We start from the raw sequence: 234,731 nt of genomic DNA on the forward strand, positions 1-234,731 counted from the left end.
AATGGGTGACACATTTCTGCACAAACACTGGTGAGCCACGACCCAGGAAGCTGCCATGGCATAACATTTATTGACATTTAAAAGAAGTTATCAGACATCTACACTTGTGAACCCCCAAAGTTTATGTTTCCCAAATACTGTATTCTTTGAAAATTAAACTACTCTGGCTTTATGGTTTACAGCAACCTCTACATTATAGAAAGCAAACTTAGATCTAGTAGTAGCTAGCTACCAGGGCCAGAATAACTGACCCTCGGGCATGTTTCAGCTCATCTTTTGCCATCCATCCTTTCTACTCTTGTATAGTATGCAGCACATCTGATCAGGTGCTTTTACATAATTGCATTCCAGCCTTTGATGCCACTAGATGTCATGGAGCAGTCCTGTGTGACAGGATATTTTGGTGAGTATGGGTAAGAAATGTTTAGCTTCTTACAAGCCTGTGTCACCACTGCATTACCTCACCAACCATTTCACATAGATGAAGCATAATTAACTTGCTCTATTTCCTGTTTCTGTACTTGTTCTCCAACATGCTGGCAGCTGGAAATGGTTTGTGAGGTGCCCAATGTTTCAGGTTCTAGACCTGTCTGTTAAATTCCCTTCCTCTTCTGGTATTTTCAAGGCTGGGGTTACCTGTCTGTAGATGTTTCTTTTTCATTGCTGCCACGTGAAAAGCACCAGTACAGGCAACTGTTGATTAATCAGTTACATTAAGCACTGGCAAAGATACTTCTGAAATCACACAGTAAAAATAAAGATCCCAAGCAAAGTCCTCTAGGACAACTGTTTTCCTCCTCCTGCCCTCTTTAGCTGAGGTCTTCCTGAGGTTTCCTCTGTGGGGAACCCTGCCCTGCTGTCATAGAACCATTCTGGTTGGAAAAGACCTTTAAGATCACCGAGTTTAACCATTATCTAACTCCACCCAGTCTGGTGCTAAACAATCTTCCTCAGCATCACAACTATGCGGTTTTTTAACAGCTCCAGGGATGGTGATTCAGCCACCTCTCTGGGGAGCCTATTTCAGTGCTTGAGAACCCTTTCAATCAACAAGTTTCTCTCGATGGCACTTCCCTTTGTCCTCGTGTTGTAGCGCAGCCGGCGGGGCAAAGACGCGAAGGCGGGCCGCAGAGACGAGCTGGGACTGGCGGGAGGCGGCCTACCAGCCACCCCAGGCGACACACCAGCTCATCGTCGCCTCTCTCCTCGGCCCTCCGCCGCCGGTGGCCGCGACTCCGCGCACCGCCTCCCTCCTGCCCGCCCCTCCTCGGCTCTCCACGCCGCCCTCGCGCCTCGCCCCGCGCCCGCCGGCGGCGCAGGCCCCGCCCCTTTCTGCCCGCCCTCGCGCCGCGGCCCGCGGACGGGGCAGCGTCTCGCGCTCAGCTGACTCGCGGACGCACGGCGGCGGCGGCGCCTCGCGCCGGGGCTGGACACAGCGCGCGCGCGCCGCCGGCGGGAGGGAGGGGGAGAGCTCGCGCTGCCGCCGCGCCCGGAGCGCGCTCCCGCCCGCCTCGCGCTCCCGCCCGCCTCGCTTCCGCCCGGCGCCGCCGCTGCCCCAGCCTCGCTGCTGCCCCAGCCTCGCTCGTCCCTTCGGCCCCGGCTCCGCTCTGCCGCAGCCCGCCACGGCCCTCGCTCCCGGCGGCCACCTCCGCGGGTAGTCGCCGCCGTCGTCGTCATCGGCCCCCCACCCCGCCCCCTTCCGAGGCGTTCTGGTTGGGGTGACCCGCCGGCCACAGCCGCCGGCGGCCGCCTCACTCCGCCTCACTCCGCAGCGCCCGGGCCCTGTCCAGTGACAGTCGCGACTGCGGGAGGTAGCGACAGAGGAGGAGGCCGGAGCCGGGATGTCCGGGCAACAGCAACAACAGCCACCGCCGCCGCAGCTCCCCTTGGCGGCCGCCGCTCCCCCGCCGGCTCCGGGGATTCCCTCTGCTGCCGCCAACCCCGGTCCCGCACCGGCCGCCGCGCTCCTGCTCCACCCGCCACCGCCGCCGACCACCGCTGCGCCGCCGCCACCCGCCGCCGGCAGCGGGCCCGGGGCAACGGGAGGCGGCGGTACGGGTTCGGCGCTGGGCCTGTCGGCTGGGGCCAGCAGTAGCGGCACCAGTGCCCCGGCACCGTTCCCGCACGGCGACCCGGCCTTGAACGAGCAGGAAAAAGAGCTAAAGCGGCGGCTGAAGAGGCTCTACCCGGCCGTAGACGAGCAGGAGACGCCGCTGCCCCGCTCCTGGAGCCCGAAGGACAAATTCAGTTACATCGGCCTCTCCCAGAACAACCTGCGGGTACACTACAAAGGTGAGGGCCAGCTCGGGCCGTCGCGACTCCCCTTGCCTAGGAGCGGCGTGGGGGCCCTCCCTGGGCCGGGGTCTGCCGTCCGGGAACGGCGGGCCCGACCCCTCCGTCTGGCAGTGGGTACGGGAGTAACAATAACAGGAAATAATACACATTCTTCTCCCCCTTTCTTCTCCTTTGCTTTCCGATCCCCTCAGCTGCCCGCAGCGTGGAGAGAAAGGTCTTGTTTTCCCTTATTTCAGCTTTATTTTCTGTCTTTTCCCCTCCCCCCCTGTTTCTGTCGCGATGTGGGGGTGAGCACGGGGCTGCCCCCTCCTCCTCATGTTTCTGGAGTGGGCTTTATGTAAACTCTGACTTCCTCCGCGGATCCAGGTATCGCTAGAAGGTTTGGGTCTGAGGCAGGAGAATAAAGGAGAATCAGCATGACGTGTCCTGTTTATGGTAATGAGCGAGAAAAGAAGTGGCCTTTTTTCTTTCGAGAAGAGCAAGGGTTAAATGGAGTTGAGAGTGGCAAGCGTTAAGCTATTAAACACGGAAATGACGAGAGGGGAAAGCACGGAGAAAAACACGGTTTATTTTTAAACTGTAAAAAATGGAATTAAAAGCGACTCGTAATAGCCTTGCCTAACTATTGCACAGACTGCAGAGCGATTGGAGGGAAGGAACGACAGCAGGACTTAGGTTAAGAACGCTGGCTTTGGAACTTTCTGCTTAGGCGTTCCGTAGTTAAAATTACTGATTTTCAAGTAAAAATTAAGAGTGTATGGTGGGATAAATCAGTAAGAGGCGGTAGAGGAAAAACTTGTGTTGATTGTTGCGAAATGTCATGAAACCTGGAAACATGAGTACACTCTGACCTGAAAAAACACAGGCACATCTGGTGTTCTAGGCCCAAGTCCTGAAGGAGAAGTGTTGTGGATTCAAACCCACTTCTGAGTTGGCTGTGACAAGCTGGACCGTTTGTCAGTCCCTAGTCGAATGTAATGGGGGGTGGGGGGAAACCAACCTTGCAATTGGCCTTTCTCAGAATTTACAGTGGAGAAATTCAAGTGAAATCTTGATAAACATGTTACTGTTTAATCGGAGGAGGAAAACGGCAACACAAACACATGGCAGGATTTGGCTGCCATGAAAGGATTAAATGTACTCTCAGAGACTTTTTTAAATAGAGAAGCTTTATTACTAAATACAAAACACTCTCTTAAATATGTTCAGTTTAATGCATTCTATAAAGATAATAAAGAAGGTTGGTTAATACATAGTAGGTTTCTGGGAGGCAGTGAGTGATTTAAGGGACACTCAACTCTGAATTTCCTGGCTTTTGTTCAGTGTTTTATGACCTTGTATTTTTAGAAGTATTTTCTGTTTTCTGGTGCTTAGTGGTGGTGGCTTGGTTTTGGGTTTTTGTTTGGGTTGGGTTGGGGTTTTTTGGGTGCTGGGGGTTTGGTGGTGTTTTTTTTTCTTTTAAGATCATCATACCTTTACAGTCAGGTCCTGCCTGTTTGTTTTACTTTGGCCAACTCTTACGAATGGAATTTGGAGCTGGAACCTCTCTGGTTTGTCAGTGTAATTGTAGAAATATATTTTCAAGCTTTCTTTGTATTACCCCCGATTTTTGTCATTTCTCTCCTTTGCCTTAGTGTTAACAAGAGATTTGTTACCTCGAACAAATTCTAAGAGGCCTAGCATGTTTCTGAAGTCTAGTTAGCATAGGAAATACTGTGGATACTCTGAGACTTCATAAAGCTCAGTTAGTGGGTTATAATAATAAAATACCTTCACTTTAGCTCCTGAGTAATACTGAGTGATGAAAGTTGAAGACCTTCTAGGTCACCCCAGAGGACTGTGAAAAAGAGAGGTTCTGATATAACACTTGCACACTTTTCTCTCTCTTAAATGCAAATGGGAGTGAAAGGCCTTTTAAGTAGCTCATCTTACTCGTAATTTACTGAAGGTAGCTCTTAGGGTGGCCCCATGTATAAGTTACCAGCCTCGCACCTGAAGTTGTGAACTGGCCTACACAGTGAATAGTACCAGAACACCTACCCCTGAGTACTAGGGGGAAAAAATCACACCTGCTGCCTTTCTTTTTGCTCTCCTGAATCCTTCAGCACCGAGAATGGTTTAAAAGGAGGTTTAATTAGGAGAATGGCAAGTAAGAGAGTGCTTGCAAAATATTTTTTCCACAAAGTGGTTACAAATAGAGCTCTCAAAAGTAAGCATTCAAAATACCTTGTTGTGGAATATTGAGACTACCAGTGCTTCTGAAGTTGTCTTAAGTAGTCATGGAAGAATGTTAGATGTTTTTGTTGAAAGGAAATTTGAATTACATATTGAGCATGGATAGAGATCTGTTGCGCTCTTGACCAAAATACTCAGGGAAGGGAGAGAAGACAGATCTGTCCAGAGGAACAGTAATCAAAAGCAATTGTTACTGTTTTCTATTACTGCAGTATGGATGTCTTGTACATTTAAGCTTTCTGTGTTGTCTTTGTAGATTCTAGCTGCAGAAATGTTTTTCTGGAGTAGTCTCCTCATGTCTGGACTGAGAGGGTGCAGAAAGTGGTAACGTTAGCACCTTGCTTCCATTTGGGATGTGTTTGGGATATTTGCCTCTGAAAAAAAAATGGTGGTGGTGGTAAATAATCAGAGCAAAGGCTTTCAGAGTAATTTTTTTCATGTAACTAGGTTCATAATTTTAATACACTGATGTACTGTGAGTAGTGAGGCTTTTGTTTCATTGGTTTGCTAGAGGAGTGGTAGTCCTCTTTATGTAATTTCAAAGATTGCTTTCATCTCCTTGCATACCAGTGGACAACTAGTAGGGAAACTTGAGCTGCAGAAGATGTCTCTTTCTACCCCCTGCAGCTGTGATGCTTCATGTACTCTGCTTCTGGACCTGATAGTCTTTGCAAGCATTCTAGAAAGTGCTTAAAATCAAAATTGCCACAAAACCAGATGCTGAGTGAGCAGTGGAGTTTTAAAGGAAGGAATAGTCTAGCAGCATGGTAACAGCTCTTTAATTTTTCGGGGGGATCAACGAAACCCAAGAGTCAGTGTTCTCTTGTGTTCTCTCTCAGAATCATAGTTTTACATAGGAGAGGAAAACACACACAGGAGGTGTTTGAGGAAGATGCATTGAGTGCTGGGTAGCTTACTAGAACAGACCAGTTTCTTTCCACAGTGGGCTATTCTGTTATACTATCACAAATTCCAACTCTTGATTAGGAAGTTTTGTCAGAATCTGGATGTGAAATGTGCATACACTGGCATCAGTGGTACTGTGATATAATTAAGACTATACCCAAGGGTATTTGTATTCTTCGGATGGTCAGATGTCCATTTCTGTTGCTGCCATTTAGCTGTGCAAGCTGATGGAAAGGTAAAGCTGTCCTGGTGACTGCTGTTTGTGGTATATCTATGTGAAAGGAAAAAAAATTGGCCTGTAACCTAATTGTCATATTGACAACTCTGAACTGTAGGTAGAGAAAGCATCAGGGTTCAGACATGTGTGCTACATGTGAAGCAGTTACCACACAAAATATGCAGATATTAGGATAAGAAATCTTAAAAAATATTCCTACATATTTCTAAAATACACAGACCTAACATATGGATCTTGTTGAAACCCAGGAATTTATTAAATGTTTTATGTAATATGAATGTTCCACTAGACAGACAAGTTCAGTTTCCAGCAGATAATAATCTATGCTATGTAATATAAGGAGATGAAAACACACATGTAACCATGAAAGAAAATGTATACAGAATTAGGTAAGCAGCCTAAATCATCAGTGCTAAAATCATGGAAAGTCCTAGAGTAACTTCATTTGGTCTTGTGATGATTGTCCAAAAAAAGCTGAGGAAAGTTATGCGACGTGGCGTTAAACTGCCATCGCCTGAGCTTCTTCTGATGTATCGTGGGCCAGGAAATCCTAGCCAGACATTTATCTACAATGCAGTTGAACTGTCTCTAGTGCCAAGTGGAAATAAATAAATAAAATTAATGCTTACTGTGCATCCCAGCTCCAGCAACAAACAGAAGGGGATTCTGTAGTAATAGTTCTGTGTTGTCGTGCAGAGATACAGGGATGATGTCAGTTTTTGTGGCAGGAAACAGTTGAAGCACATTCAGTACAGTACAGTGTACCTGTTAGAACACCTCTCTAGCCCTGAGGAGTCTTGCTTCTTAAAACTGTGGAAAAACATCCTTGGCAGACTTTTTTATTTTCTTTGTCTCAGTGAAACTTCTGTAATGAATTCAACATAAAATTAGGCCTTGATTATTTTAGTTTTGGCAATGTGAGCAAGTCATTGAACCACCTGTTGGAAATAACTGCAGTTGAGCTTATGTAAACTTCATTGTAAGATTTAAACTGTGTAAACATGCTTACTTTTGTCTCGGTAGACACTCCCATAGATTTCTTTTGGACTATTTGGTGCATATGGATTAGACACTTTAAAATGCTGTCTTTGAACCTAAAGCTGAAGTGGTTTCTCCATGTACGGCTTTACCCGAGTTGGCTTTTTTCAAACCCGTTTTGCTAAAGCACTGAGATTGCTACTTTTAGTAAGAACCATGGGTGTGAATGACTGCTTCTAAAGTAAAATTAAAAAAGCTGTACTCCTTAAGCATGGTCCGCTCAGGGTTGTAAAACGCTTTAGTGAAAGCCCACCTGCAAACAGTTGTGATGATTGAACTCACCTGTGAGCTGGTTTACAGAGGGCAGTTCATGCTTCGCACCATTTTCCCTTCTCTGCCCCAATCCATCTGTTTGCAGAATTCTGTTTCATGTTAAAAATGACTAGTTTTTACTGTTAAATAGTACATACTTTATTCTCCTAAAGAACTAGACTGTGGTTTGTACCCAAAAGGTTGGGTTGTGTGAGCATAGGGAAGAGTTTATATGACCTGCTTCAGGCATTTGGAACCTGCGATTCAGTAGTTGAGAGCTGTGTGTCAAGGTTTCTTTTTATTCACAAGCAAGGAAGTGGAGGTTCGGGTTACTGATGGACACGGCAGCAGTGTACAGCAGGCTAAGGGGCCGCTCAGCTCGGTGTCGTGGCAGTGACAGTGCCCGTGAGTGTCTATGGAAAAATCTAAAACCGGGGGGCCTGTGTGTTGTGTCTGTGCTTTTCCCTCTCGGTTTCCAGCCATTTTGAACTCGGGAACATCCTGAGCTGAAGGCAGTTGCTCAGATAATTTCTGTTCTAGAAGATTGCCCCGGCTCCACTAGCACTGGCATTTCTAATACCTTTGGGTAAGAAATTTTACAATTCAGCTACCTGCTCTGTAAAGAGCCTTCCTTGAAAGTTGCCACTAGTTTATCTTGTCTTCTCAGGTAATGCAGCGTAGCTTGGTAGTACTGAAAGTCTCAGCCAGCAAGTTGAGACAACGTAGAGGTATTTGGAGTATTTGACAGTAGTTAACTGCTTGATGCTCTTGAATTTGCTGTTAGAAGTCTTAGCTTTATGTAACTACAAATAAAGGCAGCACACTCAAGTAAAAATGGGATTCATAGGAGATTATATTGAAAGGACAGCGGTTCTAAATTTAGGATGTCTCCTATTTTGATGGGATGAGAGTTGTTTAGGGCACAGACGTTCCCAAGCATGTTGCTTCACTTGAAGTATTTGGCAGTACTGGTAAGGTATCCTGTTACTTCTGCCCCTGCATCGACCTCTTATTTGCAGTGTGACAGCTGCAGTGTGCCTGTGTTGTGAACTGGATCGGGGAACTGATCTGCTGCTTGAAAAAATCTGTTGAGTTTCTTAAAGCCTGATCAGCAAATCAATCTGGTTTGTTGTATGGCCTTGCAAATAGCTGCCTGGAATGCAAAGGGTGTGGGAGAATAGGAGCAGTGTCAGGAAGAGGTGCTGAGAATACCTTAAATTGGCATTGTTTCCAAACACTTAGATTTCGATTTCACAAAACAAAGTCTGCTGGGTAATATATGTACATTTTCAATAATATTTGGCTAGTTGTTACTACTTTAGTTTTCTGTGTGGAACACTTGCCCAAATAAGGAGACTGAGTCAGAGTGAAACTACACAGATTGTCAAGTGCATAGAGTAACCAAGGGAACTTCTTTGCAGTCTATTTTAAAGCAAGAACCTAAGGACGTTTAAAAAGAAATATCTTTCCCTCCCACTCCACCCCCAACTAATGTATCATTTAATCAGAGCTGTCTGAATTCAAGGGATTTCTCAGGATTTTAGTGTTCTGCCCATAAAGTTTTGGGTGCCTTTTAGCAGAAGAATTTCTGCATGTTCGGAGTAATAATGTAATTTATAGTAGCTAAACAGTGATCTACCAGCACTTGAAACCCAAGGAAACCCATGGAAGCTCTTGGCTTATGTACTTGGTTATTACCTTGTTTTACACAGCCTGAGAAAATAATTTAGAAGTAGTGAATAATAAAGCATACATACTGTCTTGTGCAGTTTTTTTCCTTCTTGTGAGACTTCAGCAAGCAACATGCAGATGGTAAAAAATAAGCTTAATATTGTAAAACCTGTGAGGTGGTCAAAGTGTCCTTATATATAATACTGAGTAATGACATGCTGAAATGAGCAGTGCATTTGCAGCCAGAAAGGGAAGGTAGCTGACTAGTTGCCTTAAAGTAGTAACACAGGGGTGAGCTAATTATGTCAGAAAAACTTTGCAGGTTAAACCTAATCTCTGCGTGAAGAATTCGTGCTGTGCTAGCAAAGTTTGGATGCAAACAGTGAAGAGTTTCTCTTGGCTGAGTGCATGCCATTTGGTATTAAGTTATAGTAAACACCTGCTAGCTCTGCAGGCAGGTGTTCACTATTTTATCAGCATTTACACTAGAGGGCTCTGTGGGTAGATCTTCAGTGCTGTAGGTCGGCTATGCTTGGTCTTTTTTGCTGGTTATGCTGTTATTTTCCCGTAGTTTCTTCCTTGCTCCATGACCCAGCTTGCTGCACATGAGATGTGATTCATCTGTGCCTGAGCAAATCTGTGTCTGAGCAATAATTCTAGTGTTAATGCCACTGGAAGGAGTGTGTTGTATGTTTTTTTGGCATACACAGATCAATTGCTGTGCAGGTGCAGTGGGCCTTCTTGCCTGGACTGGAGATGACAGCTGGAGTGTTGCAGCCCATGATTCATACAGCATACTCAAACCAGTCTTTTCATCATGCCTCAGATCCATGGGAAGAATGGGCATGAGATCTGCATGAATTATTCTTATGGCAGTAGCAGTTCTGTTCCTAGTTGCCATTTTATTGAAATAGCTCTTGCCAGGATCCTTGCTCTTTTTTCCCTAACCTATGTCCTGTGACCCTGTGTGTGACTTTCTCAGACACTAATGGAGGGATTTTGATATTCCTGGGAGAGACTCGAGCTTGCTTGAACAGCTTGCTGCTGAAACAAGTCAGCTGGCCAAAAGCCTGCATCCAAGTTGCCTTTGGAACAAGGGACTGTGAAGAGGGTGACACATTCAGAAGAGTTAGTTTTAGCGGAGTGGAGGTGGCTTTTTGGGCTTAGGCTGAAAATCTCTAGAGCAGACAAGAACTGGCATTAGGCATTCTTCTTGTGGCAGAGCTGATACGTGGCAAGCCTTCTAAGAAAAAGGAGTAGGAGATGCATTGGCTCAGTTGAAGGCTGTAAGGCTTAGTGCTGTCCTGAAATTACATTCAGAATTAAAATATATTCGGTTAAAATGAGTCCTGTGACTGATGTTTGTTCTGAAGGACATTAAAATACCTTAAGTAACTTGATTCAGAAGCACTAAGCATTAGCTTAAACTCTGTTATATCATGTTTCAGTCTATAAAAATGAGCAAGCCCTGTGCATTAGAGAAATCACAGTTCTTTCAAACTTACTGTTACTTAATACAGTGAAACTTTTTTCTAGTTTCCCTTCAAATAGTTGTAGGGCCTTTTGAGATGGTATATCGAGAACTACTCATAGCACACTTAGTTGCAATGCAGATGCTTACAACAAAAACTTAATACTGAAAGAAAATAGCAGAAAAATAAGGCTGATTTAGAATGTTGTATGTTGTTTCTCGTTACATAAGCCTTCTCTTTGGAGTGGTTGATATGTATACCTTTTGTTTTTCAGGTCATGGAAAAACGCCGAAAGATGCTGCTTCTGTTCGAGCTACACACCCTATACCTGCAGCCTGTGGCATATACTATTTTGAGGTTAAAATTGTCAGCAAAGGAAGAGATGGGTAAGCGTTGAGTGCATACTAATTAAATACTGCATGAAGTACTGTCTCACATCTTTCAGTCAGTAGGTATCTTTGGTATCAAAACTTACATTTTACTGCTTTTTATATAGCTTAGTTCCTTAATCATGGTGAGCTGCACTCTGATATATGGTTGTTTTAAAGGGTTGTGGTCTTTATTTCCACTGATCTGGATACAAAATAAATCTCATAAGAGATCTTGTTTTCACTTGACTGAGAAGTTAGGATTTGAATGACTGTAGTATGACCCTGCTCTTACTATTTTAAAGTGTTGGTTATTGACTATATATGGCTTTTCAAGCTTTCATACAATTTGTAGGAAGTTTAAAATGGAAGGTTATTCTTGAGGCTACTTGCTGGTGAACAGGAATAAAGGGGAATGTTCTGAACAGGTGTCTGAGACTTTGTTAACCTATGGAAAGAAGAGTATGAGTGCAGCTGCTGCTTCCCAGAATCCATCTGAATCTGGTAACGCATAGGTGATACCATGATTCTGAGTCTGCTGAGGCAGGTAGCACCTCATCTGGGAAAGCCTTGACATGCTCATGAATTTTTTGCCAGACCACTTTAATTCTTTTTTGTCTTTCACTGCTTTCAGTAGAGTGTTTTAATCCTAAAATGTAATTATGTTGCCTATGTAGGGACTGCATAAGCAAAACTTCTTTCCAGTGTGTTCTGGTATATAATGTGACTCTACTTCAAGATTCTAATCAGAATTGAAGGTCTTTGTCCAGGTACTACTTGGACCTTTCATGGATACTTATCTCCTGTTGTGAAAGCAAATTTTGAGATAAAAGAGCTATGTCATAGCTCTTTGGATGAAATTTAGTACCTCTGTCTTCTCTTTGTCTTGCTGCTGTTTCTTTCATTCTCCCAGTGTTCTGTATGCCTTCTGTAAGTCAGAAGCAGCATTCAGGTGTTTTCAGTTTGCTTACAGTGTTGTACAGAGCTATTTAGATTTCTTTGCTATGAAAAACTTCTCTCTGGTTTCCTCTGTCACAGTATGAAGGCCTACTTATTTTTACATTGTGATGATAGAAATTAACATTTCAAGTAATGTTTTATGGTAAATTCTAGAAATAACTTTGTGGTTGGCATTGTTTTTGTTTGGTGTGAGTGTGTTTTGTTTGAGTTTTGTTTGCTTCTTCTAAAATTTCTTAAACTTTCTTTTTTTTTTAGATTGCCCTCTAGCTGTCTGTTAAGTTCTTACTGTGATTTGCCAGTGATATAAATGTTTCTTCTTGAAATGTATTTCTGCCTGTTTAAGGTTGGGAGTTAGCTTTTCTGAAGTGATGGATTTCAAAAAGTGTCCATTTGAGGAGTCATTTTTCTAAGCTCCTGTAACACTTTACCTTAGACCTGTTTGTGTTGCTTTTTAGTGATTTCTAATTCAATATACAACTCAGGGCAATCCTACAAAAGTAGGAAGCACCTTTGAGGGAAATGATTCAAAGTTTTGTTGTTGAAATGGTTATTTACAAGGTGTATGTAGTCAAGACTTGTGAAGTTGCCTGCTGAGATAGCTTTAAAAAACAGAGGGGTACTTTTTTCAGTTAATGATATTGTGACCTTTTGTTAGTGTCACTTTATGAAGCATTAGCTGTGTAATGAGCTGAGATGTTCACTTTTTTATTGTATAAGACAGTGTGGATGTTGGGGAATACCACACATGGAGCCAAAGTTTAGCTTAGCTGATAGAGAGCAGGGGTTAAACATGTGGAGCTCTGATGAATGTAATGTGTGTGTGTAGACCCTGTTTTCAGTTCCAAGAGGTCTTTGACAGATGCTGTGTGAATTTCTTATGGTTCAGTGTTAATAATTTGTTCTGTAATAAGTAAACTAGGGAATTTAATGCACAGATGTGCAAGTAGGTCCCTAGAGATTAGTTTTTGCCTGATAGGGTTTATCAGTTCTTTCTCACTGTCTATTGTGTTTTCATCTAGCTTGCTCCAGGTACATTTTTACCATTTTTCCCTCTTTCCCATTGCCCAACACCAAGTAAAGAAGCTCAGGAAGACCATATTTATAGTGGATCAGCATGTAACTAATAGGGTCAGTTAGTTAAAATGCTTTACTGTTGCAAAAGCATCTCAAGACCTCAGCCTAGCTATGGAAGCACTACAGCTGTATTTTACAGTGCTGTTTAAAATAAAACCTAAACTACTGGAAGTGACTCAGATGTCTGTCTGCAAGCCAAAGTACAACATTCAACTTTCATAAATCTCAGTAGGCAATGTAATGGTGTTCTGGTGGCAATAGCCTGCTCCCTTTTTAATGTTTTTTTAAACAAAAACTTAGCACAAAGTACTTAGTTCATGTACTGTGTTAACATGGGCACATCTAGCAGTTCATGTGCTTTGCTTAGCCTGTCTTGCCTCAAGTCATCAAAAACTTTTACTTAAAACCTAATCAGGGGGATTTAATTTTTTAAAAAATATTTATTTTTTTAAAAATGGTGCTGCTATAGCACTTGATAACAGTACTCCCTGATTGGGATCTTGTGTATCTCAAAGTTGCTGGGCAATCTCTTTAGTATACCTGGCATGGCTTCCAGTATGACTTGTTACGCTGGCTGTGTGCCAGAACAGCATTTGTTTTGACACACTAATGACCTCTAGGTCATTAGATTATTTATATATTTCAGAGGTAGCAACCTTGAGTTGGAATTTGAAGGTGCACAATACATTAATTTTGCAGATAATTCATGATGATCAACTTCTAGACATTACAGGCACACTGAAGAAAGCATGAAAGGCTTACTAGTAAGTAAGAAAGAAGTAAAATTAAGTATTTTTAAATTCTTGCTAAAAATACTATCTGGCTGTTGGGCTGCTCTGTACATCTGTTTTTGTTGTTCTTTGCTTTTTAATTTCATGTCTCATTTTGTGGTCTGCGAACCTCTATTTACCTTGTCCTTTTATACTCTTGCATTGTTTTATTTGGCTTCATGTGGAACATTGTGGACAGTGATGTGAGTGGTTGGAGGTGATAACAGATAAGTAATGGGTGTAGGTATGGGGAACAAGTACCAAGGTGATGATTAGAAGGCATGGTAGGAAGAAGAGTAACTGCAGTAAATTATATCTGCATCTCTATTGAAATCTCCACTTAATTAAGAATAAATTAAATGCATGTATGTGTCCATTAATGCAAAATATTGCAGAAGCACTATCAATAATCCTGTTACAGTTGGGGAAGCTAAACAGCTTTAGCTTTAAATTTAACTGTTATATGTTCTTGACACAGCCTTGATTTGTAATTAACCTGTCATAGAACCAGAAGTAACTTAGAGAGTTTTTGTTCTGACATTTCTTTACTCAAGGCATAATACTGTCTTGTGCATACACCTCTTTAGTTCCATCTAAATTTCTCGAATAGGAACTTAACTAAAGCAAGCTACATTGCCAGATGGCAATGAACAAGGGTGTGCTTTGTCCCATGGATTCTTGTGATTTGGAGATGTAAGCCTCAGTCTCTAAAATCTGTTATAATATGGTACTGTCTCCTCACTTTCCAAAACTGACCACCTTGATGACCTTTCTCTAAGCTAGGTAAGTATGTCCAAATGAATTCCAGTCTTGATCTCTTCTTTTTTGTATGCTGCTTTTTACCAAACTAAGTTGTGGTAGTCCTCCAGCTTTGTCTAAAGCAGCAATGCATCTGCCTTACAACTCCACAGTTCATCTTTTATTTCAGATACAGTTGTTGTTTCCCTCTTTTACATAACTAAAGATACTTGCCCCGATGCTGTCATAGTTAAGTACACGTTGAATTCTTTGTTCTGGTACTGTGGGCATCCCCTAACAGTCTTTCTCAGTTGAGAGTCTGTGAGCTTTGTTGTAAGCTTGGGTTGTACTCCTTGGCATTTCATACTAGTTGTAAGCATGCTCTGGTTCCACTTTCTAAGGGGCTATCTCAAGGGTATCTGCTGGCTACTTGGCTTTCAGAGGCAAATAACTTTCCATGGTTTTGTTACAAATGGCTTGTGTGTGTATGCTGACCTCAGGAGTGAATTCGTTTTCAGCTAGGTTTGTTCCCCGTCGTGGTTGGCTGTATCACTTCAGGGGTATCTGTGTCAGGAAGAGAGAAGGGAACTTGGGGCAGAATTGAGCATCTGGGCGCTGGAGGTGGGAATGCTACAGCAGCTTATGCCCATGAATTTTTAGCTTAGGTTCAGCTATCTCTGGTGCCTGGAACTAATGGCCATTAAAATTTTTTGTTAATTAATTTGTAAACACAATAATTAGCAATGGGCAAATAATGGTAGTGCCCTTTACTTCTAGATAGCCTTCAGTGCTTTTGGAGCAACTGACGAACCTTTGTGCCTGAAATGCACACAGTCCTCTAGGCAGATGTGTTTTTTTTGTCTTAAGAGTGACAACAGAAGTGATAAGCAATCTAGAAGAAAAGATAAAAACTAAGTTTAGAAAGCCTTTATTTAGTCTTTCAGAAGAGAGCAAGGGTTAGTGAGCATGGTTGTTTAGTCTGTGGCATTGACTCAGGTCTTCATGGGCATGCTTTACATTTGCATGTGTGTAAGACCTAAATATTCTGCACTAAGATAAAATGTCACTGTGCAACTCAAAAGTAATCAGTATGTTTTTGATAAAGCAGTGTTAACAAGGCTGTAGACACCTGTTGGACTGTCTGACTCTTGACACTGGTCATAATGAGTGCAGTCTTTTGGCAGTATCTTGCAGTATGTGTTGTGTAGATGACAAAGTGGATGAAGAAATAAAAAAGAAGAAAAAAAAATCCCCCTCAAAAACCATGCCTGTGGTTCAGCCTGAGCAACTTTAGTGCATTTGAATGATGTTTGTAAAATGCAGATGCTTTAATGTCTGCCTGGAGCATGTCTGTGTAACTCTTTAAGCAGAAACCATACTTCTTTTTGTTGTAAATTGTTTCTGCTGTAGTAATTTGGTATTTCCTTTAACATCCAGTGTACCTATTTTCTTGTTCACAACAAAAGCGTAAGATGATAAATAAACCAGAACATTGCTCATTGATGATTTGTATTTGTTTTGTAGACTACTTCTCTAACTTCAAAACTTTACAAAGTCTTAAGACCAATTTTTATAATTTTGATCATGTCCTCAGCAGTTGTTACAACATGCAAGCTTCAGTCTCTATATGTCTTACTGTATTGCTAACAGAGTACTTGTGTGTAAAGCAGAATCCACTCAAGTTTGAAGTAGCTTTCTGCATTAATGTGTTTATTTGAATTGCATCAGCTGCAAGAAGATACTGGGTCATGAATGAGCAAGTGTATCTTTTCTTAACAGTAGCAGTAATTTGTTTTCACCTGAGTTTACAGGGACAAATATTCGCAGCAAGTACAGCAACTAAACACGTAAGAGGTTATTTGAGGTTTTTCTATAACTGATCAGAAATAAATGGAATGGGAACAAGAAAGTTTTATTTCTTTGTTGATATTTTCTAGAAATGAGGATTTTTAGTCTATAAAGGGAGTCAAGATAATACATTTTATTTCCTCATCCCTGCTTCTTGAAAACATTTAAATTGTTTTCTTAGGAGGTTCATTCTCATAAATATATAGATAATAATCTTACTGCAACCTGGACTTACCTTGTATTATTCTTCTATATATTCTTGCTATTGTTTTCTGACGCAGCCCCCCAAAAGACTTCACTAGTTAGAGGGAAAAGTATCACAAGAAAAAAAATGTGCAACCTTAGAAAGTACAAGATGTCAGTAAATGAGAATACTTATGGGAGCATTATAGGAATCACAAGCAAAATGTTACAGGAATAAGTTTCAAGCACCATGCAAGAAAACTGTGCTCTTTTTGTTGTTGGGTATTTTTTTTTCTTCTATGTAGAATGAGGTTGATACGAAACTTGAGTTTATCAGGTTCAAAATACAGTCTCCTTGGAAACATCCCATAAAATTAAACTTGTTTTCAGTTTGAAATTCAAGGTTCAAACTGTCTGTGGTGTATTTTGAAACATTTAAACGGAGGAGAATTTAACAGCCCATTTCTTACTGCGATTGTGCCGACAACAACAATCTTGGATTAGCATATTCCTACAAAAATTTAATACTGTTAAAGACTCTGCAGTGCTGTTAATACTGTTAAAGATTTTGCAGCAAAGATATCTGACTTCTTAGTGTCAGTCAAGGCAAGGAGAACATTATGCAGGCTTTTTGTCCTCACAAGTCAGTTGCAAAGGCCCTATCGAAGAACATTTATTCTTAAATTCTCACAGAAGTTCTGTTTGTTCCTATTTGTACCCTTTTCTAAGATACAACCTTGGTAGTAAAACAGCACCTGTTGTATAGCCTACAGGGTTTGTTTGCATGGTTTTTGGTGTTATTTCTGGGTTTTAGTAGTCAGTGTGTTCAAAACATTAGGATGTTTTCAGCAGCCTTATTTATGGGTGTTTAATATTTGTTAGGACTTCTGCTTGGACTGATATTCCTTACAGATATTACAGTAACTTAGATCTTAACACTGCATGGGCAAAGTTGCTTTCTTGTGTGTGGTATCAGGTTGATTATTTAATTTCAGCAGCAGCAAAAGATCATGACGTTTGAGACATGATGTAGCAGTTCCCCAGGTTATACTCCCTTTAATAGTGCATGGAAACACAGTGAAAGCCAGAAGGAACTTGAATCTTTGCAGATAGCAGGTCACTAGTGAAATCTCTCTAGGAGAGAGGCAATTGATTAAAAATATGAGAAATTATTTCACTTGTCTTTACAAATACTGTATTATATTTGCTTTTTTATTTATTTAAATTGTCTCACTAGAGAAGTGGTTATTTAGTCCTTAAATTTATCTTCAGCCACTAGTAAGCTGTCTGAGGTACCTGTGAGTTGGTATAGTTTTTGAGATTCCTTATTTCATTTTATGCAGTGAGTGGGATAGGGTGTAACTAACCATAATTATTATTACCTTATTATTAGCAACTTCCTTATTGAAAGATACTCTGTACAACTTCAACACAGTCACTAAAATGTCCAATGGAACAATTTCAAATAGAAGTCAGAATTGTGTATCTTTTAAGTCTCCAGTTCTGTGCTGTCTCTTGCTATTTTTTCCTTATATTTGATTCTGATAGTTGAGGTTTTTTTGGTGATTTTAAAAAACATATTTATTTTATTTCTCATACTTAGTCTATTCAAGCACCCAAGTGGAAACTTTAGGCTCCAGCAAAAATGTGCATTGAGCTCTTTGACTGAGAGATACTTGCGAAGAAAATGGTTATTGTGAGCTTGCTGCTTCTTACACATTACTCTGCAAGGAAGCCTGGACTTTCCAGTCTGTTAGAGGGAAAAACAGATGTCATAGCACTGGTGGTTTTGACACTGCCTTTGCTTTCTGAAATAATTTGAATCTTCATCAAATTTTAAGCTCTGTAACACAGTAGTATTCTTAAACAATTCTACATGACTTGCTATTTGAGATGTAAATTAAAGATGCGCTAAGACACTAAAAGGGTAATGCGTAGTTTTAATGAACTGGAACAAGAATAAATACAATTTGAAATGAAAAAATTACAAGTATATAAGATGCACTTGCTTTCTTGGATGTTTAATATCAATTTCTGTGCTTTAAATGAGCTTCTAGCTGTAGTCTCTTATTTACGTCTCTCCTGAGTTGATTTTGTATATTCCATCAGTGGGTTTACATGTTAGTAATAATGTTAGGAGCTCCTATAAGACTTAAGCACTTAAGTGAAGTTATAAATTGCAATCAATGGGATCGAAATGCTCAGAGAGGGATTTCTTAATAAAAAGAGCCCCAGACACTTCCTTCCTTTTGCTTCAGTAATTGATCCTTACAGCATAGCGGCCAGGGACATTTACAGAGGGAAAAGATGAGGGAGGTGCCATCAGCACCACACCATTATTCACCCTCTCTGTCTCTCACACCATGCTGTGTCATGTCCATTTTTGGAAGGTGCTACATGCCATAGTGTGTGTGCTCCTTCCTGGGTGTTGATGCCTCCGTTTCCCCAGGGCTGCTGTTACGGTGTGACATGGTCTGTGTAGACCTGTTCTTCCTGTCTGTGGTTGTGTCCTAGACCAACCCATTTATGCAGTAGGACAGCAGGAAATGCATCATGAACTGACTGAGAGCAGTGTGAACTCATGTTACACCTGGGTGCTAGCATATCTGCTTGTTGGCCTGCCCTGCATTGTTATTGTGGGCTGAGGGAGGAAACTGTAAATGCATAGCTCTGCCGCTGTGTTTTCTCTGGATTCTCAGGCATAAGAGAATGTTATGGAAGCAAACAGGAGGACAACTTAAGTAGTTTCTCTCACTGAAGCAAGTTTTTTTGCAGCCAGTGACTCTGAACCTAAATATGGGCTAAACTTCTTTCAAAAAACAAACACACACCCCCCACACCCAGCAAAAAACCCCACCCAAGAAATCCAACCTAAAGCCAACAAAACAGTCTTTTTAAGCCTATAAAGCTTACAGGTTCCAGGAAAACAGATAAGTTACGTGTAGTGGTTTGGCCTAAATGCAGCTCTTGTTGAAATGTAGAGATCTAGACCCTATCTATGCTTGTACTGTTTTACCGTATATATATATATAACATTAACTATCCATCAACTATAAGGAATACTACATTAGCTTAATTGATGAGCCTTTGATTTCACTCACTTCTAAATGCTGAATTGTAGATGTTCTTTTTTCCTTTTGGAAGATGTCTATAGTAAATGGGTTAATTATTTGATGTGATTTTTTTAAAGGTCATTTGGATGTGGTGCTTGGAGATATGGATTAGGGGTGAACCTTGTAGAGTAGGATTATCGGTTGGACTTGGTGATCCTGAGGGTCTTTTCCAACCTGAATGTTTCTCTGATTCTGTTTTATCATAGAATCAACCAGGTTGGAAGAGACCTCCAAGATCATCCAGTCCAACCTATCCCCCATCCCTATCCAGTCAACTAGACCATGGCACTGAGTGCCTCATCCAGTCTTTTATTGAAGACCTCGAGGGACGGTGCCTCCACCACCTCCCTGGGCAGCCCATTCCAATGCCAATCACTCTCTCTGTCAAGAACTTCTTCCTAACATCCAGCCTATACCTCCCCTGGCACAACTTGAGACTGTGTCCCCTTGTTTTAATCTCATTTGAGCTTCTGTTGATACCAAGCCCTCTTTATGAAATGATGTTAACATTTCCAGGTAGTTCTAAGTGAATCCTAGGGAAGAAGTACATACTGTTGAATACCTTCCTTCTTACTGAGATGCCCTCTAGTTGTTGCTGGTGGGTGAAAAATCCTCCTTCCCAGCTGCATTAAACACAATGGGTCTCTCCTTACAGTTGCTCCTGAGTTAGGGAAGGCTCAGAAGAGCTGATACCTGAGGAAGAAGAAAGAAAAGGATGGTACCAGAATGTTAATAACAGGATTATTTGTTGTTTAGCATTTTATGTTTTTGTGTAACCTTAATGCTGCCTCTAAAAGAATATAGGAATGAAACTTCGATTACAAAGAAGGGGTTTTCAGTTTGACTCATGTCCATCTCCTGAGCAAGAGGCTTTACAGTAACAAGTTTTCAGTCTTTACACGAGAATCCTTCACACATCAGACTCCAGACTATGCTAATAACAATCTTGACTTTATTTCAAGTAAAATCAAGGGGGTTCCATTTGTTGCTTTCATTTATATTTGTTTTGTGGACTCTGCTGCTGTAGTGGTGCTTCAGTAATGTAATTGGCAATGGAGCAAAGACAAATCTTTTTGTTTGTTGACCTTTGCTTCAGTTCTTCAGTATCTCTAAATGTAATATTTGTTATATATGGTTCTGAGGTTCCATTTCATGCTGGTATGTGGGAGGGAGTGGAAAATGATTTTGTGCATTAGAATGTATCAGAGGAGAGCTTTGTAAATACCAAACATAGAAGCAGGTAAGATCACTGTTGGAAGTGATCAATAGAAAATGCAGAAAGCCCAGTATACAACTAAGCATCTGACTTCTAGGATTTGCTGCTCAGTTTCATTCAGTGTGAAATGTATTTAAAACAGGAGATTAACCTGTATTTCCAGCTAGAACAGTTGCAGTTTGACATAGGAATACAAAGATCATGTTTGTTGACTTTACCCATGCCAACTTGAAAATGGTTTATTTTTTTCATAGTGTTTATTATTGCATGACCAGTTTATGCTAACTAACTTGATCTAGTGTCAAAATGATTTGAATGTTTTGCTAAACGAGGAAATGTTAGGTTTAAGTTATTTTTGGACACTTTTTTAGTTAACGAGGGATTGGTTTATTTTGGGCAAGAGGGGAATTGGTTGAAGCCTAGCTTTTTATTATGCTGTTTTTCTTTTTGGGTTCATGTAATTGTTTTGTTTGGAAAAGACCTTTTAAGATTAAGTGCAACCATTATTTAACTCTACCAAATGTGATGCTAAACTGTGTCCCCACAGCACCACATCTCTGCATCTTTGAAACCCTCCCAGGAATGGGGATTTAACCACCTTCCTGGGGAAGCCTGTTCCAATGTTTGAGAATCCTTTCAGTGAATAAGTTTATGCTAATACACAATCCAAACTTCCTCTACTGCAATTGGAGGCCGCTTTAGTCTCATCCCATTACTTGTTACTAGAGAGAAGAGACCAACACCAACCTCCTTTCAGGTAGTTGTAGAGAGTGAAGTGGTTTTCCCTCAGCCTCCTGTTCTCCAGATTAAACAACCGCAGTTCCTCACCTCCTTCTCATAAGATTTGCTCTCCAGACCCTGTCATCTTGGTCGTGAAATGACTTGCTACAAGAAACAGAAAAATTGCTTTTACTAGTGTCAAATAGTGCAAGTTGAGAATGGGATGGTCGTTCATTTCATCTTTCCAGCTTCATTTGCTGTTAAGTTATTAAGAGTTGTACTGGACACTGGCTTTATTAAAATTGCTTTTTGTTAAGCTGACTTTTGGACCTAGCCATAACTCATTAAGACTTAAAATTATTGGTTAATAAGAGTATTATCCTGCTGTAATTTACCAACAGCTTGCCAGCAGCAAGTAATGGTGCCATCTGAAGATGGCCTTTTGCTCAGTGATCCAGGCCTTTGGTGTTCCAGTGTGATCTTTTTCCCAAGTGCTGCCCAAGGATGTGTTTTGCTGCTGAAATAATGCAGTTTTACATGTATTTTGTAAAATGGCTCATTTTGGGTTGTCTGCAAAATATGGTTAAGTACATCAAAGATTATGAAATTCATATCTCTGTAGCTTTAACTGTATTTCTGGAGTAAGCCATGGCCTTTGGCTTTCTTTTTTCATGCTTTGATCATTACGGCTATTATCAGTATCAGTTATCCAGGATGCCTAAAAAAGAAAGTTGTCCTTACCTACTGAAGGCATAGAGGCTCTCTGTGTTAAACTATATATGCTAGGAATTTACATTTCAACTCCCTTGCTGTTATGCTACTATTAAATGATTTCTCTGCAACTTAATCGATATATGATTGATCAGCACTGTTCCATGTCCTTAACCACATGTATCCACCTCTTACAGAAATACATATACATTTCTTTTGTTCTTCCTTTTTCAGTTACATGGGAATTGGGCTGTCAGCACAGGGGGTGAACATGAACAGACTACCAGGTATGTTTTTTGGTATTCATTATCTTTTTCAAGTTACTTACATTGGATAATGGTGTTGCGTGGAATGCACTTGACCTTTGGGTGGAAGGTTCTGGTGGGCTGCAGAGTTGGCATCATATCTGTGTTGTGTCTGTTTATCTGAATTATTAAAGCTTGCAGGTAAAAGGCTTAGCTTTTCTTGTACCATTGCTCCTGTACTACTTCCCATTAACTCTCAGTGTTATTTATAGCATTATGCAAATACCTTTTAGCAAATGAATGTTAAAGTTTTCATTATGTTTCCAAATAAAAATAAGACTGTAGATTTCCTTGCTCTGTAAATGGACCTTCTAGCAATGAAAATGAGCTACTGTGATAAAAACTTTATCAGACATGGAGTGACCTCCCTTACTGCCAGTTTCTGTACCATTAACTTGCCAAATCTTAGTAGTAAGGACATGTGTCATTATTTCTAAGTTTTCACTGTTCCATTCATCTGCATGATCAGGAGCAATGTCTTGTTAACCACTGTCTGCAGGATCTCTCTGTAGTAGCTGAAGAAGTTTTGTTTGTGTATCTATTGGGTTTTAATAGGTACTTAAACCAAAACAAACCAAACAAAACCAAAATAACAAACCTGAGCCAAGCAATTTTTAACTGATTTTTTTAAAAAGTTGTCACTATTAGGTAAGTATAAAATAGCATTGAATTGACTTGGCTTTTGTTTTGCTTTGCTGTTTTCTCACCCAGGTATTGTGGTAGAGATCATTATGATGACAGCAAGTCCCAGTTGCACTGTGAGGCCAACTAAGGGTGGTAAATTATTAGTGGGTGGCATTAAATTTATTTTGAGTATAATTTAGGAGGCATTGCAAATAATTATCAAAGATACTACTAATCAGTGTAACTGCAGTAATTTGGGGTATTTCATTTACTGAGAGGTGCTTAATGTGGTGCCAGCTGAAGCTGCTGATCATACAGATTAAGGGTCTAAGTATGGAAAACACTTTCAAATTAACCTGTTAGGCAGGAGCTTGACAGAAGAAGAACAAATCCCCAACCTTTTACTCTTGAAAAAGAGTTTGTCAGTATAAATTCCTAAGAGTTAGAGCACACATATATATGTGAAATGTGGCAGTTTGTTAAAGGTGGTGCTTTATACTATTTCAAACAGACGTTTAATAGATCTGTTAGGAAGATTTTTCTGGTACCTGGAATTTTACCCCTTCTGTGTGGTTTTTGTTTAGTATTGAATTAGAGTGTGTGGGCAAGTATTTTAAAATTAGTTCAACTAAAATGGCTGTGCATTTCATTGAGAACTCTTAACAATTAGAAGCTTCTTAAGTGGCTTCTGCAAATTATTCATCTGCAGAATTAGCACTGTATTTGCATGCATAATGACTTTTCTGCTGCCTGTGACTTCCACCTGTATTGATAATTTTTCTTCTTTTTAATTGATTTTTAGGGGCAGCAAAGCTACTGACACTATAGTCTGAAGAGTTTGCTATTATGCAGAGACTGCTTGCTGTTGAATAGTCATTGAGAATAATCAGGAGTAGAAATGTGTTTCCCTCAGAGATGCATGTTTGGGTTTTAGCCTGGAAGAATTTGATTATGACATCTGATAGCAACAGTTTTGCAAGATGAAAGGGGGAAGAGGAGAATCTTCATTGCATTATTGGGGCATGTCAGATCTGCATATAGCTTTTGAGATTTTGACATTGTAGCCGATTATACTTTCAGCATTGAGAATTTTCTGTGCTGGCTTAAAGAGCAAACTGCGTTATTGGAATTTGTGTTACCTGTTTGTACTGCAAATGGAATTACCTGTTCAGCCATCTTGATAATAGAAGTTGTCATTTGGTTTAAATGAAACAGATTTGTTAGATAAAAGAAAATTAGAAAGCAGAAAGCTGAGCATAGTAACTAAGTATATTAACCCAGTTAGAATATACTACTTTTGTATAGTCTTTCCATTATTTCATAATAAAGGAAACAAATACATTGCAAATGCTTTTGTTCTCTAGGTTGGGATAAGCATTCGTATGGTTACCATGGAGATGATGGACATTCATTCTGTTCCTCTGGAACTGGACAACCCTATGGCCCAACATTTACTACGGGTGATGTCATCGGTTGTTGTGTCAACCTTATCAATAATACCTGCTTCTACACAAAGAACGGACACAGCTTGGGTATGGAGAAATGTTATCTTTCATGAGAACCTTTTGTCTGTGAGTCTGGGGTAAATCTGAAACTCTCTTCATGTCAGGAGCAAAGCATCTCAATAGTTCTTTAACTAGTCTCATAATGTGTGAATTCACTGAAGAAATGAGAAGAATATTTTCCTGTGTGCCGCTTGCAGTAACTTTCCTTGTGAATTTAGGAGGATTTGTCATGGCATCTCATTCCACAGGACCTACACTTATGAGCTCTGCTACTCAATCCACAAATAGTACCTATTACCTTATAAACATGAAGTAGTAAGAGTATTGTAGAATTGGAGAGTGGATGTAGCTAAAACTCATTGTTGCTGTGTCAGGACACCTAGCCTTCACTAAAAATTAAGCCAACAGCTTTGCCTGTTGAAGAACAGTCAGTGTCTTTTTGGGCTAATGCTGTAAATTATACAAGTTAAGCATAAAAATGTTCATTACCTTCTTGTGATAAATTACATTTTTATGCAACACTGGAAGACTGATGACAGGAGAGGGTAGAATTAAAAAATTGCTTCAATATATAAAATTCAGTTATTTTAACGCAGTTTAATGAGCAAAGATGCAGAGCGTAAAGGAAAGAAAAAATCCACTTCCTGCATTGTGGAGAACGTGAAGGTCTGGGGACGAGATCTTGGAAATGTGCCAAGAGGAGAAGAAAGTTTCAAGTGATGAAGCTCAGAAAGAGGAAAAAAGGTTTTTGTCATGGATAAAAATGTGATAAGGAGGAAAGAAGCTAGATAGAAGTAAATAAGAAATAGAACAGTGACATCGAGTCCTTATTTCTTAGTACTGTTTCTTCACATTGCCAAACATGAGGAAGATTTGTAAAGTAGTAAAGGGAAGAGCATGGTTTAAATTCTTCTTGTATCTCAGAAAAAGAACTACCTGTTTGTTTGTCCAGGCCCTGAGCAGGCAGATCCAAGTGGAGTTTTTCTGCCCCTGCTTAGAGCAGCGCTTAGGTGCCTATGGGGATCAATTTCAACTAATCACTACTGTGATTCTATTCTGCTTATGATTAATGCTTCCTCTACTTCCAGTGGGTCTGTGTACCTGATCTTACTATATGGACATTCGTGGTAGTGGGGCACTTGAACCATGTACTGTGTAGTTGTTTATTCTGACCCTGTTTCAGGGTGTTTGTTAAAATGCAAGATAACAGGCTCATGCTGCATTTAGCCTAACCTTTAACTGGGTTAAAGCTGAGAAGGGTAGTCTTACCTTATACCTGTTTTGGAACTAGTGTGCCTTCAGGTAGGTTGGATCATTTTGCTGATGAGTTGCAGACACTGTTTTTTTACTGTATGGTCACATGCATAGAATAACTAAGAAGGGAGAAGCAGAATCTTCTCCTTTGGTGGAAGTCTTAAAGCAGGCCAGCTGTGAAACAGTGCTGCAAGTGATTAAAATATGTTTAAAGAGAACAGAATGGTGTAGGTGAGGAGAGGCTAGTAAAAGGTCATCTGTCATAAACAGTCTGACAAATACTTTATGACTTTCAGAAGGAAACCTGACAGCTGTTCTGCTGTTGTGGGCTTTGCTAGCTTGAGTTTCTGGCAGAGGAAAATTGATTCTGTGTTTAGGGGAAAAAAGAAATCAGACATTTTGGCTGTCTTGCTGAGTTGTTGCTGCTGCTTGTCACTTGAACATTTATATTTCTTCTCTGGGTTGCAGGTACAATCTAGAATATTGGAAATCTCTGGCTCAGCCTGAGATTTGATGCTGCAAAAAGGGCTAAGCAGTTATTTATACAAATGTGAATTCCTCAGTTGAAAACGCCTAAACCCCAAACCATAATACCTACATGTCACTCATTTTGTCTAGCTTGCCTGCTGCCATGGTTATTTTGAAAAATAATGAGCTGGGTGAATAGCTTAGAAAAAGTTAGGCTGTGAACAGGTCATAAATTACAGCTTTGAGATCTGATGAGAGGAGGTCGTTTCACTCTGTATGTCGTTCTTTTGCATCAAGAACTCAGGACAAATGTTTATAAGCTTTTGTTTTAAGCTTAATTTTGAAAAGGTAGTGATGTGAAATAAGTTGGAAGGAATGAGAAGATTTGAATCATTATGCATTTGTGAAAAGAAGAAATATTTGTAACAGTAAAGGAAATTATGAAATACAGTTACCATTTGACTGCCAGGGATTTCCTGATACCTACATTTCATTAAATAACTTTAAATCCCTTTTGCCCCCTCCAGTTGTTTGAAGTTGCTGAAGCATACAGAGGTCAGGTTTTTTGCTAAATCTGAGAAAGCAAAGTCACAGCCTTGGTCTTGAGGGTAGACAGAGCCTTGTAATTATTTAACAAGTCATTAAGATGTTCTGCTTGGAAACCAAGATGCCATGACCTGGGTTAGATGAAACCTTTACCAGGCTGGTGTGGAATATTTGGGGCCTGTGCTGCTCATGTAAAGGTAATGTGCACAAGTAATACCAAACAAGAAAAGACAACTGTTAAATCTCAGTGTCACAACACCTTGAGACATCAAGTGAAATGTCTGTAGATGGTCTTGGTTTTCCTCCTAATTTTAATCTGCAGCCAGTATTCTCATACCTTCTATTCTGCATATCTCTATGGGTTTGCTTAAATCCTGTGACCTGTTTTGAAAACTCGAGGCCAAATTGAGTACTTTAGGATTTTTTTTTTGGACAAATATTGTCCCTTATTACTCAAGGACATCAGTTGTTCCTAAGCATCATGGATATCACCATACATGTTTCTGAGATGGCTTGGGTGAGTTCCCTGAACATATAATGACACCCTTAAGAAAATGAGGCTGGAATCCAGCCATAAGGATATTAATCTTCATTTTCTCTTCATTGCAGGCATCGCATTCACCGATTTACCGGTAAGATAAGTGTATTTTCAAACGTTTTTCCTTTGTATCACAAACAGACGTTTCAGATGTCACTTGCATTTACCTTATGCTTCCTGGAAATATAATGGTAATCATCTTAAGCAATTTAAGACCAGATATTTCTTCCCATGATTAGTGGTGATGTGTTCATCAAAGCTAGGTGGGTTTTTTTTGGATAGCTTTTACACAGGGCTTTCCTTTTCAGTTTGGTTTTTTTTTAACAAGTAGTTCTAATGGAAGTTTAGCAGCAGGTAATGTGTACAGGTCTTTATTAGCTACTGTCATACATGCAGGCCTTACATACCAAGTCAGAAATACATTAAACACAGACAGGGGGTGTGTGCTTACAACTGTGTCACAGCACTGCTGTCTGCTTCAGACATGGCCACACTAAACTCAGGCTTGATGCCTGAGTTTTAAAATCTTTATACCATTTGTTCTATAAGATCAAACATACAAAAGTAAGTTTTTTGTAAAGAAAGCTGCAGATACCTGAAGTCTTCAAACTTTTCAGTCAATTAAATTGTACTTTCCTTAAAAACCTTATAATTATGTTCCCATTGCTACAGGCATGATGCTGGAGGCACTTTGGTGGTTTTGTTTATTTTAAGTGAGCCACTTAATTTCTGATTTAATCAGGTTAGGGTGCAGTGTGTGATATCCTTCTGTCTGGCAAGCTACTCTATTTGCTGTGGCCTTAAGAAGCAAGGACAGATACTAAGGAAAAATGAAGTCAGTAACTCATGGCATCTATTAGCCCCACCACAATGCTGAATGTTTTGTGTAGAAAGCAACTGTCACTGTCCTGGACAGTGCCAGCAGGGCTCCTTGCTAGTACACAGAAAGACTGACACTTTAATCTGAAGTCTGAAGCTGCACCCCTCCTCATTAGAAATGTTTGTTTTCATCTGATTAAAATACTTGAGATTTGTGTTTTGTTGGTTAGCTGATGCTGTGAACAATTTATATTTAAGAAAAAAGAAAGGGGGGGGTTGTGGGGAGTGGTGGTGTGGATTGGAGGAGAGATCAGTTTGGCCATGGTTTTAACAGCCAGAGTGGTTTTCTTCAGTTTCACTGGACTTACTATTCATGCTGACCTGCATGGTGATGGCTTCCTACTGATAACTTGAGGGGTTTTTAGCATATAGTTTTGTAGGTTGCATAGCATTGTACCATACTTCCATTGTCTGCAGTATGAATGTGACATGGGGATATTTAAAAATAATAAAGCAGCAGCACAATGCCACCTACCCCCACCTGATTGCATTGCTCTTGCTGAGATGCTAGCTGCATTTGAGATAGTTACTTGAATCTCAACAGGCAAGTTGTACTGTTCTCATATTTTACATATTTCAGATTTGCACAGAGACCTAATCTCTTAAGTAGAAAATAAAACTGAAACAACAATAAATGCTTTAAAGTCTTTTTCTAGATACAAATCCAGGAATTCACAAGAACTTCAGTGTACTGTTACAGTTCCTTTTAGGTGCTGCACTTGGACTTTGAGGATACCGAGTTCTCTGTCCTGTCAGTTCTTGCCACTAAAATTCAGTGATGTTTTAAGTATCTCACTCCAAAAGGAAAATAGTCCACTTTGTAAGCTTAATTTTTGTTCTTTTTTCAAAAGAAACTTTAATTCTGGTCTTTAAAAATAAATTTTTAATGGTATTTAATACTTTGTACAATTGAAACCAAAAGTTGTAAACTTTATCACCGTTTGTAAAGTTCATTTTCTGACTAGAAAGAGAGTGATCAGTAAAGACTTCTTGTAAAATAAAGTTGTGACCACCTGGAATGAAATTAGTCACTCATTGTACTGCTTGATTGGTAGAAGTTGATTTAACTGCTGGAGAGATGATCCAGATGTGTTAGATTCTTCATATTGCTAGTAGCAGTAGGGATACTACAGAGAAAGAAAAAAAAAAGTGGAGAGGTTAGAATAAGTGGAACAAACTAATTAAAACCATTTCTTGCAGCCAAACTTGTACCCTACAGTAGGGCTTCAAACACCAGGAGAGGTTGTGGATGCTAATTTTGGACAACACCCGTTTGTGTTTGATATTGAAGACTATATGCGAGAATGGAGAACCAAAATTCAAGCACAGATTGACAGATTTCCTATAGGAGATCGGGAAGGAGAGTGGCAAACAATGATTCAGAAGTAAGACCTTGATTGTTGTTCATTTCAAAAGAAAAAGGTTAATAATTGCATGAGCTTTAAAACATTTTACCTATTGTGCAAAAAAGTGCAGGTAGTATCCAAACTAGAACAAGTGGTTTTGTTAACAGGTTTGATAAATGTGGATAAAGTTGAGTGTGAATGGCTGTTTGGGGAAGAGCTATCTACATCAGCATTAATTTGTCTTCAAACTGGATGAAGCTGTGTTTAGATTAGACATTGGGAGGAAACTTCACCGTGAGGATGGTGAGGCACTGGAACAGATTGCCCAGAGTTGCAGAAGCTCCATTCCTGAAAGTGTTCAGAGCCAGGTTGGATGTGGCCTTGAGCAACCTGGTCTAGTAGGTGTCCCTGTCTATTCTGCCCTGCATGGGGAGTGGAATTAGATGATCTCTGAGATCCCTTTCCAACCCAAACCATTTATGAATCTGTGAATTGGGAGTCTGTAATGAGTGTAAACCTTTTGTTCTGACTTGACCTGTCTAATGTGGATTAGGGAGATGAATTGCTATGGTTGTAATGAATAGTTTTAATATTTGGGCCTCTGGAAGCTTCCCTTTGCATCTCAGCCTTCACCACATCAGGTTAAGAGGTGGCTCATTGGTGCCTCACTTGGGAAAACAGTTGTTATGGATTTGCATTTTTTATTTCTTCAGAGAAAGCAAAATGTGTGCAGAAGTTTCACTTCAGTGTATATAATGAGCAAAAAAAGAAACTTTGTTAGCAGGTAGTACTTTACCTTTGGGCAATGACTCAATTTAATTAAAATTTGTCATAATAAAATGATACATTGACTTAATTCTTAAAAACCTGTTTTACTGTACAGTGTTTTGCAGAAGATGCTGGCTCTTAGCTGAATTGCTTTTGTGTGACTTCCACAGAAACTTCTGAATTTCAAGTAGAATTCTTTAATTTGGTCATTTCTTGGAAAGAGTTTTTATATTCAAGAAGTTCTTTTTTTACCTGTTTTTAATGAGTGTCTCTGGGTTTTGTTTCTGTTTGTTTTTAGAATGGTATCATCTTACTTAGTTCACCATGGATACTGTGCAACAGCAGAGGCATTCGCCAGATCCACAGACCAGACTGTGCTAGAAGAACTAGCTTCCATTAAAAATAGACAAAGTAAGGCTGGGAAGCACGTTGCATTCTTTTTGCCTCCTCTCTCTCATGTACTGCTTGTTAAGCATCATTGTAGAATTTCCTTTCAGCTCTACTCTGTAGTACAGTCCTTTGCTGCCATGTAAAAGCTAAACATATATGAACAGCTGATTAAGATCAACTTCTGCACTAACACGTTGAGACTTGATGCAGGAGAATGTGGTAAATTAGCTGTTGTCTCTCTGGAATGGCAGATTGACCTGTTTTAAACATAGGGGTGTAATGTCTGTAAATGAGTGTTTGTGAGAGCTAATGGTCATTCACAAACAGCAATATAAAACTTGTTCTTGACAGACATTTAGACTTTTTAACTGAAAAGGAGTAGAGTTCAGAGATGGCTTTTTAATGTGAATCAAATTTGAGTATTCTTGCTTACACTTGTGAGTGGGAAGCAGACGAGGAGATCTACGCAGCAGTTCACTTCTAACTTGCTGTGACAGTGCTGTTTGGCAGCCTAATTAAAAAGAGTGCCTTCCCTGTTCATTTAAATCCCTACACAAGCATTTGTGTAACTGCATGACACACCACGTGGAGAAATTGCTCTAGTTGAAAAATAACCCATTCCTTGGGCTGTTTTTCATTTGGATCAATTTCTCTGGTGATGGATGGAGTTGTGAGGCTGTTTGCGACTTGTGCTGGGTTACAATAACAGAAGCATCAACAAAATCAGGGACTGTTGTGGAAAGGTTTAGTCAGCTGCACCCTGACTTAGAATTGTGTGTCCTAGGTGAGAGAGAGTAAGTTTTGATTTTCATCAAAACTGAACCTGTGGGAGTGGGATGTGATTTGGATGCTCATGGGTGACGGTAGTTTGGCATGGGCTTTTATTTGTGAATGAGGAATAATTTGCAGAAGAGTGTCAGCAATCTTAATGTGCAGTCTGAGTACAAAGCAGTTGTGTGCTGGCAACAAATGAAAACACTTGAGTACTCATTTAGACCTATGTAGGTGGAGGGCAGTTCTTAAACATTCCTGTTAAACATTTTAAGGAAGCATGATGTTTCTTTACACTGTTCTTTTTCTGAGGGAGAAACCTTGTTGACTGGTGGTTGCAGTGTCTTAATTGTTAATGTACATGTATTACTTTGTGAGCTGTCCATTTAACTGATGTTGGTTTTGGTGAACAGAATTCAGAAACTGGTTTAGCAGGATGAATGGAGAACCCATTGATACAACATAACAGCTGTGTCCAAGTTTACTAGAAAAAAATCCTAATCTCTTATTTGTTTTTTGGTGAACAGGAATTCAGAAATTGGTTTTAGCAGGAAGAATGGGAGAAGCCATTGAAACAACACAACAGTTGTATCCAAGTTTACTAGAAAGAAATCCTAATCTCTTATTTGCATTAAAGTGAGTCTTCAAATTATACAGATGTGTGTTTATAGATGGCACAGTACCTTCTGAGACAAGAGAGTTACTCATTTAAAGCATTCACAGAAATTTGAACAAAGTTAAGCAGCGTTTCTTAGAAGATGTGTGTAGTTCACTTTCTTTGTGCTATATTATTTGCTACGTGTTTAACTAGGTTTTGTCATTAAGATCCTGTTTTGTAGCATAATTCACATCTCACTGTAGACTTGTTCTCTAGAACTAAGTTTTGTAATTTTTCTTTTATCCATTCTTATCAGTTTGGGTGTCAAGTGAAACTTAAAATGTAAACTGATACAGTACCATATTCAAAGTAGGTCAAGAGTCCTGTTGGCATGACTTGGTCTGTTCCTCTAAGTGCGTGATTTAAAGACCAGTTCAAGTGAGTGGTTTCACTCCATGTCACTTAAGGAGAAACCTCTGGCTAGTACTGTGGAAATTCTGTAATCCCAAAGAGTTCTCTTGGCTTCCCAGGCACACAATAGTCACCTTCATTCTGGCATTTTTACTTGCCAGCTTGGCTGATACTCCTGAATTTCCTATCATGTAGTGCTTGAATGCGGAAAAAAATCTGCTATCTCCTGTAAGAACAAAGCACTTCAGTTTTTATGTTAAGTAACTTGGAATGTGTTTGAAGTCTGTCACGCTCAAGTGCTGAACAGAATTCACATGGTAGCACTGCAGACATCACAGAATTCACAAAATGTGAACGTTTTGATGAAAGACTTCACTTGATAATGTCAACTGTGTACTATCTTTTTATCAAGCTGTCTTAAATTTTGCCTGTTCTGTTGAGGCTATCCAAGCCTAACATGTAAAGCAGGAGTTCTGAGCTTCCTTAAAGTCCATAGTAAAACCTCCTTATCTAAAGTAAAACTGACAAAGAGCAACAGCCTCTAAAGGGAAGGTTTGTATGCAAGCTTGCTTTTCAAACTGTTTTCCAGTGCAAATGTTTAATGTTTAGAGTTATTGTTTAATGCTTACTGTTCCAGACAGTCAGACTGTGTGCTTTGAGAGAAATGACAGACATGACAACCTAACAACACATCCTTCTCAAGGAATAACCTTGCCCCTGCCAGTAAAGCGAAACAGTTAAACCAAGAAAGTAATAGTTTAGTTCTCTAACTTTGAGGACTTACTGACAAAGTCTGTGCTCAAAGGATGATATTCCTGTTCTCCCTCACAAGTTTTATGATGGTGTATTTTTAGCTGCATACTCCAAAATTCGTTGCCGATTGGTTTACTGCCATCCAGCATTCCTCTTGAGTCAGACTTTTTTGTATATTTCACACTAAAATGAAATCACTGATATCATTGGTAAATTGCAATGTGTGACTTTTGTTTTATTAGCTTAACTTCTTTGCCTTTCGTTTAGGGTGCGCCAGTTTATAGAGATGGTGAATGGTACAGACAGTGAAGTGCGGTGTTTGGGAGGCCACAGTCCAAAATCTCAAGATAGTTACCCTGTTAGCCCTCGGTCATTCAGTAGTCCTAGCATGAGTCCCAGCCATGGAATGAATATTCACAATTTGGCAACAGGCAAAGGGAGCAGCACACACTTTTCTGGTAAGTTGATGTGGAGGATATACATCATCAGTCTGGATATAACGCACCGTGGGAGAAATGAAACCTCCAGAGAATGCTAACCCGTTTTGTTTAGGAGTTAATACCACACGCTTTGTTCACAAGTGCCGCAGTCTCTGGGGAAACAGAAAGTGTAGAGATGGGATCAGATCTCTTTTGCACATGCTCTTGGTTTTACTAAGTTAGTAAAGTAAGTTGCTGCTGATTTCTAAGAAGTACTTGCTTTCAGGAGATGGAACACATTTTTGGTTGTCATTTCAATGACAACTTATGGCTTGGGCAAGCTGGTTTAAGTCCAGTAAAAGGAGGATGTGTATCGACCCCTTTCCTGTGGCATTTATGGAATAGTAGGAACAGCTGCTTTTGTGTAGGAAATGCCAGAAGCACACAGATGGAGTAAGGTAAAAGACTCTTTGCTGGCAGACGAATTTCAGTCTGCACAGTTGAGACAATTCTGCAAGAACCTGCATGGTGAGCAAGCTTCAGTGGGAAATCTGAATGTTCAGAACTGCCCCAGGTCTATGGGGAGAACCCTGTGCCTCCTAAAGTACCCTATGGAAAAGTTGGGCACATTAAAATGCTATATGACTGTGTCGTCTTTGAACTCAACGTTCTTAAGGTAGCAGAGGCCATTAACTTTCACTTCCATTTCATTCTTAAATCCAAACTGGAGCTGTTGGTGGACTTGCCCTTTTTTGTCTCTTGTGGAATTGAGTAGGAATACCTGCTGCCCTTGGAAAGGCAACAGCTTTGCTTTCCTTCTGAGTCAAGGTTGCTGTTGTTAGTGGCGGTCCACTCAGATTTTCTGCTTGTTCTTCAGGTGGTTATTGGGGGTAGAAAGTACCTCTACCTTCCTAGTCATGAAAATAGAGGCATCACTCTGTAAGCAAGTTGATGAATGTGTTATTAGAATTAAGCCTTGGGATTTCCTGAATGGCAGCAACTGTTCTGTATACTGGAAAAGCCCTTCCTGTGACCTGTTTCTATATTGAAACATACTAAAGAGCTCCTGCTTTTCAGCTTGATAGAACTGGCAATTAAATTTGCTTCTAGCAGTAGTTTGGTGATTACATTTTAGAATGGCCAGAAGAGGTTATAGCCAGACATCATCATTTCACAGCATGGTGTAATTTTATTTAGCAAAGCACAATATTAACAATTAAAATAATTGTATGGGGAAGGAAGGAGCTTGTATTTAAGTGTAACAACATAGTAAAGTATTTTCAGCACTGAATTAATTTATCAAGAGATGAGTGCTTCTATTCAGAATTATTACAGTGGCCTAGAAAAAGATTTTCAGATCTTTCAGAAACAATGGTTGGTTCTAAAAAATGAGATCCTAAGTTGATGCAGTTTTCTGTTTCATTGCTGTAGAAGTACAACTGAAAAATACCTCTGTGTGAGCGCTTGCTAAGTGACACTTGGCTTCTGCACTGTGGAAGCTTTAGAGGTTTGAATACTTGAAACACAGAGACCTAGTGTTCTGGTTTATTTGACAGATGTAGTGCTTACTGACCAGGAAAAACTTCTATTAATCAGTACTTAAAAATAAGTTTGTAGATGATTAAAATTATTAAAACTTCTTTTCAGGGTTTGAAAGTAGTTGCAGTAATGGAGTAATATCAAATAAAGCGCATCAATCTTACTGTCACAATAAACACTTGACCACCAGCTTGAATGTGCCAGAGCTCAACAACGTAAATGTATCAAGATCACAGCAGGTTAACAGCTATTCCAGGTGAATAAACTTCAGATGCTTTTAACTTATATTACAGCTTGCCTTGTTCATGTGCTTGTATTGCAAAAAGCTTTCAGTAGGATTAGATGTGACTTTTTTTCAAGGACAATTGAAACATTTAGTGTAAGGGGCCAATGGCTTCTGGTCACTCTCGTGTGCTTTGGTTTTAACTTGTCAAGTTCAACAGACTGTTCTCTCCTGTTAGATGAAAGAAATGCTGTGGATAAATTCCTTGGCTCATAGCTATTTATGGTCAGTTTGGAAGCTGCATAGTGAAGATGAACTAGCCCTCTGTCACTGGCATTGCTTTAAGTGCATTGCATGTAGGTAATCAAAAGAATCTGAATAATTCCCCATTTACAGCAGTGTCTGCAAGGCAATTGCAGCGGCAGTGTGCACTGTATGGGCTCTCTTCCGTTCCGCACAAGAATTATTTGCCTGCTGCAATCACTGTCACTTGTGCAAAGACACTCACCTCAGAGAATGAGTTAACCAGAGTTAATATGGTTATTCATAGCCAGTAAATACCAAGCTCTGGATTGCACAGATGCACCAGAACCTAATTTGATGTGGAATACCACAGTATTCAGCTACATTGTCCAAGATGGATTTCCAAAAGCACCAACTAGGATGTGATGCTGTGGTGGTGATAATAAAAGCAATTTCAGTTGGATAGTGATGACTGGGGGGGGAGGAAGTAAGAACTTACTTTAATGATTCATGTTTGTGTTAACTCTTGTCTCTGCCAAAAAGCCTAGCAGTGTCCAATTAACTTTGAGATGTTTCACAGGAGGAAGACAATTCCTTGGCTGCAGTGTTGCCCAGTCAGAGAGGCCTTTTGCTTTCCTTTCTCAAAGGGAGCTGAATATTTTTGATTGCTTAGAAGCAAGATACTAAACTTTAATCTTTTTGGTCTTGAGAGAGGTTTTAGGTTGTTATTCTCCATGACAAAACAGGACAGGCTAGGATGTAACTGTCAGTGAAGCTCAGTCCCCAAAGCCATACTGGCATTTTCTGAAGGTGCTTCTGTGACCTGCTGCAAGCAAAGTGTGGTGAGGAGGTGTGTGATGCTCTGAACTGGCCTCTGAGTTTCTCCTTTGTTTCAGTTTGCTCAGTATTTGCTTTGGGCTTTTCTTTCTTTGCCCTGTAATTGCAGAGTGAGAGATTGAGGCTTTTTGGAAAGAATTATTTGCCTGAACATGATATTATCATAGCAAACTGTATATTATTAACTGTTATTTTCTATTTAATGGGAATAGTATATTTCCAAGTGCATTTTCTTCAGTTCTGTGTATGTACAGATAAAGTAAAAACTTTTAAAGTTTATGGAGTGTGTGTTCAGCAAGTGTTACAATACTTACTTCTGAATAATAGTACACTATTTTGGCATCTCTAAATGTTACTACATGCCATTGTTAGTTGAGAAAGCCTTAAAATTTCCCTGGGCCTCTGCTATCAGCAGTTTTTATGGGGAGAACTGTGACCTACCTTAATATTAGAAGCAGCTTTTCATTAGCCAGGACTAGGGGGTAGTTCTGTGCTTAAGTTGTGAAGTTAGCCCTCAGTACTTAAGACTTCTATTCCTCTCTTTTCAGCAATGATGTAGACATGGAAACAGATCACTACTCCAATGGGGTTGCTGAGACATCATCCAATGGCTTCCTAAATGGTAGTTCTAAACATGATCACGAAATGGAAGAATGTGACACAGAAATGGGTCTGCAGTGATATTTCTTACATTTTTATTAAGTGATGGCAACAAGGTTATGTTTTTACTTGCAATGCTTCCCAACTTGCTAATTAGGGGTATCAGCGCCAATCTTAATTGTGTGTGTGTGTGTGTTTGTTTTGCTGTTATTAGATGTACATCTTTTAACCATTGATTTAAGTGCTCCAGTGGCAGTGTGGGAACAGGGAGAATTGCTAACTCGTGGATATTGAAACTAGCATCCGTTTCTAAGGAAGCACCTTTGAGAGGGATGATCCCATTGTGTGGCATACTTGGGTTAGGGTTGGCTTCTCCCTCTTCCCTCAGTCCTTTTAGCACTCACGGCATGTTTGCATTCAGCAGTAAGTGTAAATTCCAAGTCACTGAAACTGGAGAATGCAAAGTGCCAATATGAAACGCTCAAAAGAGCAGCTCTGAATGGGAATTTACAGGTGAAAAAAAGAAGTTTCCACCCCCCCTCTCACCCCTCCGTAATTTTACATAGTTGTGGTCTAAAAACCACCTTTTTAACTTTTATTTGCCTCCTTTATACTTAATCACATGTATTTGTGTTTTTGTACCCTCGGATTGCTAGCACACCCTTTAAAAAAAACCCTGTTTACTCTTGACAGTTAGGGTGCTGACTGTCCCTGGCCAGTCAAGGGGCAGGCAGATCACTGCAGTGTGTGCAGCCTGGAGCTTAGACAACGATTGCTGCTGCTGGCTGGCTGACGAAGTGGAGGAATCCAGCCCAGCCATTTATGCAGTTGCAGAAACAATTATTTAACCAGACATCAATTAATAGGTAATTTAAATGAGATGTGAAAATCAGGACATCCCTGGTAAACTTTGAATGCAGCAATGCTTACAGATAGCTGTGGACATGTGTGCCACTTTGCTGGTGAACACTCGGTGACTGTTGAAAAGCAAACACAATTCTGTTCCACTCCTGGAGAAGGGAGATTCACATTGCCAGACTGTTTTCCCTGTGTTATGCTCTGGAGCTGGATAATAACAAGGCCTCGTTTCTGTGACAGAAAAACAAAACAAAACAGGTCTTTGCTCTTGCAGCCTTTCCCACAGAGGCTTGCTGTGACAGACACGAAGCAGCTGCACAGGGTGCAGAGTGCTTGTGTTGTTTTTTTCATGCCTTTGGAAAGTGATGTTCTAGTTTGGGCTGCAGCTAGCAACAAACCACTGCTTGAAGACTCGTAGGTGCTTCACCTCTGTAAAACAAATGTGTGGGTCCACAACTTCCATTGTTTCCTCCCCGCAGTTTGAGTTTGGGGTGCTTTTGCATTTTGAAATATGTATGTATCTCCTTAGCACTGTGTATGTACCATTAGGTTGGCAGGTTTTTTTTTTCCAAAGGTGATATGCTGAGATCTAAAAAAAAAGTAAAGCAGTCACTTATAAATCCTTGTTTATAATTGTGGTCCAAATCCATCACTAGGTATCAGTGTTAAAATCAGAAAGGATAATTTTGGTAATTGAAGTGTACAACAAAACTCTTGAAAAACTTGATTTCCTTCATGGAAAAAGGCAAGGAATAGATAAATGCTTTTATTGACAAGTTGCTTTAGTCATAAAATAGGCAGAACTTTCAGAGAAGTTGAGTTACTATTGATAAGTTTCATTAATATCTTTTAAAATCACTAGCACTGAGGAATATTGTAGCAAACAGTAAATAAATTGTAGTGTTCTGCTTGATTGAAAAAAACAAAACTGAAATGTCCAAGTTATCAATATAATGCTCCTATACAAGGAGTAGGAACAGTCTAAACAGTTGTCTTGCAGCAACATCCCTCGTGGCTGTTTGGGAAGGATTTTTTTTGCCCTTTGTCAGTTCCAGATTTGGAAGAAGTGCAGTGCCAAGAATTAATAAAAGTAGAAATGTGTGGGCTTTTAATTTTCAACTCCTATAAACTTTTAAGCTAAACTCCAGTTTATAGTCTAGTTAGTTTAAAATGATCCACTGCAAAGTAAACAGCCCCTGCAGACGTTCTTTGCTGTTAGGTAACCAAGGATCTTTGTGTTTGTAAAGGAGTTCAGCAGCACTTGATGTAGGAGTATGTTATGCCAAGGTCTCCGGCCCAGTATGCTTTCTCCGAGAAAGCAGATGTCATTTGGGTGAAATCAGTGCAGCTTCTCTAGATCTGTAGCTTGTTATTGGCAGCTCTGGTGGTGGTGGTGATGATGACGATATCATTTTTGCAGAAGTAGATTCAAGTCAGTTAAGACGCCAGCTATGTGGTGGCAGCCAAGCCGCTATCGAAAGAATGATCCATTTTGGAAGAGAATTGCAAGCAATGAGTGAGCAGCTAAGAAGAGAATGTGGCAAAAACACAGCAAATAAGAAAATGCTCAAGGTATGTGTCATCTCAAATTGTGGTGTGAAGGCAAGAATCTGCTGCCCAGAAAGTGTCCACAGAATGCAGCATGGCAGCACTGTTCTGATTCAATGTCTGCAGCTCTTTCCTGAGAGCAATAGTCTGGTCAGCTGTGGTATAACAGTCTCCTGTCTTGTCTGCATAGCACAGTCACAGGAAAAGTAATTTCATACTGCAACACAACTGAAACCAAATTTAGCACTTCCCTCAGTCTCCTTTCTGGCCATGTAGCTTGACTTCTTGAATCCAGGTGCCATTTTCAGCATTAATGACAAATAAACCACAAGGAAGGGAATTGATAGAGATACCTCACGTGTTCTCTTTAGTACTTGGGGGTGTTAAGTGGTTTACCTTGATTTAAGACTGCTTTGTAAAGGACTTTCACTGATGAAGACTTGGTGCAATTTTCAGTCTATTTTCTCTTTCCCTGCCTCACTGTTAACTGTTACTTCTCTGTTGGGGGGAAAAACACTGCATGCTTAAAAAGGAAGGAAGTCCTGCTACAACTACTGTCCTTCTGTAGTGATGAAGCTGTATCCTTCATCAAATAAGGATTGTAAAAGGAACGGTGTGTGTCCGGTCACCTTTTTGATTCTGAACCAAAACTGGTGAAGAAAACCATCCTTGACTTGACTAGTGGTATATAGTTGTGACATGTAATAAACCCCATCTTTCCACAGGACGCATTCAGTTTGCTTGCATACTCAGATCCCTGGAGCAGCCCTGTTGGAAACCAGCTTGACCCAATACAAAGAGAACCGGTGTGCTCTGTACTGAACAGTGCAATACTCGGTAGGTGAGATTTCCTGCTGCTTCTCTGGTGTGATAGGTGGGGTGGTGTGCCTATCCTAGACAGGCAGCATTGCTACTCAGCATGCACCACTGGCTGTGCTGAGTAACAAAGTGTAGGAATGGTACACTCCACTAGAGGGGTAGTTTTGGGGTGATGTTAGAATAACAGAGGTCATCCTCTGTTGCTGTCCATAGGAAAAATGGTTCTGTTCAGTAATGATGCTGTGCGTCTGAAAATGTCACTTTGTTGCTCCTGCCATGTCTAGCAAGCTTGGCAAGTAAACCCAGGAATTTGGAACTGACAAGTGAGCTTAAACCCTGTGTTTTCAGTGTGCTGCTATACAAATAGGTTATTTTAAATGCCAGTGGATTCTCTTTCAGAGACTCACAACCTGCCAAAGCAACCACCGCTTGCCCTAGCCATGGGACAGGCATCACAGTGTCTAGGATTGATGGCTCGATCAGGAATTGGATCCTGTGCATTCGCCACGGTGGAAGACTACCTACACTAGCTATGCAGTTGGAGATCTGAAAGGTGTTGTGGCATATTCAACATGGAGAGTAGACCAGCTCTGCTGACTGGAATTTGGAGTTTTCATTATGTACTAAGGACAAGTCTGTTGCTTTATGTTGCTTCCTAGTTTACAGCATGATGCAAATGATTTCTAACTTAGCGTTAGGAGAAAATTTCCATCTTTAAACCTCTTAGACAACTAAGAGTGCAGAGTATCACTGATAATGTCAGACATCCAAATTTACAAGTACCAATCCTTGAAACGATTGTCCAAAACAAGCCAACAATCCTGCTGCCTTGTGGGATGGACGAGAACATGGATGGATCAGCAGGTGGGCAAACGCCAAGCAGGATGACTTGCCAACCTCCACCCCCATTGTTACATAGTTCAGTCAGTGTAATTTGCAAAATGCATAAACACCTGATGGTTTGGATATATAGTGTTGATGGGAAGAAATGATATTTTTTAATGTGTACTGTAAAACTTGAATTACTCAGGAGCTGAGTGAATATGTTTGTTGCTACTTACAATCCCAAGCTGTTGATCTTAGTAGTTTTTTTTGTTTTAACATGGTCTTTTCAACTTTGTTTCCTTGTTTAACTACAAGACAGCTTCTGTTGTGTAGACTCACCAGTTTAACTGTTGTATTATAACAGTATTACATGTCAACACAGTGTGGTTATGACCTATTTATATAAAAACCAAATATTTAGTCAATTTACAGTCTTAATTTAATCTTTGTACACCTTGCATTTTTAAAAGTGCTTAAATAGTACTATATTGCAATAAAATGTAGTGATACCATAATTAACCAGCTATTAAAAACTTACTTCTACATACATGGTAGCATGGACTTGTATGCTACGGTGCCTTGGTCCAAGAGTTCTCTCCTTGAACAGCAGTTCTCAGGTAGACCACTGAATCAGACCACCACCTTGCTGGTTGAAATGGCAATGCCACTTTCCAGGAGGAGAGCACTGCAGGGCCTGAGCTGGCAGCAGCTCAATGCTTACTGCAGGTCTAGTAGGGCAGAATCAGGGGACTGATGGAAACTTAGTACTTCCTATAGGTAGTGGTGGGGGAAAGACTTATTTCTTTAAAGTACTCATTAAGTTGGACAGAAGGGTTCTGCTGTGTGGGCTTTCTGAATGATTTTGGTATTAGAATACACCCTTAGGGGTGAAAATAACTGAAAAAGCAGGAGTGACTGCTGTAAGAAAGGCAGTGTCTAGAACAGCCAATGCACCATTGTTCATCTTTATTCTCTGCAAAGTTATGTTGCCTCATGGAGGCAGCTCTACAAGCCTGGTCCTAACACCACCTCCAGCTGTTCTAAGCCAGTATTAAGGGGACACAGTCACTGCCCTGGTCCAGTTGTTCCTTGGAGGTGGGAAGGGAGCAGGGAAACCAGTTTGGACACAGCTGTGTGGAAATTAGTGCCATCTGTTGGCTGGAGCTGAAAGTAGGGTGGTGAAGTAGGGAAAACACACCTTTGCGTTGAGAGGCTCCTTAGCAGCACCTTCTGTCTCATGTGCCCTTGCTGAACTGTGCTGAAAGCCATCTTGTTGCTTTCTGCTTTATTTTTTCCCCTGAAAAAAAAAAAAAAGCAAAGCTATTAACATTTTCTATTGGAGAAGGAGCAATCTAGTGCCTGATTACTGTGTGTCAGAACAGAAGCACTGACTGCAAAGCCAATAAAACTTTCTGCTGGGGCACAGCACTTTCATTGCTTAAGCACTACTGAAAAGCCGATGCTGCCTACTAAGAGTAACTTGCCTGTTATTAATGACTCTCAGGCTCCACTAGTGTGACTGAAAGGCAATAGGTGTGTGTAAAGAGTCTGTTCCCCTACACTCCCACAATGCCACTTTTTATAAGGAGACCTTGGTGCATGCACTGCAATTCTGGCATCTTGGCTTTTTTACATATAGCTAAAATTACTTCCATGAGCTCAGAGACGGCAGAGCAATTAATAAAGTATTTATCTCAAACAAGTACACATGGCTCTAGGCCCAGCTGCAGTTTCTTAACTGGAAAAAATTGTCTCTTCCTGTACATTGTCTCAACCCCCCTCCCCCGAGAAGCACTCACTAAACCTGCACCAGTTGCTGCTACCTGAGTTAAACTAGTGCAGCCTTTTCCCTACAACACAGAAGCCAGTGGAAGGAACACAAAAAAGAACTCTAGGTCACGAGTGTCAGGTAAATGGTAACATAATGCACAATTACCTTAGCCTAGCTGCAGAAAAAGCAGAGCAGAAAGCAGTAGGAAGCTAAAAAAAACAAGGCATGTGCTACTCCCCTATCCCTCCCATTACAGCAGAGGAGAGACAACACCCAAAACCCCAGAACCTAAAAGCAGCAGCCCGAACAGGAAACCTCACAAATTACAATCTGAACTTCAAGCCCCATAATACTTTGCTGCAGCCAGCACCTTCATTTTGAAGCTGGCATGAAGCAGGATGCTGTGAATAGCAGACCAAAACTCAACCATGGCACAGTCCTACTACATGTTCTTTCTGTGAAGACAGCAGCAAGCTCCAGCCCTTGACCAGGGTTGACAGAAGAGCTTTGTTTTTCAAGTGTAAAGTACAGCTGCATAAAGCAGTACCTGCTTTTACTGTCAATACTCACCCCAGGTTTTATCCACAAATTGAACTGCAGCTTTCTTAACTGGGTTCCTCTTGTTTTCAAGGGAAAAAAACTCATTGGCTGAAATGAAGAGGAGTATTAATTCACCACCAAGTTTAACACAGGCAATCTACATGCAGACCCACCTCAGAAAAACCGCTTACCCTGGACCCGGTTGGTTCCTGGTCCATAGAGCTGAGTGTTTAGAAAATCTCTGGCAAGCTGCTGGTGGAGGCCTGTTGCACTCTGATCTTTTAAGCACACAGCTGTGTAGTTTCCTATTGACCTGGTTAAACAGAGAGGCAAATCCTTGCAGCATGGTTGCAGACCCCAGAACAAGACACAGCAGTCAGTGCTTTGCTACTGGAGCCCGGCAGTGGAGGGCGCTGGTTCTGCTGCTCAGCCTCACTTTGCAGCAATGTTAAAAAAACAGTAATTGGAACAAGACCCTCAGCTTGCAACCCCGTGCCTTTACACACCCCAAATAATTCCCTCCGAGTCCTAAACTAGTCCTACCAGAAATGAACCCAAGTCTGCTGTAGGATATGAGTGGCAAAGTTCTTGCATTTCAGTCACAGAATCAAACAGGTTGGAAGAGACCTCCAAGATCATTCAGTCCAACCTAGCACCCAGCCCTATCCAGTCAACTAGACCATGGCACTAAGTGCCTCATCCAGTCTCTTATTGAAGACCTCCAGAGACGGTGCCTCCACCACCTCCCTGGGCAGCCCATTCCAATGCCAATCACTCTCTCTGTGAAGAACTTCCTCCTAACATCCAGCCTATACCTCCCCCGGCACAACTTGAGACTGTGTCCCCTTGTTCTATTGCTGGTTGCCTGGGAGAAAAGGCCAACCCCCACCTGGCTACAATGTCCTTTAATTCTAATTCAGTGCTCAACCACCAGACTGGTAGCAGCACGTAACAGAATGTCTGCTGCCACACTTAGGACTACACAGTTACCTCAGATCAGCTGTATGCATGCAACACATTAGAACCTGACAGATTTTGTTTAATAGGTGTTTGTGTGTGCATGTATTTTTCTTTTTTTTTTTCAAATACACTGGCTAGGAGGCATCTTAAAGGTGCTTTGTTTGTAGCACATAAACATGCTTTCAGCGAGAGGAAGAGCACAGAGACTACCAAAGGCAAAAGCAACCACAGAGTGACAGGACTGCCACTGTCATGGCCCCCGCTTCCAGCATACCTTTTACCCTTTCCTTGCTTGCCTTTCTTCACCTGCTTTTGGGCTTTGCTTTTTCTCTGCTTTGCAGCTCTACCTCCACGGCGTTTAGCTGAAGTAAATTTAATTCAAAACCAGAAAACAATTAGCCAACATTATGAATCAAGAGCTGTATGTGAAAAAGGAATGAAACAGCAATCAGGTTGCGAGCAATGAAACATCTTTAGGTAATTCCAACTGGCATTTTTCACAAACTGACTACAAGGAGCCAGAAAGTGTGGCCCTCAGAGCGTGAGGGAGAGGAAGCAGCGCACCTCAAGGATGCCATCTGAAGTACCACCAGTTAGTTCTCCCCTTTCTTGGCATCCAGCACATAAACCAGGACTCAAAGGACATTCACAGCTACAAGTAATGCACAAATGGGAGCCCAGCTTCAGCTTTATTCTTACCATTCAATATAGAGCAAAGCTGAGCATCGAGATTGTCATCCTGAGCTCATTTCTTGTTTATGCCAACAGGCTCTTGTGGTTTCCTTTTTTTTTTGTAAGGACTAGTAGTAAAGGGGGTTAACAGCAGCCATTAGACCATCCAGCTGTGTAACTATGTGAGGAATGGATAGATAATGCTTAAAACCCCACACACTTGGGTTTTTTTAATAAAGTACTTCCAAAGTACTGCTGAAGAGGGCTGGAAAAGAGCAGAATCTGAAAAAAGTTACTAAACTTTCACAGATGCTGTTAAATCATAGCATAGTATGTAAACTAGCAAGGTGACTAACAACTTGATCCATAAACAGCCTTTGTAGCTGAAACACATTCTAAATAACCTCTTTCTCACAATCCGAGTTCTCCGTTGTGACACTTGCCCACTAATTCCTTAAACATCTCGGGTGACTTTAACAAACTATCGTACAGCAAACGACTTTTGCACAACGCTCCCCAATCTGATCAAATAGGACTTCAGACTCTTCCTCAGGCACTGCTCCTCGGCAGCAGATGGTCTGCCCGAGTTTCAGCCCGTCTGCGGGGCCGCAGAGCACTACCCCGCTGCAGCTCCAGCAAAGAACTGAGCCCTGCGCTATAAGGGGGAAGCACCGCGTCAGCAAAATAAGTTCGTACCTCGGTTAGCTGCCGCAGCCGGCTCGGCGGGTCTGTGGAGTAAGCGGGAGGCGACAGGTCACTCTTTCCAGCCACACTGCCTTGGTTCACTCAGAATCCGCCAACGCTCCTGCTTCCTCCCCGCCCTCCCACAGACAGGCACTGAGCTCGCCACCTGCCGGCAGCGCTCACCGAACATTCCAGCACCACCGGCCCGCCGCGATCGCCCCCTCACCGTGCGGGCGGTGCGGCAGCCAGCTCCTGCAGAACGGCCTCGGGGAGACGCTTCCGTTTCTGCGAGAGAGGGAGACGGAGGGAGGTTAAGCGGAGCGGGGGCGCTGCCCGCCCGCACGGGGATAAGATGGTGGCGGGGAAAAGGACCCTCACCTTCTGCTCCGTGAATAGCTCCTGGCGCCGCCGCCGCTTCTCCTTCAACAGCTCCTTGTGCCTGCGGGGGAAGCATGAGGTGCGGTCAGCGCGGCCTCGGGCCGACCGCCAACGGCGAGGGGGGCCCGTTCTGGGAGTCGTGGCTGTGTCCGTACCTCCGGGCCGCCTCCCCCACGAGCTTCCGTTCGACCTCAGCCGCCTCCTTCGCCACTCCAAAGGCCACTTCCTCCGGGGCCTCGTCCTCCGAGGAGTCCGGGGCGACAGACCCCACGCGCTCCGCTGCCTGCCGCCGCCGCGCCATCTTGCGGGCGCCACCGCCGCCACCCCTGCCCCGGAAGTGCTCCCGGTCCCCCGCCCTCCCGGGCACGCCCCGCCCCGGGGAGGCTCCGCCCCGGGCAGCGAGCGCGGCTCCCGCAGGCCCCACCGGGGAGGCCCCGCCCCGGGGAGGCCCCGCCCCGGGCAGCGAGCGCGGCTCCCGCAGGCCCCACCGGGGAGGCCCCGCCCCGGGGAGGCCCCGCCCCGGGCAGCGAGCGCGGCTCCCGCAGGCCCCGCCGGGGGGGCCCCGCCCCGGGGAGGCCCCGCCCCGGGCAGCGAGCGCGGCTCCCGCACGCCGCCTTCACCACCCGGGGGCGGGGGACAAACCACGCGGGACGCCGCAGGCGGTGCCGTGGGTGGCGGCGTCGGGGCTCTGCCGATCCCGCCGGGTTCCCGCCGCCACCCGTTTATTGCTACAGGGAACAGGAGAGGGGGCAGTTCCAGCGAGACCCGCCGCCTCCTCACCCACCCGCTCCCCAAGTCCCTTGACCCCTGCCACACTGACTCCTCGCCGGCCTGGCCGCTCTGAGGTGTTCAAGAGATGATCTCGGTTTCGTGGCGGGCCAACGCCGGCGGCAGAGTGGTCCCGCAGGGGCCCGGGAAGTGAAACCTGAAAGCAAAAGCCGGATGAAGCGGCAGGCAACGGCGCTGCCCGGCAGTGCCAGAGCACGTGGAGAGGAGCTCGGACAATTGCTCACTCCTGCCTCTGAGGGCTGAGGCCTTCGGGGACCCGGGGACAGGCTTCAGCCTTACTCTTAGAGAAATGCTGTTGTTATTATTTTTGGTCTTAATTCCACCCAGAAAGAACAGTCATCTTTTCTTACTCAAAGGAAATAACGTATCTGAAGCACTGGGGAAAAACCTAGGTCCTGCATGTTTAAGAATTGCCTAAGTGCTTCAGCAGTTGAGTGCAAAAGACAATGGAGGGGGCTAAAGGCCGCCTAGTTTAAAACCCAGCACCTTTACCTGAACCTGTCTGTCGCAGGAGTAGCTTCCATGTTAAATTCTGCAACTGGCACTCCTCTGGCTGATACTTGAGGGGCAAACATAGCAGCAGGATACACCACTGAAGAAGTCCCAACCTGCAGGGACAAGATGAGAAATTAGAAGTGTAGCAAGCTAGCAGTTAAACAGACAAAACCAATCCAACCCGCAACTTAAGGACCCTTCTTGGAACACTGGATGTGCAAAAACACTGAAGCATGGAAGATCCCTACGGAAATAAAACCAAATCAATACCTCTATTTAGTGTCACTGCATGTGTGGCTATTTAATAGAGCACAAGAATCAGAGATTGTTCCTCTGACACAACTCAAAGCAGCCTGTGTGTGGATTGCAGGTGTAGAACTAAAAATCCAGTATCCCACAGATGCAAAATGGTGATCTTTGCCTCCAAGAAAATGAAACATGACATTTGTTCTGTTACTTAAGATTGTTTTGTGAACGGTACACACCATTCTGAGCAAGTGTTTTGGTCAGCAATCTGGCATGTAGACAGCCTCACCAAAAAACACAGCACACACAATCACAGAACTGTTTTGGTTGAAAAAGATCTAAGATCATCAAGTCCAACCACTGACTTGGCCACTAAGCCATGTCCCATAGTGCTATGTTTACACAGTTTTTACCATTTCCAAGGACAACAACTCCATCACCTTCCTGGGCAACCCATTCCAATGCCTGACCACCCTTTCAGCAAAGATTTTCCTAATATCTAATCTAAACCTCCCCTGGCACAGCTTGAGGCCACTTCTTCTCACTCTATCACTCGATACTAGGGAGAAAAGAGTGACTTTCCCCATAACTTACTACATACTCCTTTCATGTAGTTGTAGTGAGGTCTCCCCTCAGCCTCCTCCAGACTAAACAATCTGTGTTCCCTCAGCTCCTCCTCATAAGACCTGTTCTCCAGGGTCTTCAACTTTGTTCCTCTTCTTTGGACATCAGCAACTGAATGCCCTTCCTGTAGTGAGAGGCCCAAAACTGAACACTGTATGTGAGTGGGGGACTCACCAGTGCTGAGTACGGGGGCACAATTACCCCTCTGGTCCTGGTGATCATGCTGTTCCTGATACAGGATTCTGTTGGCTGCCTTAGCCATCCGAGCACACTGATGCCTCTTGTTCAGCTGGCTGTCAACATGTCAACAGCTAACCACCCTCTTGCAGTATTTTGTCACTTTGTTTTTAAACTGAGCATCAAAACAATCCTACTTTTCACTGTTTGAGAAATTCAACAGCTAAACAGTATTTGCTAACCTCGAACACTTGAACTTCTAACATTTGTGAAGATTGTAGATGCCAGCTCAGCAAGATGCACACATGCTGAAGCTGTTACCTTCTGGGGAGCACATGCACATTTTCTAATGCCATGGTCAGTCTTCTAATGTTTTACACTTGACACTAGAGAGTCCCTCAGGGGCTTTAATTCCTGTGAGGCAGTACAGATGCATCTCCTTTACCCAGGAGGTACAACCTCTTTAAGCGTGGCTTCCCTGCCCATTAAGAGGTTAGGTAACAAAAGTGTCACTCACTACCAAGCAGAGGTCGCAAATATCAAGCTCCTTCTCAACCTCAGTGAGAATGTCAGGATCCAGAGCTTCACCAAACCACACAACGTGGGGACGGAGAAGTCCATTGCAGCCATCCTCCTCACACCTGTTTAGAAACCACAAAGCAACAGTGTTACACTGCTGATGAGGCCATTTTGAGCTACAAAACAGCAAAGTAGTTCTTGCTCTCATTTGGACATGTCTTATCTGCCATCTTTATCCCATCTCTTTTACTCCTTTAGTATGTGTGAGGCAGAAGGCAGCTGATGTCATGCTATGGGTGTGTTGCATGCAAACAGATGCTTTCTGGTTGCACAGAACAAGTTGCTGAACAAGTTGTTCAACTCAATTACTTCATCATATCTTCCCCTTACTCAGCTCCTGAATTGCATGAAACTTGCAAACATGCTGCAGACCTCAGCCTCCATCAGCCCTAACAAACTGGCCAACAGGTTTTTAAGGAGAAAGTGAACTGAAAGATAGAAGCATGGGATTAGCCTCTTTTCCTCGGGAACCAAATGAAAAATATGGTGGCTTCTGGCATCTGCACCTAGCTTCAGCCATCACAAAAAAGCACCATGGCACATTTAATGGCTGCAAGGGCTACTCCAGCACGGCATTTCAGATTGAGTAAGAGTAGAGACCACCTGAAAAGTTGTAAAACATTCACTCTGTAGCACTTGGTTTCTTATTGCAGTTCTCTTACTGCTCCACTTACTATAAATCCCATTAATTTAGGCATGTTTCAGCTTGAAGCTCAAGCACATAAACACACAACATGTTTAGCATCATGATCAGCTTCTAGTATACACTCTTGTCTGCTGTTCCTCCTAACTTCAGACTCAGTTTTCTGGGGCAAAGTCCCATGCATTTTGCTCCCGTAGAACACCTCCATGTCCTTCCAAGACTACATGAATACTAACACAAGCCTCTTCAATGCACAAAGCATGAATGCAAAACAGCAAAAGCCAAAACAGTCCATACGTACTGAGGAAGGTCTTCAACTGGAATTGAGGCATCCTCTGTTTCAGGATCTGGAGCCCTGCAGTTACAAAATTGAAATACATTTTGATTAGTACAAAGTGCACTTCATTATTATGAGAAACTTCATATTGTCTAAAGTGTGTTTTCCAATCAAGGCATCTTTGGAACTTCATCCAACTTCAACACCTACTACAGCACTACAACACAACATAGGGCAGGCAAGCTTTTGTCCAGAACTGTCCCAGAGCTAAGCAACTGTAATAAGCTGCTCAAAGACACAACAAATGTTTGTGCAGCTTTCTAAAGATCTGGTGAAATGCAAAGGAGATAAGAAACCAAAAATCTATGAGCATGTGGCTGTCCCATCCTCCCACTTCCTTTTTTTAATGGTGAGAGAAAGAGGACACCTATAATAAGGAGACTGAAGGATTCTTCTGCAACTTTTTAAATTGCAGAAAATTGTCAAAACTGATGCTTCCCACCTGATTGTATCACACATTTATATTTTGAGACTTGTAATCATAAGAATCTCAGAGATGTGTTGAATGACAAAGGCTACCAGGTGCTCAAGAGATGCAAAACAGGGCAACTCATCTATCAACTGATGACTGTCCAGTGTAAAGAATAAGCATCAGATATAATAAAAATACTCTGAAAGTAAAGAGGGTGGGAGTAAATGCCTGTTCTCAAGGAGTACAATAAGTCCAGTAGGAGAGTTTCATACCACCTGAAATTGTTCTAAGTAAAGCATACAGTGTGGTGCTAACTTGGAGGTTTGTGGTGCTAACCTGGAGGTTAACATCATCCACAAGATGGTATCATGTGCTCTCACTGAAGTCACCAAACAGAATCCTTGCATTTCAAAACAGCTGTGTAAAATTTAAGCTACTAAAAGAAAATGGGGTGTGGTCCAAAAATAGCTCTGTTTCTAAGCAGAAAATCCAGAGTGTTTAAAAGGCAGACATTACCCTTTCCCAGCCAAGGCAGGGCATATTGGACTCTTGTAATTTGCAGCTACGTTTCCACAGTGGGTGCATCGAGTTTTAAATAAACTACCTGAAATGCACAAAGAAAAGACATCAGGGGTCAAGCAACTGTTCAGTGATATGGCTGTACCAGAAAGTGGTGGCATTCATCAGCCTTTAATTGACTTGGAAAACTATACCTTGCAGGTAACCAACTACATGAAGGTAACAGCCAAGTGTTGAAGCCTGGCAACATTATGAGCAACATGGTATTTTACACAACACATACTTGTGCTTTTGCCCAATAACCCAAGGTGACCAGCAAAGACAGACTCAGCCATTTCAGCTGAAAGGCTGAGGTGAATGGCAGCAACAGTCCCTCTGAGCTAGGATTTACCACTTTACCTCACAGCATAAGTAGTAACACAGCCTTGTAACAGTGTTCCAGAGGAAAATCATTAAGAAATCACTAAGGGAGATGATTTCTGCTTCCTGCTTTTACTTTCTCTTAAATACGTAACCCCAATACATAAAATACGTAATCCACTCCAAATAACCCTCCCAAAATGAACAATCTCACCAAAATTTAATACAAAAAAATTAACATTGTTTACACTGGGCATTAGGAAAAAGTTTTTCACAGCAGGAGTGGTCAGAATGGGCTGCCCAGGGAGGTGGCTAGGTCAGTAACCCTGTATGTGCTTAAAGGTTGTTTGGATGCAGTGCTTGAGATATGGTTGAGTGAATCTTGTACAGTAGGATTACTGGTTGGACTTGGCGACCCTGAGGGTCTTTTCCAGCCTGAATGTTTCTGACATTGGTTTGGTTTATGCACTTGTAGCATTACTAACATGCTGTAGAGATGTGCAGTATTACCAAGAGTTTAAAAGTGTTTCTGTTCTGCAAAGAATGAGGAGAATCAAAATTAAACTGTACCCAAGGCTTTATCCCTGGATCCACAATTGCAAACGATTTGTACAGGTTTCCTGTGTCCAGATCATAACACAGTGGTGGGAAATACCATTTAAAGCATTTGAGATACTGCAGTTAAAAAGCACCATAGTGCTGGATCAGGAAGCTTTGTTCTGGAGACTTCTACTCTTCATCGGCATCTGTGGACTGGAGAAGGAAGGGGTGGGGGCACGTCAGTGAAACCCTTCTCCACCCTCACTGTCTCCACACTTGTGCATTTCCTCACATCCAAAACCCTTGCTGACCTCCATGTGTTGCACCTGCATGTTTAGACAACTTTCTTTTCTCCCAGTACTTTCCCTGCTCTCTTCTCTCCTCCAGGTTTGCCAGTCTGTAGCAGAGAGGTAAACTGATTCTTACCATGAATTTCTAAGAGGTGCTTAGTGCCTGCCTTTCTGTGTAGTTCGTCAATATTCTGAGTAATGACCACAACTCTCCTTCCTTGCTTGCTCAGTCGCTTTTCACACTCTGCAATGGCAATGTGTGCAGGATTTGGATGCTTACTCAGCATCACTTCCCGGCGGTAATGGTAAAATTCCCACACACGGGAAGGGTTTCGTGCGAAGGCTCCTGGAGTAGCCAGCTCCTGGAAAAGACACAAAAATTCATTCTACCATTGGAAGGGACAGAAAATCCCCTCCCCAGATGAAGCCTGATAGATTACTGCCATTTACACTGCTACCAGAAAAAAGCAAAAGCAGATTATTTATAATCAGAGGCAGTGACCAGGAATATAGTTCCATAGCTGTTATGAGGATAAGGCAAAGTGTCTTATCACATGAGGAAATAATTAATATCAATAGTGCAGTGTGTGTTTTCATACAATACACTCACTTTGACCATATTCTGTGCTGCCATATCAAACTGTTATGAGTTTAGGGCAGCACAAAGATGAAATAGTTCAATCCACATAAATTTGGCATTCAGAACTCTTTTGCACAGACGACATAAAACACAGCATGGTGTGGATATATTTTTTTTGCTAGCAGTTTCTTTTCTACTTTAAGTGCAACATAAGCCAACTTACAGCCACTGGCAAAACTGCCATGAGTTGAGTTGAATCTGCTGCTGAGATTTAATTCCAGGTTACTGTTGTGCCAGCTTCAAAATTAAAGTGCTGTCTGGAGCAAAGTATTATGGGTCTTGAAGTTTAGATTGTAACATGAGAGGCTGCTTGTTCTGGTTGCTACTTTCCATTCTGGGGGGTACTGGGTCTTTTCTGCTGGGCTGGCTGCACATCACGGAGTGTGGGAGTGGGTCATTGGCTTCTGATGCTGCTCCTGCATTTTCCTGCACATTTTCTGCAAACAGGCAAAGGCTATTGTGCATCCTATCATCTCATTAAACTCCCTTTATCTCAACTCAGAAATTTTTTTGTTTCACTTTCCCTCTCATCTGTGTTGGGGGGGTCCTTGTGAGAGCAGGCTGTGTTAACCCATGAGAGTCCACTTTTGGCACAATATGTGCAGATTGCAAAGTAGGCTGTCTTGACTAAGTCAATTTTGGCAGGAGACAGAAGTATTGAGATAATAATAGGATTCAATTAAGGCTTGAGGCTTCTTATGAGTTTTATATACCTTTTTTTTTCCTGCTATGGTGTATTCACTATGTTGATGTATTTTTCTAGGGGCAGCTGGGGCCAGTGAGCTGTGTCACAGAACCTCAAGTGTGCTCGCTCTGGTGCTCAGTGTCACCTTAGGGGAATGGCTTAGAGATGTGCTGTTATTGTTCTGTTTTCTGGTGGACCAGGTTTCATCCAGAGCAATACAAGTCTCTCCCAAGAATAGCACCTGCAGATCTGCCCCAAGGCAGGATAATTATGAGTGGCAGGGTGTGTGGCAGAGTATGGACAAGTGCTTAGGCCAGTGGTCACCTCTGGCGATTTGGAATTTTGCCCCTGAACAAGTGCAAAATCCTGAGAAGCTGGTGAAATGTTAGGAAAAAGTCTGTTCTCAGCCTGGAAGCTCCTGAGAGAAAAAAACTCACTGGGATGTGTTGGGGACTAGTCCATGCCTACTGAGCCTTTCTCATCACTGTTCAGAGTGCTCAGGGGCAAAAGAAGGTCTCTGGTCCTACAGACAGACCAACAGGCTCTTTATCTCAACCTGGAGTTTGCTTTTTGTGTTACTTTCCCTCACTTCTGTGTTGCAAGGCAACAGGCAGTTAACCCATTGCATTTTTTGGCACCCAACATGGGGCTCAAAAGCAGCTTTCTTAGCAAAGAGACAAATTTGGCAGGGGACTAAAGGGTTAAAGCAATGAGAAGCAACAAGAGGAATTCTGATGTGTTTCTGATGTGATTCTGTAATAAAAATTAATCAGTACTATTGGTTCTGCCCTTTATTATTTTGTTCTTAAGAGTTTAAAATAGGAAAGGGCCCCACATGGTAGGCAAACAGCAAGTGTCAAAAAATAAGCAAACAGCTAAACTGTACAAAGGTGGTACAAAGACCAAGAGCTGTCTGCAAGAACAGTGTTTTTCCCAAACAATCAACCAAACAAGAGAAAAGAAGCTGCAGTTGCACAAAGGAGATGCCCAGAGCATGGAGAACTGCAGACAAGACTGCCGAGAGAGCTCAAGCTCATCCACCCTCTAAGGTGCCTAGCTTCTTGTCACTCTTCCCACTCACTTACCTGAGGGGCAGCTTTGCAGGTGTGTGCTGCCAGTACATACCTGTGCTTGCCACTTTCTCCAGAAACCTCCAGCCCCTCTGAAGGTAGGAACTCCGCTCTCTGCACTCACACCAGCTCCTGTGATTATGGCTATGTGCTTCGCTTTGGCAAACACTTCTCGAAAATCTGCCATATCTATGCATGGGGAGGAAGAAGAAACAGCTGCTCAAACTTGGACTTACATATGGGAGACCACACAGACAGTGCTGGCAAACTTACACATCCAGAAATGGCTTCTATCGTGGGGGTTGTAACTGACAAGCAACCGAGTATGAGCAAGCAGTGTGCCCAGGTGGTCAAGAAAGCCAGTGGCATCCTGGTTTGTATTAGAAACGCTGTGGCCAGAAGGAACAGGGAGGTGATTGCCCCCTTGTACTCTGCTCTGGTGAGGCCACACCTTGAGTATTGTGTTCAGTTTGGGGCACCTCAATACAAGAGTGATGTAGAGGTGCTGGAGCAAGTGCAGAGGAGGGCGACAAAGCTGGTGAAGGGCCTGGAGAATAGATCTTATGAGGACCGACTTAGGGAGCCAGGGCCATTTAGTATGAAAAAGAGGAGGCTGAGGGGAGATCTCATCACTGTCTACAGCTACCTGAAAGGACATTGTGGAGAGGTTGGTGCTGGTCTCTTCACACAGATAGTGATAGGACAAGAGGGGATAGCTTCAAGCTGCAATTGGGTAGGTTTAGACTGGCTATTAGAAAATTTTTTTTCACAGAAAAGAATGGTCAGGCATTGGAATAGGCTGCCCAGGAAGGTAGTAGAGTCACCAACCCTGGGTGTGTTTAGAAGTTGTTTGGATGTGGTACTTGGGGATATGGTTTAGGGTGAAGCTTGTACAGCAGGGTTGTTGGTTGGATTTGGTGATCCTGAGGGTCTTTTCCACCCTGAATGTTTCTGTGATTCCACATACACCTCCCACAGGTTTAATTTCAGAATATTAATTTGTTTTGATATTCCTGTATTTTGGAATTTGAAGGGCAAATTCTTGGAGATCCCCAAACATGAGCAATGTCACGAGAGAAACATATAGTTAACCTTGGATATACTCAAAATATGAAATTAAACTGCACACTAGATGCTATCTTGATAACACTGTTGCCACCACAACCCAAGAAGAGTTTGCTTCCTAGTTGTAAGGTAAGATCCTGAGATGAAAGTAACTGTATTTAGTTACCAAGTATCACCTTTAAAATTAAGGTAATTTGGCAAAAGGCATTTGTCTCTGAGGGATCATGGGACCTTGCCTGTTTTCTAGGTTTGCAATTGTACTTTCTGGGGTTTTTGGAATGTGCATTTCCTCTGTTTCTGAAAAAGCATGGGCAATCTTCTTTGTGTTTTTTACAAAAATCCAAACAAGATTAAAAAGGAGCAGGCTATATAGACACAGGCTAAAAAAGTCTCTTCAAGTTTACCTCAGGTATTAATTTTAAAGCGGTATGTTTTAGAATCACAGAGTGACTGAGGTGGGAAAAGACCTCTGGAAGCAGTCTATTTCAAACACAAGTGTTCAAGCAGACTGCCTAGGACTCTGTCCAGTGAAGCAGCTTCGAAGTATCCCCAAGGATGGACACTCCACACCCCTTCCTTCCAATGTTTGATCAACCTCACAGTGTAAAAGTGCTCTCTTGTGTTCAGATGGAATCTGGTGTACTTTCTGTCTACTGCCTGATGTCCTGTCACTGGGCACTACTAAGGAGTCTGTCTTGTCTTCATTCCTTTCCATCAGGTATTCTCATGCACTGCTAAGGTGCCCCAAGCCTGATCTCCTCCAGGCTGGACAGTCCCGTCTCTCCCAGCCTCTCTTTGTATGTTAGATGCTTCAAGCCATTAATCATCTCTGTGGCTCTTTGCTGAACTCTCTCCAGTAAGTCCTCATTTCTCTTGTACTGGAGAGCCCAGATCTGGATTCAGCACCACAGGTGTTTAACCAGCACTGAGCAGAGGGAAAGAATCACTTCTCTCCACCTGCTCAAGATGATCTACTGATTGCAGCCCAGAACACCCAACGGCCTTTGTTGTTACAAAGGGCTGATCACTACCTCATGGTTAAATTGGTGCCCACCAGGATCTTCAGGGCCTCTTCAGCAAAATTGACCACCTCAGCCTGTCCTGGTACCTGGGGCTATTTGTCCTTATGGGCAGGACTTAGTACTGCCATTTGTCGAGTTTCATGAGGTACCTGTCAACCCAGTTTTCCAGCCTGTTGAGGGCCCTCTGGATGGCAACACGACCCTTCTAGTTTGTCCACCACTCTTCACAGTTTTGTGTAACCTAAAAACTTGCTGAGGGTACACTGTCCCATCACATAGATCATCAACAAACATATTAAACAATACTGGCTCCAGAACTGACTCCAACTGTGGCTACACTGTCCCATCACATAGATCATCAACAAACATATTAAACAATATTGGCTCCAGAACTGACTCCAACTGTGGGTACACTGTCCCATCACATAGATCATCAACAAACATTAAACAATATTGGCTCCAGAACTGACTCCAACTGTGGGTACACTGTCCCATCACATAGATCATCAACAAACATATTAAACAATATTGGCTCCAGAACTGACTCCAACTGTGGGTACACTGTCCCATCACATAGATCATCAACAAATATATTAAACAATATTGGCTCCAGAATTGACTCCAACTGTGGGTACACTGTCCCATCACATAGATCATCAACAAACATATTAAACAATATTGGCTCCAGTACTGACTCCAACTGTATGTCACTAGTGACTGGCCTGCAGCTAAAGTCTGAGCTGCTCATCACAGCCCTAATCTTCACAATCTACTATGTGGTTTTATTGTGTGTTTGTTTTTTTAAAGAAAGGCATCAAGCTTCTGTAAGAAGAGACAATCACATGGGAAGCCCCAAGCCTCACAGCATCAGAGCCATAGTACTGATGTTCAAGACAGCAGAAAAAGCAAGTGCACCCTGGCAACAGTTCAGGGATTTACTGCTAGGCATGCCCAGTTCTGAAAAATTAAAGCATATCTACAAACTAAAACAAACAACCCAAGCAAACGAAAAAGAGGATATTTGCTACTGCTGGATAGAACAGGGCTCCTGGGGTTACCCAGCACCCTGCTCCTGAATGGTTCCAAAGGCCTCCATAACTCCTGTACAAAGAAAGGAGGTGCTTTGTTGTTTCTGAAAAGGCAATACAATTAGCTAGCACACAGTTAGGTGCATCAATTACTAAAAACCTATCACCAGGCAACCACAGCTATGCAAGGACTTTTGCAACTACACAGTAAACAGACAGAGAAGGCAAATTTTTAGCCTCTAGGAAAAACCCCAAAATCCACTTCACGCAGAATCGGAAAATACTGAAGGGCCAGAGCTTTAAGATTGAGTCTGTTAACTCAGCTCTCTTCTCGTCCCAGCCTCTGGCTGCCTGCCCTCCCGAGAAGCGCGCCGGAGGGAGGGTTTGAGGTAGAAGCTCCTAGCTCGGGGCCCAGAAATGCTCTGCAGAAGCTGCTAGCGCCAGCCCGGAAGGAAAACACCTTCCTGAAGCCTGGGGAAGGAGTACTTGGCCTGACAGTTCAACTTGACAAATGCCGCTCTTCTTGGTCAGGTTTCGGAGTGAGAAATATAAAAACACAGCATGCAGATTTTGTCTGTAATACAAAGCCTTCTAGAAATTAAAATCCAGCTTAAAATCCTGTCGGGGTAACTGAGGGAAACAAACACAGATCTTACTTGAACTAGGACGAGCCATTTCCAAGGGAAACTTCTGTTTCTTCGAAGCAGCAGCAGCCTTAAACCCGCAATACGCTTGAGAAAGCAACCTTCGAGCGGTAAAGAGACTCATCAGTATCGCTCGGAAGCGCTTCACCTGAGAGGAAACAAACGGATCACAAGGAGCGGCTCCCGTTTCCTTCCCTCTTCCAAGTCACCCAGAGGCCGTTTCGCCAGGCAGGGTTCCTCCGGGGCAGAAAGCTGCTGCCGCAGCAGTCCCGGCGGTCAGCCAGCCTACGTGCAGCTGCCCGCCTGCAGAAGGGCGAAGGGGAACCAAGCGGGCGAAAGGAGCCGCGCTGTAGGGGGGGCGGCGGCCTCTGCCGCTTCTGCCGCCTCTGCCGCCTCTGCCGCCTCCCCCTCAGCGCGACTGCGTTCCCGCGCACCGCTGCCAGGCCCGGCCCGGGGGCCGCCGCCTCGCGCGCCGCGGGCGCTCACTTACCTCAGCGGCGCTGAGGTGCCGGCGTGCGGCGCCGCACGTCCCGCCCCGAGCTGTGCGGCGGGGCTGGCCCTCGCTGCGCCCCGCCCCGCCCTGCCCTCCTCCCTCACGTAACGGCAGAGCCGAGACGCGTTAGACTCAATCACACACGAGCCGGTCCGAGAAGCCCGGAATGGTGGGGGTTGGAAGTGCCTTCTGTGCACCATACAGTCCAACCCTCCCCGCTACAGCAGGGTCGCCCAGAGCAAGTTGCGCATAATCGTGCCCAAGTCGGTTTTGGAATCGGCACAGGGGAGACTCAATCTCTCTGGTCAGCTTGCTCCAGTGCTCCCTCATCCTCGGAGGGTGTTAGTTTTTCCTTAGGCTCATATGGAACACTCTGTTCTAGTTTGTCCTATTGCCCATTGTCCTGCCACTGGCTGCCACTGAAGGCAGAACATCCTCCTGCCCCCCACCTCTTAGGCCAAATACTGGTAAGATACTCTCTCAGTCCCAGGTCTCTCAGCCTGTCCTTGTCAGAGAGATGCTCCAGTCACCTCACTGTTGTCATAGCCCCTCAACTGGACATTCCATAGGAGCTCCTGCAGAGACTGGATGTTTTTCCACCACCATCAGTCTGAAGCCCACCCTCAGACACGTTCACTAAAGAAGCTTCTACAAACGACTCAGACAACAGAGCTTGGACAGCTTACCTATGAGGAAAGCTGTTTTGAACACGTTTTTCTGCAATAACTAAGATAGAAACTGCTTTTACCCAGCCTCTTCCTCTCCACCCTTCCTTTCTAATCCTTTTCAGTCAGTCTGAGAATTTACATTCCCCCCCCCCCCCCACCTTTGAATTCTGTAACATACCAACTCAAGAGAGATAAAGGTCCCTAAAACACGGGGAGGGGCAAAAGGCAGGTCTCAGCATATCACAATTGCTCTTTTAAGCCTAATCCCTGCTCACCAGACCACATGACTAAGGGGCAGCTCCTGCCTCAGACTTGGCCCCTGGTACAGGGCACAGGGAGCGAGTGGCTGGAGGGCAGCAGAAGAGAACCCCCAGAGGTTGCTCCTGGGGGCACGCAGCCTACACTTCCTTTTATTACACAGCTTGGTGGCACTTACTTCACCATTACAGCATGCAAGTCTCTGCACCTCCAGTTGCAAACGCGAAGGAAGATTTTTGTGAGGGAGTCTTTCGGGGCCACCAGCAGGACTGACCGAACGCTGCTTTTGCTTGCCGGATCGAGTGCTCTGGCTGCAGCTCCAGGAGGGCCTGTATGCTTGAAAAAACATCGTGAACAGAGGATAGCATGATCTCATTTAGCACTGTCACAATTCTGATGGTCAAAATGAGGTAATTTTTCTGGACGTGGAAAACCACTGAGATGACAGATTTGTTCCAGCAGTGGAGACAAATGAGGGCCTGGCTCTGCCCAACGTTATTCAGTACCATTGGTGGAGCTGGCTTGTTGGGGGTTTTTTTTGTAGATCAAGTTCTTGGTATGGATTGTACATCCTGGTTACTAGGCAGTGTATTTTAGATACTGTTTAAGGTAATGTAAAAATACCCCAAACCAACAAAAAAGGCAGTCTGCAGCTGGATTATCACCGCTGCTTTCTTCCACTGATTACAAAGTTCCAGACAGCAAACTGCAAGTCTAACATTACTAATAGGAAACCTACTTCTGTATCTATGTACCATGTGTCCATTGCCACATTATCTCATCATACTCATTGGATATGCTCCCTCTAATTTTAAATTAACCCAGGTTGGCAAAAGTACAGGCCTCTCCATAGTAACAAAAGTCACGACAGCAGTTAATGCAAAACATGCACCACACAAAAGGTAAGCTGGCTTGTTTAGGTTTCTCTGGCATGAACAGACTGTATACCCCAAGCAGTAAAACTAGTCTGGTGTTTAAGCAATCGCGTGCTGCATTCACAAAGGTCTGAAACCATGAACTACCCTGTTTGGCCAATACAAACCTGGTACCAGTGCTACACTTTTGCCATAAGGAAATGGCCACGGTGACTTTAAAAATTGCTTGTAGTGGCCTTGCACAAATGTTCATGTGAGTGTGGATTTTCTAAAAGCCATCATAGACAGATTATAGTGTCTAAAACTAAGACTGTAGTGTTGCATGGTTTTGGATCATCTGTGACTGGTATCACACTTCATGCAGAACTATTTTTTCTATTATGGCAGTTTCCTCCAGCAGTAGTATTATCAAGGCAACAAGAATAAGTCTACGTGGACACCAGAAGTCTGAAATCTTCTGCAAGGATATGTGTTCCACCAAAATCAGTTAACACATCCTGTCTGAGAGGAGCCCAAAGCTCTCTCAAGGGCAAGCACACCAAACTTTGCACGACCTGCTTTCACCACCCCTAACATGTTACTCTCTCAGCTGCCAACTATGTTCATAGAATCAAACAGATTGGAAGAGACCTCCAAGATCATCCAGTCCAACCTATCACCCAGCCCTGTCCAAGCAACTAGACCATGGCACTAAGTGCCTCATCCAGTCTTTTTTTGTACTCAGCCACTGCATTCACATATTTAGCAATGACTCTGTCTTGTCTGTCTTCCAAGAACTTGTCCCCTCTCCCCTTGACCCACATAACACCATTCTCTGGCAGGAGTTCCTCAGCTCTGCTCTCCCTCAGATAAAGGACAGGGAAAAGTACCAAGTGAGGAATGTGTATCCACAGGGCCTGCTATTCTCCTCTCACCACCGCATAAACCAGTGTTAAAACAGGTTAATACCACCCAGCCTTCCACTCCAATCGCACAGTCCTTCAGCATTTTCACAAGGTACTTTGCAGCTAAAATCCAAGTTACCATTTCACCATGAAATCTAATCATACCAAATAGAAGAAAACACTATTCTTTTAAATCCCAAGTAAACAGTCTGTATTCTAACACACAATAGGTCTGTACCAATTAAATACAGTATGGCAGTATATAAATTACAGTTCTTTACAGTAAATTGTAAAATATGAAAGTCTGCTTACTGTACACAACAATCAAAGAAAGAACAGCAGCTTTTCAGTAAGGTCCCAGGTATCTCACTCACTCACTTGCTAAGGAACAAAGAACAGATACAGCAGGCCATTCACTTCACTCTTTTTTTTTTAACCATGTTACTTTACAAATATCCAGAACACTTGTACAGGCATCTACAGTATCTACATGTGGAACAACCTTTGTAGGAATTCATGAGCACCAGACATAAATCCCTCCATCATTCCCATTATTAAAATAAATTTTACAGATTAAAATTACTTTAGCAGGTTCTATTTCATCTTGATAATAACCAGCAAGTAACAAGTGCAAAGTTTGCAGTCATGATCCATTCACTGCTTCTTTGTTTCTCCATTTCCCCCCTACTGCCAAAAAAACCCCAACCCCTCTCACCCCCCTAAAGTTGTCCTCTCACCCCTTGCAGTAATACTGTTTCTGCAGTCAAACTGCCTGGCTGGCCAATGCTAACATATAAAATGCCAGACATATAGCTTCAGGCATCGTTAATCACTTCCATTCACTGCCAAGTCAGCACAGTGGCAGGCCTCTAGGAAGACAAATATACGAAGCAGTTGGATATTTCAGTGTGCTTAAACACAGAACATAAGGCTGCACGGTGCCCAGTGACTAGAAGAAACGTGGCACCAAGTCATCAGTTAAAACATTTACAATAGAAAGATAGAAACAGCAAATTTGTCAGTCTAAAACAAGTTCTTTGGTAATTAAGAACAGCAAAGTGTAGCTTGCTTTTTTTTTTTTTCAAATATGGATTTTCATCCTGCTTTTTCCCACAATAAAATATGTTTTTGTTGTTTAAAATATATCTCCCAAGTTGTTGTGTAACAAATAGTCCAGTACCTCAGTTATCTACAGATCAGCCTTAACTGTATTTTAGTGTGCAGCCACGTCTGCCTACTGGCAGACGTACTATAGATACACATTCATATATATATATAATATATATATATATTATTTATAAAAAAATTAGAGAATTAAGTCGAGGACTCTAGAGAATACACATTCCATATGGACAGATTAAAATGTACAATAGCTTCCAAAATCCATAAAGTTTCCTACACAGTGATGCGTGTAGTAAGTGCAAAAATACTGCAGTTTAGTTAATCCAAGATTTCCTGTTTTCCTGTTTCCGAGAAAAAGGAGAAGCTGCTGCGTCTGCTGAATGGTGGAGGACTTCTGTTGAAGGAGCAGGTGATGAGCCTGGAAGCATAGAATTTTTCCGTTTCTCTGAAGTGGAAGAAGATGCCTGAGACCGTGAAGTGCTACTCCAGTTCCTCGCGGAAGCTGGCGCTTTGCTGAGGCGCCCGGGCCGAACAAAGACACCGTGGCGTGGTTTGCAGTGGAAGTACTCTCTGCCTTTCACAGTTCCATCGTGCTTCCCTTCAATGAAAATACACACACAGGATTAGTTGTTGGCATTTCATTAGCACACACAAATGTAGTCTTGAAGTGTGAATATGTTAAAAAGCCTAACATTACACAAACCAAATCATCCTCAAAACCACCTGCTTACAAAGCTTAAAATTTAGCTGCCAGAGAAAATAACAGATATTAACACCAGAAAACTACACACAACTATCTTTTTAAAGATCTGACACATTTCTGCAGGAGTCTCTTAATGATTGCAGTGTGCATTGACCTTCTGACTCACACTCCAACTTCAGTTTGAAAGACAGTTGGGGATTGCTTAGCCTGGAGAAAAGGGTCCAGGAGGGACCTTACTGTGGCCTATCAGTACTTACCAAGGGCATGCAAGAGTGATAGGGACAGACCTTTTAGCAGGGCCTGCTGTTACTGGACAAGGGGGTGATGGTTTTCAATTAAAAGATGGGAGATTTAGACTAGATACAAGGAAGGGTGGTGAACACTGGCACAGGCTGCCCAGAGAGGTACAAGCCCCATCCTTAGAAACACTTCAGGTAAGGTTGGATTGGGCTCTGAGAAACCTGATCCAGTTGCAGATGTCCCTGCTCACTGTATGGGGGTTGGACAAGATGACCTTCAAAGGGCCCTTCCAAACCATCCCAGGATTCTATTGTATGAAAAGCTGCACTCTGTAATTAAGCTTTCCCCAGTAGAAAAAAAAAATATTTCTGTCTGTATCTGAAGGCTACAGATGGCAAATCTATTTAACAAGGGGTGTCCACTGTGACTACTGACCATGCACAAGCATGTTGATATTTTTAAGCTCTATTTGTTTCTCTTATTTATAAAAATGAATGAATATCAACAGGAACTACCACAACATGCAAAAACATGAGTCTGCAAAAAGCAAGAGCAGGGCTTGAAGACAGCAAAAAACTAATCCTGAAGTGATGTATCCCTACAAACAGAAAGGATGGAACACCATGTATCAGATTCTAAGACTATATATGAAACTAGAAGTATTTCCCAAAAGCAGACAGCAGATTGTTTAGCTTTAAAAAAAATCACACTAACTGCATAGATAACTCAGACCATATTTAGTCTTCTTACCCATCTGAATGTTCAGTTCAACTCCAACCCAGATTCCAGCAGAAAAATCCACTGTTCCAACGTATCTCACTGTGCCCATCTTATTGCTTCCAACACAGACCTGTTCGCCCACTGCCACCCAGCTAGGCAAAACATGAGCTTGATCTGCAGAAGCACCTTCTTCACAATCAGAACTATCCAAGCGGTCCTTCCCAATAACATCATCCATGGAAGCATCAGGATAAGTCTCAGGGTCTGCAGTCTCTTCTACTGGAATAGAATACAAAGGGCTTTCCACAGTATCTGCAAGTCGATTGCCTGCCACTGCTGCAGAGCCCAGCTGGCCCATGCACAGGCTCTGCTCTTTGTCAGTGCTTTGGGGCACCCCCAAGGAACTTGTTCCATTAGAGGACACAAGGGAACACAACTGTGGAGCTGTGGAATGGTCAAAGTCCTTTCCATCTTCGACACCCATGAACTCTGTAAAGGAGTGGTCTTCCAGAATGTCTGTCACATGCTCAACTGTTGCTTCACGTGCTGAAAATTCAATTTTATGACTGGTATTTTTGCCACCCGAGGAACTTAAAGCTGAAAGTGATGCAGCTCTGGGTAACTGCTGAGAGTCTCTGTCAGTAGCATCAATAGACAGTGGTACTTGTCCCATTAAGGCACTGCTTTCTTTCAGTGGTAACACAGGTAACTTCTCTCTTGATAACTCCTTTTCTGCCTCTCGATATTCCTTGCTCAAAGATCTTGCATCAAGTGCAACAGATGATCCGGAAGGATCATTAGAGTCCAGCTCCTTTGTGTGGCTGGCTAGCTGGTCTGTGCTATCACTACAGGGAACAAGCATGTCAGACAGGGTAGCATTAGAGGCACTGTGGGAAAAGTAGCCACTAGTAATACTGCTAGTGGTAGGGCTACGGGATACCTCTTTCTCAAGAACACGTGAACTCAAGAAGTCTGACTTAGGAGAAAACCAGTCTCTGCTCTCCAGGCTAGCATTGTAAACACTGAAGTCAGCAAACTCCTCTGGTACATAAGGCTGGAAATTTTGAAAACTTTGTGGACTTAGCTTCTTATTGATGGCCTCCAACTCACTGTCTTCCTCCTCAGAGTCCTGCAAGAGAAGAGAGTTGCATGGGATTAGGAACCTAGAAGAGTAAAGTTTTCAAAATAAACAAACCTTCCTTGATTTTTGTCTTTCTGAAGGCAGAGAAAGAGATATGTTGAATATTCTTTAATTGAAGAACTGGAAAGAGCTGCTGAGAACATATCCTGACTACACTGAGCTGTTCTATTTTCAGAAAACAGCAGATAAATTCTAAACAGTTCAGAAAACTAAGTAAAGTTCAGCATAAGGAAAGCTCCCAACATGAAAAAGTTGTACATTACATACTTTCACTTTTGAAGGCATGTATTATCACTTTTCCCTCATAACTTAGACTAACTAAGCCTTCTGAGGATAGTTCATAAAGGTAACTGACTACTTAACAAGACAACCAACATAAAAAGAAGAGGCCTTGCAAAGTGTCCAGTGCAATACTGATTACTTAACTACCGATTATTGGAAAGTTCCCTGCCCAGTGGGATTTTCTATTAATCTGACACCAGCGAGTTTTAGTAATTTTGGTTACCTTTAGCTGTCACACCTGAACACCTGAACCATGTTTGAAAATGACAGAAAAGGATTAAATATTACACAGTCTTCAGGGAAGCATTTTTGTACAGACACGTGTATTTGGAGGGAAGTAACCTGGCAGACTTTAGAGGTAGCTCCCTGAATTCCCCTTTGATGAGAAGTTGTGATTGCACTGTGACCAGCCCACAAAAGTGTTTTTTACAGAGCCCAGCTGAGGCTGAGGACTTCTGCCTGTCGAGATGTCTCTGAGAAAACCCCAGCAGCATATCTGTGCTTCTCTCCCAATGTACAATACTGCAAGTAGAACCTCATATGGGTGCTTTTTAAGTACTTTGCTTTTCATCAATGTATTTCTTATACATATATATATAAACATATGTATATATACATGTGTATCTATGTGTACACACACTTCTGTATGAAAAGAATGGTTCTTTTACAGCAAATCCCAAATGAAAAGAACACCATCCAGAAAAATTACAACTGATGAAGTACTTAAGCTGAATCAAAATTACCAATATTGATTTTTTTTTGTTAGCAGTGCAATCAGTATCTGAAGAAGGTGCCTCTATTTGTCTAAGAATATCTGACAAATCCAACCAAATTCCAGGTTATAAATATTTGCTGAAGTAAAGCCTTGGAATCCTTTGTTTACTAGTTTTCACAGATCTGCTTCAGAGCTGTTTTTCATATAGAAGTTGGAAGAAGGCTTTGACATTATTTCTGTCAGTGGAGTGACAGTGTTATGAAGTGTCACATAAGACTGCTGAGATGATTTATATTATTGAAGACCTTGCTCTTGCAATATGAAATCTACAGGCAGTTCCTTTAAAAGGTAAAACCCATACAGTCTTTACTGAGACAATGACTATGCTTCCAAGCACTAAAGTGTTATGCAAAGCATCTTTTTGCATTTTGGGGTACATCTGTTTGCTCATCTCTGAGGGGCCTTTTCTCAATAACTCAGTTTACTTCTTCCTTCTTACCTTTATTACTTATACTCAGTTAAGTTTTCCTCTCAGCAGAACCTTGTAGTTTGTTGTTCTGAAAATACTAAAGCTTGAGTGTTCATAAAATATGGTGAGTTTAAGATATAACATGAACTCCAAACCAGTAAGTGTTTAATGAAGGATTTCTAGTGGATACTAGCTAAACATGAAACCAAAAGGCATGTTTCTCCTTCAAATCCTGCAAGAGTCCTCATTTGACTGAAAAAAGAAGAAATAAAAATAGCACACAGGGGCCCCTGTTCAAAGTCAGATAGGATAAGGGGTGCTATCAGTGAAAAATGGCTGTGCTGACACACAGATGTTGGTGAAAAGTCAAGCAAGTAACCACACTGCCAGTGGTATATCATTCCATGGTTATCTATCATGACAAATACAAAAGCTAAACCATGTGGAAGCAGGCTTACTACTAGAACTTGGATTGTGAAGAGTGCTGCAGATAGGTGACAAGACACCACCTTGTGACAGATAAAAGGTGGCCCTTGTGGGGACAAGATTTCCTTTTAAGACTCCTCTTGAGCTTCCCAACTGGAAAATGCCAGAACAAAGCAATTTCAGGGTTCTTCAAATTCCTGTGGATGTAAGATATGGGGGAAAAAAATGCAAATGACCTTGTGCTGCTCAGTCTACTTGCAGAAATAAAGATAAAATCCTTGAAAAAATGGTAAAGAAACTGTAGCCACTTCCTTGAGAAGTAACAAAAAAGACTATAAATGAAAAATGGATTTAAGAACTGGTAACAGTAAGAATGTGTCTGTAAGGACGGAGGAAATCAAAATCTATTAAGAAGAGAAGCAAAGTCAACAAGAACACAGAGCACCTTCCCTACAACTGCTTTGTAACAAACATACTGTGTCATCAGAAGTATCTGAGTTTTCAGATCCCTAAGTTACAGCTCTCAACTTCAAAGATATTAGTTCCCATTTTGCTATTTTAAAGCTCAGTAGTACTGAGTGGTTGCATCAGCAGTGCTTCAACTGTCATTGCACACTAGGAGGACTCACTCTTAAGGCAGACCCCTCTTAGACATGTTAAATACAGGCAGTGTTCAAACATGCTCAATATGAAAACAGTTCAGACTAGGAGGACTTACTCTTAAGGCAGACCCCTCTTAGACATGTTAATTACAGGCAGTGTTCAAACATGCTCAATATGAAAATAGTTCATCTGATCTTAACATGTCCACTGTACACCGGTGTTGTGGAGAGCATGCCCTGATGTCACACTCTTGAAATAAGGACAATATTAAATGAAGTACTAGCTGAAATTTTAGGTCAAAATCTCTATTCCAGGCCTAATGAATAAAACTATTTTTTAACTGCCTTTTTTTCTTGTCTTCCTTCAACAGACATGTTTGGAATATAGAAAAAAAGTTAAGAATAGATCCCAGAGAAACATGAAAAAAGAGCCAAACATTTTTATGCCTATTTACATGCAGAACATTCATCTAGTTACAATTATCAGCTTCCTGTATGTTTAGTCACTTTATTTCTATTGCTTTTTTTACATGCTGTAAGCTGCAGGTGAACATTACACCTGAAGCAGTACCAGTCGTCCAGTGATTAATTAGGAGTGTGAGGCTCTGTACCTTCAAGCAATCATTTACAGTATTGATTAATGTGAAAACTTCACTACAAGTCAGCTAGAGAGGAGACAGCTAAGTTTCATGCAGAGCTGCAACACTGCTCTAGTGTAATCTCTGAGCTTGTTCTGACAGCACCTTTCATTCAGATGTGTGAAACTTATACTACAGTTTAGTTGACACATAGGCTTGGGTCAGCTCTGAAGAATGTGAGGTAGTCTGTGAAGTCTACAACTCAAAGGCTTTCTCCCTAAAGGGGGAAAAAATGCAGAAGCCATCATTTGATAAACCTGACACCATAAGCTGGAAGGGCTATGCAAAGCAACCTTTTCAACCTCCTCCCCACTAGTGGCTGCGAGTTCTTGCCTGCTTCCCTGGTACTCACTCGAGTGTCTGAAAGGTGATCAAACAGGGGAGCAGTTCCAAAGGAAACACGCCATGGGAAGTTTAGGTTGGATACTAGGAAAAACATTTTCACTGTAACAATGAAGCACTGGAACAGGCTGCCCAGAGAAGTGGTAGAATCACCATCTCTGGAAATGTTCAAAAACAATGTAGATATAGCAACGTGAGGTTAATGTGGAAACTGGCAATGTTAGGTTAATGGTTGGACTCATCATGGAAGTCTTTTTCAACCTTAAAAGATCCCATCACTCTTAAGAAATGTCACTCTATGGTAGTATAACCATCAGCTTCCTTGATCTGACTTCCTGTGGAACCAAACAAAAGGTATGTTGATGCAAGGGATAAATTAGTGCAAGGGTAGGAGCGAGCAGCTGGGAACTGAAGGAAGGGCTCTTTCCAGGGCACTGTTGGCTAGAGTAGGTTTATGCTGTTCAGCCAGTTAGCTCCATTGTATTTAGAAAATTGTGGTCCAGGACATTGTCCTTTTCCAGCTCTGAATGCTTCTGCTTATCTTTGGAAAACAGGACAGGAAAATGGTTAATTCAGGGCATACATGGGGTGGGACTCCAAGGGACTAAAACTGCCCTGAAGTTGCTAGGAAAATCTGTGCAACAGGTTTTTTTCCAAGGGATGTTTTTCTACCAACTAGAAGAATTTGTCTTCCAAATACCTTCAGGCTTCATACCACCAGTGACTCAGTGTGAGTCAGCACATCAGCTACCCTATGGAAAATTAACATGACTGAGAATAGAACAGCTGCTATGCTTCAAGTATATACACCAGAATACTCAGGATACTTTGTTACAACAACCTACAAAAGAGCATTAAAAACCCAGAGGAGATTTTTTTAATAGCTTGGCTATATGCTAGAAATGGAAATAACTGTTGAATGGGAAGAAAATGTCAGTAGCACTTTGTGGTAAGAGAGGCCTGCAATACTTAGAGGAAATAATAGGAAGGGTCTGCATTTGAAATCTAAAGCTCTGATTAAAGCAAGTATTTACAGCCATGTTCAACAGCCCAAAACCTGAATCCACCACACAGCAGAAACAATGATACACCCTTTGTTGAAGTAGCAGTGAGAACAGGATTTGGCAGGTGAAGATTAAAATAAAAGCCCTCCACCTCAATTCACCACTTGAATCACAAGGAAGACAGGATGCAGGTTAATTAAGAGTGGCAATCTTATTTTAGTCTTATTACTTCCAAATGAGGCAATGAGATTTTTTTTAGTGTACCCACACCTAAATGTATAGTTACTTACACCAAAGGGTAGCATTCCATTTACTCTGGGGTATAGTCACAAAATCTGGGTAACATACAAGGTACATTAGAGCGACAATAACATGGATCACTAAACCACCTTTTACTTGATCACTTGTGCCTTGTAAAAAAAACAAAGCCTCCCATCTCGTGCCCACCCCACAAGACAAACCACATATAATAAACAAAACCAAAAAACCAAAAGCCAAAACAAGAATAAATGCAAAACCCCGAGTTAGTTCAAATGCAACAGACTTGCAAGCCAAGCAAGCAACTGTACATTATAAGCATTAGTTACAAACAATTACAAGTGATTACACCCACATTACACTTTTTTTCTACTGCAGGAGCAAAAGTGCCTGTAGCCCACCATTAAACGACCCTAAGCCCACCACCAGGCCTTGTAACAGAAACTGGTACAGAACTTACAATCTTTTCCTCATGTATGCTATTGCTTTCTACAGGCATGCTGCTGGCATGACTTCCTGAAGGCACCACACAGCCAGTGCCATGCACCTGAGATGAAGGCATGCTCTGCAAAGGTTAAGACACACAACACATCACACAAACCACAATTCTGACCACGGCACTACATGTATGCAAGTTAGAAAGGCATGAAGTCATGATGAAAGCAGAACACGTGTGCTGGCCATATATATATGTCAAAATTCAAGCTGATAGGTAGAGAAACTCTCATCTCATCAGAGTTTTAGGCTGAGGAATACAGGTCAGAATCATAACCACTCTAGAACACTGTTTCTCAGAATTGTTTGGAAAAGCACACCAACTTCTCATTGGAGAATTAAAAAAAATACTGTTACTTTTAAAATAAGACAGGAGCACCCCGTGAAGAACACTTACCAGAAAGTGAAAACCCCCTCAGTGTTTTGGGTTAAAAACATATGCCAAAACACCACCACATTTGAACAGCATGGTTAAATTTACCAGAGAATTACAAAATTCTAATGCAAGAGATGCATGCTGCAAACCATTAGCAAAGTGCACACACACACAAAAAAATCACTCATTTTCCTTTAAAAAACAAGAGAACAAACCAGGTGGTTTTCAAAGATTACCTCTTGACTAAGCAGAGGTCTGCTTTCAAGTGGGGTCTTCCTTTTATGTTCCTCCTTCACTGGCATTAAGGGCTTGAAAAACTTTGGTGGCTGAGGAGAAAATGCTTTAAAAGGGCTGGCCATTAAAGCATGGGAATTCTCTGCTACGACACCTAGGTAAAAAAAAGCAAAAACATTTCAGTCCTTCATCTCTCAGCTACAAGAGCATCATTTGAAGTAACTGAAGGTTAAGTGAATGAATCAGGCAAGTTGCTGGCTACAGAAAAATGTCAAAATTTTGGTATTCAACCACTTGTCCAAACATAAGAGAACAGAACTCAACAAGAGATTATGCCCCTGTACAATTGTGACCAGCAATTGTGCACACCCAGGATGATCAGTGAGGAAATTATAGACAAGGGAGCAACGATCTGTCCCACTTAACTGCAGCAGTAGCTCTACATGTAATATCCTGATCAAGAACAGCGTGTTAGTTAGACCTGAAAGCCACCTGTGACACACTGATATGGCAGAGCAAGTATGCACATCATGTAAAGAACTTGCAAACGGCACCCCTCCCACTTTAACAAAACATCTTCATTTTCAGAGTCATAAAATAACAATGTCTCTTTTCTCTTCCCACTGTTTTGATTCTCATTTAGCTTCTTGTTCTGTCTTTCTCTTGGTTTTCTGGCCAGCCACAATTTCCTGTCCTTTCTTGAGTGTCTTCATGCATTTCTCCCTTTATCCCTACTTCCAGATTATGTTCTGCTGCTAAAGCAAGAAGCTGGATAATGCAGTTAGGAGGAAAAAACACTGAGAATTTAATTTTCAGTTTGATGCAGTAATTAAGAAATGACAAACATTGTCATTATGTATATACTTTAAAATCTCACCACTGCTATCTTTGCTTTTTCGAGGTGACTCCCTGGGTAAGGTACCATAGCATGATACATCTTGGTAACTGGAAGAACAGTCAGATATATCTAGGTGACTTTCAGACCAACCCTAAGAAACAAAAATATAGAAATATGCATGTTGATTCAGGCAAACGTGAAAAAAATCCATAGGTAGAAACTCAAATGTAATTTACAAAACAAAAACAAACAAACAAAACTCAACCCAGCCCCAAGACCAAACATACACATAAAAACAGCCCAGAACTGAAGGAGTGCCAAGTCACTGACTTAAGACAATCTTCTATCACAAAGGATTGTTTAGAAGCTAATTAGCTTTTCAACGAAGCATATTAAATTTTCTTTGCTCTTCTTAAATAGCAGTTCCTACAATTCTAATATGACAAGCAGAGAAGAACAAGAAGGATTCTGCACCCCTCAGTTCCACAAGGACAGAGAACTGCTTGAAAGCGTCCAGCACAGAGCCATAAAGACGATTAAGAGAGTGGAGCACCTCCCTTATGTTGAAAGTCTGAGGAAGCTGGGTCTCTCTAGCTTGGAGAAGAGGACACTGAGAAGTGACCGTAGTAATGTTTAATAAGTATCTGAAGGGCAAGTGCCAGGACAATGGAGCCAGCTCTTCTCGGAGATGTCCAATGATAGGACAAGGGGCAATGGGTGTAAACTGGAGCAAAGAAAGGTCTATGTGAACATAAGAAAAAACTTTCTCACTGTGAGGGTGACAAAACACTGGAATGAGCTGCCCAGAGAGGCTGTGGAGTCTCCTTCTCTGGAAACATTCAAAACCTGACTGGATGAACTGTGTTCTTGTGTGATCTGCTCTAGATGATTCTGCCCTAGCAGGAGGGGTTGGACTAGATGATTTTTCAAGGTCACTTCCAACTCCTAACAGTCTGTGATTCTGTGTGACTATTCAAAATAATACATAATTAGTGCAGTGTTATTACAAAATATTACGTAATCACTGGGAAAAAATACTGTTTGGCTTTGTTTGTGGGTTTGTTTTTGGGTTTGATTTTGTTCCCCCCTGTCATTTCTCAAATTCTTTAGAGAGGAGAGAATTGAAGTCTGAGAATGTGTACCATTTGTTCTCACATCTACATACCTTATCATCTTCATCACAGGCAGAAAGATCTAACCGGCTACAGGATACCTGCAGAACAAGAGGCAGAGTGACAAAATGTCTACCTTTTACTTACAGACTATAATGCCTTGAGGAAACACTCTGATCACTTAGTCCTAACAGCTTTTATGTCTTTTCAGTTAAGATTATTTATATGTATGTGCCATATGAGGAAGCAATAGAAGAATACAGAAGATAAACCCAAAATGGAAAACTATCCCTTAATATTAGGAAAAAACATAAAGGGACTTTGCAGGCAAAGTAATATGAATCAGGGTGACCATTACCCTAAATTACATCCAAAATGAGAATCCTTAGAGAAAGAAAAGAGTTCTGACTTAGTCCTGTTCTGATAGGGCATAAATCCTGCCAGGCCGGTTTAGCCCTTGCTTTCCTCCTCCTGTTGTGGGTCCAGGAAGGTCAGTCATATAAGCAAAGCCTTGAGGGCTAGGGGCTTAGTACCACATGTCAGGTGCCTTGTGCTGCCCATCAACATGCCTGTGTGGCCAAATGAGGCACGAAGCTTTGAATTCATTGGCCAAAACAATGGTGTTAGTGCCTATTGGCCAGTTTGATTTTCAAAATGAAGTATTTAAAAGGGGGGTGATTTAGAAACAGTGTATTTCTGCTTTCCTGCCTTTCTGCCTCTGTGCCTTCCTGCCCTTCCCCACTCACAGCTTGTTAACTGGGAATCAAGGCAGCCCTGTGTATGCAGCTAGCACTAGCAGCTCAGCAGCATCGACTCAGTTATTCTTCCTCTTCCTGGAACATAGAATCATAGAATCAACCAGGTTGGAAGAGACCTCCAAGATCACCCAGCCCAACCTATCCCCCAGCCCTATCCAGTCAACAAGACCATGGCACTAAGTGCCTCATCCAGGCTTTCCTTGAAGATCTCCAGGGAAGGTACCTCCATTTTCTGTTTTACCCTGGGATCACTATTGCAAGTTCCAGAAGTGTCTTTGGTACAGGAGACTTACTGAGGGACTAAAAAGCATCATGAGTACATATGCTGGAGTTAATGCCAAGACTCCATAAGCATAATTAGAATTTTTCCTGGTTTTGCATTACTATTTTCCAAGTTCTGATTGTTTAAACTGTTAATTCTGTGTTTATAAATACCCTTTGTGCAACTACTTCCTGTCGACTGAAAATCCAAAGAATCTCAGTGAATCGTCCTGATTTTTAAATATCAATAATAATAAAAATAATATTCATATAGGAACTAATATTCATAATGCATAACCAACTATTATTTTCCACTACACTTCCCATTTCCCCCATCAACTCTGGTATCTCCCTACCTAGGGTGGACAGTTGTGCGAAGAAGTTTCGAGTGACTCATTTTCATTCTTGACAACTCTCCTACAGGTTGGTTAGTCCTAGATTTGAATGGTCATTACAGCAGCACACAAACAGCATGCCCTTGCCCCACTGGTGTTAGTTTAGCAGAGGATAAAGAGTCCTTACGTTGTGGACATTTGGAGTGCTGATGCTCCTGCGCATGTTTCTCGCTTTGGTGGAGAGTGCCTCTTTGACTGTGACTGCCTGCGTAAAGAAACAAAGAAACTAAAAACAATGACAGGGAATCCTCATGAGACAGGACAGAAACTTTTTAACGTAGCTAACAACAGCAAACGTAGCTTGTATTTACAATCCTTAATCTGCACACACAACCATCTAAATCTCTCCTTTGGTCTTTTCCTGTTCAAGGTTCTGTGTACTACAACATTGATAACTACAGTGACTAGAACCATCACTACTGAAATTGCCTATTACACAAAGGTACTCTTATATTTATCCATCCAATGTCCTCCGAGAGCTCCCAAACTAAAAAGCAAACGATGCTTATTATTTATTAAAAGATCAATCAGCTCTACTTGAATTCTCATAATCCAGTTCCAAAGGTACAAGAAGTGCCTTTTTCTTGCCTGTCTTAGTCGCTCAAGGCTCAAAATGTTCTCCACTTGCAGCACACCACGTGTGTATTTTTCAATGTAGGTTTCACCATCGGATGTCCCCTCATTTTCACTCCTTGCAGCCATCAGTGCCAAGGTCTCGCGGTCCTCGATTTCTTCTGTAGCCTAAGTGGCAAGTTACACCACTAAAGTTTATAAAAATTAAAGTCTTTTGTTTTTAATCTACTAATTCACTTTTTAGACTGTCTCAATCCAGAAATTGATTGAATCAATAATGCTTGACTCAATCAGTAGTTCTAATTATAATCAGCACAGGACTTTTCAATACAACTACAAATGACACAGAACTAAGAGGTTATGCTGGAAGAAGCTTTGCCCATTCACTGTAACCAAGGTACTTCTAGAATTAAACACACACAACCTGAAATTGCCTATGCTGGGGATTAACTAATGACAACCTCCTAAGCAAGTAAACATAGCTTCTCTCCCAAATCTTAGATATTCTGTGTGATTATTCCCTGGAGTTTACATTTTAATACTTCTGCAAAAACTGTGACAAATACATGGTGACAAGACTACTTTTATTTTCATTTGTACAGCTTGTTTGCCTTTAAAATAAACTCTGTAAATAGGTTTAGAATCTGTACAAGCTTTTTCTATAAAAAAGCAATTTCTATTCCTGTGAAGTAACTTTCTCAGCTATTCTGTTTTCACTGACTTGAATATCCCTCTAAGCATCATCTATATTGTCTTCACATGCACTAGTATGATTTCCAAAACAGCTCTACAAGTGCTCAGTTAAATGCTTCAAAAAGTAAACCCTCTATAGTTTCCAAGAGTTGAAGAACAAACAGGATCTTGCCACTGAGCTCCAGGATATGCACTTTAGCAAGCTGTCTCCTTTTAGCAGAACAGGACATTTACTTGATAGAATCATACAGAATGGAAGAGACCTCCATGATCATCCAGTCCAACCTATCACCCACCCCTATCCAATCAACTAGACCACAGCACTAAGTGTTCAAGAAGAGACTAGATGAAAGAAAAGACTGGATGAGGCACTTAGTGCCATGGTCTAGTTGACTGGATAGGGCTGGGGGATAGGTTGGACTGGATGATCTTGGAGGTCTCTTCCAACCTGGTTGATTCTATGATTCATATGATTCTATGATCTCCAGGGATAGCAACTCCACCACCTCCCTGGGCAGCCCATTCCAATGGCAAATCACTTTCTCTGGGAAGAACTCCTAATATCCAGCCTATACCTCCCCTGGTACAACTTGAGACTGTACCCCCTCACTCTGTTGCTGGTTGCCTGGGAGAAGAGACCAACCTCCACCTGGCTACAACCTCCCTTCAGGTAGTTGCAGACAGCAATGAGGTCACCCCTGAGCCTCCTCTTCTCCAGGCTAAGCAACACCAGCTCCTTCAGCCTCTCCTCATAGGGTTTGTGCTCCAGGCCCCTCTCCAGCTTCATCACCCTTCTCTGGACATGTTCCAGTATCTCAACATCTCTCTTGAATTGAGGGACCCAGAACTGGACACAGTACTCAAGGTGAGGCCTGTCCAGTGCTGAGAAAAGGGAAAGAATAACCTCCTTTGTCCTGCTGACCACACTGTTCCTGAAACAGTCAGTAGCACCCACTGCAGTGGGTCACTCTGTTCCCTTTTGTGAATTTACCAGAGAACCATGGCATAGTTTACCTTTGGTATATTGGAAACAATTTCATAGGTCACTCCACATGCATAATATATATTTTTCAAGGATATTCTCCTTTTCAGGCTCTGGGTAAAACTCTAGAAACAAAAATAGGTTTTCATTATTGTTTTGATAATGATTATTTATGACATCCTAAGAAGTAAGAGGCTGTAGTGTAAAAATTTGACCACAAAAGCACATTTTTCAGGACTTTTTAAATGTTAATCAGTCACAGACTTGTCAGTGTTGGAAGGGACTCCAAAGATCATCCAGCTCCAAGCCCCCCTGCCATGGACAGGGATATCTCAGACTAGACCAGGTTCCTCAGAACTCCAGCCAACATGGCATTAAAATCCTCCAGGGATGGGGTTTCACCACCATCCTGGGTGACCTATTCCAGTATTTCACCACCCTCATGGTGAAGAGCTTCTTCCTAACATCCAATCTGAATGCTCCATTCCTCCTAGTCCTATCATTACCTGACACCCTAAAAAGTCCCTCACCAGCTTTCCTGTAGGTCCCTTTCAGATCCTACAATAAGGTCTCCTTGGAGCATTCTCTTCTCCAGACTGAGTAACCCCAACTTTCTCAGTCTGTCTCCACAGGAGAGGTGCTCCAGCCCTCTGATCATCCTCATGGCCCTTGTCTGGACACATTCCAGCAAGTCCAGATCTTTTTTGTAATAGGTGCTCCAGACCTGGACATAGTACTCAAGGTGTAGTCTCACCAGAGTGGAGGGGGAGAATCATCTCCCTCGACCTGCTGGCTATGCTTCTCTGCATACAAGCCAGAATACAGTTGACTCTAGGCTGCATATTGAGCTTCTCATTCACTAGTACCCCCAAGTCCTTCTCTTCAGGGCTGCTCTCAAGTCAGCTGCTCTCGAGTCAGTCACTGCCCACCCTATATCGAAGCTTGGGATTGCTCCGACCTAGAGGTAGGAACCTGCACTTGGTCTTGCTGAACTTTGTGAGGTTGGTTTGGGCCCACCTCTCCAGCCTGTCAAGGTACCTCTGGATGGCATCCCTTCCATCCATTAATGATTCTTTCACTACTCTTTACAGCCCTGTATTCAAAGCTACACTGTTCAGTAAGTTTCTTCCTGCTAGGCATTGATGCTTTATCCTCCTGTAGTAACTTAACATAGTGAAAGCAGGACTGTAAGTCACTAACATAATTTCCCATTTTTTCAGCCACCTGCTAAGCAGGTAGAAAACACCTTTTGTAACAACAAAGCCTAACTCTGCTTTCTAGGCATCACTGAAATACTAAACCAGAGTTCTCACTGCTGTAATCACAAGCTCACCAAGTTTTGTTGTCAGGTTACTTAGCCCTTGCATCATTAACTCTAAACAACTTTCATCTAATAAGGGATTTTAGACAAAAGAAACTAGCAGAAGCCAATGCAACAAATGCAAAAAAAGAAGCATGAATTCTTCTGCCTGGCAATTGCTAGCACAACAGCTATTTCGTGCTCCCCTCACCCCCCCAGCTGCACTGCAAGAATCTGAATCAATTCTGAAATATGTTCTTGTTCTTAATCATCTGGAAAACAGAAAGGAGCATAACTTCAGAGAGCACCTCATTATCTAAATCTACAAAGCAGCGAAGCAAGAGGAACAGCAATCACTCTTGTTGCCAAAGAAAACACCTCAATCAAAACAATCACATTAAAGTGAGGGGGTAGAGAATGTACACATTTGAGTAATGGTGGGAATCAAGCCTAGTTTGCAACTGAGAGAGAGCAGCAAAGAGAAAATAAGAGATATGCTGAGCATCCTGAGGCCCAAAAGATGTTATTAGGAACAGAGTAGCTATAGTGACCTTGTATTAAAGTACTGCAAACTTCTCTGAATCAAAGAATATTTACAATTGTATAGGTAAGAAGGCATTTTTTGTGTATTTTTTTTAAACAGAAGCGTTTATTATACTGAGCCAAATCAGGTTGAAAAATGGACAATTCAAAGGAATGCACAGCTTCACTGCAACCTGTAAGGGCCTATTTTTCATTTGTCTTGATTTCAAAAGAATTGGAATGAGCAAACTTCCATGAAATGAAGCAAGCATCTAAGAAACCACATTCATAAAATCAAGGATATGAAACAAAACTAATAACATGATCTTACCTGTTTGTTGTAAATGTTGGCTGCAATCCTTTTGCGCAATACCAGCTCCATTGCAGCAGGGTGGCTGAGCTGCACAGTAGTCTTCACTATTAAGTAAATTCTCTCATTTTGAGGAGTTACCCTATTCAGGTGCACTGAATCATGGACAGAAGAGTCCCAAGCAGCAGTGGCTGAAACCTATGCAGACAAATTAAGTGCAGGAAGGAAAAAGAAATCAGAGATTTGGTTTCTCTATCAACTGACATAATTTGAAATTATTTAATGTAAGTAAAACAACTGAGAGAAAAATAAACTTAATTCAACAAAGTGGAGTCAAACCTCTTCATAGTAAGGAATTTATCAGAAGCAGCATAGAAGAAGTGATAAGATATTGGCAAAAACAACTGTGAACACAATCCCTGCACTGTGCAAATCCTGCCCCTAAAGGAAATCTTCACACAGCTGGAGACAGACAGGAAAGCAGAAGCAAGACTGGAGGAAGGAATACAAATCCTACTGCAACTGTAGTCAAGTTTATTAAATCTAATGTAGAATTTTCCATCTGTCTTGGATTAGGCTATAATGGCCCATACAGAATAAACATGTTCCCATCCTACAGAACATCTTTTCTCTTCCCCCCACCTCCTCCTCAGCTTTGGCATCCCATTTATTCTGGAAACGGTCTCTTAAGCAATGGCCTGAGCTGGCACAAAGCATGGAAGAAATGAGTTAAGATATTCTGAAAGGGATTCAGAACCCTTCATTTCCAACAGTTCCCAAACTTTATATGCATAAACCAGTGTACCACAAGGAAGAATGTTTTATTTAAAAATTAAGCTTGCCTAGTGTGCACAATGCACAAAATGTTTTTCTCTGAAGAATCAAAAGCCTGCAAGAGGAATGCTGAAAGGCACTTCTAAGCCAAAAAGGGAAAGATTAAATACATGCAAATAGAAAATAAAGCATAAGAAGAACATATTAATAAGCTGCAGTTGTGAAGAAGGAGGCTTGCTAGCAACTTACCTCATCATCACTGTGTCTTATGATCGGCAGATAAAAGAATGGACTCCCATGCTCCTTTGGTAGAATTGAGTTAACTCCTGATGCATGAGGACCTATAAGTTGTTCATTGGCACTCAGGTCATCAGCTAATGAAACAAGCATGCAAAGAATGAGAAAGTTTTATACCAAAGGATATCAATACAGAAAGGCAAAGTTAGAACACAATTTTGTAATAAAGTCTTAGCTGTATTTCACAGTACATTTAAGCCTAAGTCATCTTATTACTAGGCAGCATTTTGAAGGTAATTTCAGTATACAAAAGAAGGGAAGTAAAACCAGGCTGAGACTTATTCTCACATCACCATAACAGAATTCAGAACTATTTCTAGGTATACATAACATTTCTGGTTGGGTAAATTAAATTTCTCAGGTATCCACCTCTCACCCTAACAAGCTCATCTCTTAGTTCAATTATTTCTTCTGCCTGCTAATCTTTGCAGATAATGAAAAAACAAATGAAAACACTCCTTGTGAGCAGAGATGAAGGAATGAGCGTGTATCATTTTCTACGAGCAGATATTAACGTGTTGACTACATATACGCTTGCAGTAGCCCGCAGTGCTGGAGATGATGACACCTCTGGTTCCTCCTTGGATTCATGTCCAAGTTTATAAGTACAGACTTGCTCCCTAAACAGTCCCTAACTGTGGTGCTCACTTTAGTTTCTTGTCACTTACAGTGTGTACCTGTGTCATAAGAATATATCTCAATAGTCTATTCACATGTAAAGCAAAATACCTTTAAAGGAGAGCATAAAGATTCTCTTACAAAGAGTTAAGAGTCTACAGATATCTCAGTGGAAGGTCTGAAAGTGTTGGAAGGGTCTGTATTAGTGCTTTAACAACATGTGGATTTGTATCTCAGAACACCTGCAGGATCATCTTATCTGCTGTTCAATTTAAGCTTGCTCTCAACTATTTCTGATGGCTATTCTGTTGTACAGCCTATCCCTGTACTCATGCTCCTCAATTTCTATATTTATTTTAAAATAGCTTTGCTTAATTATCTCAATATACAGAAAAGTACCCAAAAAAGCATTTTAAAAGGCATACCAGATAGTGCCATTGCCAAGACTTCATTTTTAAGACATTACTTATTCATTCTTCTATTTATCGATTTATTCATCCAAATTCAAACTAACCCTAACCCCTCCCCCTAGTTTCTCACACCTGTTGTTACAACATACCATTTAAGTCAAGGAAAAGGACAGGTATATGTGTTTCCATCCCTGCAGGTGGAATCCTGAAACAAAGCAAACTGCTGTCAGCAAAGAAGGCAAATTCATATCTAAGTTAATCTGAGCAAACAGATATCCATGAAGTTTCATTACCTGTAACAAATGACTAAAGCTGTCAACATTTTGTTGGATGGTATGAACGCTTCTGTTGCAGACAGTATTTTGTTTAGCCACACATGCAGCTAAATGCAGTGCTTTGCCAAAACATAACTCACACTGCACACAGTATGTTGCAGTAGCTGTGAGGACATGTTTTAAACACCCTTTCCTGTTTCATGAGAAGTTAACTGATTGTAGTAATCTCATTCATAAAATCGACAACTTTTCAAACAACTGGGTATGCAACTACTAGCAAGGGATAGTGTTTATATCAGTGAATACACTTCCAGCTGTAGGACCACAGCTCTTTTCAGGTAGATAAGGGGAAAAAATAGTGACAAAAGAGTATCACTATAAAATTCACCCGATGAGGAAAAGATACTGAGTATTATCAGAGACATCAGTGTACACTTGATAAGGCCCACACTTTCCTAACATGCTGTATTCCTAATGTTTGCATGTCAGTTCCAATGATCTTAGTCAAAACAGAAATTTAAATAATATTAATATATTAGAAATGGAAATTAAACTGAAGAGAAGATATCCTTTGAAATCAGACTTTCTTCCCTCCTTGCTTCTTTTCAGTGAAATGATCACATGCTCCACCATTCATTTTTGAACAACTCCTTTTCTGAAGAGTCAAACTACAGGATAACTTTCCCAGAACTTTGTAAAACACTATGTTACATTATAAAAGGGCTTTCAGGGTTTGAAAATATATCTGAAAGCTACTTTAAAAAGTAGTTTAACCAAATACATCTCACATTCAAACCAACACTTGCCCTTCATGCTTTCTCCCCAATGAGTATAATTTACAGAGCTACAGGCAAAACAAAGCTCTAACACGCCCTCGGATTTTTAGCTTGTAGCATGCAATGTTCATGCAGAAAGAGCTAACCACTCCTGTTTTTTAATGAACATACCAGTTTGCAGGGGCACCAGGAATTCCACTACCTGGTGCTGGAACAAACACTGCATTCCTTTCTTCTGTCAGCCCTACCCACTGTTCAACCAGCCGGGCTTCTCGCTCTAGATCATCTTCAGATTTTTCTACAGCAAAAGACATCACCAATACATGAGACACACATTTTTCAGGGCATAGGGAATAAAGTACTTATGATTGGGACTTAAAGTTTCAAACCTTGTTTATTGCTGATCTTTTGAATCTGCTCATCTAAGTATTCCCTGCGTTTTATCAATGCATCAGACCACCTTTCTCGTACACAGTTTAAATCTTCTTCCTAAGAAAGAAATGGAAAAGAAAGTTACTAGGCTAAGTGGTCAAGAATAAAGGGCAGTGATTTTTGTGGCAATTTCATTACAATAGATGTTAAACAGCTTGCGTGATGCAGGAAACTTTTTTCCCCAAGTAACATGCACACCAATTAAGTACCTCATCACCCATGAATGGAAACTTATTTGCTTTCAAGCCTGAAATTTCAACTGGAGGTAAAGAAAGTGTGACTGCCTTAGTTGCTAGACAGAAATTTACACCACAGGCTAATTACTCAGAGAGGAGGCAATTAAACTTTAACAGCACATCGAATAGGTAAAACAGGCATCATCAGTTGATCAAAAGTTCTCCTGAAGCTTAGACAGGTCAGTATGCCCTCAAACCTGCACAAAAATTCCATTGCTAGTAGCTGCCATCAGTGCCATTAAAAGATTTCTCATGCAAGCAAAACCCATCATGCAATCATGCGTTGTGGTATCACAGAAAATCTGGTTGGTTCTTCTCTGTGATATGTCAGGAAGCGCATAAACAGCCTGCAAGAAGTTAGTAGTTTGATGCTTTTGAGATTCCTGTAAAACCCTAATACGTTATCTGAAGGGCAGTCAGCATTCTCACCTAACTGGTTTTACTTCTCTAAGGCTGCCTACTGGAAATAAGTCTTCCAGGGAGAAACCTGAAACATGTTTTACTTTTTTAGTTGTTTTCTCTTCTGCCTGTTATTACCTTTAAAATGAGCCTTCTGTTACACTTTCTAAACTGCACCTTATATTTACTTACCACACAATAACTACTCAAGGCTAAAGGTTTGTTTTCATGTAGATAAAAATACTGCCTCACTGAAGCTTCTGTATTCACATCCTCCCCTCTTTCTCCCACAAGCTTTTCAGAAAACTGCACAACTTAAAAGATTCTGATGTTTTCTTTAGAAAACAAATAGAAAAATCCTATGCTGTACAGTCTAGTTAGGAAAGATGCCTGCAGCTGCAGGTAGGTTTTTTTTTCTCCCATGACATTCTGTGGAAACTGTTTTCATTCTGAATCAAAGTGTTTATTAAGCTTTCATTCACGTAGGAATTCCTGTAGCCAGTTAGGAGAGCTGACTGCTGAGGACTAGAGAAGAGAGCACACTGCAGGAGTATAAAATCACAAGGTAAACTGAAATAGCAGTGGTTTATAGCCCAGGTAGCCTCTTAAATGCACAGCACAGATGTATTTCAAAGCCGCTTTTGCTTGTTCATTTGAAAAGTTGCTGGCTATTAGCATTAGCTGTGCCCCATGCCACAGGATTGACAGCATCAGCAGCAATACCTGGTAACTATCCATATCACCACCATCATCCTCCTCTTTCTGGTAGGAGAAAATAGATTTTGTAAAACACAAAAACCCCACACATTTCTCTCAACAGAAATACCCCAAAACATAAACATTCTTGCACATCAACATTTTGTAGAATGTTAAAATTACAACAGTCAATATTCTAATAACCAAAGTCTTACTAACAGGTAGAAACAGATTTTCTTTTTTTCCCTTCACTACAGACTACAGCAGCTCAGATGTGATTTCAGCATTAGTGATGTATGTATAAAAGCAAAATTGGAAACCCACAGAATACAGTACTAGGAGTCAACAAGCACATTACCAATATTCATGTTTCACAGATTAATCTTTAAGGTTATACTAAACAACTTGTGGTTCTTCATCCTTTGGATGAATGGCATCTTGCTTCCCCAGGTTATCCATTCCACTTATTTTTAGCTGTCACAGTTAAAATCATGCTTTATTTTCAATATGAACTTGCCCAGTATCAGCTTGAAGTAGTTTATACTTCTTCAGGACTTTTTCTGCCCTTTCACGTTCAGTGGTGGCTATGTTTGCTTCTGATGCAATAGCAACTTGGTCCTTTTTGAAAATGTAAATGTCATCTTACCAGAAGACATTTTCTCTGTTTTTCTTTTTTTACCCCTGCTTTTCCCCTCCTCAGCTTTCACCATCCTTGTAAGGGACAGAAACCAACAGCACTAGGAGCCTAGTATTAATCACCTCTACACACAAAGGTAAAAATAATTTCTGTAGTCCCAGTGTCTTGGGTATAATTCAAATACCACACTTAGCACTTTATCAGTTACAGACTGAGTAATAAGCAAAAAAAGGCAGCAGATCTAGGCCCAAATGCTCACACTGTATATTAACCTCAAACACATCTAAAATGGCAAAACAATGTATCAAATACTAACATGCTAATATCTCTTCTGGAATTATGCTTGGCTGGCTTTAGCACAGCAAAAACAGAACTGAGCAATACGTGAAAATGAACTGCCTTACCTGGTAGCTGTCCAAGCCTCTCTGCAGTTTGGTTGATCTGGCAGTCACACCACCTATGGAGACTGAAAGAACTGCTTCTACCATGAGAGGCAATGTTCCTGAATGTTGTACGGGTTTCACTGTCACCTGAACTCTGCGAGAATGACCCTGACCAGGTAATTGAGAGACAGAAAGGAGGAGAGAAAAAGACAAGACAGAAACTAAGAATAAAATTAAGCATTAATTTGAGCATGAATAAGAAGAAACAGCAAAGATATGTACCTGCCTAAGCTGGAAAATTCCCCCTGTGTTCACATCTTTTGCCTGATGGAGTTCAACTGCAGTATATTCTCCCAACTCATTCAGTTCTTGTATGGAAATCCACATTTCTATTCTTCGAGTTACTTCATTCCACCTACAAAGACATCCCCACAAAAACTAATGGTTGCCTCACCAAAGTATATTTTGTGCACTACAAACATTAGCAAGCCTTTGGAAAGCTGATGGAAGCATTCAGGTGTAATTTATTTGTACCTGTCTCTCAGTGTTCTGGTTTTTGCGTGAAGAGAATCAACTTCCCAAACAGAGCTGCCATTGCCAGTGCATCTGTGACCCCACACCTCAATAGCAAGAGCTCCTTCTGAAATGAACTCCAAAAACTCCTCTGTGACATTCACCACATAGTCCTGGCAATGAGATGAACAGATTACAGTTATTTCATTTAACTGAATGTATCTTCTCAAGTAGTTTGTAAGAACACACTCAACAAGTATGATCATGAAGTTAACTCTGGTCAAGAAAGTTGTGCAAATGATATAATCTCAGCAATTTCTGCTCCTGCATCCTGTATTTCACACTTTGAAATTTTCTATTAAAATGATGTCATAGATCAAATGATCTTTTCTGTGTTACTGAGCTTACTAAGCAAGTATGTAAGGTGTCACTATATATATATTTTCGCCCAGGTGTTAAAGAAAATACCTAAACGTAGAGGACCAATAAACTATTTTTCATTCAAATGCATTCTGAGGAAGTAATGAAACAAAATATTATGGCATTCTAAAGTAGAGTCAAAAGTTATTAGTTACATGAATCAATGCCTGCCTTCATTTTCCAATTCTAAATAGTTTGTTTCAAACATACCATCCTCCCAGTAACACTTCTTTATAATAGTTACCTTACAGTGAGAGAAGGTCACTGTAAAATGAGCATCTTTACTCTGAGGTGAAGGCACATCTGGATCTACCACTGGTGCTGCTACTGTTGACTCACATTGATCCCAAAATGTATATTGACAAAAGACGAAGTTGGAGAGATTAGGTGGCAGTCCAGTTGCTTCTTTTATCTTCACCTGAAGGAACAAAATAGATGTTGTCATAAATATGATGGCTTCTATAAATCATAAATTGTTCAAAAACTAAAGTATTTTATCCAGAAAGCACCAACAGCCAAGAAGAATTTTTAAAGGACACCTCTAACTACTTCCTAAGGAGGTCCCTACTGAAGAGATCTGTGTTTTGAATGTGCAAGGAAAACAGTTAGATGCATCTAAATAGCCTGCACATATACTTGTTTTCTTATGAGGAAGCTGATAAGCTTGAATAGAAAACGAAGCCCTTAATCACAGAACAAATGAAGCCCAAACACCACTCATAGATACTACATTAAACAAACGGCAGGAGATGGTTACATGGAAAAACAGTTTGTCTTCTCCTCTCTGACAAGGACAGTCCTTGTTACATCAGTAGTTATGATGTAGGTCTACATATACCAGAAATGAATGCAAATTCACGTAGCCACTGGCAACCACAGACTGATGTACACTGAACCAAAAGAAGAGAATTTTCTCTTTAGATAATTTTAAGCAATAGCCTGTGTGGCTCAATACTTTTTACATCAGACTGATCACATAGTTACGAAGGACTGAAACTTATCAGGTGTTCTCACCCTGCAGGAGAGCTTCTTTGCTCTGTGAATAATTTCTCCATTGTGATCAGTGACTTCCAGACTCCCGCTCTCACTGGAGTTTTCAGATGAGTCATCTCCTTCTACTACACGTTCTGGGACAGACCCAGTGACTCGCATGACTTCAACGTGCAGCCGTCCTGCAACCTAAGGCAAGATAAATACTAAGACACTAACACCCATGTGTAAGAGACTTAAAAAGACATTAAGATGGCAGATGTTTAACTCTAGGTGTGCAGAAACAGAACGGAATGGTTCTCAACAACATCAAAAACGAGGACGAAGGAATAATAAATCCCAAATGTATTTGTATGCAGCACTACTGACCCTTTTAATTCACAAACAACAGAAAAATTATATTGTGTCATGACTGCACATCAGAATATTATGTCCTGGCTCCAGCTGGGACAGAACGAATTTTCTTTTCTTAGCAGCTAAAATAATGCTGTGCTTTGGATTCAGTATAAGACAAACACTGATAACATATTTTTAGTTGCTGAGAAAGAATCAAGGACTTTTCAACTTCCCATGCTGTGGTAGTGTGCAGGTGCACAAGATGCTGGAAGGGAACACAGCCAGGACAACTCCCCTGAACTAGCCAAAGGGTTATTTCCTGCCACAGAACATCCAGCTCCAGGAGGAGCTGGCCAGGTTGAGCAGATCACTGGTTGGGCATTGGTCAGCAAGCGGCAAACACTTGCACTGTGCATCACTTGTCCTTTTCTCGGGAGTTATTTCTGGCTCTCTTTTTGTATTATTCCTATTCCTTACAATTATTATATTTTAAATAACAATAATTATTATATTTTATTTTAGTGATTAAACTGTTCTTATCTCAACCACTGAGTTTCATTCATTTTCAATTCTCTTCCCCATCCCACTGAGAGAAGGAAAAGAGTGAGTGAGGAGCTGAATGACATCTAGTTGCTGGCTACCATTATATTTACACCAATACCAGGAATTTTATTCTACTATTTTAGTATCTGGGCAGTTGTAAATAGCTAAACATTCCAGGTCAAGTTGGAGAGGCCTCTGAGCAATCTGCCCTAGTTGAAGATGTCTCTGCTCACTGAAAGTGGTTGGACTAGATGACCTTTAGAGGTTCCTTCCTATTGAAAACATGATTTGGTAACAATACCATGCCACCCTGCCAGTGTGAGCACAGGGATGTGCCTAGCCCACTGTAGGTGAGGGCATGTCAGGGCTTTACCTCCCCCTGCTGACTGATGATGGGCACAGCATACTGCAGCTTCACTTCATGGAAAAGGCACTCCAAAAACACATTGGCAACGCCGATTAAGTTGTGATTTTCTTGTGCTTCGTAAAAAGGATCACCTCTTTTGCCAATCAGCTTCCTTATCTGTTATAAAGATCATAAAATTCAGGTCAAAATCTTTAAGTGTAGGAACACAAGATCAAATAACCACTAGCATAAAACCATAGCACAAAAATTAAGTCACTACCAATCTTTTTTGTTCCTGCTACACAAGTAGAAAGAAACTAAAAGCATATCACAAATATGAAACTAAATCCTTCTGAATTTAAATCCTTGAGATGAGACATTATATAATCTTTCCTTTACTATGGGATATAGTAATATGATGACCTACATTTTTTTTAGTGATGTTAAGACAATGCAGATTTTTGCCATGAGCTAGCACAGTAACCACCGACTTCACTTTACTTCTCTGCTCTGTTTACACTTTTTAAATGACAGGGCAAGTCACTCTCTGGTTGAAAAGTTGAGCTGACTGTTGGGTACCACTACAAGGGCAAAAGGGAAGGTGCAGGATGACTACCACTTAAGTCTACAGGTGTTTCAAGTGTTCTTTTGTATGACTCCCATAGAGCTGAGATCACATCTGCAGCATTTTCTACTCAAGTGCTCTATATACAGCCACAAAGAATTCATGCAGATTCCCAGCAGGATATGCACTCCTCAGTGGACTTGTTAGCTCCTTCCCTTCTCCTCTTCCTTTGTCTTCAACACATGCATTTGACCTACATGTTTCTATGTAGTACATAGAATACATGCATTATGAATGACATAGGTCATGGCAAGGATGGTCCTAGCTCAGGCAGACATAATGTACTCAAAGGATGTGCTATCAGTTCTTACTAAAGTCAGCAGCAAAATCATCGTTGTCTTCAATGGGCACAGATGAAGTGCTTGACCTCCCCTGTGTTATGATTTTAGAGATTCCCATTGTCCCGTCCAAGGCATGTAACAAAGGCACAACAGCTGTTCAAACATATTTGAGAATGATTCTTGATACAAGTAATTTAGGTGCTACCTATCAGCCACAAGACAGCAAGATACACTTCCCAGACAATCCTACCTAGATACTTAGAGAAGACATCCTCTGGAAGACCAAATCTTACATCTTTCTCTCACCAGTAAATAAGCAAGCTTTTGACCAGCCTCATGCTTACTTGCCACAGCCAATTTATTGCTCAAATTCTCAGAAAATGCCACGTGGTTTTGAAAGATACTGATGGAGACTAAGTTTCTTTAATTGATTTTTTCACTGCTTTAAGGCTGGGGAATATACAAATGAAATTATAGAATATTTTAGATTATTTTTATTTATTTTAAGATAAAGTTCTACCTTGCTAACATGTTCTGCACGCTGAGCATACCTAAGCAGCACCCTTGCTACCTTTGATACTGACCACAATGCAATAATGTTATTTCTAGTGCAGCCTGGTGCTTTCATTCAGAGCCGGTGCTTGTCTGCATGGCACATTACACCAGGTAAACATGTGCTTAGTGGTACTGTGAGTCACCACCTCAGCACACTTCTATCTGAGAATGCAAGTGAGGATGGGAAATAGCTGTGTTTTATCTGCATTAGGCACCCTTTAATACGAAGTCATTGCACTGGATCCAAACAACATATTAAATGGTGTCAGAAAACACCCCTTCAATCTCTGATACCTTTCAGAAAACGTATACAATACCTCAGGACTTTTCTCCTTCCACTCTTGATAGAGGTCTCTCATGTCAATCAGTTTGTTCTCTAGTTTCTCAATAGTCCACACTTGAGTACCTTTTCCTTTTCTTCTCACCTGAATAGCAGGCTCGCTTACTATTGCACCCCTCTAAATCAGAGGAAAAAAATAATCACTGTAGGGAAGTGCATACAAGTATTTTAACTCTTCACTCATATTGCATTCTTAAAAAGGAATAAAACACAGAACACACAGCTTCTATCTATATGCCAGCCATACTCTCTGTTCTCAAACACAAGATGTACCCTATACTCATGCAGGAATGTTAACATTTTCATGCAAAACACTTATGACAAGCACATTATCCTGATTGCTACCATTATATCTACAGCAGCACTACAAGTAGAAAACCCTTAAGACAAAGCTGCTAGACATCTGCAATAGAAGAGTGATTTTTACAATTATAAATGAAATTCAGGTTTTACAGGAACAGAACACAAATGACTGTTCACAAATCACATACATATATGGTGATCAAACCCTTGAAAGACAAGCAAGAGCCATACTAAAGTAAAACAGGAGCATAGGATAAGTATTCAATACTTTTATTATATTCAAGCCAGACAGCACCCATATTTTGCCTAATAAGAGTAATTATTTTACAGCCTCAAGTCAGGTGAATGTTATATACATCTATATATTTTAATCATAAAACTGCATTTTCCAACATTCATTGTTGTCATTACCTTCTTGTTGGCACTGAGGTTTTCAGCAGGGATTTGAAGTGTTACTTGATAATCAGTTAGCTTGCTCATTTCTTCTGCTAAAAAGTTTGCTTCTCTCACCAGTGTATTTGCCTTTACAATCTGCTCTCGAAGTTTAGCCAGGCTCTGTCGAAACAATTCATCCCTGTGGTGCAGTAGGTAACATGAAAAATACACAGAAGCCTATTTCTATTATTGGAAAGCTGCAAAGACTTTTCTGAAACAAGTCTAAGAAATGCTGTATTGCACTATGTCAGCAGACACCAGTGTCAGACAATTTCACGAGGAAAAGCAGTGATTCCATACCAAACAAACACACTAGTGTTGGGGTACAGCTAGCATAGTAATGCCTAAAGATAAAAGGGCACAGTGCTGTGGAAGCTGTTATTTGATAAAAGCCCTAGGGACTTGCCTAGCTTTGCAGAAATGAAATAACTGCAGCTGTCTTTAATCTGGAGTCACGCTATACAAAAACTACCAGTCCCAACATGTGAGACTTCATCTTGCTAAAACTCACTTCTGCTCTGATCGTGATGTTGGAACCTGCACTTGCTGCAGGCCACAGCCTGGCGTTACACAGTTAGGGCTTTGCAGAGCTACAAACCCCCAGATCTCCCTCCACAAACTTTAGACATCTCCAGCATATACATTCAAAACCATAAATCCTATATCTCCACAGTATCTTTCCAACAGTATAAGAATGAGCACAGCTTATAGCTTGTGCATTCTGTACTGTTAAGAGTGTGGACAAATTCCAAGGTGGTTTCTTAGGCCTGTTGGAGCAAATCTGGTCTTACATAACACCAGGCAAACCTATGACACATACTGTACCTCCATGTGTGACATCACAATATGCTTTCACCTAGGACTGTACTTAATTTGCCTTTTTAAAAGTGTCACAATTATCCTCTGAGCAAAGTCCCCCTTCTCTGCCTTTCTTTGGAATCCCAGCAGCACTTACTGTGTCTCATCATCTTCATAAAAGTGATGATCAGATTTCAGGTATTTCAGTGACCAGCACTTCCCAGTATGATTCTTTTTTTAAGCTTTTCTATGCTAAAGTCCTCCTGAAACACAGTGTGTGTTGTGTATGTGCACTTCTCATTTCTAGAGAATACATTTTACATTACAGACAAGCGTAGGAAGAACAAGCAAACTCCCAGGCCATGCTGTGAATGCAGGCAGTTTTGATAATTGCCTTTATTCAGGTAAGTTTAGATCTTTAGTATGTCTCTACAGTATAAGCCACAGACAACTGTCAATACACCTTTCAGTTCCCAACAGAACTCTTCTTGAGTGGCTATCTTTTTCCCAAAGAACGGCCAGACTGTGCTCTGCTGACTCCCCAGTACCACAGAGTGGTAAATGATTAACAGTGTCAGCAAGCAGCCCTGGATTTTAGTGCCTTTAACATGCTTAAACATGCAGTTTCATGCTTTTGCCCTGTCCAGTCTAAGACTGCAATACTAAGGGGTTTTGTTGGAGCATAAATAGCTCCCTACTGTCAGTGGAGTTTTAGTATGCTTCTTCCTTATCTGCTGTCAGCATTACACAGAAAATTCCTTTCCCTTTGCCTCTGGTTTCTGTTATCCAGGCCATCAAGTGAGCTATTCCAGATCATGGGAGTGACACATTCCACAAACAGCTATAATTGTGGATTCACCCAGAAACGGAAAGCAAAGTCAAGACTTGGTCATTAAACAGTACTTAACATTGAGAGTGCATTACACCTGCAACCACTGCAAGACTTGCTCAAGAGACAGAAGGCAGCTTTGATCTGTTAAGTGCTGTAAGAGCCATGGGATACAGCTATGGCAAATTCCTCCCTTAATCTAGGAAACTGGCATCTGGTGAGCTTTCTGAGGAAGCTCCCATACCGACTTTTTCTTAGCTAGGTTCTTCAGAAAGGAATAGTTTAAGACTATAAAGCAATCTTTTGAGTAACACAATCAATTACTATGGGTAGTTCTCGTTACAGTTGTGTCATTCCATTCAGAGCCGTGCCAGCATCCTTCCAGAAACTTAAAGCAATTTTTAAAAGTTTCAGAAAGGATTTCTTAATCATTTCTACAAAATTCATGTGACAAGTTCCATTAGGATATTAATCAAAGCAAGTACCCACTGAACATGAATTTCTGAAACAATCTTTTAATCCAGACAAGGAAAATTTAGAATCTGAACACTACGGAGGTGTCACTGCAAGTCTCTAGGATTCCCAGTGCCAGACAATGAATATGTTGACCTTCTGGTCTAGTACACCACCACCTCTCCTCACACCAACAAACTCATTTTGTTGAAAGTCACAATGGGTTAACTTTGTGCCAACAGGTTTTAACACCAGGTCAGGTATCAGCTGTCTTTCCATAGTCAGCATAAAGCCAGAATAAACTCTGTGTGATGTGTTCAAGCTGATCTGACAGATACAACCATATGCCTACGACTCAGCTTCACTTGCAATGGCAACAGAGCGACAGCTAATGCTGCACTAATCAAATCTCATGCAATCCAGACACTTGGCTCTTTCACACGTTTTTCACATCCAGTCATTTCATTTTTTTCCCTGCATTTCTTACCCTCTGGCCAGCTGGCTGGTAGATACCCTCTCAGCACTGTGCTACACCATACTTTTACAGCAGAAATCTCTCAAAGATTTATTTCTTGTTTCCTATTTAAGGATTTATTTTTCTGATGACCAATAAAATCTACATTCTTATTTCATGAGTGTTAAACAGGAAGATGCTGCACATGTGCTGCACAGGGTCTAATCCTAAATAAAATGCTACCACTGTGGTGGATTAATTCTTGCATGGCATATCAACTCCATAAAAAAAATATTATTTAGTTTATGGCAGGCAGTTCAAGACTTTTGTCCTTAGTAGTTCTTATTAATGCCTTTGCTTTAACTTCAGTATTCTCACCTCTCTTCTGTCCAAAGATTAACTTTCTGCTGTGCAGTCTGAGCAGAGTAGGAAAGCCTGTCGCTGCCATGCTGATGCTGCCTTTCTGGAGACAACTGCTGCCGCAGCATCTCTAACTCACGCTCATACATCAGACGCTGCTCCTCAAGAGCACTCCGCTTCTCTTCCAAGTACTGCTTCTCCAAGATCTGGACCACATTTTGTACTGGGTCTGCAAAGAAATTTAAAAAATGGAGAAGAAAAATCATCCAGAAAGTGAGAAAATGCCACTTCAGCATTACAGAAGATTCATTACCTATTTGGTAACAACAATCAACATATCTCAGAGCCTCTGCAAACACAACATGGTCACTGCCCACCAATAAATACAAACGCCAAAATCTTCAATACTGCATTAAATAGGTACATCCAAACAGGAAAAAAATATAGCATGCAGTGAGGCTGGAACAATGGTTAAGACTCTTGTCTACTGCCTACATTTCACTGTGATGTTATAGTATGTTCCAGAACCCCATCAGGAAAAAGAATAAATGCAAAAGGTAGCAGATTAATAAGAAAACAACACAAAATACAAGAGAAAATGATGTTAGCCAGAGAAGGAAGCTACTTACAGAAGTAAACAGACATTACTTTCTCCATTTTGGCAGAGAATGAAGCACATTGGAGAGCTCAGATGAAAACTTAGACAAATTGTCTGACTAGTAACACGTTACATTGCGCCAACGTACTCTGCAACACTGAAGCAAAGTATGCTCTGGAGGAAACTTCTGCATTTAGCTTTACAAACCATATTTCATCTCAGGATCAGCCCAAAATAAATATTCATTTAGACACTCTAGCCTGAAATAACTGCTTATGTCAATCAGCTACAGTTAAATCTAAACAGCATGCAGATCAGAGAAATATTACTCCATCTGTTCCTGGGTTTAGGTCCAGTGCCAGAATGTGTCTCTGCAAGAGCAATTCAATGAAACAGGCTCCTTCTATTATATAGTGCATGGATGTATCTACTTCATACATTATATCTGAACAATTAAAATACAGCAAAGGAGTGGTCTGCAAGAGGACCAGTCTAGATGAATATATGAGTGGCAGCAAACCACCCAGCGAATTGCTGGGTTTGTACATCAGAAAGAGAAGGGAGAGGAGGTGGAGTGTTGGATTATTAGGGAAAGCAACATTTCAGCTCTAGGACATGACAGGATTTTCAAATGCTAAAACCTTCAGTTCTGAAATAATGGAAGAGGTATTTCAAACTATTAAGGAAATACTTCTATAAAAGAAAAAGAAAGAGCTGCTATGATTTTTAAGGATGCCTGTCTGTCACAAAGGATGGAGAAAATAAACCTAGATTTAATTACACTGTCCCACTTTGGAACTGAAGGTCCTTGGGCACTGTGGTAAAGGGTTGGACTTGATGATCTGTGAGGTCTCTTCCAACCTTGGTGATACTGTGATACTGTGATCTCTCAAAAATGCCCCAAAACAAAACAAACAAAACACCACCCCAAAACAAAACCTCACCTTTGTAAAATTTTGTGCAAGTCTTCCTGATACTACGAAGTCACAGGAAACAAAAACTACAGCATGCAATAGAGAATTCACACGGAAGGTTCTGCAGGGGTTTTATCATTAGTAGTGTATCCTGGGCATCAAAACACACACAAAGACTCTCTCCAGAACCACATGCCCTGTATCTTGGCAAATCCGTGTAGGATTACATCTAGTAATCTGTAACAATTTAATACTATATCTCCTGAGACCAATTACGCTAAAGATCAACTGACTTAATGTCTGCAGTTTTCACATACATGGTCATCGAGGCATCAGCTCAGAAATTAATTCTTCCCTATTATAAATGCCAGATAAGCAAACAGGATCTCCAGGGTTGTGTTGTTACACTGGGTTTGTATTTGTCCTTCACTAGTCTTTTTTGAAACATTAAGGTTAAAGCAAAATAAAAATCAGTCTGTATGAATAGTGACCAAACAGTAACACAGTAAGGCATAAAGTGTCTTAAAATAACTGGAAATACTACTTTTTAGTATGTACCATTCTCAGAAAGACAGTTGGCTATTTTTGGCTATAAAACAGAGTGCAGCAAAAACAACTGACTGAACCAAGTTCTAATAATCTGCATTACAAACCAAGTTATTCATGTTGATCCGCACCATCTTTCTCTAAACTCCTCCAGATCATACTAGAATTACCTTCACATGCACAGGTTTTACTGAATAATCCATAAACCATCTTTGATTATGTGTAAAAGTGGTTGAGAAACCTCGCATTAAGCAGAAGACAGAGAAGAGTCATGGAAGAAATGAGAAGCCCTCTATTGTGCTTGCAAACATAGGAAATTAATCTAAGCTGACTCACTGAGACTTCCCTAAACTGCTCAAAGACCAACTCCAAGTTCACCGAACAGATCACCTTAATAAAAGGGATCGTTTCAGCCATCTAGACTTACAGGATCATAATCACCACAGGGTTAAATTATACCATAGAAATTACTTGGAACAAGATGCAAGAACCTAATCTAAAACACCATTTGAATTAAATCCATGAGTGGTTGAAGGGAGGTTTATGCTTGTATTAAGATGCAAAAGCTAAATCCATACTTTAAGAAAAGTTTTAAAATTAACTTTTGAAAGAGCTTAAAGAGAAAACCTCAAGCTTTTTCCAGTTAAAAAAAAGGGCCAAAATGTGGTGTTAATTATAAACCATCTACTTAAAAGATGAAAAAAATAGTCACGTTTTTTACAATTCAAAATACCTGCAGTAATATTTAAGTTAGATATAAACATGATGTTCTACTGGTTCGGATTTCTCATGAAAAGTCAAATAAATTAGGGGAGATTCTACCCAGTGCCTGTCAAACACACAGCAAATTCCATACAGTGTTAGAAATCCCAAGTCCCAATCCTTTAAATATTATGTAACAAGAGTACAATGGCCCTGAAAAGACCATTTGTATGCAGTTAATCCTCTGCAAAACATTAGAATATTAACATCGAGCCGGAAGAGTGTATGAGTGGCATTTATTACACTGCTACAAATGTCACTTAATTCACATCTTGCATCTGTTAGTCCAGTAACAGCAATGGTTAACAACTGCTTAAAATTTCATCTAACTGCAGTTTTCTAAGCAAGTTAGGTGGCTTTGATGCAGGCTGCTTTGTTCAGTTCATCAGTTCATCCCAATACTGAGCTGTAACAGTTTTGTTTGCTCAAATGGGAAGCTGCACAACCTAATCACATTGCTTACTTAACCACCACACAGTGTACAAGAACAAAGTAAACTTCTTTGCTACATTCTGTGTTTGACCAGCATCACCAAATTAGCTGTACAAAGCTGATCTGACAGAATCCCACACAGTTAACATGCTGAAGGGAGGAAAGAATACGGATGTTTACAGCTGTTTTCAAAGTTACACATTTTCCTCAGAGCTTCTTTAGAGCTGAGTTGAATATGTGACACTGTTATGCTGGTTCCATGCCACAGAAACAAATGTGTTTGCACCCTGGAGAAGCTAAGCTACTTAAAGAGACTTACTGTTCTATAACAGATCAAGGTGGGAGAAAAAACAACCAAAAACCCAAAACAAAGGAAAAAAACAAAACCTCTTGCTTTCAGCTACATGTCAACATATCACTATAAAGATAATAACCTGGTTTTAAAATTACCTCTTTGCCCTCCCTCTGCCCCAGCTTTTTCCAGAGTATACAACAGAATTAACTATCTTCAGTTTATTTCTTCTTCCTTACCCATATATATTTTTCATTTTAAGGAAGAAATAAAAGAATAAATAAATGGTATTGTAATAAAGGTGCTTTGCTTCTCACCCAATAAACTGGAAGCCTAACAGAAAAGAATGTATTTTGGTATTGAGAACAACAGAAACCTGGAAACACCATCTAGGTTTCAATCAGAAGACCAACCTATGGTCTTTGAAGCCACCTGTTTTGTCAAGGTTCTATTATCAGTTACTACTACACCTTAATTAAGCAACACCTATGCGAGAAGTTGAATTATTGCATTATGATGCCTCTGAAACCATTCACCATATGACTGCTAAGATTTGCTGTGCATTAAGGAGGAAAGAGCTGTAATGAAACATCAAGGTCTGTACTGCTCTTGAGCAAAGACAGAAAACAACCAATAAAAACTGGCTTGGACCACAATCCAAAAAGCTTACTGAACTAAAACACTAAGACACTTTCAGTCAGCTAGATAACAACATATGAAAACCAAAAAAGAGACCCCCTGTTCAAAGAACACAGACTCATTTTAGACTGCTACAGCTTAGTCAAATCTCTGGTTAGTGACAAGCAGATCAAGCATCAATTAATGCTTTCAAACTTCTCCAGCAGTCTCATGCATGAGCCAAGAGAGTTCAGAACCTTTGTCCCAGTTTTGGCAGACATACAGGATGATCTGAGGCCTTAAAACAGGCAACAGAATCTTCACAAGGGATGACAACACTGAAGACCACCAGGATGGCAGATTCATCTGAAATTCGTCTCCTGGTATGAGTGAATCATAATGAGAATATTTCTATTATCAGACAATAACTTGACATCAGTTTAAATGACCTGACCCTGTAATTCACTCACACAAGCAATCTCATTAAAATCAAGCTGTAAAAAAAATAAGATAAAATAAACATTTAAAATCTTCAAACTACTGCTAGAGCATCAAGCATAAAAAATCATCATGCTGTGCTCAATAGCACAACAGAGAAAGTTAAAGAGATGGAAGAGACCAAGAAAAAAAATAAAAGTAAATACTCTATTTCAACAAGTAAACCACAGCCAACAGTAGAAATACTGCAAAGATATGAAAAAAGGAGAACAAAAACCACTGAAACAACATCTATTATGTCTTGTTGGTCAGTGACCAAACCCCAGGGTATTTCCCTTTCAAATGCTGTGTATCAAGAAACCTGTGCAAAGTGGTCAGTAGTTTACCAAGTCTTTCAGCATTTCTTCATACTATTTTACATCCTATGAACTATGACTTGCCTTGTGAAAATTGTGAAAATACTCTATTGTTTTTTATATATAAAATAATGGCATGGTATATAGACTGCATTTTCTTACACTGTCCATAAAGGAAGCATGAGAGGACTTTAGCAAAGATTAAATAAAATACGAAGAGTTATCAAGTGTTAAAAACTCCACTAGTTAACATTCAAATATTGATTTAGCATTTCAGTGTTTTTCTATTAAGGTTAAAATGGGGTCAGTAATATTTGATACAAAAGGAAGAATAACACAAACTGAGTCATGTCTACAGAATCCTATTGTCTGCAATAACTTAAAGCAAGAGGTTAGTAGGGACAATCATTTGATAGGCACAATTTGGCTGCACTATAAAAGGACAGCAAATGTGCAGATAAAATTGTGTCAAGGCACAAACCAGCTACTAATTTGTGTGTGTATACACCTGGGTGCATAAGCTTTTTCCAATGGTCCTAAGACCACTGGAGTAAGAGTATCGCTTGTTCTGCTCAGAAATTAAGACCTTAATTTTTCAGACAATCTAAAAGAACATTTTTATCTGGCTATTTTCTTACCATTACTATTTAGTGTCTTCATAATAACTTCCATTTGTGCAAACTCATAGTTGTAGTCTGGTTCTGAAGAAGCTTCACTAGCTGCATCCAGATCATGGTCTCCTAACGAAGTTTCTTTCTCAAGGTCTTTCAGCCAGTCTCGGCGTTTCCTCTTTGGTAAATTAATTCTGTGTAAAAATTGAAATGCAGTTTCTAAAAAGTTTATACAGAAGAGCAGAGGAAAAAAAATGCTGAACGGCAAGAGGTTGGAATACAAATATCAACTATTACCTAAAAAAGTGGTTGTTTCCCCATAATATTCTATCTCCATGCCATAATTGAGTGACAGAACATACCAAGGTACCATTTACACAGGATCTGAAAGGAGAAAATATGACTTTAGTAAAATCCAAAATATAAAAGGTTGAAAAAGTAACTATGAGATCTACTGTTTTTCCCCTCTACAGACAATGATTTGTTTATCACATGATGTACAAATACACTAGGTTCTCAGTAAAGAATCAACATGAGAGTTACTGGTCTGATTTTTACTGCTGGAATTAAACACAAAGCACCTTTCCCCTCTAGTTTTGGCTGGTATGACTTGTCAGTAAATATACAAAGCTTCTCTTAGTTGCATACCCAGGTCTCCATGTGGGTCACACTGCCTGTTTCTTATGAACAGTTTGTAAACTCGGATGCATACAAATCCGACTGACAATAAGGTCTCCATGACACAAGTTAGTCAACGCAGAGTCATAAAACATACTGGTAACATACTCCACATTCAAGAGTAAGAAAAGATCCTTAGATCCAAGTTTCATTCCTTCATCAGAGTGCCTGTTATTAACAAGGGTTTATTTTTGTGAACACCTGGCATACTGCTATGCTTGCATTTAGGTTTCTCTGTACTTAAGTTTAAGTCACAAAAATAAGACAATGGAGCTGTTGAATGCTGACACATTGGAGTCAGAAAGCAAAATACATTCTTCAAAAGAGGAAAAAAAACCTAAGCAAAATGTAAAAAAGTCTTTTCAGAAGCAGTATTCTGAATTCAGCTGTCTCAACACTAACACTTCAGAGTATTTGATTAAAAACAAACAACCCCACACCAAAAAAAAACTTTCCTGTCTTTTTTCAGTGAAATTCTGATAACTAAATTTCTGTATACACTAAACATTGCAAGAGAATCTTTTACCCACTGACATATGACTTAGTTCTTGCCAGTCAAAATGACTGATTTCCAGTACAGTAACTCTATCACCACAAGTCTGAATCTCATCTGTTTTAAATTTTGTACTGCAGACGAAAAATGCAAATGACAAGAAACTTTTTACTCTATACAAATGAGGTCAAAATTTTCAGGTGGTGTCTCGCAAACATATTCTCCCACTTTAGTACAAATTTCAACATTATTTAGATGTCCAGATTCCAAACGAGCAGCACGATTACTCCACTAGACAGACGTAGCGCTTATCGCGCCATTGGAGATGAAGTGACAAAATTCCACCCAAGGGGCCACAGTGTCCCCAAAAGAAAACACGAGAGTAGAACCAAAAGGAGAAATGTGATTTCACACCACATATTTGCTAGACACAACAACAGTTAAAGATTTCAAAGAGAATTTCAAAATCTTCAAATCTTTAAAACCCTTTTCACACAAAATACTGAGCTTTACACCAGGAACTACACAGGATGCATAATTTATCCATCCCCATTAAGACAGCTTCTTAACTCACTGTACAGATAGGACTGCTAATGGTGCCTCAGTGATCCTGTTATGCAAGGTACAGAGAAGCAATGATCCCTTATTCTTAAGGAACATCTTCTCAAAATGATTTATTTTGAGTTAAACCACTGATGGCCTGTTACGTGGCAAAGTGAATGGGTGGGTGTGGACACGTGCAGAAATCTCATTTCTATCACTGAATTTCACTTCTAAGTATCTCTTTAAGTCATCTATATTGAACTTACTCATTGATCAGAACTTAAAGATACCTCTATGTAAAATAAAAACGCATGCAAGTTTATGTCCTAGTCAAGAAAAGCAAACACTTCCCTAGAGAGCTGCTGATCTCCCTTACCTTGCATTTTCTTTTGGTGTGAGTGTAACTTCTCCATCTAAAGCAATATCAATTTCGCAGTGTTCTGGTTGAATTCCTATACCAAAGAGCTGTATATCCTGTGTGGTATCTGCACCAACTCTTGTGTGATCCTAGAAGATAAGCTGTTACTAAGAGACAAGCAACCTACCACTATTTACTAGGAAATATTTGCTAAAGCACTGAGACTGCACTGTCTATATGCTTTCCTTTGCTAAGCACTTCTATATGGCACTAGTAGATCTGAAGAGAAAGTCACAAATAACTCCTTTGTTCTGGGTTTTATCTTCATATGTTTTTAGATAAAACAAAATAAAGCAGTTGACAAATTCTGATTTTAAAATATTCCCAGATTATGCTTGCTCACAAGCAAGATATCCAGCCTCTAGAGCAGAAAACTATTAAAAAAGGCAGGGTAGTCTTTCATAGCTTTATTAGTAAGGAGCTCTTACAAGCTCATTAGGTGGGTATTTGACACTATTTCACTCTGACATGAGACTAGGCTAAATAGAATGGCATGAAAGTTAGTGACAGTAGGAAAAGACATTTTTGTATGTTTTTGCCTGTGCTCCCCTCTCCCCTATCCTCCTCCTCCTCCCCTGCTTTCTCTTAAGTTTTCCTGTCACCAAAACCTACGTTTATGTTTAGTCTTACTGACTTCTACTAAACTTTATCTCTTTATGACTAACTCATTCATTACTTAAAGCAACCCTCAGCTCACTAACAAGAAGTATCTAACACGAGGCTCTCACTTCAAGTTCAGGTTAACTCTGTTCACATCCTGTCTGGGAAAACTAAAATCTATCTCAGCCCTGGCACACACTGAGCACTTCTCTCAGCGCTGGCAATCAGGAGATAATTAAGAAAACAATGAACCTGAATTGCAAAGGGAAAACAACAGCCTAAACAGTAGGAGGTGGCCTATCCTATTTTGCTGCAACTGGGCTTAAAAATCTAAACACAGTCTGAGTAACACATTGAGCCAGAAAAATCAAAACAATAAGCAAGTGTTCTTTGATTCTGTTAAGCATCCTGTTTGTATTCCTACCTTTAAATAGTAAACCAGAAGCTCATTGAGTGCAGGGTCCGCATTCAGGTTCACCAGGTAACACTTGTCATCTCCAACCTTGATACCTGAAGACTCAAGTGAAATACCCATACTCTCTAGCTGTCTTTGCCTCTCCTGCAAGCACAAATATAGGTTAACCTTGCCTACTGCAATAGGTAGAGACAACTACATCCGGTAAATGAGCGCAGGGGAAACTAAAGGTGAAGATGTACATGCTGAGCAAGCATTCAGTATATTGCTACCAGAAACAGAACTTAAGTCAACTACTATGTTTTTAATAGCATTTTTACACCAATGACAAAATATTAGATCTAATCTTCAAACACCTGCTCCCCAAAGTGGAACTCACTCACTAAGCAACCCAATCGATTTTATTAGAGCTACTCATAAGTAACACAATGTGGCTTGGAATCTCTATGTTAGTCAAAAACTAGTCTCAAAGACTACTTCAAAGACAAACACAATCACAGATATTTTATAAAGTAGCAAGCCACAGTTTAGGTTTATTCTTTAATATTATTATCATTAATAAATAATTAACAAGATGCTAAAGCATATTTGTTTTGCTACAGTTTGAGAGTTGGGTTTTTTTGTCTGGCTGGCTGGGTTTGGGTTTTGCTCTCCCTTTTTAAATTTGATTTAAACAGTGCTTGGTCCAAAGTGTTCTTCTGGAACATTAAGACCAGAAAGAGAAACTATCAATACATGCTCTCCATGCTACAGAAGGTAGAAATATTGTAAAAGTCCAGTGGAATCCAGAAGTCTTATTTTGTTTATTATTGTACTTAAAAATAGTGCACACATGCAGCATTTTCCTTCTCTGGTTTAAAAAAAACCAAAAAAACTCACTAAAACCAAAAGCAAGAAATAGTGCCCAAAATTCTGATCCTTTTGTAACTCTTCATTTTCTAAGTCACTTCAATGTAAACACATCTAAGATTCCACTATGGTCTTAGAAACAAACAAGCCACCCAAACAGATTTTAGTATTTCATTTTAAAATCAATTATTAGCTTTTATTGGTGATATCATGACACAACTACCTTTATTCTAGTGAAATTTAGTCTTAAGTAAAACTACCAACCAAACAAAAAACCCCCAAACCAGAAACAAGGGGAACAGACGAAAAATAGAGGATATTTAAATAGCTGGTGGGAAAGACAGCACCTTCCAGTAAAGTTCATGAAATTCAATTGATTTGCACTATGTGAGCATCTGGCCTTTTGTCCTCTGAAATACCTGTGCAATTTCTTCTGTCTTCCTTAGCTTTTCTTCCCAGGTGACCGTTAGCTCTTTTATAAGTTTTTCAGATTCTTCCAGTTTTTCCTTCAGTTCTGGTGCCTTCATGGCCTAAAAGACAGAGATTAGCAAAAAAAATTCAGCTACTCTTCCCACCTCAACATCTGCTTGCATGTGGAAACTAAACACAGTAACAGAGCATGAAATGCAACAGATACAGATTTTTAACTCCATCTCCAGATTTTTCATGGTTGAAGATGAAGAAACAGGCCTTTTGCAAAGGACAGAGGCAATCCTATTATGGGTTCAGATTTGAAATAGCTGAAGATTGACATAGCTCCAGAGACTAATGTAACCCACAAAATCTCTGGGCCAGGCTACTCAGGCATTAATGTCTATGTAAAATTGTCTGCATATTTAAAAACTTGAAGTCTTAACTGTCTGAAACTTGAAAGTCTTCCTTCCAAAAGTAGTTTCAAATACAAATATTTACATTTAGCCTTTCTCTCTCTCTTGGTTTTGTAGGTATTCCTAGAGTTATATTAATGCTTTGAGACTGAACCTATTGATTTCTTTTAAAGACATGTGTGTTTTGCAGCTAACCAACTTCTCATTTCACAGTAGGAAACGAAAGCAAAGGGATGGAATATGTCCAGTGGCAAGCAGTAACTGTAACTGGAGCTATCAGTTGGCCTATAACTCTATAAAACTGTTTTTAACAGAAGCTATACAAGAAAAAACATTTTAAAAAAAAATAAGCCTTGGACACTTGCCTACTTATTATGTTCTGCTACAGTCCACCAACATAATTAAGAACATGCTACAGCATTATTTTCTCATTTTAAATATGGAAAAAGTTAACAGCTCCTTTGTTTTACAGCAGATGTTCCCATTTCACCTGTAAGGAACTGTTCATACCAGGCATACAATTCCTCAAATGAATATTAAGTTTAAACACCACAGAAATTTACCCTAATAAACACTGCTGTTCTTTTTCCACTAAGCATTCTTGTGTCTTGCTTGAAAAGAAAAACAACAACAAACCCAAACCAGTAACAACAACAAAAATCACAAACTGCAGTGTCTAGTTTCTCCATATACAGCATCCCAGGATAGTTTGGATTAGAAGGGACTTTTAAAGGTCATCTGAGTCAAACACCTTGCAGTCAGGAGGGACATTTTTAACAAGATGAAGTTGCTCAGACTCCTGGAATGTTCCCAGGGATGTGGCATCCATCACTTCTCTCTGGGCAGCCTGTTCCAGTGTTTCACTACGCTCCCTGTAAAGACTTACTCCTTGCACCTACTCTAAATTTTCCTTCTTTTAATCTAAAACCCTTATTCTGTTCTGCTAAAATGATTGTCTTCATCTTTCTTAAAGGCTCCCTTTAAATACTGAAAGATCACTATAAGGTCTTCTCAGAGGTCACAATAAGATACCACCAAGTAAATTTCTGATAGTAAGTCTACAGAATGAAGTTGCAATCTAGCTCTTGCCTGTGCTGTCTGAATTTCTTCAAGAACAGTCTATTCTGACAAAGGTCACCATCAGTACAATGTCATTAAAAAGCTATTAAAAATAAGCAAATAGTATGTTGGATTGATTTTAGAAAATAAAGCTAGGGTTTAGGGTGGTTTTTTTTTTAACTATAAGACTGCAAGACTTCCTTTCCTCATTTCTTAAGGCTCACAGAGAAAGCTAAGCTTCTAGTCAGTCTGACATTTCCTTGGGATGCTCTGTTTACATTGTGCTGTAACGTTACCTCTGCTTGAGAGAGCTGTTCTTTCAGCTTTTCAACTTCTTCACGTAATTCCCTGATGACCCTGGCATTTGGATCTTCATTCACTACAGCATGGTTAACTATCCTTTTGGCTCTGTCTGCGTATCTCAGTGTAGAGAGTGTTTCTTCATAGTTGTCTGCTGCTGGACTGATTGTGGCTATCATGGCAGTTTGGCTGTTTCCTCCCAAGTTGTCCTGTAGATGGTAGCCACAAAGTTTGAGGGTAAAAACCTGTTCTGAGACTCTGCAATACCTTTAAAACAACATTTAAAATGCAGAGCTTGCAGTTTAGACACAGAAAGGCACTCCGGGTGTAAAGTAGCCATTATGACCTATAAACATTTCCAGCCACATCCACCAGCTTTAATTCTACTATGACTGAAAAAGGCCAAGCAGGACTTCACGTAGAATTAACACACAGTACACTTAAGTGTCCATATTTTGGAACAGCTTATAAATACAAGATGAGAAGTGTACATACACAAAGACATGATACACTGATCCTACAAACTATTGAGCTGACTTCCTGCAAACGGGGTGAATGAAAACTATTAATTACCTTGAGAAGCCAAGTGAGTACAGAGTCTCTGTAAGGCACAAACTTGTTTTTCCCCTTCCCGGCTGCTTGGTCAGCAAGTGATGATATAACCAAGCCCAGCGTTGAAAGTGATCTATAAATCCAACACAACAGAACAGCTTTAACACATAGTCCAAATGTAGCTTTAGTAAAACACTGACAATGTGATTTGATAAGGAGTTTAATTTATGCCCAGCAGAATTTCAAATGCAACTGTTAAAATATCAGAATAACTGAAATTAACAAGGGCCACAGAAGATCAGCTAAGCCCTGCACGCAGCAATGTACTTATTCACTTTTCAGATCTGGAAGAATAAAAAGGGATGTCTATAGTGTTCTATCTCATCTGGTACTAAGATCAAGTTCCAGGAAGATTAAGTTGAAATGTCTAGATACTTAAAGAATTTTTCAAAGTGCAAAGCCAACTGCCTCAGCACATGGCGAATCACTGCCTTTGCATCTTGGACACTGTCTCATGACACTGTCACGAGTCACATTGACAGCACAGTAAGAATCTTGTGTCACTAGGATCAGTGTTATAAGAGCACTGGCTCAACAACAGACTAAAACTGCACAATTTCCCAGCCATAAGGAGGCACCCTCCACACAAAGCTAGCTACAGCCTAGGAGAACTAGTCTGTCTGGTGAACCGGTAACTAATCAGCCACCACAAAACAATGGCAGACTGCTCATTAAAGACATTGATTAAGAAGCCCCTTGAAAAATAGGTTGACTTACAATTGAGGTGAAGCCTCACTACCTTCTTGTGGGTGGAAGAGACCAAACAATCTCCCAGTTACAAAAATGTTGCACAAACATCACTCTAGAATCACGATAATAAAACAGCTAAGTTGTTCATTTTAGTACATGCACCACTTCTACTGACGGAGGCAACTGTATCAGCAATCTGTGCAAAGCATGTGTGCATTATGTTATCCAATTGTTATACAACCATGTGTAAATCGTAAGTGACATCAGGGCTCTCGGCGTGAGTGTGTTTAAGATAATGAGGTGGTTCAGGAGCCTGAGAACATTAAACAGACGCCTAAAGGGTTTTTAAAAAGACAGCACAGAAGCACAAGAGAATATCTGGTCTGTCATACTCATGCCTAATTATCCAGCTACTCTCTATGACTCCCAAGGAAAACTTCAGCAGCATCACAATTAGGTAGTCAAATAAATATTTAATTGCACTGTTCCACTCCATCCTTTTGAGGCTTCTTTTCAAAGAAGTAGCAGTACTATTTTTAATGGGTAGGCAGTGTTTGCACATATCTGTAACAGGGTCTTAGTGCTGCTTGAAAATACCAGTGGTTCAAAAACAACATTCAGAAAACAACAAAAGTGTTGCAGAAGAATATTTCAAGGGAGATTTCGGAGGACAAGTTAACAAGAAACATTATGAGTGTCACAGAAGGTATCTCATATTGCACATGGCACAAAATGGTATGAAGACAGAACATACCTGACAGTAAAGTTAAAGAAAATATAAGGAGGGGCTAGACAACCTGAGCTCCTAAGAGAGAACTCCATTTTGTGAACTTGTCTCTAGGATAACTTTCCCATTCACCTCTGAAAATTCGCAACAAAAAGGACAATGTTCGTTTGTGAGCTAAACAAAAGCCTAACAACCTCTGACAGTTTGGGGAGGAGGGGGGGATGGGGGAAGGAACTGGTTCATGCCTCCAGTCTCTGGTCTCCACAGAGATGACAGTGTGCTAAATATGCATACTATGGTGCTGTACACTGCTCCATAGCAACCTCCCACTGCACAACTGAAGAGCACCACCACACTCTGAGTCTATCTTCAAGGAGCACAAAGCTATAAAGCCATCTTGGCCTACTCTCCTCTAATTCCTCTTTAAATGAGGGGAAAACTGAAAACCAGAATTCAAAACCGTGGGAAATGGAAGAAAAGGACACTCAGAAAGTGGGATGGAAAGAACAGGAATTCAAAAAGGACTGTCATTGAAAACTATTTCTCAAGAGGGCTGCAATGTCAACTTACAGGCACTGTTTTAATGAACAGGAAATTAAGCTACTTTCTATTAACACAGGATTAAAAGATATGATAATACTTTTCCTCTTCATAAATACTGGTTTGATTTTAAGACTTAACTGTTAACATCTGCAATAAAAGCCAAACTAGAATCATTTACATATTTTGCTTGAGATTTCAGAACACAAAGTTGTTTAAAGCCTCTAAAGAAACCAGTAAAAGAAATGGCTGCCCAAGAGAATAATTACAGGACTCATCTGCTGCTTTCCTTCATGCTAAGTGACGCATCAGAGATCCGTCATTACTGTGATCCTATCTCACACTACTTATATAATTAGTCAACCAAAAGGTCTAAGCCTGTAGAACATGGCAGACTGAGGCAGCTCAGAAGCAGCAGAGTGAATTTACATGGTGCAAGAGCATGGGAAAGTGCCCACTGCACACTTTCTGTTCCCCTTGTCCTTACTCCTCAGACCTGACCAAGCTGTCCTTGCCAGTGGGTGGTGGGAAGCTCATGCACTCTACCACCAGCCTGAGTCAGCAGTGTTCAAAGGGAAATGATACTTCCTCACCACAGGGAGCAACTTGGTTCCTAAATTACACCTATTCAAGCTAGTTCTGTACAATTTACAACCAAATTCTTCACTGAGCAGAATCCACATTTCTATTAGTTAACTTCCAATATGAAAAACCTCCCTAAAATCAGCTTTGAGGTGGACCTGTCTCAGCCAATTCTTTCACCACCTACATTTTAAAGGCTTCTTTTTTGCACTCTCAAGTTAAAATGACAACAGCTGATTTTATTAAATCAGAATTAAAACTGAAGACTGCTTACAGAATGCATTTTTCTTCCCGACTAATTGACAGTCTGTTTATCCCGCTTCCTCCTCCTACTGTATCCTAGAAATTCTTTGACTACACCACAAAGAATTGTTAAGCACCTGCCTTTCTATGCTCAGTATGGGAACTAGCACAACCTTGAGAGAAACAAGCATATCCAGCTTTTCTATGACATATGGCAAGTCCTCCTAAAACATCAATAGAGCAGACTACTCAGCACCTTCACCAAGGCAGCTCTGCATCAGCTCTGAAAAAAATTACTTCTGCTTTTTCTTTCAACTTTCTAAAGATGTTAATAAAATGACACAGCTCTCTGTGGTTTCAGTTAAGTAGGAGAGCAATCCACTACCTCCCTGCTGTGATGTAGTGTCCTGAGATAGGGTCAAACAGGGTGAGATGCAACTCACCTATAACCCTATCCATGTTTCATCAGAAAAAAATGACACTGAGCCTGCAGAGGCTGTCACACATAACAGTTTGGTGTATATACAGCTGAGTGTACATTTCTCCTGCTTTGTACATAAATAAATGGGTACATTATTCTACATTTTTCTTCAAGGCAATAAAACATAGCACAACCAGTAAATTTATTTGCCAGGTAATTTCAGCAGTTCCATGTCATGTAACACATGCTACCAATACATTACTGCTCATCTTAGAAAACAAAACAATAAAATAATACAAACAAGAACTTGATATAGTCTAAACACACTGGTTTAAGTATACTGGCTTACCTCAGAAAGTATTGACTTTGCCTAATAACTAAGGTGCATCACACCCAAATAAAGGTCATACACAGTGTTCTTTGAAGAACTAGTCTTATAAAACATGTTTAAAATCTTTGAGGCTTCCAGAAAAATTCAGACACTATCACAGATCCAAAGCCATCAGAAGTCTAACAGGAGACACCAAGCACAGCACTACAAATTCTTTCTCCTACCAATTCCAAACCAGATTTCAAATAGCAAATGCTTAATAAATGGACTAAGTAATAAAGGTTTGTAGCATATAAGAATTTAATTGATGGAAAAATGTGGAGCTGTCCCCTCCTCCCTTCCTTTTTTAAGTATCTTTTACAGAAAAGTTTGATGCTTACATCTGAGGTCTTGTATTGTCAAAGAGGTTCAGCAGTGCAAAGCAAGGTATCTTCCCCTACTGCACCAGTAACATACAAGTGTTTAACACCGAGTAAATTATCCCAATAGAAAAGTTTTCCTGTATCTATAACCACACTTTCAGTTTGTTAGCAGCTGTTAGAATATTTGGCATTTGAATTTTTCCACAAGAATTAGGACAACATATCTAATTCTACCTTTGCTGATACAAAATGCAAACAGTTTCTAGTAAAATCAAACTAAATTTAATTGGTAACCTGTGTGCTAAAGATGCAATTGAAAAAGCATTACCTTTTAATGTCAACAGTTAACTCTTTCTTTACCAGGAAAAGGAGTATGTTTAAGGCAGAGGTAACTGTGTGAAACTCTTGCTTTTGGGCAATATCACAATAATTACAGTAAAAAGTGCATTGAAACTTGTCATTGCTTGAATACAAATGCCCAAGGCAATGCTAACCTAACACAGCTTCATTCTGATCTGGTTTTCTTAAACTGTGAATTATGATCTCACATATTTTAATACATGTTGGAACAAAGCCATTCAACTCTGCAACTTTGCATTCTTGTTTGAGCTGAGGAGACGAACACAAGAGCCTGGGGACAGGGTGTATAAATGAATCACAAAAGGTATATACTTAATTAAAAAGCTCTGCTGTCACTTTTTCCAGATAAAACTCATACAGACCTCAGCTGAGTCAAGTATGAATCAGGGTCCCAATGCCAATGTAAGGAAACACAGCACAGAGCAGCTGAAAGCTATACCGAATTGCTTCTGATGAGGTCCATCACTTGAACTGACTGTGAGAAGTTCACCAAGAAAAGGAGGCTAAGGGAATAACAAGATTAAGCTTTGTAGCATGCATATGCCAACGTCTTACTTGTTTATGTTGCTGCCTTCCTTCAGACGTTCTCCTGCAGCTCCTGTTTTGGATACTCTCTCACTCCCAGCCAAATCCACCAGGCTGACCTTGCTAACCTTCTCTCCAGAATTCTGTGCAGATGGGACATGGGAGAACAATAGCTAAGAATCAGAAAGGGCTGACACATGTGACACTGACAATATGAAATATTATGGTTAAAGTATAAAATTCAAGGTATGAGAGAAGAAGGGCTTGTCAGGGGTTTTATAGCCATTTACTGTAAAATACATGAGTGACTCTTACAGGGCTGAAGCACTAATGAACCAGCAATCAGCTGTGTAGCAACATCAGTACTCTTACTGTTTGAGCAGACCATTAAAATATATCAACTGCAGCAACAGCTAGGGCCTAAGTCTGGTTTCGTGGTGGCAACAATCTTTAAAAGTGATCCAAATGATTGATTTATCTGTCATGCTTCCTCACTTTTGCAGGGATCTCTCAATCTTATGGTCTTGCCAATATTATGTTGATCACTAGACCTCCATGGCATTTAAGGTAGAAGCACATCTGAACAGATTGTGTGTGAGGAAGAGGAAGGAAGAAAAATAGTTTACCACAACCTCTCAAATTAAGCAATAGAAATACATACACCAGAATGCAGGTCAAAAAGTGTCTGAGTCACTATGATATTGAATACTGCATGAGACCGGCTGCTTTCTTCATTCATGTTGGTTGCAGCAACTGTTCGCGATTTGTTTCCCTCCGACATCAGTGACTCAATATCCTAGGGCACAAAGAGTAAGAAGTGATGCTAGGGATGAAAGCAAGTATTGTGCTTGCTGAATAAAATCCCCATCTAGATGGAAGGGTGTGTATGTGTGGGAGAGAAGAAGAAAGGAAATTAGAGACAATGAGAAAATTCTTTGCTCATTTTGAAATGCATAGGAACAAAGGGCCTGAAATTCCACAGAACGACATTAAATCACATCTCTCTTCTAAGTGCTGTGCTTAAAAGCCAAGCAACTATAGTCAATGCACCTTCTCCTTATCTGCTGCTGAAATATGTTGGCAACATTCACATTACAAATTACATTGTTTAATGCCAATAATCAGGCCAGAGCAGATCTACTTAGACAAGTGAACACAATGCATCTCCTTACTGAACTGCACTAATACCGTCTTCATTTAATTGGCTCAGAGCACTACCTCACTTGGAGCCTGGACCTTCCCAAGTATGCAGGGATGAAGATGACTATGCTAAGTCTGGTCTGTGTGCTTGCTGAGTCTTCCAAGACAGTTTCATGAAAGTTATCAACCAAAAGCTAGGCATGAACAAGATTTTCTAGAAGCTGAAAGCACGTTATCTTTATCCAAAGCCCACAATTCACCACAAAAATTGCAAAAGCAGTTTCTAGAACTATAATATACACAATGCCTCAGAAAAACAAAAATCACCATAAAAAAAAAAAGTAAAATGGCTCACACAGATTATACAAAGAATTAACTTTATTTTTTTAAAAACTAGGATTTCCAAACCAGACTCTCTATAAAATGGTAGCTCTATGCAATTCATACAATTGCACCACTTCAAATATTTCCACTCATTGAATACTACCATAATGATTTATTTGAATGTGTTTTGGTAATTCAGGTGGGCTTGGATGCTGTCAGGATTTTAATTACAAATCACACAAGCCACATTGTAGCTTCTCGCACAATACATCTGTATAAAATTAGAGGCTGAATTCAACAACAAAGTCAAAGGAAGATTATTATTCTTATTAATATTCTTATTTTGGAAGTCTCATATTTCCTGTGTCAAGGAAAAATTGTATTCTTGGTGCATGCTATATACACTGCATATAGAAACTGCAAAATAAAGAGACACTACTATTCTATTTTTAACCAACATGTTTTTACTGTTTAGCCTGGAGAAGAGGAGGCTCAGGGGTGATCTTCTTACTGTCTACAACTACCTGAAGGGGCATTGTAGCCAGGTGGGGGGTGGCCTCTTCTCCCAGGCAACCAGCAATAGAACAAGGGGACACAGTCTCAAGTTGTGCCAGGGTAGGTATAGGCTGGATGTCAGGAAGAAGTTCTTCACAGAGAGAGTGATTTCCCATTGGAATGGGCTGCCCAGGGAGGTGGTGGAGGCACCGTCCCTGGGGGTCTTCAAGAAAAGACTGGATGAGGCACTTAGTGCCACGGTCTAGTTGATTGGATAGGGCTGGGTGCTAGGTTGGACTGGATGATCTTGGAGGTCTCTTCCAACCTGGTTGATTCTATGATTCTACATGAACCACATACTCTTGAAGCATCAGAGACCGTTGTGATTGACAGAGACCATAAACACATGAACCAGAATGTCTAGATGGACACTAGAATTATCTCTCATAAATTCCTGTTGCTTATGTACATAGATGTTATTTATAAATTTGCCATTGGTTTAGGTTTACCTCAAAGTTTGTAACAGCCAGCTGAGACAGGCCATCTACATACGGTCCCAACACTTTGTGCTCTCGAACCTTAAGGGACTGCCTGCTCCTATGGAATAAAAGCAGACTTTATGCACAATCCAGGAGTACAGACTTCACTGAAAACCAAAAGTTACAGTATGAAATTTTAAGAATCTTTTCTATAAAAGAAATCAATTTATGTATTTTAATTTTAACAGGAGAAAATAAAAGGTCTTCCAGAATGGTTTTAAAATCAAATTAACCGTAAGAACACATCAATGTAACTGGGGTTAAGCTATACACTTGAATTATTTTTAATGTATCCTCCCTCCTCAGTAACAGTGGCTGGAATAAAACCTGAAATGTGTCATCTGTTGGAAAGAAAGCTGACAACAAAAAAATATCACACCTCCTCCAGCAATTTGTTAAAACTTCAATTCTTGTATTTTTCATACTTTGACATATATCAAATAAGTTTCAAATATACATTTTTTACTAACTTGCATACTTCTTTACCTACTGCAATTATGCTGAAGAGTCAAAACATACTAAATATATATATACATACATACACAGACACACACAAGTGCTCAGCTGAAAAAGTCCACCACACTACCTCATCTAGACATCTCCAAGCCAGAGAGTCTAACCAATGTTTTTGTGTAGATGACATGGATGAGTGCCATGAGTATATTCTGCAGAACCACCCTTCCATATTCAGAAGTTCAACATCTAAAGCACAAAAACTGAGCTGTAAATAAGCTTCAAACTCCTTCCAATTGACAAAAATTCTTACCTGAACACAATCTGAATCATCTGGCAAATAAAAAGCCCACAATTTACTTGTACATAGTCTTGCATTCTGGTGGTAGACTACTTCATGCAGTATTTGTTTGCATCACTGTAATGGTATCCTAATGTTTAAACTGATGCATGCAAGTTACTACTTCACATACAGGCTTCAATTTTTTTTCTCATGTTGGCTATCTAATCCTTTCTAAGCAAGTGGTACAAACACACACCCTGAGAAAAACTTTCCAAAATTACTTCAGCTTTTATACTTTCAGACTAAGGAAAGCTGAAGGGGAGAGCAAAGCTACTCACCCTTTTGGGTCAAGCAGGTCTCTGACTTTCTCATTGTAGATTTCCATATAGGACACTTCAACTTTAAAAGTATGAGACTCATTTTCTTCCACAGAGATTCTCTGAAATAAAGCACAACAGAGCCGTGGGATCAGACCCAGCTGCTCTGCATTGCCCATCATTGAAAAGGATTTTCCTGAACCTGAAGGGAAAAAGAAGAAAATGCTTTAGAACATAGTTTCAGAGCTAACCATTTGTTCATGAAGCAATTTTTTATTCCTCCAGAAGCATGTATCAGAACAACATGACATGCTATGTCATACAGCTTGTTGTTTGGACTATAAAGTACATGTAAACAAAAGAGAAATTATCTCAAAGGCTTTCTTCAGCAAGGCCATTACTTGGGACCTCTTTGAACACATTCAAACACAAGACTGAACAAGCTTTCAGCATGAACTACTCCTTTCAGCCTTGGAAAGTAGCTCCAGCAGGTGGTAACTAGGAACATGCCTACAGAGCTGCTTTAAGAAATGGTTGCTGGCTATACTAACACTTGACTTTTAATATTTTGGTATTTCAAAATACATTTTAAAGACATTATCTAGCTTAATCTTTCCTTTGTTCTTCCCATGTGCACTCAAAGAGTCATTCCCCTCCAGCACAGGAGACTCACCTGTCTGTCCATAGGCAAAAATACAAGCATTGTATCCCTGAAAGGCCTTTTCAAGAATTCCTTCTCCAAGGCACTTGAACACCACTTCTTGACCTATAAAATAATTAAGTTTATTTGAAATGGAATAGGGAAAAAAATGAAGACACTATTTTTTATTCCTGAGTGCACTGGTGAACAAATATTGTCATATATAACTGAGTGACAAGTTCAAAACTATTGCCTGAAATGAGTGTAATTGATGGCTCTGCATCCAAATACATTGCTGATGTTCCTACAAAGGAACCAGCAATTTGAGAGGTGCTGTATAAGCTGAATACTTAGAAAATACTAGAGAATTCAGACACTTCCCCCAACCCAAAACTAAATCTATAATCCCCAGTGCTCCAATCCTGCCCCCACAATGCCTCTGCCATCCATAAGCCTAAACACAAGCCTCTGGAGGCCCCAGAAGAGGCCTGCTCCTTACGTGTTTGTGCTGATAAAGCAGCTCCAGCCAGACACAGGGCTGGAAGGGGAGGAAAGCAGAGCGAGCTGGCCTTGCTGTGAGTTTATGAAGAGATGGCAGAATTACGGGATTGAATAACCATTTTCTAGTCCCCAGAGCATTTTTAACCCTGTAGTTCCCAACCTGGGACACTTTCTATTTCAAGAATTTTACTTAAGCTTGAAAGTCCTACATTACTTACAGTTATAAAGCACTCTGGACTTAACTTTCAAGTTCTATAATTGTATTAATTGTACAATTGTACAATTCTTTTAATTGTACAACTAATCACTGCTCTTGCCAATGACATTAAACTTCAGTGTCCACATGCAGTTACTTTAAGCAGGGAGTATTTACTGCATCTATCCAGCTTCCAGAGCAGCACCCCTTCTGTAGTCCAGTGCCTGACAAAGAAACAGCTCAACAACTCAGGCTGTCAAGCAGTTTGTCTGGATTCTAAGTTTGATAACTCTGAAAAAGCCTCTGGCACGATCTCTGGACATAGACAGCATGTCTATTTGCAAGGCTCATCTGCATACAGGTAATAAAACTTCAGTTTGCAGGGATTAATTCAATGGCAATTTCTGAAATAGGCTAGAGAAATCTAGTTAAAAAAATTAAAGCCAGATAGATCTAGGATCCCACTGAATTCACTCGGAGATGGGTGAAACCAAGACAGAAACAAGTTTAGCTGGTTAGGGAGTGTTTGGTCTACCTCTACCCTACAAATAGATCAGCACTGTGGTGTATCCAACAGGTGCAGCTCACACCTGCACACTGCAGGAGGCACAAGGGCCCAAAATCTGGGTGGTACCATCACTTCCTTCCTTTAAAAGGGAAGCAGAGGGGAGCAGACGTAAAAGGAGTTGCTAAGTGCCTAAATGGCTCTACCAACCCAAACATCTATGAATACAGTGCTGTGCAGCTGATCAGTGCAAACAGTCACTGAAAGATGAACCAACCAAGAGGTACTTTTCCCGATGAAAACTCTTTGCTTACTTGCTTAGGTAATTAAGAAATGAAGCAGAATTCATGACCAAGTGCAACTCCTACAATTTGGGATTTGATACCAGCAGCCACAGCAGCCAATGTTACATGCTTGTGTTAAAGTATGTAATTTCATTCATTAGACCACTGGTCCCAAACTTTAAGCTACTTAGCCCTGTCAGTCATCAAGACCTCTTATGGGCTACAACATTTCATAACATGAATATCTAAACGCTTAGTTTCCCCACCCCTTTCCATGGACCAGTCTTGAAATGCTCTTATGAGGTATGAATATGCTAACTCCCAAATCCAGTTAAGGCAACTAACTACAGGAACTACAATCTTGTCTGGATTATCCAGTTTTGGGGAGGAAGAAGTCACAAAGCAGATCACTTAGAAAGGGATGTGAACGATCAGACCTGGAATAACCACACTGTCGGATAAAAGCACATTTTATACCTCTCATGTCCAAGGATACAGCGCACTGAAAGCACACACATTCACCACTGCCATTAGTCAGAAGTAATTTCTTGGAAGAAACTGAAATAATCCCCACAAAAGGCTCTTCCAGGGGATAACAAAAGGAACACTACAACTCAGATGTAAAGTCATCCTCTTGAATAGTACTGGGCACCTTAAAGCTTGCACGCCTTTTAAACTAAGGCCCTATCACTCATATCATACATGATAGCTTAGGTTGGAAAAGACAGAATCACAGAATACATCTGGTTGGAAGAGACCTCAAAGATCCTAGACTCAGCACTGAAGGGTCAACACTAAACCATGCCCCTAAGCAGCAGCTTCAGATCATCTAATGACATGATCTCTCTAAAAAGGAGAAGTTTGTTTCCGTGAGGAAGTCACTTGAGCATCACAGTAAAAAATCCAAAAAGATTTTACAAAGGCCTCATGTTCTCAAATTATTTACACTACCAAATGACTGAAAAACAGTTTACCTGCATATTTTGTGGTGTTTGACTCATCCATGGACCAAAAGCAGTGATCAAAGGCAAATACCTGCAGAAGCACACAAAAAGACAAATTAGGAACCCAGGCTACCAGATGTTTCACTTAAAGCTGTGCAAATCCATGAGTGCTTAACAGCAGTTAGACTCCACTGATCTTACGGATCCTAAATCAGAACTGCAAAAAGGCTTCAAGAGTTGGAATACTTTGGGGAAATCCTGAGAGCTTCATAAGTGCAACAGTTCTTTTCTATCTGTGTTATACACAATGCAAAATACCACTTATTGTATCTCTTCATACAGTCTTCAGAACACAGCCAACACCTAACAATTGGCTCCACTCTTCTCCAGGCACTATTACTGATACAGTTCTGCCAACAGTAATGAAATGACACCCAAAGGACTCAACATACAGAACACAACAAGATGACTGTTCAAAAGACATCAATACAGGATGCACAAAACTTTTTGCATGGACTGAAACTTCTAAGCCTTAAAGAGGCTTAGAAGTATCAGATTACCTGACTAAATCAAGAGCACAGTACTGGATCTCAACAGAGGTGACTCAAAAACTACAACTGGAAAATCAGACAAGCTATCAGAGCCTACTGTAATGCAAAGACTGAATATCACTTCAGTCAAGAGTTCCAGCTGGGTAGAAATTGAATGAGACTCAATATTGTGCTCAGGGGGCTTGTGGACCTTGAACAGCGTCCTGTTAAACCACTTAACATTCTGCTATAGACATTTAACACTGTTCTTTTGGCAGCTTTATACTGCCACAAGCACACTTGAAGCTGCAGTTTATTTTCCTCATTTTACAACGGTAAACTGACTGTGTGTGAGTTAATGCTAAAGTTCGGGGGAGGGGTGGTTTTGGTATTTTGTTTGTTGGTTGGTTTGGGATGTTTTGGGGGTTTGAGGTATTTTTTTGGGGGAGTACAAGGGAGGAGGGGAAGTGGCAGGGAAGAAAAAGTCTTCTTTATTAAAACTTTTTCTGGTCTTAAGTTTTTCTTTGCCTGATCTTTTATAGAGTCATTAAGCTTGGAAAACACCATTATGATCAACTCCAACTATAACCCAACTACCATGACCACTAAACTGTATTCTGAAGCACCACATCTACGTGCTTCTTGAATACCTCCAGGGATGGTGACTCCACCACCTCCCTGAGCAGCCTATTCCAATGCCTCACCACTATTTCAGCAAATACTTTTTCTCCCTCAGGTGTAATCTAAACCTCCCCTAGCACAACTTCAGCCCATTTCCCCTTGTCCTATCACCCATTACTTGGGAGAAGAGACCAATACCAACCTCACTACAACTTCCTTCCAACAGCCAGTCTCCTTAGCTCCCCAAAACGTCTCTCGCTGTATTTCAGAAGGATAAAGGCACAGTACCCTCACCTCCTTCCCTTTCCTCCAGCTTAACACAAAACACAGCAAATGGCCTGTGAGAACACTCAATACTGAGACAATGCTTAGTGCACAATAGCAAAATGAGTTCTGCAATTCCGTTCTGATGTGAAAACAAATAAACACCTAATAATAATAATAATAATAATAATGTAACAGGGAGGACAGAAACATTTACTGTAGCACAGACAGAACGCAGCTTCACAAGTCAGGATGTCCCCTGATGTGATTGAATTACAAACGTAGTTTTGCCACTGAACCGCAACCAAAGAAATCAGCAGATACTTCACTTTCTCTTCTGACCTCCACCTAAGCAGGAGTATTTTAAATTACTTCTCTGCATTTCTTCATTGTGCTTCAAATCCAAGCATAAAGAACTATCAGTCATCAACTTACACAGTCCCAGTACTCCTGTTTCTCTTCTCACATTCCACTTCTACAGAAATTTTCCTCATAGGACTTGGTAACAATGCCTAATCTCTCAACAACTAAACAGCAAGCAGTTCAGTTACTCAAAACCCACTCCAGTTATAGAGATCCAAATCTAACACATGCCCATTCTTCCAATTTGAAATTGTTATCTGCAGTGGATCACATAGTCCAGTTATAAAAGTTACCAAGCCACACATGTTCACGTGTAATGACTTAAATGTCAATACAGTAGTACTGTGGACTGATTTAATCTATTGTCCTGCACTTTTCCCCTTGGTTAACACTGAGAACACAAAAGGATTATTCAGTAACTTCTAATCTTAACACTGATCTTGTAAAGAGACTTGAAATGATAAAAATTGTGCCTGTAGTAAAGTGTTTCCTGTAGAAAAGCAGGTTTTATGTGGATTATTTTTTCTAAAAGCTAAAACTTGGTCAGGCTTATTTTTAGAAGTTAAAACTTATTACACAATAGGAAGATACCTCAAAATAGAACAAATGCAAATACAGTACTTTAGTATGTTTTCATACTAAATAGTCAGGGCACAGACTTAGTCTGTTTATAACATCTGTTCTGGAAAAGCATCAAATCCTTCTAACAGAACTAAAAAGATTACTTAAAAATAAAACCTTTTCAGGCAAAGAAATGAAAACTGCTGAGGCAGTGAAACAGAGCAGCTACAATAAAAATTCCTTCACCATGAAAACAGGCAGACACACATTTTAAAATTATTTTGATGAGTGATGATGAAAAAGCCACCATGAACATTCCCAGCAATGATGCTTCAGGAAGCATCCAACCAAAGCAATTTTTAGAACGACTCAGATCTTTGGCAAAAGATTCCAAATGCAAGACTTAACAGAGCAAGAAATAAGGCATAAAAGGGCAGGAAGCTTGGTCCAAATCAGTGAGGTTCTTCCACACAACCATCACAAAGGCATTTAATGGGAAATTCCTGTAGGAAGTTTCACTGAAGAGTGACTCGTATGGTCATTTTCCCCTATAGAGACAATTTAGTAGTTTATATTGTCCTGACACCCACTGCAGGAACATGAAGTCCCAAGAAAAGTGCTGACGCATAGCTGGGGGTCAAGATACACAGTCTATACTATGATGAAGAAGTAAAAAAATCTCTATTTGTCCTGGTTTGAGTTAAAACATAATTAATTCTCTTCAATGATTTGATTCCACAGCTCAGTCTCTTACTAGTAACAGCACTTTCTGCATTTGAAAGCACGTTTTCATAGACAGTGTCTGCTTCTAGCAGCGGTAACACTCCACACTGACAGTTAGTACCAAGGATCAGTGCGCAGACCAGACCACTTCTACATCTTGTGTACCATGCTGGAGGTGCAGAGTAAAAGGCTGCACTTGCAGGGAGGTGCTGACAGGACAAGTGATCCTAAACTGACCAACAGTGTATATTGCATATACATCATGTTCAGTATAAAGCCAAAGATTCATGAGGGACCAGCCCCTTCTTCAATGGTCAGTGTCTGAGAAGGACACTGCCAGTTTGATTATGATTCATGAGTATCTGAATCCAGTTCCATAATTTGGTTCCTGTCTGCTGCTGGATCCGGTCTGAGTCTCCCCCAGTGCAAGGGAAATCAACAGGATGGGGGTTTTCCCAGCTCATTACTCCAGTGTTTGGCATTGCATAGCACTTTCAGTCTGAGTGGCATGAACAGTTGCAAGAAAGCTTGGACTTCACATGTTAGACATCTAGAAATAGTGAAGTAACAGACAGAGCTAAAAGTCATAGAACACGATTCACCAGGACAGATCTTGCACAAGTAGAAGTCCATAGTAAAAATAAGTACATGAGCTTGAATATGTACTCATATAATCATCATAAGAATTTTAGACATATACAATTGGGATGCAGGAAGTGCTAGATCCTGATACTACTGTACCCAGAGAAATCATTAAGTGTGTGCATCTCCCTAGGGAAAAGACATAGGGCACTTCCAGGTTATTGAGAATGATGTTCTGAATGATAACTAGCAGAAATTAAACAAAAGATGTGTTCTGGTAATCATGAAAGTTTCAGTGACGAGAACACATGGGCCTTTGATTCAGATGTCTTCATCAAGCCCCTACAGCAGTTGACAACTTTGATTATTATTTTGCCAAGGAAGCTGCTAGAGGTTAAGGTTTTCACAGCAAAATAAACCTGGGTGATGTAGGTCCACACATCCACCATATCAATGAAAAAAAACCTGGAGTTTTGTCTGAAACTCACCTATACCTATGGCTTAAAACGAGATCACAGATTTTAAACTAGAAGAGCTGTTGGGCCTGACTGGGACACAGAATCAGAGGAAATAGACAAAAGGTATTCCCACTTTAAATAGCTGAAACAATATCCTACAGAACTTGTTTTTATTAAAGCATCTAATCAATGCCCTGAAGAATTAATGATTTTAAAGGTTTACACATGCAAGGATACTTATGGGAACTACTTATGAGTAAAGAGTAGCATATTCACTATTAACTGCTGCCTGGATTAAGCCAAATGACATAATTAGTTTAGAAAGCAATCTAATTTCACATTCATTATTGGTAGTTTTGAAGCTTAATCCTTGGTATAGACTAAACAAAGTCTGGGGCCTCCAGCATTGCATTACCCAGACTGAACATAATCCTTAACATACTGTCTACATGGCTATAAAACATTGTAAATGCACAGCTAACATTTAATAGCCACCTCCATCTGCCTGATGGATGCTCTGTCAACCATACTGTATTTTTTACAAGAAAAAAGTTATGCTGGACAGGTGCAGACATTGCTCACAATGAACCAGGCAGTCTGATAGGCTGGGTGACTCACAGGGCAACCTGGTTGCTACAAAGAAAAGCAAGGGAGAACTGAAGAAGACAAGCTCCTACATCCCTACTACAAGTGGTGATGGAGATAAGTGATGAAGGAGATACCTTAGGAAATGTTGAGGTCTCCTCCAGTATGCTTAATGGAAATGGAAACCATTAGAGAAGTGAAAAAGAAGTTGGTCACTGTACAACAAAAACAAGACCTAACATAAGCCTAAAGCACAGAAACCTGAAGGTGGCCTAAGGCACAGCTCACAAATTTCAGCTCAGAACAGCCATTTTGTCACAGAATTGCACTAAAAGGCCAAGATTAGTAATAAACACAGTGTCTGTTGACTATAAACAGCAGAACACCTCACATAGCTTCTATCACAGCTTGCGACCTACCAAGTTGAGCTGGGACCATAATTCATCCATGGCTGAGGATAAACTAGTTCACTGACACAAAAATAAAGGAACTTCTAATATTTATGAAATCTCACATTTAAAAAAATAATCTCAATCTGAAGATCAACTACATGCAGCACTCTGATGCTTGTGTACATCAAGACACTTCCATACCTCATATCACAACTTTACAAACTCACAAAGCTTATTTCCACTGACGGCAAGAACCTTCTTCACACTCAAACTGATTAAGTATTTCACACAACATCTTCAGTTTTGGCATCATAGTTTAAGGATGGGAATGACCATCTAAGCATAGCTAACAAGCATGTGGTATATATGAACAAGGGTGGAACTGTTAAGTTTTTGTCAAATAAATGCCATAATTAAGCATTTAATCATGCATTTAATTATGTAATTAAGCATGTCAGGAACAACTTCTTCCGCCTACGATCAAACATGAATGATGTACTGCAGAAAATGAAGGTTTCTGCAAAAACATTTTGTGAAATTATACCACAAAGAAGGAAGCTTTGCTCTTCAGTAAGTTTTAACAATGATCAAACACTTGTATTAGGTATAATAACTGGGACTGACAGAAAAACTTCATTAAATGCTTTTCACAAAACTGAGAACCTATCATTTTAAGAGATTCAGTCATTTAAAGTAAAGATGTATGGAGGTGTTTGGGTACAAATCAGCACACCACACCATTCTAAAACCGCACTATTAGTGTGATTCATTTTTACCCACTGTGACCTTGAATTATGTATTTCTGTTGTTTGGTTTGGACTTCTTTGTTGTTTTGTGGTTGTTGCTGGTTTGATGTTGGTTGGCTGCTTCTTGCTTGTTTTGTTGTTAGTTGTTGGGTTTTGTGCAATTTTTTTTCCAATTAAGATTATATCAGTTAATGTGAAAATAAAGTTTGTTCCATTCTTCCCTACACATCCCTTACTGAGATGTTTTCTTCTGATACTTAAATTAAACCAGAACAAGAGAGATTTAATTTTTTTTATATGTACAAACACACACATATAAAACTGCTGTCTGAATAAAGTAGTACATAGTCACATAAGAAAGATACATAGATCACTATCCATCCCGATTCCTATTCCCTACAGAACACTCTGCTACACCTGCAGAAGTCACATCAGACTTACATATACTCTTTCTTGAAGATCTACAAATCAAAGAACATAAAATATAACTTCACCCAGAGCTAACTACAGTTTTATGTGAAAAGTAGCAAGCAACAGACACAAGATAAAATCAAATTGCTGAAGCAAAATACCAGCACAGTTCTGCATGTGCTGACATAGCAGCAATAAGGTAAAAGGACTGTATCAATTACCAGCCCTGCACCAATACTTTATTTGCCATCACAGTAAGAGTCTTCCTCCATCTCAATAGGTGTCTAACACTCATCCTCCCTTCCTCCGCATAACTAACAACACAGAGAATCTTTTCAAGGTGAATTTGAATGCATTTTTACACAAATAATTAATTCCTGAACATCCTCAATTACAAGCAAAACCAGTTTGTCTTTTACTAGATGTATTTTGCCTCCTTTTGGAAACAGCATTTTCACTTTTAAGCAGAATTATGCACAGCAAAGGTTTTACACACATATTTACTCCTTCAAATATTTCTACGAACGTATTAAAATCATGGCCTGTCCTAGACACAGCTTTAACAAGTCCTGTGCCTTGTCTACAAGTCAGTTGGATTATTTTTTTTTTTCTGGAATTATGAACTCTAACTGTTGTAGGTTAAGGGAAATTAAGAGTTAATCGGTATAATCATAAAGATAAGTTCCCCAGAGGCTAGAGAGTCCCAAAGTGGATGGGCAGTTCGTCCCAAGATACTGCAATCTGTTATTCTACTCCATTTTCCTGTATTTCTCTATTTGAGGGAGTGTACAGTCAATTCTCTCTCTCTGTCTCAAGGCAGGCACACTGTTAACTTTATGGTTTGTAGGGGAAAGGCTTTTTGGCTGGCTGTAAATTTCCAGCTATGCCACTGGACCTGATGAAGCCTGCAGCAGTCTTGGGTATAAGTGGGGGGCAGTGTGGCCTGCTCTTAGGCCTGCTGAGGCTGAGTAGGGTAGAGGTTTTTGGAAGTCTCTGGAAGGTTTTTGGTTTGGTAAGCCCAGATGAAGAATGGAGCCTAATTTGTGTATGTATTCCTTTTATCTGAATACCTTTTGTATATATTTGTAAATAGAATTTCCATTTAAACTTCCAATCCAGTGTGGAGTGTTTTTATTTTACCCCTTTGGGAAGGGACAAAACACCTTTTCAGTCCTTTTGCCCTGGGCTGCACATGGCTCAAAACTAGGGCACTAAAAGTATGAGGAGTAGTTCTGCTTCTCATGTATTTTCCTTTATCAAAGCTGTATTGATCATGTACTATGGCAACATGCTGAGCACTTCTGCATTGCCCAAAATTTGCAAGCAGATGAAAAAGACAAAATAAATGCTTACCTTTGGTGGTTTTCTAGATGATTTGCAATAAAAACATCAGCAATGATGAGGAGAGACACAGCATTCGCATAAAGGGAAGGTAGCAAAGAAAAAGAAAAGAAACCAAGTCAGTTGCACATCATTACTGCAATCTGAACTTTTTTGTGATCCACAATGTATTTAAGAATAATCAGAAGACATTTATATGATACACCAGATTTTTAACCAGTAATTACTTAATTACTAATATAGCCTCACATTATCAAAAAAAAAAAGGAAAATAAAATTACAGCTTGCTTATAGGTATAAAAATCCAACAGCACTGAGTTCCAGAAGGAAGACGAGCTATTCGTTTTGCCATGGAAGTCAAAAGGCAGCCCATTTTTACAGCAAACAAGCAGTCTGCATACTGGCATACCAAGGTGCCTGGGTGACTTCAGCAGTGGTACATATCAAGGTAAGAATCAAACATATGTTACTTGTAAAGAAGTGGGAAGAAAAACAAACCTGTGTTTTCCCTATGCACAGAAAGCCTGCACAGAATATACAAGCAGTCAACACAAAAACACACACCAACGAATTCTGTCAGAAATAAAACAGAGATGGCAACCCTCTAAAGACAGCAGCTCAGAATACTTTAGCTTGTCTTTAAATGTTTTTATGCTTATGCTGGCAGCCATATGGCCACACAGTAAATTAAATATGTGTGAGGTTTTTCAGTGGGATTGATTTCAAGGGAGATTGCTACCCCAGCTCACTATACAGTCCTAAATTCACTAATCCGTTGCAACCCCAGTCCAAAGAAAGAAGTGAAATTATGTTGCAAAATTAGACTGACTTAGGACATTCATGAAAACTATAACATCAGGCAGATGCTTAAATTATGTATTGAAATAAGACTGAAGAAATACACCTAAACTTCTCCTCACTCTTCACTATGAGGAAAACAAAGCACACAAATTTGGATGAAGAGCAAAGACAGAACCAAGAAGGTCTACAGATAAAACATCAGAGAAGGTAGTAAGATTTGTAAGATAAAGATGGGGATGAAAGTTCTCTATCTACCCAGCAACAGACACAGTACACAAAATTCAAAGATATAAAGAGGCCACAGTCTCAGTGCAGAAACACATCAGACTAAGCCATACTTTCATCCACCAGACAACACACAAACTCCACCAAGTCAGAAGGGAAAATCCCAACACTCAGAGCAGTTTTCTTAGTAACCCACAATATAACTGCTCAGCAAAAAGCTGAAGAGATGCAAATCCCCAAATATATCTTACACAATCTTTTCTGCTTACTCTTAGATGGTACCTCAGATGACTTCTCTGCCTAAACCAGAAGTTACATGGTTGGTACACAGCAGTAGTATGATGTAAACATATTTGCCTCTGAGCCAAACTACTCATTCCAGTTTTACCCCTTCATTAATGGCAGCTACACAGCCACAATTTGTAGCTAACTTGTGTCCAGGTAGCTCAGAACTTGTGCAGAGAGCACATGCACACTAACTGAAAAATATTCATTGTGTAGCTAAATGTATTTTTCACCTCAATCAGTTTTCATATGTGTTAACCATGGGACAGCAATGTGCCCTGGTGGCCAAGGCCAATGGGATCCTGGGATATATTAAGAAGAGTGTATCCAGCAGATCAAGAGAGGTTCTCCTTCCCCTCTACTCTGCCCTGGTGAGACCTCATCTTAAATACTGCCTTCAGTTTAAGAGGGACAGGAATCTGATGGAGAGGGTCTAGCAGAGAGCTGCAAGGATGACTACGGGATTGGAGGGCATGCCTTATGGGGAGAGGCTGATGGACCTGGGACCTTTCAGTCTGGAGATGAGAAGACTGAGAAGGGATTTAATAAATGTATATAAACATCTGAGGGCTGGTCAGGAGAGGGGGAGACAGACTCTGCTCACTTGTTCCCTGGGATAGGTCAAGGAGCAATGGGTGTAAGTTGCAGCATAAGAGGTTCCACCTCCACACAAGGAGGAACTTCTTTACTGTAAGGGTCACAGAGCACTGGAACAGGCTTCCCAGGGAGGCTGTAGAGTCTCTTTCTCAGGAGACTTTCAAGGCCTGTCTGGATGCGCTCCTCTGCGATCTGTGCTAGATTGTGTGGTCCTGCCCTGGCTAGGGGGTTGGACTGGATTTCCTTGGGTCACTTCCAACCCCTAATATTCTGTGATGAAAGTCTAGCATTATCAGCTCTAAATTTCCAATTCCTACTTGGAAGAGAAGTTCTTATAATGTTGGGGTTTTCTTGAAAGCTTATAAACACACCTATATATTGAAAAATAGCTTTCCTGGGGAATTCCTGATGGACTGATGTATGGGTTCAGCAGAAGTCCTAAACAGTTTAATGAAAGTAAAAATCAACAGAGAGTTTCTCAATTGGTTCGTTTTTTTCCAAGATCATCCTTGTAAGACCCAACTGAAGAAGGTACAGAATGTCACTCAAGTTAAATGAACGGTTTGACACATTTCCTAAGATATTTTTGTAAGCAATGTAAACCACTGCCTTTTATGAAGTTTCTTGAAAGGGAAAAATTAAGAGGAAAAGCTTAACAGTGACTTTGTTAACCACAGGTGGGCATCAGACCTTCCCAGTTGGCAGCAGGATGTTCATCACTGATCCTGGATTTCAAAGCAAAAGTTGCTGCAGCTTTCTACCGTTATCTTCCATCCTGCTGCTCCAGACTCTTTGGCTGTTAAGACTAAACTAGCACCTGCCTGCATTACTAGCAGCAACATGATCAAGGGCCTCTGGATTACCAAGTCAGATATATCAGGTCACCAGGGAGATTTTTTTTTAAAGCATATTTGGAACTTGCAGCTTACCTACTCACTGCAACCATTATTCTTATAATGATTCAGATGGAGACACTCCGAAACATTTTCTTCAATCAAAACACTCAGACTAGTAACTAAAGAACTGTTTATAGTTTACCAGAAATCACACCTACAGCAGCTTAAAGATGTTCTATAAAACCTGAATTAGCCTCAATTGATTTTTCACATAAATTTTTGGCTTTGGTTTGTGGACTGTTTCTGTTAGTTTTTTTTTACATATGTGTTTCCTGGTTTCTTTCCTTTCCCAGAAACCAGCAGCTTTCAGCTTCATAAATAATTGGATTTGTCTCAATTTTTACCAAACACTGACCACACAAATGTGGTGATTCAGTGTCAGGGCTGGGGTCATCTGGGTGAGTAGGTAGGTAGGTATGGACAACAGATCACAGAGGTATAACAATTAGAGTTTGTATTTCCCAGAGTTTTTAATTCCATGTCTAATCATCCACAATACTAATGACAACAAGCAGGTATACCTCTTGAAATATAATCTTCTCTGGTTGGACAGCTCAGCTGCTGAACCTCATAATGCATCTGCATAACAGCAGATTTTGGGTTAACATGAGGAAGGGCATCATCTGCATATCCAGAAGGAAGACTGACTTTCCTCACATGCCTAGAAATCAAAACCAAAGCAAATACAACCAAAAGCGTGAAAAATATTCTCATAGGTCAGAGGAAAAGTATAAACTTCACTGATCACAAAAACCACTGTGCCTCTGAACTTCCTCCTACCTTTGTGCTTAAGCCACCATGACTTTAGTGAAATGTCACTAGAATGATTTTATAACTTTACTGAGCAGTACACCTGCAGAGGATACCTATTCAGGCTTCATCTCTCTCAACAGTACTAAGTCTCTCCTCTCCTGCTGGCAATCACAACTGCAATGTGTAGCTATCTCGCTTTTATTGAGAGAAAACTAATTTCTAGAAAGCTTTGTGCTAATGTACACTTTCTCCCACCCAACTCTGTTGTCTCTTGCTAAATGCTCATATTTATTTACAGCGTCACAAAATATCAGTTCTCATGCTCTATGGTAGCATGTGAATGGGAATTCTTCCTGACTGCATACATCTTTTTTTTCTACCATTTAACCACAACAGCAAAGAGTGTGTTTTTTTTTTCTTTTCACAACCCCCTCCCCAAAACTGACTGTACTATTTCACAGGAGTCTCTCTCCATCATGCAAAAAGTTGCTCTCAGTTGTCATTACATGTTCTGACTAGAAAACTAGTTTCAAGCAACAGGATGCAACAGAAAATATGTGTGCACTACCAGTACCTAGAAGCACATGTCATCTCAAAGTCTCAAACATTTTCAGAACCACATCCGTTTTGTGACCCTTAGTGAATGTTTCAGAATTCCCAACCAAATGTCACTCGACCAGATGGAAAACAATTTTACAAATCAAAAGGACTTGAAAGCATTTTTCACTTCTCATTCCATATAATAGGGTTTCATCAACCAACCCATGCCCAATCAAAAAAGTCACCTTCAGTAGAGACAAGGTATCTTTAAAAACAAGAACTGGGTGTAAAACCAGGTACTCCACATTGAAGCAGAGGAACAAAGCATCTGTGAAAAACAGGTCTACTACATCCACACACCCCACTTCATCTCTGCTAAGAGGCCAAGTAGGTCACAATTGTACTGTAATTATTTCACATTTTGGAAAGTACTGGGGGCATCATCTTCCTTTCTCACAATCAATTCATGAAAACAAAACAATCGTAACCAGGTATGTTAAGTAACCACACACAGTATCTGCAGCAGACAAGCACAAACCACAGGGCTCTGCTGCTTGTTCTTCTATGCTGACTACACCAGAAATCATTATCTACGACACTTGAGACTGAAATACCTTTTTGCTCTCACCAAACGTGCAACCACAGTAAATCACTAAATTAAGGGTACTCACTGTCTTCCCAAATGTATGATTAAGTGTTTACGTGTAGAAGCTACACAATCATTGGTGTGTTCCATAGGATCACTGGTCGAAAGTATTAGTACAAGAAACTACCAATATATTAGGAAAGAGAGAGAAATCTTCAGACTTCTATATGATGAACTGAAAAACAGAACTTCCCTTCTTTCCTCTGTAAGCAGAAAGATGAGCAAATTGAAAAGATCATTCTAATAGATTAAAATAGTATTTTTATATTCCACTGCTCCAGCATCTCTGGAATCTAAAGCCCAGCTGTTCAAAACAAACAGAAGATATTTTTTGAGTGTTTTAAAGTATTCTTAATTTTTTTTTGCAATCAGGATGAGGATATCACCAGCAGCATGTGTCTGTTTCACTTAGAGGCAGAGTGCATGGGAACAAACCAGTGGTAGGACCCTCATAAACTGCCTTTACTGGATCAAAGCAGGCGCATTCTTTGTCCATGTATATCAGCCTTCTAAAGCAGCCGTAGCAGAGAGAGCAAACAGTCCTAATTGCAAACAATGTAAATTATGTAGAGGCAAAGGGATGATGTTTCTCCTCTCTTTCACGGTAAGATCACATGCCTCTAGGATCCTCCATTGTCTCATAGCTTATCACTGCAGGCTGGTATTGCAGGCTTTATACCAAGCATCTATACATTATTAATAGACACTGCACTACTTAACAAAGGTACCTAAGAAAAACATCAGTCTGCCACAATAACGGTTTTCAATGGTCATGTACTGCAAACTACTGGCAGCACGTCATTTTCTCTAAGTACACAGAGAAAGAACATTTATTTGACTGTTCCCCTCAAAGCATCACAGCATCTGGCAGAAGCAATACCCTTAAAGGGAAATGCATCCCACCTTTCTGCTTGGCACCTCCTGTAGAGCTGACTAATGAAGTTGGTATCACAATTCAATACCCTGACTCCTGGAGGAGTTGCTTTGCATACTGTATGAGTGCACAAACACAGATAATTAGTTCTTTTACATTCTTACATAAGGTGGGCAGTACCTGCCCTGTATCTGTTTAATCCCAGCAAAAGTCTGTTCTATAGACAAAATAATGCTCTGAAGAACACAAAAAAAAATGTCAACAAGTAAAGCAATTTGAGCAAGTGTCTGCATAAGACAGTAGCTGATTGTAATCAGAAACACCACCAGCAATAGATGCATACTGTAAAATACATTGCTTTCCCACACTTTATGGAAACACTGCATTGAGGAGCTGTGCTACCCTGCCACATGCAAAGAGGGAAAAGTCAGACACTGAGGTTAGAATGACAAATACTGCAGTGCAAGTTAAACAAAGTGGACATTCAGTAGCAGAGTGATTTCCATAGCTCAAAAAACATCCTAGAAAATGCCTGATTATTCCACCATAACAAAGTTTCACTCCAAGAAGTGAAGGAAGTTAGTTGACTACAGCAGTGATGAGTTACCAAAACCAATACAAGCTCATTAAAATAAACAAAAGGCATTACGTTCTGACATTTACAAGATGACAAAGTGACAACTGCCCCAGAACACCGCTAGTCCCCAGCCTACCTTCACTCCCAAGTTGTGACTGTTTTTACTGCCTGAAGCATTATTATTCCAATGCCAGCTATTTGCTGATATGAAGTTCAAGTGGTTCTAATCTTTATTTAGAAGCCTTAGTTTTCATGTAAAAACAACTTCTGACAGTCCAAGAAAGGGCTGAAACCTGTTCCACATGCAATAGCACACCACTTTGCAAACAATGATTGGCTCAGAACAGTCAGCACTCATTACCGGGAAGATTACCCTATCATTTTGCTAGAAACATCACTAAAAACCCACATAAAATTCTTTCTACCCTTTCACACGGGGATGGTGGTGGTGGTGTGTGTTTAAAATAAAAGAGATTGCTTTTCAGTTTCTTTTCTTAGTTTTATTAAAAAGGCAAAAACTAGAATTGTAATTCTGCTCAGCAATCAAATAGCTCTAGCTCAACCCTGCTAGCTGAGCATCCATCCAGAACTACCATGTTAAATAACCTGCTTTCCCCAAGTCTTTCATCAGACTCATTCAAAACTTAACCAAGATTCTAGTTACTGGAACGAAAAACTGCTACACTTATTAGAGGTACAGCATAAGCACAATCACAAGCATATTAAGCTTGTTCTTACTAACATCCCATTAGCCTTGTCAGAGACAAGGCAATGCAAGTACATCTAATCGGTCCTACTAATGTAGTACTGCAACTACTGTCAACTAGTTTCAATAAAACTGGCTACAAAACAACCTAAAGAAGGAGATTTTTATTAATTATCTTTTTACAAATTAATCAAGATGAGGAAAAGGAGTGGAGGGAGAAAGAATCCACTCTGAACACAAGACCTGTTAGCTTTTAATTTAGTTTTAAATAAATTATTCTTATCCTGAATGCAACAAAAGTGTTGGCAGGGCAAATATCCTGTAGTTCTAGAAAGTACATGGAAACACATTCTAGAGTTCTTAACACAGTTACTGTGGCATTTATTAGGCATCCATTATCCTGTTACATTTACTACTACTGTGCTCAAGGAAAAAACCACCCCAAGCACTAACTGGCACTTCAACTCTGCGCATAAACTCTATAGAGACTCTCATACCAAACCAACCAGTCCCTTGCGTTAGCTACTCCAAGCTATTAACTACCTCTTAAGTCTCTAATGGCAATGAAAAATATTCCCTTTCAAAGTTACTGCTCCTTAGAAGTTCCTTCAGAAAGGTTGCCTGTAAGAACCATCTAAACAGTAGGCTACAGTGAAGACATGCCCATTGCTCAGGCAGTGCTCAGAGCTATTTGAAAAATACCTTGTTATCCTACCACTATATATATGTTATTTACTGCAAGGTAGATTACCCCTGACAGCACTCAAATTTGATAAACAACAAAGCTGAATTTATTAAATGCTAGTTTTCCTGTTCAAAAGTGCAGTATCACAATTTGCTACAAAAGACAGAGATGACAGCAGCTTCCTTGTTAAGAACAGAATCTCTACTCAGTGGAAACACTATGCACTGTGAAGAAACAAATCACAGGGGTTAACTGAGTGGAACCTTTGCTGCAGTGTCTGATCAGCAAACAGAAAAGAAGAAGGGGAGGAAAGGGGACAGAAAAGAAATGCTCATCTCTGCTTAGAGGTAAGTGTATTCTTCCTTGTTAAATCAGGACAATAAGGCAGGTGACAACTTTGTGAAGATGTGTTCTGGCTGGACAACAGACATGAATCTCCAAGTCTCCCTGTCACACTCCTTTACTACAACAGGGAAAATAATCATTCAAATTTTGTCGACTTTATGCTACTAATTAGGTTTCAAGAGAGACACTAATTGGGCTTGGCACTTCTGCCTTTCACAGCGCTCTGCAAAGGGACGTTAGCATTCTTTACACATAACTGTCATATGAAAAAGTTACCCAAGACTCAGCAAAAGTCACAGCTTGCTATCTGCATTTCATCCTAGCGTGTGTTTTTTGTGACATGAATATTAAAAGGAACTTATCAGGTGGATTTTTCACCTGAGGGTTTCAAACAGAGGTTTAGATGCCTTCCTGGTAGACACCAGGGACATAAAGGCTGAATACCTTGCCACAGAACACATCCTACACAACAGAGGTGGTGAGAACAACAAAATTTAACAGGCTCCTTCCCACGAGAGCTGTGAATTTGAGAAAATGTGTAAATATTGTATTAGTCACAAGAATTTCCTTTTTTTACAGCAAAGTTTATAGGCAATAGGCATTTGCTTTCTAGTAGACATTATGTCATGCATGTAATAAATATCCATTTGATGCTAGCAACAACCATCTCCTCACTATGTGCCATATGCTAAGACACAAATAAGATGAGTGACAAACACTCCATGCAATCACTACAGCTAGCAACATGGAAAAATAAACAAGATCTCTAAAATTTCCTGGACTGAAAAATGAAGTACACACTGCTTATGTTCAAGAAAATAGGAAATATTTAGGCCTGCAGCAGCAATAAGAGCCTAATACCTTTGCAGGACTAAAGTACCTAAGGATCATCTTACAACTGGAACAGAAGACAGTAACAGAGCACAGGTTAAATAACCCAAATGATATTTGAGTTCAGTATTCAGCATTTTTTCAAGACCTAGTGAAATGGTTGAATTCATGTTCTTAAGGAAGTCTGAGTTTATATGATGGAGAATAACAGAACCAGGAGAGGCTGAGAATTGGCACTGTTCAGCCTGGAAAAGGCTCAAGGGGGATCATAGAATCATAGAATCATAGAATCATAGAATCAACCAGGTTGGAAGAGACCTCAAAGATCATCCAGTCCAACCTATCACCCAGCCCTAGCCAGTCAACTAGACCATGGCACTGAGTGCCTCATCCAGTCTTTTCTTGAAGACCCCCAGGGACGGTGCCTCCACCACCTCCCTGGGCAGCCCATTCCAATGGGAAATCACTCTCTCTGTGAAAAACTTCTTCCTAACATCCAGCCTATACCTACCCTGGCACAACTTGAGACTGTGTCCCCTTGTTCTATTGCTGGTTACCTGGGAGAAGAGGCCAACCCCCACCTGGCTACAATGTCCCTTCAGGTAGTTGTAGACAGTAATAAGATCACCCCTGAGCCTCCTCTTCTCCAGGCTAAACAGGCCCAGCTCTCTCAACCTCTCCTCATAGGATTTGTGTTCCAGGCCCCTCACCAGCTTCGTTGCCCTTCTCTGGACATGTTCCAGTACCTCAACATCTTTCTTGAATTGAGGGGCCCAGAACTGGACACAGTACTCAAGGTGTGGCCTGACCAGTGCTGAGTACAGGGGAAGAATAACCTCCCTTGTCCTGCTGGCCACACTGTTCCTGATGCAGGCCAGGATGCCATTGGCTCTCTTGGCCACCTGGGCACACTGCTGGCTCAAATCAATTTGTACTGAATACCTGAAGAAAAGGTGCAAAGAAGACAGAGTCAGGCTCTTTCCAGTGGTGCCTAGCAACATGAAGAAATGAGCATCAACTGAAACAGGAGGCTCCTTATGAACATCAGAAAGCACTTTTTCACTGTGAGGGTGATCAAACACTGTCACAGAATGCCCAGGGAAGTTGTGGACTCTCCCTCCTTGGAGTCAGTCAGAAGCCTGGGCATGGTCCACGGCACGTGACTCTAGGTGGCCCACCTTGAGCAGGAAGGTTGGACCAGATTACAGAAGGGCAGGAGTAAGAAGGGACCCCTACAGATCATCTATTCCAAGTGATCTCCAGACATCTCTGCCTACAACCATTCTGTGCAAAATGCCCCGAGTATAAGAGACAATCTGCAAGGTTGGCGATTCAGTAATTTGTGAGCATTACTACCATCCTAGATTGCAGCAAGTCAAAGAAAAAAACCTCCTACAAATCCTTGTATGATGTGCTCCACACACTAATCCATATGCACCTGCTTCACAGAAAGAAATTTTCAATGTGAAATACAAGATTTGTTGTAACCCAGCAACCTTCAGTGCAGTTTCATGCCTGGTGAAATCTGTTTCCAAGAAGACAGCTGGTAAACTCATCGAGCGAGGCTATCAGGCAAGGACTGGCATCTAGGTTTGACCTATTGACCTTCAATGAATGACCTTGGATAGCACTACTTCAACATCACAGTAGCCATTTTTCATTTGCTCTAGCAGATAAAGGGGGTTTAATTTAATCTCCATTTTCTTTAGTTCTAAGCAGATGGCCAGAGTCATTACTAAGAAAATGATGGTTCTGTACAGCTCCAGCACAAATGAAAACTCATTTTCTTATCCAGAAGGGCTAGAGCACAAATTAAAATAAAAAAACTTGGCACATGCAAGAAATATTATGGTTAAAACAGATGAAGCTGGTTTACTGCTGTCTTTACTTTAAAATTTTAATCTATATAAAGTTAGACAGATACAGCTTTGAAGTGGTTCAGTGGATAATGAATCCACAGCTAAATGCAAACAATTGTAGCATATTATTCTTCCAGTGAACAACTTTTTCCTAACATCCAGTCTAAATCCCTGGAGCAACTAGAGACCACTTCCCCTCATCATGCGACCTGGGAGAAGAGACCAACCTCCACCTTGCTACAACCTCCTTTCAGGTGGCTGTAGAGAGCAAGGTGGTCTTTCTACAGCCTGCTTTTCTCCAGGGTAAACAGTCACAGTTAACTCAGCTGCTCCTCATACGACTCGTGTTTCAGACCCTTCATCAGCTTCACTGCCCTTCTTTGGACACAAGCACTAATTTTGAAGAGTAAAGGCATCACAAGATTAGAACAAGAAGAATGCAGTTTTAGTAAACATTACAAGATAGCATGAGAGAAACAGAAATCATCTCAGACACTGACGGCATTAAAGAAACTCCAGAAAGATATCACAGTATTATGGTACGCAAGTTATTCATGTGATCAAATAAATACCTAAGAAGTGAAATGCATTTCAATACTTCTTGAAAAGATGGGAACAAAAAAGAATAGTTATGTCGATTCTCACAACTAAAAAAGTGAGACTGCATCTGCCAATATACATTGATAGGCTGAAAAAAGCAGTAAAACATAGAGCAAGGATCTCTGGTTCATGTAGTCTACACCTTTCACAGGCAACAAGGCCAAGAAGTCCTCTGAGAAAGCATCTGAACAGTTCAGTCTGACACATTATTCTACCTCATGAAAGGTTTTTCCTTCTCGTGATGTCCAGGAAGCTTTCCCAATTTTTTACATTGAAGAAATTTAGTCTCTCCTTGTTCTTGCATCAGCACTGCATTTAACACTTCAGTGCAACTCGGCTTGCTGCAAATGCTCTCCTGTGTTACTCTTTCCTCCTGGCTCCAAGTACATTTTTATGCAGGTTCCACAGTCCTGCAGTTATTTTAATTTCAAACCAACTTGAATTTGTATCTCTAAACATAGCACACTTCTAAAACAGAGAGAAATGCCAAGAGGCTCTACCAAATGTCTTTTGAAATGGCACAGTTCCATGTTGTGTTCACACTGCATTGCTTATGAAGGAACATTTGCTTTTAAGCAGTTTGGAAAACATGTTTGTTCATATAAAAAAAAAAAAAACAAACACAAAAAAACCCCAAAAAACCAAACAAACCAACCCCAAAAAAACCCACCAAACTTTTTTGCCTAGAAAGTTGCGCTTTAACTGGAACAAAAGCATAACTCTCTCTAGTCTTTGCTACAGTCTGACAGCGCTCTGCAGACTCAGGTCTTCAGTGGATTGCAAAGGGATAAATTATGACTAATCTCAGTTTGCATAAGGGATCAGAATGAAGAGAGGAGGGAAGAACAATAGAAAAGGCTTCATTTTTTAAAGCTGAAGAACTACTTCAGCTATCAGATTCTTTCCAAAACCATCTCAGAAACAAAGAAAGAAAAAACTTTGAAAGCAAAGTTCTATAACTTACATTGGGTTGAAGATGAAATACTCTTATCTTTGTACTGGATGAGGGAGAAGGAAAAAAAGGTAGTGTTTCAACTGTGCACACTCTATTTCAGATGTGAGGCAGAATGAGTGAGCTTCAGACTAACAGACATTGGCAGTGGTTGCCCAAAAACCATTTTGCTGTCACTGTTCAAAAGACAAAGGTAGTTTCAGAAGTTTCTGCTTTTCTCCTGCTTCCTGTTCCAGCTCCACGCCCCAATCTCTCACATTCGGATGTGCCTCTGCCAGACAAACGTGTGTGAAGAGAAGTCGGAGTGCCCAGGGGATAGTCAGTTTGCTCTGCTATTCTTTACTTTAAAAATGCCTTCCCTGACTTGGTTTACAGAATCAGAAACCAGCTGTACCCATGCAGGGAATGTGCACAGTAAACAATGCGCAACTGAGAACACAAACCCAAGAGATTAAGCTGTACTGACTGCTAGGCCACTGGCATGATCATGGAAGGGGCAGATCCTGCCTCTGACACTCCTAAGACCCTTCAAACAAGCCACCTAACACAGCAGAACGCTCAGCAGCAATCTAGTGCAGCTGCAGAACACAGGCTTGCTCGCTAGTCAGGGGCAACCAGAAGCCTCAGAGAACTAACTGGTATGTTTGAGTTTAATGATCCTTGATGGGCTTTCCCTCAGATTATTTTACCTATATTTTCCCTCAGACTATTTTACCATTTTTTAAATCACGTGGGCTTATAAAAGCAACACCATCTTGTGACAAAGTCCACAGTTTAACTATGGGTGTATCTTTATACTGTTCTGAACCCACCTCCTGATAATTTAAGGTAAAGTCACACAGTTCCTGTAAGATAACAGGCAGCAAACCATTATTCCTGCTGTTCACAGATGTACAGGTCTCTAACCACACCTCTTTCCCCCTTCCCAGATGTTATCTTCTAGCTGTTATCTAGACTTCTCATTTTATTGGTTCCTCATGTAAAAGTGGTCTGTAAGGTCACCACCCTTACTACCATTCTCTACCTCTGCCTAGTTCAGCACACCTTTTTGAGACAGGAGGGCCAGAATAAAAACCCAGCAGTCAAGATCACCTTGCAGCTGTGTGGAGACACAAAGCTTCCTCTGTCATTCCCATCTCTTTCCCAACACACTTCCCCCAGCAAGTCATCCCTGGAAAGATGATGGAGCAGCATCCAACATGGATGTACCAAGGGGAGATCCTGCCTGACTAATCTGATAGCCTTCCATGAAACCATGACTAAAGGGGCAAAGGAAGAGCTGTGGGTGTCATATACCTTGACTTCAGCAAAGCTTTTGATACCATCTCCTATAACATCCTTGTACAAAAGTTCAGGAAATGTGGCACAGATGACTGGTCTGTGAAGTGGATTGAAAACTGGTTTGCAAACAGAGTTCAGAGGGTTGTCATCAGTGGTACAGAGTCAACTTGGAGGCCTGTAGCCAGTGGTGTTCCCCAGGGATCAGTACTGGTTCTAGTTTTGTTCAGTATCTTCATCAATGACCTAGATGATGGCACTGACACAAAACTGGGGCGGGGGCATGGTGGCTGACAGCCTGTCAGGTTGTGCTGCCACTCAACAGGATCTGGACAGGCTGGAGAGCTGGGTGAAGGCAAACCTCAGGATGTTAACTAAGGACAAGTGCAGAGTCCTGCACCTGGAATTACAGCAGGCACCAGTACAGGTTGGGGTTTGCCCTGTTAGATAGCAGCTCCATGGAGAAATACCTTGGAGTTTTGGTAAAGTCCCCCACGGGACAGCAATATGCCCTTGTGGCCAAGGGGGCCAATGGTATCCTGGGGTGCATCAAGATGTGTGTCAAGCAGGTCTAGGGAGGTTCTCCTCCCTCTCTACTCTGCCCTAGTGAGACCACATCTGGAGTACTGTGTCCAGTTTTGGGCTCTGACAGAGTTCAGCAGAGATCCATGAGGATTAGTAGGGGACTTCAGCATCTCCTCTATATAGAGAGAATGAGAGACCTAGGGTTGTATAGTCTGAAGAAGACTGAGAGGACATCTGACCAATGCCTACAAATATCTGAGGGGTGGGTGGTCAAGTGGAGGGGGCCAATCTCCTTTTGGTGGTGCACAGTAATAAGACAAAGAACAATGGATAGAAACTTGAACATAAGTTTCATGTCAACAGATGAGAAATTTCTTTACAATGAGGGTGAGAGAACCCTGCAACAGGCTGCCCAGAGCAGCTGCGGAGTCTCCTCTAGAAACTTTCAAAACCTGCCTGGATGCATTCCTATGCAGACTACCCTAGGAGATCCTGCCTTAGCATGGAGGTTGGACTCAATCTCTGGAGGTCTCTTCCAACCTCTTAACATTCTGCAATTCTGTGATCAACAGTCACTTGCTGTCCTTCATCAATTTGCTGAGCACTAAACTGATGTTACCCTTGAACAAGCATAATTTCAAGATGATTCTCTCAAGAGCAGGGAGTCTACAAAGCACCTCTGGGTACACAAGCTCTGAAGAGCTATGTGTTTCACAGCAAGTTTCATATACCTTTTTATCAGCCAGCCACAACCTGTCTGAAAGTCCTCCCACAACTTTCGGTGGCTGCCACACTAACAATAGCAACAACAGCATAGTGCTGCTAATGTTTTCTCATACCAGCCTTCACTCCTTCTTCAGTTCATTTACAGAAGAAGAAAAAAAAAGACCAAGCAGAGACCTCCTCAGGGCTCCACATCAGATGTACATGGGTGTGGGAGAAGATTTTAGTTGGCCAAGTGGCTTATTCTTACTGAGCATGCAATTTTTATTGGCCTCCTTTGTACACCAGTCAGTCATACCAGATCCTGGATTTGGGTTTTTTGTTGTTTCTTTTTTTTTTAATTGGGATCCCACACTCAAACCCCATTACAAAGTTGTTTAGTTCTTCATTTCAAGCCTGATCTAGTTTCAGGAGACTCTGCTGACTCTGAGGGGTGGACAAGATGACCATTCCAATCTGATGCTGTGAATCTGTGAAGTACAATGAACAAATTCCTCAAGCCTGGCAAGCGGAAGAGAAAGATTCATTCTTCTTTCAAGAAGAAAATAGCAATCAGTGATCAATTCCCCAGGTATCCAGTGATAGACAGAAATAAAAAAGCACTACCCACTTATACTTTTACTGCACATGATCTAGTTGCAACCATGTAAGCACCCGTGAGCAGAAGTCCTTAGGTATGCAGTTGAAAGTACAACAGGCCACAGATGTATCAACATCCCCTCACCTGAAATCATGATGCAAAGACATCACAGTAACAGCTCTGTAGACTTGTGACCTGCACATAGTTACCACCTTTTTGTCCTCAGGCATGCTATTTTAGAGGACCACCTTTCTCTTTGTTAACAGAAGAGACATGCAAAGAGCAACAGTAAATCAGTCTGTTACAAATCTGAGAGCAGCCCTGAAGAAAAGGACTTGCAGGTGCTGGTGGATGAGAAGCACAATACAGGCCACCAGTACACACCTGCAGCCCAGAAAGCCAACCAGATCCTGGGTTGCATCAAGAGAACTGTGGCCAGCAGGTCAAGGGCAGCAATTCTTCCTCTCTACACTGCTCTCCTGAGACTCCACCTGGAGTACTGTGTCCACTTTACAAGTCCCTGTTAAAAGAAAGATATGGACATGCTGGAATGTGTCTAGAGAAGGGTCACAAGGATCATCAGAGGGCTGGAGCTCCTCTCCTACGAGGACATGCTGAGAGAGTTGGGCTTGTTCAGTTTGGAGAAGAGAAGGCTCCAAGTGAGGGACTTTTCAGGACTTCAGGTAGTAAGAGGACCAGGGGGAATGGAGCAAAACTAGAGTAGGATAGATTTAGATTAGATGTTAGGAAGAAGTTCTTCACCATAAGGGTGGCAAGACACTGAGCAGGCTGCCCGGGAAGCTCAATTCCTGGTTATCTTGTAAGGCCAGGCTGGACAGGGCTCTGGGCAACCTGATCTAGTGTGAGGTGTCCCTGCACACGGCAGGGGAGTTGGAACTAGATGATCCTTGAGGTCCCTTCCAACTGTGACAATTCCATGTGCACTGACAAGTGGTGCCGCCACAGTGGTGCAAAGCTGCACAACTGAGAAGGGAGCACCACGACACTGCTCTGCATATCCGCAGTCAGGAGAAATCTCCTCAAAGGCTAACGCAAGAGCCTGGGCCTAAGTACAAATAAAGCCTTTTTTCAACTATTACATTTGCTGCTGTTCCCTGTAAAAAATTGTTCCATCTTGCAACAACACACCCCTCAGAGAGTATCATGGGCAGCAGCCTACTTATAACCAGTGGGAAAATACAGCTTTTGAGTAGCTGAAAACTCAGAAAGAATATTATTAGTAAATGCACACTTCTATTTTCAAAATTGGGTGAACTTTTGAAGCTGCTTTTGGCACTTTGTAAAAACAAGATAGGAGATTCTACAAAAACATTCAACTCCTCCATCTCCATTCTTTGTCACTGAGATTAACTTTGCAATAAAGACATTTTTTTAAAAAAACAGAAAGTGATCAAATTCCAAAAGCTGACTGGTAGGACTTCTCAAAAATTAAACTAATCTTAAGAAAGATCAGGTTTGCTTGCTTGTACAGCCCAGGTTTAAATGCAAGGAAGTAGCCTTTGGTATACACAACTTCTTCTTCCCCTCCTGCTGGGCTGTAAATTAAGGCGGTGCAATGGTACTCGAGAATAAAACTGGAGGTTACTAAACACAGAAGATGTAAAATCCAGTCACAGTATCACAGTATCACAGTATCATTAGGGTTGGAAGAGACCTCACAGATCATCAAGTCCAACCCTTTACCACAGAGCTCAAGGCTAGACCATGGCACCAAGTGCCACATCCAACCTTGCCTTGAAGTGCCCCAGGGACGGCAACTCCACCACCTCCCCGGGCAGCCCATTCCAGTGTCCAATGACTCTCTCAGGGAAGAACTTTCTCCTCACCTCAAGCCTAAATCTCCCCTGGCGCAGCCTGAATTACGAGACAGAGTGAAGCCTTACCTCACTTAACCAAAGATCAGTATCCTCAGAATTAAGCAATTCAAATTAATTTAGAAACAAGGACAGAAAAAAGTTACAGGACAGGGAGAAGAGAGACAGAAAAAAAATCCACTAAGCATCCAACAACAAAAAAAGGTAACTCTCTTCCTGCCAGCTCGATTATTTTCCACTCTTCCTTTTCTACTCCACTCAAATGAAGGTGTTCTGTTTTCTTAATCACTGTGCTAAAGAACACAAGCTAAAGAGCATCAAAACAAAATAAAATGCTGGCATCCTGCCAACCTTCATTTTGGCCTGTATTTTCAACAGAGCTTAATCTTGCTCCAAATCATTTTGGATTGGACTCCACTGTACTAGAATGACCTCACATAGAAGCTGCAACACTTCAGTTCCAGTTTTCTGTCTATTCTTTGACCATTTTTCCATGGATACTTTTCAGATCCTGTTTTAACTTCCATGTGTTTTACCATTTGTTGTAGCAACGTGATAATGAAATATACAAGTCGGTAGAATTACACAGCGCTTTCAAAAGTAGGAAAGAAGTATTTATTCCACTCACAGAGGAGACAGAGCCTCTATCTCCAAGCCAAGCTTTATGTTAGGGACTAGGTATACAGCTTAGAAATAGAATTGTATAATGGAAATAGTGAGAAGCTCTTTGCCATAGCATCGCTGGCAATATAAACACCCAAGATTACAAACAAGATCATGTGAGCATTCCAGGCCAGCCTATAAATAGCAATCTGGAAAAGAACCTGGCCTCTCACAACTACAGTGTCTCAGTACAATCTGTATCTGCTAAATTTATCAGCTTAAATATGCTCAGTAACAGCATGCAATGAAAATAGTCTGCCTGAATTTTGTGAATTGAATAGCTATTCACACATCTGTTCTCATGTACTAAACTGGTGATAATTCACAGCACTACTATGATGGATCTGTGACTGAACAAATTTACACTTAGCATGTGAGTGTTACCTGGATTTGATTTATCCAAGAAAGTACAGATCAGCAATGCTTTCCTTGCTAATGAAGTCCTACTTCAGAGCTTCTTCACAGAGCAGTTGTCTTGGTATTGTGATTGGAATTTGATTCAGAAATTAACTCAGGATTTCATCAACACAAGCAAAGAGACACATCTCATAGATAAAATGCTCATTTATAGCTGCCTACATAGATTATTAAAGCATGCATCCAGAGAAAATGATTGTTTCGTACAAGGAAATAGATACTGCTTTAATACAGTTAATTGCTTGGGATTTTTTCCAAAAGAATAACTGAACAACAGATTCACTTTAATGGTTACAGAGTGTACTTATACAATAGAGGGAGTGGACACATTCCTCAGGTAGCAGATCAGTAGTATGCAAGGTTTCAGAAACAACCAGAACTTCCTGAGAGATAATGGAAAAGATACTTCATGTGTTACTCAGGATAGGCTTACTCATTTTGCTTTGTCAAAAAAGGAAGGTGTTAAGACACTGCTAGGGAAGAAAATGACAATTTACTTGAAAGTACTAATGACTTTGAAGTTTATCTATGACTACAAATATAAATTTTACCAACTGACATGAATACAGTCAAAGAAAAAACACTCATGTCTTTGCAGCCTCACCTCAGTTGCATTCTACACTTCTGCCACTGCTGTCACACCATCTCACGGGTCTACTACTGTAACAAGCCAGTGACAAGAAAACCAAAAGGGATTTAAGCATATTTAAAACTCATTATTTTAATTTGTGATGGCACCTATCAAGGTGCTCCTGGAAGCAACATGACTGAAATCAACTCTCCTTGTACACATCATTCAGCTTTGCCATTGTCTTTAAAAAGTCTTAAGGAAAAGGTGACTGCTAAACCCTTCTAAACTTTTGCAGTCCTAGTGCAGATTTCACCTGCGCAGAGAATCTGTAGCAGCAATGAGTGCTCCCAGTAACAATGCAGATAGACATACATCCCTCAGCCAGCAATCCCTTTATTGTACTACCCAGGACAACGACAGGCTTCCACAGCTCAGAAACAGTTCTGGGGAGATTCCCAGCAAAGCACCAAAACCTGACTAGCAGCACACTGCATTACTGCAGAAACCAGTGAGTAACCCAGACCTGTAGCTGAAAACCAGTGGGATGGTCAGGGCTAAATAGACACCCAGACTACACTGCACATGCACCATTGTGCCATGCAGTGGTGGCACCTCTGTAGAGCTATTTGATCATAGAATCATAGAATCAACCAGGTTGGAAGAGACCTCCACGATCATCCAGTCCAACCTATCCCCCAGCCCTACCCAGTGTTCTCCCTCTCACCTCCAAGCAAGAACCACTGACTCCCACCATTGTACATTTTTTATTGCAAGCTTGTATGGACAGAAGATTTTGTTGTTTAGAAAGCTAGAAACTGGCTCAGATTCTGCAAGTGGCTTCTGTAGAGTTAAAGGCAAAAAAAAGGCACAGACAGATCTAGGAAACTATAACTCTGTATTCTACTTATTCCTGTTTTATTTATTTAACATACAGCATTAGAGATTTAAACTTACCAGACAAGAAATTAAGTATGAACTGAGAAACAAAATATAGGTAAGCTCTAAAGACAGGGAAATCTCTTTAGATCAGTAACAGTGCTGAGCCAGCATCAAATAATACTGCAGCATCCTGGGAAATTTTTATCTTCTGCTATTTCAGATACAGGTCTGCTTCAAAAACCAGAATATCATACAGATACTAGAAATAAATAGAAAATAATCCCAGATACAATCAGAAACTAAAGGATTCTCACGGCTTAAGACAACTAATTAAGTCTCTGTGAGGAACAAAGATAAGTGTAAACATTAATTGGTTCCTTTCACAGACCCATGCACAGCTTTTAATAGAGTCTAGAACAGTTATGCTTATAACTACATCAGCTGGTTACAGATTTTGTTTAAGAGAATAGCAATTTCTAACTAGAGATTTTATTCCTGATTTGCAGGACAGATCTGTGTCCTGTTATCAAAAAATGCTCTGAAATACAGAGAATGTGCGTGAGAGTTTCAGTTTCCAAGTTGCATGTTGAAACAGGAATGTGCTCTTTTGTTCTATTTTTTTTTCCCCTCATTTAATCATAATGAAGTCAGTTGTGACATTATAACGGTTTCCAGAGCAACAGTCCAGTCAGATGTGATGAACAGAAGATAAGGGTGTGCAGAGGAGAACTCTGTAACCCACCAGTGATCTTGATGGGAAATTAAGCATAAATCTGTTTAGGTCAAAGAAACAACTGGATTTGTCCTCTTCTATGTGCATGGACAGAGAGGTCATATAATGACATCAGATTTTAGATTAAAACTGAAGAAATGCAAGGTGAAGGAGTTTTCTCCCCAGGAATATCTGAAAAGGGTATATAAATCATCTGGTCTGTTCCACAGGCAAAATATGTAATGTATAAAAACAAAGCAGAAAAAGCTACTGTAACACAGCACTTATGGTTGGCATGACATGAACAACAATTTAATGGCTGGTTTGACTCATCCTTCAGTATTTGGCTGTCAGAGCTCCCAAGAACTTAGAGACATAATGTTTTATGAATCTTGACCAGAAAGGCAAGATCTAACTAATAATCCTAGAATAATTTACACATATATACAAAACCAGACATTGTCAGAAACATGAGAAACACAAGATTGGGTCTTGAGAAGCAGGAACTCAAGCATGAGAAATACAGCCTGAATTCATCCAGAGATGTACTTAGTCTGGTTATCGATAGACAGACCACCTCCAGGAGATTCACAAGGTGTCTGCAATCTTTCAAAACAGAGATAGAAATGCCATGGGTTAACAGACTCATGTGTCTGTATCCTGGGGCATGATACATGTGTGTGTATATATATACACACACACAACATAATAATTCACCCACAGCACAAACAACATGAAAACAGCAGAGACAGCATCATTTAACTATGTGAAACACAGGAGGAGTTTTTCTTTCTTATACTGTACTTATACCCCACAGATTTTATTTTTCCAGTCAGTCTTCCTCAGAAAACCAGTGACAGAAACACACTGTCATAATCTCCATCAAAGCATGCATCCTCTTCCAGAAAGCACACTCCCAAACAAGCATGTGAAGGAAGCATTATCAGCAAAAGCAATTGTTTCCTTATTGGCATCGTCTAACTATTGGCATGAAAGCTAACCAGGAATCCTGCTTCAAAAGCAAACCAGTCCTTGAATAGTCCTCCAAACCTTTTGTTCCCATGAGAGCTTTATACTTCAGGTCAAGCATAACACTGAACTATGGTAAAAGGGAAGCTCTATGGAATGGAGCAAAGCTGTGGAAAAAAAAAGTTCTGATTAAGACCTCTACAAACAAGCGATACAATTCAAGGTTATTTGCTATGCTAATTAAAAGCTGGGGAGGGCAGGGGGGAGGAAAGAGACTGTTAATTTCTCTGTTTAAAAAGGAGAGAGACAAACAACAGACAACTTCAGAATCTGGATATTTTTCCTGAATAGTACAACAAGCACAGACACAGATTTCTGCTTCTGATGGTGCTTCTAGCTTATTGTGCAGTCTCCCAAGATAGCCAGACACCACATAAACCCAGACTGCAAAACCAGATCAAATTTCATACCCCAAATCAGGATGAATTTAAAGTCACAAATTAATTTCATGTCATTTTTTAAAGTGATACATAAAATTCACATTTTGTGGGCAAATAACTACAGTAGAGAAATGACAGCAGTCTTGGTAAACTTGGTATCTTGGCCACTAATTTTCCAAAGAAGGAAGAAAGTCCATGCAATGCTAGTTCTAAGGAATAGCTGTGCATGTCTGAAGCAAACCTATTGTTACTGCAATGTGAGCAGCTAGTTCCTAGTTAAGCCTTCAGGGAGGCATATAAGAAAATAACAGCAAGAGTGACTTTTGGAAATACATTTTAAATTGGGGAACTCGTAGCAGGGAAAAGAATGCAAGCAAATAAATGTGAAGTAATTGCTTCCAACTAACTGAAAGGCTTTTTTTTTTTGTTGTTGTTGCTGATGGTTTCTTGGGTCTGGGTTTTTTTGGGGACAGTTGTGGCCTGTGTCCTCCCCCCCTTTATTTTTTATTTGTTTCTTTACAAACTTTTAGAAGTTTGTTTTCAGAAGAATTACTGGGCTCATTTGACTGTCTCAAGCTTTTCTTAGGTCTCATCATCACTCAATAAAAACTCGCTTCCAGAAATACATCTCTCACATGAAGAAAAATTACACACACAAAGGTGTGGTATGCAGACTATCCTTTAGGAATTGGCCACATCTCACTGTACTTTCAGTCAGATCCAAGTTATTCACCAGGAAGCCACCGTGAAATATATCCCAGGCTTCCCTCAATAGGAAGTTACTGTTCTCACACCTCACCTTGGTGCCAATACTTGGCACAGCGTGGGACATAAATCCAAAGTCAGATTTAATCCCTTCACATTAGCTCTCTTCCAGAAGGGGGGTACAACACAGCAACATTTGACAGAGCTTTGAGTATCCCTCTCACAAAAAAAGCAGACACACCTGCACACAGCCTACCTTCATCTTCTTTCACTGCCAACAGCAACACTGTATTAACAGTGGGGGAATTGCTAAGAATTCTCAAACATCTCAACTTGAGAAATGCTCTTCCAAGATGGCATCTGAGCCACTAACATTTTATGTGAACAACTAATTCAAAGCCATGCCAATTATATATGCTCACTCAGGGTGGCATGAGGTGCTAGCACTTCTGAATGATGCCCTACAGCAAGGGAAGGCTCAGTGACTCTGGTGGGGAACAATGAAAAAGCCCATCTTTGCTCTCCAAGTCTTGCTCAATTGTTTCCTTTACCTACATCCTGTAAAGAACTCCATGGTTTAAGTCATTACTTACTAGTTTCTTCTCCTCCATGCTGTAACTGAAAAATAGTTACATCTGGAGGGTTGTTTTCTTTAACGAGTTACTACTGTTCTATGCTATCTACTTTTGTACCTCTTCAACATTATTTTTATTACTTCTTCAAGATAGCAGAAAATAATCTCTGTGCAGCTGTCTCATCACCAAGCATGGAAAGTTATTTCAATTGATGGTTTAAAACAATGCTGAACAAAAATACTAAGGTTCTAAATAGGACAAAGGTACAAAACAGAGAATATAAAACCCCAAGAGCATAAAGCATGACTAAAAAGGGCTTTCTCATGTCTTGGAGGTTGGGAGAAGTGGAAAAAACTTCAAAAACACCAGTTCAAAAGCAGATGCATTTCTTCAGAGAACACATTTCAAATGCTTCTGTATTCAGGGAAAGACCAAATAGACAAATGACTTTCATGAATTTTCTTTTTTTGCAAGCCAGTTCCTGGAGAGCTTTTAAAAGCCATCTCTTCTTCATTACTGCAAATTACTTCCATAATCTCAGAAAATTGTGATAAGGGATTTACAGTAGTTTTCCCTTCCCACTAGAAACCAGTGCTTTCTGACCCAATTCCAACTAAATCACCTCATTTAAGCTTCAATTTGTATCAGAGGATTTTTTCTTCCATGGCTAAACAGCGACCATTCTATTTGCAATGTCCTGCAAAACATCTCCCATTTGAGATGTTGTCTTTATTTTCCCCCTCTGACACAAGATGAGGAAAAAGGAAACATTTTCCAACAATTCAGTTGCCATTTCTTGCTTCAAATCCAAGACACAGATTATTCTAATTTCCTGTAATGGCACATACACACCATCTGATCCATTATACCTTGTCTCCTTCCAAATACTTCAGTTCTTTGTTTTCTTGAAGCAACTTTTTTACTTCTTAAGAAAGATGCCCATAATAAAGAAGGTCACAGAAATGTAACATTGCTTGCTTCTTAATAAATACTAGGAAAGACCCATGGAAGAGAGGTTGGATTAGATGATCTCTAAAGTGTCTTCCACCCTAAGCCATTCTATGATTCTAAGACGTTACTCAGGATCTCTGTTTAACACTCCTCCATAACAGAGCAGTGGAAACTATTGCTGCGTTCTGTGCTGACTCCAGCTGGTATAAGACTAACATAAAATTCAGCTAGCTGCTTTGAGCTGCTTATTCATCTGGCAATAATAAAAGTCATACTCATTAACAACAGCCTTGCATAGAGAAGTTTCTACTTATCCCAGAGAAAGGACTAAGCACCTCTGTGAACCTTTTTACCATTGAAAAAAAAAACTTACCTACATGACACTTGTTTCTAGTAACAATCTCAAAAAGCATCACAATTATCTTTTTTCCCCAAGCATGTCTAGCAACTGAGCTGAAACTGCTTCAGAAAATTAAAAGCTGCTACATTGAGGCAAGATGTTTCCCATACATCAACTGAAATCAATTTCTACTATCAGAAGCATCCCTAATGCTTCATGAAGCAGTCAAAGAATGAGTGCCTCTGAAGCAAGTGCTCAGGAAATAGTTTTTCTATCTTTCAAACAATAAACACTAAGATTTTACATGTCCACTTATATTTTAAAAGGAGAAAATGCAAACTACTGGAGAAGACTCAAGCAACTCATCACCTGAAACACACACACCAGGGAATCTTATGTTCCTCTACTTGCAAACTGCAGAATTCTGAGAGTATGATCTGGGAGATACTAAAAACTGAATTCTTCCATAATCTTCCTCAGTGGGCACGTGCAGTAGAAATACTCTTGTGAACTTTTACCAGCTCTGGACTATCAGGTTCCCCCAAAACTACACAACTCTTCTTCCTCATCTACACATTTGGTAAGAAACTCTCTTCATACATCTTATAATTCATAATGTTCCTCTATCTTTTGTCCCTCTACAGCTTCTGTCCAGAGTAGCATTTGTCTCAGAGTTGTCAACCTTCTTCTGCCTGTGTAAGGCTTCAATTTTCCAAGTAATTTCTGACTCTTATCTTAAAGTATACTATTGAGCCCAAAAACACAGGGCAGAAAAATATCAAAGAAAAAGCTACTGTTACAAGAAATTGGTCCAAAGTGATAAACACAGACAACGAAAAAAGCTTAGTTAACCATCATATATTTCATGGCTACCAAAATGTTTTATCACATATTTCCTCTCAAAACCATGAAATCCCAAATTGTAACTCCTGAAACTGTTAGGTTTTTAAGGTTGAAAAACACCTCTAAGAACATCAAGTCAAAGTGTCACGCCAACACTACCACAACCACTAAAAGATGTCTTGAAGTAACAAGTCTACGTGTTTTCTGAACACCTGCAGAGATGGTAAACTCTATTACTTCCCTGTGCAGCTTGTTCCAATGCCTGACCACTCTTTGTGGAAACAATTTTTTTCATATTATAATCCTGGTGTGCTGACAGTCACTCCACCAACACTCTGAGACACAGTATTAAAGAAAGAAAAGGTTAAAAATGTACCCCTTTGTGTAGGCTTTGAAAACAGAAGACATTTTGTCTGTTGTGCAGGGAAGTAGTGGAGTCACCATCCCTGGAGGTGTTCAGAACACATGTAGATATGGCACTTCAGGACGTGGTTTAGTGAGAAGGCTCATGTTGTATTGATGGCTGGCCCTGATGATCACTAGAAGTCTTTTCCACCCTACATGATTTTGTGATTCTGGGAATTTCTGTGACACCAGAAACCCAGAGGATGGTAAACCACCATCCAGCCTTGTCTAAGGCAGTAGGAGGTCAAAGACTTCTACATTTCAGAAAGGAGGATGACCCGTCTCACTGACCACACAGTCCAGAAAGAGGAGAAGCACAAGCTGGTCAAAGGCAAAAGCAAAGACATAACTTGTTTCCTCAAGTTAGCAGCCACACTCATTCTTTCTTTCCTTTAGGAGTTTCATCCAGTCATTAAGTAACTGCACTAGGCTTGACCTTTTAGGTACCAGTCTTTGTTATAGTAATAAATCTTCTGTTCCAAATATATTATTGATGTGAAGTTATTATCTTATTCACAAAAATAAATACTTATTTTTAAAACATTATTTAATAACAATCACAGTTAATGCTACACATCACCTCATCCTCAAAAGAGCTACTTTACAGTGAAATTAGCTCTCAGTGCACAGTATTAAACTGATGAAGGGCAGTAACTTCTGATGTTACCCCAGCAGATGTTCAAAGCACTACACCTGGTCACACTGTTGAGGTCAAGTTCAGTTATTTAGTCAAAGTTGTCTACAGTTTCACTCACTTTTCTGTGAAAAAGCCTGAAACCTGCAGTCCTCAGTAAGTTCTGCAACATTTCATGTAGGAAGTTAGAAGAAGGTGCATGGGAGAGATTTAGCTTCTGTTTGACCTCTCATTAACTCAGAAGAATTCACCGGCACTGCACCTCACATAATTGACTGTGAACTGTCAGAAGGAATGAGTAAAGCTTTTGCTGATAAATGAGCATTGTCTTCCAACTTCCTTCACACGTTCCCATTTAGTAACCCACATCTTATACATCACAATAGGTTTGTCAGCATTTTGCTCACCTTCACAACTAGTTTGTAAGGTTAATACTATACAGGAGCAACTGGAGTGTATATGAGGAAAGTGAAAACTTTCCTGCAAATGGTAGAAGACAGTAATCAGGTTTGCCAGCAGTTTTCAACTTTTGAAAATATACCACGAATCAAAAGCAAGAGTCAGACTGTGCCTTTTATAAACTTTATGTTGATTCTGCTCTGTTTTTATTTTTTAAAAAGGTTTTATTTTTCCTACTATGAAATCAGAATGGCTTTGCCATTTATTAGTACACTGAGAATTAAAAGGCATTTTGTAGGTATGGAAACTGAAGGAAGGCCACACCACTCCCAGAGGACTAACCCAGCTTGCCCACTTTCATTTGCAGGTTTCTTAAACGACCACATTCCCAAACACAAAAAATAACCACAGCAATTCTAAGAAAGGATGGGAGAAGCTTTGATCTGAAGTCACTGTATCAGCCAGAACAGGTATTTATAAAACAGCAACACGAAATGTTAGCATCGTTTAAAGACCATGCTGACAAACTGAGCAACTTTGCTACCAAATTCTCGAGACAGTTCAAAGATTGCCAGTCCTCATGATCACCCTTCCAAACTGACGTCCTACACTAGAGAACTTTTATGATTTATTGATCACAGTCATCAGTACACAGGAATCTTTACAAAACACACAAGCAGAGACATACTGAACTCTGACGACTGAACTCAGCCTGCACAGTGCACCACTGTCAGAAAACAGCTACTTCCTTAAATTATTTTTTTCTGGAGAGAAATAAGTGTTCAAACAGCATGTGGTATCCTCAATGGAATTTTATTCCAATAGCCTTATGTCTATCTACACTTCAAGGATTATCAGATATTTAAAATAGTTCTTAAAAAAACTGTTCATTCTCATTTAAGTCCTTTCAGATTTTTCCCCTTCCTTGGCTTGTAGCCAACAGTAGTATCCCCTCAAAACGTGTTTGTTTGGGGCTTTTTAACATGCTGTCATCACAAACTGCAGAGCCAGGTTTCTACTGACAATTCATTTCATGAATAAGTCTATAGAGCAAAATGCTACTGTATTATTATACTGAAAGACAGAAGTTTTTGGAATTATCTTGCCACTGCCATTCCCTGTGAAAATTTTATCCATGGTGCAGGTTGGTTGTGCAGACAAAAAGGTGACACTGACTCCAGGAAGGCTTTTATTAGTTCAAGCACAAAAAACAAAAGTATGGCAAAGAGACAAGGCAAGGTCTAAAAATAGAGAAGGTGTATGGCCATTTTTACATGGTTGATAGAGAGCAAAGGAGTATTGCAAGTTATGGGAGAGGGAGTTTGAAAATGTGAGCATGTTTATCATGCTGCAGAAACTCCCTAAGATCTAGCTGGCTGGTTTAGCTCCCATTCAGCAGCACCATGCTAAGCACAGTTACACTGTGGGGGAAAAAAAAGGAAAAAACACTGTCTTACAAGATTTATCCAAATGCAGCAGAAAAAAAGCCAAAAAATCAAACCCTAAAATTAGAAAACTTGATCATCTTAAGATGAACTTAATCTGTCAACCGTGACGAGTTTCAGAACAGGAGAGAGATATTCAGCAATTAGCACACAGAAACATAAATAAAAAGCAGTTGTTAATAGGAGAACAAAAAACCACCACTGTCAGTGAGCACTGCAAGGTGAGGGTGAGTTGCTCAGAGTGAGGCACATGAAAACAAAGGAGCTGAGACACAACACACACATGCTCCCACACCGAGTGCAGACAATTAAATGTAATCAAAGTTTCCAATTTAGAGCAAGCAGTGGAGTGCTGTCAGGAATTGCCAGCAGCACTCAAGCTCTTTATTCTACAGCACTGTAATTTCTGGAGACAATACTTTAAATACCATCTTTAAAGAGCATAGAAAAATGCAGGTAGAAGGTCACAAGAATGAAAGGTAGGGAAAGAAGAAAGCTGAAATGGAGAAGAACAGAGAAAGGCATAAACTTTATCTATGGACATGCTTGCACAGAGAGAATGAGGTTTAGTATAAAGATTAGTTGTGTGTGTTTAAACAGCCTGCAGGCTGATAAGTCATCTTGTCTGCTAGGCCCAGACACTGCTGTCTGCCCCGTCCTAGCATCTCTTCCAAGGCAGTTACAAAGGGAGATCTAGGTTTCTGCACTGGGACATGAAGTGTGTGCATGTGATCCTACACAGCAGCTACACAATGAAATGTCCCTCTTTCATAGAGCAGTGAAAAAATTTATTCCTTTTTCATTAATTCTTTCATGACACTGCAGATAGCCATGCTTTAACATTCAGATTGATCAGTAAGGTCAACAGGTACATTTAAACCAAATTGGGACTTTTGCCCCACTTTTCAGCAAAGTATTTCAACTACATTGTTTCTAACATTTAATGAAGTAGTTAAATTTCTACTTTAAATGTTCATGCACAACCATATAGCCCATTTAACACCATCTCCGCTGTGATCTGCAGTCAGCCCTCCTACTTGCAATGAGTGTCAAGTGTTTCAGCCCATAAGAGAAATGCCCAGATGAAAGAGTGTATGCTCAGGAGCATGTTGCAGACACTCATGATCACCAAATCAACACTATGAAGCCAAATAATCACCTCTGTAAAGCCAGTCCCCATACTCTTGAGTTTTAGAGACTCCGATCAGCTTTGCCTCATAACCTTAAATGTGCTCATTCTGGACTGCATCTGAACTAGTAAAACAGCAGTGGAGGCCCACCCACACCTACCTTCTACCCTTTCCTGTCCCTGATATTGCTCTTGACACCAGCACTGCCACCCCCTCCCATTTCCAAGCCCACAAGGACAATCACAAATACCAGGTACAGCACTGTCCTGAGCTAACACAGCCCACGCTCACAAGCTCCTCTTCCCCAACACAGACATGAGAGAAAGCAACAAAAACAAACAAACAAAAAAAATCTAGGTTCAGCTAAAGAGCTTTACTAGAAATGAGAAAATGCAATGCCTGATTCCCTTAGCCTATCTGCAGATAAGCACAGCAAAATGTAGAAGCAGCAGCAGAAGCCAGTGACCTCCCTCCACCCCCTGACCCATAGCCACTCCAGTAGAAAAGACCAACACCCCAAAAGTCTGAATCAGCAATCAGAATGGAAAGCCTCTCATGTTACAGCCTGAACTTCAAGTCCCATGACACTTTGCTCCAGCCAGCACTTTCGCTTTGAAGCTGGCACATAGTAGCAAGGTATTGAGTATCATCAGAAGATTCAACTCAAGCCATGACAAGTACAAACAGCACAGGTTAACTGAGCCTTGCCGCACACTCAGTATTTGCACTACCATGCGATCATCAGGCTGTGGCAGACTAGCACTGAATCTTCTGATCAGCTCTCCACAGGAGAGGCTTCACAAAATTTAGCAGCTAAACTTACAAGACATCAAGCTGCAATGATTCTCTTTCAGAAGCTCTAACTTAGTTCATTATCTCTGCCATAATTAACCCACAGCCTAAAATGATCTACCTAGAGCTGTACCTGCACAGCAGAGTTACACAAAGCAAGGCAGAAGAAATAAAGAATCAAACAAGGTCTCATGAAAAGCTGACAAAAATGTTAGAAGTCATAGAGAGTCAGAACAAGTAAGGCAGTCTGAAAACCCACAAAACGTCCTATGAAAGGATACACACCTTTTGTACTCTAATAAGCACTGCAATAATCGGTGATTAGAGAAGGCAAATACTACAGAGATCAACAAGGTTTGATTAATAATATTAGGGTAAGAATGCAAAAGAGCAAAGTAGGTAAGCAACAATACTGCAAGCAAAACTCAAGTCTGGCAAACACAGAATTAAATTGAGAATTATTTGAAAAGCATATCACCAAGTTTTCAGTTTAGCATTCCCACTCAGACCATCATCAGTAATGTTTTCAACAGAAGTCACCAGCAGCACTCAATCCTCAACAGTTTCCAGTGTAACAAGGGGTCAGCTGTTTCCTTTTGACTTAAATATCCATTCTACTGAAAAAAAAAAAGGCTCGAAGTTACATTACATGATCACTAACTCCAAATGAGTTGAACTTATTTTCACCTACTACATCTACAAACTCAGACATAAAAATAATAACATTACTAGAAAGACAGGCCTGCTGCAAGAGAAGCTGCAGCTTAAAGCAAGCATCTCATTTCAGGCACTGTCAGATTAACAGCAGCAGGACAAAGAAATGACCTGTCTCATCTGCATAAGCAGCTCAGCTACAAAGACAGAATTAACAACAGTTGTAATATGATTTTTAAAATAATCATTAATTACTCAATTTAGATCTTTAAAATAAGAACAAAACACACATAGAAGCTGTTGCTCCTTCCATTTAAAGTTCTGTAGGTAACTTATAACTGGCCTTCTCTTTTGGATGCTAAGTAGAAATAGTTTTACAATGATCATTCAAGTGTAAGTTTTTTCCACTAGCATTCAGAAAAAACATGTAAGTGTCCTTGTCTAATCAAATTCACCTTGGGCACAGTTAACTTTGACACAAGCTCACTGCATCAGTCAGACCCTTCCACTCTTAAATGTGTCTTGAAAACAGAAAAACAACCCAAGCCAATTTCGTTCTACCTTTCCTACATAACTCCATGTCATCATGAATGTTTTTCATTCTGTCATTTATACACCCTGCTGACGATAAATTCATCCCTCAAAAATCAGTTCTGCAATGCCATTGTATAGTATCTCACTTCAAAGTCCATAAACAAAGACATAAAACACTCACTTGCCTCTGTCTTTTCTGAAACATAATGAAGATGCAGACGCATTGAGAAAAACATAAACATTCAAAAACATTTTAACTGCAAGATCCAAAAACATTTCAATTGCCAGATCCTCCACAAGTGATCCTACAACACCCTAGTTGGCAAAAGATGGCAGATAATGATCTAGCTGGCTTGGAAAGACTTCCATAAAATTCATTCTACACCTTGGTCATGTGAGTAGGAGTATTTTCAAAGTCTACTGATCTATCTTGCACACAAGGCATGAATTGCTTCCTCATTTATCTAAGCAATTCCATAATATTGGTTACTGTTGGAGGTCAAACCATGCTCCAGAAGAATCATAACTCAGAAAACACACAAAGATTGCAAAAGATGTCTGGAGCACCTCTCCTATGAGGACAGGCTGCAGGCATTGGGGTACTCAGTCTGGAGAAGAGAAGGCTCCAAGGAGACCTTATTGTGGCTTTCCAGTATCTGAAGCAGGCCTAGAGGAAAGCTGGTGAGGGACTTTATAGGGTGTCAGGTAGTAACAGGACACGGGGGAATAGATCCAAGCTAGAGGAAGGTAGATTTAGATGGGATGTTTGGAAAAAGTTCTCCACCATGAAGATGGAGACACACTGATGGTTGCCTAGGGAGGTGGTTGAAGGCCCATCACTGGAAGTTTTTAAGGCCAGGCTGGATGGGGCTCTAAGCAACCTGATCTAGTATGCAGTGTCCCTGCCCATGGCAGAAGGGCTGGAGCTGGATCATCTTTGAGGTCCCTTCCAACTGTGATAATTCTATGAAAAAAATAAGGGCATTCAGCCCATCCAATACTGCAGATCTGCATTTCTAAGCTTCAACTACCACAAAGTTGCAAGATGCCACCACAAAATTTCAAATGAAGGTACTCCCCATTCCTTGATGCATGTACAAAGCTTCTATCTGTGAGCATAGGTTGCAGTAAAAATAGATTACACTAAGAGCACAAAGCTTGCACATTTAGTATTTCTGAGTTTCCCACTGGAGGAGTCACATCTGCAAATCTGAAAGTTCAAAAACTACTAGAAAGGATGCAGTCTGCCTCAAAGAGCAATTAAACAAGAGTGGAGAGATTAAACTGATGTCTGTCAGGTTGAGTACTTACACACCAAGCCACTGAGCACCTGAATAGAACTGGCAAGAGACAACTTCTAACTCTCAGCACAGGGAAACCACACATCCCCTTCCTGCATTACACAGCACTTCTGACACAAAGAAGGAATCCAACTATGTAACTGGGATGCCAAGAGGGAGAGAACTTCTACTGAATTTATTACAAAAACTCCAGATGCTGTTCCATTGAAAGAGACCTTAGGAGAACAATTAAAACCATGTCTTCAAACTTGTTTCATAGTCCTTTTGATGGTTACACAAACGTTTCCAATTAGATTTTATAGCCAAATTTACACAGATTCTCAAGCACAACGTTTACTGTAACAAACAGTAAAAATTCAGTGTTATGATATGATTTACAACGATGCAATGAAAATTAGGAACATCACATAAACCTAGCTATAATGTTATAACCACCACAAAAAAAAAAGTACCCAGAACTTGAAAGCTCCTGACAAGGCAACTAGATGGCAAGCTGTCCAGTGCTCAACAGTCTGTTTACAAGAGTGGATTTTCCTTTTTGTTTTCAACTTGGATCTCAAAGAGAACACACATGAAGACTGTAGCACCACCCCAGAGAACGCCAGTTTCTCATACACATTATCAGGAGGATGCAAAAAAGCTGTTAGGTTTTCTTGCTTGGTTAATCTGTTTCCTCCAAAATGTACTTTGAGGAGTTTCATCAAGCTGTTGAGGATCCATTTCTGTATCTCACTTCTGCCTTTCATTATCCTTGTAGTGCTGGTTCCTAAGTATCCTTTCCCTGTATTTTACCACATCAGCAGCAAATCCATTAACAAGCCACCTTTTGTGTTTCCTTGTGTGCCAGTTCGTCTGCAGACACTGAGGCAGCACTTCTCAAGGACATTCCAATTAAGAATGCAGGTACCAGGGTTACATTTATGCCATAAGAATAATGAAAACTATTCCAAATTTTCATTCTTTAAAAAGTTATAGGCGCTATTGAAAATACCTAATTATTTCCAGGCACTTTATTGCACAACAGCATATTGACTGTAGTGACAGTAGAAAGCTCCAAAATGCCAAAACCCAAGTGGTGGGATGATAGCCTGTGGTCCACTTCTAACAAAACCCTCAGAACAACCTTTTTATTCCAAGGACTGAGGACTTGCATCATTCAGGGATATGGCATTGCTGAGCCAAAACACATCCAGAGCACTCCTGACTTACATCATATTGCATATATTAAAAACTCACATTGACAGCTGCTGACAAAGAAAGTTTCCAAAGCAGACCAGGATGCTGCTCATTCAAGTCTGTAAAGTAGCTTTGGCAGTAGAAAACCTATGCCAGCTCTGTCTCTCCACTGGAATGTTCTGTTGACTTATCTGTAGCAAAAGCTCATCTACTGCAAAACAAGCCTTGGCTTTTGAACCAAAGTAAAGCTGAATCCCAATTAAATAGTCAACAAAAATAATAACTGAAGTACTAAAATTACATTGCAGACAGTGCAAGTCCCTGTACAAACCCATTCCTACTTCACCCAATTATTTTTCAATCAACTCTGAAAGAACAAAATTTGTGAAAGCTACACTGCACAACTTTAATCAGAGAAACAAAAAGAGGAAACCACGTGGGGAAAAGCAACAAATCCTGCAGTTTCTTATCTCAGATCCACTGTTGCTTGTCATCATACAAGAAATATTAAACAAAACACATGCAAATATGTGGAGCTGTCTATCAATAAGAAAACTATCCCAGTAGCTCAAGAGACACATTCAGAATTTTGAAGCCTTATACAAGGAAAAAAATTAATTTCACCTGGAAACTTCTGTACACTGGGATTGAGGATTTACATTTAAGTTTAAATAGAGATTGTGGAATAAGGCAAGAAAATATAAGCTCAATAAATAGGGTTCACAAAGTTTTCTTTCATTTTTATTTACAAGTCTTAAATATTCACTGACAAAAAATTACTTAAGTTGATGTTTTCAGCAACTTGTTTCTAAAACAAAAAGGTTGATTACTTTCTAGAACATGTACAGCTCAGAACGCACTCTAACAGTTTTTTAATCACACTGAACAATATCTTCATGAACACATGCAGAGATAAGCATGTCAGAGCAGCTACTTTGATTCATGTTCACGAAATGCTTGAAATTCTTGGAACATACATCCACTGCAAAAGGAGATGCAGTGACACCACGAATCTCAAAGTAAGCCAGTACTAGCCTACTATCTAAGCTGTTGCTAAACATGAAGATTAAATAGCACAGGCTTGATGGGGGCTAGCATCAAGAAAATGGACCCAGTTCCTAGTGCACAATGAGCCTCTTTGCCCCAGTCTTCAGCATGATGGCATTAACCAACACAAGCACATAGCAATGTTTCAGACACTTTTCTACTGCCGTGCTGACTGATATACCTCAAAATAGCATACAAAATGGTACCGTGCCATTAGTAAGCCCCAACAAGTATTCATGTCCTCATCTCTCAAGACAGTAGTCATGATAAAGCTGTGTCCTGACTTACAACACTTAAATAGCAAGCAAGTTACTACAGAACAAGAAATCATTAGAGACGTCAATAGGGACTGTTACCATATAGAAATATGTGACATGAGACAGAACATTTAGACTGCCTCCGAGTGAAAAAGCTACACCTTACAAGCCACTGACTTACACCTACATCTTCCCTGGGTAATGTGATTTTGTAAGCACATATACACTTGAGGATTTATCTATTCAGGCTGTATCAAAATGTCAAATAAAGGTTGCAGATGGTAACTATGGAATGAATTATTTCAAGATATGGTTATGAATTTCATTAGATGTTTTGATGATTGAAGGTTGGTGGGGTTAATTACTTTTTTTACATTAAAAGGCAACTATTAAAGACCAGGACTGCAGAGGTTAATTAACACTAACCAACAACAAAAGCATCAGAAAGCCATTAATGCCCTCTTCTCCACTAAAAGGGACACAGACTAAAAGGACACCTTCCCATGGCACTGAGAAGAGCTTGTGAAACTCCTACTCTTTACCAACATGGGTATCTTGAGCTCACGTTCATAATTTTCAACTCCTGTCAGCAATGCTCTTTTTCTGATTTGCCTTCAAAAAGAAAATTTTCTATCTGCTTAACTTACCAAGCTCCTCCCTTGGCCTGCCACAGGAGGATTGAAAAGACACAATCAACTGAAGACCAAGATCTAAAATTGATGACCAGTTTCAGACCAACACACAAAGTCAGCTACTGGCTGAACAAGATTATATTCCTTCTACTTGTCTCTTGTAAAAAGACACACAGCAACATTATTTCCAGGCAACAGCATGACCGTTACACTTGGTGCTTTGGGTCACAAGTTAACTTGATAGGCGAGTCCTGTGGTGCACATCATTGCTCAGCAGGGCCTTTTCATTTTAGGCTACACTTACTGAAGATACAAAATTCACTGTCTCACTGTCTGCAGCCAACACTTTCACACGTCCTTTAAGAGCCTTCATGCTGCTGTCAGTAAGACATCTTCACAAAATACAAAGAACAGAGCAATCTGATAAGTTACTCATTTAAGCAATAGCATCTGCACAGCACTGCTGCAGCAGCTGGCACTTCGCCGCAGCAGGCAGTAACTGTTTCCATTAATAGATTCAAACCGTGCCCAGGGCAGGCCGGCAGGCCAAATAAGCAAAGACACTGCACTGCTTACCAACCATTAAGGACAGTCTGTTCACGCAAAAGGCACCCACAGTACAACCAGAGGCAACTACCACTGCTACTACTCTATGGGCACACAGCTGTAGAGGAACAAAAGGAGTTCAAATTTGATAATGTCTCAAGCACAACAGCAACAAGAACTTTTGCCCATTAAAGATTTAGCTCTAATCTTATTACTGGAAGTGCCACCATGCTGACTCCCTCAACAACAGATGTCTGCCTGCCTGTGCATGCTGCATTACAGGCCTGAGACCGAGAAGGAATCTGCGTTCTCTGCAGAACCTTATGCTGAGCACGGCAGCCCAGCTCTGCACGGTGCACAGACTGCACAGGAGGGCAGCTGGTGTGCAACGCTTCTCTCTGAGTGCAGGTTCTGCACAACAGGGACTTCAGCACTTCCTCGGGTATTGTCAATCTAGCCCACACCTGGGTCACTACAATATGTTTACAAGTATCAATTAACTTTAAGTTTTCTAAACTATGAAGTTACTGTGAATCCAATTATAAGTCTGAAAGCTCACCATATGCACACCTAATAAAACCTACTGGATGCACAAGAGAGCGAAGACAGTGTTTTCAAAACAAGAAAGCTCCCTACTATTTATACTACAGGGACAAAGACGGTGCAAAATAAACTTTTCCTTTAGTCCTGATGTCCCCAAAGAAAAGGATTAAAAAGAAATCATTTTTTAAAGCTGCAAGTCTTTTAAATTAATACTGAATTTCAATAAATAACACGTTCAAGGTGCATTTACTAGTAATGCAGAGCTCAAAAGCCACCTCTGACTGCAGTAATAAGCAAGCTCAGGTGTACTGGCCCCTTCTAAATGCAAAATTAAAACATGTCTGAGGGCCTGCTCATCTTTTTAACAAATTTATGCACGTTGCACAATGTAGGTATTTCAACATCACAGAATAGACAAACTAGACAGGTTCACAACTGAACTTCATTTTACTGTGGTTTTACTTGCACATAACACTCAGTGGTCAGGGTACAAAAGCTGAGAATGACTACAAAGCAATGACTGCCTAAACATGGTCATACCAAGCACAGTTTTTCTTCTCTTTAAACACTTTATCTATTTTTGTTCTGAAATACTGCCAGGCAAGTACAACGAGCTGCTATCCACAATCCTAACGGCCTCCAACGGTAGTTTCCTCTAGCAATGCCATTTAAAGACCAAAGTACAATGTCCTAACAGCTGTCTAGATCTTATAAACATGGTAAAATAATGGACTTTACATTTACTTGCAGTTCAGGCCACCTTAGGAAGAACCAAGAGCCATGCCACAGAGCATTCTGAATTACAGGTTAGTGTCTCATTTTGTTTCCAAATACGTGGAATATTAGCAGAGCAATTTCAAGGAACTGCATCCAGTGTCCCACCTGAGGCATGAATGAACTAAAGCAATGCAAAAATAGCTCCCAAAATGCAATTTTCCAAGCTACTAAATTCACAATTCAAATACAACTCTTTTGCAAAGGTTCAAAGTTAACAGTTCACATCCTGACATCTAACAGGAAAGTTAACAGAAGCGGTCAAAGTCAGATTACTTCCTCCACACAAAGATAAAAGCTGCTGATGATGATATTTTATGATTCACCTCAGGTGATTATTTGAAGTATATACATCAAAGACATGATCTTGTCGATCATTCCTTCAAACAAGGAAATAACCAGCAGCTCTCCTACTTCAGCTTCCACAAGCTTCAGTTTGACAAAGTGACCAGAAACACATATCCTCTCCTTACAACAGTGCTTTCCTACCTTCAAAGCAACATATCAAAAAAGATATAGATGCACAACCATCACATGAAGGACATGTCTTCTCCAAGGCTGGGGGAGCAACAGGTGTTTTCTGGAAACATGAGTTTTAAGACAAGTTACCTAAGGATGAAATCTGTGCATCAGCCATTCATCTTGTAAAGTACCATGACCTACAACCACACACGCATCTGTTTCTAGATATTTATTTTATTTGAGAGTTCAAATCTATCAAAAAAAAAAGCTTCCATATATCCTGGAATCCTTTAGAGCTGAAAGAAGAGATTTGCCTAATTAGAACTGGGCCTTGATGCTACATATCTGTTATTAAAATGAGGATAGAAAACAGCATGGAAAAGTTTTGATTATTCTTTTCTTTTTTTTTTTTTTTTAAAGAGTCAGGCCAGACAACTAAGATACTTCCATCAAAGTTCAGATCTACAGTCTGATGATTTGTTTCCTATTTTCTGCCCTGAGAATTTTTACTAAGACAAAGTCTGCAAAAGGCAGGCATACTCTAAAGGAATAAACTGCCCAAGAGATAACTTTCTGTTTCTGTCAGAACTACAACTAAAATGGTATTTCAGTTTTAGTGTCTCCACAGTCCCTTGTTTATTTCTTACAAGACAAATATTTTGCTTACTAAAGGAAAAATCAAGTTGGCAAAGAACTGTTGTCAGGGAACTAAAATAAAGCTTTTCAGATTCTATGTGTTGAAGTGCAGCTGAATGGAAAGGGTGGAGAAAAGCATATTTTAGCAATCAGCAGCAGAGGAGGAATCTAGCAAAACCTAATTTGTCCTACTAAAAAATAACATCCCTAATGTGAAGTAAAATATTTCACAAACAGAGAGAGAGGGGTAAAATTTCCACTGTAAAAAAACCACTCAAGTACTTTGAAAGACTGTAACTCCAAACTCAAATCACCTCATAGCCAGGTTTTAATACTGCACCTTATTGCCAACAACCAAATACAAACATCTCTAGCAAGACAGCTGGATGCATACATTTGGCACTGAAACGTAACACCCATTGGTAAAAGACTGAAGTTAGAACTTTTTTATTTCCAGGAAGGTGGTACTTCAACAAAGGACATCCATATTCCCAAGTGAAGACAAAAAAACAAAACAAAACAAAACAAAACAGAGTTCCCAGAAAGACAAGATGTTCTTCAGAGGAAGAAAGGGAAATGCACGGTGGTTTGGGGGAGGAAATAGATGAGAAACAGGAGAGGTAACTAAAACACCACACAAGCACACTAAAAAAGAAAACTACTGCTACTAGTAAGGGTAAAACAAGAGTTAAAGGTATGAAGTCCAACAACCACCTTCTAAGAAGTTTGCCAGCACTGGAGATTATACCTGATAGCAGCTAATGAAAACCATTCCTTTCTGAACTCTGCCTCCTATTATTTCAGTCGATAAAGATTTTCCTGTGCCTTTCAGACTTGGGAGTGTTCAGTTTTACTGTGTTCTGGTTTTCCCACTTGCTTCATTTAGAACACTACAAGTTGTGTGTCCGTGGGGAACAGCAGGCCTGCTGCTTAATAAAAGACAGAACACTTGTATTTAATAACAATTGCTATTTTGCTCCTGTGTTTGTTAAGGTACAGATGCTCTGTGGTTTAGCAGTCAGAACCCTGTTCTAATTTATGGTTATAACTTTCTGCTTTATCTTTAATACAATAGTGAAAGTTGGACAAATGACAGCACTGTCTGGGATATTAGGCCTTCTTTCACCATTTATAAAACCAGCATTATTTGCCCATCTAAAATCTTTCCAAACTATCTTTAATAAAACAGAGAGTGATTAACAGCATGCATCTGAACTTAGATTTAATTCAAGAACTCCTTACAGAATAGCCAGTAAAAAATATTTTTTTTAACTTTGGATGTTCTTCCAAGAGCAAATTTTATAATGTTATAATTATTAAAGAGCTAACCTAATTTTTACTTCAGAAAATTCTGTCAGGACTTTTTAAATTATAACTGAGAGAACAAAGCAAACAAAGAGCATGTTCTGAATTCTACCCCCCCATATCCTATAGTCTCTTGGCTTCAGCTGAATTAAGAAAAGCAGCCCTGGAAACTAAATTTGCTTCACAAGGCTACTTATTCCATAGTGTAGTACAAACTTGTAGCTACATTCAGCTAGAAAAGGGAAATTTCCATATAAAAAGATAAAATATAAAAAGAGAAAGGTAAAACTAACTTGAATATTGAGAAAGAGCAATTAATCACCCTAACAAGCGAAACCATTTTTGCAATGACATAGTTGCTGTGCAAGAAAAATCCAGTTAAGCTATATAAAAGCAAGCTGCACAAAGAAAACCAAAAATCCATTTGACATCTCTAACTCTGCCAAGGCATCAATCCAAGTACAAGCAGCAACTACTCAGCAATTCAGAGCTAGTTTATACAGGCGTTTCATGGTTTGTACTCATAGAACAGAATTAACTTTCCATGTTTTTTTTTTTTAAGTTAAAATAGAAATTGACATTTCGACACTGAAGAAAATATGAGGATCCTCAGAAGGCATCGAACAGATTACATGTAACATCCACTATTAAGATTGTACCCAAACACTGTATTTGCAGTAGTGTGGGTCATTTTTCACCAGTATTTCTGTCTTTGCCAGTAACACATCAGGCAATTGTTGCAAACACAAAAGTTACATATACGACAACCGGCAAAATGCCAGTCTCACACTGGCTGCAAGCAGAACAGCTATCACCATGAAGTTTTACACAAGCATTACAGTTCTCTGGTAACACTCTTCATTAAGAGTCAGAAGCCAGTTACAATCCAGTAAGACTTTGTATACACATATATATAATTAACAGTATCAAAGCCAGATAAATACAAGCCACAGAGACTTGCAAAAGGCAGTAACTACACAGGCTCACTGAATACCTGCAGGTCAAGGTGCACAGGAAAATTCATAGCTTACAGGTTTTTTTAGTAAACTATTCTGTCCCTTAGATTCTTTAGTCCACTGAAATAACTATTTTTGAATCTTAGTTTTGTTCTTGCTTTGTAAACTCTATTTGTATGTTATGTTTTATACTCGTCAAATCCACTTAAAGAGTTTATGTTGCTTTTATTATAGCAATGCTGTGATGGAGGCCACACATACACTTCAATAAACACAAGGAAAATCCTCCATACTTTTGCCTAAAAAATCCTTAGGATTTCCATTTTACAGACAGGATGCTAAGACTCACAGAGGCACATGACTTGTATAAGATCACACACATATCTGCGAAAAAGGCAGGAAACAAGCACAGATCTTTCACGACCCAGGCCAGCATGTTAGCCATAACAATGGTACTGAAGACAATGCAAGACGGATTAAAGTTAAAACTAGTGTGATTACAGCTATATTTCAGCATGTGGATTAATCAGAAAAGAGCCATCACATCTTAGATGAAAATATAAAAGATCTCAACTTTTCCTGCTAGAAAAACACAAAAGTGTGACCTTCAAGGGACTCATATTCTCATATTACCATTTCCTCATAATTGCTATGAACTTGTTAAAATAGTAGGAGCATGTTCAGATTAAAAGCTCTTATAACCATGAGAATGATTTCACACTCCTTGCCACTAAATACATTTAACAAATCAAGCTGAGCAGTCAACAGGTAACTGAAGAGATAGGTATACAATGTACCTATTCTCCTTACACCTCCTTGTCTTTCCCCACATTCCCTCAAAGGCAAGAAATCTTTTCCTGTTCAGATCTATTTTTACAGTCTAGTGCATTGGTATTTTGGATTATTTCCAAGGGTATTCTTTTACTGAGGCATCACAACTATACGCCAGATTTCAAAATTATTTTAGCATACTCTCACAGGCTACTTCACAGAACACCACCGAATTAATAAAGGATCTAGCAATTACAGCCTTTTCAAATGCTAATATGTTAAAACCTAGTAAACGAACTTCAAAAACAACAAACCATCACTAGCATAGAAATCATATTCTGCTGCTTCTTCTCCCCCCCCCCCCCCCATATCTTACCTCAAATTATCAGCAACTCACACTCAATAAAAAAATTACAAAACAGTATCCATGGTCAGCTAAGTCTTTCTAATCGAGAGCTTTTTTTTTGAGCAGGTAATCAAGAATCATCTTTTAAACATACGAGGCCAATAGGATCTCCTGTCTCCACATCCCAAACTGGCTATGTCCGACTCTGCTCGGGAAGCAAGAGAGCGAGGTCGAGACTTTCCCTCGCAGTGATGCCGGCCCAAAGCAGCCATCCCCGCCTGGAGCTCGCTCGCACCCGCTTCCCTAGGCCCGCTCCCCCCCGCACTTCGCAGCCCCTTGAGAGGCACCGAGCAAGAACTTCGGGACCCCGCCGCACCCCCAACAAAGAGCCTGCGAAGGTGAGGCAGAGGAACCGGGGCTGCGTTTTCACTTGGGGCACGGAGACTCGCATTTTTACCTTTCTCCCTGCTTGGTGTTGGAAGGCGGAGGGTGAAGTACAGTCTGGTTTCCTTCCATCTCCACGATGCACTTGGTATTCAGGTCCAGCTCTGCAAGGTGACACGGCGGGGGCTGTACCCATGGCAAGAGCACCCCCTTTCTCCCAGCACGCCGGGGCAGTTTGCCCGCCGCCGGCTCCCCGTCGGTGGGGGCATGCTCCAGGGAGGATGGGGCAGGCTGCAGAGGGGTGCGCGTGTCGAGGGGGTTTATCCTCCCGCCAGAGTGGGGGACAAGCCGGGGCCGCGGGGGTCACCGCACCCGCCCCAGGCGCATCCCGGTGCCGCCCCCTCCCACACACACCCCCCAGTCGCGGTGCCTCTGCGACTCCAGACACCCCGCCACCGCCTTCCCCACCGCCGCCCGCCACTTACCTCTCCTGTTCATCGGCCGGACCCTGACGGCAACTTTCACCTTGGTGTCCGACATCTTTCCCCCCCCGGCAGCGGCGGGCGGACCCGCTCAGCGGCAGCGGCGGCTCGCGGCCTCGCAGCGCCGCTCACAGCGACACGGCGGAGCGCCAACGTCCATGCCGCGCCGAGGCGAGGGCGGGGGGCCGGGCAGGCGAGGAAGGCGAAGGAGGGAGGGTGAAGAGGAGGGTTCGGCGTCGGGGAGGGCGGTGGTGGCGCAGCCCCAGCCGCCTCCCTGCTCAGCCGCGGTCCACGCCGGCTCTAGCGCTGGATGCCGACGGCCTCGTTTGCATAACCGCTGTTGCTGCCGTAGCGCCTGCCACCACCTCCCCTTCAATCCCGGCCGCCATCTTCCGCCTCCTCCCGCCGCGCCGCCGGGATTGCGGCGCCCAGGCAAGTGGCGAGGGGGCGGGGAAAAACCGCGGCGCTGGAAAGGACCGACAACAGCCGGACGCCTTCGGTCCGGAGGAGCGACGAGGGAGGGACAGGAGCTCCCCCTCTCTTCAGACAGTCGCGCTCCCCGGGAGAGCCGGCGCGGCGGGGCGCTGGCTGCAGTGGCGCGCAGAGCCCGAAGGCGGCGCCGGTGATCTCGCCCGCGCGTGCGCAAATGCGGAGGCAGAGGGGCGGGCGGTGCGGCCTGGCGCGGCTCGCCCTGGGCCCCCCTTAGGGAGCCCGGGGGTGCTGAGGGGACCTGCGCCTGGGCTCTTCTGAGACCACTGCCACGGCCTGAGCACATGTAGAAAGCACCAGCTTGGCACACAGAGCATCTGTCTTACATGTAATCGTCTTGGTTGGAAAAGCCCTCCAAGATGATCAGCCATTAACCCAGCGCAGTCACAGCCACTGAACCGTGTCCCACAGTGCCATGTCTGCATCTCTCCTGAACGTTTGCTTCATGCCTTTCAGCGGCTCTGATAGGAGGGGGAGCAGGCACATGGAGGGGGGGACGGTGACTCCATGACCTTCCTGGGCAACCTATTCCAATGCCTGACCACTCTTTCAGTAAAGCCATTTCTCCTAATGCCCAGTCTAACCCCCCCTGGAGCAAATGTCCTCATCGCTTCTGACTTAAGAGACCGACACCCACCTCACTAGTCTCACTGCAGGTAGCTCTAGAGAGCAGTACAGACTCCCCTCAGCCTCCTCCAAACTGAATAACCCCACTTCCTCAACCGCTCCCCATCACCAGCTTTGCTCCCCTTCTCTGCACCTGCTCCAGTACCTCAACGTCCTCCTTGTAGTGAGCGGCCCAAAACTGAACACAGCATTCAAGGTGTGATGAGCACAGCGGGGTGATCATACCCTCAGCCCTGCTGGCCACACTATTTCTGATAGAAGCCTGGATACTGGTGGTTACCTGGGCTACCTGAGCACACTCCTGGCTTGTGTTCAGCTGGCTGTCAGTACTCCCAGGTCCTTTTCTAACAGGCTGCTTTCCAGTCACTCTGCCCCAAGCCTAGAGCATAGCATGTGGGTGTTTTGACCCAGGTGCAGGGCCCGGCACTTGGCCTTGTTGAACCTCATACAACAGACCTTGGCCCATTGATCCAGCCTGTTCAGAGCCCTCTGCAGGACCTTCGTTTATGAGGAAAGACTCAGCCCTAGGTCTGATTAGCCTGGAGAAGAGAAGATTGAGAGATTTTATCAATGCCTTTTTGAAGATCAGAGGTCAAGAGGACTCTTCTCAGTGATGCCTAGCAACAACACGAGGGTCAATAGGCACAAACTGGGACCGAGAAGGTTCCATCTGAACATGAGGAAAAACATTTCCTTTGAAGGTGTCCGAGCTCTGGAACAGGCTTCCCAGAGAGATTGTGGACTCTTCTCCTCTGGAAATACTCAAAATCCACCTGGACATGATCCCATGTAATCTGCTCTAGATGAACCTGCTTTAGCATGAGGGTTGGACTAGATTTCCAGATGTCCCTTCCCAACCCCCATCATTCTGTTATGGAAAGGCCACAAAGAAGCACACGAACAACCCTAAATGAAATTTAGTGGGTTTAGGGGATTATTTTTTTTTGACAAAGGGATGCTCATTGAAAATAATGACCTGCCTGATGCAGTCCTGGCACTAGCATGGGAGACCTGAGTGAAATGCATGTGGCATGGTATGGAGGCCTGGAAGCAGTGCTGGACCACAAGGTGATGGGACAATAAACCCTTCCCTGACCTCAACCTGTGCTTCACCCCGTTGGGAAAGGGCTGTTTGCAAAGAGGCCAGGCTGCTCATGGTGTTTTTCATGCAGCAACAAGCCATCATTGTCAAGTGCCTGCCCAAATGCTGCAGGACAGAATTGTGTCCACCTGCCAGCATCAAGCTCAGCATCAGAAGAAAGTGTTGCAAACAGCAGTGCATTACTCCAGCAACCACAAGCTCCAAGAATGGGTAAGCTTCCAGTGGACAAGGCAAGAAAGATTTTTAGCTTAAACCACAGTAGGCTTCTGACCTCAGGAACTTCTTTTTGAAGTTCTCTTAAGACTTTGGTTTCTCCCCAGAAATGTTTTCATAGCTTCAGTAAAATATCTTCCAATGAATCGATCCCTACTGCCAATGTATCTAACTGGCAGGAATCTCAGTGCAAAATAGTGATGTCTGTAATGCTTTCTTTACAGAAAAGACAAGGCTTAAGCCCAAGTGGGATTATTCTGTATACTCTGGGGGTAAACCACTGTAGGTAGAACAGGCTAAACAACAAATGATGAATCCACAGCTACATAAGAAAGAGCAGACCTTTCAAACAGAAGTGGAAGCAATGGATGTGGCTAAATAAATCAATCCCCCCAGCTGCCAGGACTCCAGTCAGAAGAACCCTGCAAAGCAAAGGAGAGGAATGTCTCTAGAGGAGGCCTGGCTGCACCAAGTGGCCATGGCGTGCTGGAATTATGAAAGGAAATGAGAGACACATTCAGTGCCATGAATGGGAAGCTGCCTGTAGAAGGCATAAGGAATGAAATCTGTTATGAAATGCATCATAAGCATGTGGCTCAACAAGTAAAGAAAAGGAACAATGTTGAAATGAGACATACTACCTATGACTATTACAGACTGTAGGAACCCAGATCAAAGCAAGCACTGGCTAAAGATAAGGTGCGAACTCTGAAATGGCCATGCAGAAAAGGAGTTGTTCAGTGAAACTTGGACACAATTGGGAAAGAGAAGACAGCCAACAGATGGAAGGGAAAATATTCCCTTCCGTTTCAATTTTCCACCTATTATTGGAAAAAACTATGTCATTGTGAGATTAAATATAAAACATTATATTAGCTGAAGAGAAACTAAGAGCAGTCGTAATGAGACTGTGATTTTGGGTGTGGGAAGAATCTTGGAAAGAATTTATCACTGATGTCTGAAATAGGCTTGTGAATTATATTTCTACCATTTGCACCAGCCATGCAAAAATACTTGAAAAGGGAGATGTGATTTAGTTTGTTCTAACACAGACTGTAGCTGTTCTCTTCTTGTGAAATCCTGATTATTTTGTAGTGTTAGTTAATTGGGAAAAGAATTTTTGCTCTTTCACATCAACAGGCCCTGAAAAAGAACTGCCAAGAATGAAGCGCTTCTTCCACCGAGTTTTTCTGTCCTCTTGAAGAAAGGCCACTTGCAACACCTCTACCACAACCTAACGACAGTTGGCGTGTAGCAGAATTTATTTGTGGTCTCCCCTAAACCTTTGGTTCCAGCAGAATAGGAAGAGAGTTACATTATGGGACCCCCATGAGATCATTCAGTAGCCCAAAATGCAATCTGTGAAGGATGGTGGGAAGTGAGCACAGTTGAGGCTAATGTTTCTCTTGTGGCATTGTATACAGCTACCATATGGAAACCTTTACATCTGTCTTTGCAACCAGTAGCAACTGTGGATGAATGTCTTTCACCTGTCAGCATTTGTTAACTTGTTCAGTTTACATGCCCTGTGGGAACCAGTGAGGAATTCTGATGGGTTGTTCACCTATCAGAATTAGCTGCCAGCTACCCCAGACATGCTGACGGATGGATGGATGGATGGATGGATGGATGGATGGATGGATGGATGGATGGATGGATGATACCAAATAAGAAATAACAACTTACTGCTTCAGCAGTGAGAAAAGATGAGAACTGGACAAAGTGGAGACTGATGGTGGTTGAGTGGAACAGGAATGGGAACACAGGAATTAAATAATCTGAGACTATCCTTCTGTCATTTCCCTTTCTGTCCCAGTTTTTCGTCATTCCTGCTTCATCTTGGTTCTGTTCCACTGCAGTCAACAGGAATTTTATAGCTGTATTAGGGCCAGATTGCATCTTTGTCTCTCGCTTCCCATCTGTTTCATTTTTGATTCTTCCCTTTTGGTATTTCCATACATTTGTCCATCAATCCACAGTTCAGAAAAGAGCATTGTTATGAGTTGGATTGGATCCTCCCCCAGTAACCTCTTATGGAAATCTGCCTCCCAATGAGCAATTTTGCTACACTCAGAACTTGGAAGCAAAACTGGAATTGCATGTACAACAGAAACTAAATATAAAAACAAAAAAGGCCATAAAAATGTACAACGTACATTTACATATTTATATATTACATATATGGCTTAACAACAGCATAGGCTCTCCCTGTACCTTAATTCAGTTCTTTTATCCCCTCCTGGGGACAAAGGGCCCCAAAGGCTATACAACCACACATGCTCCCTCTTGAACCCTTGTAGTACCTTATGGAATCTAAAACAGAGAAGCCACGTGGTCAGAGGTAGGAAAGCAAAACCTGAAGTTCAGCTGGAGCAGCAAGAGAGCAAGTGAGTAGCTTGTTCTGCAGAATATAAACTATTTCTTCAGGCCAGTTGAGTGAGATGAACTTATCTTTGTTATAGTATGACCTCTGAGGGGTCCATCCCTCTCAAACTGTCCAAAACCTCTGGAAAATTCTGTTTACAACTAAATTTTAGTCTCAAACTGTAGCAAAGTGTAAAGAAAAGTCCTTACTTTAATAGAAAATATTACTTCTTACTCTAGAGCAAAGCTCTGTAACTGTTCCTCATCTTTCTAAGGCATAACACAGACGATGTGATGTGATGTGATGTGATGTGATGTGATGTGATGTGATGTGATGTGATGTGATGTGATGTGATGTGATGTGATGTGATGTGATGTGATGTGATGGTGTGCCCATGTCTTTGATTGCTCTACTTCACTACTTGGACATGGGGAAGCAACACTGTGCACCCAGAGGTGATGCTTGAAGCACCACCAGTAGGACATAGTGTTCCACTGATCTCCTTCCTTCAAAGAAGGGCAAGGAGAAATGTCATGGCCTGCCAAGAACATCCATTTTGTCAGCAGTGTTCCCAGCCTGTATCTTACTGTACCTGATTGGTGCACACTACACATCTAACTTCATCTCATGTCACAGGAGCCACCAAAGAGGGGGAGCTGGCTTCAGTGAGAGCATGGGAAGCAAAACAGTGCTTTTCTTTTGGTGTTGAAAGTGTCAAAAAAGAAGACAAAATGCTTAATTTCACAGCACTCTAAACATTCAAAAGAAGCTTCTAATAAAGGAGTTTACTACCAAATTGAGCCCAAGGCATGTATGATATATAGATTGACCAAAATTAAAATTTATATGGGTTTCCAAATTTTTTACTGAAAACATTATATTAGAATTAGCAGAGAACCCAAAACTTTATTTTAAACCTAAAAAAAGGTAACATTAACAAATACTGTAGAATGAAACTAACAGATACTTTTAAGGTTAATAACCTAATACACTTATGCTAGCATAGGAAGAAATCATAACTAACAAATTAATTCATAAATCTTCCACTGATGTCGATGAAAAAGAAGACTGGATAATAATTGGGGGAGGATGAATAGCATTTAGCATACAGGAAGGAGGCCTGGGCATTCTAGAAGGGAGAAATGTATTATATTGTAGGGGTAGGGTAAAATATTACTTTCTTTTTGTGACGGGACACAAACGAGTGTCCCGTTATGCACACAAACTTGTCTTTTTGATTGAGTAAAGTGCATTTAGAGAGCACCTAAAGGAGCAAGTGCCTGCCTATAACTGTACAACGGGGACCAAATTTCTGTCTTGCATCACTGGGTTTTGTGATTAACCCCACTGGACAGGTGCACCAAGTTCACAACACAGCACTTCACCCAATGACTTTTCAGGCTGCTTTTCCATCTCCTTTTTTGCTCCAAATTCAGGCTGAAGGTTGGTCAGACTGGATGTTTGCCATCTCTGTCTTATTAGAGATCTGTTTTGACTGTCTTTAAAGCTATGCTAGGGGCATGAAAATCATCCTTGATGTCCAGCATATTTATGGCAACACTCTGGGTCCAGAAAGGGCCTGTGGTGACAGATGCTATTCTGACACTCTGAAGGAAAAGCAGCTTTAATTGCCAGTGACAGGAACAATGCAGAATGTATACACCTAAACATTATCCTGCCTGAGAAGTTGCTCCAAGCTCCATGAGGTGGCTCGCAGCTGTATGTTTAGATTCCTGCACAGTGTGTTGCTTCCAACACACTGCAGGATGCTGCAATTGTAAACCTACCTCCACTATGAAGAGAGGTGGCTTACAAGCCCATTCAGTGGTCAACATACTAAATCTGTTCTTGCAAGCTAATGTACATATGTTTTGTGTGACTTCTTTGGCTCTACCTGGACAGGGTCCTCTGCTAGTACCCTACCTCTGCTTCCACACCCACGCTGGGCGTCTGAGACTACCTCGTACTGTGGGATCAGAGATGAACTACTACAGTAAGCGTCCCTGGTGTGTCTCCATCCGACTGAAATGTTCCTTGCTGTGAGGAAAAAAAAATAACAAATGCAATTTCACTGCTCAGGTCTGACATTTTCTCCCTTTAATACAATATTGCACTAGTCTTTTAGAAACTTTAGGTCAGTATAGATGAGACTCACCATCTGTGAGAGGAGCTGCTCAATTCTAAATACATTTAAGTCCGTGGCCATTTTGCAGAGGATAATCTCTTTGCTCCACTCAGAGAGCAGGGGACAGGGAGCTCTGTTCTCCATCTCCTATCACTTAGCAGTAAGAAATAGTTTCAAATTACTGTGCTCCCTACAGATGAAAATTCACATTAATAAAAATGAACGAACTTAGAAACAGACTAATGCAACTACAGCTAGGGAACTTACACAATGTGGAGATGTAGTGGGGTGCTCCAAACTCCCTCCCCACCCCCCCCAGCTCCATCAGTGGAGGTTTGAATAGGGGAAGATGAAGGCTCCAAAGTGCTTCCCCTTCCCCCCCTTTGTGGGCTTGAATGGGGAATGGCAAAAGGCACCTTTTTCCCACATGTGTAGTCACTCGTGGGAAAGCCAATGCTGGACTCTGGGACTGCTGTTGGCTGATTCTTTGTGCCCAGTATATATTGGCATTGGACGCATTATCTAGGAAGTACTTAGATAGAGTGACCAGAAAGCACACACAGTCTCGCACGTCCAGCAAGTCTGCAAGTCCATTTGGTCCATTTGAGAGATTTGTCTAAGGCACCCAGACCCAGCTTCTCCTTGGACTGGCACACCCTGGCCTCCTGCTCCCTAACGCCGAGCTGGGAGCTGGAAGGACCCTGACTCTGCCGTAAATTACCACTGCTGGCAGAACACGGCCGCTCTATGGCTTTTCCCTGCGCTGCTAAGGCAGTGCCGCTCCGTGAGATCTGCCTCGAGGAAGCTGTGCCTGCAGACACTTTGACTCTGGCAGGTTCCATTCACATTGGACTTAACACTGCATGGTTCCACAGTGGATTATAGCTTGCACAGCTGCCGCAAAGGAGATCCAGGGACTGTCCCCAAATTCCTGCTCCACCTTTGTGAGTAAATCTCTTGGCCTTTCTCTAGGCTCTCTGCTCTGCCTCTGATTTCTAAGTGGGGTAAAGCTATCTTGTGGCTTAGCCTCTTCCATTTTCTGACTTCCCTAAATTCCCAAAATTGCCCATAAGCATCCTTGTGAAAATTCCCGACAGAATTAGAACCTGTAAATAAAATTTAACTGGTTTTGTATATAGTTTTGGGGCAGAGCTTTTGGGGGAAATTAAAATACCTATATTTTTATAATTCCTGCCGCATCAAATTGTTTTCAATTAAATCAGAAGGAGGAGGGAAAAAGTAGCAATAATAATTCTGTGTATTGCTCAGATCCATTTCTCTGCACTCTTGATGTCTGATTCAAGATACTACTCAATTCCAAGTGAAGATTTCTGTCATCTCAGGAGGGCTTTGGTTTCTGGAAGGGAATATAACACTCCTGCACTCCCAGACTCAGATACAGGCAATAGTTCTGCCCTCTGACAGCTAGTTGTGTGCTATGCAGCTCACATTCCTTAGCTGTCAGGGGAAGGAGTAATACACTGAAGGGTTTACTCATGTTTTTGTGACTACTGATGCATAAGATCTGGATACTGGCCTTTATTCACCTTGGGAAACCTTCACCCCTGACTCAGATTCCTTCCTACATCTGTTCAGACAGGGCAGAACAGGCCTGTAGGTATTCAGCCTGGATTCACAACGAAGTGACAAAGGGACAAAGGCATCTGTAGTTTGGGCTATTATCACTTCAGTTCTTTCCTTCTGTGAAAGAGAAGGTACAGGTGACATTGTAAAAAAGCACTTCTGAGACTTCATCTGGAAAATTCAGTACAACATTTAGGGATGAGGAGTTTGAATTGGAACAAACCCACAAAAGGCTTACTTGGAGGACTGGCAAGCTGCAAATATTATAAAACAACAGCAGACTAGGAAAGTTCATTTTGTTTAGTCTAGCAAAATGAAGACTGTTTATGCTTCCTTTCAGGCCAGTTTGAAGCATGGTGCTACTCAAGTTCAAGGCAAACACTAGCACAAGAACCAATGGGTGTAAAGTGTCTTTCATGCAGGCCTTTTATTCTGGGTTTCACTAGGAGTGTTGCCAGCAGGTGAAGGGAGACACTAATGAGGCCACATCTGGAATTCTGTATCCAGTTCTGAGGTCCACAGCAGAAGAAAGACGTGGACTTACTGGAGTAAGACCAGTGCAGGGCCATGAAGATGATAGAGGGACTGGAGCATTTCTCCTATGAGGAAAGGCTGGGAGAGATGGGACTGATCAATCTGAAGAAGAGAAGGCTCAAGGAGGGGATCTTATCAATGTGTATTAAACACCTGAAGAGAGAATACTAGGAAGTCAGAGTCAGGCTTTTTTTTCAGTGGTGCTCAACAACAGTGGCAGCAGGCACAAACTCAAACACAGGAGACTGCCCCTGAACATCATGAAACACTTTTTCACTGTAAGGGTAACTGAGACTGGCATGGGTTGCCCTGAGAGGTGGTGGACCCTCCATCCTTGTAGATATTCAAATGCTGTCTGGACTTGGTTCTGCACAACTGGCTTTAGGTGCCCCTGCTTGAGCAGAGAGGGTGAACCAGATGACCTCTAAAGGTCCCTTCCAGGTCTCCACCTTCTGTGGTTCTGGCTTAGAACACTCAGTCTACAAATGAATTCACATATACTGCCAGAGGAATGAATGGCCTCTTACACAGAAGGAAAGAGAATTAAAAGCAGCTAATTTTACAAGTGAGCTTGATTGTATTAGATGCTGTGGTAGCAGGGAACCTGTTCTACAAGACACGTGCCACATTATAGTCTCAGAACATTGTTTTGATGAGAATATTTTATGGTGGTGGAAAAGGAAGGAAAATGAAACCTTTTGTACTGCTAAAAAAGATCACAGAATCCCAAAGGAACTGACACTACCTCCCTGTTGCTAATACAAAGATTAAGTTATAAAAGGAGATTGATGCTAAGTGAGATTTATAATTTTTTCTTTCCCCCACTTTTCCAGTAAGTTATTAGTGGAGAAGTGACAAACTGAGACTTCCTGAGAAGTGACAAACTGCCACAGCTGCTTTGTAACATCATTTGCAATTCAAATCAGTAGCCAGGCCCAGCAATCTGAAGGAGAAGGGACAACCCTCCCATTATTCCCCCCAGCCAGAAAGCTCCTACCCCTCTTCATCATTATGATAAGGAATGTCTGGTATGTAAGCGTCACTGCAGCACATCCCTGCAGTACTCTTGTGACTGTGAGTCCCAACATGAGACTAAGGGCACTTGCGAGCAGAGTGCCAGCTCACAGATAGTGTCCACAGCACCACTAGTTATTATGCTTTTGCTAAGTGCAGGTGTGTGCCTTACTACAGCTAGAATGAGCCTGCAGTCTCCAAATCTCTTGAGTTAGCACTTAGATACTACACACAGTAGTGCTGAGGCTGTCCTCAGAGGCTGATTTTCGCTGGGGAGGAATGAACAGGAAAGGTAAATATAAGCAGCCTGATGAGTGGCAGCAGCCTCTAGGAACAGAGGTACAGCATTCCTTTCAGCTCCTCTGCACTCAGTCTCCTTGTTCATTTACTTTCTGCTTTCAGAGAGAAGCTGAACTTTGCTGACAACTCTGTGTGAGATTTGGAACAAGGGCTCTGCCCCTGGGAGGAGGAGGAGGGTGGGGAGGAAGGACTGCATCCATCAAGCTTGCTTGCTAAGTAGGCTGAACTAGTAACCACGCTGGCCAAGCCAAAATTTCTCCTTACGCAATTGCAGTTAGCAATGCCGGCAAATATATGCTCTAGCCAAATGTGGATAATCTTTCTAACGTGTAGAGAGGAAAAGAGCTTGCTTGACATGGATTGGAAAAGAGAACAGCATGCACAGGAATATCAGCATATAAGGAAGGCAAGTGAGGCAAAGCCCTGAGAGAGGAGGTGGAATTGTGTTTGTTAAAACATATGGAAGTCAGCTCAGCACAGAACTTGGCTCTCTGCTATCTACTGAAGTCAACAGGAAGATTCACATTGAGTTCAACAAGTTTCATCAGTTCCTGTATGTGGTGCAAACAAGTGTTGAAGGTGCTAATTAAAATGCATAACAAGACTCGGGATCTTCTATTTAGAAAACAAAACACCCGATCATTCCCCCACGCACTTCTCCCCAGCCTGGAGAAAGCAGTCCAAATATAATAATCTCATGATCAACAACCACAACAACAAAATATCAGCAACAGATCATCCCATTTTCTTAGATCGAAGGCTAGTGTAGCCACTGGCTGTTCTTTGTTGTTATATCACTTCAAATGTCATTCTCTCCATGTCAAAGTCTTGCCTTTTTACAGGTGACAAAATGAGAGTAACAGATGGCATACTTAAGCCTCTTGTAGTTTGTCTACATCAGCGTTTGAAAGGGCAATCCAGACCACTTAGAGGAGTCATCCATGAAATCCAAAGCAGGCAGATATCTGGATCACTGGGACCAGTCTGCTGTTAATGCAGAGAACCTCAAAAAAAAAAAGAGAGAGCCAGCAACCCACAAGTTAGTAACTCCTGATTAAGTGCTTCCCACAGTGGGAGCTGCACTGGGGAGCTGAGGTAGAAGGGTTCCTAAAACTGTTAGTCCACACAATAAATGTACTGAATGTACAGTCTTCTCTTCTCTTAATACAGCTCTCATGCCTGTCTCCCAAATGCATTCCCTGAATGACTGAAGTCCTTTCCTACCATTTATACTGTGAACTTTTTCTAAGCTGCCAACTTTGTTTTTCATCTCAGTGTAGTGGTTTAGAGCTAGCACTCTAGCTGAATCCTAAATTATAAACAAGAAGTAGAAACTTTCTAGATGTTTTTTAATAGAAATTAAAGAAAATAGATGATTAGTTTAAAAATAAAAACTAATAGATTAGTCTGTTTCACTTGTTTGCTGGACTAGGATATAATCTGTTGCATAAACCGTTCTCACTGCCACTTCCTGCTTCCTCCTCCTCTTCTTGTCCCCATGCTGGCCTGATCTTGCATGGCTACACTAACCTTGGCTGCATAGATAACAGTGGGGGCCTGGTTCTCTCTCTCTGGGAGGAGAAGAAGGTGGCTGTTAGCCCCTTCTGGGTTTGTTCAGAGATGGATATCCCTGCTCTTTCTAAATTGTAAATAACTGTAAATATATGTAAATACATTTTGTACATATGCATTGTATTATATACTTTTAGACTGTAGCTTGCTGTAAATATATAGCTTTATCTTACTTCCAAACCTTCTGAACTAGTAAGGTGATTTCTTTTTGAGGGGGTAATTTTAACACTACCACACTCAGTAGCATTGATGCAATGCCAATATGAGACAATATCATGATGATAACACCATCCAAATACCAAACAGCTTTGTGGACATTAGAAAACAAGTGATAAATAGACCAATGGTCCTGTAGCTCTAATCTCAGGCCTTGGACAACTTCAATTTCACTTTGTTATAGTAGGGTAAAAACAGTGCACTTTCCATCTGGTCTTTAAAAGCTGGCATTTCTCTATCTGAAATGCAATAAAGTGGCTAACTGCCTCACAACCTTAGGAATCTTTTCACACAGTCTTCTTGGGACCTAGCATCTATACTGAGTCTCTACCACAATGAAAACAACGTAACTTTCCTGAACTGATGGCTAAGACTAATAATCTCCTTTTCAGGATCTGCAGAAGTAGCTCAGGTATAAGGTTTCCCCTGTTGATAGTCCAGAGTGAGTCTTGTCCTAGATTGCTGGTTGCTGAACAACTTCATATTCCAAAAAGGAATCCACTTAGTCTGATGGAGTACTATGAAACAATAAATTGCTCAGTAGATTACAAAGAAATAAATATGAAAAGCTAAACCATTACATATGACTACACAATGAACTAGTCGTGACTGAGCAAGCATCAACTGAAACAAGCCACTTTAAGAAACATCAAGAATAGAAAGACTAATACATGTATTTGAAATATTTATGGCTCCATAATATCATGCTGTAAGGTGACTAGAAGTTGGTGCAGAACTCACTGAAGAGCCCCATCTACTACCTAATTAAAGGCAGTGACAAATAAGGGAGCCAGGCACATCATTTTCATACAAAGATTCTCATACATTTTTAATACTTCATCTGTCTGACTCTTTTTGATAGATTAACTTATAAAGTATATCTCTAATGACATTGTATTTCTTCTCACATTAGCTTGGTCTGTGATAGTAGAAGACACAATTGTTCTTTGTTTCTTACTCTCAATACAGGTCAGTAGTTATTAAATACTGGTTAATGCTAGGTAAATTCCATAGTCCATATCATTCAGGAAATAATTCAAACTGAACATTAATATTTTATCTATTTATATTTGGAACAAAAAACAGTGAATGAGTTACCTTTTATGATTGTGTAGGCATCCTGGTTTGAGTTAGAACAGAACTGATTCTGTTCAGTGATTTGCCTTTTCAGCTGAGTCTGTTACTGCAGTTTCTGCAGTTAATGGCATCTTGTCACAGTGTCTGCTTCTAGCAGTGGTTAATGCTCAAGGATTCTAGTTTCTAGCCCTAACCCTTGACAGTAGGTGTGACAGTTCTTTTAAGATCATACTCTTTGTATTAGGAGTTTTAGAAGCAAGCTTTGATAAAAGACCTATTTTCTCTTCCTATTTTTACATTTTCATTTTTTTCAGAATAAACTCTTTCATTGGAGTATTTTACATGGTAGAGTCAGTATTTTCTGACTAGTAATATTTTCCTGATTAAAAAAAAAAAAAGAGCCAATATTGACAGACTGCATTGTGTTGGAAGGGATCCTCAAAGGTCATCTTGTCCAATTGCCCTGCAGTGAGCAGGGACACCTCTAACTAAATCAGGTTGCCCAGGGCCACATTGAGTCTGATCTTGAGTGCCTCCAGGGATGGGGCCTCAACCACATCCCTGGGCAACCTGTTTCAATATTTTACCATTTTCACTGTAAAGAATTTTGTCCTTATGTCCAACCTAAATCTACTCAGCTCCAGTTTAAAACCACTACCCCTTACCCTATAACCACAAGCCCTTCTAAACAGTCCTTCCTGATCCTTCATGTAGGTCTCATTCAGCTATTGAAATGTAGCTATAAAGTCTTTCCCAAGCCTTCTCCAACATATTCCATGAAAGATTTTGTTCTTTAGTCACTGCCCATACAATGCTCACCTGTTTCCTAAGAACAATCATTACTTACATTATGAGAAATCTTTAGAAAAACACTATATAAGTATTTATTCAATTACAGGGAACATAACTTTCCTAAAATGCTTAGTGTGCACCAAGTCTTCATGTCCCACAGATTTATGTTACAAAAAGCTAAGAGTAACAAATGACTCCCCAAGGATTACCATCTGAAAAGTACCTAATTGTGGCTGGGAAATCCTTCAAGTGTAGGTTGCTCTTCCAGCAGAGGTCAATACAAATCAAGAGTCAACAGCCCTTATTGTCTTGTCCATTGTCCAGGCTGAAATGCTGCACCTCCAAATAATGCATTCCCTCTACTGATGGCTTCCAACTGTGCTCTGACTGGGTGGTGTGTACCCTCTGCTTAAACAGCAGACATCTTTCAGTAATTTTTTTCTTCTCTTCAGAGCCAATCTCCTCCCCTCCTTTGTAACCTGAATGTGAAGTAAGTAACCTCATTGCTACAATGGGGGCAGAACAGTTTAGATTGTAATATCAGAGACTTACTGTTCCAGTTGCTGCTTCTGGTTTCCATTTTTTGTGTGCTGGTCTTTTTCTGCTGGGCTGGCTGTGGGTTGAGGGTGGTTTACCACTGGCCTTTCCTGCTGCTTCAGACTTTCTACTGTTTTTTTCTTCCCAACACACACTGAATGGAAGGCAAAGTCTGGGATAAGGTAAAGGGGTGGAAAGGAGGTGGAAAGGTGGTTGGGAGCTCCTCCTGGGGACTCTGGTTTCTGCAAGGGGTATTGTGTTTCTGTATTACTTTTTAATTTGTATATTTTTATATATAGCTGTATATATTGTAAATACCTGCTTGTATATTGTACTAAACTGTAACTTCATTCTTAATTTCTAGCTCAGCTGAGTCTAGTCTGGGTGATTTCATAAGGGGAGGGGGGGGCAGGTAACACCCAAACTATCATAGAATCAACCAGGTTGGAAGAGACCTGCAAGATCATCCATTCCAACCTATCACCCAGCCCTGACCAGTCAACTAGACCATGGCATTGGACACATTGTCTTGGAAGATCATAAATAGAGTGAGGAAAAAAGAGCATGTAGTTCCCACTTTCGCACCGTTCTGTACAGTTCTGCTGTAGTCCTTCTCTTGCACAGTCTGTTCTGCTCCCCCCCACAAGTCTGCAAGTCCAGCAAATCCTTAGGTCCATTCAAGAGAGAGCTGCCAGTGGCACTCGGACCTGGCTTCTCTTGGACCTGGCTTCCTGACAGAAGAACCCTGCCTGTCTCTGCCGCAAGCCGCTGCTGTTCGTAGAAACAGAGGCAGCAGTTTGGCTTTTTTCCCTGCATTTCTCCATGATCTTTGCCTCATGGAAGCTTTGTCTACTGACACTTTGGACTTTGGTGAGCTTTATTCACATTGGACATAACACCATGTGGATCCAAGACTGGATTATAGCTTGCAGTTTCAGAGGGTGCTGCAGAGATTCAGCAGGAACCATCTCTAAATTCCCACTTCACCTCCATGAGTAAAATCTGCTGCTCCCTAGGCTCTCTGCTCAGCCTGATTTATAAGTGGAGTAGAGCTGTATGGTAGCTTAGGCTTTTCCATTCTCTGACTTCCCTAAATTACTAAAGCATCCTTGTGAAGACTCCTGACCGAATTAGAATCTGTAAATGAAATGTAATTAGTTTTCTGTGTATAGTTTGGAGGTGGGGCTTTTCAGGAAAATAAAGTAACTGTATTTTTATAATTCCTGCTTCAGACAATTAATTCCCAAACATATCAAAAGGTTGGCCCCATTTTTCTTGTAACTGCCCTTTAAGTACTGGAAGGCAGCAGTAAGGTCTACCCGGAGCCTTTATTCCTTAACACTGTAAACACACTCTGGTATATTTATATACAGTGACAGCAACCTGAGATCAATGGTTAAAAATAAACTAACAGGAATTGCAGTCTGTGTACATACAACAGATATACCAATCTCTAGCAGGGGCTGCAAAGAGGACATGAGAGGAATACTGTTTGTTTGGCTTCAATCCAAATTGTTAGAGCATGGGGTGCAGAGGGTTGTTTGAAGTTTAGCTTAGGCTCTTTAAAAAAAATAAAATAAATGCAACAGTAACTATCACTGAAGTCTGGAAAAGGCTTCAGGGAGATGTTATTGAGGCTTTTCAGTACTGAAACAGGACCCATAACAAAGACTGGGACAGACTTTTTAGCAGAGTGTGTTGAGACAGGACAGGGGGTGATAGTTTTAAACTAAAAAGGTGGAGACTTAGACTAGATCTAAGCAAGAAAATTTTTACAATGAGGATAGTGAAACACTGGCATAGGTTGCCCAGGGACAAGGCTCTGAGCAACCTGATCTAGTTGAAGATGTGTCTGCTGACTGCAGGAGGGGTGGACTAGATGACCTTTAAAGCTCACTTCCAACCCAAGATATTCTATGAAGCAATTAGATGCAGTCCCATGTTACTTTCTATATGAAAGTGTCACACTCTTTTCCAAAGGTAAGCATATATCTTGCTATCCCCATTTTGAGCATATCCAGTCAAACCCCAAAAGCATCACTCACCTAATGATATTTGTTCAGGTGTGGGCCCTTCGTCCTTCACCATCCCTGTAGCAAAGCACAACTTTTTCTTCTTTTGAAATCTGTGACTAAATTCCAACAGAGCAGTATGCATTCTCTGAGCCTTTAAAAAGCAGATGGCATAAAGGTATCATCCTGAAGGCAATAGGTACCTGCAGCAGCTACAGGGAAAATGTGCATATATGCATAAAAGAAGAGGCAAGAGCAAAAGTGCCAAAAGCTTTTTAGTTTGTTATCAGCATGTTGATGGATCTCCCATTCTCTCTTATATTCTCTTGTGTGAGGGAAAAAACCCACCAAGTTCAGGTTTACTGCTGTATTTTCCATGTTCTCAATTCCCTCATGTGTTTCTCAACTTAGGCACCTGCATCAAATGAACTAACAGAATGCCACTGTTTCATCAATGCAGCATCGTACAACACCAAGCATCGAGCTTTGCAGCATAACAGCTACATCCTTAGAGAAAAAGTCCATACTTCCTTTCAGTAGGTAGGTGAAGCTGAGACTGAAGGAGATAGTATACAGCAAACTATGTACAAAATAAAGGCACAAAGCTCATCTCACTTACAAACTGACACATCACACAATTTCTAGTCATGTACCAAAGGACTTAGAACAGAATTCTCTTCAGTGATTTGACTTTTCAGCTTAGTCTCTTCCAAGTAACAGCACTTTCTGCAGTTAACAGCATGTTTTTGCAGTGTCTGCTTCTAGCAGTGGTAATACTGATGTTTAGAATTAGTACCAAGGATTGGTGTTCAGACCAAAGTCATTGCTAAATCTTGTACACCACACTGGGGTGCAGAAGGTAAAAGGCTACTCCTGCAGAGAGACACAGACAGGGAGGTGATGCTAAACTGATCAGCAAGGAATTCCATTCCATGTACATGATATTCAGTATAAAATGAGGGATCATGAAAGATGAGATCCTCTTTTTTAATGTCTGATGTCCATTCTGCTTTCAGTCCTGATCCATGTATTCCTGAATCCAGTTCCAGAATCCAGCTCCTGAACATGGTTCCCATCTGCCACCGAGTCCAGTGTGGGACCTGCCCAGTGCCTGCCCACAGCATCAGTGGTGACATCAGAGGAGTTGGGTTCAATGTTTGGTTTGCATATATTTCTATCTACTTAATTTTATTGTTATTGTTTCATTAAAGCTATTTTCTTTTCTTTTCCAAACTCATATTCCCTTTCTTTTCCCTTCTGGGAAGGGAGAGGAATCAATAGGGAGCATCTGTCACTTGTTTAGTAGCCAGCCAGGCCCTATGCTTTGACATATATGAGTAGAACAGGCAAAACCAGGAGTTTTTGTAGATTCAAAAAAAGCATGAGCCAAATATTTAAATTCAGCACTTCAGCTAGTGGAAAGCTGCCTACATGGCAAGAGGTGTTAGGAAACTTGCCCAGCCGTGATCTCAGTAGCAAAACCAAGCTCAGGGTGCACATAAAGGTTTGAGGAGATGAAAGCTCACAGTCTACAGTTCAGAGGAAGTACTACCATGACAAACTATTAATGAATACAGAACTGTGATATTGCATTCATTTTGAAACACAGCAGCTCCCCAAAGACAGTGTCATCTGATTAGGTCTATATTCCTCAAAGACAGATGTTTCCTCAGCACCTAGAAACGAATATGTAATCCAGGGGAGCTACTTCACTAGAAGATTTCCTTCCTAACCCTTCAAGAGTGCTCCTGCTCAAGGCTGTACACCTGCTACACAACAGCTAAGGAGTACTTCTGATGCCACCAAAGGCATTTGCAGTGAGACTTGGCAGTAGAGAAGGCTAGAAAAGACCAAACATGCGAGTCCACTATTTTTCAACAGCAACAAATGACCCTACAAAAACTTTATAGCAGGGTATTTCCAAATTAAAAACAACAACCCATGTACAAGGCAACTGCAATGGTGAAACTGGACTGTAACAGAGAAACCCCTGACAAAAACATATGAGGTGCTGTCACTAAATTATCCAACATAGGTAAGCAAAACAGATTTTACTGGCAGGTCATTGTTGAATTAACCTTTACAGACACCTGTATATAATAGATTTGGTTTGTTTACGCAAATCTTCACATAGGATAGATTAATACATTTTCTGAATTAGAGTTTAAACTATATGACCTGAGACTTTCAAATTACGCTAATTCCTATTAATAGTTTCAGTGACTAAATAAATCACCTCAAAGTCTTACACCTTTTTGCCTATCCCTCAAACAGCACTTACATCTAACGTCCTTCTAAAGCTGAACTGCTTAAGTAATCATTTTAGCAGCAGGTAAACCCTAAAAGTGCAGCAGTGACTTCTAGTGGGAGTGTTAAAACCTTCATCAGAAAATTAAGGTAATTTCCACAATGCAATAAGGCCACAGAACTGTTCACAGTGAAACTGTTTTCAGGGAAGTATAAACCAATCTAAATCTTCTGTGCGTTCATAAAAAAATCTCATTTGGAAGCTAGGAAAAAAAATTAGGCTTACGTCCCCCTTTATTACTTCTCACCAACATTTCAATTTTCAGATGAATCTTGGACTTTGGGGTGAAACAGTACCATATTAATGACAAGGCAGAGGCATGCAGTATTGGAAACCCCCAAACATACCTGTGTTAGCTGCAAGGCCAACTTAATTTTATATATGCAGGAGTATTTGTGGTCTAAACACAACTACTTCAAGGGGCTTTTAGGGAAAGCTGCCCATGCTGGTGACCACACACCAAATTATCTTTAAAGGCACAGACTTGTACATTATACAGGGAGACCAAGTGCTACAGTACAGTCCTAATAAAGTTTGGAATAAACTATTAGAGAGAAGAGAGCTCTCAGAATTGCATTTCCTTGGTATGGAGAAAGCAGGCTTTGAGCACCAATTCACACAAGGTATCAGTGGCAGCTCCTCCATTGCAATGATCTTAGCTGGATTCAGGTGGTGCTGAAGTTTCTGCTTCTCCTATAATTTCATCAAGCCAGTCTCCTTTCTCGTGCAGAAATCTTTGAAACAGAAACTCTGTCACTCTCATGAGTGTATCAATGCTGAACAAAGAATAAAGAAAATTGCATGCCAGGAACATAAACACACAATGCATCACTTTCTCTCCCAGGCTCTGGTGTATGATTACTCCATTCCAAAATGCCATTGTTACTACTTGTCAAAAAGTACCAAACCCATTTGTTTGTCAAGGTATAGAATAGTTTTAAACTGCCAGATCACTAGTTTGGTTGATTGACTTATGACTACAGCCTGCAATGGCCAGGTCTGCTCCCACAGACAGGCAAGGGATTCTGACACAACTTCTGCAGGAAGCACATGATGGTCAAAGACCTTTATTCAAGGCCAGAAAATGCCTCCTTGCTACACACCTACTAACACCAGAACTTTGCTTTATGGCCAAAAGAAGCTTGAATGTGTAGCAGCACGCACCTCAACCCATTCAAGTGGAGTTATATATTTTTAGTGAATGATCCCCACTGTCTAAAACAACGAGGGAATTGTTTGCCATGTAAGTCAGTCCCACGGGATAAGAAAGCCCATGGCTAATTAGAGGGTTAAAGATGGGAAATTCCTCAGGTTTCCCTAAGCATATTATGGCCTGGCTACAGACATCTGTTACTATAATACGACCCTCTCTGTCAAATGCCACAGCTGTAGCATGTATTTTGGAGGGGAAAACAAGACTCAGACCAAAGTTATCCATTTGGCCAATGAGATCCATCTCTGCACTGAGTATCTTCACTCGGGTACTGTTGTTGTTCAATCCTGAAGCTTTCAGGTGCTCTATTACCACGACAGCACCCGAGGTATGTGAGACTGCAACCCCTCTTGGACTGATCAACTGAGACCGGATCATCTGACACTTCTTTAACTTCCCCTTCTTGAAGTCAGCCGTCAAGCGGTAGAGAGCGCCCGCCTCCGAGTCGGTCAGGATTACTTCACTCTCCGGGGTAGCATCCAAACCCCAAGGCAAAGAGAAACCTTCCCGAACAGCCAAGACCCCCTTTCCTTCAAAATTAAAGGCCTTCACAGAGCGGTCCCCACCATCGGTGACCACCACGTGCCCGTCCGACGTGATCGTCACATCAAGCGGGTACTTGATATCGTTGCCCGCATCCCCCCGCTCCCCAAACCGCTGCAGACAGCATCCGCTCGGGCTAAAGACATGGATCCTCTTCTTGCCGTCGTGTGCCACTGCCAGGCGCCCCGATTTCCGGCAGGCGGCCACCCCCGTGGGGTTGACCAGCGACCCCCAGCCCCCCAGAGTCAGCCGCAGCCCGAGGCCCGCGGCAGCCGGCCCGGCCTCCCTGTCAGCGCTCCTCCCCAAGGCCAAGGAAACGCTGCTGCACTCGGGGCCCAGCACCTCCAACAGCTGCAGCAGCGGCAGACAGTCGCTCGTCTCGGCGAAGCCGCAGGCCCGCCGGCAAAAGGGGCACTCCAGCTGCCGGCTCTCGGGGCCTCCCAGAGCCCACACGCAGCCCTGACACAGGACATGCCCGCAGGGCAGGTTCCGCGGCCTCCGCTGCCCGCCAGGGCCATACCGCTCGAAGCACACCCGACACTCCAGCAGGCTCAGCTCCGCCTCGTCCTCCGATGCCATGACCGCCGTGCAGAGGCAGCTGGAAACTGCAGCGAGGCGAGCTGAGGCGCGCAGCGCCCCCTCTGTGGGCTAGATGAGGCACAACGGCACGGCCCCGCCGGCAGCACCGCTCCGCCCCGCGGGCCGCGGCAGTCCGCCTTTCCGAACCGTAGCGGCCCGCCTTTCCGACCCGCGGCAGCCCGCCTTTCCGACCCGTGGCAGCCCGCCTTTCCGACCCGCGTCAGTCCGCCTTCCCGACCCGCGGCAGCCCGCCTTTCCGACCCGCGTCAGTCCGCCTTCCCGAACCGCGGCAGCCCGCCTTTCCGACCCGCGGCAGTCCGCCTTTCCGACCCGCGGCAGCCCGCCTTTCCGACCCGCGGCAGCCCGCCTTTCCGACCCGCGGCAGCCCGCCTTTCCGACCCGCGGCAGCCCGCCTTTCCGACCCGCGGCAGCCCGCCTTCCCGACCCGCGGCAGCCCGCCTTTCCGACCCGCGGCAGCCCGCCTTTCCGACCCGTGGCAGTCCGCCTTTCCGAACCGCGGCAGTCCGCCTTTCCGAACCGTAGCAGCCCGCCTTTCCGAACCGCGGCAGTCCGCCTTTCCGACCCGCGGCAGCCCGCCTTTCCGACCCGTGGCAGCCCGCCTTTCCGACCCGCGGCAGCCCGCCTTCCCGAACCGCGGCAGCCCGCCTTTCCGACCCGCGGCAGCCCGCCTTTCCGACCCGTGGCAGCCCGCCTTTCCGACCCGTGGCAGCCCGCCTTTCCGACCGGCCCGCCCCGTCACCCAGTGCACCACAGCATCGCCGGTACCGCTGGGGCGCCTGTCGGAGTGAGGCAGCGCCGCCATTTCATAGATCCACAGTATAGCCGAGATTGGACGAGACCTGTGAAGTTCATCTAGTCAAACGGCCCCTGAAGTCAGCAGGGTCATCTTTAACTAGATCAGGTTGCTAGGAGACCCAAACCACCCGACCTGAAATGTTTCCAGAGATGGGGCTTCCACAGTCCCTGTGGGCAACTGTGTCCCCATCTCACCGTATTCGTTTGTAAAATAATTCCTCCTTATATCTAGTCTGAATCCTTCTAGTTTCAAGGGTCCAGTCGCTAAATTCCCTGATAAAGAGTCCTCCCCCATCTTTCTCAAAGGCCTTAAGGCCACAATAAGGTCTTCCCAGAGCCTTCTCAGGGCTGAACAACCCCAGCGCTCTCAGCCTGTCCTCACAGAGGAGGTGCTCCAGCCCCTAGACCATCTTTGTGTCGGAGCTGTCTTACACTTCCTAAAAGGGCTCACCTGAGATGTGCCATTGCTCTTGTCAGGCTGCCACATAGCTGAGAATCCTGTGCAGGACATCACTGAGCATGCAGCAGCCTCATGTCTGGCACCTGGCCTTCCACAGCTATCACCTATCTGCACGCCTGAGATAAACTTCAGCAGCTCTCACACTACAACTGGAAAATAATTCTGGGTCAAAAGGAAGGAGATTTTTTAACCTGGCATAGCTGCAATGTTATCCAGAAATAAGAAGTATCATAAATTAGCAGCTCCCAGCTTGCACAGTTCTTTTCTTCTATATCCCCAGTCACCAGTAGCTACAGGCAGTATTGAGAGTGCTGTAGCCTGGAGACTGCTGTGCTAAAATCATGAGGCAGCTTTAAGAGTACAACATTCAAAAGGCTTTTGCTCGTCTTCCAGTCGTAATTGTACCTTTCCAGCATCTTCAAAAGCTGCCAAGAGGAGAAGGCCAGGCTGAGAGTGGGTTTTGAGAGCCCCAAATTTTGTAATTAAAACCTGCAGTAGTATCCATGTGGGAGTGACGGAAGACCTGCAACGGAAGGTTTGGGTTCAGATGAACATGCAGCAGCTCTGTGGATTTTCTTAGAACTCTCTAAGCCTAAAAAGCCATGTGCTGGTGTGCCTGATCAAAGTTGCTTCTTGAGTAAAGGAGGGAGCAGCACACTCACCAGCAACTACAGGACATCTTCTCCCCATACTCTCTCCTTTATTACCACTCAGTTCACTTCCCTCGTCTCTTTCCTGCTTAATCTTAGTTTTCCCTTGATGGCTGCTGCCAACTGCTTTTCTCCTGCTTGCTGCCAGTTCATCTCTTGACCTGTAATCACAACTAATGGGGACAGAGAGAAGCAACTTGTGCCAGCTTCCCACCCCTCTTGCCCAGCTGCCTGGACTGGCACAAAACCAGCGTGGCAAGAAACAGCATTTGCAGCTGCCATTGCTCCTGGCGCTGCCAGCCGCCAGGGCTGACCCATGGAGCACCAGGCAGGCATTACCAACTGGCAATGGCCAAAAAGAAATAGAAGCATTTCTTTTTACCAACTCTGAAGATTTAAATAGATGTGGGAGAAAAAAGGTATACTTTAAAAATGCTTGTTTGTGCAAGGCAAAGCCACATGCATCCCCAGACAGTGAAGGCAGCTAGATAGGAGAGCTAATTTGGTGAGCAAAATGGACAAAAATGTTGCACAGGCATTCTTCTGTATGATGAAGCCTGCTTTAAGAGTGCCTTAAAACATGCATCATAATAAAAGGTGAGATATAAATAAAAGCAAGATGGAAGGTAAGTTAGATAATTTTAATCAAGATATAAACCTTAGTATATATATCACCTCCAGGAAATAATCTAGTCCCCACTGTCTGTGTCTGTCTGAAAAGTCATCACGTTTTTGAAGACACTTTATTTCACAGTAGTTGCCTGAACAAGAAGAAAGAATAACCAATGATTATGTTGTGAAAAATGCAAACTGTCAGAAAAAAAACCAAAACAACAACGAATGTTATTCACAGCTTTCCTCACAGTGACACAAATGCACTGGAGAAAATGTATCTGTCTCTTTTGCTGTGGGATGCAACCATCCACTCTAATAACTCACTGCACGGTTCTCTGCAAGCTGTAAATTTGAAAGATCAGGAGGAAGCTTGTCAGGAAGAACTTCTAGAATTAAACTCCTGCCATAATTCTGACTTTTGTTACTTTAATGGGTTAGAGTTGTACTGTTAGCATTTTCTCCACATGGCGTATTACTTGTCTTCTTTGGCTACAGAAGTACAAGCAGAAATGGTGGCAGTGGTATGCAAAGACCTTGTATTAAAACCAGGGTAGCTGGTGATGAAGTGCAAAGACAGATAAAATGGTAAAAGAGCAGCTACAAGATCACTGCATGCAGGACAAATCCCAGGAGAATGAAAAGATGCCAAGGGGAAGAAAGAGACAGCATCTGTCTCTTGGGTTGTCTTCATATCTTTTGAAGAGCTGAGTTTTCCTTGACAACAAAATCCCTGTGGCTAAAATGGTATTTGTTTTTCCCATTATTTTTCCACAACTCCACCCCTTAGATAAGAAGCAAATAACTATCACTGGTCACAAGGTGGGGTAGAAGCATATAAACACATTTAGCTATTTTGGAACAAACTCCTAAGGGTGAGTTGAAATATTACTTACCAAACAAGGTTTTAATTTCAGATTCAGGAACATAAAATGGTGGGCCTGAAAGAAAAGGGGTGAAGCTAATCAGAGAGAAGACTCAAAGCCTTACACTGCAGCAGGAGAGCCAGCTCCATCACTCAGAGCACCTGGCCTGCCATGGGGCCCCACTATGTAGTGCTATGTTCAGGAAGCAGAAAGCATCATGTTCAGGACCTCATGGCACTTTGTTGGCCAACCGACAGCTTCAGGTGTCGCTGCTGCTGTATCATCTCTAGGCTGCAGCCGCACTGTCAGAAGCCATCAACATGCCATGGATACAGCCACTCTCAGGGCACTGTGTGAATGCAGCACACAATGTTTTTATGCTCCAATGACATAATTAAAGCTAAATTCTGAATAATGTGAGAGGAAGAACAATTCATTGAACTATTGCTGCTTATGATAACAAGACCTGTTTTTTTTCCCAGGGATAATTATGTTGAAGAACCCAAAAGTAGCAAGAAATTTATTTCTCTTGAGAGTTCTAATTAACAAACAAACAAACAAAATCAAATACTGCAGACCTCAGTACATAATAAAATTTATAAAATAAATATACTTTACATTTTTACAGAATTTCACCTCTTCCAAGCATACTCAGATGATGGTAGTGACTAGGAGAGAGGCACAAGTTGGGTTGCAAGTACTGGGTAAACAGAGTGCCTCAAGCTTCTCGAGGTCAGACAGGATGTTACTCTGAACATTCATTCTTCCAGCCTCACTATCATAGCCACACTGCCAGTTTTATTTCACTGTTAACACAGCATGTCTGTCCTCCACCTACCCTTAGCATGTCTGAATGGTAGAGAGAAGGCAAGTCTAGTCAAGCCCTACAATTTTTGACACACAGTTTTGGTGTGATCAGCTGGCAAAAGGTATGCTGATAAAAAATTCTAGGGAAGATATTAATGTATCTTCCACTTCTATATACAACCTGTATTAAAACACACAAAATGCTTTGAACAAACAGCACAAATGTCTCACCTTTGTGTTTGTTTGGATCATAGGCAACTGTAACGAGGAGGTAAGAAGAATTTTTCTCCAGTAGGGTAATCATCAAACTGACATAGCTAAAAGGAGAAAGTTATGCTTTATTATTTTGGAACTGTACAAATATTTACACATAACGTTCAAAATACTTATCAAAAGCAGTAACAGGCATCTCTGTGCAGAGACAACCTGAACCTGAACTGCACAGAAACTAAGCAAAGCTTAGTTTGAATTTCCTGAGCATAAAATTTAGGTCACACACGAAACATCTCAAATAAAGGTTAGTGTCTACACCTCACAAACAAGCATCTTTTTTTTTTTGCATATTTATCTCAAAACTAACAGACAAAGCATAGTGCTCACCTGACACAGTCTCAAATGCAGTGTGCAACAAAGTACTGATCTTTGCACATTACTGTCAATTCAATTCAGGTTTAGCTATTTACAACATCCCGGGGGTAGGGTCAAACTACATTTGAGCTGGCTATAGGCAAGAATGAAAAACTGGAATAAAGGGAAGTGAGGGGTAAAAGAACAAAGAGAGGAAAAGCAGGTAGGGTGAAAAGGAAATAATGGAATTCAAATGAGACTTCCAACTCCGCTTCTGCTGGGTTGGAACAAATCACTTATTTCCCCACTTCCTGAAGAAAGCTCACAAATGTAGAGTACAGTCCTCTGTGACGCCTGTGGTCAAGAAGAACTTGTGTAGGTTAGTCCTTTAAATGAAAGAGGACTCATTGGCAGGGAGCAAGAGGGAAAATGTGTCGAGGTATATGGTAAAGACAGTAACAAAGTAAATTCACTAACCGTTGTCTGTCACGTGGATTCACAGCTACTAGAGCTCCTCTGTCCCAAACCCCATCAAACTTGCCAACTATTGAGCTACAGGAAGATGAAGAAAAGGCTTAAATATGCTAAAAAAGGAATCTTCATCTTTATTCTGTGAAGTCATAAAGATTCTCTAGCTAGCTGTGAAGATTCCTCATTACCTTTTTGTTACAGTCCAGCATTTTCATCATCCAGAACAATATGATCTGGAACCCTGCCACAATAGCACAGAAGCACTGTAATTGCTCAGCATTTCCTTATCATTAAGGAGTGCCGAGACAAGGTAGGGAAGAAGGAAAGCAACTTAAACACATCTGGGCTACAAGTCTAGAGTTTTGGCAATCATACTCTGCCACGGCCCTTGATGCAGCACTAACATGCACTCAGCATGTCAATATTTCTTGGCCACTTTCTGAAACCCATGCATGATTTCACATGCAGCTGCCTCAGTGCTTTGCTGTTATGAACTAAGCACACTCAGTAATGTTAGACACCTCAGCTCCCACCTACATGGGTTGTTAGCTCCAGCATGTGATTTGTTTGGTTTCAGAAAAGCCAAGTTACACTGATGGTGGTTGGGAGCCCCTCCTGGGGACTCTGATTTCTGGGAGGGCTGTTGTGTTTCTGTATTAACTTGTATATTTCTGTATATACCTGTAAATATTGTGCTAAGCTGTAAATATAAAGCTTCATTCCTTAACTTCCAGCTGCCTGAGTCTAGTCTGGGTGACTTCATGAGAGTGTGGGCAGGGGGTAACTCCCAAACCATCACATGTGCAAGAGGGAGCAGGCAAGCTGCTGGGTGGTGCTAAGTTGCAAGCTGGGGTTAAACCTTGACTCCTTTGAAGCTGTGACTTCTTTTCAAGTTTGCCAAGACTGAGCATTTAGTTTCAATAACCAGCCTCTTCAACAAAAGCAAATTTTCAGAGACAGGTAAACATGCAATGGGCACGAGGGGTACCACAGCAAAGTCTGGTGGGGCAGGTGACAAACTTGATCTTCTGAGGCTTGAAGGATGCTCTCTCTACACAGCTGAGTCTGCTGCACGACCTTAGGCAAGCTCCCGACATTTTCTACACTTGTTTTTGCTTATTAGCTTCAATCTGGTCTAACTGGAATGGCAGCGGTGGATCCACACAAGCATTTAAAGTGTTTTACTCCCCACTAATTTCGTCAGGGCCTACAGACACCACAAGCTGCAGGTAGTGTCATGCTGTGGCCATCCTCCAGTCCTGGTCTCCTTGCTGCCCAGATCTCAGGGCCCTGTTGGGCATCTAGGTGCTCCCTGCCTGTCTGCACATCTGATTTCCACCTGAGGAGAAACAAGCCACGAGGAAAAGGTTAAAAAAGATATACAGCTCTTTCTCACCCTGATTCCAAATCAGGATGAAGCTAAGGTGCTAAGAAATGCTCCTCTTAGGTGTCTCTTTCACTGCATCACTACCCAGTCTTTTAGTCCTCCATTACCCCTTGCTACGTGTTTATGTGATGTGTAGCACCAGAGATCAGTCTAAGTAAAACTACAACTAAGCAGAAATACCACTGGATTTAAGCAGCTGGAGTTGTGATTTTCTATTTCTGCATATATTTAGCAGTGTTGGCTAAACTGTGTTTTAAATTATTTTTAACCCCCCCCCCCCCCCACACACACACACCCTCCCCATATTGGGAGGTACAACACATTGGGAGGTTGTGTAATATAACTGTTTTACATACATCCCAGATTCCCACGGTGGTAATTCCTGTTACTCTTTAACTAGCAAGAGTCTTTGAAACATCTCACTCTGACAAAGGTCAGGAGCACATCTAAGTTCTGGAATCAACGCTAGGCTGATGGATAATCAAAAGGATTTACTGCCAGACCAGCCTCAGCAAGAGGGAAATGAGTTTCTTTTCATAATTACTGGGTTTTCAATCAAATTGCTTGTCCATAGAAACTAGAAGAGTGTTTGCATTACTCTAGTCAGAGGATGAGACACACTTCTTGACATGATCTAGTTGACTGTATAGGGCTGGGTGCTAGGTTGGACTGGAAGATCTTAGAGGTCTCTTCCAACTTGGTTGATTCTATGATCTTCTGACTACTGCAAAGAATGCAGTTCAGACTTTCGCCCAGTACAGAATCATGCACACAGAAGGTATATCTGCCCATTTATTTAGTGGATGACAAACTATGCAATGGACCAAGTAATAGGCACCAGAAGTGTCATTAATTGTCTAATTTTGGTGTGTTTCATGGTAGTATAACACCATGCTACTTGATACAAAACTTAGAACCACATTTTTCAAACCTTACTGACAAGAAGTTTAAGCAATCCCTGGGCAACTTGTCAACCTGCAGCAAGAAGCAGGTATAGGGATCCACACAGCAAGCAGCTACATGGCAGGGGCAAGGCAGGGAAGAAACAAGGCAGTATCTGCAAAGTTGCATTCATACACAGTCCATCTGTTCCAAGGCCCTCAATTTACACTATTCAAACCCGTGGGAGTCAGCTGCACCAGCATAAGTCTTACTAACAGTCTCTTGTCTAAAAGACTTTGAACTCAAGTAATAAATTCTATTTTAATTTCTTTTTTTTTTTCTCCAGTTTGTGGAATCATAAATTGTTTTGGTTGGAAAAGACCTCTAAGATCATCAAGATCATTAAGTCCAATTGTTGAACTGACACTATCATGTCCATTAAACCACATCCCAGAGTGCCATGTTTTAACACCTCCAGTGATGGTGACTCCACCATCTCCCTGGGTAGCCTGTTTGAATGCCTGACCACTCTTTCAGTAAAGAAATTTGCCCTAATATCCAATCTAAACCTCTCCTGGTGCAACTTGGAAAGCTGTCTAGCAGAAAGAGACCTAGGTGGTTCTAAATGAAAAGCAGCTGAGTATGAGCAAGCAGTGTGCTCATATGGCCAAGAAAGCCAGTGGCATCCTGGCTTATATTAGAAATGCTGTGTCCAGTAGGAGTGAGGAGGTGACCTAATCCACTTTGCTTCCTAACCCCCTGTCCGAATCTCCATTCTTCCTTGGGACTAGGGAAGGTTGAGAGGGGGAAGGGGGAAGGTGCAGGGGTGGTTGAGAGCCCCTCCTGGGGACTCAGGTTTCTGGGAGGGGAGCTGTGTTTCTGTATTACCTTTTACCTTGTATATTTCTGTCTATAACTGTATATACTGTAAATATCTGCTTGTATATTGTGCTGAGATGTAACTATAAGCTTCATTCATATTTCCAGAGCCGGCTGAGTCTAGTCTGGGTGATTTCTAAAGTGTGGGGGGGTGGGGAACACCCAAACCATCACATGCTTTCACTGTAAAAGCAAATATGTTTTACTATAACTTCCTCAGGATAGCTCAGAACAAGAAGTTCATTTAAAGATATTTAGTCAGCATCTTAATCAAATGATCAACAACAGGTCTTTTTTGTTGGAGACTGGCTATTCACCTTTCTTTTACAAGTTAATGAGAGTTTTCTTGTGAAGACCTGTCACAAATTTTTATAGCTGATTCAAATAAAATGATAGGACACAGCATTAATAGATATCTGGCTACTGTAAAACTCACTGTGTGTTCTTACCTGGACAAATCATAAATACTGCAGCAGTACAGAGAAATGTTCCCAGAGGCACTCTACAATCAAAAGCAAAGGAAATACTATTTAGCACCAATATATCTTTAAATATGCATTTAAAAATGTGTATTTATATTTTGTATCTCAAATATATGCTTAGGTGTAATGGGGAACATATAGAGAGAAACATTTTTAATTTACTGAGGTACCTCCCCTGATTCCCTCCAGAGGTTCTGATCTCTTAAGGCATGTAACTGTCCAGTTTTAAAATACATTTACTTTAGTTTTTTGGGGGGCACAGAGGAACCAAATGAGGTTCAACAAGGACAAGTGCAGAGTCTTGCACCTGGGAAGGAATAATAAACTGCACCAGTACAGGCTGGGAGGTGATCTGCTGGAGAGCAGCCCTGTGGAGAGGGACCTGGGCGTGCTGGTAGATAACAAGTTATCCATGGGACAGCAATGTGCCCTGGTGGCCAAGAAGGCCAATGGCATCTTGGGGTGTATTAAGAGTGTGTCCAGTAGATCAAGGGAGGTTCTCCTTCCCCTCTACTCTGCCCCGGTGAGACCTCATCTTAAATACTGCCTTCAGTTTTGGGCTCCCCAGTTTAAGAGGGACTCGGATCTGATGAAGAGGGTCCAGAAGAGACCTACAAGGATGATTAGGGTGCTGGAGGGCATGCCTTAGGAGGAGGGGCTGAGGGACCTGGGGACTTTTTAGCCTGGTGAAGAGAAGACTGAGAGGGGATTTAATAAATGTTTATAAACATCTGAGGGCTGGTCAGGAGCTGGGGATAGGCTCTGCTCACTCCCTGTAATAGGACAAGGAGCAATGGGTGTAAGTTACATCACAGGAGGTTCCACTTCCACACAAGGGGGAACTTCTTTACTGCAAGGGTCACAGAGCACTGGCACAGTCTCCCCAGAGAGGTTGTGGAGTCTCCTTCTTTGGAGACTTTCAAGGCCTGTGTTCCTTTGTGATCTGCGCTAGATTGTGTGGTCCTACTCTGGCAGGGGGGGTTGGACTTGATGATCTCCTTGGCTACCTTCCAGTCCCTAATATCCTGTGATCCTGTGATCCATGCAGATGCTTTAATGTCACAGGAATAGAAGGCCAAAGTAAAATGTTCAAAAGAAGAACTCAGTCAAAAATTACAATTCAGAACTTCTTTCAGACCTCTGCAGGAGAGGGGAATGATTACCATGAAGATAATGGCACAAAAGCAGAGTAACTGGTTTGCTCAGTTATGCCCACACTGCATGATTAACCACACCAGCATAGGATAGGTACCTGAAACTTTTTTGCTCCTGAAATCTCTGGAACTGGTTCCTCACAATAAGGCAGACTCTGTTCTGTAAAAAACTCCTTCAGGGCTTGCTCACTGACTTCCACACCAACAACATTGTGTCCCATGTCTGCCAGCCTGCAGACAGCAAAGAGATGTCACGTTTACATGATGCCTGCAGGTTTGACTATTACCAAATATGCATCTCCCATGCAGTATTTGTGTTAGGGAAACTCTGCCTTTAGGATGCACTGGTTATCTCTAACCATGACTTTCTGAAGTGTTCACATTTTATGAACACCTGCACTCCACTATCTAAGCTTAAATCAGCACTACTTGGCATACACCTGGCAAGGACTTGCAGGGTTTATTTAAATTCAGTAGATTAACAGTTTATTTCTATGAACACAATTAAAGAAAATGGTGATTACACTGAGAAACTGCCTGCTTCAGTTTACAGCAGGTATGTTCTGAACTGCAGCAGGATGGGGTAACCTCTGCACTGCTGCAGCTCTGTGCAACAGCAGCACACAGCAGAGCTGCAGCTGGCCTAGTGATTGGTTACCACTGTAAAACCTGGTAAGTGGGACTAACTGGATTCCTTGAGCATGCAGCTCAGTCTTGCAGCTTGGTTTGTGCCCTTTCCCTCCAATAAAAAACCCACTGGTTTGTACTGCTCCTCCCCAAACCAACCAAAAAGTTAAATAAAGTAAAAAAAGATGAAATAAGTTATCTAGCCCAAATCATTTCAGTTCCTGGTGTGATGTGCCACATGGTCCCTTGGCAATATACTCTGGCACAACCAGCCTCATTGTGGGCAACTGAAGTTGGCATCGCCACCATGAGAAGCAGCCGTAAGGGCCTGGCTTCAGTCACTCTATCACAAATTCGGCATTCCCTAAACTGAACTCAGGATAATCAAGAGGACTTTCAGATTAGTGCTTACCCATCCCAGTTAGGCTACTACACAGAATGCCAGCAAATCAAACCCAGCATCCTCTTCCCTTCAGCCTCCAGTGACATTGCTTTCCTACCAGTCGAGACATGTGACATTTCCATTGGCCAACACAAGGTTGGGAATTGGCCCTCTCCCTCCTTCCCCATTATCACATCAGATTTTTGCTCTTATAACCTGTGCTTTACCATTTCATCTCTACTGCTTTACCACAAAGTGGGAAAAATATCCTCAGTCCACTCCTGCCATTTAAAAGAACATCCAGGTACTTCTGGAGGAGCCTGCAGAAGAACAGACACATTTTACTTGACACTGCATTTGTGCTGGCACACGTAAAGACAAGTGCTGCATTCTATGTCAGCTACCACACAGGTAACTTAGGTCAACTTATTTCATAGAACTGGACATCAAAACACCTAAAAGAAACAGCACTCACCTTCCATGCACTTAGAAAGCAAAGTTAATTTATGTTAGAAAGGAACACATTTCTCTTTGTTTTCTTTGTCTTTTCAAGCAAACCAAACACCTCACTCTTAAGAGGACCACAGCAACAGCTTAAACAGAACGACTGTTAAATCTTCTGTATCAATTAAATCACATCCACAGGTTCTAAATGTAAGTTTTATTGGTTGGAAGACTATAGAATCATAGAATCAACCAGGTTGGAAGAGACCTCCAAGATCATCCAGTCCAACCTAGCACCCAGCCCTAGCCAGTCAACCAGACCAAGTGCCTCATCCAGTCTTTTCTTGAACACCTCCAGGGACGGTGCCTCCACCACCTCCCTGGGCAGCCCATTCCAATGCCAATCACTCTCCCTGTGAAGAACTTCCTCCTAACATCCAGCCTATACCTACCCCGGCACAACTTGAGACTGTGTCCCCTTGTTCTGTTGCTGGTTACCTGGGAGAAGAGGCCACCCCCCACCTGGCTACAATGTCCTTTCAGGTAGTTGTAGACAGTAATAAGATCATCCCTGAGCCTCCTCTTCTCCAGGCTAAACACCCCCAGCTCCCTCAGCCTCTCCTCATAGGATTTGTGCTCCAGGTCCTTCACCAGCTTTGTTGCCCTTCTCTGGACACGTTCCAGCACCTCAACATCTTTCTGGAATTGAGGGGCCCAGAACTGGACACAGTACTCAAGGTAATACAAAAATGTATTTATTTAGTTTCAAACTGCATCTGTGTAAAATAATTTTCCTTTTGCTAGCCTTTCATTTTCTATGTAAAGGTTTTTTTGAATGGAGTTCATAGGACAAGAGGAAATGGCCTCGAGTTGCACCAGGAAGGGATTAGGTTGTATATTAGGAATAAAGTTTTCTCCAAAATGGTTGTCAAGCTCTGGCACAGCCTGCCCTGAGAAGCTTTTGAGTCACCATCCCTGGTGGCATTTAAAAGTCATGCAGATGTGGCACTGAGGCACACGATGTAGTGGTGACCTGCTAGTGCTGGGTTTGAGGCTGGACTTGAGGATCTTAAAAGATCTTCTCCAACTGAAGCTATTCTGTAATTCTAAGTCGCTCATCCCAGAGCATCTCTTTGTAAATACCTTAGGCAGAGAAGATACGTACGGATGAACTTGCTCCTTGTGAAACCCAGTGTTACCCGTCGCCCATTTCTGCCGCCATTCCTCCGCGGTCACTACTCGGTCTTTCTGTGACCCAGCATCTGAGCACCCCAGCACCTCGGAGGTACCTGCTGAGCCGTCCATCATCGCCAGCGAGGGCCAGTAGCTGTCAAGACAGAAAAAGTACCCAATGAACCATTAAACGCGTCCTGCTTAAGGATGACGGGAGCGTCGGTCACCTCCCGCTCTGCAAACCTTTGGAAGTCGCCCGGAGGCTGCCCGGCCCCACTGCCCCCGGGGGCACCGTGGGTAACGGCGGGCCTAAGCCCGGGGACGGCAATTAAATCGGTAGATGCCGACACTTTTCTCTCCACGTCAATCCCGTGGGCAGACCAAGGGGGCGAGAAGCGGGGCGAAGGGGACCTGGCGGGGCTTACTCACCAGCCCCGCAGCGATGCCTGGGCCCGGGCGGCAGTCAGCGAGCACCTGCGCGGCGGCGGCGGCGGCGGTGACTGGGCGGTGCCTCCCCGCTCTTCCCCTCGCCACGCACCGCAGCGAGCGGAAGCGGCGGCAGGAGGAGGCGGGCTGCGTGTGCGCGGCACCGGGGAGGAGCAGGACGGCGGCGCTGAGTGACCCCCTTCCCTCGGCTGCAGCGCTCGCAGGGCGCTCCTCTGGCTGCCTCCTTGCGCAACGGGACAGGTGCGGGCGCTGCCACTGTCCTCACCTTCCCGCTTCTCCCTGCCTTCCTTTGCCCTTCTCTCTCCCTACCCTGCCTTCTTTCCCCCTTTTCCTCCCATATCTCCCTCGCCACAGCTCTAGCAGGAGGCGACGCGGATACGCTTGAATGTAGTCTCCGGCCCTCGAGTGACTCTGCCCCGAGGTGAGTACCAGGCGCTTCCCCCTTTCCCCCCCTGGGACGCCCTGGGGACTCCCCCTCGGGACGCCTCTTCCAGCCGCCAGCTGTCACAGCCGCCGACGGGCCGGGGCGGGGCAGGGGGAGACGCTGAGTTCTAACGTGGTGCCACCTTCCCTGGTTGATCAGGGTGCTCTCGAGTCCTTGCTCTCTGTGCCTCTGTATGTGTGTGAGTGTGGTGTTCTTGGGTGGTTTATTTCTCGCCTCCCAAAGACAAACTTGCTGCCAGCTGTGCAGGTCAGCCCCACCACGCTTTCTCAGCCAGCCATGCATTACAGGTGGATGTTACAGAATGTGAGAGTGTATTATGTATCCCTCTTGCATTCTTTGAAAGGGCTTGTTTTCTCAGCCCATAAGATAATGTTTGTAGGATGCAGAGTCATGTAAAGCCTGGCAAAGTAAGCTTGTTCGCCAAAAATGCGTGTTTTTATGGGGAAGGGAAGTGGGGACAAAGTGTCATTCAGCTGCAAGCCATGGCCTTGCCTGCAGTTACATGCATAAACTGATGATATTCTTTCTCCCCACCTCCTTCTTCCCCCTCCTGTAGTGTTTACAGGAAGAACATGTTTGTGATTCTGTACGACTGGCCCTGGCCTTTCAAAACGGGAGGCCTCTCAGCATCTTAAATCTTGTTACCCACCTCCTTAGCGCGTTGTGACTGCTGCCTTTTCTTTTTCATGACCCCACATACACAATGAAATAGCTGCACGTCCTTTTACCTTCTTGGATGAAGGGCCTCACGTCATCAGCAGACTCTGATCGCTTGGTAGTCACCAAAATGAGTCACCTGGAGCTCTGCTTAGTGCCGAGGTAGTCGGCAGCCTCTGACTATAAAGCCAGCAGCATGTAGGAACAGTTATTTAGCATCAGAACCTAAGGCGATACAGGCAGATACTGTTGTGCCGCTGATCCCAAAGGAAAGCTGCTGAGGCAAAAAACTACTGTTTCTTGGGGCATTACATATTAGCTGAAGGATATCTCCTGTAAATGAAACTGGTTAGTTTTCCTTTCTCTGCTCTGTCGTCATCCGCCCCCATACAGTGGTAAGTTATGGTGATGCTTCTTTTTTTTTAAGGTAATAAAGATTGACTTAATTATTTTTTCCTCTCTCTAATTAGCTATATTTGTGAGGGGAGGGGGATACGTACAAAAAATAAGTAATTTTTTTTAGGTTGTCTAAACCATTATTTTTTTTCATGTGGTTACCATCATGTGATTTCTCTTCCAACTCGGTTTCTTCTCTCTTGACAGGCAAATGAAGCCCTAATTTACTTGATTTGGATCAGCTTCATATGAAAATTTACAAAAAATGCCCAGTCTTTCCTCTTGTTACATTTCCTTTTAGCAGAGTTCCGGAACAAAGCTATTACTACCATGTCCATCACTCTTAGCTTGAACATGGAGGACGCAGCCTGGAACAGAGAGAATTGAGAAGCCTCAGATATGTTTTAAAAAAAATAAAATAAATGACAAACTGATCCCTCCTGCAAGAAGATAACATTCTTCTTGTTGTGGTGCTGTAGAATCACAGGTTTATTTCCATTTCCTTTCTTCATGGCGGAACAGATTTAGACTTAATTCTTCCTCTAGGCTCTCTTTATTTGTATTTTAGTCCTTGTGTAAAGTGTGCCTTTGATAATATCATTTTAAATATGCTTTCATATTTCTGTGGCATACTTTCTCACACTCCATGCTTTCCCATGTAAACTGGGCTTCTCTGTGTTTCCACTGAGGTAGTCAGATAGCTATAGAGCTGTCTTGTGGCAGAGAACTTTTCTCCTGCAATGTGCTTAATGTACTGTAGTACATTAAGCACAGTGTAGTTGCAATGCAACTGCAGTTTAGACTTCAAATTCTGCTGCGCTTTCTTAGGAGTGTGTGCAAGTCTTAGAGGAGGTTGTTGATCTCATCTTAAACATCCCTTCAATACTCTGTTTGGAAAAGTGCTTTACTGGGCAAATCTCTTGCTGCCAATAAATCAGCGGTTAGCAGGATGTGTGCTACTCAGAGCGGTATTTCAGTGCTTGCATTATTAGCCAACGTCTGTTCACTTGGCCAACCAAATTCCAGTCCAGGTCTTCGTGTAATGCAGATCAGATTATCGAAATCCAGGGTGTGCTGATCTGGAACAGTCTGTCAAGATGTACTCAAGGATCTAATCTTAACTCCAAGTTTAGTTTTAAATAGTAGTATTATTCCTTTCCCATAATGCTTTATTTTCTTTTTTCCTTCTTAATTAATAGTCAAGCAAAAGATACTCTTGCATAGGAAGCTCTGGCAAGTGTGGTATTATGAGTGGGATGTCCTGCCCAGGTGATTAGACAGCTCTGCAGAGTGAAGCAAATTCTTTTCTTAACTGCTGCCTACTCTTTTTTTGCAGATCTAATAATACAATGTCAACTGGAAGGCTACGAACGAAAAAAAAAGCATGTTCTTCAGACCAATCTCCAGACAACCTTCCCCTGAGGAGTTCTGGAAGACAGGTGATTTATAGTAACTTAAATACACAGTACTTTGCACTCTGGTATTTTTTAGTTTCTGTTGACATTTATAAAGAAACCGGACCTCACTGTGGATAAATTAGGACTTTGGGTTCTTATCCAGAGTGAAGGAGCATTACTTAATTCTGTGAATAAGCAGACAAAGTGTCTCATTTGTGAACAATATTCAGAAAAGGTAAATGCTCAACCTAATCCATGAAGACTTCATGTGTTAAAAATACAACCCTAGATTTCATAGAATGGTTTGGGTCGGAAGAGATCTCCAAAAGTCATCCCATCCAACCTGCTCTGTAGTAAGCAGGGGCATCCTCAACTAGATCAGGTTGCCAAGAGCCTTGTTCTGCCTCACCTTGAGTATCTCCAGGACAGGGGTCCCAGTGTGTTCCAGTGTTCCTCTACTCTCATGGTAAAGAACTTGCTCCTAACATCCAATCTAAATCTGCTCTTCTCTATTTTGAAACCATTATTCCTCATCCTATCACTATAGACAAAGCTGTTTGCCCACCCAGACCAAGATCTAAACCATGGTACACAGTACCTTTAAAGTCCAGAAGAGGCATTTGATAGACCGCTTTGATTCTGGAGTCCAAAAATAGCCCCAAGCCTACCATAATATTTTATTTGAGGCACAGATAAGATTGCCACTAATTAATAAGTATGTGAAGAAGAAATGCTTTTCTGAAGGAGAAATAGAACGAACACATGAGACTTGACTCATTAGCATGTGATGAAGCTTAAAATGCGATTTAAATCGGGAGCTTTCCTTACAGTTTCTTCAATGGCATCACTTAGACTAAAGCAGGACATTTTTAGCTGTAAATGATATTTCCAGCCTCTACTGGGTGGTGGGGGTTTTTTGTTGGTTTGGGTTTTTTTAGAAAAACTGACCTACTTTGACAGCTGTTTTGTGCTGCAGCTATTTCACAATGGATACAGTTTCAGTAGTACCGTTTTAACCATTTGATGCTACCCACACACTGCGAAATTGTCTGAGTGCCGTTTTGTAGAAGATGCTTTTGTGTCATTGCTGGTCAGATTTCAGCTATTCTTTGTTAGGTGAAGAAGAAGGCAGCTGAAGCAGCAGATGATGATGATGAAGCCTCAGAGAAGAAATACAGAAAGTGTGAAAAAGCTGGATGCACTGCAACGTGTCCGGTTTGCTTTGCCAGTGCAGCTGAAAGGTTTGTTTGTCACTTGCATTTTTCTTGGGCTTTCCTAAACTTTCAGCTTAAGTCTAGGATCCTGACTATATTCTGAAAAATCCATTTGTAGAAGTAGAGGGAGAATTAAAAGGTACTAATATGAGTCCCCAGATGCCTAGAAAGTGTCACAGGTTATTCCTGTTGCGGTTAACTTTCTACTGTGCAAGTTGCTAATTCAGATATAGAATATCTTTAGAATATGCTTGTTCATATTATTAGTGTTGTCTGCCAGAACATGCCTTGCTTCTGTGAATCAGAGAGTGTATTACTGTAATCTGAGGAAGCTGAACTTGCTTTCAGGATGGAAAATGAAACCGTTTACTGCTGAAAGTCTTTATCACTCTCAAGTTGGAAGGCTTTGCAGTCTGAAGGGAGATTCTGATCTTGACATTTTAAGTCTTGGGAGACAGTCATACTTACTTGAACTCTTTGTTCTTGAGTTGTTTGTGACTCTCTGTGCACTTGCACAAGTCCTTTTGCATTCTCACTCTGGCAGTAGTGAATGAGTGGATACTGGAAAGGTGTATCTATAATAAGCAACATGTTTAGACCTTAATTATGCAGTGGGCAGACTGTAATTATGTAGCATTTCTTCTTCTCTGGTTGAGACAAACTTTCCTTGTTTTATTTATTTCCCAGTGATACTCAGTGCTCCATTTAGTTGTCTGGGGACTGTTCTTGTGTGGCAGGAGGTCAGCGTACTCTGGAGTCAAGTGTTTTCATACTTGCAGAAGAGGCTTGTAGGAGAAATGATCAGCATAGGTGACACTACATTTTTTATTTAGGAAACAATAAATACTGCTTAGTCATATTTTTTAATTGTTATTTTAATGCTTTGATTTCCACTTCTTCCACCTCCCCCAGGTACATACTTTCAACATTATTTATTTGAGATGAGATCATTTAATGGCTAGCAATCTCAGTGAGTAGCATAGGTCATTGCTTTTTACCTCATGCATTTATCTTGAACCATTTAGTTGAGTTTAATGAGAGTTTTGTAAGTGAAGAGCGATTGCTCTGTCTGATGAATATGATCTTTGCTAATGGATATTTTCCCACACCTGCACTAATATCAGAAGTAAAGGCACTCTTAAGTTCCTGTGGAGAGAGACTGAGTCTTCTTGCACATACTGTAAGAGCAAATGTATTACATGTTCAGGAAGTGTCTGCTCAAAATGAGCTAAAGGGAGGCTCGGTTGACCATTGTTAGTGGGAGGCTGCTGGAAGCTAGACCAATTGCAGACAGAACTGCACATTGTGTACATTTTGCTTCTTTTGCATCTGGTGCTGCTTAGTTTGGAAACTGGAAATCTGTGACACAATCGAAATCATCTTATTGTTATTTGTATGATTGTAGTGCCTTGTGCAAGTCAGCCTTTGTAAATGTAACATAATGGCCTGACTTGCCCTGAATATTTTGTTCACATTCTAGAATGTCCTACTGTCAAGGGAAAGATTTTTTTTTTCTAAATGTATCCTAAAGCTATTTCTATGTCTCTTGCATTACAGATGTGCTAAAAATGGGTATACGTCTCGATGGTATCATCTTTCCTGTGGAGAGCACTTCTGCAATGAATGTTTTGACCACTATTACCGAAGGTAGATTTGCCAGTTGTGCTTGTGCCTTTTCAGGGCTTATTAAAATTTGGCAGTTGTTATGGTTGTTGAAACATTGTGCGCATAAACATGTTACAGAGACTTGTCCTCTCTCTGTGCTTGCTTTATTTGAAGTGAAACTTAGGTATTGTTGCTAAAATGGCAGGTGTTGTATGAACTAATCAACAACTTCAATACAGCAGTGAGAATAAAACTGGTTACTTTAGGCAGGCTGGTTTGGGTGTGCGGTTATTCTGAAGCTTTTGTCCTTGTTAAAGCATCAAAAAATTGTAAGTGATAAGAACAGTTTTAAGTAAATCTCATTTTATTTATAAAGCAAATTTACTTTACAATGTAAGTTCAGGATATGGTGACTCCCTGTTACCATTTGATCAATGAGCAGATTTATCTCTTGTGGTTTGCTGACCGTGAGACTCTGGTCAGACTCATAGAGTGCTTTCAGCTCGAAGCTCCTTCCCATTTGAATGGAGGTTAATCCAGCCAGCCTTGCTAAGACATTTGGGTGCTTATGTGCTCAGCAGTATCTCTGACTCAGTCCAGGCCTGATTCCAGGAAGCATGCTCCTAACAAAAGGCCATAGTGGTCAGGATGCAGTTTTTGTTATCATAACAACCATGACTTTCTCCTTTTTTTTTAATAGGAAAAATATATGACTCTCTACAACCTTCTTTCTCTGTCCTGATGTAAATATTCAATTTTTAGAGTAACTGCTGTTGCTTGAATTATGTTAGATATTCATTTTTCTGTCTGCTTGCTGTTTTCTTTTCTCCTCCTTAGCCATAAAGACGGGTATGAGAAATACACTGCCTGGAAAAGGATTTGGACAAGTAACGGTAAAAGCGAGCCCAGTCCAAAAGCCTTCATGGCTGATCAACAGCTTCCTTATTGGGTAAGATGGAGGGTGATTCTATAGGGTGTATTTCAATCTGATGGTCTGATGTGAGTTTCTGACATTGTATGTTCAAACAGCAGGACAGCTGAGTTTTTTGTGGGTGTTCTCTAGTATTAGAGGACTGTGGAAAACATCAAAGTAATAACTCCAATCAGATACTCCACTGCTGTAGACTTTCTCTACACTCTGCAAAGAACAACCTTCTGTTGCTTTTTAGTGAAGTAGTAGTCAAGATGTGTGGTGTTCAGGTAGAATAAGATGTCAGTGGGGAAAAGAGAGCGTGCCAGCTGCAGAAAGTATGAGTGTGAAAAAGACTTCCGAAACAGACTTTTTATTTCCCTTATAAGGAGAGCAAGAGAGACTGGAATGGGAGTTAGTTGCTGGTGATGGTTGTGGGATCTTTTTGTTGTTGTTGTTACTTCTAGAGTAGGGGATGTGGTTTTGCAGCAACGCTTGCAAAACCCACTGAAGACCATAGTAGCTGGCTGTTGAATTAAGTTTGAAGTTACGTTCTGTGGGGAAATTCAGTCTTAGGGGAGATGGATACAAAGTTTCTGTATACCAAAAGTCTTACTTATGACCTGAGGATTACATAAGAATAACTTTAACAATTGCATTTGTCAACTTCCTCACATCTCAGTGCTTTCTAACTGCTTAGTTATGCTTTATTAGTTTTATCTGGAGTTGAACAACAGCAATAGCAAATAAAAACCGTGGGTTTTTTTCACCTGTAGGTGCAGTGCACAAAGGCAGACTGCGGTAAATGGCGCCAGCTGACAAAGGAAATTCAGCTGACACCACAAATAGCAAAAAACTACAGATGTGGTATGAAACTGAACAATTCCACCAAGGTAACAGAAGAGTTTTGTTGGTTGTGAAACTAACAAGTCTATATTGCTGTTTGCAGACATTAATTTCTTCTTATTTGCTGCTCAATGCTTCAAAATAGTTTTGTCTTTTTCCAAAGTGGTTCTCTGATGGCCTGCACTGTGACAGGCCTAATTGCTCTTTGGACTTTTTGTTTCCAGAGTGGAAATGGAAAGAAAGAAGTATCTGGAATATTTTAATCTGCACAATCAATTGTAAAATCCTCCCTTCTGAAGTTAAGGGAAAACTATCAGCATGTGCAATACAGACGTACACCAAAATGTTTGTTCTGGTTTTGTTCAGCCATGCCTCGTTATTAAGGGAAGCCCTTTGAAAATCTCAGTGAGCTTCTATTAATTTCTAACAGGTCTGTTAAGGATCTTTGCATGAAAACTTGCAGCTTTGGCATGAAGAGAACTCCTGAAATTTGACAGAAGTCTTTACAGTGCAGTAGAATCTATATAGTTTAAAGACATACCATGAAAATATGATCATATGAAACTCAGAAAGGTTGGCATTTAATCTTGAAGCTTTGTGACAAACATACACTTAAAGAGAAACTTTTGTTTAATAGTCTAGACCAGAAGAGTCTGTCTGGAAAATATGGGCTATTTCCATATTTTTTTAATATAAAATTCCTTTTTATCTTTTTAAATTGCTTGTTTCAGTGTTCCACTCAATTTCATGCAATACAGTTTGTATTTTAATCTCTGGTCAGTAGAAAATACTGTAACAGATGAGAAACATTTTCTCCAGTGCTTTTGCTTTACAGCATGTTGTGGTTTTTAGCTGTGTATTTCTCTACTGTTTATTTTTACCAGTATAATCATCTCTGCTGCAGAAGGCTAAGACTAACACATTTTTTTAGTATAAGTATAAAGAACTATGCCATAGGTAAACTATTTTGTATTTACTTTTTGTAGTGCAGCTTAAGAATAGCCCTGATACCATTCCCTTTTCTTTCAGAGTGAGGGCTCAGACCAGTGTTCCATGCCTGAGGACTTGGTGAGTAGTGGCTCTTTTTCCTCATTTGTCCTAGAATATGAAAGCAATCTTACAGCATGGTGCTTTTCTTTCCTTTTCTTGGTCCTTTAGCCACTTACATCAGTATTTATGCATTTTGCTTGGGAACCTGTCAGACACTATTTGCAACAGAGCCTAGGGTCTTCTACTTTCTCATCTTTTACTTCTTTTCCCTTACCATACCATAGCTTGCAGGTGGTTTGCGGCATCTTTAAATTGTGGCTTGTGATTCAAGGTTTACTCCTAGTTCTCGTTTCTTGTCAGGCAAAACAGCATTCACTTGCCAACTTTCAAATAAAATTCCCCATCCTAAATTTTTCCTGTCTTTTAGGTGGTTTCTCTCTTTAGTCAAGCTAGTCTCCTCTTTTTGAAGACCGAGAACAACAAAATGTGCTTTGTCTCTCCTCCCCCTCTTAACACAAAACCAGACTTGATGTATGTTGGTGTTTCAACGGGTTTATGGTCCCGTAACCCTGTAGGTCAGACTTAGTATGATCTATGTTTAAGGAGCCAGTGTTGACTGGTGTACCCGAGACACTTCTACCCCAGGAAACATGTTCCAGCTTATTGTTGACTCTTGTAGAAGCTTTGTGGTTTTGTTTCCTTATGGCATGCTCGATCTGTATATTCCGGATGAATCATCAGCATTCGTTAGGGTTTTAGAAGGTCTTTGGTGGGGATAACAGACTCTGAATTAATCAGTTAGACTTTTCCAAGTTCAGATTTCTGGATGCATAAATGGTTGTAAATACTTAATAAAAGGGCCTGGTAAGACATAGATGTGGTGTTATGACATGGCTCATCTGATTGTTTGCCACGTGGGTGTGGAGTTTGTGAAGTCTCAGCTCCATTTTTGAGGAAGAGATGAAGGCTACAGGTTTTCTGTGTCAGGCTGAGGAAGGGGAAAGAGGGAGAGAAAATGTCTTTATGACTTGCAACTCTGAGTTTGCTACTTCTAGTGCTTTTTTGGTCTTAGCTTTGGAGGGAGGGGGAAATTGGTTAATTTTGCAACATTTTCCAAGTACTCACATGTTCTCTTCTCCCCTCTTTCCTTCACTTCTCCGCTTGGCCAGAGAGTGGCTGAAGTTTCAGACCATTGGTGGTACTCCATGCTCATACTGCCTCCTTTGCTGAAAGACAGTGTGGCAGCTCCCTTTCTAGCTGCATATTACCCAGACTGCGTGGGCATGAGTCCATCCTGTACCAGCACTAATCGGTTACCTGGTGAATCCAACCTTGTGAAGTTAGAGCACTTAAAGAGCGTGCCTAATTTGACTGGTAAGGGCCATCTGCAGGGCTCTGTTGCTTAAATAGGTGTGACAAAGTTTATCTTATGGCTGAGATTATATGGCACTTCATGCTCCTGATTCAGAAATACTGGTTTAGTTCTTAGCACTAATACAGAGTGTGTGACTGTTCTTTGATACTCCTTTGAAAGGTAAAGGTAATTATATTCTGTATGGCATTCCTTTAGGGAGTAAGCACAGGCTGTACAGGCTTTTCGTTTACCACCTGTCATTTGTTAATAGAAACAGGAAATTAACATGCAGGTACTTGAAGATTGTTCATCTTGTTAGGGAAATGCAGATATTGAAACAAAACTTGGTTCTGCTAGTTTATATTGGTGATCTTTGGAGCTTTGTAGAAAAGGGCTTGATTTCTTAAGGCACTCGGTTTCTGTTTAGGGTAATTGTTTTGCTAGTGACAGTTGAGATTGACAGCCTGGAAGTGCAGATCTGCAGAATAGGTCAGGTATGGGGATGGTAATTCAGGAGTCCCGTAATCCTCTCAGAGAATACTCTGAGGAATGCTGTTTCTGTGTTGTCTTAGCAGGCTTTGTGCTACTGATATTGCATGTGGGAGATACTTTTAGTTACTACCATCTCTGAAGGTGAAAAGAGTTCAGAGTACTGTGTGAGCCTGTACAGTGATGCTAGACCTTGCTGGACTCATCATGGCATCTGAGAGCACATACTGTTTCTCTGACAAGCCTTAAGCTCTGCTAGGTCTAAGATGAGCAGCAATTAGTACTGCATAGCCTAGAGGGTAGAAGAAGAGGGTAGAGGACAGCGGCATATATAAAACCATTCTGAAGATGGCTGGAGACTGAAGAGCTTTGCTATGTGTTTATCTGTGTGAGGTCAATGGATTGTTTTAGAGAGAAAAGGATGTGAGGAAGATAGGATGTAGTATGACTGGTTCTTGGTGTGTCTTTGTTCAGTTGCAGGCATGAACAAGTATTTCCAGCCTTTTTACCAGCCCAATGAATGTGGGAAAGCACTTTGTGTGAGGCCAGATGTCATGGAACTGGATGAGCTCTATGAGTTCCCAGAATATTCACGAGACCCTACCATGTACTTGGCTTTGAGAAACCTAATTTTGGCTCTGTGGTACACAAACTGCAAGGTAAAAAGATACTAACAGTTAATTTGCTTGTTTACTAATAATAGGTCCATTTTTGGAATGTGGATTCTCTTCATGGGGATTGAACTCTCTGGTCCACAAAGAGATGTCTAAGAAGAAAAATTACTGGCATTTTTTTTTGAAATCCAGTCCAAGATGGACTGTTAGTTTGGGATTGTTTTGGGATTTGTTTTTGTGTGTTTGGGGTTTTTTTTATGTTTATTTTTTGTTTTGATTTGTATTCCATAGGAGCTTTTTTGCAGTAAAATACAAAAGCTTTGAAAATATTAAAGCTCTACTGAGTCTGCCCAGTTATTAACTTAGAGATGCTTGAACATTTCTAAACAGTTTTTGTGGGTGCTTCATGGTGGTGGTTTTTTTTCTTTCATAAGACTGTTGGACAGGGAAGTGATTGTCTTTTTACTTATGCTAACTCTATGCCACTGCCCTCAATGGAATTGCTGGAATTTCACATACTGAAGCTTTTAGATACTGATGCCTGTTTTTATGTGAGGGTTTTACATCTGAATCTCATTTTAATGGATTTTGAAATGGATCTCATTGAAATGGATTTTACTGAAGTATCATTGTGAGCGTTGCCAACAGGCGGATACATTTTGCAGTGAATGATGTGTTTCAGTACCATTCCTGTACTAAAGGAGCACAGTGCAGTTTGCAAGAGAATCTTCTAGACTCATTTGCTTTTAGTCCATGTTAATCTACCATGTTACCTTACTGTGCAATGCTGTCTAGCAAGAAACTTCCACAAAACTTGTTTTTAGTATACTCTTAAGCCTGATGCATGATTAATTTTTGCTGCCTGCATGATAGTTTAAATCTGAAACCCTTGAATATTAGAGAATCAACACTTTGTATTTTTTGTTCCTCTTTTGTAGGAGGCTCTTACTCCTCAAAAATGTATCCATCACATCATTGTCCGGGGGCTCGTGCGTATTCGCTGTGTGCAGGAAATGGAGAGGATACTTTATTTTATGACAAGGAAAGGGCTAATTAATACAGGGATTTTATCAGTCAGCCCTGAACAGTATCTTCTTCCTAAAGAATACCACAATGTAAGTTGCTGTAATAATTCCTATGTTGTTAGTGCTATAAAAACAGGTGGCACATAGCATATTTTTCTTCTTTTTGGTCCTGTATTTTTTTGCTCCTTACCTATAATTCCAACCATTCCTGTGACAAGTACATCTAAAAGCAAACATATTATGTTTTCCACCTGGTTCTCAAGTGCCTCTGATGGTTATGGAAACTACAGATGTGGGACTCTTCCACCAAGGTTTTTGTAGGAGTCTATGAATTCAGTCTTCAGGATTTGCACTTTTCAAGTGGATGGGAACTGTGTGAAAAATATGCAACACACTTAGGTTCTTCTTGTGGCTTAACTGTGTAGTACAGCTCTGCTTCCATAGGTGAGGCAACTTCTGTATTGATTTGCAAGAACTATGATGAAAGGGTACATGCTTATGACTAAATTTGCTCGACAGTGCATAGGAGTTTATCAGTTTTGTAATGGAATATCTCTCAGAAAGTGTAAGTTGATTTAGGTTTGCCAAGTGCATTTCTATGTATTTTTAATGTATAAAATAGTTTGCATTGGTCAACCCAAACTGTGACTGAAATTAGTACAAGGTGTCTTTCCAGACAGATAACTTCAATTAGATTTTGTTACTTGACTGATAACTTCATCTGTTTCTGTTAAAAGATACTGAGATAACTGCTTTTAAAGTCCTGAAACATGGTAACTGTTTTCAGAGACACAACAGATCTTTTCTCTATATTAAATACCCTACCATCTTTACTACTGACTTCTCCTCAACATCAGCAAGAAAAATAAGTGTGTGATGATAATTTCTGGTTTAGTTCTAACTATTTTTATTTATCAAAACGTTTAATTGTTTTCCAGAAATCTGTCATTATCATTGGGGCAGGTGCAGCAGGATTAGCAGCAGCTCGACAACTGCACAACTTTGGAGTTAAGGTAAGAAGCTTCATAGTACATGAGGTAAAAAAAACCCAAAACAACCCAGACTTGCTCTGCTTTGAAATTGTTGTTCATCAAAATGAAAAAAAAAAAGTTACATTCTTGATAAAAACATTTATGTATCCTAATTGATTTGCAAAATCTGGGTATTTGCTGAGTAAATTTGTTTAAAACCAGCATTTATTCCCATCTAGAAGTCAACAAAGCATGCCGTGGGTATTCAGTGTAGGCTTGGGTTGGGAGGATAGGGGAGACATGGATGTGCACGGGACTGTTGATGATGATGATGTCTGCTTAAATGAGGTTAAATTCTCTTGTCTGTGCAGTTGACTGTACTTGTTGCTAATGAAAACCAAACCAACCACATGTGTTTCCCTTTTTCCCCATAATTACCATGGACAGTGTGATCTCACAGTATTTCTATGTGGACATAATTTTACGTATCTGAATATTCCTAAGAAAATCCATGACTCTCACACAGGGCTGATGTTTACAGAAATGAATGGGCACTGACTTTGCAGATTTATATGCTTATGTGTGTAGACATTTATATGAACCCTATAGGCCTATTACCTCATTTTTGGTTGACAAACAGCAAATGTCAAAGCCTTTCTGTACCTTGTATCTCATGGAAAAGCTATCTGCAGTAAATTACATAAATACCAACTGGCAGGGCATATAAAAATGTGTTTTAAAATATATTTCTCATAATATATACACATACACAGTTATTTTCCACTGTTCTGGAGAGATGGAGTTGTCTATAAAGCAGAAAGTAATATAAGTAATTAAGGGTCAGCATACTCAGTCAGACATCTGTCTAGTATCGTTATCCTGTCTGCCTATAAACAAGTTGTGGATGTCAAAGGAGGAATGTATGAATGGTAGAAATACAAGAGAATGGCAGTTTCTTTGACTGTCCCAGAAACAAATTTACTAAGCTGCATTGTGTCATAGGTCACTGTCTTAGAAGCCAAAGACAGAATTGGTGGCAGAGTGTGGGATGATAAGACATTCAGCGGAGTCACTGTTGGAAGAGGCGCACAAATCGTCAATGGATGTGTCAACAACCCAGTGGCACTAATGTGTGAGCAAGTGGGTTCCCTGCAGTAGTCATGTACTGTCACAAGTGAAAAACTGTTGTTACAGCCAGGTTTGGGTGGCCAGATAAGGGTGGGAGATCTATTTCTATGACATAACACTGTTCTGCATTGCAAGTAAAGTCCCAGTTGCTTTTATATATGATAATTGTTGGGGACAGAGAAGAGCTGTAGAATGGTTTGGGGCACCTTATGTGAATAAAAGCAAAGTGGCCTTGGCTTCAATACCAAAAGAAGCCATTTTTTTCCCCCCCTCCTTTTCTGGACATAGTAATGTAAAAAGTCCCCAGCAGACTTCATTAGAGCCCAGAAAAGCTTTACTGTGGGAGGACATGGCTATGTTGTCATAACACATATTTCTGTGATGCATTTGTCTTTGCTCAGCCTCTGTATTTCTAGTTCAATTCTACACAAGTTAAGATGAATGTGTCTAACAACAACTGATGCAAACACGCTGCAGTTTGATTTATTAATGTATTTGTTGGTTTGGTTTAGGTTTTTTAGGCAGGAAGCTGAATTTCTCCAAGTGGAACCTGAGTATGGATTTTGTTCAGAGGCATGCAAATCCAGCCCATGCTGCTTTAACTGTGTAGTGCTCTTATAGTGCCATGAAGATTTAAAAATTTATGTATTTTAAAATAATATTTTAGTTATGAGGTGAGGAGCAATGACTTCTGAATACACCTTGGGTCCCATCCCTTTGTGGGCATTCGATATCATCTTACATTCAAAGTACAGCTGTCTCTTGGGAAGAAATCTGCAGTAGTGGCCAACAGCCTAGTGAGATGTGAGGATGTATAAAAGGCCCTGGAGTGCACCCTGAGTAAGAAGGCCCTAGGAAGAAGTCAGCACTGCATTCATGCCATTTTCTCTAGAAATGACTCTACAGAACTTATATCTGATTCAGCTCTGCTCTGTGTTCAAGTTGCAGAAGCAAAGCAAGTTATGAGGTTTAATTTCCAATTAATTTATTTGCTTGTTTGTTCATAAAATTGGCAGCAACTGGCAAGCAACACCTTGTCAATTCCTGAATGCAGGGAACTGTTTGGGCATCAGGTACCAGAAATTGGTAGAAAAGAATTCATATTAATGGTGATTTAGAGAATAAAGTGAGGTAGAAAAGAAGGAGACTGGTTCATCATGTTTGATTACCAGACTAAACATCTCTATAGTAGCTTCTGGCTAGGTAGGAAAGTTGGAGAAGAGGTTTCTGGGGCTCCCTGATAAAAGGAGGATAGAAGGGTGGGAGTAAAAAAAAAATGGTAGACAATTAGTGGATGAAAGGATTGTTGGTATTTCAATTTTAGGAGAATGAGAGTTTTAGTTAATCTAATTGTCTAAAGTCATGGATGTTTTATAAGTGGCAGCACTTAAATCTAGGATTAAGGGCTTCACCTTACTTGAAATAACTTTGAGCAGGCTATGCACTCTTTGTTTTACCATACTTAAAAAGCAATAAAATGTTTTTTTCTTAAGCTTGGCATTAAAATGCACAAACTAGGGGAGAAATGTGACTTGATCCAGGAAGGTGGAAGGATAACAGATCCCACTATTGATAAACGTATGGACTTTCATTTCAATGCCATCCTAGATGTCGTCTCTGAGTGGAGAAAAGATAAAACCCAACATCAGGATGTTCCTCTTGGTGGTAAGTGGAGGATGCATAGCAAAGTGAAGATGTTTGCTCTGTTCATGTACAACTACATTGGCTGTTACACAGGACATTTTTAGAAGCATATGATTGTGTATCTGACCCTAAATCCAACAGTGACAGCCTGGCTCCAAGGACCACAAAAAGGGAGGGTGGCTATTGTGTGCACACAGGCCAAAATGTCTCTTGTAACTTTCAAGGAAGCCCTGTTTAAAGGCTTTCACAATAGTGTATGACTTCTGATGTAGTCTCTTGTTTTCAGGAGGTAGCTTTTTCAGTGTAACTAGTGTCAGCAGCAATTAAAAAGGACTTGCATCTTGCTAAAGGCAGCCACAGCTAGTCATAACTCTCACACTTCATGACTAATCTGCCTAAAAAAGAGCCTGATCAAAGCCTTCTGCCGGCAAGAACAGTTCCATCTCCATTGGTAACACCTCCCACCACATTTACAGCATGCAAGTACATTCAAGAACAACAACAAAAAAAACCTGCTTAGAAATGTCTGCTTCCCAAATCTTTTCAGGATGGATGCTGAATACAAAAGTAGCAACTCCTATGTTCTGTGTTGAATTGTAGATTACATTTCTCGTCTCTTTTGGTTTTGTAAAAATTAAGCAGGATTTATTTGGAAAGATTCTCCATTATCTTGAAGTGTATTTCCCCTGAGATATTCTCAACTGTATGCTGATAGCATCCCTGTGGTGAAGGACGTGGGGGTGCTGGTGAGTGGAAAAAAAACCCAAGTATTAGCCAGCAATGTGAGCTTGCAGCCCAGAATGCCAACAGGACCAGGGAAGTGATTCTCCCTACTGTACTCTGCTCTTGTGAGATGCTGTCTGTAGACTCTGTCCAGCTCTGAGGCCCCCAATGTAAGGCAGACATGGATCTGCTGGAGCAGGTCCAGAGGAGGGTCATAAAGATTATCAGAGGGCTGGAGCACCTTCCCCACAAGGACAGATTGAGAGTTAATGTTCAGCCTGGAGAAAAGAAGATTCTGGGGACGTCCTATAGCAGCCTTACAGTATGTAAAGGGGGCCTGCAGGAAAGATGAGGTGTATCTGGGGGTGCAGTGCTAGGAAAAGGGTTTTAAGCTGAAAGAGGATAAGAGTGGAGAGACACTGAATGGGTTGCACAGGTAAGTTCAAAGGTTGGATGGGGCTTTGAGCAACATGAGCTAGTGAAAGGTGCAGGATGGGGGTTGGAACTAGATAATCTTTAAGGTCCCTTCCAACCCAAACAATTCTATGGTAGCTAAACAATTGATTTCTCTCATGTCTCAGCCAGCCAAGCTGTGCTGTTGGCACAGTGTGGGTTTGTCTTTTTGTTTTGTGTGGTTTTGTTTGTTTTTGCTTTGCCTTTTTAATAAAGCTATGTAGGTTTCAGTTTTTGCAGAAGAGGATTTTATTAGGAAATCCTGTGATTAAGCAACAAAGTTGTATTTTATGACTGGAAAGGGTTGGACTTGATGATCTGTGAGGTCTCTTCCAACCCTGATAATACTGTGATACTGTGAAAAGATCTTGCAGGGTTTTTGTTCAGTTGGTGTTTTTTTTTCTATGAGAAGAAAAATACCTTAGTGCAAATTAGCAATGCACTTGAAAACCTTGTGATCCAGAGAACAGCATACTGAAATGCAGAAGGACTTCAGATGATTTGTGATACATTCTTATTCTAAACATATTCTTTCACAGAAAAAATACAGGAGATCTATAAAGCCTTTATTCAGGAGTCTGGTATCCAGTTCAGTGAGCTGGAAGAACAAGTCCTCCAGTTCCATCTCAGTAATTTGGAGTATGCCTGTGGCAGCAATCTCTCTCAGGTGAGTTTTGACAGCTGTGTTCTGAAGTGGTTGAGCTTCACAGAAAATAGGCTTGGGAGAAACACTGAGAAGCCATGATTCAAGCCATGGCCCCACAGGAAGAATCAGCTATCCCTAAATGGCTCCTACCTCCCTAAACTCTTCTTTAAAAGCAGACAGTCTGTAGTGCTGCCTTAGGGAACCTGATGGGACTTCATTACATGGTTCTGGTGAGATCCTCTTTAGCACAGACAACATTAAGAGTAGGTAATAAAGTGGAGTAGGGCATTTTGCTGATGTGCTGGGTGGTAGGAATCACAGGAGAGTTACACTTCCTCAGATACTGTGTGTGACTTCTGCTTCTCAATTCTGCGTTTAAAAATGGAGGCGTTGCTCTCTGCCTTGCTAAGTATCTTGAGAATAGCTATGTTTCACTTCTGAAGTGTTCCAACACCCTGTTACTGGACCCCAGTTCACCACTTCTAGGTATTCTGTTGACTGTGTGATACTTGGCTTTCCACTTCACTTTGGTTTTAACCAAGCAGGTTTAGGAAATATTAAAGTGTGATGGCATTTGCAGTGCATTATTTACTCGGTCCTGATGCTTGAGGTAAAGATGTTTAGGGTTAATTGTGCTACAGTAGTGGGACAGCTGGTTGATAGGCACAGACACACAAATCTCATCTGAATTAGGAAGCATGCCAGATCATGAAAAAGATCTGCATGATGTTATACCAGGGTGGTCAATGGAGAAGTATTTTGATATGTCAAGTTCCACACTTCACAAGCACTGAGGGGGAATCAGAAGGATCTCGCCTTCAATTTGTAAATTAAAGCCTGAAGCAAATGCACCTGCAAATGCAATAGGAATTGGCATTTGAAACACAGTGTGGAAACAGCTTCAGGTTTTTCACTGCTAAAAATGATTCCTTAGTGCAAATATCACTGTTGCACTAAGTATGAGTTTGCAGGGGTAGGGGGGAGAGCATTGATGAAAGATACCTTCAAAGTAACAGAAAAATTGCAGTGAGATATTGTTTGTATCTTCCTTTCCCCTTCATGTTGGGGAATAAAACATTTCTGTTTTTATTTGAAGTCAAGGCTGTAAAATCTTGTATCTTTCTAGAGTCAGGACACTGAAATAAACAAACTGCAATCCATCTGAATTTTTGTGCCACTTTCCTTGTTTTCTTTACCAAGCAGAAGTACAAATCTTCTGCTAGTGACCAACCCATATTAGAACATTTCTTAATCCAGCCATTCTTGTGTTGGGGCTGCTCAGCCTGGAGAAAACAAGGCTTTGGTGAGAGCTTATGAGCAGCCTTCCATTACCTGAAGGTGGCCTACAAGAAAGCTGGAAAGGGACTTTTTACAGGGGCTTGTTCTGATATGACAAGAGGGAATGGATTTATGATTGAGGAGGGTAGATTTAGACTGGATACTGGGGGAAAAAAAATTACAGTAATGGTGGTCAGACACTGGAACAGGTTTCCCAGGGAGGCTGTGGATACCCCCTCCCTGGAGGTGTTCAAGGCCAGGTTGGACAGCACCGTGAGCAACCTGGTCTAATGGAAGATGTCCCTGGACATGGCAGCGGAGTTCAAACTAGGTATCTTTAAGGTTCCTTGCAATCCAAACCATTCTATGTTATCTAGTGGCCTTGGGTAAAGCCATTTACTTCTGGCAGCTGTATATTCTTCTCAACTGTGGGACTTATGCTAGTACTCATGTCACCTCACCAGCAGAGACAGCCAGCTGTGTTCTGTTCACAGGTATCTGCACGCTCATGGGACCACAATGAATTCTTTGCTCAGTTTGCTGGAGATCACACTCTTCTAACTGTGGGATATTCTACATTGCTTGATAAACTGGCAGAAGGGCTGGACATCCGGCTGAATTTCCCAGTGAGTCTGGAAAATGTTGATGCAGTGCCTGTTTTAGATTGCTTTAGAGCACCCAATCATAACTTTGTATTCTTTCAGACCAGGCAGATCTGCAGCTGTGATTAGTTCAAGTTGTCTTGAGAAACTTAAGCCAAATTCAGCATTTCTGGAAATCTTTTTTGAGGACTATTAGTACTTAAATATTATGATTAGCTTATACTTTAGAATGTTGATGATTTTTCTTTTCTAGCTTCTATGTTGTTTTTCTTTCAGTATTTCCTGCAAAGGTGTTGGCCAATTTCTAGTTTTCAGACTGGTGCTCTACATATTCAATATTCTTGTCTGAATTTGCATTGCAGATGCAGATTTTGTAGCATAATCTTCAATTTGCCTTTCAACAGGTACAGAGTATTGACTATGCTGGTGAAGAAGTACAGGTCACAACTACAGATGGAACAGTGTGGACAACACAAAAGGTACCAAATATGCTTCAAGATTAAGGATTTTAGGGAACACATGAACAATACTGACCACAGTACATTTCCTTTCTGTTATTTTTTTTTTCCCTTAGAAGACTATTTAATCCAATTTCTGCCCATTCAAAGATAAAAGAGAATATATTCTAGTGGCTGGTATTTGGATGTCCTAGAATCTATTTTTTTTGACCATGCTTGAGTTCTGATTTGAAGAATTAAGCACTGTAAAGACAGTACAAAAATTGTGAAGCAAAAACATTTTTCTCTAGTCCTTGAATAGTTATGTTTTCTGGGTTCATTTCCTACTTAACTTTACCCTGTTTAGCAGTGAATCTGCCCAGAATTGTTCCCTTTAGTATGCAGGGCATCATAGAATCACAGAATGTTATGGCTTGGAAGGGACCTCTGAAGATCAGTTCCAACCCCCCTGTGAGAGTAGGATCACTTAGAGTAAAACATTCAGGTTGGGTTCTGAGTGCCTTTAGAGATGGAGGCTTCACAACTTCTCTGGACAGCCTGTTCTAGTGCTCTGCCACCTTCAAAGTGATAAGCACAGCTAAGATCCTCTTTCAGTCTTCTCGAGGCTAAACAGACCCAGATCTCTCAGGCCTTTCCTTGTAAGGTAGATGTTTTAGTCCCTTCAATATCTTAGTGGCTGTCCACTGGACTCTCTCCAGTAGTTTCTTGTTCTTCTTGAACTGCATAGCCCAGAGTTGCACACATTATTTGAGAAGAGGCCTCAGCAGGTCAGAGAGGGGGGAGAACTTCTGCTGACCTGCTGTCCATGCTCTTCCTAACACATCCCAGGTATGTGCTTTCTTGGCTGCAAGAGCATATTGTTGGCTTATGGTCAGGCTGTTGTCTGCTAGGACCACTGGGTCCTCTTCCCCAGAGCTGCTCTCCAAGAGGTCAGCTCACAGCCTGTAATGATACATGGGGTTGTTCTTCCCCACATGCAGGACTCTTTGCACTTGTTGAATTGCACTGTTTTCCTTTTCCCAGCTGTCCAGCCTGTCCAGGTCATGCTGAACAGCAGCACAAACTTATGTTGTGTCAACCACTGCTCCCCGTTTGGTATTGTCAGCAAGCTTGCTGACAGTACACTCTATCCCTTTGTCTAGGTCACTGATGGAGATATTGAACAAGACTGGACACAGTACTGATCTCTGGGGACCACCACTAGCCACAGGTCTCCAACTGGACTCTGACCCACTGACCACAGCTTTGTCTTTCTGATAATTGACTTGACAAGCAATATTTCTCAGTGGCCCTTGTTCCTTGTATCCCCACCTACTTCATGCTGCATAATTTAGCTTTTAGTGATTTTAAAAAATGATGCATAAACTTGATCAAAGTCGAATTGGCATGAACAGTGCCACTGAGCCTATTCTAAGGAGAAAGGATCTGTGAAAGAACTAAATACAAACTAAAATGATGACCATCTTCTTTTCTTAAAAAAAATCCCAAGGGCAGTAGTGGATTCCTCTGTACTGGGTAGTTTTAAGGCTCTGCCTGACAGGGTGCTGGGCCATCTCATTTAAACTGTACAGTGGTATACCTGGAAAGGTTGGACCAGGTGATCCTGGTGGTCCCTTCCAACACTGTATTCTGTGAAGACAGTTCTGTTGACCTAAGAGCCATTAATTGTAATTTACAGCATCTGTTGTGATTAGTAGCATGGTTAACCACTCTGATACAAGCAACAGACTACAACTTAAAACCAGTGAACTGCAGGATCTGTTCTTGCCTGAACGTAAGGCATGTTTCCCCATACTGGGGAGTAAAACCAGACACTAATCAAGAGATGTCTGGTGAGTATGATGCCGCATCCTACAAGAACAATTCAAGATAGATAAGAGGATGCTGTGAGGGTTAAGTGCAGAAGTCAGCTTTTGCTGCTGTTGTGACTGTAATTATTTGTTTCAGGTTTTGGTGACTGTACCACTGGCCCTTCTTCAGAAAAACACCATTCACTTTAATCCTCCACTGTCAGAAAAAAAAATTAAAGCCATTAACAGTTTGGGAGCAGGAGTCATTGAGAAGGTAAGTAAATTTACATTGTATTTAATTTTCTCTTCCTAGAAACACTGGCTGCTTTTGCTGTGTATTTCTTAAGATTTATTATGTATTACTTGTATGCAGCAGCCCAGAAGAGCAAAATGTGATTATCACATGGATTTATGTCAGCTTCATTGGGGACTCAACTTAAAACACCTCTTTGAAAACCCACAAACCATGAGGAGTTAGATATGTGCAAACACCTGCAGGATTCAGAGCTGTGTCAGGAAGATGGGATGGTCCTGTGGCTGGTGTGTGGCAGTGGAAGGATACAAGCTCTTTAGGACGGACAAATGGGAGATGAGGAGAGTGTGTTGCCCTCTATCTAAGTGGCCAGCTCGAGTGCACAGAGCACTAATTGGAGTCAATTGAGAGCTTACTGGTCAGGATTAAATGGAGTACTGGGACAGGAGACACTACAGACAGATGGGAGCAGCCTCGTGGTCTCAAGCCATGGTACTCATGGGGTACCTATACCACCTTGATACCTGTTGGAGGGACAAACCAGCAGGGCATAAGCAATGCGGGAGGTTCCCAGAACATGTTTACGTTCACTTCCTTCTCAAAGTGATAGACAAGCCAACAAAGTAATATGCTGGACCTTGTTCTCACCAACAAGGAGGAGATTGTGGTTCCTCAGCACGTGAAGCTCAAGAGCAGCTGTGGATGCAGTGACCATGAAATGGTGGAGTTCAAGATCCTCAGGACAGCAAAAAGGGTGTACAGCAAGCTTGTTATCCTGGGCTTCAGGACCTCTTCAGGATCTCCTTGTTAGAGCACCAGAGGCTAAAGCTCTGGGGGGAAGAGGATCCCAAAAAATCTGGCTAATATTTAAGGATCATCATCTCTAAGCTCAGGAGCAACACATCTCAGGAAAGAGGAAGTGAAGTAAAAATATCAGGCCTGTGTGGTGAACAAACTAAAACACAAAAAGGAAGCCTACAGAGGATGGAAGCAAGGGCAAGTAGCCTGGGAGGAATATAGAGACATTATCTAAGGTGTTAAGGATCAGGTTAGGAAAGCTAAAGCCCTGGTAGAATGATATCTGACCAGGGACATAAAGGGACAACAGCAGCAGCTTCTATGGGTACATCAGTGAAGGAAGACCATGGAAGAGCTGAGCCCTCTCCATAAGGAATCAGGAGACCTGGCTACCTGGGCTATGGAAAATGAGGTGGTACTCAAGTGAATTTTTTGCCTTGCTCCTCAAAAGTAAATGCTCCATCCCCACCACTCAAGTCACAGAATGGCAAGGCAGAGACTGGAAGAACGAACTGCCTGCTGTAGAAGATCAATTCTAAGATGATCTAAGGAATGTGAAAGTGTCTATGGGAAGTGATGAGATGCATCTTTGGGTCCTGAGGGAACTGGTGGATGAAGTGGTTAAGCCACTATCCATCATACTGAGAAGTCATGGCAGTCTGGTGAGGTTGCTACTGACTTGAAAAGGGGAAACACAACCCAACTTTTTAACACAGGGTAAAAGGAAGACCCAGAGAAGTACAGTCCTGTCAATCTCACCTCTGTGCCCAGCAAGGGAGATGGAATGAGATTGACTGTAAGGTCTCTTCCAACCCAGACAATTCAATGTATTTCTGCTTCTTAGATTTTGCAACTGGATGGGTTTTTAAAAGAAAATGTTCACAGAATCACTTCACAGTTTAAATATTTCATGCCTAATTTTGAGTATGCCTTCATGGTCTTAGAGCTTCCAAAATTCTTATAGTGTTCCTATTCTGGGTCCTTTCAACCTAGTAACTGCATAAATTATTTTAAAAGAATACTGAAATCTGTGTATTTGACCACTGCAAAATCTCCTACCCTTTCCCAATGCAACAGGACAGCCTCTCCTGACAAAATCCCTGGTAAGATGTATGCATGGAACAGAAAATAACAGAAACAATGCCAGTAACAGGAATATAACAGTGCTGGAATTTAAAGATATGATTCAGAAGCCACACAGAGGAGATGCATCATGAAGTGTTATGATAAGTTCATAAAAACTTTTTTAGCATTCTTGCCCATGAATGCCACTGAATTTGATGGTCTGTGCATTTCCAACTTGTGAGACTAGCACTTTTTTTCTCCTGTCCTTGCTGCCTTCAGAGAATGCATCCATGTATTCTCACAGAAATGGGTGTCTCTAATTTGAGTAGAAAAGGGAAAAATAATTAGAATAACATCTACCATACCCAATGAAGAGTTTTGTGGTATGAAATGCTTTAATTGCATCTCTCTCTTTCTCTCCAGATTGCCTTGCAATTTCCTTACAGATTTTGGGACAGTAAAATTCAAGGAGCTGATTTTTTTGGTCATGTTCCACCCAATTCCATCCAACGTGGCCTCTTCAGTGTTTTCTATGACATGGATCCAGAGGTAGCATATGTTAGCTATATTCTCTGTTGGCCCTTCAGAAATTCAGTTTGGCATCTAGGTGCAGTAATTAGTGGATAATGAAAGCTGTTTTATTTTTCCTCTCCCCTTCCACAACTATTAGAAGTGGAAGTAGTGTTATTTACCAAGAAAAATGTGACTGACCCTCATTTAGTATTAAGTGGGAGCATTTTCCTGTGTTTGGATACAAAATAGTATAGAAATTAATGCTATTCTCTGCTAGCTACCAAGTTTAGGAACAGAAAAATCACCTTACACAAACAAGGCAGGGAGAGTTCTTTAAAGGAATTGAGAACTTGTGTGCTATTCTCTAGTCACCACTCCATTTTTGAAACTTCTGCATGGGAGCAGATTTCTTGATGTGGAAATAAACATTGGTAGAACTGAGCTTTCATCTCTTGTGCCAAAATCTACTAGTAAGAACAAGTATTGGCCTAAGACAACATAAGTATTTAAACAGATTCTCTTTGCTACCAGCTTTTGAAATTGGAGTACAATTCGGGAGGAATTTTGGTGTAGAACCAGAACTTAAGAGGTCTGACACAAAGAATAATGCTCTAAGGGTCAAATCTTTTGGTGCAGCCTTTAAGTAGATAGTAAGTGTTCACTTAATTCAGGAAGTTGTAAGAGGAGCCAACAGATCTATGAGCAAGACATCAGAAGACAGTAATTTGAGTGTAATGCAGAACATACACCCTTTATTCTAAGGAATCAAACCCACCTTACTCTAGAATATCAATAGCATTTAAAAAGGACTCAAGAAATACTTAACTGCCTGGTAAGTTCTGAATAATCTCACCTGTTCCTGTCTTGTTTTTAGAACAAACAAAGCATCTTGATGTCAGTGGTCACTGGAGATGCTGTGACAACCATTAAGAATTTAGATGATAAACAAGTACTGCAACAGTGTATGACTGTACTTCGAGAGCTGTTTAAGGAGCAGGTAAGAGAAGCCTCTTTTACTAAGAGATGAATTAATCTGTCAATAGAGGTAAAGCTTTCGATTCTACTACTTCATGATGTACAGGAAAATCTTTGACACTGAGAAGAAGAGATAGGTTCAAGTTTGAGGAAATGTGCTTCCTCTGACATACACTAAAACCACAGTGTTTGGTCTTGTGTGAAAAATGTAATTGAAGTATTTCTAGATCTGTCTGAAAGAAAATGGCAATTAATTGAAAAAAAAACCCAGGAATGAACTATTATTCTTTAAAGTGCTTTTAGAAAGGAAAATTAATTGAAACAAGTACTTAAGAAGTGCTTTTGTGTTACCTAATTTAGCTGTCAGTTTCTGGTCATCACCACTTCCAATACTTGATAAAAGCTTTAAGCTAGAGGAATTTGATTACCTCCCCCCCCTCATAAAAGCAACTAAAATTACAACACTCCCAAACAAAACCAAACAGATCCATTTTTCTTTTAATAAGAAACACTCCTGTCCTCAGCTGGAGATACAAGCGAAATCATCTGTCGAGGGCCCTATGTCCTCACTGTAAAAAAAAAACACTACAGAAAATTCTCTACCTTTACTACCTCAGCTACAAATTAATAGGAAAACTCACAGAAAATTGTGTGTACTAGGACAGGTTAATTGGGAAATGGTCCATTGCTGGCCCACAAATATTTTCAAAGTGTAGGCAGAAGATAAGGAACTGGCAAGAGGCAGCCTTGGAGGCAAGGCTGATTAGGAAAGCATACAGGGATGGTTGGATAAAACAGCAGCTGGAACCCCCACCAGTGCAGCCCCCCAAACGAGCAGGTGGATGTGCAGAAACCTTCACTCTTATGTATAAGGAGCTGGAGTTTGGCAAACCCCACCCTCTGCCCTGCCAGGTTCTGGCCAAAGGAGGGCTCAACCACTGTACGTTAGAAGGTGAGACTTCTTCCCAGAAGCTCTGGCAACTGTGACATTGAGGGACACACCTGCCCCCATGGGGGTGTCCATGAATAACTCACAACTCTCCAAACAGTGCAGCTGCAATGGGGAAAAGCAGTAGCTGCTGGTGGACCCTTCCTTCTATGGCTGCATTTGAGTTGGTACGTATTTGCTGGGGATCAATAAAGGGACACACTGTATGCTTTGCTTGCTTGACTGTGTGTGTGAATGCTTTTGTCCACAGGTCACTTTGAAATCTAACTAGAACATTGGGGCAAGTAGGAGATTATGATTTAATGTTACTTGCATTTCAGTCTATAGACTTTAATGCCTTAAATTACTTGGAGTAGGTAGATCCCATGGAAGGCTCATTGTTCATGGGTGATCCCTCTCAAGTTTCACTGATGGTTGAGATCCTAGGATTAATGATCTTGGGAAAACTTTGGCATCTGAAGGATTGACTTTTCCTAGAAAATGTAGTTTTGGTAATGACTTCAGTTAGTAGAATCATGTTCAATGTAAGTCCATATACCTGTTACCTTGGTCTCATGAAAATGCCAAAGCAACAAACAGCCCTTTAATTTCCACCCTAGTCCAGAAAAGTGATTTTCACATCTGTCTTCGTGGTTTAGAGCAGTTGTAAACTTCAGTCATCTGATGATAACGCAGCAGATTTTAAAGACAAGATAGCTTTCAGCAGTGTAGCAGAACTTCTGATGTCTATGACACTTGCCATACTTGGCTAGCCATGGTCTTGATGGCTTGAGATTTAGTGTCTCTCATGGGCTACTTGAATGGAATGGACTATTTCTGGTTTTTGTTGTCTCTCCAACACCAGTTTTCAGGCCAGGTCATTTCCTGATCTTATTTAAGTCATGTTTCCTCTCTGTTGGAATAAAATTATCTCCACACTGAAGATGAGTTTGAGATTTAACAATCTAGAAGTAGCAAAGAATCATGCTGTATCAAGCTAAAAATCCTCATGTTACACATCAAACATGTTAAATGATGGTGGTATTTATAGTTTATCTCTTTGCAAGAGTCTTTGTGTATTTTGAGATTTTTTTTTCCTTCATGTCTAGTTCTAGGTGTATTATCATATTCACAGCTGTTGCATTTACAACAGAGCAGCGGTGATGTTTCAGGCATGGGGCCTGAAAATTAGGTGAAAAAAATTATCTTTGTGGTTAGTAGTGTAGTAATCAGAATTTAATTCTGGAATGTGATGTAATCTGTATCATCATAACACTACTAACACTACACATGTTAAAAACTGCAAGAAACTCTGAAACAAACTGTGCAACTGCGGGCTTTTCTTTGCAGCATCTAACTTCTATTTTGATTTGCAGGAGGTTCCTGACCCAGTGAAGTTTTTTGTGACTCGATGGAGCAAAGACCCTTGGCTGCAGATGGCATATAGTTTTGTGAAAACAGGGGGCAGTGGTGAAGCTTACGACATTATAGCTGAAGACATACAGGGAAAAATTTTTTTTGCTGGTGAGGTAAGTGTCTTTGTTACTGTTGAAGAAGTACATTGAGGAGTTGTTTCTTAAGACACCATTACTCTACAGTCTAGAATCTTGACTTTGACATAGAGCCCTCTATATTTGTATTATTATTGGGCACTAAAAGACCGCTAGGTTATAGAATCCTTTTGGATGGAAACAACCTTGAAGGTATCACAGTATTATTAGGATTGGAAGAGACCTCACAGATCATCAAGTCCAACCCTTTACCACAGAGCTCAAGGCTAGACCATGGCACCAAGTGCCATGTCCAATCTTGCCTTGAACAGCCCTAGGGACGGTGACTCCACCTCCCCAGGCAGCCCATTCCAGTGTCCAGTGGAATGACATTCCAGTGTCATTCAGCCTAACTGTTACCCAGCTCTATCAAGACTGGTGCTAAACCACATCCCTTCACACCACATCTATGCATCATTGTGGTATCTATGTAACCTCCACCTTTTAAATAAACCTCCCTGGCAGCCTGTTCCAGTGTCTCAGAACTGTTTTAGTGAAAGAGTCTTCTGCAATATTCAACCCTAACCTCCCCTGGTGCAACTGGAGGACATTTTCTCTTGTCCTATAATTTGTTACTGTGCAGAGCAGACCAATGTCCACCTCATTACAACCTCTTTTCAGATGGTTGTAGAGCCCAAGAAGGTCTCCCCTCAGGTATTTCAGGTCAGAAGTGAGCTGTATAACCAATAAGTGCAGAACATGACAAGGCTATATAGTCCAATTTCTAATCAAATTATCTTTTTTGTTATTCTGTCTGTGGATAACAGGAAATGCACACTGCTGACGAGATAGGGATGTTCCACACTGGGACAAATCTTAACTGCCCCACTACTGTGCAGGTGGCAAAGAAGAGTCCTAATTTTGTTACTTGTCTTGCTTGCAAATGTCAAAGTTGCAAAATATCTCAAATATTTCCTGCTAAATACTAAGAATTTTTCCAGGGCTTTTAAAAATGTATACTGAACATATGCTTAAGGTTTTATCAAGTGAAATTCTATCTGTTCTAATAGTTTCTTTTTTTCTTTCTTTTATTTTTTTTCTAAATACAGGCCACCAATAGGCACTTTCCTCAAACTGTTACAGGAGCTTACCTGAGTGGGGTTCGAGAAGCAAGCAAAATAGCATCATTTTAAGTACCAACATTTTGTGTTTATAGATATATTTTTACTTGTTTTCTGTGGGTAAAACTATCTTCAAGTTTCCTATTGCTGCCTTTTTCCTAAGTGGTACGTAAATAGTAATATGGTAGCCAAAGATAAAATCTTCATTTTCCTTTTCCTCCCCCACCTTTTTGAGCCCTGATGATATATATTGGGAATTTTTTTTCCAGCTAAAGTAATACTAGCAACAGTGACAATGGAGTCCCTGGCCACAGCTTAACTAACAGAACTTTTGAGAGTCCTCTTCTGTATGGCTCAGGTCATGCTATCATAAACCTTCATTTCAGAAGGTCAAATTAAAACAAGACTAAGTGAACATGCAGCATTAAAAATGCCGGCAGTTAGTAATGATGATGGGAATTTTCCACTAACTGTGCTTCTCAGGTTGATTATATTCAGGAGTTCAAACTTGCTACCAAAAGTCTGAATAGCCTAGACAAACTCTAGGATTACCATAGGAAGGAATTCAAGTTGCAATCAATAACCTTTTCTATAGTCTTTTTCATATTCTTAGTCTCCACTAAGTGGGCTTTGGAATATCAGGTTTGTTCCTTTAAATGAGATGGCTGGAAGAGTTTACAGTGCAATCACAGAAACATTATTGTAGCTAACAAAAACTTGAAAATTTTTACATTGATATATAAGAACCTTGAAATATTTTCTCTGCTACCTACTCAAGAGAAATTCTTGTTACAGTAATAGGCTAAGTTTAGATTTGCTTAGTGTTTCGGATAATATAGAAACAGAACGCCTCAAAAATACTCTTATTTCTAAGGTTGTTTTGAAAACAAACTGCAAAATTCATTTGGGCTGCATAGAGGAACTATTTTACTTGTAGGAGTGCACAGCACTGATTGAAGGACTCTAGGTTCTTAATGACTCAGCTTTTATATTTAAAGTGAAGATGAATGAGAAAATATTAACACTTTTATGAAGGGCTGAAACAAGGTGGCTTGCACTTTGACTTCAAGTTTTCTTGTTTTCTTCTGTTGTTAAAAGTATTATTAAAAACAACTTGAGGGAATAGTTCAGTAAGGGCTAAGCATCTATCAAATAGCTTTTCCATGGAACAGGGAAGAAAAAGCATTTTTCAATAGAACTAAGACAGGCACAAGAAGGATAAGCTGTAATACTGTTCCACTTAAAATTATATTAATAAAAAAAAGGAAAAAGAAACCTAACTTCTAGATCTCTCCCCCAACACCTTCCCTGGAATTTTACTGTAGACTTCATGATTTACTGGAAGGCAAGTAAAACATGTAATCTCCACCCTGCACATACCTCTCTGTTCTCATGCATAGACTTTCAGAAAAGAATGGTACAGCAGTCTTTCTTTAGAGTTAGTCCTAATTTGCATAAAGCTGTATCCCTGGGGGGGAATATCAACAAGCAACCTTAAGAAAAATCCTACTGAAGAAACGCAGTTCTTCTTTTTAAATACCTAATATTTTGGTTCTACAGTAGCTATAATATTGTTAAATACCTTTATTTAATCACTAATTTACAAGGTGAAGATGTTTATATAACTAAATGTTTTTCATATATATATTCTGTTCTGCTTCTTAAAGCTGAGTTATATAAATGAATAGGAAAAGTGTAACTGTTCCTAATTTTCCTCTAAATAAATGCTAGTATGTACAGTTTTAAAGTATTTCCAAGTATTGTAATTTAAAGGCTGTGAGAAGCAAGACAAAACCTCTGATAAAAGATGATCAGGCATCAGATTTTGCTTTTGGTAATCATTTGCACTTTGCTAATTTCACATATTATAGGCTAACTAGGAAAGATTGAGAGCTGCATGTGTTTAAATTCAAAGCTCGTTTCCCAGTTTATCATGTCTGACAAAATTATTAGGAAAGGAGCTTCTGAAGGTGGGAAAAGAGCTTATTGCCGCAAGGCTAAAACATTATATTCAATGACAGTTTCAGCTGACCTTGGTCAAAACTTCAGTCAGCTTAGTAACAACAAAGAAACACATGCTGTTTTCTGTAAGAACTGTCTGGGAAGTCGAGCTCAAGGTAAATTTCTGAAGTCAAATTTTAAACATGTGCTTCCATCCTGTTAATTTGTACTTAGATGTAAAACCCTATCTACAACTTTGCAGGAGATAAATACTATATTCTAGAGGATAGAGATGGACATGAGCAAATACAGTTACATTTGGCTTTAGCTTCTGCACACTTCTTATAGCATTAAGAAAAAGGATAACCAACAATAAACTTACCAATGGCCTCGTCTATTAATTACTTGTATATTATTTTGGGGCCAGGGCACTTTAAAACTGTGTTGTGCTGCACTCAAGTTTGAGGAGTAAATAAAAGAGGTATGTCCCTTTTTAATTTACATTCACTTGAAATGTGTAAGGATATCAGGCTGGTTCTGAGACTTCACTTTCTAATTGTTCCCCCAAAATATATTTAATACTTATGTTAAAATTAATTTCAAGCATGTATGTGTTTATAATTTATTCCCTGCAAAGAAAGAACTGGGGAAGGTTTTCTTTGACTAGATTTGTTTAAATGTTACCAAAAATGTTTGAATGCAGAGCATGATCTGTTACACTTCATCTCTTCTGTGTGACTATGTTATGGCAGCAGAATAAAACTGGAAAGTATCCACAGGATGCTCATGGTTTTGATTTTATTGTGGTGGGTTTTTTTCTTTCTCCTTCAAATTTAACTTTAGGCTAAGTCTACATTTTTTGTCCATTCAATATAAGATTTCATTTCAGTATATTCTTACAACTAGACAGTTCCTCAGAAGTGCTGCTTTACACCTTTTTCTGAGCTCTAAATACTAACTATGCTATTATTGAACAACACCATAATAGTATTTTGCCTCAACAGTCTACAAACCAATTCATAAGCCTGTACCAGAACATTTTCTTCAGCCAGAGAAACTGAAGCCAAAACACTTGTTTAGAAACACTGCCCATAACTTCAAAACAGCTATAAAAACTACCACGGAACCACTTGTTGACTTTGTAGGATGCTGGGCCAGGAAGGTTCCTGATAGTAGATCACTATAAGCATGGGCAATACCTGAACCATCTGCAATACAAAACTGACAAGTTATAGTAACACTTTTCTACGCTGTTTATGAAGGGAGGTTTGGTGTTCATTTAGTGTCAGCTGACTGCAGGCAGTTGAAAAAAAAACAAAAAGCAAACACAAATCTCCCTTTGAAAGCAGAAATCACTTGATTTAATCACACTCCCCTAAAGAGTAAGTCTTTCAAGAAAATGGTGTGTGGGATTTTTTTCTCTTCCTTTTTAGATCAGCTGTTCAAAACTGAGATCAGAAATAAAAGTAGCAGTGAGTCTGCAACTGAGCATAGTCCAATGAACAAGGTCAGGTGAAAAGGCATAGAAAATTACATAACACTGCCATCCTGTTATCCCCAGGATCCCTGGAGATCATCTGGTTTAAGTTGCTACTTGGAACAGGGCCAGCATGGAGCTGCTTGCTCAGGGCCTTGCCAGGCTGAGTTCTTAACACCTCCAGCAATGGGGATTCCACAACTGCTCCAGGCTCTGTTTCTGTCTGAGCACTCCCAGGGTGAAGCTTTCCTTTCCCTAACAAGTAATTGCAGTTTCCCTGGTGGAGACTGCATGCTGCCTGCATCCTCCCTGTCCACCTCCAACCACATCTTGGTCTTGCCTTCACATCTCCCCTTTGGGAGTTGCAGAACTCAGGATGATCCTTGTCTCTTCCAAAGGTTCAACATGCCCAGCCCTCTGCCTGCCCCCCTACATCGCGTGATCCACCCACTGGCTATCTTGGTTGCCCGGCACTGCACTCACTTCAGCATCTCAACTGTTTTGTATTAGAGACCCCAAAACTGGACACAGCACTCCCAAGGCAGGCTTACAAGTGCTAACAGAAGTCATTATCACTTAGCTCAACCTGCTGGCTACACACCTGCTGAAGTAGCCCAGAGTGCTGCCACTGCTCCTCCATTACAGCAGCACACTCCTGACCTGGTGTCATGGATTAAGTTGAACCTGCTGCTGTTATTCATACCGTGCTTCAGTCATGCCAACTTCAAAAAGTGAAAGTGCTAACTGGAGCAAAGTATTCTGGGGCTTGAAATTCAGACTGCAATATGGCAGGGTTCCTGTTCTGGTTGCTGCTTCTGGGTTCCAGCTTCTTGGGTGTGGGATTTTTTGT

General features: G+C 41.2%; 7 protein-coding genes across 19 annotated transcripts; 2 read left to right on the forward strand and 5 right to left on the reverse strand.

Moving 5' to 3' along the window:
• The first annotated feature begins 1,750 nt into the window (after positions 1-1,750).
• Positions 1,751-41,300, forward strand: RANBP9 (RAN binding protein 9). 3 transcript variants are annotated; one of them, XM_064161020.1, is made up of 14 exons: positions 1,751-2,292; positions 10,382-10,493; positions 22,043-22,095; positions 24,102-24,269; positions 27,120-27,142; positions 29,128-29,312; positions 30,340-30,452; positions 31,730-31,838; positions 33,232-33,422; positions 35,031-35,178; positions 36,774-36,895; positions 39,104-39,255; positions 39,957-40,068; positions 40,450-41,300. In XM_064161020.1, exons 1-14 carry the CDS (start codon positions 1,842-1,844, stop codon positions 40,578-40,580), a joined length of 2,070 nt encoding a protein of 689 aa, XP_064017090.1. In that variant the 5' UTR covers positions 1,751-1,841; the 3' UTR covers positions 40,581-41,300. The 3 variants fall into 3 exon arrangements, with proteins under 3 accessions (XP_064017090.1, XP_064017091.1, XP_064017092.1); XM_064161021.1 differs by having other exon boundaries at positions 36,774-36,847; XM_064161022.1 differs by lacking the exons at positions 39,957-40,068; positions 40,450-41,300 and having other exon boundaries at positions 36,774-36,941; positions 39,104-39,185.
• NOL7 (nucleolar protein 7) lies at positions 28,805-46,235 on the reverse strand. Of its 6 annotated transcripts, none has more exons than XM_064161029.1 (9): positions 46,036-46,235; positions 45,881-45,941; positions 45,729-45,787; positions 45,515-45,546; positions 44,421-44,508; positions 43,378-43,499; positions 43,217-43,294; positions 42,074-42,172; positions 28,805-29,054 (listed from the first exon to the last, which is right to left on the reverse strand). In XM_064161029.1, the coding sequence occupies exons 1-8, from the start codon at positions 46,179-46,181 to the stop codon at positions 42,111-42,113; spliced, it is 648 nt and encodes a 215-aa protein (XP_064017099.1). In that variant the 5' UTR covers positions 46,182-46,235; the 3' UTR covers positions 28,805-29,054; positions 42,074-42,110. The 6 variants fall into 6 exon arrangements, with proteins under 6 accessions (XP_064017099.1, XP_064017097.1, XP_064017100.1 ...); XM_064161027.1 differs by lacking the exon at positions 28,805-29,054 and adding an exon at positions 36,899-37,914; XM_064161030.1 differs by lacking the exon at positions 28,805-29,054 and adding an exon at positions 37,921-38,272.
• A 303-nt stretch (positions 46,236-46,538) lies between these two features.
• Positions 46,539-58,552, reverse strand: SIRT5 (sirtuin 5). Its single transcript, XM_064161023.1, has 9 exons — positions 58,536-58,552; positions 58,058-58,193; positions 54,342-54,475; positions 52,028-52,253; positions 50,699-50,786; positions 49,735-49,788; positions 48,729-48,852; positions 47,162-47,277; positions 46,539-46,805 (listed from the first exon to the last, which is right to left on the reverse strand). Exons 2-9 carry the CDS (start codon positions 58,167-58,169, stop codon positions 46,730-46,732), a joined length of 930 nt encoding a protein of 309 aa, XP_064017093.1. The 5' UTR covers positions 58,170-58,193; positions 58,536-58,552; the 3' UTR covers positions 46,539-46,729.
• Positions 58,553-61,407: 2,855 nt separating this feature from the next.
• Positions 61,408-167,585, reverse strand: KIF13A (kinesin family member 13A). Of its 4 annotated transcripts, XM_064161031.1 has the most exons (40): positions 167,381-167,585; positions 166,969-167,059; positions 124,601-124,613; positions 117,042-117,102; positions 114,615-114,707; positions 113,963-114,143; positions 112,859-112,946; positions 111,052-111,186; positions 110,421-110,533; positions 105,571-105,682; positions 104,994-105,206; positions 103,231-103,341; positions 101,972-102,106; positions 100,906-101,036; positions 99,113-99,199; positions 98,843-99,009; positions 93,267-93,477; positions 90,331-90,493; positions 89,594-89,734; positions 87,843-87,992; positions 86,615-86,779; positions 85,845-86,018; positions 85,202-85,353; positions 84,950-85,082; positions 84,689-84,835; positions 83,675-83,713; positions 82,274-82,373; positions 82,056-82,182; positions 80,983-81,038; positions 79,758-79,882; positions 78,756-78,932; positions 76,635-76,727; positions 74,943-75,095; positions 74,482-74,559; positions 72,994-73,041; positions 71,868-71,979; positions 70,993-71,144; positions 70,346-70,450; positions 64,039-65,137; positions 61,408-62,943 (listed from the first exon to the last, which is right to left on the reverse strand). In XM_064161031.1, the coding sequence occupies exons 1-40, from the start codon at positions 167,433-167,435 to the stop codon at positions 62,660-62,662; spliced, it is 5,970 nt and encodes a 1,989-aa protein (XP_064017101.1). In that variant the 5' UTR covers positions 167,436-167,585; the 3' UTR covers positions 61,408-62,659. The 4 variants fall into 4 exon arrangements, with proteins under 4 accessions (XP_064017101.1, XP_064017102.1, XP_064017103.1 ...); XM_064161032.1 differs by lacking the exon at positions 83,675-83,713; XM_064161033.1 differs by lacking the exon at positions 70,346-70,450.
• Positions 167,586-187,099: 19,514 nt separating this feature from the next.
• Positions 187,100-188,725, reverse strand: NHLRC1 (NHL repeat containing E3 ubiquitin protein ligase 1). The gene has a single exon (XM_064161035.1). It carries the CDS (start codon positions 188,577-188,579, stop codon positions 187,419-187,421), a length of 1,161 nt encoding a protein of 386 aa, XP_064017105.1. The 5' UTR covers positions 188,580-188,725; the 3' UTR covers positions 187,100-187,418.
• A 2,406-nt stretch (positions 188,726-191,131) lies between these two features.
• TPMT (thiopurine S-methyltransferase) lies at positions 191,132-201,734 on the reverse strand. 2 transcript variants are annotated; one of them, XM_064161047.1, is made up of 9 exons: positions 201,668-201,734; positions 201,231-201,392; positions 199,849-199,941; positions 198,711-198,843; positions 197,426-197,478; positions 193,835-193,909; positions 193,022-193,107; positions 192,014-192,058; positions 191,132-191,266 (listed from the first exon to the last, which is right to left on the reverse strand). In XM_064161047.1, the coding sequence occupies exons 2-9, from the start codon at positions 201,371-201,373 to the stop codon at positions 191,151-191,153; spliced, it is 744 nt and encodes a 247-aa protein (XP_064017117.1). In that variant the 5' UTR covers positions 201,374-201,392; positions 201,668-201,734; the 3' UTR covers positions 191,132-191,150. The 2 variants fall into 2 exon arrangements, with proteins under 2 accessions (XP_064017117.1, XP_064017118.1); XM_064161048.1 differs by lacking the exon at positions 191,132-191,266 and adding an exon at positions 191,273-191,462.
• Positions 201,735-201,803: 69 nt separating this feature from the next.
• On the forward strand, positions 201,804-233,200 carry KDM1B (lysine demethylase 1B). Of its 2 annotated transcripts, XM_064161036.1 has the most exons (22): positions 201,804-201,925; positions 202,040-202,106; positions 204,520-204,622; positions 205,697-205,821; positions 207,352-207,441; positions 208,237-208,348; positions 209,086-209,202; positions 210,185-210,223; positions 211,315-211,519; positions 212,463-212,647; positions 213,541-213,717; positions 214,566-214,640; positions 215,601-215,738; positions 217,220-217,391; positions 219,086-219,213; positions 220,965-221,096; positions 221,477-221,551; positions 223,478-223,594; positions 225,860-225,985; positions 226,824-226,946; positions 229,229-229,381; positions 230,452-233,200. In XM_064161036.1, exons 3-22 carry the CDS (start codon positions 204,533-204,535, stop codon positions 230,533-230,535), a joined length of 2,463 nt encoding a protein of 820 aa, XP_064017106.1. In that variant the 5' UTR covers positions 201,804-201,925; positions 202,040-202,106; positions 204,520-204,532; the 3' UTR covers positions 230,536-233,200. The 2 variants fall into 2 exon arrangements, with proteins under 2 accessions (XP_064017106.1, XP_064017107.1); XM_064161037.1 differs by having other exon boundaries at positions 201,866-202,106.
• The last annotated feature ends 1,531 nt before the right edge of the window (positions 233,201-234,731 follow it).

The sequence above is a fragment of the Pogoniulus pusillus genome, chromosome 21, assembly GCF_015220805.1.
Source record: "Pogoniulus pusillus isolate bPogPus1 chromosome 21, bPogPus1.pri, whole genome shotgun sequence".
NCBI classification, from domain to species: Eukaryota; Metazoa; Chordata; class Aves; order Piciformes; family Lybiidae; genus Pogoniulus; species Pogoniulus pusillus.

Coding starts and splice junctions, on each gene's coding strand:
- RANBP9 (XM_064161020.1), top strand. CDS start 1,842: ATGTCCGGGCAACAGCAACAACAGCCACCGCCGCCGCAGCTCCCCTTG. Junction 27,143..29,127: donor TCGCATTCACCGATTTACCG/GTAAGATAAGTG, acceptor CATTTCTTGCAG/CCAAACTTGTACCCTACAGT. Junction 36,896..39,103: donor AGAATGTGACACAGAAATGG/GTCTGCAGTGAT, acceptor TCATTTTTGCAG/AAGTAGATTCAAGTCAGTTA.
- NOL7 (XM_064161029.1), bottom strand. CDS start 46,181: ATGGCGCGGCGGCGGCAGGCAGCGGAGCGCGTGGGGTCTGTCGCCCCG. Junction 45,788..45,880: donor AGCTATTCACGGAGCAGAAG/GTGAGGGTCCTT, acceptor CCTCTCTCGCAG/AAACGGAAGCGTCTCCCCGA. Junction 43,295..43,377: donor AGGAACCAACCGGGTCCAGG/GTAAGCGGTTTT, acceptor TCTTCATTTCAG/CCAATGAGTTTTTTTCCCTT.
- SIRT5 (XM_064161023.1), bottom strand. CDS start 58,169: ATGAGTCTCTTTACCGCTCGAAGGTTGCTTTCTCAAGCGTATTGCGGG. Junction 50,787..52,027: donor GCACCTCTTAGAAATTCATG/GTAAGAATCAGT, acceptor TGTGCATTTCAG/GTAGTTTATTTAAAACTCGA. Junction 49,789..50,698: donor CCTGCCTTGGCTGGGAAAGG/GTAATGTCTGCC, acceptor TTGTAACTGCAG/GGCTCCAGATCCTGAAACAG.
- KIF13A (XM_064161031.1), bottom strand. CDS start 167,435: ATGTCGGACACCAAGGTGAAAGTTGCCGTCAGGGTCCGGCCGATGAAC. Junction 85,354..85,844: donor TGACCTTCTCTCACTGTAAG/GTAACTATTATA, acceptor TCTCATTGCCAG/GACTATGTGGTGAATGTCAC. Junction 73,042..74,481: donor GCACTCCAAATGTCCACAAC/GTAAGGACTCTT, acceptor CTTGTTCTGCAG/GTATCCTGTAGCCGGTTAGA.
- NHLRC1 (XM_064161035.1), bottom strand. CDS start 188,579: ATGGCATCGGAGGACGAGGCGGAGCTGAGCCTGCTGGAGTGTCGGGTG.
- TPMT (XM_064161047.1), bottom strand. CDS start 201,373: ATGATGGACGGCTCAGCAGGTACCTCCGAGGTGCTGGGGTGCTCAGAT. Junction 197,479..198,710: donor CAGGAGCAAAAAAGTTTCAG/GTACCTATCCTA, acceptor TTTTGATTGTAG/AGTGCCTCTGGGAACATTTC. Junction 191,267..192,013: donor TGAAATTAAAACCTTGTTTG/GTAAGTAATATT, acceptor CTTCTTGTTCAG/GCAACTACTGTGAAATAAAG.
- KDM1B (XM_064161036.1), top strand. CDS start 204,533: ATGTCAACTGGAAGGCTACGAACGAAAAAAAAAGCATGTTCTTCAGAC. Junction 209,203..210,184: donor AACTGAACAATTCCACCAAG/GTAACAGAAGAG, acceptor CTTTTCTTTCAG/AGTGAGGGCTCAGACCAGTG. Junction 226,947..229,228: donor GAGAGCTGTTTAAGGAGCAG/GTAAGAGAAGCC, acceptor TTTGATTTGCAG/GAGGTTCCTGACCCAGTGAA.